General features: G+C 34.1%; 24 protein-coding genes, 2 long non-coding RNA genes, 1 other non-coding gene and 1 pseudogene across 32 annotated transcripts; 14 read left to right on the top strand and 14 right to left on the bottom strand.

Moving 5' to 3' along the window:
* Positions 1-43,154: 43,154 nt before the first annotated feature.
* On the top strand, positions 43,155-46,183 carry LOC108213101 (leucine-rich repeat extensin-like protein 2). Its single transcript, XM_017384843.2, has one exon. The coding sequence runs from the start codon at positions 43,212-43,214 to the stop codon at positions 45,852-45,854; it is 2,643 nt and encodes an 880-aa protein (XP_017240332.1). The 5' UTR covers positions 43,155-43,211; the 3' UTR covers positions 45,855-46,183.
* Positions 46,184-47,356: 1,173 nt separating this feature from the next.
* On the bottom strand, positions 47,357-51,851 carry LOC108213103 (probable protein phosphatase 2C 44). The gene is made up of 5 exons (XM_017384845.2): positions 51,524-51,851; positions 50,684-50,935; positions 48,959-49,235; positions 48,646-48,800; positions 47,357-47,744 (listed from the first exon to the last, which is right to left on the bottom strand). Exons 1-5 carry the CDS (start codon positions 51,557-51,559, stop codon positions 47,607-47,609), a joined length of 858 nt encoding a protein of 285 aa, XP_017240334.1. The 5' UTR covers positions 51,560-51,851; the 3' UTR covers positions 47,357-47,606.
* A 2,259-nt stretch (positions 51,852-54,110) lies between these two features.
* On the bottom strand, positions 54,111-68,654 carry LOC108213102 (sphingoid long-chain bases kinase 1-like). Its single transcript, XM_017384844.2, has 9 exons — positions 68,387-68,654; positions 62,449-62,972; positions 61,986-62,354; positions 59,259-59,352; positions 59,111-59,148; positions 57,927-58,073; positions 57,049-57,148; positions 55,561-56,486; positions 54,111-54,660 (listed from the first exon to the last, which is right to left on the bottom strand). Exons 2-9 carry the CDS (start codon positions 62,866-62,868, stop codon positions 54,508-54,510), a joined length of 2,247 nt encoding a protein of 748 aa, XP_017240333.1. The 5' UTR covers positions 62,869-62,972; positions 68,387-68,654; the 3' UTR covers positions 54,111-54,507.
* Positions 68,655-70,090: 1,436 nt separating this feature from the next.
* Positions 70,091-79,994, bottom strand: LOC108213098 (GPI ethanolamine phosphate transferase 2). 2 transcript variants are annotated; one of them, XM_017384840.2, is made up of 20 exons: positions 79,583-79,994; positions 79,462-79,496; positions 78,239-78,360; positions 78,062-78,151; positions 77,818-77,937; positions 77,653-77,736; positions 77,328-77,405; positions 76,871-76,996; positions 76,719-76,802; positions 75,637-75,672; positions 75,490-75,545; positions 74,560-74,704; positions 73,881-74,325; positions 73,703-73,794; positions 72,982-73,525; positions 71,161-71,296; positions 70,897-70,938; positions 70,621-70,786; positions 70,453-70,536; positions 70,091-70,345 (listed from the first exon to the last, which is right to left on the bottom strand). In XM_017384840.2, exons 1-20 carry the CDS (start codon positions 79,849-79,851, stop codon positions 70,247-70,249), a joined length of 2,853 nt encoding a protein of 950 aa, XP_017240329.1. In that variant the 5' UTR covers positions 79,852-79,994; the 3' UTR covers positions 70,091-70,246. The 2 variants fall into 2 exon arrangements, with proteins under 2 accessions (XP_017240329.1, XP_017240330.1); XM_017384841.2 differs by lacking the exon at positions 79,583-79,994 and having other exon boundaries at positions 78,247-78,360; positions 79,462-79,480.
* Positions 79,995-83,251: 3,257 nt separating this feature from the next.
* Positions 83,252-98,439, top strand: LOC108213097 (probable manganese-transporting ATPase PDR2). Its single transcript, XM_017384839.2, has 22 exons — positions 83,252-83,385; positions 85,410-85,726; positions 85,962-86,051; positions 86,521-86,723; positions 87,469-87,541; positions 87,670-87,842; positions 87,945-88,116; positions 89,010-89,114; positions 89,193-89,303; positions 89,410-89,496; positions 89,579-89,761; positions 90,599-90,649; positions 90,736-90,861; positions 91,546-91,625; positions 92,434-92,542; positions 92,960-93,088; positions 93,381-93,446; positions 93,552-93,623; positions 94,675-94,826; positions 95,030-95,141; positions 95,211-95,327; positions 97,126-98,439. The coding sequence occupies exons 2-22, from the start codon at positions 85,478-85,480 to the stop codon at positions 98,239-98,241; spliced, it is 3,576 nt and encodes a 1,191-aa protein (XP_017240328.1). The 5' UTR covers positions 83,252-83,385; positions 85,410-85,477; the 3' UTR covers positions 98,242-98,439.
* An 859-nt stretch (positions 98,440-99,298) lies between these two features.
* On the bottom strand, positions 99,299-124,974 carry LOC108213099 (uncharacterized). Its single transcript, XM_017384842.2, has 21 exons — positions 124,455-124,974; positions 123,337-123,484; positions 120,932-121,263; positions 119,892-119,973; positions 119,513-119,771; positions 118,592-118,650; positions 118,409-118,498; positions 111,584-111,675; positions 111,327-111,425; positions 111,122-111,199; positions 110,265-110,349; positions 110,103-110,161; positions 109,933-110,002; positions 105,944-106,035; positions 105,166-105,228; positions 104,966-105,032; positions 102,695-102,958; positions 102,355-102,471; positions 100,414-100,566; positions 100,058-100,222; positions 99,299-99,843 (listed from the first exon to the last, which is right to left on the bottom strand). Exons 1-20 carry the CDS (start codon positions 124,874-124,876, stop codon positions 100,124-100,126), a joined length of 2,730 nt encoding a protein of 909 aa, XP_017240331.1. The 5' UTR covers positions 124,877-124,974; the 3' UTR covers positions 99,299-99,843; positions 100,058-100,123.
* A 5,618-nt stretch (positions 124,975-130,592) lies between these two features.
* Positions 130,593-131,185, bottom strand: LOC135151703 (uncharacterized). Its single transcript, XR_010290584.1, has 2 exons — positions 131,053-131,185; positions 130,593-130,930 (listed from the first exon to the last, which is right to left on the bottom strand). It is a non-coding gene; the product is annotated as an uncharacterized LOC135151703 (long non-coding RNA).
* A 3,589-nt stretch (positions 131,186-134,774) lies between these two features.
* Positions 134,775-136,314, bottom strand: LOC135151658 (uncharacterized). Its single transcript, XR_010290495.1, has 2 exons — positions 136,197-136,314; positions 134,775-135,870 (listed from the first exon to the last, which is right to left on the bottom strand). It is a non-coding gene; the product is annotated as an uncharacterized LOC135151658 (long non-coding RNA).
* Positions 136,315-137,588: 1,274 nt separating this feature from the next.
* On the bottom strand, positions 137,589-137,661 carry TRNAK-UUU (transfer RNA lysine (anticodon UUU)). Its single transcript has one exon. It is a non-coding gene; the product is annotated as a tRNA-Lys (tRNA).
* Positions 137,662-139,854: 2,193 nt separating this feature from the next.
* LOC108210749 (maltose excess protein 1-like, chloroplastic) lies at positions 139,855-144,904 on the top strand. Its single transcript, XM_017382141.2, has 9 exons — positions 139,855-140,351; positions 140,429-140,605; positions 140,980-141,270; positions 141,362-141,451; positions 142,342-142,443; positions 142,531-142,649; positions 143,997-144,059; positions 144,155-144,216; positions 144,319-144,904. The coding sequence occupies exons 1-9, from the start codon at positions 140,130-140,132 to the stop codon at positions 144,399-144,401; spliced, it is 1,209 nt and encodes a 402-aa protein (XP_017237630.1). The 5' UTR covers positions 139,855-140,129; the 3' UTR covers positions 144,402-144,904.
* A 561-nt stretch (positions 144,905-145,465) lies between these two features.
* On the top strand, positions 145,466-148,095 carry LOC108210986 (probable folate-biopterin transporter 7). Its single transcript, XM_017382457.2, has 2 exons — positions 145,466-146,045; positions 146,835-148,095. Exons 1-2 carry the CDS (start codon positions 145,691-145,693, stop codon positions 147,890-147,892), a joined length of 1,413 nt encoding a protein of 470 aa, XP_017237946.1. The 5' UTR covers positions 145,466-145,690; the 3' UTR covers positions 147,893-148,095.
* Positions 148,096-148,250: 155 nt separating this feature from the next.
* On the bottom strand, positions 148,251-149,660 carry LOC108213180 (uncharacterized). Its single transcript, XM_017384948.2, has 2 exons — positions 149,400-149,660; positions 148,251-148,676 (listed from the first exon to the last, which is right to left on the bottom strand). Exons 1-2 carry the CDS (start codon positions 149,584-149,586, stop codon positions 148,483-148,485), a joined length of 381 nt encoding a protein of 126 aa, XP_017240437.1. The 5' UTR covers positions 149,587-149,660; the 3' UTR covers positions 148,251-148,482.
* Positions 149,661-150,988: 1,328 nt separating this feature from the next.
* On the bottom strand, positions 150,989-152,568 carry LOC108212073 (CBS domain-containing protein CBSX5-like; annotated as a pseudogene).
* On the bottom strand, positions 152,279-155,166 carry LOC108211284 (uncharacterized). Its single transcript, XM_017382841.2, has 4 exons — positions 155,057-155,166; positions 154,274-154,741; positions 153,078-153,322; positions 152,279-152,872 (listed from the first exon to the last, which is right to left on the bottom strand). The coding sequence occupies exons 2-4, from the start codon at positions 154,720-154,722 to the stop codon at positions 152,631-152,633; spliced, it is 936 nt and encodes a 311-aa protein (XP_017238330.1). The 5' UTR covers positions 154,723-154,741; positions 155,057-155,166; the 3' UTR covers positions 152,279-152,630.
* A 1,823-nt stretch (positions 155,167-156,989) lies between these two features.
* LOC108210384 (probable tocopherol O-methyltransferase, chloroplastic) lies at positions 156,990-161,447 on the bottom strand. The gene is made up of 6 exons (XM_017381641.2): positions 161,022-161,447; positions 159,131-159,300; positions 158,397-158,501; positions 158,071-158,274; positions 157,598-157,700; positions 156,990-157,476 (listed from the first exon to the last, which is right to left on the bottom strand). Exons 1-6 carry the CDS (start codon positions 161,350-161,352, stop codon positions 157,373-157,375), a joined length of 1,017 nt encoding a protein of 338 aa, XP_017237130.1. The 5' UTR covers positions 161,353-161,447; the 3' UTR covers positions 156,990-157,372.
* A 9,826-nt stretch (positions 161,448-171,273) lies between these two features.
* LOC108214699 (ASI1-immunoprecipitated protein 2) lies at positions 171,274-183,299 on the top strand. 2 transcript variants are annotated; one of them, XM_017386851.2, is made up of 12 exons: positions 171,274-171,423; positions 171,762-171,827; positions 174,681-175,000; positions 175,906-175,991; positions 176,101-176,228; positions 176,320-176,589; positions 176,685-177,203; positions 177,359-178,112; positions 178,215-178,445; positions 178,554-178,678; positions 180,176-180,591; positions 182,065-183,299. In XM_017386851.2, exons 3-12 carry the CDS (start codon positions 174,713-174,715, stop codon positions 182,986-182,988), a joined length of 3,741 nt encoding a protein of 1,246 aa, XP_017242340.1. In that variant the 5' UTR covers positions 171,274-171,423; positions 171,762-171,827; positions 174,681-174,712; the 3' UTR covers positions 182,989-183,299. The 2 variants fall into 2 exon arrangements, with proteins under 2 accessions (XP_017242340.1, XP_017242341.1); XM_017386852.2 differs by having other exon boundaries at positions 171,284-171,423; positions 174,673-175,000.
* Positions 183,300-184,518: 1,219 nt separating this feature from the next.
* Positions 184,519-188,044, top strand: LOC108211329 (uncharacterized). The gene is made up of 5 exons (XM_017382894.2): positions 184,519-184,660; positions 185,656-185,791; positions 186,677-186,770; positions 187,520-187,600; positions 187,691-188,044. The coding sequence occupies exons 1-5, from the start codon at positions 184,627-184,629 to the stop codon at positions 187,823-187,825; spliced, it is 480 nt and encodes a 159-aa protein (XP_017238383.1). The 5' UTR covers positions 184,519-184,626; the 3' UTR covers positions 187,826-188,044.
* Positions 188,045-189,128: 1,084 nt separating this feature from the next.
* On the top strand, positions 189,129-191,080 carry LOC108211693 (protein RGF1 INDUCIBLE TRANSCRIPTION FACTOR 1). Its single transcript, XM_017383360.2, has 4 exons — positions 189,129-189,293; positions 189,462-189,653; positions 189,928-190,143; positions 190,451-191,080. Exons 1-4 carry the CDS (start codon positions 189,276-189,278, stop codon positions 190,691-190,693), a joined length of 669 nt encoding a protein of 222 aa, XP_017238849.1. The 5' UTR covers positions 189,129-189,275; the 3' UTR covers positions 190,694-191,080.
* Positions 191,081-195,582: 4,502 nt separating this feature from the next.
* Positions 195,583-200,386, bottom strand: LOC108210992 (transcription initiation factor TFIID subunit 7). The gene is made up of 6 exons (XM_017382467.2): positions 200,253-200,386; positions 198,931-199,047; positions 197,047-197,180; positions 196,833-196,952; positions 196,556-196,616; positions 195,583-195,969 (listed from the first exon to the last, which is right to left on the bottom strand). Exons 2-6 carry the CDS (start codon positions 199,043-199,045, stop codon positions 195,830-195,832), a joined length of 570 nt encoding a protein of 189 aa, XP_017237956.1. The 5' UTR covers positions 199,046-199,047; positions 200,253-200,386; the 3' UTR covers positions 195,583-195,829.
* Positions 200,387-207,025: 6,639 nt separating this feature from the next.
* Positions 207,026-212,204, top strand: LOC108210799 (uncharacterized). Of its 2 annotated transcripts, none has more exons than XM_017382214.2 (3): positions 207,026-207,244; positions 208,579-208,686; positions 211,680-212,204. In XM_017382214.2, exons 1-3 carry the CDS (start codon positions 207,096-207,098, stop codon positions 211,759-211,761), a joined length of 339 nt encoding a protein of 112 aa, XP_017237703.1. In that variant the 5' UTR covers positions 207,026-207,095; the 3' UTR covers positions 211,762-212,204. The 2 variants fall into 2 exon arrangements, with proteins under 2 accessions (XP_017237703.1, XP_017237704.1); XM_017382215.2 differs by having other exon boundaries at positions 207,027-207,244; positions 208,579-208,701.
* A 4,043-nt stretch (positions 212,205-216,247) lies between these two features.
* LOC108214504 (WEB family protein At5g16730, chloroplastic) lies at positions 216,248-220,405 on the top strand. Of its 2 annotated transcripts, none has more exons than XM_017386520.2 (3): positions 216,248-216,638; positions 217,081-217,396; positions 217,599-220,405. In XM_017386520.2, exons 1-3 carry the CDS (start codon positions 216,622-216,624, stop codon positions 220,200-220,202), a joined length of 2,937 nt encoding a protein of 978 aa, XP_017242009.1. In that variant the 5' UTR covers positions 216,248-216,621; the 3' UTR covers positions 220,203-220,405. The 2 variants fall into 2 exon arrangements, with proteins under 2 accessions (XP_017242009.1, XP_063944790.1); XM_064088720.1 differs by having other exon boundaries at positions 216,287-216,638; positions 217,602-220,405.
* Positions 220,406-223,791: 3,386 nt separating this feature from the next.
* LOC108215275 (norbelladine synthase) lies at positions 223,792-224,814 on the top strand. Its single transcript, XM_017387700.2, has 2 exons — positions 223,792-224,035; positions 224,336-224,814. Exons 1-2 carry the CDS (start codon positions 223,855-223,857, stop codon positions 224,626-224,628), a joined length of 474 nt encoding a protein of 157 aa, XP_017243189.1. The 5' UTR covers positions 223,792-223,854; the 3' UTR covers positions 224,629-224,814.
* Positions 224,815-225,147: 333 nt separating this feature from the next.
* LOC108215274 (TOM1-like protein 1) lies at positions 225,148-228,372 on the top strand. The gene is made up of 4 exons (XM_017387698.2): positions 225,148-225,244; positions 225,514-226,069; positions 226,230-226,475; positions 227,808-228,372. Exons 2-4 carry the CDS (start codon positions 225,551-225,553, stop codon positions 228,228-228,230), a joined length of 1,188 nt encoding a protein of 395 aa, XP_017243187.2. The 5' UTR covers positions 225,148-225,244; positions 225,514-225,550; the 3' UTR covers positions 228,231-228,372.
* A 700-nt stretch (positions 228,373-229,072) lies between these two features.
* On the top strand, positions 229,073-234,090 carry LOC108214416 (probable arabinosyltransferase ARAD1). 2 transcript variants are annotated; one of them, XM_017386401.2, is made up of 9 exons: positions 229,073-229,586; positions 230,073-230,246; positions 230,865-231,022; positions 231,106-231,253; positions 231,728-231,843; positions 232,069-232,207; positions 232,298-232,408; positions 232,833-232,913; positions 233,710-234,090. In XM_017386401.2, the coding sequence occupies exons 1-9, from the start codon at positions 229,143-229,145 to the stop codon at positions 233,836-233,838; spliced, it is 1,500 nt and encodes a 499-aa protein (XP_017241890.1). In that variant the 5' UTR covers positions 229,073-229,142; the 3' UTR covers positions 233,839-234,090. The 2 variants fall into 2 exon arrangements, with proteins under 2 accessions (XP_017241890.1, XP_017241894.1); XM_017386405.2 differs by having other exon boundaries at positions 229,074-229,586; positions 232,833-232,901.
* Positions 234,091-236,639: 2,549 nt separating this feature from the next.
* Positions 236,640-242,648, top strand: LOC108214415 (probable splicing factor 3A subunit 1). Its single transcript, XM_017386400.2, has 2 exons — positions 236,640-241,560; positions 242,211-242,648. The coding sequence occupies exons 1-2, from the start codon at positions 239,491-239,493 to the stop codon at positions 242,478-242,480; spliced, it is 2,340 nt and encodes a 779-aa protein (XP_017241889.1). The 5' UTR covers positions 236,640-239,490; the 3' UTR covers positions 242,481-242,648.
* Positions 237,486-238,930, bottom strand: LOC108214417 (splicing factor SF3a60 homolog). The gene has a single exon (XM_064090415.1). It carries the CDS (start codon positions 238,928-238,930, stop codon positions 237,509-237,511), a length of 1,422 nt encoding a protein of 473 aa, XP_063946485.1. The 3' UTR covers positions 237,486-237,508.
* A 947-nt stretch (positions 242,649-243,595) lies between the features above and the next one.
* LOC108214088 (probable UDP-glucosyl transferase 73B6) lies at positions 243,596-245,407 on the top strand. Its single transcript, XM_064090835.1, has one exon. It carries the CDS (start codon positions 243,667-243,669, stop codon positions 245,131-245,133), a length of 1,467 nt encoding a protein of 488 aa, XP_063946905.1. The 5' UTR covers positions 243,596-243,666; the 3' UTR covers positions 245,134-245,407.
* Positions 245,408-251,102: 5,695 nt separating this feature from the next.
* LOC108213296 (luminal-binding protein 5) lies at positions 251,103-254,159 on the bottom strand. The gene is made up of 8 exons (XM_017385076.2): positions 254,036-254,159; positions 253,476-253,743; positions 253,176-253,390; positions 252,827-253,069; positions 252,236-252,715; positions 251,994-252,148; positions 251,809-251,891; positions 251,103-251,733 (listed from the first exon to the last, which is right to left on the bottom strand). Exons 1-8 carry the CDS (start codon positions 254,094-254,096, stop codon positions 251,247-251,249), a joined length of 1,992 nt encoding a protein of 663 aa, XP_017240565.1. The 5' UTR covers positions 254,097-254,159; the 3' UTR covers positions 251,103-251,246.
* Between the last annotated feature and the right edge of the window lie 6,991 nt (positions 254,160-261,150).

The following is a 261,150-nucleotide window of genomic DNA, read 5'->3' as shown; positions in this document are numbered from 1 at the left end:
ATAGATTATATTTATCATATATCACTTTTTTTATAAAAATAGTGCTATTTTATACAACATGTATTAAATTGAAAATATGTCTGTTAATTTTTTTAACTAATTATTTAACATTATTTTAATGACATTAAACTACTATCTTACATGCCGAACAAATTCTCATATCACACATGTGTATAGATAAATATGTATTATGTGTTTTCAAGTATTCCCTTGTAATAACATGATTAAGTTATATATAAAAATTATATATTTTTATACTTATTATTATAAATTGATAATTTTGTAAAATGTCTTCACAAATAATAAATAAATATCATGTATACTCACATATATCATTTGTACATGAAAAAAAATAATTTTTCTCTTTTATGAAGAGAATTCACGAACAATCCTTTTCATTTAGTTCATATAGTTAGTTTGTAAAGAAATATATTATGATAAAATTATATAAAAGTAAATGAAAAAAATTTATAAATTTTCTTACAACTTATATAACATCAAAAAACAAGAGTCCGGTGACATTCCTACCTCAAAATTAGTTATAAATATTTACATAGTAATACAAAAAATAATTTATACCTTAAAAGAAAAAAATAAAATGGAGTTGTGAGAGAAAGGTGTATGGAGTTGTGAGAGAAAAAAGTGTATCAATAGATGAGATATGCTAAAACAGAAGAGAGAGCTGTGAAGAATACAATGACAAAATGTACCTATATATAGGTGTTTTAGAACATTCTGGAGACGTTTTGTGATTTGTTTTTAATAAATAGGATACGATATTGTATCTGTATGTGATATCTTATCTGGGTGATTTGTAATTATCGTTTTGGTGGACGCAAGGATGACATACGATCTTTCATAATTTTCAAATATTTCATATTTTGTAAGTGGATAGTTTATTTTGAATTCCTAAACTCTTTTGTGATAAATTTAACAAGCCCGAACATTTATCTACAAGTATACAAAAACTAGTCTTTTACTTATAATTTGTGACCTGATACCCACTCTAAACTTAATAGTACAGGGTAAAATGAATTTCTTGAACCTGGTGCATTGGTATGCAGAATTAAATCAACCATCCAACAATATCAGGACTCCGTATCATTCGAAATACAAGAATATATTTTTGCAATTTCAATATAATTAATCTTTTTAACAGTACATGTTCATGGTCCTGATTTGTTTTTTTAATATTAATTGATATCTTTTTTACTTCTAATAAATTTAAATTTTGTAGTTTTATAGAAAAAATTGTTTTAAAAATTATTTTCAATTTCATAAATCATACATGAATTATAAAATCTCAAGAAAATGATATTGTTTATAAACTTCTTCTGTCTTAACGTAATAATTATGGGAATATATATATTTAATTTTCATAAATTAGTAATAATATTGAGACTTAAAGAGGCCTTATAGTAATAATTTTGATAAATTAGTAATAAATTAGTAATAAAATTTCTTTTTACAAGTATTTAAATATATATATATATATAAATATTTTTCAAATTTAAAATAAATTTTAATCTAGTTTTAATAAATTTAAATAATTTTAATATAATTTATAAGTCAAGTTAACTTAAATTAATTAATTTTTATATAATGAATTATATTATTATTCAGAAATATAAATAAATATATTATCATAAATATAATTATATTTGAGTTTTTTAAAATTGTATAATATCAAAATCCCAAGTATATAGAGCACTCAGATCAACTTAACTATGTCGTTTTGTAACCCAATCTGGCCGCAAGGTAATCTGGAGTTTCATGGTTATGGTTCTGAGTATGTCTATCACTTGGATCTGCTGTTACTAACAGCTTAGAATATCTGTGTGACCATTGGAAACTGCCAGGTGCAAGGCAGTGTTTGATATAACCGATTGAATTAGGTTGAATACAAACATCTCAACTTGATCATAAAAGTTAATACAAACAATTGCCACCTATTCGAATTTCGAAATGACGTAGATGATGATGATGATTTTCACCACTATACTGGGAAAGTGACGATCACTCTAGAATCCATGTATAACTTGCAACCGGAGATGCTTCTGTTTACTACTTCCATCGAGTAGAAGATAAAACTGAGCAAGTTTTTCCGGTGTCTCTAAAAGACCGTATTAGCTTTGATCCTCATGTTTTTCTAACATTAGCCATGAGGCCGTTTCAGGGCAGTAACTTCACGATTGTCTAGTACATTTTTTCGGAGTAGTCTGCTCAGAGTCGAGAGTGCTCAGCGTAGCTAGAGTCGAGAGTGCTCAGACACGTGGAATCTGAAATGGTAAATGGTAAAATTATTGGGACTAGACTTGTGGAATGTAGCAGCGGGTATTGCCAATGAGAATGAAATTTAATTACCCTCTAGTAAGGTATATCTTTTCCCTGGTTATTGAAATAAACTTTACCATTTCAATCAGATTAGTTGTCGAACCTAAGACCAATACAATAGGATGCCATTCAAGTTCCCCCTAACGGATCCATTAACCTCAACCTAAACATCATTGTATGACCATATTAGAGTTTTAGCAACACTACAAGAAAAACGGGTAAAAATGACCGGCTAAATATGACCGACTACAAAAATGACTGCTCGCGGTCATATTTAAGGTCAAATCACGAAATTTACAAGTCAATGCTAAATATGACCGGATAAATTTGACTGCCATTATATATTACTGATAGCAGTCATATTTAATGACGGTCATATTTATCCAGTCATATTTATAATGTGGGACCCACAAAATTTAGGAGGCAAATTTCCCTCCAATAAAATTTATAATGACGTCACTAAATTTGACTAGATTCGGTCAATAATAAAGCCGGTCATATTTATTTTTTGAGCGGGAAATTTCCCGCAAAAAAATTCAAAATGTTTGAAATCTAGGTTTGACCGGTTTCAGTCATATTTATTAATTTGACCGACTGTGGCCATATATACAAGTTTGACAAAAATCGGTCATATTTTATATTCGACCAACTTTAGTCGTAATTAGTAATATGACCAGACGCAGTCATATTTATAAGCGTGGAAATAAGTATCGAAGGGTTGCCATTGTGTTTTTAGTTTTCATAATTATTTGTCTTGTCCCAAATGAAGTCCTTATATTTTTTTAAATTCATTTTCAACGATCCATCTATACGAATATTGCGGATTGATTAACCATGGTATTGCGGATTGATTAACCATGGTATTGCGGAGTGATTGATGAATTGGATAAAAAAAATTACAGGTGGGATTATGACAGGAACAAAATGGTCATGCCAATTTTTTTTAATTTTTTTTAATAATATTATGCAAGTAACCGAATTCAGTCATATTTGGCTCATTTTATTTGACCAAAACCAGTCGAAATTATAAATGTGACCATTAAACGGTAGTCAAATTTATAAATGTGACCGCTGAATATCAGTCAATTTTATATATATGACTGTTGATAAAATAGTCAAATTTATAAATATGACTGATTAGTTAGTCAAATTTAAGTACAAAAGCGGGAAATTTGAATTTGACGAAAAAATTGGAGGTGAAAAATCAGAGTTAAAAATGACCAATTGAAGTCAAATTAGGCGGTCAAATTTAAGAAGTCATATTTAATCGGTCATATTTAAGCAGTCACATTTAATTAAATATGACCGAAAATGTTAAATTCCACTAAGCTATTTGAGACCAACAAATTCCAGTCAAATTTAGCTAAATTTGACACCGGGCAGTCAAATTTAGTTAAATATGACCGGAAATTGGCGGTCAAATTTACCCGTTTTTGTTGTAGTGCAATGAAATTATACAGAGGTGTTTGGCTGCTTTCAAAAGTTCCTTGGCAGTGGACAGATGCTTATATTTTTCTGCACATGATTACACAAACTAAAACTAAAACATCTATAACTATCATTTATATATATATATTGTATATGAATTATATTCATTTCCTAATTTGTAAAGAATATAACTTCCGTAAAATATGAATTTCAATATTCTAAAATTATATTTATTGTTTTATGATTTAAAGACAAAATCTCATCCTAATAAATGTAGCAATAAATGTAATTTATTGTATATTAGCAGGAAGATTTACTTAATAATATGTATATGCGCTTTTAAATCTGTTTTAAAAAATTTAAGTACTATAACCTAATATTTTTGTTGTAATATCTCAATAAATAAAATACTATTGACTTGATTTTTGGTATATAACTACGACGAGTACTTAATTTACGATCCGTACGGTTGGATCGCCTAAAAAACAAATTTATTTTTTTGTAAAAAAATAACCCTACGTCTATATTTATGAATAACATAATATTTTCGTTATAATATCTCAAAAAATAAAATCCTATTAACTTGATTTTTGGTATATAACTACGATGAGTACTTAATTTACGATCCGTACAGTTGGATCACCTAAAAAGCAAATCGATATTTCGGAAGTATAAAACCTAGGATAACTTCTAATAAAATCCAAACCCTAAACCACATTCACTGCAATGCATAATTCGTAATAGAATATCATCTTTATAATTTTTTTTATATTTTCTTCTTTTGCTATCATGATTAGTACCTTAAATTAGACCATAGCAAAAATATTCTAAATTTTTTCTATTGTTTGAATAATTAATTTGAAATTAGTTAGTTGGTATTTATATTTTGTTATGGAAATAAAATAAATTTAAAAATCAAATATTAAGTGATGAATAATTTTTTATTAATTTATTAACTAACTAAAGCTAGTTTCAATGTTTTAAATTTTTTTTTAATAGTTTACTTAGCTGAATAATTTTTTTATTTTTCTCACAGGTCAAAACCGACCGCCAGGGTTTTAAATTGGTCGGAAATGACAGAACGAAATGGTCGGTTTTCTGCACTTGAGTATGTGGTCGGAAATAAGTTAAATTTGGTCAGTTTTCTTTGTTAAAATTATGAGTTTGGTCGGAAATGTGTTGCATCTGGTCGGTTTTCTGTGTTAAAATTATGAGTTTGGTCAGAAATATCTTGAATGTGGTCGGTTTTCTGGATGTACAATGTTTTTCGTTTTTTTTAATAGTTTACTTAGTCGAATAGAATTTATTGTTTTTCTAAGAAGTCAAAACCGACCGCCCGGGTTTTAATTCGTCATTTCCGACCGTCGTTGTTCGGAAATAAGCAGGGCTCCATCGCGTCCCCACTCAGCCAATCACAAGCCGACAACAAGTTAAAAGCTGACCAATTATTTTAAACCAGTGTAGGCGGTCAAAAATGATCATAGGCGGTCGGAAATATGGCGGTCGGTTTTAGCGACGTGGCGTCCATGTCAGCTGAAGAACGTTGGTGAGCGGGACCCACACCCCTTATAACCGACCGATTTTGTGCGGTCGGTAATGGCGGTCGTAAATGACGCTATTTTTTACGACCGATCGCGTTTGGTCGGTAAGTCGGTCGGAAATACCCGCTTTTTTCCGACCACTTTGGTTGGTCGGAAATTTTGGTCGGAAATGCCTGCTTTTCTAGTAGTGAGCGGTAAAAATTGAGTTGTATCATTATGTAAAATATAGAAAAATATAATGATAATTTAAAAGATAAAATATATTATACTACACCCCTAGATAGTTAAGATCTTTTGATTTTACTTTTTTCAAGAAAATATAAAATTTATTTTTAAGTAAATTTAAAATTTTAGAAATTTTTTTCTTACATATACATTTACCAATAAAATTTATTAAATCAGCATATATACTTATCATAAATACTTTTAAAAAATTAACAATTAAACATCATTTAATAATTGGTCAATTCATAAAAATGGGAAATTCACCATTTTACAAATTCAGAGCGGACAAAAATGTACCAGTTTACCTTTACTTACCAATTTAAAAAGAGAGTTAATTACAGTTTATAATCCCTAATTTTGATCCAAACACACGTGAATAATTAATTTTTTTTGTGATTATTTATAATATAAACTTTACAATTTCTTATATTTTTTAACCCCAACATGGCTTTGTGTTAAAAAATTATCGCTAATATTATCAATTTGTGATTTTTATAATCATGTTTGTCTTACCTTATATATTTTTTGTAAATAAGTTTATTATTTCTGAATATATAATAATTTATATTCTTCAAAACGTTCACTCGGACACACTCCCGATAAACATTAACTTAAATATATGGAAAGTATTTAAGTGGGGTGTGTTTGGGCAGACTTTGAAAATATGCACCTTCTCATATTTTTCTTTAAAAAAAATGAATTAAAGACAAAGAAGGCTATAAAAATACAAATGGATGACGTCAACAACAATTTGTAACGGAAAAGTGGTGGAGTGTTACTTCTGGATACTAGGGGTGTACTTTGAGCCCCAATATTTGATAGCCAGAAAATTTCTAACTAAAGTCATCATGCTTGCATCCGTTGTTGATGATATTTATGATTTGTATGGTACCTTGGATGAACTTTTACTCTTCACTGATGCAGTTGAAAGGTAAATTGTGGCGAATACGGAATTTTCCCCCCAGTGAGTTGAGTAACTAATTAAATACTTCTTACCAAATCTACTGATAAAAACTTTACAGCCTTCTTTGTGATCTCGCGTACGTGTAGGCTAGTGCTAAAAAATTCAAGAGAGTTAAAAAAAAACACCTAGAAATTTGATTGTAATTAGTATATTTAGTTTTGCAAGAAATGCTGAAATTGTTTGATCATAAAAGTAGCATATTCAACTCCTGGAAGTATAATAAAATAACACAATTTTTTCATGAAAGTGTGCTATCAAGCTCTCCTTGATACTTACACTGAAATGGAGAAAATTCTGGAAAATGAAAGTGGAAGACCCTTATATTGTGTTCACGAAGGGAAGAATTCAGTAAGTCCATAATAAGTCATTAGGGGAGGCCAACATAGTTTCAAAACCTGGTACAAATCTTCTAGCAATGACTAGCTAATTTTTTTGCCGCTCGGACTTCAATATATTTCCTGCCATAGGGTTATAAATGTTGATTTTGATTCTGTTAGTATTTTGTTTTCGTAATTAGTCAGTGGACAAGAAATTTTACTTTCAGTTCTAGACTCTCACCTTCTGGTATAGTAGTGGAAAATTCTTAACCTGTTTTAGGTGTTAATATTCTCCAATTATCGACACTTGTAAAATATTTACTGGATAGTTGTATTGCATGATGCATTAGCTGAAAATGCTAATAATATGTAGCTCAGTGACATCATTTATTATGTGTATGTGCAATTCACATGTTCATGGATATTAAAATATATTCTACTTTGGCATACAGGAGCTGGAAGAAAAAAACAATGGGAAAATTTCTGAGTTGGAGTTCATATCCCATGTGTACCGCCTTGACGATCCAAAAACTGTGAAATTAAAGGTATATGAATACTATGCTTATTAAATTGATATAGCTTGAGTTACTTTTTCGCTGCATAAATTATGTTATAAGTAAATGCACTTTTAATTATAAAATAAAATCTTACATTTAAGTAGATGTCTAAGTTATTGGATCTGATTTTAATATGTAGATTAATTTGTCTATCACAAATGCAGCTCTTTTAGTTATTTACTGGATTAACTTTTATTTTTTCAAATATTACATATTTTCAGGAAGATATTGAAAAGGCATTGGCTTCACAACCTACAGAACCAGAGGACGAGGAGATGGCAGATCCTCCACCATCACCGAATACTCTCAAAATGAATCAGCGAAGGAAGGCATTGAGTTTAATAATACAAGTGAGGCCTCCGAAAAAGGGAAAAGCTATCCTTTTCCCTCGAAATTCGGTGACAGAGGTTCTTGGAGCCTATGAGGCAGCCAAGTTTGCCAGCACCCAGCCCAAACAGAATTCTACTCCACAATTGTCTAATGTTCAGTGGATCTCGTCGTGAGGGTTTCAGCAGAGGTTCATCGAATGGTTCGTTCTTTAGAGATGAGCGAGGTCCCACGTAGCTTTTTAAATGAGCAGATGCATCGCCTAGCTGATGAGGCCTTTCCAGATCATGATGATCCGATGCAGCAAGAATTGTGGAGTCAGTATATGCGCTTGGCAACAGCTTTTGTTGTGGATGCCCTCAAAATGAATGATAAGGTCATTTTAGAGGTAATATTTTTTTCGCCCTCTGTCTCTCTTACCCTCTTTTTTATTCCAGTATCATCTGCTACCAATTTTTATTCCAGTCTACTAGATGCTGATTGTTTGTTGCGCCACTTGGAGAGCCCTTTTACTAAATTAGAAACAAGAATATAGTTTTTCAGTCGTAGAAAATCAATACATAAATAGATTGTGTAATCTGCTTTAATTTAAAAACTTTGTCTTCACTGTGCTGTTAGATTGTTGTAATTTCTCTATTTATATTTGAGTGATTTGAATGCCAAATCTTGCTTTCTTAGAATACTACTCTAGTGGTCTTTGCTGTTATGCTGCGGTTGCCAAGAGCAATGAGTACTATTTGTAAGAAGAGACTTAGCAGGACCATGCCACGAATCTCGAATTTGTTCAGTACTGAGTCCAGTTTTCCGGAGATCATTGCATTTATGTCCTTTGATTTTTGTGTCCTCTGTGATAATAATGGAAATAACAGATGAGCTAAACTTTTTAAAACTGAAAAAATAGACTCTTGTGCTGCAGCCAGCATAGTAAGCTTGAGGCAGATGTTGTTAAGGCTGTTTCTTGTATGTGATTCTTTCATAAACATCACAATCTTAGTCGAGTTATATGTTCAGTACTGAGTCCAGTTGAATTTGTTCAGTACTGAGTCCATTTGAATTTGTTCAGTACTGAGTCCAGTTATATGTTCTGTCATTTTAGTCTGTTTAAAGAAACTGCAAGACCATACGAAATAAGAGTTAATATATTCAAATGTTAACAAGTGATCAACTATTTACGAAGACTTTGATAAGCTTCTGTTATAAAGTAAGAACTGAAAATCATGAAAAAATTACAAGGATTAGTTTCCAATTTAGATCCTTTTTGGCGTAAACTTGTTGTTTCTTGTATGTGATTCTTTGATAAACATCACAATCTGATTCTGAATGGATCTATGACTTTTGGTACGCACAGAATAAGCATTTATGTATCTATATCCATTTGCCTGGTACCACAAAAATTTGAGGTTACGTGTTGCTTATTGGATTCTTCTACGTGCTGTCTACGTGCTGTACACATGCAAATCTGTTATTTTCTTTTCTGCATTCTTATTTTTTTCATAATTTATAAAATTGCAGGGTACTAATATTGAAAAAGCTTCAATGGATCGCGACTTCTCAGGAAATCATGATGATGAAGACGTAGATGAAGAAGCAGATCAATTCCCCTTGTAATTGATACAAGGTTTATGAGGGACTAACTCATCTTTTGAGGCTAACTTTTTGAAACTCACTTGGACTTTTAAGACTAAAATGCTTAAGTAGATGTATGCATATAATGTTGTTAGCCTGTCCTTGGTGATAGAATTTCTAACTGCTGTAGTAATTGATTTTGCAGCGTAAAACTTATTAATCAGTTATGAATGGTACCATTTATGAATGGTGTATGATGAAGTTTGTTTACACTGTCTATCTAATTTAAGTTTACATTAGATTGCAAAGTTCAGTATAGTTAGTTTGGGTGGTTGTGATTGGATTGGATTATTTTGATTTGGTTACAGGTGGGATAGTAGTATATATAGCTAGGTCATGGCGTTTTTTTTTGGTAATATTATTGATAATTTTGGCTGTTTTCGGTCGAATTAAACTTATTATATTTGAACGAAAACGGTCAAATTTATAATTTTGACTACCCAACATCAGTCGAATATACAAATTTGACTACCTAACATCAGTCAAATTTATAAATTTGACTGCACAACAATAGTCAAATTTATAAATTTGACTACAACTTTCTAGTCAAAAATATAAAATTGACTAACTGAAATAAGTGGTCAAATTTATAAATATGACTGGAAATAAGTGGTCAAAAAAATAAATTTGACTGAGTTGGTCAAAATAATTTAAAAATAGGAGGGAAATTTGAATTTTTCGTGAAAATTTGAAGTGCGAAAATAATAGTTAAATTTGACCGCAAACGGTCGAAATTGGCGGTCAATTTTACACGGTCAAAATTAACCGGTCACTTTTATCCGGTCAAAATTAACTATTTTTGACCGAAAATGACTAAAATCCATTACGCTAAGACTGACCGCCGATTCCGGTCAAAAATAACTAAATTTGACCGAACCCGGTCAATTTTAACTAAAATTGACCGAAAATGGCAGTCAATTTTACCCGTTTTTCTAGTAGTGTGGGTTGAAATTACGATTATAGAATTTAGATAGCAGGCAAGCTGTCACAAAAAATATAAGGAATCATGTATGTTTGGGTCAAAGCATAGTTGTATAACGTATTTTTAATTTATTTTTTTAATAAAAATTTAAATGTTAAACTTTTAATTCAGAACTTTTTCTTTAAAAACTATATTATATAAGTACGCAGAAAGTTCAAAATGTGTGCCAAAAAATAATAGAAAAACCTGATGGTGGTGGTGGGACATAGGGAGTAACAATTGCCAGCAACAGCCAACAAGTATATACGGCATACCTTTATTGTTGTTCCAATTCATTATAAGAGGATGCAAAGCACTTGTACCATGCGGACCATCTATAGATGGAGCTGAACAAGCATCACAGATCAACTTGACTATGTGGGTGTAGCCCAGTTTTGCTGCAATGTAGATGGGAGTTTCATAGTTACGGTTCTGAATATGTCTATCCCTCGGATCTGCCTCCACTATCAGCTTAACAATACCCATGTGATGATTGCTGACTGCTAGGTGCAAAGCAGTGCTCATCTTCTCATCAGCTCGCCTAATAAAAGCTTCAACTGGATCATGTCATCATCACCAAGCGGAGAAGACAAAGCTCTGGCTGCATCAATCAGGAGCTCGACCACTTCAGTGTGTCCATGATCTGCGGCCAGGTGAAGCGCAGTTTGTTTAAACGTATCCAGCTTGACCAAAAAAAAAATTTGTTCAAACATTTTCATAATGCTTCGCACGCGTTCTGGATGACCATACATGGATTCGACATGAAGGATAGTTCTATCGTGTTGGCTGAGGCGATCAGCTTTCTTCTCTAATTCGGCTATGGCTTCGGCATCTCCAGCCAAGGCATCGGCATACAAAGTATCAAGATCCATAACAATATATGATTCTACTCGGGAAACGTAATGCAAGCAAACAATGCGGCAGCTATGCTAACTCGAGATACTTTTTATGTAGTCATGTCTGTGAAGGTTTGCTACTCAAGTGGACAACACGGCAGGGCTACTAAAATAATATCAGATCCCCTTAATACGGTAGTCTCGTTGTAACGTGCAAAATAGTTTTGGGAGGTTTGGGTGAGTTTAAAATAAGTACTTAAAAAAAGTGACATAGAAGTTGGAAGCAAGTTAAAAATGACTAAATTATTTGGAAAAGAAATAGAAAAGAAAAGCTAGTATCGTAACTTCTAACAATTACTTCTGCTTTTTTATATAAACTGTTTAATAAAAGTAAAAGTCAACTTCTATAAAAGAGAAGCATTTCTCCTTGGTTGCCAAACAGTCATTCTGTTAGTTGACTTTTAAATAGGGTCTAGGGGTGGACATCACCTGTTAGAATATAGAAGGCCCCGAAATTAATAATCTCTATATTAAAATATCTTTAAAAGTTGTTAGAGATGATAATTTCTTGTACAATAAATAGTTCAAAATCTTTTCGCACCATATGATAGTATAAAACAAAAAGATGTCAACAAAAGTACTTATAAATTATACGAGGTAAAATATGTTCAGCAGAGTCCTAACACATGTTCCCTAAATATATAATAAAATATTCATTTTTTCAGGGATTACTACATTTTATTGAATGGGAACTCCAACAACATTCTCTATTTCTATTCCCTATTATTATTATAATATCATATCCAACTTGTAAGTAGGATAGAGAAAGGAGGGAAAGAGAGGGGAAAAGGTGAGAAGTGAATATTTTATTCTTCAAAATAGTACGAGGAATGGTTTCACAATCCTTAAAAATGAAGAACGAAGTGGGCATCTTAACTTTTTAAGGGATAGCTAGGACTCTGCTGGAGTTGTGTTTTATGTCGTATTCCTTATATTAATAGCTTAGGACACAAAGCTGCTGGAGATGCTCTAACAACCATATATTAGTTAACTATAGCGTAACAATGTAACACACATATATTACTTAAATATTAATGCACGATCCCATGTTGCTCAAAATTAATTAATAGTTTATTTGGTCACTATATTCTCAGCAATGACATGGTGTTTGATGATGTATTTTGAAACAACTTGTAATACAAGAAATATTACCATGTCGGTATAGCAAATGATACATTCTTCTTGTTTTTTTTTTCTGCAAAATGCAAATGGAATATTGATCAGTTTCACCGTTTACTAGCAGACCCTCAACACCTTAGAGAGAGGATGTACATGAGGGCGGGGTCGAATAGGATGAAAATCTTAGCCCAACTTCTCGCAAGCAAGGTCCACTCAAATCGGAGCTCAAAATGACTTGCCAATGTAGCGCTAGCTAAAACCCACAATATAATATTCCAACAATTAGAGAGGTCATGAGTTATCGGCAGAATTTCATCCCTTTGCATGTATTGGTACTCTTCACCCTGCTTATTTTGCTGCTTCTTTTTGAGAAACCAACAAGACTCATATGTTAACCAGTACAAAAACGGCCTATAGCGTCGGTCAAAACATACTTTTAGCGTCGGTCAAGTGGCGCAGTATATGCAGGCGACACTAAAGGTATGGACCTGTTACATCGGTTGTTTAGGCGACGCCTAAAATAGTCATAAGCAATGATGTAGAACATCATTGCGATAACAGAAATAATATTGAGCGCAGTTGATGTGGCATTGAGTTTTGATACTCGGCGTGGATCATCATACATTGCTGCAATGAAGTAGAGAAATAAATAACAAGTTGAGAGCACCAAAGCTAAAGCATCTGATACCATAAATGCAATAAATTAAACGGTCTTTCTAAAAACTGCCAATCCTTGTTCCCGTTCTCCGCTTTAATGGTATCCTCCGGGCATTGTAAATCCTACCGTAAAAGTTAATGTGGCGGTGAGCGCGGTCCCGATTATCTGGATGTTGGTCCTGTGTCTATAAATTTCTTGATCATCAGTCACCAGTTTAAGATCATCTTTCTTCCGTTTGATTATCTGGAATATGAGGCTTGTTCAAAAAGTTATCCATGTAATGTATGCTTTAGCTAGAAATAGACACTATCTTATTGTGTAACTACTTACTAACTAATTCAAATTTCAGCTATTTAAAGTATCTGAAAAATTATTAATTTCTTAAATATCCTCAGGTAGTATTAAAAAAATTAATCGTACATGTACATCATACTAACAAAAATGGTTCATCTCCATCATATAAAAATGATTATTTAGATACATAGTTAAAGATAATGACAAGTTATTTTCTTTAGAAAGTCTGCAATATCCATAAACCAATAAGAGTACAATCATTTTAAAAGCATAACAGAAGTCTCAGAAATAAAACAGCATAAAAAAAACTAGACATCAAAATTGATTTTAGCAATTCATGCAAAAAGAAATTAGTCAGATTCTTTAGCAGGCTCTTCCTTTTTCTCTTCAGCAGGATCAGCACCAGAATCAGCAGTTGCAGCTGGAGCAGCAGCTACTACAAATTAACTTACTAAGATCTGCAAGTACTCCTTCACTTTATCAGCCTGTGGGAATAAGTACTCTGTCTCGAGGGCAATTGCCAATATATTCTTCTAGGCATCCTTGTAAGCTCGACTGGAGTGATAATCTCAATAGTAACCTTATTAATCTTAGTTGGGATATTGAGGACCTGGAAGAAGGATGTCCGAGAGGGATCAAGGCCCGTGTTCCCTGGGAGCACAACAACTTCGACAGGAGCAACCAAACCAACATGAGCAGGAGCTCCGACCTTGTACTAATTAGCAACCTCCTCACTCACTTCCTTCAAATCTCCCTTCGTAAAGATCAGCCCAACGTTTTCAACAAGTAGAGGGATGATATTAAGAATTGTAGTAGACGGATAAACTCTTATTGTCAGATTTCCCCAATATCAACTAGTTCATACGATATAATTTCTTGAAGGGCCTCAATTCCATGTATTCACAGTAACTCTGCCAGAAGGATATTTATCGGCAAGATATCTTGTGCAGTTGTGCTCACACCAACTGAGCATCCAACTAGTGGCATCAAACAAATGCTTCAATGACTCTCGTAGGCTGCAGCTCTCATCTTCGCATCTACAAACATCAAAACATTAATCATGTATACACATTCATCACCATATATACAAGGTCATAATTAAACGATGTGTTGACTTATATGTATGAAAAACCTTTGTGTAGGTAGGCGTAGCAGATATCTAAATTCCTCTTAAGATGCTCATGATCTGCTTGAGCCTCTGAGCAAGTGTGGACAGTTCCCATGACAGCTGAAGTTTCTGCCCCGCCCATAAACTAGTGTGGATTACCTGCATAAAAGTAGTTCATGTGAAAACCATGATTTTAAAACATGACACGAGCTCTTCAAGTACTATGTTACAAGATAATGCACATACCTTTAAAAACAGCAGCTCTGTCCTTGGGTTGAAAATGAATATGGCACCATTAATTGGTTTTGCAAATGCCTTAAACAACTAATTTTGAGATTAAACAACCAGCAGTATGAACAAGAGCAATCATCCAGCAAAGGCCATACAAAGAGGTCTAAATACACATGTGCACCCCACAGTGAGTGAGGGACTATGAATAAGAAACTCATATCTCTACGTTATCTAATAACAATCCAGCACAAGTGATATTAATCAACAACACACATACATAAACATTAACCATAAAAACAAATTGACCAACAGTCAACACACAAATTCCATAACATAAACAATCCACAGACATAATTCAAACCAATCCATAAATAGAAAAATCCGAACCAAGATCAAACGACCCATATCAATTTATTCTAACATTGAACCCAAACAATAGTTCAAAAGATAACAAAGCAAACAATCAGCCTAATGGCCGCCATTGTCATCCTCTGAGTCTTCTCCCCATCCTCGCATCCACATGCACAGTTTGGTTGATTATCATTTAGAAGTTGTCGTCGGAGTGCATCAATTGTCTCCTGAAAAAGTTAAGAGGTTAGCTAAATGCAAGTATCAACTACATAAACAAGAAGCAACATATATAACTATACACTATCTAAGTTATCTTATTAGTACCTAGACTACATATATATACAAATCAAGACACATTGTACACTTGGTAGGAAAAAGTCGGCAGTGTCATAAAGATGTGAGAATTTTAATACCTTCAGTTTAGTGTTCTCATTCTTCAACCAATGGCCCATGACTTGATCAAGCACATCTGTTCCCAGCAGGTCAAATTGCACAAAGTCCTTGAAGGAGCTAAATTCAAATTAAAAAGAAAAAAGTATCGTCAAGAGAAATTAATCATGGAAACAAGAGAAATTACATATGGAAACAAAATAATTAGCCTAAATTTTGATTAAGGCATTCTGCACCTGTCTCTCCATATTTCATCTCGAAATTTCTGTCTTTTAGCTCGAAGCCTGTCGTTTTCGGCTCGGAGAGCAGCTATTTGGGCTTGGAGAGCAACTTTTTCTGCTCGGATAGCAGCGGTTTCCTCCTGAAAAAGTTGAGAGGTTAATTAATTAAATGCAAAGTATCAAATACATAAACAAAGAATAAGCAGCATAACTCCTAAATCATTCCTTCAACGATAACATAAGATGTGGCTTTAGTGAGTTAATACATTGGAAAAGATGAGAACTCCGATGTTATTCTTTGTACTTAACTCTTTATTCATACTTTATATTTATTTTATAAAAGTGAGAGAGAAAAGTTAATAAAGAGAGAGGGAAGATTGGAGGGGATTTTATAATATATTCATAAATAAAAACTTAAGAATTATTAAATGCTCGTTAAATTTTTAAAGAGTTTTTAAGAGCCTATCAGAGCACTAATTCTTGACTTGCTCCATAAATTTAGAGCTAAGAGGTTGTTTAAAGAACTCATTGGAGATGATCTAAGTTATCTTTGTTTACGTTTATTATTTGCACGCATTTTGCGACTCTTATAATGTATAGTTCCATAACGTTGTTTTTCATTAATTTTTTTCTAATAAAAGTTTAAAGCCAAACTTTTATTGAGGAAAAAAAATTAAAAAAATATTATGAAACTCTACTTTATAGTAGGAGTCTCAAAATACGTGTTAAAAAGTAACGCACAAAGAGAGTAGAAATCAAGACACATGGTAGATTGTACACATGATAGGAAAAAGTCGGTAAAATCGTAAAGATATGAAAATTTTAACACCTCATCATCGTTCACCCAACCCTCGACTTGAGTAAGCTCATCTATTTCCGAAAGGTCAAACTGCTCAGAGTAGCTAAATTGAAAGACAAAAAAAAAAGTATCGTCAAGAGAATAGTCAATACAAATAATCAATCTAAATTTTGATTAAGGTTAATAAAACTGGTTTGCAGAGATCAAAACATGACAATATATAAATAATGCATGACTTTCATTTGTTTGGTAAGCGACCAATCAATCTTACGCTTCTGATGCATCAATTTGTTTCTCATTGTTGCTACCAGTAGCAGCAATTCCGCTTCGGCCACCATCAGCAGCAACGGCAGCCATATGGTTATTCCCACCTCCGTTCTGGTCAATTTTGCCGACTCCGCTTAGGCCAGCCTGTTGTCCTTTCACAGAGTTGTTGTTTCGCTCCGATCCATTTCTGTAGATACATTAAGATGACATTAGTTACATGGTGTGTCATTTATGTAACTATGTTAGTATACATTTTATATATACATATGTGTATATATAAGTTTGTATAAAAGAAAGAACAAAATGACTAGTAAAGAATTATGATTTTGTTCATATGGAGGAAGTTTCAGATTTCGTTGGAATTTATGAACCCGTAATATTTGATGAAATAGATAGTATTTATGTTATATATTATTTTAAAAAGATTGTGATATCTTATAATATATATTTTATATATTTGTATATTAAAAGTAAAACTATACTTGTTGGAAAATTTCTCAAAATAATTTATTTAATATTATACCACTGATAACAAAAGTATCTTACTTTTAAAACAAATCCACTTCTTATTATCGTATAATATATATATATATATATATATATAGGCGCGTATATTCATATGTTATTGATATATATTATTTTGAAAAATAGAATTTTTTTTATACATTATATATTAAAAAGTAAAAATACTGTTTGTTAGATATTTCTTAAAATATTATATTTATAAATATATTATTGATGATTTCAAAAATACTATCTTATAAAATAAGTCAATATTTAATTACACCAGCATCTAAACTATATTAATTAATTAATTAAGATAGAAAAAATAAGTTGTTTATATTAAGATATTGTATAGGTAATTTTCTTTAATAATTTTTTAAATACTAAATGTCGGTACATTTGAAAGAATTATAACCATTATTGACTTTCAAATATTTGTTAATAACAAAATTGTAAATTATATACACAAGATTATTTATTCATATATCTATTATTATCTTTGTAAAAATTAATAACTACGTAACAAGTCTTAGCAATAATAAAAAGCAATCATGTATACTCACATCTGTCATTTATACATGATAAAAAAATTGCAAATAATTATTTTCTAACGAAGAGGAAAAACTCATAAAAAATCATTTTTCATTTATTATACATACAAGGTGATTCACAAATAATAAATTATTGGGAAAAATATTATGATAAATTATATAAATATCATCATGTGATCCACAAATAAATTCCATTTCTAATTAAGATAAATTGTTTTTCTATTACAAAAATTGACCACAATCATAAATCTTTCACAAACATACAAACCCAGCAAAAGAAAAAACAAGAGTCTCTTGCCTTTAAAATCAAAATGATTTATATTTTATCATAAATTCAGACAATAATAATATATATATATAGATATATAGATATAGATATAGATATTATATATATTTCTGGATACTTGGATTATAGGAATTACAAAAATAGCTTTTACATTATCACAGCTCATGCTGTTTCCAGCAGGTCAAAATCCCACACAGTCCTTGAAGTAGCTAAATTCAACTGAAAAAGAAAAAGTACGTAAAGAGAAATAATCAATGGGAACAAGAGAAAAACATATGGAAACAAAATTTAGCCTAAATTTTGATAAGGCATTCTGCACCTCCAAAATTCATCTCGAAATTTCTCGTCTTTCAAGCTCGAAGCCTGGTCATTTTCGGCTGGAGAGCAGCTATTGGGGCTTGGACAGCAACGTTTTTCTGCTCGGATAGAGCAGCGGTTTCCTTTCTGAAAAGTTGGGAGGTTAATTATGCAAGTATCAAACACCATAAACAAGAATAGCAGCAATAACTGTATAAACTGTCTTGCAACCATTTCCAATCGTGCTCGGTAAAGCATTCCTTCAACGATAACTAAAAATGTGGCTTTAGTGAGTTAATACTTGGAAAAGATGAGAACTGTCGATATTATTCTTGTACTTAACTCTTTATTCATATTTTATATTATTTTTATAAAAGTGAGAGAGAGGAGATTGGAGGGGATTTATATAATTTATAAATAAAAACTTAAGAATTCCTAAATCTAGTTAAATTTTTAAGAGTTTTTAAGAGCTATTAGAGCACTGATTCTTGACTTGCTCCATAAATTTAGAGCTAAGGGTGTGTGTAAAGAACTCTTGGAGATGATCTAAGTTATCTATCGGTACCATAGACTACATATATATACTCCCTTCGCCCAGCACGTGTGTTTACGTTTTTGCACGCATTTGAGAGCTCTTATAATGTATAGTCCATACATTTTTTTAATTTATTTTTTTTTCTAATAGAAGTTTAAAGGGAAACGTTATTGAGGAAAAAAATTAAAAAATATTAGTGAAACTCTACTTATAGTAGTAGTCCGCAAAATGCGTGTTAAAAAGTAAGGCACAAGAGTACAAATCAAGACACATCGTAGATTGTACACATGGTAGGAAAAAGTCGGTAAAGTCGTAAAGATATGAAAATCTTGACACCTCCAATTGAGTGAGCTCATCGTCCCCCCAACCCCGACTTGAGTAAGCCATCTATTCTCCGAAGAGGTCAAACTGCTCAGAGTAGCTAAATTGGAAGGGAAAAAAATCCGTCAAGAGAATAGTTAATAACAATAATTAATCTAAATTTTGATTAAGTTATAAAACTGGTTTGCAGAGATCAAAAACATGACAGTATATAAATAATGCATGACTTTCATTTGTTTGGTAAGCGACGAATCAATCTTACGCTTCGGAGGCATTAATTTGGTTCTCGTTATTGCTACCAGTAGCAGCAATTCCGCTTGGCACCATCAGCACCAACGGCACCATATGGTATCTCACCATCCGTCTCTGGTCAATTTTGCCGACTCTCGTTTAGGCCAGCCTGCTGTCCTTTCACAGAGTTTGTTGTTTTTTGTCCATTTCTGTAGATACATTAAGCTGACATTAGTTACATGCATGTAATTTGTTATGTGCATGTGTGTCATCTATGTAACTATGTTAGTATACATTTACATATACATATGTATAGATATAAGTTTTGTAAAAAAAGAACAAAAAGACTAGTAAAGATTATTATGATTTTATTCAGTATCATAATATGGAAGAAGTTTCAGATTTAGTTGGAATTTATGAACCCGTAATATTTGATGAAATAGATAATATTTATGTATATATTATTTTAAAAAGATTGTGATATCTTATAATATTATTTTTATATATTTGTATTTAAAAGTAAAACTATATTTGTTGGAAAATTTCTCAAAATAATTTATTTATATTAAAGTATTGATAACAAAAGTATCTTACTTTTAAAACATATCTACTTATTATTATCGTGTAAACTAATATATAGGCGCACGCGTATATCATACATTGTTGAATATTATTCTGAAAATAGAATTTTTTTTTATACTTATATATTAAAAAGTAAAAATACTGTTTGTTTAGATATTTCTTAAAATATTAATTTATAAATATTTTATTGAAGGATTTCACAAAAATACTATCTTATAATATAAGTCAATATTTAATTACACCAGCTCTAAACTAATATTATTATTAAATTAAAGATAGAAAAAATAAGTTGTTTTATAGATATTGTTATAGATAATTTCTTTTAATAATTTTTTTAAATACTAAATGTCGGACATTGAAAGAACTTTTGTTACAATTGACTTCCAAATATTTGTTCATTCATGACAAAATTGTAAATTATATACAAAAGATTTATTATATATATCTATTATATCTTTGTAAAAATTAATAACTAGTGTAACAAGTCTTAGCAATAATAAAAAGCAATCATGTTACTCACACTCTGTCATTTGTACATGATGAAAAAATGGCAAATAATTATTTCTCGACGAGGGAAAACTCCTAAAATCATTTTTCATTTATTATACATACAAGATGATTCACAAAAAATGTGGGAAAATATATGATAAATTATATAAAATATATCTTGTGATCTACGAATAAATTCCATTTCTAATTAAGATAAATTGTTTTCTATTTATACAAAAATTGAAAAAAATCATAAATTCTTTCACAAACATAACAAACCACCAAAAGAAAGAACAAGAGTCTCTTGCCTTTAAAATCATAGGATTTATATTTTTATCATAAAATTCACAAAATAATAATATAAATAGATAAAAGTTTATACTAAAAAAGGATGAAAATAAAATATAATTGTAAAAGAAAAGTATAGGGTGTGAGAGATAGAGTATATTGTGAGAGTATATTGTGAGAGATAGATAGAGATAGATCGATGAGGAATACAATGAGGGACTGTCTATTTAGAGGAGCATAGGAACATTCGGAAGGGAGAAAGTGACAATATATTTATTTATACTATTTTGTATTTGTTAACCGATATTTTCAATAATAATATATTTATACTAGTTATTGTATTCTGTTACGATATTTTCAATAAATGGAACGATATTGTTAACCGATATTTTTCAATAAATAGGATACGATATTGAATTGTATCTGCATGATGTGATCATACACGATTTGTGATATTTTGTAATCTTTTGATGGACACCAAGATGACACATGTGCTTACATCATTTTCTAGCATACCATATTTTGTAATTGAACGGGTAGTTGATTCGACATGTAACATTAAGCCCAAACATTTATTTAATAGACAAAAACTAGCCCTATTAAATAATAATTTCACTTGGATGCAAGGGAATGTGAAAAGTTATCTTGTCTCTGCAACTCAATCTTTTTAAAAAATTAGACAAGTTAACAAATGTATTTAATTAAATTGAGTTATGTGTGCATGTGACTAACATTAAAAAAATTGTTTAAAAAACAGAACAGAGATAAAATTTTGTAACAAATTTTTTACAAAAATTTTGTAACAATTTTTACATAAAAATATGTAAAAGGACACGGAACAACTAATAAGATAGACGTACATTCTCTGGGCTCCGTCTGCATGGATAACAAGATCTCATATCATTCCATGTCATTCTAAATACACAAATGTATGTTTAAAATTTCTTATATTTAATTATGCTATATGCTCATAATTTTACTTTAATATTATTAATATCTTTTCTACTTCTTATAAACCTAGAATTTGTGGTTTATAAATATGATGGTTTTATGAATTTTACATGTAGACAATTTCATAAATTAATAAACATAAATTAACCTAAAGTCTGAAGGGCATATCTTTTAACAACAACGACACATAATCTGCATAAACCTAATAATTCCCTTAAAAAACTCTTAATTTATGTGTTTAAATAATTTTTTTGATATAGTACAACTTAATCATGTATAAAAAAATTTAATATTAGAATAAATTATTTTTTAAAGTAGCCTGTTTACATATCTTACAAAACAATTAAGAAATAAAAATGTCATTAAAAAGTTAAAATGTTAACTTCTCACAATTATAAGTCAAAAGTTGAATAAACTCTTTCTAGATCATACACATAAATTACTTTTAACTTATAAATCAAAAAAATTGGATTAAAAACAACAGTCAAAAACACTTTCTGCACATATCTGCGAGCCTGGTAACAACCCACCCCAGTTCCCAACCCAAGATGTAACGTAGGTGACAAACTTTAGAGCTGGATGGAGCTGAGTCAAGGACCCATGACATAATCATTAGGCACAACCACTTTTAAGATACAATCTCCCATAACTCTCTGCTTCTCTAGTCATGGCGGTGTCTCACATAATCGTGTTCGCACAATAACTATGCATCGACAGTTAATCAATATATTTTCTTCTCACTGGAGTCAAGCCTGTGACAAGCCTGGTCTCGAGACCCAAGGAAGAAGCAAAGTGTTCCTTTTCTAACTTTTCGATTGTGCATGACTCCGGTTATTATTTCAATTTATGCGGGTCATTTCGGGTCGAATTTGAGTTTCGTGGATTGAATCACCCATTCGATTAATTTAATAGATCGAAAGATATATAAGTTTCTCGAGCATTTGAAACATTACTTCCCAATCTTATTCTGAGATTTTCCACACTTTTAAATGTTTTTCTAACATTAGCCATCAGGTTCAGCGGGCCAGTAAACTCACGATTGTCTAGTACTCCCTCCGTCCGTCCCTCCCATTTTTTTACACTTTCTTTTTGGGATGTCCCACCAATTCTGTACATTTCAAAACTTACTCAAAATAGTCAATGGGTCCCATCACTTCTTCACTTTATTCCTTTTCACACTACTTTTACTCAACTATCTCTTTTTATACATTAAAAATCAATGGGTCCCACCACTTCATCCACTTTTCTTTCCTTTTTCCACTACTAACATATTTTTAACCTCCGTGCTCAACACAAACGATAAGAAGGGGAGGGACGGAGGGATTTTTGCGGAGTAGTCTGCTCAGAGTAGCTAGCAGGGAGATATTTGCTCGCTCCTTGAAGACTTTATCTTGTATTTTTAATAGACATAGTCTGGTCGAGATTCGTCGTTATGCATTGTTTAAACTACTGCAAATTCAGTTCCATTGGGTGTTGGGACAAGTTTTAACTTTCTCTAAAGATAGCACCGGACAATAATGGGGAAAATTGCAATTCACAAATAAGTCCATTACAATTTAAATAGATATATGCCTCTTATTAGTCGGTGGCCCCTGCGGGTTCGCATTCATAATAGACTTTTTCACCAGACATTTATAGCCCAGAGTTTAAGAATCTCTTTCCACTGGAAGGTGTAAATGAACACGAGATGTCGCATCAAGTTCCTTGGGAAGAAAAAGGCTGACTCATTGCCTACACGTCTCAGCGTAGAAGAATTTAAGCTCGTTAGACCATGACTTAATATTATTGGTAAGAGACATGTGGATCCATTAACCTCAACCACAAACATCATTGATGACAAAAAAGTGTTTAAGCAATGAAATTAACCAGAGGGTTTTATGCCTTTAAGCTTAATAGGTGGTTAAACTTCATTATAGATTGAAAACAATCAGGTAAAGTGGATGAGGAAGATTCAATCTTGTCCTGATTGTACGAATACAGATAGTGTTCGTCAAAAGAAGCAGAAAAATAAGCAGTTCGAAGAGTAGAGATCCATTCGATGAACACATCTTCTGTCCACCAGAAAGCATTAAACTGATCTATTTCTTACAATGCCACGAAAATAAGTAACGAGAAACTGAAATTCAATAGAAGTTGGAAATAATAAAAAAGAAACTCAAACTAAGAATCTTGTGTAGTCTACGATCATAAATCATCTTGATCGACTGAACAATGACGAGAATGAAGAAAAAGCAACAGATTAGGCCAACGGTAATCGCCAGGCTGGTGAGTGGAACAATACAACATATTTTCCAGTGATAAATGTCAACATCATTCCAATGACGGAAACAATAATGAGGACAGTTGATGCAGCTTCAGTTTTGACACTTGGAGTGGATCATCATACATAGTAGAAAAATAAAGAACAAGTCGACAACATTAGAGCAAAGCATCTGAGATCAGGGATGCCTTAAAAGCAGTTTTCCTAGAAAGAAGTACCAAACCTTGATCGGGTTCTCCACTCTCATGGTAACCTCCTGGCAAAGTAAATCCGACGGTAAAGGTTACCGTAGTTATAAGCGCGCGGTAACTATGATCTGTGTGTTGGTTCTTTGCCTATACCTTTCAGATCATCTTTCACCAGTTTAAACTCATCTTTTCTCTTCTTTAATCTCTCCTTCAATCAGTAACTCTAGCTTTTATAAATTCAGGTTCCTTTCCGAACCTGATTCCAAAGGGCACTGGACTCGGGTTATGTAATTTGATGCTTCGGTGCCAAAATTTCACTTGTGTTTAGCTTGGATATATCGATTTCTATTCTAATCGTACCTATAATGAATCAGGAGGATATAATTAGATACTTAACTAACTTGCATATAAAAATACTCCATGGTGATATCAGTTTACTTAAGAGAAAAGTATCACTTCAAATAAAAATTACATTAATTTGCTAAATTTGACTAGTGATAACGTACCTGGTCGTCGGTGACGTTCTTACTGATATAACATGTCTACAGGAGTCCACCCATCATTGTTTGTTGCATTTTTACAATGCTGACACTTTAATGAATTCAGGTACATAACAACCCTCAGGATAATTAGTATATGAAGAGGTTGTTTCCATGGATGTTCTTTCTGATTCAATATATCGATATTTTCCACGGAGCTAGTTTCACAGAACCTCAATATATCTTTATCATTTGTTTGTTTTTCCAGACGCCATAAAGTGCAGTATATTTTGACCATTAAAATTAACATCTGCGCTGACCGATTTGACCCTATTACATGGCTGAACATATATAGTTGTACCGTAGAAAGATGTCCTTGTTCCTGCCACCAAAAATGGGGGGTAGTTTTCTCTGGGCACAAACTGGTACCTGCTACCTCGTCTTGCTTATTAGCACTCAAGGATTATTTCATCAAATCCGTAATAAGCGGCGTAATGAAGTGGTGTCCACCCTCTGTGGTCTTCCCAGTTACTAGATGGCGGTTACGCGGCGTAAAAGAACAAGTGCAGTGTCTGGAAAAAGAAAACAACGATGAATTGCATACTTTATGTCCCTGATAATCCAACAGGTATTCAAGCACATTGCATATATACCTGCATCACGCCCTATAATAGCACATGCAAAGTGGTCTGACCCCAATGACCATTTCATTTGGCTTCATAAGTTTCACAGACAGTTTGACAATGTCTTTATACCTCTTTTCGGGCCGCTATGTAAGCTAAAGACTTGAGATCACTGTTTTTATTTGAACGCTTGTGGTGATATTCCGGATCTTCCTTCAGTATCAGCTCCACCGCATCCTTGTATTCCCATCACTGCCCAGTTGCAAGACATTGTGGCCATCCTGGTCAGTGATATAAACAAGGCTTCAAAGCTGTTTATGGTGCATCCTCATGACAAGCTGAACGTTTGGCTGCTTTCCAAAGTTCCTTGGCAGTGGACAGAGCTTAATTTTTCTGCACATGATTACACAAACTAAACTAAAACATCTATAACTATCATTTATATATATTATTGTATATGAATTATATTCATTTCCTAATTGTAAAGAATATAACTTCGTGTAAAATTGATTTCAATATTCTAAAATTATATTTATTGTTTTATGATTAAAACAAAATCTCATCCTAATAAATGTAAGCAATAAATGTAATTTATTGTATATTAGCACGAAGATTTACTTAATAATATGTATATGCGCTTTTAAATCTGTTTTAAAAAATTTAAAGTACTATAACCTAATATTTTTGTTGTAATATCTCAATAAAATAAAATACTATTGACTTGATTTTTGGTATATAACTACGACGAGTACTTAATTTACGATCCGTACAGTTGGATGCCTAAAAAAACAAATTTATTTTTTTAAAAAAAGTAACTAAACGTCATATATAATATATAACAAACATAATATTTTCGTTATAATATCTCAAAAAATAAAATCCTATTAACTTGATTTTTGGTATATAACTACGATGAGTACTTAATTTACGATCCGTACGGTTCGATCACCTAAAAAGCAATTGATATTCGGAAGTAATAAACCTAGGATATTCTAATAAAATCCAAACCCTGAACTCTGACATTCACTGCAATGCAGGATTCGTAATAGATATCATCTTTATAATTTTTTTTTATTTTCTTCTTTTGCTATCATGATTAGTCCTTAAATTAGACCATAGCAAAAATATTCTACATTTTTCTATTGTTTGAATAATTAATTTGAAATTAGTTAGTTGGTATTATATTTTGTTATGGAAAAAAATAAATTTAAAAATCAAATATTAAGTCATGAAAATTTTTTTATTATTTATTAACTAACTAAAGCTAGTTTCAATGTTTTTAATTTTTTTTTAATAGTTTACTTAGCTGAATAATTTTTTTTTTTTGTTTTTCTCACAGGTCAAAACCCGACCGCAAGGGTTTTAAATTGGTCGAAAATGACAGAACGAAATGGTCGGTTTTCTGCTACTGAGTATGTGGTCGGAAATAAGTTAAATTTGGTCAGTTTTCTTGTTAAAATTATGAGTTTGGTCGGAAATGTGTTGCATCTGGTCGGTTTTCTGTGTTTAAAATTATGAGTTTGGTCAGAAATATCTGAATGTGGTCGGTTTTCTGGATGTACAATGTTCTTCTGTTTTTTTTTAATAGTTTACTTAGTCGAATAGAATTTATTGTTTTTCTAAGAAGTCAAAACCGACCGCCCGGGTTTTAATTCGGTCGGAAACGAAGCAGGTCATTTCCGACCGTCGTTGGGTCGGAAATAAGCAGGGCTCCACCGCGTCCCCACTCAGCAAATCACAAGCCGACAACAAGTTAAAAGCTGACCAATTATTTTAAACCAGTGTAGGCGATCAGAATGACCAAGGCGGTCGGAATTGGCGGTCGGTTTTAGCGACGTGGCGTCCATGTCAGCTGAAGAACGTTGGGGAGCGGGACCCACGCCCCTTATAACCGACCGATTTTGTGGCGGTCGGTAATGGGGCGGTCGTAAATGACTAGTGGGTGTAGCCCAGTTTTGCTGCAATGTAGATGGGAGTTTTCATAGTTACAGTTTTGAATATGTCTATCCCTCGGATCTGGCTCCACTATCAGCTTAACAATACCATGTGATGATTGCTGACTGCTAGGTGCAAAGCAGTGCCATCTCTCATCAGCTCGCCTAATAAATCTTCAATGGATCATGTATATCATCATCACCAAGCGGAGAAGACAAAGCTCTGGCTGCATCAATCAGGAGCTCGACCACTTCAGTGTGTCCATGATCGCGGCCAGGTGAAGCGCAGTTTGTTTAAACGTATCCAGCTTGACCAAAAAAAAAATTTGTTCAAACATTTTCATAATGCTTCGCACGCGTCTGGATGACCATACATGGATTCGACGTGAAGGATAGTTCTATCGTGTTGGCTGAGGCGATCAGCTTTCTTCTCTAATTCGGCTATGGCTTCGGCATCTCCAGCCAAGGCATCGGCATACAAAGTATCAAGAACATAACAATATAGATTCTACTCGGGAAACGTAATGCAAGCAAACAATGCGGCAGCTATGCTAACTCGAGATACTTTTATGTAGTCATGTCTGTGAAGGTTTGCTACTCAAGGGACAACACGGCAGGGCTACTAAAATAATATCAGATTCCTTAATACGGTATCGCGTTGTAACGTGCAAATAGTTTTTGGAGGTTGGGTGTGAGTTTAAAATAAGTACTTCTTAATTAAAGTAAAAAATGAAATAGAAGTTGGAAGCAAGTTAAAAATGATTAAATTATTTGGAAAAGAAGTAGAAAAGAAAAGCTAGTATCGTACTTCTAACAATTACTTCTGCTTTTTTTCTAAGAAAAGTAGCAATATTACCATGTCGGTATAGCAAATGATACATTCTTTCCTGTTTTTTTTTCTTGCAAAATGCAAATGGAATATTGATCAGTTTCACCGTTACTAGCAGAGACCCTCAACACCTTAGAGAGAGGATGTACATGAGGGCGGCGTCGAATAGGATGAAAACTTAGCCCAACTTCTCGCAACAAGGTCCACTCAAATCGGAGCTCAAAAGGACTTGCCAATGTAGCGCTAGCTAAAACCCACAATATAAATGTTCCAACAATTAGAGAGGTCATGAGATTAGGAAGAATTTCATCCCTTGCATGTATTGGTACTCTTCACCCTGCTTATTTTGCTGCTTCTTTTTGAGAAACCAACAAGACTCATATGTTACCAGTACAGAACGGCCTATAGCGTCGGTCAAAACATACTTTTAGCGTCGGTCAAGTGGCGTAGTATATGCAGGCGACACTAAAGGTATGGACCTGTTACATCGGTTGTTTAGGCGACGCTTAAAATAGTCATAAGCAATGATGTAGAACATCATTGCGATAACAGAAATAATATTGAGCGCAGTTGATGTGGCATTGAGTTTTGATACTCGGCGTGGATCATCATACATTGCTGCAATGAAGTAGAGAAATAAATAACAAGTTGAAGCACCAAAGCTAAAGCATCTGATACCATAAATGCAATAAAAACGGTCTTTCTAAAAACTGCCAATCCTTGTTCCCGTTCTCCGCTTTAATGGTATCCTCCGGGCATTGTAAATCCTACCGTAAAGTTAATGTGGCGGTGAGCGCGGTCCCGATTATCTGGATTTTGGTCCTGTGTCTATACATTTTCTGATCATCTGTCACCAGTTTAAGATCATCTTTCTTCCGTTTGATTATCTGGAATATGAGGCTTGTTCAAAAAGTTATCCATGTATTGTATGCTTTAGCTAGAAATAGACACATCTTATTGTGTAACTACTTACAAATAATTCAAATTTCAGCTATTAAAGATCAGAAAAAATAATTTCTTAAATATCCTCGAGTAGATTAAAAAAATTAATCGACATGTACATCATACTAACAAAAATGGTTCATCTCCATCATATAAAATGATTATTTAGATACATAGTTAAAGATAATGACAAATTATTTTCTTTAGAAAGTCTGCAATATCCATAAACCAATAAGAGTACAATCATTTTAAAAGCATAACAGAAGTCTCAGAAATAAAACAGCATTAAAAAAAACTAGACATCAAAATTGATTTTAGCAATTCATGCAAAAGAAATTAGTCAGATTCTTTAGCAGGCTCTTCCTTTTCTTCTTCAGCAGGATCAGCACCAGAACAGCAGTTGCAGCTGGAGCAGCAGCTACTACAAACTACTAAGATCTGCAAGCACTCCTTCACTTTATCAGCCTGTGGGAATAAGTACTCTGTCTCGAGGGCAATTGCCAATATATTCTTCTAGGCATCCTTGTAAGCTCGACTGGAGTGATAATCTCAATAGTAACCCTTATTAATCTTAGTTGGGATATTGAGGACCTGGAAGAAGGATGTCCGAGAGGGATCAAGGCCCGTCTTCCCTGGGAGCACAACAACATCGACAGGAGCAATCAAACAACCAACTGAGCAGGAGCTCCGACCTTGTATAATTAGCAACCTCCTCACTCACTTCCTTCAAATCTCCCTTCGTAAAGATCAGCCCAACGTTTTCAACAAGTAGAGGGATGATATTAAGAATTGTAGTAGACGGATAAACTCTTATTGTCAGATTTCCCCAATATCAACTAGTTCATACGATATAATTTCTTGAAGGGCATCAATTCCATGTATTCACAGTAACTCTGCCAGAAGGATATTTTTCGGCAAGATATCTTGTGCCACACCAACTGAGCATCCAACTAGTGGCATCAAACAAATGCTTCAATGACTCTCGTAGGCTGCAGCTCTCATCTTCGCATCTACAAACATCAAAACATTAATCATGTAACACATTCATCACCATATATACAAGGTCTAATTAAACGATGTGTTGACTTATGTATGAAAAACCTTTGTGTAGGTAGGCGTAGCAGATATCTAAATTCCTCTTAAGAGCTCATGATCTGCTCTCCCTCTGAGCAAGTGTGGACAGTTCCCATGACAGCTGAAGTTTCTGCCCCGCCCATAAACTAGTGTGGATTACCTGCATAAAAGTAGTTCATGTGAAAACCATGATTTTAAAACACGCACGAGCTCTTCAAGTACTATGTTACAAGATAAGCACAACCTTTAAAACAGCAGCTCTGTCCTTGGGTGAAAATGAATATGGCACATTTATTGGTTTTGCAAATGCCTAAACAACTATTTTGAGATTAAACAACCAGCAGTATGAACAAGAGCAATCATCCAGCAAAGGCCATACAAAGAGGTCTAAATACACATGTGCACCCCACAGTGAGTGAGGGACTATGAAAGAAACTCATATCTCTACGTTATCTAATAACAATCCAGCACAAGTGATATTAATCAACAACACACATACATAAACATTAACCATAAAAACAATGACCAACAGTCAACACACAAATTCCATAACATAAACAATCCACAGACATAATTCAAACCAATCCATAAATAGAAAAATCCAAACCAAGATCAAACGACCCATATCAATTTATTCTAACATGAACCCAAACAATAGTTCAAAAGATAACAAAGCAAACAATCGCCTAATGGCCGCCATTGTCATCCCTGAGTCTTCTCCCCATCCTCGCATCCACATGCACAGTTTGGTTGATTACATTTAGAAGTTGTCGTCGGAGTGCATCATTTGTCTCCTGAAAAAGTTAAGAGGTTAGCTAAATGCAAGTTCAACTACATAAAACAAGAAGCAACATATATAACTATACACTATCTAAGTTATCTTATTAGTACCTAGACTACATATATATACAAATCAAGACACATTGTACACTTGGTAGGAAAAAGTCGGCAGTGTCATAAAGATGTGAGAATTTTAATACCTTCAGTTTAGTGTTCTCATTCTTCAACCAATGGCCCATGACTTGACAAGCACATCTGTTCCCAGCAGGTCAAATTGCACAAAGTCCTTGAAGGAGCTAAATTCAAATTAAAAAGAAAAAAGTATTGTCAAGAGAAATTAATCATGGAACAAGAGAAATTACATATGGAAACAAAATAATTAGCCTAAATTTTGATTTAAGGCATTCTGCACCTGTCTCTCCAAATTTCATCTCGAAATTTCTGTCTTTAGCTCGAAGCCTGTCGTTTTCAGCTCGGAGAGCGCTATTGGGCTTGGAGAGCAACATTTTCTGCTTGGATAGCAGCGGTTTCCTCCGAAAAGTTAGAGGTTAATTAATTAAATGCAAAGTATCAAAATACCAAACAAAAATAAGCAGCATAACTCCTAAATCATCCTTCAACGATAACATAAGATGTGTTTAGTGATTAATACATTGGAAAAGATGGAGAACTCCGATGTTATTCTTTGTACTTAACTCTTTATTCACATTTTATATTTATTTTATAAAAGTGAGAGAGAAAAGTTAACTAAGAGAGAGGGAAGATTGGAGGGGATTTTATAATATATTCATAAATAAAAACTTAAGAATTATTAAATGCTCGTTAAATTTTTAAAGAGTTTTTAAGAGCCTATCAGAGCACTAATTCTTGACTTGCTCCATAAATTTAGAGCTAAGAGGTTGTTTAAAGAACTCATTGGAGATGATCTAAGTTATCTTTGTTTACGTTTATTATTTGCACGCATTTTGCGACTCTTATAATGTATAGTTCCATAACGTTGTTTTTAATTAATTTTTTTCTAAAAAAGTTTAAAGCCAAACTTTTATTGAGGAAAAAAATTAAAAAAATATTATGAAACTCTACTTTATAGTAGGAGTCTCAATAACGTGTTAAAAAGTAACGCACAAAGAGAGTAGAAATCAAGACACATGGTAGATTGTACACATGGAGGAAAAATTCGGTAAAACGTAAAATATGAAATTTTAACACCTCATCATCGTTCACCCAACCCTCGACTTGAGTAGCTCATCTATTTCCGAAAGGTCAAACTCGCAGAGTAGCTACATTGAAAGACAAAAAAAAAAGTATCGTCAAGAGAATAGTCAATACAAATAATCAATCTAATTTTTTGATTTAAGATTAATAAAACTGGTTGCAGAGATCAAAACATGACAATATATAAATAATGCATGACTTCATTTGTTTGGTAAGCGGCCAATCAATCTTACGCTTCTGATGCACAATTTGTTTCTCATTGTTGCTACCAGTAGCAGCAATTCCGCGTCGCACCATCAGCAGCAACGGCACCCATATGGTTTTCCCACCCCGTTCTGGTCAATTTTGCCGACTCCGCTTAGGCCGGCCTGCTGTCCTTTCACAGAGTTGTTGTTTCGCTCCATTCCTGTAGAACATTAATATGACATAGTTACATGGTGTGTCATTTGTAACTATGTTAGTATACATTTATATATACATATGTGTATATAAAGTTTGTATAAAAGAAAGAACAAAATGACTAGTAAAGAATTATGATTTTGTTCATATGGGGAAGTTTCAGATTTCGTTGGAATTTATGAACCCGTAAATTTGATGAAATAGATATATTATGTTATATATTATTTTAAACGATTGGTAATATCTTATAAATATATTATATATTGTATATTAAAAGTAAAACTATACTTGTTGGAAAATTTCTCAAAATAATTTATTTAATATATACTATGATAACAAAAGTATCTTACTTTAAAAAATATTCACTTCTTATTATCGTATAATATATATATATATATATATATATAAGATATATATATATATATATATATAGGCGCACCGCGTATACATATGTTATTGATATAAAAAAAAAAAAAAAAAAAAAACAAACAAAAAACAAAATAAAAAAAATAAAATATTTAATAATTTTTTTTTTAACTTGTTATTTTTTTTAGTTTTTATTTATTTTTTTTTTATCTTTATTTTTTATTTGATTTATTATATTATATTATTTTTTATGTATATTGTTTTTTTATGTATTTTTGTTTTATTTATTTTTATATTTTTTTATTATTTTGTTTGTATTATTATATTTTATTTATTATATTTTATATTTGTATTTATATATTATTTTATTTTGGATATTTGTAATTTTATTTTTGTTTATTATTGTTTTTTTTGATTTTATTTTTTTTTTTCTAGATTTATTTATTATTATTTATGTTTTTATTTTTTATTATATTTTTATATATAAAATTTTTATTTTTATTTTATTTAGAATTTATTATTTTTCTCATTATTGTTTCTCTTTGTTCCTTCTCTTATCAAAACACAAAAACTTTCACTCTTTTTTCTACTGTTTTGCTTTTTACTGTCCTTCTTGCCGTGCTTTTTTTACTTCTTTTACTTGTACTTCTTTCTCTTATTTTTACTCGGTTTCTTTTCTTTTTAGTTGTCTACTTTTTTTTTTTGCTCTTTTCTTGTATTTATATTTTTCTTTTTTTTCTCTTTTTTTTTTCTTTCTATTTTTTTTTTCCCGTTTTCGCCTTTTTCTACTATCTCTATCTTTCACATCTCTTGGGTCTTATCTTTTGTCTTACTCTTTCTTTTCGGTTTGTTTCTTTTGCCCCGCGCCCTTTTTTTTCTCTATCTCCTTCACCCGTACCCCCTCCTTTTGTTCGCTCTTTCATTTCTTCCCCTTTCCCCCAGTCTATTTCTCCTCTCTTCTTGATGATTTGTTTTAAAAATACTATCTTATAAAATAAGTCAATATTTAATTACACCAGCATCTAAACTATATTAATTAATTGATTAAGATAGAAAAAATAAGTTGTTTATATTAAGATATTGTATAGGTAATTTTCTTTTAATAATTTTTTAAATACTAAATGTCGGTACATTTGAAAGAATTATAACCATTATTGACTTCCAAATATTTGTTCATAACAAAATTGTAAATTATATACAAAAGATTATTTATTCATATATCTATTATTATCTTTGTAAAAATTAATAACTACGTAACAAGTCTTAGCAATAATAAAAAGCAATCATGTATACTCACATCTGTCATTTATACATGATGAAAAAATTGCAAATAATTATTTTCTTACGAAGAGGGAAAACTCATAAAAAATAATTTTTCATTTATTATACATACAAGGTGATTCACAAATAATAAATTATGAGGAAAAATATTATGATAAATTATATAAATATCATCTTGTGATCCACAAATAAATTCCATTTCTAATTAAGATAAATTGTTTTTCTATTTATACAAAAAATTGAAAAAAATCATAAATTCTTTCACAAACATACAAACCAGCAAAAGAAAAGAACAAGAGTCTCTTGCCTTTAAAATCAAAATGATTTATATTTTATCATAAAATTCAACAATAAATATATATATATATATATATATATATATATATATATATATATATATATATATATATATATATATATAAGGAAAGTTCTATGGAGACCGCAATTTTATCGGAGACCTCGGAGACCACGTACGTTCTGCAATCAAAATACTACAAAATATATTATTTTGTAAAATATGTTCTACAAATATCATGTATTCATTAAAATTGTTGAAGATCATCTATATTTAATAATTTGATCTTGTATGTTCAGCAAGTTGAACAAATGTTCTGCAAACTAAACATATTTCATAGAACAAAACATTTTGTAATATTCCACATATAAAACTTATATGATATTCAATATTCTAAATGAAATAATGATTTCGTAGAACATGATTTGCAAAACTATACGTTTTGCAATGTTTTTATGAAATATTTAACTTGCAGAACATAGGTGGTCTCCGGGTCTTCAGAAAAAATGTGGTCTTCATTGAACCTTACTCTATATATATATATATAATGAATACGATAAAAATTTATACCTTAAAAGGATGAAATAAAATAAAATTGTGAAAGAAAAGTATAGGGTGTGAGAGATAGAGTATATATTGTGAGTATATATTGTGAGAGATAGATGAGAGACAGATCGATGAGGAATACAATGAGGGACGAGTCCTATTTATAGGAGCATAGGAACATTCGGGAAGGGGGGATTGACAATATATTTATTTATACTATTTATTGTAGATCTGTTAACCGATATTTTTCAATAAATAGGATACGATATTGATATCGTATCTGCATAATTTGTGATATTTTGTATATCCTTTTGATGGACACCAAGATGACACATGTGCTTACATCATTTTCTAGCATCTCATATTTTGTAATTGTAATTGTAATCGGGTAGTTGATTTCGAATTAAGCCCAAACATTTATTTAATAGACAAAAACTAGCCCATTAAATAATAATTTCACTTAGATGCAGAGGGAATGTTGAAAAGTTATCTTGTCTCTCAACTCAATTTTTTAAAAAAAAATTAGACAAGTTAACAAATGTATTTAATTAAATTGAGTTATGTGTGTATGTGACAACATTTAAAAAATTATTTTGAAAAGAGAAATGAGATAGAAATTTTGTAACAAAATTTTACAGAAAAGATATGTAAAAAGACATGAAGTAATAAGATAAGACCTACATTCTCTGGTACTTGTGCATGGATAACAAGAATTTCATATCATTCCATGTCATTCTAAATACACAAAATATGTTTAAAATTTCTTATAATTAATGTCTATATGCTCATAATTTTACTTTAATATTATTAATATCTTTTCTACTTCTTATAAACTTAGAATTTGTGGTTTTATAAATATGATGGTTTTATGAATTTCACATGTAGACAATTTCATACATTTCTTTAGTCTCAATGTATAATCATAATATATATTTTGATTTTGAAAAATTAATAATAATGTTTTGATTTAAATAGGCTTCTAGTAAGAAAAAAAATTGTAAAAATATTGAAAGTGATGAATTTTCATGTGTGCCTAAAAATATATGTAAATATATAAAATGGCTTATAAGTTATAAAAAGATAAATAATTATAATGTATTATTTCTATTAATTTAATGAATGTTATATATATGAATTAAATTCAATAATATACTGTAACTAATATATAATAAGTCATATGGTATAGAAAATGAATATTATTTTTTGACAAATATTAATTTTCACATCTAAATTAAATATTTAGATATATTTATATAAATATAAATTTATCAGCATTACATTTTATTTATATATTTTTTTATGATTCCTGAAATTATTAAAAAAATTAAATCAATTATATATAATAGTATTACTTAGCTCTTTTATACTGACATGAAATTATATCACAATTTGATTATCGCGTAAGTTTAATAATTTATTGAAAATTTATTATTATATTTACTATCATTTGCATATATGCAATGAAGTTCTAATATTATAGTCATTTATTCAAATTTCTTGAAAAATATAGCTTTTACAAATTAAAACTAAATATTTCTTAATATTGTAATATAACAAGAGTTTAACTAAGAAGATTTTAAAAATGAAAGATGAATATGTGTTTAGTTAAAAAAAATTGAATTATCTAGACACATGGTTATATGTTTATTAAGAATAATTTTCAAAAAAAATTATTTAACAAAACATAAATTAACCCTGAAGGGCATATCGTTTAACAAACACAACACATTTTTGCCAGTTATTCGGACCAAGCACTCTTGGGCTCATGGCAACCCCGCTTGTGACATGGTATCACATACCTCAAAGCCCATGAAATAAGTCCTACATATAGGCTCACTTAGTGAATAAATCAAAGCCCATTTCGCACTACAAAGCCATTTCGCACTACAAATGATCCACCGGACAACATTCCATATCACCCATTAATCTTGCATAAACCTATATAAATTCCCTTAAAAAACTCTTAATTTCTCTGTTTAAATAAGTTTTTTGATATATACAACTTGTATCATGTATTAAAAAATTTAATATAATAATAAATTATTTTTTAAAGTAGCCTTTTACATTTTTACAAAATCTAATTTCAAAAATAAAAATAAGTCATTAAAAAAATTAAAATGTTTTACTTCTCACAACTTATAATTCAGAAGTTGATATACAAACTCTTTACATAAATCACACAAATAAACTATTTTTAACTTATAAATCAAAAAGTGGATTTAAAAGCACCGTCAAAAACACTTTTGCATCATATCTGCGAGCCTGGTAATTAGGGCTGTAATTTGAGTCGAGTCGGGCGAGTTTCAAGCCAAGCCTAATTCGAGCCAAGTTAAATCGAGCCGAGCCGGCTCGGATAACTAATCGAGCCTACATCTTTGCCTGAACTCGACTCAATTAATTTTACGAGTCGAGTCGAGCCGAGCCGGGTCGTTCAACTAAACGAGCCGGTTTTAACGAGTCGAGCGAGCTAGCTCGTATAATTTTACGCTTAATCGAACCCAAACCTCTACCCAAACTCGGCTCGTTTAATTTCACGAGTCGAGTCGAGCTGGCTCGTTTAATTAAACGAGCCGAAATTTTTGCCCGAACTCGGCTCGTTTAACGAGCCGAGCCGAGCCGAACCCATTTAAACGAGTTCGAGCCGGACGAGCTTGCGAGCCGCCCGACTCGAATTACAGCTCTACTGGTAATCAACTACCCCAATTCCCAACCCAAAGTCTTAGATGTAACTTAGGTGATCAAACTTTAGAGCTGGATGGAGCTGAGTCGAGGACCACATTGACACAATCATTATGCACAACCGCTTTTATGATACCATTCCCATACTCTTTGCTTCTCTAGTCATGGCGGTGTCTGTCTCCACATAATCGTGTTCGACACAATAAATATGCATCGACATGTTAATCATGTTTTCTTTCCACTAGAGTCAAGCCTGTGACATAGCCTGGTCTCGAGTACACCAAGGAAGAAGTAAAGTGTTCCATTTCTAACTTTTCGATGTCCATGACTCCGGTCACTATTTCAATTTACGCGAGTCATTTTCGAGTCGAATTTTGAACTTTCGTGGATTTGAACCACCCAGGTCCGGGACGGATTTTTTACTTCACTCTATATGCCAAGGCATGTTCGATTTAATTTAATAGATTGAAAGATATATAAGTTCTCGAACATTTGAAACATACTTTCTCAATCTTATTCGTTTCTATCATCTATTCTGAGATTTTCCACACTTTTTTAAATGTTGCTAAAGTAATATCAATTTTGTTAGTAATATTAATGAGTCTTGTCATCTTCAAACTTTTTTTCAGATTTTACTTTTACAGTATATATTTGTTCACTTGTAGTGCACGATAATGTTAAGAATTCATGGGATTATGTATTTAAGATTCTTATAAAATATTGTGACGATAAAAAAATTCTTATAAAATATAATTTTATGACTTATTTTTAAAAATTTTGTTCCTCAACTAATATTAAATATTAAATTTCTATTTAGAACAAAAAAAATTAAAAATAACTTATGAATTTTATTCTATAAAAAAATTAAAATACGTGTCAAACTGTATATTATTCTATGAGACTGTGCGGAGTATATTGTCAATTTACTTTTATTATAATACACTAAATAATTAGTTTTATATATCAAATATGGGGAAGAAAAAAAGGCTCTACAGCCTGACACAGCCACACAGGGGTCTGCATGTAAAACAGACTAAGAGGTGGGGCATCGAGTCTTCAAAGTTCAACCTATCTGTAAACGAGTACTCCCTCCGTCCCGGTCATTTGTATACAAATGGCTGGGACACAGAGACCAAGAAATTATGTAAGAAATTAGTAAAATTAGATGAAAAGTGAGTATAGTGGTGGGACTCATTTATATTTAATAATAGATTTGAGGTAGTGGAGGAAAGTAGTGGGTGTAATAGTGTTTATATTATTATAGAATGAAGGTAGTGGAGGAAAGTAGTTGGTGTAATGATATTTTATATTATAAAAATTTGCTACTTTTGGAATGTATACAATTGACGGGACGTCCCAAAAAAGAAATTGTATACAATTCACCGCGACGGAGGGAGTAATTGTTTCGAGCTGTACACGTCCATATTATTATTACTATTATTATATTATTATTTTAACAACTATTATCACATTTACATACCAGTATGAGTTAAATATTCTGACTCTAGAAAATATGCTAATCAGTAAACTGTCCATAAAAATGAAACAAACCGATAAATAATTATAAATAACAAAATATACTTATATTGTGTTTGGTTGGGGTGAATGATTCCGGATGGAATTGAATGAAAAATGAACTATTTTATGGATAATTTTCAAGAAATTTCATTCATTCCTCCATTTCATTCCTTACATCATGTGCTAGATTTCACACCTTCAATTTGAGATGGAATGCTCTATTCTCTCTCATCCTCAATTTTTCTCAAATCTCATCATAGCAATTTTGCACTTACTCAATTTTTTTTCAAAATTTTCTTCTTATCTCTATTAGTTTCAAGTATTTTTACTCATTTCATTTCATTCCATTCCATTCTCCCCACCAAACACAACATTAGTAAATGGCGAGAAAGGGGACCCAGACATGTTTTATGTTCGATATTTGTAGCAAATAACAGAGGCATCCAGTTGTAGAGTTGTACTCTAGCAAAAGTAAAAAAGAGAAGCAAAAGTAAAGCAGAATAGTCACGAGTACGCCGCACAGAGAAAACGCGTTTCTACCTTAATAGTATTATTTTCCCTTCTTTATTCGTTAATATAATATTTGTTTATTTAATTATTTAAGATTTTCATATTAATAAAGTATACCGAAATATAATATTGAAAGTAAAATACTAAGAATAAAACAAAGTTATTGACTAATTAGGAGATTTTAACCGGTAAAAATGAAGACGGTTACGACAAGACAGAGGCAGAGAGAATTAGGATTAAGAGGGAGACTAGAGAGCAATAATGAATACATCATTAATATAAAATAGAGAGTTAACACTATATTCAATTAGAAAGATGCAAGGTAACCCAAAGTATTATTCTAAATATTTTTTCTCAAATGATGTGTCCAAATTTAATTGGCGGTATTCAATCAAATAATAATGAGAGCCCTTATATATACATCAATCACCCAATCACAACATTTCATTTGTCTCTCATCTCATTCGGTAAAAAAAAAAGGGATAAATTTTTGAGATACGAAACAATACCCATTTAATAAAGTTGATTGTGTAACATCGTGGGACAAATTATCTCATATAAAATGGTAACAGTTTTGATCGTTAATGGCTCAATCATTATTTGCCTGATTAACAAAATTCATTACTTTTATTTTAATAAATCCATTTTTATTAATTTGAAAATTTATAAAAATTTGAATAATTATTATTTTTAGTAAATTTGAGAAACTTTCAAAAATTTGTGAAAATTTGAGTAATTACTATTTTTAGTAAATTTTTGGGGTTAAAGGATTTGGGGATGTGAATACTCTTACTAGCATGTTTACCGACGACAACAGTTTGATGTCACATGACTCACAACCAATCACTGATATCCGCGAATTCCACGAATTCAATTTACTGTTGTTGTTCTAAGACTAAGCAGAGATAAAATGTGACCAAAATTAGAATACGTAACTTTAAATCACAATATCGAGAATTCGTTTCTCTCAAATCAATCCTTAATCACTTATATTCGCGAATTCCACAAATTCAATTTACTGTTGTTCTAGGACTAAGCGGAGAAAAAAAAATACGTAACTTTAAAACACAATATCGAGGATTCGTTTCTCTCAGATCAATCCTTAACTCAAAGAATTAGAGCATTGTGATTAAATTCGGTGTTAACGAGTCAAGTGGACAGGATGAAACATGTGATTGTAGTGAATTGAAATACACGATTATAAATCATACTCTCTCCATCCCACAAAAGTCTCTTTTGGAAGAAATACCTAACTGGAAGTATTAGAGCATGTGATTATGAATTTTATTATCGGGTTCGAATCCCTCTTCATCCACAACTGGTCCGGAAAGAAAATTTATTAAGGTATTTATTGATAATCTTTTTAGTATTAATTAATTTCCTGTTTAAAAATAATAATATAGAAATGGATAATTTCTGCAATTGTATTTTATAATTATAAAATATTAAAAATATTATTTTTAATCCGTACATGATCATTAAATATACGTGTCAGGCCCAAAAACTCTAACATGCCTGAAAGACCGCAACCATTTTACTATGCAAAATTGATGACCGAGAGGAATAAATTATGGAAACGAAAAAGTCTAAAAGATTATGCAAATAGAGTTTAATAGTGGGTCCATTCTCTCTGGCACACAGCAAAACAACAAAAATATCTTACCCCATGTGTGACTGATTTTACATTTAGCTTCAGTATTTTTCACATAAAGCTTAAAAGTTGCAAGCATGCTACTTACATCCACTACTCGTATCTGATATTTTATATTTAGGAATTGTCACAATTCACAATAATGTGGTACTTAGCCTGGAGAGAAACGACTCTGTTTGGTGGTTACACAAATTTATATATTTTCAATCATAATATAAATCAATAATGATTTGGATAAAATTTGGTAGTGAGATCTATTTTGGTAAAAGCTGAAAATCAGATTTTTTTTCAAAAACATAAAAATTTACTGAGTTTTATAGAAGTTATTGTTAAGAGAAATTATGTTTAAATTTACTAAACAATTTTTATCTATTTTTCAGCAAGAAATTGATGTTACTATATATACCATTAGTAATTTCAAAAACAACTTTACTCATTTTCTGTTATGAAAACTCTTACAGAGACCGCTAAGTGAATCGTTCATTTGACATAAGTGCTTGTTTTTGTTAAATAAATATAATTTCATAAATTATTTAAAAAATTTCTTCTGTATAAAAATATATACTTAAAGTTTTATAAAAATAAAAACATATATAAAATTATATTTTATAAATATATTAAAATGAGTGTCTCCAAAACAATTCATAAAAGTAAAATAATAGATGAAAAAAGAGGAATAGATTCTTGAATTGAAAAGGTCTCGAAAGATCATGCACACAGTTTAAAAGTGGGCCCGTTCTCCCTGGCACGCAGATAATTAAATAAACAACAAAAACATCTTGCCCCCATGTTTTATGAATAATACCTGAATTTATCTTCGTTTTTCACTTGAAATTGCAAGGACCGATTCTTAGATCTACCGACTTGTTCCTCTCCATTTATATTCTATCTTTGCAGGTGCTAATTTGTCACCAAATAATGTTATGCCCTAGCTGGAGAAAGACAAGAATAGCAACTATGATTGTTTAATGTTTACTCATAATCATCAAAAAACTGACATCAACCCTTATATGCAATTAATTCAAATTATCTCAAAATTTTCTCAAAATTGTTCTATAATAATTCATAATATATTTTAATTAGTGAAATATATGTGAATATGTAGATCAATTTCAAGAATTATTAATCCGTAATCAATAAAATAAAAACTGATTAAAAAGTCGGAAAACGGACATTTCTCGATTTGTGCTTAATGATCCATGTCTCTCTTGGTCTTGGGGCAATATCTACACGACTCGAATCCAACACAAATCTGAACTAATCTGAAAATCATCTGAATGACCTCAAATCGATCTGATATTCATTCTTGAAACTTATATTTTTAAAATTGTTCAATTTTAAGTGATTTTGACTTAATTCGAAATTGATCGGTTTATCAATATATGTTATTGTTACTCAAAATTGCTACCCATGTCTTTGTCTATTCATTTGTTTCCGCATGAAACCAAAAATGGAAGGCACGATTAAAGGAAAATAAAGACATAAATACTTGATGTCACGTCTATTCTACCTAGAGTTGACAATTCTTCAACATTGTTGTGCTTCAATTACTATCACAAAATAGCCCCTAAATCAACTCACCAAACTTCAATCCCGTTCCTCTCTTTCTCCAACGTGCTTGCTTGTTAAACATGTACTTGTACTCATGTAACTAATCTTAAACATTTTAACACAGACAACTCAAACCATTTATCTAACTCCACTAGCCTATATTATATACAACAAACCCGACATATTCAAACTCCGAGTCCCTGACAAACGATTGTTACAACAACGGGTGATAAAACGGATTAACCTTTTACGGTATCACACGGTTTAGTACAACTGTACAAGCATCTGAACCGCAAACTGCAGTGACGGTGCCCCCCACAATTAGTCTAAACTAATCAACTAATGTGACAAACCGAGTCATCTGTCCCAAGATATTCAAAAAACACAGTTTAATAATAATGCAACGCACGTAGAAACACACACAAGCACAGTCTGGAAGTGAATGCTTAGTTGTTTATATAGACAAACATTGCAGAAAGAGAGACAAGGTGTGTGTGGCCAGTTGTGTAGTAATACTAATACCCATTCTTCATTGATTCAAAAGCCAACACTCTACTCACCCACCCACATTATTATTATCAGTGCTCTGCTGCTCTGTACTCTTCTTTACTCAAAAAAACTCAGTCTCAATTATTTGAAAAGTTCATTTCTTGAATGCTGTGATCTGGTTTTTGAGGCCTTAGAAATGCATTCACCCCCTTGGCTCAGATCTTTGGTTTTTGGGCTTATTGTGTTTTGTTTAGTGTCTCAGATCTGGTCTGTTGAGGCTCAGGAGAGTGGGGATGAGGGTGATGAGAGTGATGTAGATCTGGTGAATAAGCTGCAGTTTGAAAATCCAAGAATCAGGCAAGCCTACATTGCTCTACAAGCGTGGAAAGCTTCGATTTTTTCTGACCCTTTTAACTTCACAGCCAACTGGAATGGTCCGAATGTGTGTTCGTATAGCGGTGTGTTCTGCACCGCTTCTTTGTCAGATCCTTCGATTAGAGTGGTAGCCGGCATTGATCTGAATCATGCAGACATTGCCGGCTACCTGCCTAGCGAGCTCGGTCTTCTGACCGAGCTCGCGGTTTTCCACATTAACTCTAACCGGTTTTGTGGAATTGTGCCTAAGTCTTTCAAGAAGCTGAAGCTTCTGTTTGAGCTTGATATCAGTAACAATCGGTTTGTTGGGGGGTTTCCGAAGGTCGTGTTGTCGTTGCCTTCGCTCAAGTTTCTGGACCTTCGGTTCAATGAGTTCGAGGGGTCAGTCCCCTCGAAGCTCTTTGATAAGCCGCTGGACGCCATTTTCTTGAATGACAACAGGTTCCAGTTTGGGATACCGGAGAATCTTGGGAATTCTCCGGTATCAGTGTTGGTTTTCGCGAACAATAACTTGGGAGGGTGTATTCCGGGGAGCATTGGCAAGATGGGGAAGACTCTGAATGAAATTATTTTGTTGAATGACAATCTTACTGGTTGTTTGCCTAATGAGATTGGACAGTTGAAGAAGCTTACAGTGTTTGATGTGAGCTTCAACCATCTTCAAGGCTCACTGCCATCGACAATCGGAAACATGAAGAGCGTAGAGCAGTTAGATGTGGCACACAATAGCTTCACTGGAGTGATTCCGGCAGCTATATGTCAACTGCCGAGTCTTCAAAATTTCACTTATGCTTACAATTATTTCACTGGAGAAGCACCAGTCTGTGCTGCAGCAGGAGCAAATGAGGTGGTTGATGGAAGCCAGAATTGTATTCCAGGGAAGACGAATCAGCGGTCCTCCAAGGAATGCTCTTCGGATGCTGCAAGGCCGTTTGATTGTAGCAAATCAAGTTGCAGCAGCAGAGGCAGTGGCGGTGGTGGAGGAGGAGGAGGAGGCGGATCTAGTCCAGGAAGCGGTGGATCACCTCCTGCTACTTCTCCGTCTTCACCTCCAAGTGGCGGAACTAGTCCTGGAAGCAAACCTCCACAACATAAGCCTGGAAAGAAGTCTCCACCTTCACCGAAGACAAGCATACCTCCTCACCATAAGCCCGGAAAGTCTCCACCTTCACCTACTACAAGTACTCCACCGCCTCCTTCATCAAAGTCCTCGGGTTCTAGTCGATCACATCCACCACCACCATCATCACATATTTCTCCGGTTTCTCCTCCAACATCCCCCTCTCCTTCAGGGAAGCCTCATTACGCGCCACCACCTCCAGAAGTAACCACTCCTAATCCTCCATCACCAGTTCACCATACACCTTCATCCCCGCCAAGCCATCACTACACACCACCACCACCATCTCACAAAGTGTCACCTGGATCAAGCTACGCACCCCCACCACCACAAACACCGACTTATCACTACAATTCACCACCGCCTCCACCACAAACACCCACTTATCACTACAATTCACCACCGCCTCCACCACCACAAACACCCACTTATCACTATAATTCACCACCGCCTCCACCACCACCAACACCTACTTATTACTACCAATCACCGCCTCCACCACCACCATCACCAACGCCTACTTATTACTACCAATCACCGCCTCCACCACCACCATCACCACATACTTATCAGTACCACTCACCACCACCACCTTCTCATAATGTCTCACCAGGAACCAAATACGCACCACCTCCACCACCTACTCACCACCACCAATCATCGCCCCCACCACCACCACCCCCTCATCATCAATCACCCCCACCACCAGTCGAATTCACACCGCCTCCATACCACTACTCATCACCCCCACCCCCACCACCTCACAAGCACTCATCCCCTCCCCCACAACACACCCCTCACCACTCTCCCCCTCCCCCACCATCAGCCGTCTGTAATGAATCCCCACCTCCACCACCACCTCCATCCCCACCACCATGCGAGCAATCACCACCACCCACCCACCAACACCCAAAATCCTCCCCACCACCACCACCTCCAGCCACTCACCATCACTCCCCACCATCACCATCACCCCCACATTCCTCACCCTCTCACCACTCCCACTCACCGCCACCACCAGCATTCGAAAACACACCACTCCCACCAATAACCGGAGTCTCCTACGCATCCCCACCCCCTCCTGTAATCCCCTACTACTGATCAAAACTCGAAAACATATCTTTTAAAAAATGCAAAGGGATGATGCATCAACAGCATTAGTCCACAATTCTTTTGCTTCTATCTCTACAACCAATCAAATTCCAGGCACAAGAAGCACAGGGTTGCAGTTGCTTCTCCTTAGTAGTAAGATGGATCATATTTTGTATTAATTTTTATTTATTTTTCTAATGCTTTAGCTTGTTGAGCAATAATATTATACTACTTAACATTGTAATTTCCTCCTCCCTCCCCTATGAGTACATTTTTATTCTGTATTCTTGTAACTTTACTTTTAATCTTGATATGCCATACCAAGTGTTTTTGTGTAATTGCATCAGCTTAACATGCTCATCTTCATTTTTAACGTCGAGTTTAATGAATCTAATTGCTCAGTTAACTTGTCCTTAGAACCACAATAAGCAAGAACCAGATAAAAATCACAATGTGATAGCAGGAACCAGATTTCATAAGCAGTATCTTATTCCCAGATCAAATGTATGTTGCGAAATTAAGAGCAAAACACAGACAATAAGCAATCACTGTATGTGATGTTTGACAATTCAGGTGCTCACATGATGTATGATTGCCAAGAAGAAAGTTGCACAACACTAAGAAAACTGCAAAGAAATGGGAGGCGATTAAGAAGATGAAAGTGAAAGGCTGAAAGCCAGAGTCTATCAGGTCTCTGTCTAACAAAGCTAAGAAGGTTGTGGCATGAGGAGGACTAAAGGAATGGTGGTTGTGAGTTAACCTTCTTAATCCTTTAGTCCTCTCCGCGGTGGCCTCAGGTTTAACTTCTCTTCATAAACCATCAGGGGCGTGGCTTCGATGAAACACTCTTACAACACATAAAGGACAGCTTGCGTGCATATTATGGCACCAAGACGGATAATGATCTTCATGATGTTGCTCTATGTTTTCGACTACTTAGACAGCAGGGACATTTTGTTTATTCTTGTAGGAGTCGATACCCTCATTTAGACTTTAAATTAATATGACAAGTTCATAAGGCTAATTAGTTGAGATTTTACAAGCAAAATCGAAACCAAAGGATGAAGTGAACAGATAACAAAACATTGCTGATCCGCATGTCCACTATCTAACTGCTCCGTCTATCATGGAGGCCAAGAAGCGAAAACTCTTCCGACCTCTCCCAGATTTCTTAAAGCAAGAAAAGCCACCGGAGGGCATTGAACTTGCTTGTACATTTCAACTCTGTATCTTAAAACTTTGAAGATTGATATGCCAAATTGAGTGTATCTGTGTAACTACATACACAGAACATTCTCATCTTTGGTTCTAATTTCATATTCATGAGAATATGAGATTGAGTTATTCAGGGGGGAGAACAAGCAGAATGATTTTTCAAATTCTGTTTTTTTATCTCGCAATCAAAAAGCACTGAACAGGCTCATAATATCTGCACAGTTAAAATGTCCAACGCAGACTGTGCAGGAAAGGCACAACATTTCCAAACTAATCCAAGCCACAGTACAGAAAAGTAGTACAAACTTACTTCGTAGCATATAGATACCTTTTGATCACAGCCAGCCAGAACATATGTACAAAACAAATTTAAAATCTCTCCATACCCAATTCAAACAAAAGAAAGAAACACAAATAATTTCCACAAGTATAAGGGAAAACAAAACACATAACAAAGTAATTAGTTATACTACCATATATATATATGCTTCTTCAAACCGCAGATAGATCAAGCAAGATAGGGAAGGAAGTCATCTAGCTAAAGAATCATCCAAAACGGATCACTATGCAGGATATATCATCTTTACTCTTTCTTGCCAATGCCTCCGAGGTTAATCGCTTTGCTGCTGCTTGAGGATCTTTGACGGATTTTACCATATCAACTGTTTCCTGGTTGCTCATCACCTGCACACATGGGAATTTCACCATATATGTAAATTTCCACAATTACAGTTTTTACCCAACACAAATTCGAAATTTAGAGAATGCAACCCATTTGAATATAGTGAAGAGTGATGTTTAAGTATCATCCTCCTTGCACACATTGAAATTAATAAAATAGTACAGAACCTATTAACTCATAACATAAACACTATAGCTATTTATGGGTTGCATGAACAAACCAGACCGCAGTGAATACTCTAGGAGGTATCCAGAGGAGATTAGTACTAGTTATATAGGAGGATGTATTTTGTTATAATAAATTTATCGCCTTTTTATCGTGATGGTAAAATATGACCAACTGGTTAAATGAATAATTCAGTCTCAGCACTGTAATCTCTTTAGTTTCACGTTTTTATCTAACCAATTCATTCTCTCACACATCCCATTCACTCCATCCATATGCTGCATCAATTTAAAAAAAGAAAGAGAAAAAGAGATGTATCTTCATATACGGACTATTAATTATCCTCTGTCATGTATCTTCATTTCCTATTTTAACTCTCATTTTCCTCTATGATTAAGTCTGTGATTGACAGGACATTATTGAATACCTGCACAAGAATACTACGGTTCAAAGAGACCTAGCAAACCACTTTCCTGGGTAAGATCCTTCGCGATTTTTATTTTTTTTAAAAAAAAGTTCACTGACAGATTTAACTTTTAGTTAGCTAATCCCTAAGCAATGACCCAATTTTGTTTCAATTCACAACAATATCAAAGCACCATATTTAGCAATCTCTTATTTCATTAATCAATAATGAATATATGAAATAAAAGGATTAGTGCATTGGCCTGTTTCACGACTAAAAATGGCAGAAAGCTTTCACTTCAAACAATAAAAAGCAAGTTCTCAGCAACTTACTTTCCATAATCCATCACTTGCCAATATAACAAATTCAATAGTCGCGTCGATAGGTATATGTCGTATGTCAGGTTCTGAACTTAAATGTGCTTTAAGACTTTGGTCACCAAAGGCGCGTGCAACAGCAAGTTGTCCATTAACTCTAGGTACATCTCCTGGAACAAACATCATAATTTTGCACAAGAAGTATTAAGTTATAATGAAATAATGATATTAAAACCTGATGCGCACTAGATGTAGGTGAATTGAGAGTATTTGTAAGAATATTTAAATTAAAAAAAAGAAGTAGCATAACAATAGCAAATATTTTTACCAGGAAGATTAGTTACAAAGCCACCTTGCTTTTCAATCCTTCTCCTTTCGGTATGTGGTTCGTGGTCCACAGTAAGTTGATTAGCTGAGCCTCTCTCACATAAGACAGCCCTGGAATCACCAACATTTGCCACCCATAAATCTTTGCCATCAATGACAATTGCTGTAACTGCTGTTGAGCCGCCAGGCCCTAATTGCATGGAGTTCTCGAGAATAAATCTATCAGTAGAACGATACGCATTTTTTATCGCCATTTCAGGGTTATTCCAAAAATTTGGCTGTACCAGAAAAACCAAAACAATTAACTAAATATAGTATAAAACAAGGAGTATTTGAGGAAAAAATTTGAACATTTTAGAATGAATGATATAATATATTGCAAGAATCTTTAAAAACAGAAGTCTGACGACGTATCCCAGCACAGGATATACATAGTCATCAGAAGTGATTTGGAGTGAACAGTTGTAAGATTAAAAAAAAAAACATAGGTAAATATTACGCCACCAAAACATGACTGAGCTTTAAAGCATCAGACTCTCCATCTACAATTATATAGCATTCTTAATTCATAACATTGCATTCATAAAAGTTCTTTCTCCTGTCAAATTTATTTTTTTGCCTAGGTAATAAAAATTAAAATCATATTCATACCAGAGATCTCGAAAAATTCTCAGCTCTTCAACAAAGAAAAATTATATAGTTTGATTGGGTACAGGCCATATCGAAGAATTTTTAACAGTCCAGAAAAAATAAGAATGTCAGTTAATTATCCTATACAGAGTCTTCACAAGTAAAAGAGGTGAGAGATATAAATAGTTTGTCTGCATGCTTGTGAGACAGGCTGGTAAGAAAGTATGACTCTTGAAAGCTCTCAGGCAAGCAATATAGAAAAGAGGTCCAATATTATTTCCTAACAAATCAATATTATAAAATATCCTCCGTCAGCTTCTTAAGTTACCATACGCAATCACATGCAGCAGTTGATTAATTGAAGCGTACCTTGCAAAAAAAAAATGCAAATATATTTTTCTTCACAATCTTTGTCCATCTAAATTACCTTACGTAATCACATGCAGCAATTACTTTACTCATAAGTAACTCACATCGACAATCACAAAACTAAACTTCTCCACAACATATCTCCAAAATTCTGTATCAAACAATTCATCTTACATTATCCGACTTGTAACAAATCTTTCATTGAATCACACTAAAATCTTCAAAGCATGACCTTGGGACAAAATTATACAATCAGCTATCTCAAAATTTTGCTGGTTGCACTCTGAGTCAAAGTTTTTTCCTTAATTTATACCTCAAAATTTGTCAAATCATGTATGAAATGGATTTGCCTGCCAAAAATTAGAATTTCTCCCTTGCTTTTTTCTTCACTGTGCTTCCTATATAAAACTTTAACACCATACCATCTCCTCCAAAAACCAACTAGTTCTTAAATAAAGTCGAAGGAATAAGAATTGATTTTGAAAACTATAGTGTATGCAAGACATATAAGTCCTGGTGGTGATAAGCACCAGAAAATCAGTGGTATGTTTTAATGAAGGCTGAGGACTTATCCCATTGCTGGAGTGTAGGACTGTAGTTAAATTCTCTTTCGTATTTAATTGTAACATAGATACTACATTCTCCCACAGTTGCACATGATAACTGAACAATTACTTAGGTCCAAAGTCATGATTAAAGATATATTATCAAGCACGTGTTATATTACCTCTTTGAGTATGTTATCAAAAAGATTATCCTTCAAATAACTAGGAACTCGATCCCCAAGGTGACCATCAAAAATAGCAAATAATCCCAGCATGTGATTCTTTTTGTATCTGTACTCGGCAACATGATAGTCTTCCATGTCATGACCAGCTTGGCCTTCAACTAAATGGAACCCGTGAGCTACTTTGTTACCCGATGACTTGCTTTTCCCTTTTCCAGTGTCCGGCGTGGATGAATCAAGACAAGCAGCTCTCTGCAACATACTCAAACAATAAAGTATTAAAGTTAGATCATCATTACACAATTCTTTCCTATTTCACGGTTAATGCTGGAAATTGTGTATTATATGATTGGGGGAACATATAAACTTTACGGTTTATTTATATCTTCGCTAATCGCTTTCTAAAGCCTTTGAACCGGCCAAGCATACTTATAAAGTACATGGAAAACAATACCAAATTATCATTTATATGCAAGACATGAGTGATAGGCATTGTATAGGCATATTAGACAAGTAAACAATAGAAAATCATAAATAATTCAAAAATAGAACATAACAATATTTTACAGATAATAGATTTATTACTTGTAAAATTCTCAACAGTAATTGCCAAGTAAAAAAAAATCCCTCAACAAAAACAAGATTATAAACTGATCAGAGACTAACAACATAACACCAAGTGAAAACAAGAAAAATTGGTAAAGATATACAAAAAACAGTAAGTAGAAGAACAACATAAGAAAATATCACCACAACATCAACAAACAAAACATAAACACACAACTGCTTCTGTAATAATCACTTATGTAATAAAAACAACAAGTAAATAGAGCATCAAACCTTGATCTTTGCAAGGAAGCCCGAGTTCTTCTCCATATCTATCCAATTCTTCTTCTTCTCTACACCTTGAACATAAAAAGCAAAAAAGACCCTGACCCTTCTATTTTTTTACTCTTTTCTACTATAAAAATCAAAACTTTCTCACCTCAAAATCAAGAACTTAAAAAATTATGATGACCCTCTTTCTCTTTACTACTCAAATTGAAGTTTAGACCCAGAAAACAATTCTGAGAATTCTATGGGCTTACATATATACATACACCGTTGTGTGTATTATTATATGGTAAGAATTCAACAGGTCTTCTTACATGAAGGGATGGGGCCGTTTACTTTCTGGCGGTTTAAGGATGACTTTTCTTCTTGTTATGGATATTTTTTATTTTTATTTTTAAATTATTAAAGCAAAGTTATTTTTGTTCCAAATTTTAGTTCAATACGAAATGTTTAGTTTAGTGATAGGATTACGCACATGATTTGTTCCCATAGTTGAAGAACTGACAAATCAAGTATTTTTTTTTTTGGTTCCTAAAATTTTAGTTTTATGTCTTGTATAAAAGAAAAAATTGATGTTTTCAATTTCTAATGATCTTTTTATTGCCTCAATTCAAAAATTAAAATTTTTAAATACATATTTTCATTTTTTGATGTTTTTAATATATATTTTTCATATTTTTATTGACAGATATGGTTTAAACACTTTATTTCCGAATATTTTAAATATTTTGATATTTTCACGTAAATTTAAGAATTTTGATCATATATTTAAATTACTTTTTTCAAAAAAATTTATAAATAAAAATATTACATTAATATGTTTAAGCACTAACATATTTCGTTAATAGTTAAATTTTTTTAAATGTACATGTAAGAAATTTAAAAATTAACAAATCAAAACAACAAGGAAAATATAAGAAAAAACAATTTACTTACAATATATTTGGATTAGAATTTAGGGTTTTTTAAACAAAAATATTCACATTTTTTCAATTTTTGCAAAAAATTATTTTTTAAATATTTAAAAAAATACAATATTTTGAATCTTTTAGCAAATTTACTGTATTGAGGTCAGATACAGTACAACATAAGTATAACACTAATTTCTTTCAAGATAATAGTTTGAGTGGTATTTGGTTGTTTTTGTTATAAAAAAATTATATGAACATGTTTTTATCGTAAACAATAGTTTCGCAAATATTCCAGAAAATTTATTAATATTATAAACATAATATAAAATGTATATTTTGTAAATTTTCTAGAATTTTTTTATCAAAATTTTTGAATAAACTTACTGATACATTAGTAGAAATTTACTATATGTTATTAATATATAAAAATATGTGTCCTAAATATCCTCTTTCAAACTTATTATTGAAAGAATTATCTTTTAACTTATACTTAAAAGTATGAAATTATAATAGGATTTAAATTCTTTGACATCTTGGACATATGGTCTTGAAACTTTTCTTTTGTTAATATATTTTTTTCTTATAGGCAGACGGGAAAATAGAATTGAACTCCGGGCTTTTCTAGCACAAAATTTGTCCACAAAAACTGCCCATATGGTAGAATACTTGTTAATAATAGGGTTCGTATGTTATAGACGAAAAGTTAAATGATCTAAATCAAATTAAATCAAAGAATATATATATAAATTGATTTATTCATTTAAATTCAAAACATAGAATAAATTGTTTATATTATTATACAGCCAAGTTCCAATGATAATATTTATTTACTAGTCAATATCCTCCCCATTTTAGAATAAATTCATTATAAATATACTAATAATAAGTATTTTTTATCCATACTTCTCTTTTGAGTTTTATATTAAAGGAGCTACTGGTTCTTCCCAAAAATCTCACATATGGCCACCCATTAAAAAACCATACCATTTAAACCACTAAATTGAGCTATATATCATTCTGTTTGATGATGTTATGGTAATTGACTAAAAATGTTAAATTTTTAAACTTTTTGTCCGAATTCAAAGTTGACATATTCATCAACGTTGCTTCCGGCATGCATCTGACATGGCGTTTAGAAAAAAACGATAAATTAAATAGATTAATCGGGCCAACCTAATAAAAACGTGCAAGTAGAATAAAAAGCCCTAATTAAACTATTCATTCAAGATATAATGAATTTGGAAGGTCATAAATTCGGCCACTCAAATTTGAATTGGGACAGTAAGTTAAAAAACTTAAATTTGAATTGGGACAGTAAGTTAAAAAACTTAACGTTCTCCATCAATTATCATGACGTCATCAAACAAAATAATATATATACTCAATTTAGTGGTTTAAATGATATAATTTTTTAATGAGCTGTTTAGGTGAGAGTTTTGACAGAATAAGTGACCTTTCTCAAATCCTAATTTTGTACACAGTTCTCTCCCTCAATAAATTCTAGAACTAGAAATACGAATTATATGATTTATTTTTCTCTCTACCTGCTTTTGCTTTCTTATTTTTGTAAAATTCGAGATCCCTATGTGAATATGAAATCCAAGTAAAATATCAATGGATAACTGTAATAAATATATAAAAGTTGAATTAATCCTTTGTTATTCGAGGCAGAGCCTTCCAAGTACCTAGTAACAAAGTGCATAAATTTTATATTTATCACGATTACACAAAGAATGACATGTTCACTGACAGTATATAAGTCTAATAGGAAGCTGTTTAAAATAGAAGGAGCGTATGTATCCTTTGATTACTGCCATGCACAGTACTCTGCTCAACAAGGAGCTTGCACAAAGTAGCAAATAGGAAACACAGTAGAATATTACCTCACCGGACAAGTAAAAGAAAGATATATAACACGCAAAGAACCGGAAAATGGCCACCAAACATAAACATAATGTACAGAAGACGGCAAACTTGAAAATCTGCACCAGCATGTCCGAAACATGACCTCATCCCCTAAATGTCAGAAACTGAAGAAAGATGAATCAATGAAGTCTGATATATGGGGCTGTATCAATTTTATTTACCCGGAGCTCCAGGGGAGCGACCTATAAGCCTGCACTGCTCCGGGAGTAAGGAAGACATGACTTGTCCAGTGACCGGGAAAAGTTCACCGTCAATGCCACATCCATTCTGTGTGGTCTTCCCTGGCTTAATCTTCACTGACTTTACCTGGATTTCAAGGGTACAAAATTTAATTACACAACAATATACTGCAAGCATTTACTGAATTTTAGCTTGATGTCTGACATGTGTATAAGCCACAAAAAATTTCAGTCCACAGATATAATTATTATTTTTGGCTCATTTTCATGATATATGAATGATTATAGTAAAAAGAATAGATATATCTATTTGCGCATACCACAACCAACCAAACGGACTACACCCTCGTCTCAAGTCTCAACACCATGACTAAGCAAACAGACTGAAAAACAGTGCAGCACAGAAAACTACTAACCAGGACATACAAGCTCTACCTCTCCAAATTGCCAGCATTTGGATTAGACTCGAATATCATGTGAACTAAAAGCATAACTAACAAAACTTATCATGATCATCATGATCTGTGGACTACCCCCACAGACGGAAATTTTGAACTAGAATTCGGATTATCATACTAACAAGTGTAAGGTGGATGCATGTCATGCTAAATTTGAGTCCTAATTTGGAAATGGCAAGCTAGAGCCAGATGGCCAGCTAGCTAATATAAAGCTGCCAACCAATGGATTATGTTACGATCTGGCATGGGCTATAGACACAATGGTTATGATAGAGTTTCGGTACTGAATAATGAGATATAACCCCCCCCCCCCCCCCCCAAAAAAAAAAAAACCAAAAAAAAACTCGAAATGAGCTCTTAACATGGATAAAAGTCAACAGTTCAGCTTTCATAAAAGCAGGGACCGAGGGGCATGTTCCTCTCCATTAAATCATTTAATACACAACATTGCATCTTCATCAAGTTAACGACACTCTTGTTGCCACATATAAGAATGCAAGATTCTTTGAGCCTCAATCAAGAGCTAAAAACGTCTGATGAAAAGCACGATAAATGGATAGCCATCATACCTTAACATATTCAACATAGGGTAAAGAAAGATGTCGTCCAAATTGCAGAAGCAAGAAAAATCTCAAAAGCTTCAAACGGCCATTTCCATGAACCAACAACAAATCCAAGGTGTTGTCATCATGCTCGGCTTTCGGAGCCACAACCTGAGAACTCAAACCCTGGACAGTTTTACATGAATGGTTGCAAACTAGGACGCCAAGAAATTGACCTTTTTTCGTAACCCACTCTTCCACAAATCTAGGCACTTCATCTTCATTGTCAACTGTTGGGCCAGGCAATTCTATAGGATTTTCCATATCCCAGTGAGACTCGACGTCCCACTTTGGTTCTGCATCCCAAACTGGCCCTGGATCCGACATTGTTGATGAAATATCCTCTCTGTCATTTGCCGCTGTAGTTCCCCAAGATGACCTAGTGGCATCATGTGTGGCTGTTAACCCATTCCATCCTTTATCCGCCCTCGACCTGGACCTAGTTCTTGGCCAATTTGGGGTTGATGAAAGCGGTGGCTGAGGATGGATAACTTCTGGTTCCTCTGTTACATTGCGCCTCCCAGATGAAAGGCGTTTTGATTTTTGATCTATGCCACGCACATAATCTGATGGCTCAGTGCTACTGCAGGTCGTATCCAAGTCAGCACCCGAAATTCGGCTTGGGGTCATTATTGAGTCAATACTTGATAAGCTAGAAGCCCTAGGAATGCCATCTTTGCTGGATCTTCTCATGATATCTGTGTAAAGGTCTGACATATCAACTACTTCACGATTAGCTGATGCTTCTGCATCTCGATCAGTTTTTTCTTTCAATGCCGGGAGATATTCCACTTCAAAGCCATACTTGGGTAAGCATAAAAATTTGAGGACACCAGCAACAAAATACCGTAAAGGGCCAAAGCGTTTTTGATATTTCTCAGAAAGTTCCAAGACTGCAACATATACAAAACCGTATGCATATTAATAATAGTATCCAATACAGATCAAGGGTAATTGACATACAATTATGAAAGCAAATACACATATTTATGGCAACAATCGTGCTCTAGCAATTAGCATTAGCTTAGCAGAATTATATATTTATATTATATAAAAAAAACGAGTATATAAATAAACTTAATTTTTAACCTCCGTGACAATATTGGTCAGCACTCATTACTTGTCATTGTTTGATTTGTACCCTGTGGCCTGTACAGTGTTGTTTTGCAATAAATTTAATGACCTCAAACACTCTAAAAGAGGTAAAATTTAGAGTACCAGACCTACGCACAGATATACTTGTCATATCTCTTTATATGTCACAAATTTTACAACCTACAACTTTTAATAATAAATTTAGACACATATAACCCTAAGGCGGGCAATAAACAGGACCATTATTTTTCAAAGGCTCAAAGCAAAAGTATGTAATTCAGATTTATTGGAAAATATACTATAGTGGGACTACAGGATATAATCTTGCAACTTCATGATCCTTAACATAAAATATCTTACCATCACTGACAAATCCAAAGTATGAGACAGTCATCCCAAAATGGATGGCTCCCGTATGAATCCATTGAACAGCAAAAACATCTGTTGCAGTTAGACCTCCCTAAATTCAACACAAAAGTCCAAAAAAAATAAAAAAAATCATACTAAAGCCAAGTATATGGAAGTGCTTCTTTATTATATTTTTAGTAGCATTTTAGACAAAAAAAAAACAGATGTTCAAACGCCTAAATTTTCTAGATTGAAATAAAATTCAAAACTAAAATAATTTACGGAGTAACTTTAAATTCCTGCTGCACACATCGTAAGTTGCAAGAAATAAGGACCCCTAAAGGGATACAGAAAAGTGATTGCATTACATATCAAACAGCTCTTTTACACAACGTTTTATGCGGAGAAAGAAAACAAAAACAAAATGTAAATATTTTGTATTTTATTAGGTATAAAGTTAATTGCAATTGATTATGAAATTCCATTGGATCACATAAGTAGATTATAGGGAATATAATAGAACAATATTAGGCCTGTTACTCCGTAAACAGAAAGTTATGATTATATAATTTAAACGCAGCAGTTGATTTTGATTCCAGACACCAATTAATAGAGAGATTATCTTTGATTAGGTGAGGAAAGTAGAGCGAGTGAGAAGAAAAAGGGTCAGAAGTCGAGACCTAAGGTTTACAAATCCATAGCTGGAAGGGAAATCTATTAATCTTTCTAATGCAGTGATGTAGGACTGTACAGCTGTTGTCTCCACCTCGGACTTTGGGTAATATATTTTATATAATAAGATTGAAGGGAAAACTAGAATGTTGTTTTCCATATAATAAGCAACAGTGCACCATGTACAATCACCACATGAATAACTGGTTGATTTGTACCTTCACTATCGCAATTGCAGCAGAAACTGGATCCCTAACCCCGAGAACAGTCCACACCAGAGAATTATCAGAACCAGCAGGGATAATTCCAATTGGAATTGAAATTGCTTCCCTTTGGTTTTCTCTGCTAAGAAGGCCATTCAATACCTGCACAAGTGGATGCCCCCATTATTTTTAGCAGCTGGAGCAGCTTACAAGAAGCGCCAACTCATGTTAAATAGCAAAAAAAAAACATATATACAGAACATTTCATTGATAAATACGTTTAGTGGTGCAGATTAAAATAGCAAAAAGTAGTAACTAAACATGAAAAACTGAACATAATTACTAAACTTATTTGTTGATAGAATAATATATATCCCAGATAAGCTGCAAATTATGTAACTATCAGCAATGCATGTTCCAAACTACACGTAGACGCTTTGATGCATGTAACTACCGAAAAGCAAGCAGCGAACAACAGACATTAGTTACAAACAGAAACAGGATGAAATGACATAGATCACGCGATCAAACCAATGGTCCTTTCAAAATAGCTGTGGCAATGTAAGATTTATGTAGCCAAATTTATAACAATGACATGATTACTACCAATTATCAGCCTTGATCAGAGCCTTATTAGCTAATATAGAGTTGAATACAACTTCAGCATAAAAATGGGGAGTATGTGTGTGTGCGCGCACGTCTCACTTAGTGGTTACTACCTAGTCTCACCCTAGCTAAGCAAATGCTAGCTCAGCTCATTTACCATGTCTTTGTTCATACTTGAACACTGCTACTACTTCAACTTCGCATCAATAACAAATAATGATCATGCTTTCTGTTTTGAATATGCACCAACTATTTGAAGGGTTGCATATGAATAAAACATACTCATAATTCAAAACATCATCTGGAAGAGATATAGGCATATCACACCCCTCTTCAAAACCTCTAAATTTACAGTATCAAATTCTTTTTCCGCTAATTCGATATCTTTTTTTCAAGATTGCCATACATGAATTTTGGAATTGATTTTTAATTCCTACCAATGTGTAACAACGTCCAGTGTAACAGTAATCTATACCAACAGGCGACAGCACCGCTAGCAACTAGCAAGGGGATTCTAACATTTTTTTGTAAGTGTAAGAGAATAACCTCGAGTATAAGATTTGCAACAAGATCAAGAAGGGTGAATGACTAACCTCGTTAACGATTCCATCACCTCCAACACATATAATTCCTGGTGTAAGAGTACAACTCAAAATAAGTGGAGCGAATTCCATATGATAAAAACTATGACACAGAGCTCAACAAAAGATAAAAGGAAGGACAAAGGTAAAAGGTATATACCATCTGGACATGTATTGAAATCAACACTTGATGCAAGATTTCTAGCATGTCCAGCAGCTGTTGTTTTGACCACCTCCAATTTAAATCCTGCTAGCTGTAACAGAGTCCAGCATCATAATAAAATACAAGATAAATATGAAAAGACAAAACTATGAACAAATCTGTACCAGAGTCACTATTGTCAACAAGCTAATATATAGTAGGTTAAGCGTTCTCATGCACTGAGCAAACGGAAGCGCATCACATAGTTAGAGAGGTGCAACCTCAATTAAGTGAGCAATGCGACACATACACTTCATTATAATTTGGCAGGTTGTAGGAAAAGGAGTAATTTGGACAGTCAATCATGAGTCAGATCTAGAAGCATCAAGGGCAAGAATGTAACAGGGCAGCCCAGAGAAAAGCATATGAGCATACGAAGAAAAATTTGAAGAAAGATTGATAAGATGGAAAATATATAGAGTTGTTAGTCAAATGGCATCATAAAAGATATGGCACGTAGCCTTTTGTAATATCCCACACTGATCAACAAGAGGGTGTTTCTGGCCTTCATAAAGAAAAGTCAACAAGGAAATAACTAATGCCTATCAAAGTTGTTAGCTCATTTGAACAGACTGGGGGTTGTTTGGTTAGGTATGCATTGGATTGTGGGTTTGGGGCGTTATAAATGGAGATCTCTGCATAGCCAAAGGTGCAGAGGCATTGCCCCGGGTTTCATAACTTGCAAATAGATCTAATTAAATTTAATATTATCATAAAGTCAAAGATATTTGTTTGTCTACTTGCATATAATTATATTATTACCTAGTTTTCGTATAAATAATTAACCTCCAATTATTTTGACATATTACATATAATATTATATAGCTATAGAAATTAATGATGCTTAGAGAAACAGTTGTATAGGTAAAAGATTGATTACTTGTTTCAAACAATATTTAAGGTAAACAATTAGTATAGTCAGAGATATTTATTATATACAATGATTTTAGAAATCTCAGAAAATCGGATTTTTCAATTAAATGAATACTTCATTGTTCTTTAAATTTGTATTCTTAATTTTAGGTAAGCTTTTTAAACAATTATCTATTACTATTTTTTGAATATTTTAATGGTCAATTACCACTTGATAAGAATTCAGGCTTTAATTACGTAATGGGAGTGGAAAAAAAATGTATGCTTGCTAGTACATAAACACTAAACAGTACTTTATGACGGCGGCTATAACTGAGATCTCAATATTTAATTCATATATTTGGTAACTGGATCTAATATAAACACAGTAGTTATACGCGGCGTTTATCTTGTCCTCTTTATATTTAGTTTAATTTAGCTGACTAATGAAATATAATTAAATACAGATCATCATTATATATGAAATTGTTTTGCTTAATGGTTAAACTCCTCAAAGTGTAAGAAATTGTTGTCCTTTTTAGCTAATAGTCCATAAGTTTTTTTACCATGCCCCACGAAGCCGTTGGTTTAGGTCAGCAATAAGTAATTCCGAGCAGTTTTCGTAAAATTCTGTAAGATTAATTGTTCAACATGTAATCTAGGAAACACGGGCTCTTCGAAATGGGTGTCGTATGCATGTCCGACTTGGCTGAGTACGTGTCAGCGTGCCATGTGGCTTGTCAACACACATACGACAGAGAGTCGCCTTCGCGCGGGAGTGGTACGGTAGACAAGGCCATAGACTCGGCCCACCTTAAAAAAGGCCCTATAACCTGCTTTTAAGGCCCAATAACCTGCTAAGGGCCAATAACCTTCTCTTAAGGTAATTTCACAGCCTCTCTAGTCCCATCTCTTTTCTTTTCTTTTCTCTCATCCATATCTTCTGTACATCCATATATATCAGTATTGGAGACTGTTCTTATTATGAAAATGGGCATTCTTCTAGGAATGATAATGCATTAGAATGAATCTTATATTTGATTGCCACTTATTGTAAAGACAGTTCTATTACTATAACGAATGAATTCCGAAGTAGCTAATTTCGTTCCTTTTTGTTTAAAGTTTGACCTATATAAATCCTATATTATTATCATAATTATTGCTGAGTCCCGTATCCAAGTCCAGTATCAAGGACTCTGATGATTGGAGAATCCTTATGTCCCCGTACCCATGTCCCGTGTCGCCGTATCTGAGTCTGTGCTTCCTAGCATGTAATAAAAGAGTTTATGGTTTGAACTGAAAAACATACCAACAAGTTCGGGTTTCTAGCTAATAAGAAGATAAAAATAATCGGGTCACACAAGCAAATGTATGAACATCTGGTACCAAAAGGCTGTTATACAATAGTTTTGACATCTTATGTGCGGGCGTTTCATTTCTTCATTTTTTCCCGGGTGGGGAGGGGGGCACGCAATGTTTTGAGGAACCATGATGCCCCTTCAAAAGTTTAGGTGCCCAACAAACTAATCACAATCTAAAAAGCAAGAGCACAATATTCTTTATTAGTTCAACCCACCAACGAAACTAGCCATGAAATAGGTAAAAAAATCTTAAATGATTAGAAAAATCATCTATGAACTGTATTATATACTGTTCTTTAATTCTTTTCATCAAAAGGTCATGCATAGAGGATACTGAGGTATATTAATGTATATATAGAAATAGTTCATCACTACATACTTGACCATTACCCTAAATTTGCCCAGAAATTAGCACAGATGTCGAAACTGAATCCACAAGAGATTATCTAATACCAGAACATAAGGCACATACCTTAAATATCGGTTCTACCAATCCATGGAAAACTTTACTTGAACGACCATGTCCAGACCGTGGATTTAAAATCACAAGCATTGTAGGTGGATGTTTACACTTGATATATGGTTCAAGAGGAAAATCACTGAATAAAAAATCTGAACCCAGCTTCTTCGAAGAAACCAAGGGATGACGTGAACAGTTGACAAAACATTGCTGATCTGCAAACCCAGTAACCCATTGAACTGCTTCATCTATTGTGGAAGCCAAGAAACGAAAATCCTTCCGACTTCTCCCTGATTTCTTGAAGCAAGAAAGGCCACGTGAGGCCCTTTTAATGGGGTAAGCATGCACTGTAAATTGTCTCAAGCCAAATGTGTAAGATACCTGCAGAAAAAGTTAAAGAAATATTGAGGCCACTTTACAAGTAAGAGAGGAGCAAGATTCAGGAAAACAGGATCACTAACTACAGAGAACATACCGAAACCACGTCACCGAGAGATAACAATTGTGAACCCCAAACTAGTGCCTTGCTAGTGAGCTTTGCATCAACACTGTCTTGATTTGTTATATCAGTTGAAGTATTTGTGTCACTACTCTTGTTTGTCTTTCTCTTGTCTAGAACTAACTTTCCGGAGAAAACATCATATCCCAACAAGTCAGATTTCTCATCTCCGATATCAATCCTATGCTCCTCTGTCTTTGATTTCTTAAGATCATCAATGCTGACACTGATTTCACTACGCTTTGACTTCTTCACTTTGCTACGCTTTTCAGGAAAGACAGTAGGGGATGAATGCTGTCCTGTTGCCACTTGAGAACAAAAACCTAATCGCCGAGCTGAATGCTGAGTTGTCAGTTTCAAGGAGTTATTCTTGGAAAGATTGCCAGTTGTCTCCATACTGATCCTAAAGCACAGACGCAGGATAACAATGGAGCCTTTGCATGAGTATTATAACAGATGACAGCCAAAATCCACAAAACTCAGCACAAGATATAAAGTGCCTGATTCATAAACACCAGATAGTATTAGTTTAAACAACTCATCCTCAAAGTATAGTGAATCACCATCCATAGCTCATATAAATTCAGTATGTTGATCAGAATCATAAGAGGCTGATTCTGGTAAATAAATAACATATTTGTTAACAGTTAACACTTAAGATAATCAACATTGAATTTAAAAATAGAAGTGCTCTTGAGAGTGCAATAATTTTTCCTTAAGGCCCTTCTTTCATTTTTTAATCTATATTTTTTCTTTTTTTCTCAAATATTTCCTAAGATGTATGTGTAATGTATATGTGATTGTATGTGCGCACATCCGCGGTCACAATAGTATTATTGTAGCTTGCTCAAACATGATTACCTCCTTTGTTCTCTGTTTATTCTTACTTATAAGTCATTACTATTCGCAAAATTTGCAATTGAAGCTCTTATTTTAATATTTAACATTCTCATTTTTATTTTTTTTTGTAAGGTCTACATACACGTAAATGAATTGTATCGAAATACAATAAACCGCATCTGGGATATCTTTCTTTCAAGAAAGTTTATCATCTAACCGAAAGTCATGCAAGCACAACTCCAGACGTTTAGACAATAAAGCTTAAATGAATAAGAAAAGAATACCCAAGCTTAAATAGTACTAAATATTCATATAGAATATTTATCCAATCACAATCACAATTTAAAACGTAACTATTATAACTAAAGCTAATAAAGACAAATAATGAATAGTCAATAAAAGATCCGTAATTAAAGCCAACCTAATTTAAAATTAAATTGTTGCCTAAAAATCAAACAATCATAATAAATTACGGATTCAAAAATATAACGGTTTCGACCACATCCATGATAATCATAATAAACTACTCGGTGAACTCAAGAAACAAACTCGGTGTTGTGACTCAGTACAAAACTCGACGACTCGATTACATACAGAACAACAAACTCGGAAGACGGACTCAGCAATTGCAGATTCACAAACCCAACAACATAAGAAAAACAATATTCACTTAAACAACGAAACAGATTCTTAAAAAAACTCAAAATTCTAAAAAGACCAAGAATATGAACAAGATGTTATCATGCTAGATTTGTATGTATTCTGACACAAGACCTCTCTACTATCTACGACCTCTCTACATGCTTCATAATTAACTCAACAACTTCCAACAACACATTCGCATCATCACAACAAAAATGAATGTTACTCAAGACATCCGATACATCATAAAATCGTTACGGAAGGGATTAGGCTCCATTCTAAAAGCTCTCCACATGCTTCAAAATGACTCAAACCGACATCAAGAACAAGCTAACACAAACTCCTCTATCAAGTAATATAATTTAACATCTTTCAATCTATAACAATTAACATCACAATCAAGATTACTAAAGCTACAAACTTCACAAAAAATTATCAATTCACTAAAACCCATCAAGATTATCGAAAAAACAGATCAATTAGAACACCAGAACTAACCCCGAATAGGTAAAATCAACAAAACAACAATACTAAAATAGATTTTAAAAAACTGAATCGAACAGTGAATAAAATGAATCAACGATCTTGAAACACGATTGGGAGCTCCAGGAAGAGAAGCCGGAGGTCAAAGCGAAGATCTCGGTGAAAATACAGCGACGATGAGTCCGAGTCCGATTCGAGCTCGGAGTATTCCGTATATACCGGATCTTAAGTCCTCTAGACTAAAGACATATATTTGAGCTCTGGTGACATGAGAGCGAGCCAATAAAAGGATAATGAATCGTCAGAAAAATGAAAACACCGAGGATAGGATTTTCAAACCGAAAGATTAAGGGGAGTACCCAAAATATAACCGGGCATTCTCATTTTAACTCTAAATATACTTTGTAATAGGAAATAGTTATCTCAAAATTTTTATGCAATACCATTTCTTATGCTTCAGATCATTTGGCAGGGGCTCTTAAGGGTAAAGGTTAGAACACCTTTGAAAACATACTCCATAGTAGATATTTAAATTAATATGTTTATTATTCAGAAATTTAGTTATTATGGTAAAGTTTAAGAGTTCTCTGACAAAGGAGTTGAATAAATAAATTGTAGGCAACTCTATTTAATTACATATCCAATATTTCATTAAAAAAATTCCCTTTTTAGTATACTAGTCCTATACTAATAAGTCTCTATATATAAGATTATGATGTCTATATTAATTTTCTTGTTGTCCTACATCGTTATACTTGTGGACAATATCACATTAGGCGTCAAGTCACAAGTTTCTTTGGAAGTTGGAATAGTATATGCATGTAAAAGATAGACATAACAGAGGAATATAAGAGCTTATTATGGGCCCATTTGGACAAACTTAAAAGAAGTGACTTCTCACTTAAACTAAAGAAGTGGAGTAGAAGTGAGAAGTAGAAGTGAAACTTTTGAGTTGTTAAAGTGTTTGGTAAAACTTATAAATTTTTTGTAGTGTTTGGATAGTTTGACTTATAAGTTCGTGTAGTGTTTGGTATTATAAGTTATTTTTTAAAAAAGTTTTTTTTTATTGTTAATAGATAAAACTTCGGTAACAAATTAAATTACAAAATAGTTCAAATATATTTTAGAAGTAATAAAACTTCATACAAAATAATTAAACTTGGACACAAAATAATTGAAATACAAAATAATTAAACTTAATATTTTTTTTAAAAAAGTTCTTTTTATTGATGATACATACCAAGTTAAAATAAATTGAAATTTTATTTTTTTTTTCATTTATTTCAAAATTAAAAATACTATAGTTAGGCCGGAGAAGGGGAAGAAGACAAAAGGTCAACCGTCACACAAAGAGTCTGAACTGATCAAGTTGTTCTGTTTAAGAAACGAAAGCAAGAAGCAGAGAAAAGAAGTAAGGAAACTGAGCTTCCCACTTCCAGCTTTGAAATCCAAAAAAAAGCCCTCCGGCTATTTTGTCCAAACAAGTCTCAGACTTCTGAAGTGTGCTTATCCTCAAAAAAGAAGTTATTACTTCTTCAATCCAAACACCCACTATGTTGGACAAGAAAAATGAATTAGTTGCACTTCTGCCTGCAAGTAATCTGTTTACTAAATGCATTATATGAGGGTACTCTAACCCCGGAAGAAAAAAACCTTGGACAAATTTTCTGAATGCTCTTGAAATTTAAATTCAGTTTTGCATGGAAAAATTAGGATACTTTTGGTGTATGAGCAACTATTGCAATTTTACAAGTCTCATAATGTTAACCTTCCTTTCACACACCTCAATACGGAAGCCCGTCCCTGATGGCAAAAGGGACATATCTTATCAAAGTATGTAGAGTCCTCGCCCAGTTACTTAGTCTATGTAAATAAATTTCGGAGCTATTCTCGGATAACTTTTTCTAAATTTTTAAAGTCTAATTTTACTTACTTATACTTGTTTTGGATATGTTTTAATCTTTTATTTTTTGATCCCCTAACTTTTATGATTTTTGAAGGGACTGCATGTACTTTGCTAAATAAGAAATGTTTGTTTGATGTTAGCAGAATGTAAATACATCTTTTCATATTATTTTGTCTATAGCATATTTTATATAATATATTAATTATATAATATTCCTTCCAATTAATAATATTAAAGTTATTTATCTCTCCACTTTTAGATGTATGGGACACACGTGACCGACCACGCCATAGCATACCACATTAAGTGCTTTACGATAATTACATATAGAATATAATAAGTGGGCCATATTATTGATTTATACTTAATTCGAAATATGCAACTAGAAATTTAGTCAAATGATTAATGGACCATCCAATGTGATTTGCAATTTGGATCTGATACATAATTGCTAGCTTATATTTTTTGTACTTGAACTCAGAGAACAACGTCCAAGATATATGTGAAGCATCATTTGATTTGTTTGTAGACCCCCAGACTATTTACTGCTTCACAAAGTTTGATATAAGTCTTACATTTAATTCTTTGTATTTCTATTTGGACCTTGAGTAAACTAACGAAAATTTCCGTTTTTGTCCTCTATCGTGGTTTTCAAGTTTACCAATACGTTACTTCTTTTACTTTTGCAATTGGGAATTGAGCTTGCTTTTTTGTGGCACATCGAACAAAGGATTCTGTGTAGGGATATCTACCTTCTTCAGAAAAAGCAATTGATGATATGTTATCCATACCTTGCTATGTTTCCTCTCAAGATGTATATACTTTTATATTGGTCATCTTTGGAGATAATTAAGTTTTAATTGTGGTATCTACCTTGAAGATCTACATTTATTTCTAGATAAAACATACTACTGTTTTTCCTATAGGCAATTAAACGTTTATGCTTTTCATTATATTGTGTCCCCACCTTTTTTTTACAACAAAGTAGTAAGTTTCGAACAGGTAAACTACCCCCGCCCCCTCCCATAGCAGTCTGTCTAGCCTACACTCAGCTTCACATTTCTGGCTCGTTAAACACAAAAACTGTAATGTCATATATCCATTATCAATTATCACAACTCAGTAGCACTTAATGATCCTACTTAATAAAAACGAATAATACGAACTCTAAACATAACAGAACGGATAAATCTCACACCTTTATGCTTCGACAATAAAAAAAGCCCCATACAAACCTAACAATCCACATCCACAATGAACAACTTACAATTTCCATTTCTAGTCATAATACAAAAACGCAGTAACAACACAAATTCAATTCAACTATCGAAACGTGTACAAAACACAACAGATACTTGTAATCAACTACATATACACACACATATATCATTGGTCATCTTTGGAGATAATTAAGTTTAAATTGTAATATTCGCCTTGAGGATCTGCATTTATTTCTAGATAAAGCGTATTAATGTTTTTCGTACTGGGAATTAAACGTTTCCGCTCTTCATTGAATTGTGTGGCCACATCCTTTGTATTTACAACAGACGTAGGTTTCGAACAAGTAAAATACCCTAGCCCCCTCCTTTAGCAGTCTGCCTAGCCTACACTCAGCTTCAAAGTTTTGTCTCGTTAAACACAAAAACTGTCATATATCACTTATCAACCACAAACTCAAGTAGCACTTAATGATCCCTACTTAAAAGAACAAAAATAACACAACAGATAAAACTCGCACCTTTGGGCTTCCACAATACAAAACTCCCTAACCTAAACAATCCACATTCCGCAATCAACAACTTACAATTTTCATTCCTAATCATCACAAAAAAACCGCAGTAACAACAAAATTCCAATTCAACTATTCGAAACTCAACCGATACTCATAATCAACTACACATACACACACACAAATTTACAAAGATCCAAATAAACACACACACACATAAACACACAGATAGATGCTATTCAACACAAATTAATATAATTACAGTAAATAAACAGAATTTGAGAACTCGATCTCAAAAAAATCCGATAAATTACCTTCAATCAGCGATATTTTCGCACAGTTGAAGATGCGCCGCAATTTTTGACCAGAATCAAGAAAATTCGAAGAAACTGAAAACTGAAGATTGAGAAACGGAGAGTGAAGAGCGGGCGACCCGGTTAGAGGCTCCGAATCCGATTAGTTTATCGCCATTGATGATGATGAAGATGAAGAATGTTGTAGTGAGAGAGTTTTTTAGAGTGAGAAAGGGGTTGAAGAAAATGATTTCAAGCAAATATAATATGTTTGTTTTTATTTTAAATTGTTTTGGATTTTTTATTTGTTTATTTATAATAAGTGTGCTTGTCGTAATTTACACTTTTATAGTGATTGAGGGCAGAAATGGAAGAATGAAATATGAATGTATTTCTAATGGATATCTACTGGCGACAGCTTACCTGGCAATATGCGGATATGCATGAATATAAAATTGATTTCTTTATTATAAGATCGTGTTTGACATTGTATTATTTATGCATTTTTTTTTTAAGAAATCTATTATTTATACATGAATGTTGTATTTTTTATTTAAAAAAATAAATATATAAAGGATATATATGCGGGATTCACCTCTGTTGTTGACATTATACTAAAAAATAGTGAAATTGATTATTTTTAAATTAAATTCTCGATTATCAAATTAATTATTTGATTAACTTTGATTATCCAAACCTACATGTGTTTACTATTTAAGTTCAGATGATCATATTGTCCAAAATATAATCACACAAATATTTAAGTGAAAGGTTGGAAGATTATTTATTCTAAAAAATATTGAGAATTTTCCTCTTAAACAGGTATAGATAAACTTGGATTATAATATTATAATCAAACCAATTAATGAAATAAGAGAAAATGCCCTATGTATCACATTATTAATTTTTACTACATTAAATGGATGATATTATAGTACTGGTCTAAATATTTTAATAGGGGAATGTATGGAAGAAGTTGCTTTTTTTGTCCTATTGAAAGTTGTTGGGGTAGGTCGTTTTAGAGAATATTAGTTGTAACTTTATTAAAGCATCAAAACAAGACGAGTATCTTAACATTTGTCTCGATTTTAATTTGAAATATAGGGGCAGATTAAAAGAAATATCAGCATTATTTACTTAAACTCAATGATAAGCTTTACCAGCAAATCAGAAGTAAACTTATCTACGAATTTCTGATTAATCAAATCAAAACTACTCATGCCTATCTTGTCATGATGATATGGGAACTCCCATAGTTAGTTAGGATTAGCAATCCATTCCCAAAACTAATCATATGTTCTAATCCAGTATTATCATCTACCGACAGGTGCCCAGACAAAACAGGAAAAGGAATGCTTCAAAACTTCGCAAAAGAAATTACAAAGCTGGATAATTCAATGGAATTGCATCTAGCCGTTGAAAATTTGCAAATAACAGCTAATCTATTTTTTCTTTCAGCATCATTTCTCATCATCCATTATAAACAAATTCTGACAGGTTGAAAGATCATTACGAGTCTTTTATTCATCAGCCGACACCCGGATTTGAACGGGGAAAAGGAGTTGCAGTCCCCGCCTCACCACTCAGCCATATCGCCAAAATAGTAAAAATAAAATAAAAAATAGATGGAATTCCTGCTTAAGGGTGGATTGATGCGGAACAAGACAATTCAGAGAGTTGAACTGAATGTTCTAAGCAATTCAAATAAATGTTGAAAAAAAATCAGATACGAGCATAATACAAATTCTAACATTAAGATACTGTAAAATATACAACTGTCTTAAAAGATTGACATATTTTACAGTTCAATTTTGTATCTCAACTATCACCTTAAGCCTGTGTCTATATCTGCAGTATATCTTGTTACTCTGAGCAATTACGTCATTCAAAAATAAAGAGCGATGCCGCACAGATAAGAAAGTCTGTTAGAATGAGGCCGGCCACATCAAAAACGAATTTCGGAGCAAATAAACCCCATACCTGCGACAAAATCAAGCAAACAAATAATCAACACTATGAATTATGTAAAGATAAGCATGCAACAGGTTCATAATTATACATATGAGTTGCGAAGGAATTTAGAATACCATCAAATGTCTTCTTTGAATGGTAACACATATAATTGTAAAAGTGACTGTAATTGTCGTCACAAGGCCATACATTAGAAAAACCTGAAATATCAGTTAGTTAATTTTATGTAATAAAGAAATTACAATAAGTCAGACAATAAAGGACAACTATTAATATATGCTCACTTGAGATAATTGCATAAAAAGCAATCGTTTTGGATGCTTGTTTTGATTGAAGTCGTAGTTGTAGATAACAAGAAGGGGAAGTCCGAAAATTGGCAGGAGAAGGGAAAAGCCAAATGTTTCAATTGTCAGAAGAATTGCTTGCCGAATAAGGTTAAATTCATCAAACCTAAAAGTGAAGGCAGAGAAGAACACATTCATTAACCGCAGCTCAATAAGGAGGTCCATGAGCAAAAAGAATCAGATAGAAAGGGTTAAGGATGTTTGAAATATACTCACCCGATAAATGCAGCAGCATAGCGGAGACCGTCAAAAGCACACCTACAGAATAGGAAATGATTCATGAATGAAACATAGGTGCACAGAAGATAAACATTTAGCTACAACTTGTAAGAAAAAACCGAAGATGTACAGCTGCAGGGGGGTCTTTAAAATGAAGGTGTGAGATGTGACAACTCTATACATCAGTAATTAAGCAAGCGATTGGGTTTATGGAATGCTGATAGCTAAACAAGAGAAACTTGTAAAGTGAAGACACCTTACCAGTGACCAGTGCCAAAAAAGAGACATGCTGCTAATAGGCTCCACTGTGTAACAGAAGCAGAATACAAGGATATAGTTCCATACTTGCCATTGTTGGAATTCTGTTCCATGCCCTGCAACCTCAAAATGAGCCAACCTAGACAGACAATATACACATGTTATACCACCGAGTCTGAAATATAAAATGTATACATCTTTTAGATTTCACCAAATATTAATACTAATATTTGAAGACTCCTAAAACACACATGAAAGTTATAAAGAAACCAAGCATCAAAGTAAGCTCAAAACAGTTGCAAAGAACAGAAGCTCGAACACAGACCTCCTTAAAATTGCATTAGGAAACCTTGACAGCAGAGATATAAAAATGTTCATTTATATGTCAACATTATGCAACTTGATGTTACTTTCTTTTTCTTTCAAAGTTAAATTTGAACCTTAGTACTGGTATTCAAGACACCAACCTTGAAAGTAGACCTCAAATCCTCAGGGATTTGTGAGCTTCTAGATATATGATTTACAAGTTGAATGATTACAAGGTGCACAATATTATTACACTTGGTGGTTAAGGTACAGCACTCGCATATAAGGCTGAAGTCTTTCCTTAAAAGGTTAAATCTTTAAGTGAGTCACTACTTATTTAGGAAATAGAAAGAGCTTACTAGCGGCCTTCAGGATACTGGGCGGGTTAAGAGGAGCTGCCTCAAATTTCGTGTTGAGGACATGGGTCTTGTCTGTTACGCCCTCCGTCCCTTCCATTTCTTATCGAATGGGTTGGGCACGGAGGTTAAGAAATACTCCCTCCGTCCCTTTTTAGTGGTCACATTTCTATTTTTGTTGGTCAAATTGACCAAGTTTTGACCAAAGATTATAAGTCACCCTTTCATTATTTTAAAAAACTGAAAATTACATCTTAAAGTAGATTAAAAGTTATTTCCGATGACATATTTTTTTTATTTTTTCAATTGATAAAATATTATTAAATTTCAGTCAAACTTTGGTCAATTTGACCGGCACAATACCAAATGTGACAACTAAAAAGGGACGGAGGGAGTATGTATAAAGTAGTGAAAAAGAGAAAGAAAAAGTGGGTGAAGTGGTGGGACCCATTAATTTTTAATGTATAAAAAGAAGATAGTGGAGTAAAAGTAGTGTGAAAAGTGGAGAAGTGGTGGGACCCATTGACTATTTTTGGTAAGTTTTGAAATGTAAAGGATTGGATGGGACATCCCAAAAAGGAAAGTGTAAAGAAATGGTCGGGACAGAGGGAGTAGTAAATAGCATCGAAAAGGACAGTACCACACCCGAAGTATGAAGTTTCATACTCTTTATGGGTGGTGGTGTCAGGATCCAAACCTACAAGAGGCTACTTAATTGATACTCCTGCTAGTCAAAGAGAGAATAAATCTTTTAGCTGTGAAATTAGATTGCTCTATTATATACGGTACCCATAGCTAATAAAATGGTATAGGGTCCTGTAATTAAAAATCTGGGTTTCTTAGTGCAATATTTTTGCTTATTTGTTTATCGTTCCTCGGTGCAAATTTAACAAACTTCCTCCTTCTTGGGATACCAAGGTTCTTATATCATAGGTTACTTCACAGTCTACGTTACCCGGACTCTTCATTTTGCCTCGAGTACCCGTGTCGGACACTCGACACTCGGACATGGGTATGGACACTCCGACACTTATTTTAGGCCAAAAACATGTGAAATTAGCAAAATATTGCCGAGTCCGACACTCGGACACGTATCCAGTTTGGACACTTTCAGCCGAGTCCGGGTAACATAATTCACAGACGAAAAGGTGAAGATGAGTACCTCCTGCTATTGAAGCCAAAGCAACAAAAGCACCTTGCTTTCCAGAGAGAACAATGACTGTTGAGCTCCAAGCTGATAACATAGCCACTGTATTTAACAATATGCCATCTTTCCAACCTGTAAGATTCTTTCCTCTTACAAGTCGACCAAGTACAAGAGACAATAATTGAGCAACACCAATGGCATATATCATCCGAGGAATAATATTTGCTTTAATGCCTATATGTGAAAAACTTATTAGGTCACTTTCTAATATCCACTGCACCCCAATGAGCATATAACTGAATATGGTTCCCTTTATAACATATCTTGTAATGCTTGGACAATATCTGTGAGCCATACTCTTGTGCAGCAGGTAGGCTAATATGGTCATGGCCAAAATGGGCACAATTTCAGTAATATAAGTCCCTACGGAAGAGCCTTTATCGATACGAAGTATCCAAGAAAGATGTACCGTGAGCAATGAAGAATTAGTAGCCTGCTTCGACAACCCAAGTTCAATAGTAAATCTGAGGATGGAAATTAGCAGTATAAAGGCAATAGCCTGCAGAGACATTGAAAACAATTTAGGCACCAATATATTATCCAAATACATTATGAATATAGGCACTAAGAAATAGCAGTTTCAGCAATATTCTTTTATGGAATTATCAACGTCGGAAGATGGGATGGGAAAACAAGTTAACAAGAAAAATCAGTAAATATGACACTGAAAACCTACTTCTGTTAGCAGCTTCTTATTCAGAATTGAAGAGCGTAAGCATAGTATTGCTGTAGTAGCCAAAAGAAAAGCTGCCACTTTACCTTCTTCCACTGACAAAAATAAAGAGACCACGCAAATGAAGAAATTGGTAAAAAGCATAACAGAACATGTCAAGTAATATATGATTAGAACTTACAGATGTAACTGTTTGAAAGAACACTGCATGCACGGATTGCCACAAAAAGATAAGCAAATATCGCATTCAAAGACATTCTACAACTGCCATTGGATACAGATGACGCTTGTTGCAGATTTTCTAGCCTCTTAATGACAAGAAAATGGATGGCTATTGAAATCAACATGAAACCAAACCCAATAGCCATTATCTCCAAATTGAATTCAGTCCATTTTGTGCGGGCTAACTCTGCAACACTTGCCAAGAATTTATCATAAAGATCAATCTGCCTCTTGAGATCAGTTACTGATGAATGACAGCTTTCAACTTTATATTGAACTGAATCATTTACTCTATTAAAATTGCTCTTCTCTGCTTGAGTATACATTTCTGTTACTTGCAACAGGTCCTCCTTCGAAAATCCAATAACTGAAGAAGCTGAATAGACATCAATGTACTTTTTCACCTACAAACGAAAGTATGAGAAAAACTGATCTAGTTATTTATTGGCTATTGCAGCTAACCCCTCACCCCCTTCTATATCATATTTACTCACACACACAACGCCACCTCAAAGATACCATCTTGATACAATTGGATTGGTGACAAGTTAACAAATTTAACGCTTAGTTGTCAGAAAAATTAAGAGAAACACAATTTTAAAATCTCAAATTTGGTCTTCAAATAAAATGCCAATCACCTGCCAGGAATTGATGCACAGTGCATCAACATAATTGTGCATCCAAGCTTCCTTATCTGTCTGTTGGCAGTTACCCTCAATGTGAGTTTCTCGATTCCATGTACCAGGACCCAAGGCATACAATACTGGATTAATGCGCCCAATACTGAAATGAAATGGCATCATGTGCAATTTAAGTGAGCAAAGTTGCCTGGATTTTAAAATTAATATGACCAAAAAGCACTAGGGAGTACATACAAAAACCCCTGACTTTATGAGACAGTCAAGACAGTTATACTTTGACTGTATATGTGATGGTTCCAGACATTAAATTACGGGTCATATTGTGTAACTATTGCAGTTTGTAGGGAAATTTACATGGAAATGTGGCTGAGCACAATTAAACAACCAGAAAATAAGTCAGTTATGCAATGCCAACAAATTGTTCGGTTTCTAGGCTCTAAATACTTGGAGGTTCTAGTCAACAAGTCCATCACGAGAATTGATAACAGTATACCACGAACTTGGATTAATCATTAACCAGGAGATCGGAGTAAAATATTCATAATACCTAATATTGGTGAAGCAAATGCTTGTGTAATTTGAATATCCTCAAAGGAAATGATATTATTTAGCCCTTTAAAAGTTGTAATAAAAATAGAATATATACTCCCTCCATCCCACTCATCATGTTCACAATCAGACTCCCACCTTTTATTCAATCATATTAAACAAATGAATAGTTACCAAAATATTTATTTATATTTTCATATAAATTAGCATTATTAACCCTTAATTTACCATATTAACTAAATATGGACAATAGTCTTGGGACAGACAGAATAGGAAATGTGGTCGCAGTGGATGGGACGGAGGGAATCCTAAGGTGTAGGTGACGTCCAACTTCAAAATGGAGAACATGAAACTTATCATTGACAAACATTTATGTACCTTCCATATGGAAAAGGAACACCAAGCAGTGCCGATAATGTAGCTGCAAAATCAAGCTGCAAATTAACTTGAGTAAGTGTTCGCCAAAACCAAACATAGATAGTCATCCTCATTGCAACACATAATCCACATAGGAACCAGTCATACCTGTTCAATGAAGTCAACGCAGACCTCTCTACCAGCCTGACAAACAAGGCATATTATTTTTAATAATATTGAATTAAATATGGACTCGATAGAACCACATTTGCACAAAAATCACCATCACTCCTACGGTAGTCAAGGGTAATGTTACCTAAATTATTTTGCAGATAATAAATTACTGAAACCAGAAGTTATATAGAATTTGAGTGTCAAAGTCATGCAAATTTTAGCATGCATCTCAATGGACTAATGGAGAACGCTTACGTACCAAACCCAAACTTCAGTCCCGTTTAGAAATTTCTATCTTAAAGAACATAGTAAAAAAAGCACAGGTTGGCACAATTCAATTTCATGAGAACAATCAAATGGCATTCTGCATCACTAATCACATACTGTTATCTCTTACCCTCAAACTTTCATTAATATGACACTAATGTAATATTTTTGGTGCAAATATGGGATGACAGAGTTCACTAGCATGTGACAGAAGTACTATTAGCCAAAAGCTTGAACAGCTTAAGTTTTCGATTTATCCTAATTCCCAATTATACATAATGTAGGTTTTTCAAAAGAAAGAACACGAGGAAAAAGTGGGGAAAATAAGTTTAATCAAACCTAGGAAGTACAAAACAAAGACCATAACAAAAATAGAAAAATTTCCCTTCACAGTCACTCTGACGATTTAGATCCAAGAATGCACTTTGAGGCCTAACTGAAACAAGGAACAAGGCCACATGACACATCATATTGATCCAAGTGTCTACAGGTGAAAACCCCATACAGGTAGTTAACCTACACTTGTGAGCTTTCTATAAACCAGAAAAATTATAAATTTCTCTTTAGGTACTGAGTTGAAAATTTACAAATTTCTCCCTAGGTACTGCGTTGGGTAAAAATTTATAACTACAGAGGTAATACTATAAGATAGACCATCAATAGAAGTTACAAACACAATTGAGCTTTATTTTTCCGTAAGACGATAACCGTTTCCAGAAACAACCAAAGAACTATGTTTTCTTATCCAACATATAATTGACACACAAAAAAATGCACATAGATACCCAGGATAGAGGAGAAAGTAATACCAAATCTAGTTTGCAATATGAAGTATCAAGTTCAGTCGAAGCAGGTGGGGGCTGCATACTCATAGCAAATATTGATGTTTCAACCTGCAATAGAGGTTTCAAATTAATTTGACACCAGATTGAGTTTCTTAGGAGCACAATAAGTACTACACCTCCTCCGGACTCCCTCCTCCATGATCTCCATTCAATGTTTGCCCATGATCACCCATCACTAGAAGCAATGTATTTTCATGTAAACCACCTGAACCAGACTGGCTAACGAGCACGTCCACGACTTTCTGAAAGAAGGTAGTGGGAAATTTATCATGATTTGAAAACAATAGAAATTATATTTTAGGTCAGCTAAATCCTTCAAGGCAAAACTCCCATGCCAAGACTTATCCATGTAACCTCAAGGCCCTATAATATCCAATATGTAGTTCCAATGCTGCTAAAGTAGTGGCAACTTAAATTAAATAATAAGAAAGTATATTATATAAAAAGTGGTATATATGATGTGCAATATCAACATATACTTTTATGATTTTTCTTGTAGAAATTTTCTTACTCTACTCTTACACTGTGTCAAGGACTCATGTCTTCTTAGACTGTAAACCCTTAAGGACTTACCTCTAAAATATTATTGTACTGCTCCAGCTTGTCAATCATTGGGGTGGAATCAACACCAAATATATGTCCAGCATGATCCTAATTGAAAGTATCAGAACACATAATAAAATAAAGTGATAAACACAATGACATGTTTGCTTCTAATATAGTCATAGGTAGAGCATAGTAGTTGGGAGGAAACCACAGCAATTTAAAAACAATACCGAGGGCCCGGGAGTGGCGAGAGATATGTAAGTTGTAAAAACCAATATCTCAAGGTACACGTTGCTATTAGACGAGATATTGATTATTTATTCTCACTTCAAGAAAGTACAAGAAAACATACCACACCAAGATAATGTGCTATTAGAACATCCCATTCTTTTTCATACAAAGTTGGAAACAAGTGCTCAGTGCACCCATTGTCCACCTGAAAGAGTATTATTGTGACATTAGGTCAGAAAATATAAACATTAGATAAATAAAACAAATCAGGCAACTCGGTGCATACTGTATCCAGATCTTTAACATTGAAAGAGGGGAAGGGATAAGATTTATTAAAATGATGAGGAAAACACTGCAACCACGTATCATCGCCCATCATCACTACTCGTTTTCCATTCTGAACCAACTGTTAATGGAATCAATATTAGAAATATACATATACTAACTGGTAAATAAACAATAAGATATAAACAGTATACAGCATATGATTATAGCCATGACTGCATTAATAACAACATTGATGATAGAACCTGATGTATCAAATTGTCTTCAACAATTGCTGGAGCACCGAAGCTATTCCCCACGTCGATAAAAGTGGGAAGCCCACCAGTTGTCAACCCCTGAGTATAACAATTAGGACCCTTTTAGATGCATATGTATGCCCTTAGTCTCATGCAGAACACAGAGAATACATAGAAATTTTAAACCTTCATACGTTGCAAGCTGGTTGTCGGTGGATCTGCAATAGCTTTAAAAATCTTTGCAGAAGATCCTAATTGAGATGTTAATTTATGTAGGACTTGTAACTTATCCATCCATGGTTTTTTCTCTGCAAGTATTATGTACGCAACATTACAAAAATGTGTATACAGTTATTTATGCTTGAAATGGGCAGAGTAGATTTCCTAAAAGTTTCAATGAACTTGAACACATTGTCTTATACTCTTATTATATATTACAAAAGACAAAAGTCCTTTTTGTGAAACAGAAACTGTTAGAAAAATATAACTCTTCTTCGTAGAAACAGGGAGTGTCATTAATTTAATATATGTTGTGATAACTCATATATTCATATTATGAATGATGAGTCAAACATCTGCAGTTGACTAGTATACACAGCAGAAATTAAGTTTCACATATTTAATATAATGCTGTACATTTGTCATTTGAGGTGGCTTGATCAACATTAGAAAACCATGTCATCTACAAATGCTGTGGCAGAAAATTAAAGAGAACAACACATTTGTGGCAGAAATGTCAGCTGATATATGTTATACATTTTTAATAAAAGATACATATGATGGAGGATTTCTTGATAGAAAGAAAATATATAGGTAAGAATTTAAATACGTGTTATAGAGCAACAGATAATTAATATCACCTAACGTCGCTAGTTGGCTACCACCTTCAAGACAGTTGTATTTTATGAACATTATTCAATATATATGGAATTTTTATTGTATTGTATGCTCTCTGTATATCGTTTGAACTAACTTGTATTGAAACTTCTGATCGTATAATACATTGTTTTTAGTGTATTTTGTGCTCAATATTTTCCGACCGAATATGAAAAATAATATCATGGCACTCAAAAGGTTCTACATCAAATCAGCAGCTAAGTATACAGAGTACAATAGGCATTGTCAAAAGAGCCATCTACTACAACCTAATAAAATTACAGTTACCTTACTGTCAAATATAATTACAGTTCACTATTCCTCTTTGCACACACAAACAACATATATCATTAGCTTAATCACAATTCAGCATACTAGTTAAGCAAATAATTTAATGACTAACAAGAAGAGACAAACATAGCTGAAATAAATCAATAACATTCGCAATTCAGAATACTAGCTAAGCAAATAACTTAGCGACTGATAAAACGACAAACATGACAGTACAAAACGAAGTCAAAAGCACAATGTACCTTCAAAAAAGGTACTCGGAGCAACAAAATCAAACCTGCAAAACAATCAAACCAACGCAATAAACACAATAATCACACTATTAACTACAAAACACAAACACAAACAGATTCAGAACAATGCCTGAGAGCATCGAGAACAATTATAACAACACGATCAACCGCAGGCTTAGTCCAGCATTTCCCCAATCCACTCTCCTGGTTTCTGAAACACGGAGACTCGAAAACATCAGAGCACCGGCTGAACTGCGAGAGCTCGGTCCGAGTAAGTAAGAAACCGCTAGTGAACAACACTATAGCAATGCAATGGAGTAACAGAATCGATAAGAAGATCGAAAACGCCCAATTTTTGCTTCCCCAATTCTCGCTTCTCCACAGCTCAAAAACAGCCATTGATTTGATGTGTATGTAATTAAGCTAGAATTGAATCATACGGGAGATTGTAATCAGTTGATTAGGTCAAATTGTTAATCTCATCTTGCATTTCAAACTCATGTTAACACTTGCCAGTATACGCAACTAGTTGAGAACCGCGCGTTGCGGCGGCCTATAAAAATTATATTAACGATTCAATATTAATATTTGTAGAATGTAATAATTTTGTGGCTGTCTATAAAAAATATATTAATGATTCAAAATAAATATTTGTAGGATAAAATAAATTTTATACGATAAAAATCTTGATGTAATACCAATACTAATATATAAAATTGTAAAATTAGACTATAATTCATGGTGAAAAATTGAAAATAAATTTCTACACGTAATTAACAATTCAAAGAACGACGAATCTTAATTTTATTTGTGTTTTTTTTTATAAAAGTAATCATGTTCTTACATTGTCACCTTCCTCCAATTTTTTTGGATTGATTGTGCACAAAAAATCTAACTTAAATCCGTGAGATAATGATCTATAACTACCCTTATTTGTAACAACCTTTAATTTTTTAATACTATATAAACATCCTTCACTTAAAAGTTGCTTAAACGGAGCAATTTTTGATATTTTTCATCCAAAAATTCCAAAAAATTAGAAAAATAGAACGGAGCGATGTGAGAGGCGCCACCTACACGCCCCTCGCTTCTCCTTTATATAAGTATATTAATTTTCATGTATAGCGGTCTATAATGCATGAATAATATTTTCCTGTATACAAAGTAAACCATATAAAAATTAACAACAACAAACATGTCTGATGAACAAAACAAATATTATAAAAGAATAACCAACAAACATACATCACTAATAGTTAATATATTGATATCATCCATTAATATTATGTCAATTGTCAAGACTATATTCTTCTCCCGTGTTTGGATTTGTCGACTCCCACATAGTGGTTCATAACTACCTTTGCTTGCAACAACCTTTATTTTTTCAATACCGTAAAAACATCCTTTACTTATCGTTGAAGAAGAACGGCACCACCGACTTAGAAATCAAGCAAGAGAACTATCACGAGAGAGAAATAGGGTTGTGGTATTGAGAGAGAGAAGGTTGTGTTTAGATGATCCAGAACCCTACAACCTATAGGAGTATTTATAGGTGGAGAGAGATGTGTGTGCTACTCTTTCCCATAATTAAATATTCTAAAACAAAATCAGATTAAAATTTTCAAGCTACTATATTCCATAAATAATCTACTCTTTCCCATAATTAAATATTTTGAAACAAAATCAGATTAAAACTTTCAAGCTACTATATTCCATAAATAATCTGAAACAAAATCTGATTTTCATCTAAAAATTCCAGAAAATTAGAAAAATAGAACGGAGCGATGTGAGAGGCGCCACCTACACGCCCTCGCTTCTCCTTTATATAAGTATATTGATGATTAGATATTTTATACAAATTAACTTTAAAAAAATTATCATATTAAAATTAAACTAACAATATTAGTAGAAAAATTAATATGTTAATCAATCTCGGGAAATTCATTTATTTTGATAAAACAGACTTAAATGTCTTGTTAAATATAAAAATAAATATGTTTTTTGAATCGTGGTGTATTTTGAAAAAAATATTATTTATATTAAAATAATCTTATGACAAAAAGATTCCTATTAATTTATCTAATGGTTTTTAAACACAAGTGTTAATAAAGTATTTATATTATGCCAATTGTTTCATATCTTCAGAAATTAAGAATATACGTTATTTTTGCTTTGTATACTAATATCTAAATAATAAATTTTAGGAGAGTATTTATTGGAATTTTTAAAAGGTGTATGTATTTAATGTGCATTCAACTCGGATTCAAAAATTTTAAATTGCACCACAAAATTTGTTAGTAAAATATCATTGATTTTAAATTATGTTTAAAAATCTGATAATATTCGATTGAGATTATTTTAAATCAAATATAATTTGATTATATTCAAATGTTGATGGATTTTCTCGATATTTCATAAAATGATGAATTTTGTGGGGTGTTGATGCCACAATTTTCAAGAAAATGGCATGCTATCACCGGCGAAGAAGATGACACCAGCCTATCATTTTACAGTTAAAAATGCTAGATCTTGCGGCGTCTATCCTCTTTTTATTTTTTAACGCTACATGATTTAATGTTTTGAAACTGTAAACATTATCTTACACGGCGTCTTACTCTTAAAACGCCATATCGTTTGTTTTTCTGTGCAGTGTTATATTCTATTGTCTTCTTTTATGAATCAAAACGCCATATTATCCGACGTTAATAAATGATATTTTTTGTCATTTCTCCTAATTTTGTTTTTTTTCTTTGCATCATCTGTGGGTTTTGTGACTACGGGGACATTTTCTCAATTTTGTGAGATTATTCTCAATTTTGTGAGACTATTTATTATATTTTAGGTTCTTTTGAATCACATCAAATGCATGAAAATTTGAAATGTCATGCTTAAATCCTCAAAGTTTCATATTAATTGACGACGCTGCCTGTGTACTAGACTGCTCCATTCTCTCTCAAAACCCTAATGAGAGTTCGCCGCCATTCATAACTATCATCCTTCTTTCACCGCCTCCTTCTTCCATCAAAACCACATCCATCCCATCCATCCTCTCATCCCGTTTCCTCCATTTCTATATCTTTAATTTCTTTTTTATTATAATAGTTTTCAATAAAATCGAGATCTAAATCCTTTTGATTTGATCTTGTTACCGTACCCATCCTTTTGGGTTGTTATTGTCCCCAATTTTTGGGTGTATGTCTTGTTGCATTTTTGATTCGTTGTCATGTTGCGTGAAAAATGATTTCTATGGTCTATTGGGAGATTTGGGCAAGCCGCTTCAAATCTGGAATTGTGGTACTTATCGCGAGAGTTTATCTCGCACAACAAAGGATTGTTCAATATATGGGACATCTGCACCCCCAACCTCAGCTGGGGTAACTACTGGATATGAACACTGGTCTATCACCGGTTTTTTTATGTGCGCATGTCAATTATGATTCTAATATTTTCAGTGATGTTGGTGTCGACTGGATTGCTCGAAAAACTTTTGTAATCATTTTTATTATCAAGAATATTTATAACAATCTGAAAACAAAGCGGCTATTTGTTTAGCTCGTTTTTTGTTTCACAATCAGGTTGTAGTTGTCAGTTTGGGGGTTTATCCTGACTGTGTTCTTATGTTTTATATTCAATAAAATTCTATTGTTCGTCAAAAAAAAAAATTAACGACGCTTCAAATCAAAATAAGATACTACTTATTAAAATCTTGTTTTTTTTTGAATAATTAAAATCCAAATTGAATTTTGATAACTCATTCTAAATTCAAGAATGTAAATTAAAGGGTAAATACGTAATCAAGTCACTGAATAAAACGAAGGTTTACTTCGAGCTCACACTATCCCCCAAACAAATAAACCAACTCTTCACTCGGACACGGCGGTGGAACGACGGCCAATATCATTAAACGACACCGTCTCGCTCCTCCTCCGATTCGTAAGCATTCTTATTCGCACCTCTTTTTTACACGCAATTTAATTTTATTTTTACAGTTGAACAGATTTTTGGTTTTATAAAATTGATTAAATCTAATATACACCCAATCAAAACCCTAGGACTCAGATTTTAGTTGTTCATGTATGTTATCGAGTTGATTTGTTCGAGTTTTGAATGGAATTTTGGTGAACTGAGATCGAATCTGTGTTTAAGCTGTGATTGTGTCTGTTTCGTGATTTGTTTTTCGATTACGATGATACGAACTGATGGATTTGTGATCTTGTGTTTGTGTGATTAAGATGTGATATCAAGTTTGTTTATAAGTGTGAGGATGTGCTGGTGGTGGGAATTTGTTTTTGTGAATTGGATGTCGTATGCACACGTGTACAAGTTTGCGGCTGCTGCAATTAATTGATCGAAGATAATATATGTTACTGTTTTTAGAAGCAAAGGAAATGGATGTTTCCGATGCTGGCACAGTATATATAACTGAAGTGAAAATAGTATGTTGGGAATATACAAGTTTAAAGTGATTCGAACTGGTCTCACAGGGGTATCGGTGCTCGGGGAGGAGCCACGTGGTCAATTGAGTTACTGATAGCATACACTGAAATTTAATAATATGTTGTTTATGTGTATAATGTATACTACATAAGTTCAGATGACCTTGGTGGTTAAGTGGCAATGTGAAGGTTTGGAAGAGAGTAGGTTCGAGCCCCTCTTGCAACAATTTTTGTAAAGCGTGACGTATGTCACGTGCCCTTAAGTTAAGATTCTTAACCCATGGCCTGCCCTAAAGTTACGATTTCTAACACTCGACTTGCCCTGAAGTTAAGATTTTTACCTGTGACGTGAAGCGCGTAACGTGCCCTTTAGTTAATAATATATTCTCGGTGTATATTTTTGCAATGTGGTTGAGTTTGTTAATTTAAATATTTTATCCTACTGTTAGCACTTTTTATAGAGTGCCATGGAACTATTTTCTGCCTGCCCCTGCTTATTGTACTCATCAGTTTACTTTATAAATTGCCGAATTTATGAGTACTATTTGGGATTGGGTTTGGGCCGTTTGGGTACCTGTTTTTAATTATAATGCCTGATAATTTACATCACAGATCTTGACTCTTATTGGGTGGATGCCTCTAGACTGTATTTTTTGGTTTTGTTGCAAGTCTAAATTATGATTTTGGGTAATTTACGTCATAAATTCTTATTAGCTGGATTGGGAAATGTGTCACTAGAATATTATCTTACCTAAAATTTCCATTTTTAGACTCCTTTTTTTTTTGACGATTTTCTTTTGTGAGGCAAATTATTGGGTTTGAATTTAATATTTACAGGTGTAATGATTGCTGTTCGGGGAACTTTATACTCAGTTCACGATTTGATAGTAACAGAGAATCAACTTGGTGACACTACAATTATTTTTAGTACATAAGATAAAGTAGTTTTTTTTTTTTGGTGGTGGTTGTGGAATTACAACTATAATGATTGTGACTAGTCAGTAGTCTCAACTGGCCGTCAGCTTGGCGACAAATTAAAATGCTAAATAATATAGACACACTTACAATTGAGATGACAAAACTATATAATTTTCAGTTTAAACAATTTGTGTAAGTTTTTTTTTCTGATAATTAATTTCATTCGGAATTTTTAATTCGTGAAGCGTTTAATGATGAATTTGTAATTTTAGCACCGACAATGTGAAGGTTTTGTTTAAATGAGGTTTTTAGTTAAGTTACCCATCATAAACTGCATGTGCTCAGGTTATTAATGAGAGTTTTACTGCATATCTGGAGAGCCCTTTGTACTTTTCTCAAGGCAATAAAAACAAATATAAGTAGACTTAAATGGCTATATGTTTTATATTTGTGTAATCACACTTCTATATTACTCTTTAATGCACAAACCTCTTTTTAATCATTTTAGATGGTCATGTTACTTCTTGGAAACTGTTCCTGCAATATGTGGTCAGTATTTGATATTATGTTGTTTTCTCATTTGTGTCTCTTCAATCACTGCAGAAGGTTTGTGCTCAAAGATAAGAACTTTTTAAAAGTTCAAATTTCAAGTATATTGAGCGGGATTTGACATGTCAAGATTTCATGTTCGTGGGAAAGTGGTTGATACTGTTGATTTGTTGAGGAAGAGGAACCTACTATGGCGCTTTGACGTCTGGCCTTTTGCCATAATCTATGCTGTTTGGATTGTTGTCGTAGTTCCTAGCTTGGACTTGGTCGATGCCTTTATAATACTTGGTGGCCTCGTAGCTGTGCATGTTCTTGTATTTCTCTTCACTGTTTGGTCAGTGGATTTCAAATGTTTTATCCAATATTCCAAGGTTCGATATGTCTTTCCTGTAAACTCTATCTCTATTTCTTTGATGCACATAGCAACTTTGTGTTATAAGGTAACTAATGTGCAGCACTATAATGTAAAACTTGAACGGAATGTATGTACACTTAATATGAGGTGAAAAAATCAATATGCCAGATTCCCGATACACTGCAGAAGTAAAATCAGAAAGTCTATAGACGACTTCAAATTGGTTGTTTACGTGCTACTTTGTTTGGCAGGTTTCTGACATTCAACAAGCCGATGGGTGCAAGATAACTCCAGCTAAATTTTCTGGTGCTAAGGAAATTGTTCCACTTAAATGTCGGAAGGTAGTTCGGATGTATAGAAATATTCTCTCTCGAATATAAATGTAGATGTCATGTTTTCTGATATATACACTGTTCTGATTTTACTTTTCTTATATGGGACCCACTATATATATATTATATCTAGTTCTAGGAAATAGGTTTTTTGATACGATTCTTGAATTTGAATTGCGATCATTTTGCAGTTACATTTGTTCACACAATAGATCAAATTTTCCATAAAACCTAGCATTTGATTATGTCAGTTTTCATTCATATATTTGAATCATTCACCTATCATTTTCTATTGGCATCTACTCTTTATATTATAGTTAAAGACAGAGGTAATGATCTTTATGTGTTCTAGAGTCTATGAAATCATTGTATACTATTTTTTTAGAATAGAAGGTAACTAGAAGCTCATTTTATTTCAGTTAGTGTACATATTTTCATTGTTTACCATCCTTTTCATATTGATATATTGCTACTGCAGTTATCTGTATCTTCATCCACTGCAGTCCAGGATGAAGTTTATTTTGACTTCAGAAAGCAATGTTTTATTTACTCAAAGGAGAATCAAACCTTCAATAAGCTTCCTTACCCTTCCAAGGAGCAATTTGGCTACTATCTTAGAAGTACCGGCTATGGCACAGAGTCTAAGATCGTTGCTGCTACTCAGAAATGGGGACGTAATGTGTAAGTCATTAGAACAGCTGTTAAATTCTGTCGCAGTAATTAGCATATATAAGTGTCTGACTACTTTATTCGCGTCTTCAATTTATTTTTTGATTTAGTAATTGTTCCATTCTTGTGGACATGAATTTATGAGCCTGCTGCAAATGAAAACTGCTAGCTTACTTTCTTAATTGTCTATTACTTTATTAAATGATAATTGAAGTCGCCAGTCTCAATTTTGTATTGATATGTCATTTCATACAATCCGTTTGGATCATTTACATTCATGTTTTATCTGCCAACTAGTTTTGTTGTGGGCCACACTCCAATTGTCTTCATATTAGGTCAGATCTACAATAATCAGCAATATATGCTCCAGACTTTTTAGTTGAAGAAAAGAAGGTAACAGAAGAGATGGCGCGAGAAGAGAAATAAATAAAATTGAAAAAACTTTCTTCGGAGTGCTCCTGAGTTTATTGTAGGAAGGAAGAGAAATTTTGAAAAGTAGGCATTTGTGTAAGAGCTTCTCTCCCGATCATCCTATTTTTGGGAAGAAAATTATTGGGAGAAAGTTAAGGAAATATTCTCTCTGCTACTTGAACATTTAAATGCAACTTGATTATGTTTGTTCTACGACGACTGGGATGTGAAAAGACATTTTTGGCAAATAAAAGAACAATGTCATCACATCTACACTAGCTTTCTGTGTGTATTTCCCGTATCTACTTTCTTTGCTGTTATCTTATTTGTGTTTTTGGGTTTGCAGATTTGAATATCCACAACCTACATTCCAGAAGTTGATGAAAGAACATTGCATGGAGCCCTTCTTTGTGTTTCAGGTTGTGATTTAGTTCATCAATGTCTAGCCGGAAATAAAAAGGAAGAAACGAAGCTTAAATTTCTTTCTAGATGCCATTGTTTAATTTTCTGGTGCTCTTTACATTTTTAACGGTTTCATGATGTGCAGGTATTCTGTGTAGGGCTGTGGTGTTTGGATGAATACTGGTACTACAGTCTGTTTACCCTGTTTATGCTGTTTATGTTTGAGTCGACAATGGCAAAAGCGCGGTTAAAGACTCTATCTGAGCTTCGACGCGTAAGAGTAGATGGCCAAACTCTAATGGTGTACCGCTGTGGAAAGTAGGAGATTTGGATGATGATCTATGTTTCTTCTTGATAATTTAGTTATATTATTTAATGAGATTTTTAATGCAGTTTTTCTTCTGATGATTGATACTTTAGGTGGGTTAAAATATCTGGGACAGATCTTCTGCCAGGGGATGTTGTATCTATTGGCCGCTCCACTGATCAAAACGGAGAGGATAAGGCTGTTCCTGCTGACATGCTTATATTATCCGGGAGTGCTATTGTAAACGAAGCAATATTGACTGGCGAATCTACCCCACAATGGAAGGTCTGCTGTCTTCTTATGTCCGTTGGGTAAAGAGAAAGTGAACACTAAATACGAAGTAGCTTAGGACTAGTGTCTTGGCCTATAGGTGCATATAGAATTCTATTGGGATTATTGTTATGCACACGAAGAACTAATTTGTTTTGAAGCTGTTGAACTTCATTTCCAGTTGAATTACTTCTTTAGGAGAAACTGATCAATGATGCCTTAGAATGAACTATAATAATTGGCCTCTATTAAAGATCAACTCCCGTAGGCAGAATCAACTGCACATACCATTGCTGCATCAACCACAAGAACCCAAATCCCAAATAAATGGGAATAGAAATAACTTTGCTACAGAAACAAAGACATTTATCTTTCGGCCTGTCAATATATATAGACATCTTCCAATCGAGCCTGCCAAGATTCAAAAATAGTTTCTATTAGCTGGCTGGTGAAGTAGTTTATGATTTATGATTGTGTTTAAAACCACCACTGGATTGTCAGTCTAAGCAGTAATTTGTTACTTAATGTCTAAGTCTGATTAAATATATGTTTACATTTGAATATTTAAATCTTAAGCTCTGCTGATTAATTTGTACTTGTTGGCTAAACTATTCTTTGTGGTTCAGTAGGACTTGTTTTTCTATTTAACAGAGCTGCAGAATGAGCAGTTCTATTGTGCAAGTAGTGGAAATTTGGACACCTCTGCATCTATTTTCATGCAGGACACATTCATGTTATTGCATGACAGATTTTTTGAGGATTCTTTTATACATGCTTCAGTAGTTTCTAATAGACATTCGGCTTGATGTGTACTAGTGTGCTGTTACTTTGTCTTTCTGCTGCAATTTAGTTGTGTTGATTGCAAAATGCAGACAATTATTTCCCATTATTAATAATGATTTGTGCAGGTCTCCATCATAGGAAGAGGGGCTGAAGAGAACTTATCTGCCAGGCGAGATAAAAGTCATGTTCTTTTTGGGGGCACAAAGATATTGCAACATACATCTGATAAGGTTGTTTGTTATTTACTTTTTTCGCACTGGTAATAAGGTTATTGTACTTACGCAGCTTGTCATTCTCTTTGGACTCAGACCTGTCATTTGAGGACTCCTGATGGGGGCTGCCTTGCTGTTGTCCTACGAACTGGGTTTGAGACTACTCAAGGAAAATTGATGAGGACAATTCTTTTCTCAACAGAGAGGGTAACAATTATAGTTCATTATTAAGAATTTACAATTGGTACACTACTACAATTCGTCTTAATTTTTTGTATATTTTTTTTACTTCTATATACTATTTCAATTGCAGGTCACTGCTAACAGCTGGGAAAGTGGCCTCTTTATTTTGTTCTTAGTTATATTCGCTTTAATTGCTGCTGGTTATGTACTTGTGAAGGTAACAAATAAAACTTATCTTCAGCTGCTGATGATATCGACTGTTACACCCTTTTGCACCACTGATGCTTGCTTCATTGCAGGGACTTGAGGACCCAACTAGGAGTAGATATAAGCTTATACTTAGTTGTTCTTTGATCATCACTTCTGTTATACCGCCAGAGCTACCAATGGAGCTATCAATAGCTGTTAATACATCTTTGATCGCACTGGCTCGACGCGGGATATTTTGTACAGAACCTTTTCGTATCCCTTTTGCTGGGAAGGTGAGCAAACAAATATGGTCTTTAAGATGAGCTGTCATATCAGGGCTGGCATAGATTTGCACATCATATATATCTTGTTGATATATTATTATGTTAAGCAAAAGAATGGATCGATATAAGGGTTTGTTATATGTTTACTTAAATATGGAAATCACTCTGTAGAGGTGTCCAGTGTTATAAGTAACTTCTTTCTTATGATCTTGTATCGTGCTTATGTGGTTTTGCACTTGAATACGTTTCTTGTTGCTTTCGCAAACCTTGAATGGAGGAGTTTTGTTGCTGAAGAGTTATAAGAGTTTTTATTTGTTTCCCTTAACGCATGTGGTTTTGTGCTTGAATACGTTTCTTGTTGCTTTTGCAAACCCTGAATGGAGGAGTTTTGTTGCTGGAGAGTTATAACAGTTTTTATTTGTTTCCCTTAATGCCAGTAAGTGGATATTGTAATATTTACAAGGCTCACTGTTTATTTGTATAATTTATTATGTTCAAGTGGAAATTTTACTTTTTATTTTGTTGAAATAAACTAGAGATTTTATTAGTTATATGGTTCCATGTTTATTTGTATATTTGTAATGTTTTGTTGGCGGTGTGGGTATTATTCATTAATGCTACATGCAGCATGTTTTTGAATATCTGTTTTTGTTCTATGCATACATTCAAAAGCAGTCACTTATATTGATAAATATTCAGTGAGTGATGCCCAAAAAAGACCGTCTCTCTCAGTTACGAGCTTAGAAAACATTTTCAATGTGCGCATCGAAATCATATAATGTGCAGTATATGCAGTCCATTTTTTGTTTCTGCTCACATGCTTTATTCCTTTTTGTCCTTCTGCAGGTTGATATATGTTGCTTCGATAAGACTGGGACACTAACATCTGATGACATGGTACGCAGCTCATTAATTGGTGTCAGCTCTAGTTTTGTTATGTTGTCTTTGCCGATATGATTTTATGGTGATGCTTATTTTGGCAGGAGTTTTCTGGGGTTGGTGGATTGACAGAAAGCTCAGACTTAGAAACTGAAATGACCAATGTTCCCACTCGCACTCTGGAAATTCTAGCATCTTGCCATGCACTGGTTTTTGTGGAGAACAAGCTGGTATCTAATAGCTCCATAATCTTATTGGCTAAAATTAATATTTTTCGTGAAAAATTCTGAAACTAATATGTAGCATTAGATAATAAAGCAAAATAGTTTGTTTCGTGGTATTAAAAAGTGCATACTTGTCATCTTTTGTAGAATATACTTAGAAGATACTGTTATATGTGTTAGGCAAGGATTGTGGTGCAAATTCTGAAATTGACCGCATATGGTGTTAATAAGTCATATGGTTCTTAATTTAGGCTATTGCGGGAAGTGCAAATTGCTGCCTCTGAAGGGATTTTAAGAAGCAATTGGTCACCAGTATTTAGGAGTACAAGAAAAATTTATCGTTTAGCTGTATCAAATGCTTGAGTCCTATTTTTAGATGATGACAGTGGGGGGCTGCGGAAGCATTTATCTCAACATCTGTAATTAGATTTGGAGAAGCTGAGGCATGTTGTTTTTTTATTCGAACGGGCATAATTAGATCTGTTTCCTGTTAGTCTGTAGCTAAAGGAGCTAGATACATCAATACTATGGTGTAACTTATTTACTCCGCTAACCTCTCCAGTTAATACTCAACAAATAAAAGCATAAGGTTGCCAAAAGCAACAGTACTTGTTTCAGTAATTCACCATTTCCATTGGCCTTAGTTGTGATCAACTCTCATATGCTATAGTTGCAACTTTGTTGGTGTAGGTTGGTGATCCTCTGGAGAAGGCTGCAGTGAAAGGGATTGAATGGACTTACAAGTCTGATGAGAAAGCCATGCCGAAAAAGTAAGCAAAATTTATGAGTGCTTATATTTTTAAATGCGCATTATCTGCTTAATTTTACCATAAGACTTCTGAGCTGCAATGTTGTAAATATTGATTTTGTACCGCTAGCTTCTTCGAATTTAAGATTTATCCAGATTCCCGTTTTTCCCCAAACGGCTGTCCATGTCACAAGTGTAAAGAGAGATGTCTCCTTACCTGAAGATCATATCTCGGGACTAATGAACTTATCTACAGCAATAAGATAGTTCTCACTTCTCATTGTCAAATAATTAATAATGAGAAACTTTTTATGTTGAAAATACTGGTCGATTGCAGACAACAACAATCTAGAACGAGGACTCTTCCTTTGTTTGAAGATCCTATAAATTGTAGTAACCTTGGGGCATTCTATTTGACTGTATCGGAAGAATGGGAGAGACAGAAGCAAATATCAAATCTTAGCCAATCAAGAGTGGCTTGTTCCAGACAAAATGAAAATTGGATTCATGGAACAGGAGAAAGATTTCCCATTTCGATCCAAAGAAAAAAAATAAGGAGAATAACTCGATGATGAATAGATTTGTTGAGGAAGTGAAGATAGGTAGAAATTTGTGACATTTAGTTTTGTGTCTGGCTGTGTATCTGCCTCCGGTTGATGGTGAATTTAGTTTTTCTGTACAGCTAACTTATTGCATCTGGCTTGTAAAATAATTGTATAACAGGCTGTCCTTAGCCCTGTTTTGCTTTACTGTTATTCTTATGCATAAGTTATATGTATTATGGTCCTCGGCACAACTACTTTGACTAAAAGTCATTTTGTCGTCTGTAGGGGAAGTGGAAATGCTGTTCAGATTGTGCAGAGGCACCACTTTGCTTCTCATTTAAAGAGGATGGCTGTTGTTGTTCGTATTGAGGAGCAGTTCTTTGCGTTTGTCAAGGTATCTTAATATCTTTTTGTAGCTTCCCTCCTGAACTTTTAGTGGTTTTAGTGGGTATTGTTATACCTGGTGCAAGGCTCTCGTTGTAGGGCAGTTCCATGTTTTGTCTATAATATTTATTCAGGAGATTTGTCTCGTCTCTCCTCTTTAGTGTTTCTTTGCCATGTGATTTGTCAGTTGTGACAGATTGTTTTGGTTATGCCGGTATGTCCTATCTATATCCGAATTTTTTTTGATGATGTAAAAATAACCTGTAATAAATGGGATTTCTGAAAATTACTGGATCGTCTGCTATTGCTTTGTGAGTCATGCTAGCGTATATTCAGTTATCGTATGTGTTTGAAATTATGGTTAATCCTTAGATCCTATATTTAGTTGCACATCAGTCTGATAATTCTACACACTCCTGCATTACAGGGTGCACCGGAGACCATACAAGGAAGACTAACCAATGTGCCCGTGTCTTTTGTAAATACCTACAAGAAATATACTCGTCAAGGTTCTCGTGTTTTGGCGCTGGCATTTAAGTCGCTACCTGAAATGACAGTAAGAAAAATCAGATGCAGTATTCTCCCATTCATACCTCTTCACATATATATTAATGTATAACTAAAAATCTTGGATTATCTCTTTATCCATGTATTTATTATGCAAGGAGCCTTTTAAAATTTAGTCGCTTATCAAATCTATTAATTTCAAGGTTTTCTTTTACGCGTGTAATTTATTTTTGTAAATAGGAATGTAAGGTTTTCTGTTGTATATTTATCTATATAAAAGGTTCCGATGGTCTCAGATCTTTTGGAAATGGCATTTATTTTGAATCTGTGAAATTTTACAGGTCAGTGAAGCTAGAAACTTGGACAGAGACCTGGTGGAGAGTGAGCTTAACTTTGCTGGTTTTGCGGTAAAAAACTAATCTTCGTTCTCATCTCTTCGTTCACTCTACTTGCATGTTGTGAACTAATTTTGTTACTTCACTTTCGCTTGAAAATTGTCTGTTGAACTTCAGGTGTTTAATTGTCCTATAAGAGGTGATTCAGCCACTGTGTTGTCCGAGCTAAGAGGATCATCACATGACTTGGTGAGTGTTCTGACTATATGCTTTTCTAGTCTCATTCTATTTTATTTTTTTTCTTCAATTTACTCTTGAACTTTAGATACAAAAACTTAGTATTAATATTAGTAACAATTTAGGTAAGAATCAGTGCAACCTATATGTTTTAACTGAACGTACTTCATGCTTTCTATTCCTCACTTGCTTGGTAAATTCTTTGTGATAAATTGCGATGGAAAGACTCACAGTGTTATTTCACCTTTTCAAGTTAGATTTGTGTGTTCTGAATATGGTTACTCAATTGTTGATTGAAAAATCTTTTTTTATGATGGAAAATATTTATTTAAGGCATAGAGGATTATCATTGCGTTAGAAGTCCAACCTAACCAAGATCATGAGTTGAGAAAAATCATTACAGAAGTGCAAGTCAGTGGATGCCTTAATTTACCTAAAAAACTATTTGTACGAGGCAAGAATATAAACAAGTCTAGGAGATAAGAACCTCCCCGTAAAACTAAAACAATCCAAGTCAACTACATTACTATTTTAAAAATTAAAATTCAATTGAAAGACAGCACACTCCCTCCCTTCCTCTCCCCCCACCATAGACGGTGAAGGGTTTCCGAACGCGATCATGTACAGAGGATTAGGGATCATTTTCCGTTGGATTGGATGGACACATTTTACGTTGGATTGGATGGACAAGAGTTCAACAATTTGGCAAAATTTGTAGTCTTGGATCCAACTGGATTGCTTTTAACTACATCTTAAGTCTTTTTTTCCACTTAGTCATGATCTACTTTTTATGCTTATTTTAGACATATTTTGATTTTGGTTCAGTTTTTACTATTATATTTTGAAGCTTAATTACAGGATAAACAACAGACGTGAACCTTAATATTGGGCCAAAATAGGTCTCTAAAGCAGAACCAAAGTTTTGAACTGTCATTTACTGGTTTTTTTTTCTTATGTGGATTTGAATATTTATTAATCAATTTTCTTCTGTTGGCACACCTCCAAAACCAAAAATTACATCAATAACGTGTATATGATATTATTATGGGTAATCTTTCTGTAGGTGATGATCACAGGTGACCAAGCATTGACAGCTTGTCATGTTGCTGGGCAAGTTAATATCATTACCAAGCCTCCGCTGATTCTTACACCAGGAAACAATGGTGGAACTTATGATTGGGTCTCTCCAGACGAAGCTCAAACAATTGCTTATAGGTATTTGGTGGTTTTGTTATTTGAACTTTTCTTAATCTTTAGCATTACTTGTTTATATCTGCACTTTCGCTAAAAGAGTGAAACCTTTGTAGTTCATATAAGATTCTGCGTGTATTTTTTCTATTAATGAACAATACATGTAACTTTGTATGGTAGTTTCATAAGCCTAAAGAGGCTAATATTTATCTACTTGTTTTATTTAGTGATGAAGAAGTTGAAACTTTATCCGAGGTTCATGATCTCTGCATTGGAGGTGACTGTATTGAAATGTTGCAGCAGACGTCCGCTGTTCAAAGTGTCATTCCTTATGTGAAGGTTATTGCCTTTACAAATCATTAGATTGCCTTTCTTTGTTGGCTCGTACTTACTAGGTAAAAATTGCAGGTTTTTGCGAGGGTGGCTCCTGAGCAGAAAGAACTCATCATGACTACTTTCAAGATGGTTGGCAGGATGACTTTAATGTGTGGTGATGGGACGAATGATGTGGGAGCTTTAAAGCAGGTAATATGTTCGAGAAACTACGTTTGATTGGCATGCTTGCTCTTATCTCTCTTTTTGATATGCATTTATCTTAGCAAGTTTGAATTACTAAAAACTAAACTTGGCCTTTTATTTAATGTGGAAATAAGATGTGTATCAACTATCGCTGAAACTAGAGTCTCGCGTACTACATAATCTGTTGGCTTCTGATTTAGACAACCAATTTCTCTTCAGTAATTAGGAGCCACTCTTTTTACAGGGTATATTATATCAATAGCTCATTCTATAAGAAAAATTGTTGAAAGAGCTTAAAGCTCATCCTGCACCATGTGCTGGCATCAAAGCAGTCATTTTGGTTTAAGAGGTACACCGTACACATATGTTATCCACTGCATCCATTGCTCTACACACTGGGAGCATCATGGCTACCGCCACCACAATCTCCTCCCACACAATCACCATCTATGTGCCTTCTACCACCACCAATTTACCACAGCGGTTCCTTCTTTACATATCCTCACTTGCATAGCACATCCATATCTACCCCACATAACCAAACACCAGATCACTTGGATTATGAATAAGATGGGGTGTTTGGGGGGGGGGGGGGGGGTTCAGTGTATATAATATCTTAAGGTGTTTGAGTGAATTGCTATGGCAATATGTGGGAACTTCTGTAATCTACGCTGAAGTGCTGGCAGTTGTGTTGGATTATCTTTGGTTTACACCTTCATTCGATTTTACTAGTAAAACCATGGAAATTGTGTTGTCATGGTTGATTTATTAACTATGTCCAGATAGAAGTAATATATTACAACATTAAGGTCTAATGTGTGAGCTAATTTTCTTATTTTGCTACCTTGCATGAGTACTCACTGTAAACGTCAAGCCTTTCTTAAATATCTTGATCTAGCAGTTAAGCAACTAAAGCTTTCTAAAAATTTAGTTGTCAAGGGAACACCGCCTTTCAGTGGGAATCAGTTATAGTGCATATGACCCTAAAGGAGCGTTTAGTTTTCTGCCCTTTCATGCAGATATTCTAAATGTAGAAATGGGTCGTGGATACATCGTTGTAGTCCTATACAACCCAATTGTTTCACCTTAATATGGTCTTTGTAAATATCAACTGATACGCGTCTAGGCTCTTTTTCTAGACCCGTAATTATGCAAAAGAGAAAAGAGAGGATACCCTGTCAGGAGGACCCTGTGTAAAGTCCATTCATTTACACTCATATTTCATAGAGGCTGTTTCCAGGTTTTTGAACCCGTGACTTAGAGGGCAAGTCGACTATCATGCTGAGCATGGCCTTTGTCTAGGCCCATGATTGTCTCAAATACTTGTATGCAGTTATAGTTTATGATTAAAATGTAAGTAGGAGAGGCTGGGTTCAATATTACACTGGTACCGGTGCTATTTTCCAAATTTCTTGTGATTATGACAGGAGATGAGCATACTTAGACCTAATCTTATTCTACTCTGAACCATTTTATATGCTACTGCAGAAGGAACCTTTGTTTATTACTGCTTAAAGGCTTGGGGTCTTAAGTTATCTCGTTATTATTATTATTTTAGTTAAGAGTTGGAACTGTCGCACTCATTTTAGTCGCACTCCACTCCCACTCCCACTCCCACTCTTGCTCACTTGCTCATTTGTATCTACCAAGACTTTACTGTCACTCTAGATAGAATAGATGTTCAACCATTTGACAAAAGGTTGTCGATCTGCAAACTCTGGCTTTCTTATAACTTGTATCAGTTGTAAGTTTTTGTTTAATATCGAGTATATTAGCTCTTATAACGGTGCTTCTAATTTCTCAGGCTCATGTAGGAGTGGCTTTGTTAAATGCAATTCCTCCTCAAAGTGATAAGTCACAGTCTGAAGCATCATCCAAAAATGATAGCGGAAAATCTGGTAAAGGAAAAAAAGCCAAGGCTACAACAGAAGCAGGAAAATCCCTCGCTATAAATGGAGATAGCTCTTCTAAAAGTAGAGCTGCTGCAAGATCAGATTCCACCAGCCAATCAGCTGGTAACCGCCATCTGACAGCAGCAGAGATGCAGCGGAAGAAACTTAAGAAGCTTATGGATGAGTTGAATGAAGAGGGTGATGGTCATGGAGCTCCAGTTGTTAAGCTTGGAGATGCCTCAATGGCATCACCATTCACAGCAAAGCATGCATCCGTTGCACCTACTACTGACATAATACGTCAGGGTCGGAGTACTCTGGTAACTACACTCCAAATGTTCAAGATACTTGGCCTTAATTGTCTTGCTACAGCCTACGTTCTGAGTGTGATGTACTTGGATGGTGTCAAATTGGGTGATGTCCAAGCCACAATTAGTGGAGTTTTTACTGCTGCCTTCTTTTTATTTATCTCTCATGCGAAGCCCCTTCCCACCTTGTCATCTGAGCGTCCCCATCCCAATATCTTTTGTTACTATGTCTTCCTTTCTCTCCTTGGCCAATTCTCTCTCCACATTTTGTTTTTAATTTCTTCAGTGAAAGAGGCTGAAAAATACATGCCTGAGGAGTGTATTGAACCAGATTCTAGTTTCCATCCTAACCTTGTAAATACAGTTTCATACATGGTGAACATGATGATCCAGGTTGCTACATTTGCTGTGAATTATATGGGCCACCCTTTCAATCAAAGTATTTCTGAAAACAAACCGTTCTTTTATGCCCTTTTGGCCGCTGTTGGCTTCTTCACTGCCATCACCTCAGATCTATTTAGGGACTTGAATGACTGGTTGAAATTGGTCCCAATGCCAAGAGGACTAAGGGACAAGATTCTCATCTGGGCATTCCTTATGTTCTTGTGTTGCTATGTGTGGGAAAGGTTTTTGAGATGGGCTTTTCCCGGTAAGATGCCAGTGTTGAAGAAGCGACAGCAGCCAGCTGGAAATGATCAAGAAAGGAAAAAATTGCTATAAGTTGCAAAAGATACATGTGAATCTGAACTGCACCTGTGTGTGCCACTAGAAACAGCTATAGACAGTTTTGATAGAGCAACAGAGTCTTTGCTGAAGGTGCTGGGCTTTGCTTATAGGCACTCCTGCATTTAATCTGTTCAGAGATGTTGTAACTGTATCCTTTAGATCATTATAGATTTTCAATTTTTTTTTTTTGTATTTCTTTCAGAACTAACTGGTCCTGGATAGATGATTTTCTCGAGTTGCTAATACAGAAAAACAATAGAAAAACCAGGATTAATACTGTCTTTTTGCATATGAAGTCAACGTTCTCTCCAAGTAAATACTTGCTTGAAGCTGAGCTTTGAAGTATTTGGCAAGGGTACGTTGGTGTTCACTTGAACATGCAGATAATTTTTATTTTAGTAAACAGTGACATTTTACATCTAATTCTAAGATCAGTTAAAGCTTACAATATATGCTTCTGTGATGTGATGATTGGGACATAAAATTAGAGATTGTTTGGGAAAATGTTATTCATTTTAGACACAGTGGTCGTTCCGATTTCTTAAATTTGTGCATCAATTTTGAATTATTTAAACATGTTCGAAATAAAAATTTAAGATGAAATTCGAATTTCTTCTGTACCATGTCAGTTACCTGATTGCAAGAATTTTTGTATGCTAAAAATTAATCGTCTGGCAAATTTGTTGCATAACTTTTTTGGCTGCTTAATTGTGTTGCCATTTCGTCATTCATAAATCAACGTGAACTCAACAGTGGGCGAGTAAATCATTCCTGTTGCTATATACAGATAAATGCCGTTCTGTAATCACACTTTTACACGTCTGCCTCGTTTTTTGTGATGATGGCCGAAACCATATAGATCTAAGTTTACCTGAAACTTGAAAGTAATGAGATTTTCTTTTAAGTACTAATATTTTCAAATGCAGAAGTAGTTATTTGATTGGGTGTTTTATATGATTTACTCACGATGATAAAGACAATAAACTGGCAACGTACATTTATACTAGGTATAAAACAAAAGAAAAAGAAAAAATTATTGAGAGAACAAAGCAAGACAAACGCAATCTTTCCTTTAAGAGGTCTAAGAAAAAATCAAAATTTCGCCGTTTAGGCTATTAAAATTTTACTCCCTACATAGTGTTCCGTCCTCGTAACAACAGTGATACATTTGTCATTCAAAATGCAAGTACGTTCTCATAAGCAACTTCTTAATATGAAGGTCATTAAAAGCTCTCAACTTTGAAATATCCAATACAGGGCAGGGGAACAAGGAAACTCTGGTGCAAACTGAATCGAACGCGCTCATTAGGGAAGACAAAATCTTCAGTAAGCAGGATACAACAGAATATCAACTTCTGACGCAAAAGCCTGGATCGCGAACTCATTCTGAAGATGAAACCTTGTTGAAGGCTGAAGTGGGGGTTGGGTGGGCTGTGTCAATAAGCATAACCACCCATCTTGTGCCCCAGACACCAAGTTGTCAATACCTCTTAACATCATAACTTCAACTCAGGTCCCCTAAAAATTTATTCTGTATCCAGAAAACTGCTAATAATGACTACATGCTTATCGACCAGTATGAGGACTCACTGGAAACTGCACAACAAATAAGCCTTTTATGTTAATAAGGCCACTAGTTTGAAATTCGCCAATAATTATACCCCTATACAAATTGCAATCATGCGATAACAACAATCATAGTGAAAGGAGATATATGCTGATGAGAAAGAAACACAAAATCACAAACGGTAATTATGTCTTGCGCCTGGCCCTCCAGTCAGTGAATATAGAGTGCTTAATTTTTCATTACCTTTAATTGTTTATATACTGGTGGTTGTGGCCAAAAGTGTTATCACCATGATTACATCCAGAAACTTTACACAACAGGCGTCAAACTATCCCGCAATTTAATTTGCACAATTGCAAGGCAAGCCTGAAGATCCCTAAATTCTTCATATTCCGAAAATATAGTTGCCTGGAAATGCAAATGGAACTTGCTAAGTCTACATCTTAGGAACTAGAAATAACAAAAAATAGCTGGAATATTTGGAATCATTAAACATGGTTGATCTAACATGCAGCATACATACATATAATGGGTCATAGATATACTACAAATCATACTGGCCTAAAAAAGGACAATACACTTGAAAAGACGACACTAACCAGTTTAATTGTGTTCTTTAGGTGCATCTCAGCTGCAAACAATTCTCTTCGACTATTATTTAAGGAACTAAGTTCCACATACACCCTAGAAAGTTCCAAAGAAGCATGTGCAAACTTCTTAAAACGGTCGCCATCATTCCATAAATCAGATCCCTGCAAACGAAGAACGGCTCATCTCCAACAACAAAAATAAAGTGAATATAGATCTAACTATGGCCCGATTTGAAAGTTGGACATTTGAGAAAAAATTAGAGGTATGGGCCATATTAGAGGCTTGACCATGTGCATCATCTAATATTGGTGTTTGGTAGTTAGCGAACTGGAATAGCGGTTTGAACTCAAAAAGCTACATCTGAAAAAGCTACTTGGAGGAGATTTTTCAATTAGAGGATTGTCTCGTGTCTACTTAAAATACAAAAAGCTAATTCAACGGCTATTTACCGAACAATTTCATACAAAACAGTTAATTCAACCCGCTAGTCAAAACAGCTACTTCAATCAGCTAGTCAAAACTGATAATTTAATCCGCTAAAAGCTAACCGAGTAACCGCTAATTGCCAAAGAGGGCCTATATTTTTAATATATAAATACAGGTTGTACCTATTTTCATTATATATTATTTATAAACCGTTGAAGCTAAGGTTCATATCTTGTTATTTAGTTATTTGCAAACTACCCCGTCAACATTCTTTTACAATACTGAATAACAAAAGGCTGGGTGAAAGTGACCGAGTATGATTACATCGCCACTTATAGTGCTGAGTTTTGGTGAAAGGTCTACCGAGTACTAGTTTGATGAACACTCCCAAAATTTTATGTCGCTTAAACTCTTTTACAAGTGGTACTTCAGTCGAGGGATGGATGGATGTAGAGCAGAAAATGGCAATTCAGTGTGAACAAGCCTAAAAAAAACAGAGAGACCGCCCTGCAACCTCTTTGTTGGATTATTCCATCAAAAACCCATAAGAAAAACAAATCAAGGTGTTTTGTAATATTTATATCTTTATTGATGATCAAGAATACTAAGGTACTGATCTGGGTCAAATTCGGATTTCAGATACCAGCAGAATGATTGATATGAAAAAGAAAATAAACAAATTGACGTGCCTGTGGGTCCATTTTTGTGGAGGCGGTGAGAGGATGGTGGTGAATGTAATAATGAAGATGAATGCAGAAATTTTAGATGATGAACTCACTACTCGTGCAGTTATAATCAAGCTATTAGATTCGTAAAAAATTATGGCTCAAACTCTAGTGCAGGTCTGAATAATGATGCAACCAACTATCCATTATTTTAGATGATGAACTCACTACTTGTGCAATTATTATCAAGCTATTTGATTCATAATAAATTATAGCTCAAATTCTGGTGCAGGTCTGAATAATGATACAACCAAACTATCCATTCACTGCAACTCAAACTTCTACATTTCTATATTTATTTGAGACAGAAATATACATATATCTTGAGTCGTGAGGGAAAGAAGAGGAACACTGAATGTTTAGTGGGTTTTTGAAGGTGTAATTGTATGAGATTATCAATACTTTCTCAATATACAAAATATATAAAACTGTAGAAGTTTGATTCATAATAAATTATGGCTCAAACTCTAGTGCAGGTCTGAATAATGATACAACCAGCTATCCATTCACTGCAACTCAAACTTCTACATTTCTATATTTATTTGAGACAAAAATATACATATATCTTGAGTCGTGAGGGAAAGAAGAGGAACACTGAATGTTTAGTGGGTTTTTGAAGGTGTAATTGTATGAGATTATCAATACTTTCTCAATATACAAACTATATAAAAGGAAAAAAAATATACCGGATAGCAATTCAAGTTGGTTTTTTAGGACTGTTGACAAAAAAGAGGTAGACCATTTTTATTAGTATGGAGGAATAGTGACATTATATAATGCTATAACAATGAGTCATACCTGCAGTGCTCTAACTTGCTTTAGCAAGGCTTCTGAACACATTGTCAAATCTCCTTTTAATTTGTGCCACCTTGCAAACAATCCCCACGCCTCTGGTCCTCCTCCATTGCACACAATCTACTCAGAAATAAAATTTCGAAACATGAATGAAGAAGCATAATATTTAAAATAAGTAAACCCTCTGGCTGATATATGCTAAAAATATCAACCACCCATCCACACACAATAAATGTTACAAATGTATAATTTCATGCATCTTCGCAAGTTCCCAAAATGTATTGACCAGTTAGACCAACGACCTTAACATTCATATATGGACAGATAACAACTATGTATCTACCTGCTTTAGAAGTTTCCCAAGCACTTCGATCAAGTAATTGGTTTCCCGTGTTTTAGCCATGTCATTTTCAGAAGATGAATTGTCAGCAACAGAATTGACATTTGAATCACCTTGATTACATGTGTATTCATTGTTGCCTTTAGAAGACTGACTTTGGCTGCTTGTACTTCTTTGTTCAATCTCTAAAAAAATGTTCTCAAGTAACCCAACGTTGAATTTTCTATTGTTAGTTAACTCTAAAATCTTCCCTACAGCTTCGAGTGCCTGCAAAAAACCCATATATTAGCCTTGATTGAAGTAAAGCAATCACCTGCCATATGTGCAGTACCAAATGGACTGAATAGATTATAATCATAAAGATCAGCTGCACGGAAATGTACGAGGACATTTTTGTTGCTAAGGGTTCAGATTCATCAACTAGTAGAAAAAGTTTCGTAACTCAAATGACATTTTATAGCCAGAAGTATTACGAGTATATGAAAAATCAAGTTATTATCACCTCTTAACATTCATGTCTTTGTAAGACATGTTCTATTCAAATTGTCAAAAAGGAAACTTAAAACAATGAATGTTACTACCAAAAAACATCGTAATCTGATGATTGTTTTATAGTTCACCAAGAAAGTTTTACTTGATGAAATTCACTAATTACTAACCTGATTTAATCAAATATATCTGCGCTACCAACACTCAGAATATAACTGGGCCACCTATACACAGTTAAGCATTCAAATTTATGCACAGCCTTGTCACACGTCTCATGCTACATGGTTAGACTCATCACACACACAAATCCGAATATCTATATCGAGTGTCTACATGTACACACATGAATTTTCATATCTACATCAAGATTCGACCTAGATTTCTGATTTGGACTCGCAGGGAATTTGATGCCACATGCTACTTTTTCTTTCAAATATTACTCTAGTAACACTGGGGGTATATTCAACTTTATGCACAGCCTTGTCACACGTCTCATGCTACATGGTTAGACTCATCGCACACACGAATCCGAATATCTATATCGAGTGTCTGCATGTACACACATGAATTTTCATATCTACATCAAGATTCGACCTAGATTTCTGATTTGGACTCACAGGGAATTTGATGCCACATGCTACTTTTTCTTTCAATTATTACTCTAGTAACACTGGGGGTATATTCACTGGAAACTCTCAACCACATCCAATAGGGAAACCTGGGAGTTTAAAAGAACATCTCAAAGCTGCTTTCTGCAACTGGATTACCTGCAGAAACGCCATTGTGATTTTTTAATATGTTTTATGTCATAACAGGAAGATGATACGCACAGAGAGTCTGGCTTCATGTATGCTCTGTCTATTTCTATCCTACTAAAACAAACATTTTTCACTGATATTTAATATAATACATACTTTGTTATTAAATCGGTAAATCCATTTTATCTGATAAATTATAAAGATATGGTGATCAAATTAAATATAGCCTCCAGTGAAATTCAAAAAGAAGACCCCTGGATCAGACACTGAGAAAGACACTCAAAGTAATAAGAAATTATATGCACTGGCGCCGCAGACAGTACACTTCACCAGAGTCTTTGAGATGATATTTTGAAACCTTGTTAAACTAATAGCTTTGGGATCAATCTATGATATTATATAATTAATTATTCATAATACCTCAATCAAGGTTATTAGAGACTACATCAATAACAACTGGTCCAACTACCAGAGCGATCTTGATATCACTGGTTAGCTTAGTCCAGAATATTCCAAATCACAATGAAGTACTGACCTTAACCCAAACCACAATCAGTAACTTGTGCTTTTCAGTCCATCAACAAACACTGTGTTCAGACTATTACTTGTTTCATCACAACAAAAATCTGAAGTTCACACATTGTAACACTACTAGAATATTACACCAGCTCTCGTACTACATAAAATCCCTACAATAATAATACTGGAGATATAATCATTTATTGATAGAGTGAGGATGGTCAAGCTGAAGGCTGAAGCAGTTGTCCATGCAGCATAGGCTAGCCAATTATTGTTTGCACTAAAAAAAGCATAAGGAATGGATAAACAGATAACAAGTATAAGGAGGAACAGTAGGTCAACACTCAAGACAGCCTCAGGTAACAATGAAAAGCCAACATTGTGAGACATGATATAATATGCTGAACAAAATTAGTAGTGAAGATATCCAAAATACATATATATTTCAAAATATAACTCAGCCAATCCAAAAAAATTTTAAGATCAGCTCTTGAGACACCTATATTACCTGACTATAATTGCCAATGTCTGCAGCAACATGACTGAAGTTATCCCACAACTCCCAGCTGTTCCGCCTGCAGGTAGGATGCACAAAATTTACTGATTTACATCAACAAGATTGTCTATAAGGGGGATGGGAAGGAAGAAAGGGGGGTGAGAGGGGGGTAAGAGATAGAGAGTGAGGCGGGAAGAGAGAGAGAGAGAGACTTGAACTTCAATGCTTCTTTAAATGCTATAAAAGACTCTTTGCTCTGCTTCTTAATCATATGCCTGCAAAGATGTTTAAATAAATATGAACCACTTTAATTAAAAGGGAAACAAAAAGGTGAAGAAATATGGATAATCATATCATCTCCAAGAAAAGATTAGGCTGCACTAGTAAGAAGCGTTATATCTCAGGGTTGGTATATTGGTATGTTCACTAGAGTAGCAACAAGTACTTGAAAGTCAGAGTTCAAAGACAACTTTAATCTTATAAGCTTCTATGGACCATTTGCTACATAGATATTTCGAGATTAACGGTCATTCGATGTATATTTCAAGGAGCTCAAATACTGCCTCTCACAGTTATTAACTTGCTGTCATCTATGTTTGAAGTGAGGTAAATACAAGGACTAAAAATTCCCGGTAATAAGCAACTTTCATCTTATTAACTGGTACAGGTATACTTTTACAACCGGAATACACTCACTTACCCACACACACTTGACAACACATTACCTGTCCTCTTAAGTAGCAAGGCTATTAACACCCATGTTTGTGCCACCAATGTCTTCATAACATAGGTTTAACTTTAACTGCTATATATTACATATGACTATATGTAATTACCATAATATTTAAAAAGGATGTCACTTCAAATGATAATATTTATTATCAAGATAGTATATGAATGACAAATAGTATAATCTAAAGAACTAAAGATGACTCAAACGGCAGAAAAAAATAGAGCATGATACAACAACATGCAGAGAGAAGAACATACAAACAAGCAATATTATTCCAAGCCTCTCCATTATCAGGGTCAAGCTGAACAGAACGTGTAAATCCAGCCATTGCTTTTTCAACATCTCTAGCCTGCATGTTGTTGAGCAATGAAAGTAAATTTCATATTATATATGGTTGCTGAAACAGAAAGCTGAACAAAAAAAGAGAGATATATAATTATCAACATATGCAGGTATGCTGCATATATATATATATATATATATATATATATATATATATATATATATATATATATATATATATATATATATATATATATATATATATATATATATATATATATATAGGGTCAGGTTCCAGACAGAACCGCTTAAACTTAGAACCTTAGAACCACATTAATAGTCATTAAATGAAAATAATTATAATGTGTGAAATTAAACATATGAATATGTTTTAATATGGTACATATTTAAAAATACATGCCTTCAACTAATGCACATTCTTAATTTATATTTGATCATTTTACAATAAAAATATATTTAATATTTGATTTATATATCTTAGTAAAATACGAAGAGTTCGAATGTGTATGTTTCGATATCTTATTATTATTTATATGTACTGCAGCAGAATTTCGTATTTTGTAATATTATATGAGCTAGATATGTACTGCAGCAGATTATCGTGTTGTGTAATATTATATGAGCTAGATATGTACTGCAGCAGAATCTCGTGTTTTGTAATATATTTTAGTTAGATATATGTACTACAACATAATCTTGTTTTTTGTAATATTACATGTACTGTAGCAGAATCTCGTGTTTTGTAATCTATTTTAGTTAGATATATACTGCAACATCTCAATTTTGTAATATTACATGTACTGCAACAGAATCTCGTGTTTTACAATATTATATTATTAAAATTGATTGAGAATCACAAGTTGTAGGTTTGATTTGCATTTATAACAAAGTGCATATATATTAACTGATTATTATAATGAGTAGGCAGCATTTAATGATTATTATGATTTGTAATAATAAGATAAGATCATGACCATTGAATTCATATTCATCTAATGGATGTGTGTGGTCCTAAGTTCTAATTTTAATATTGGTTCTAATCTGAACCTCACCCTGTATATATATATATATCATGTCACAAAGTATCAATCTTTTGTTGTAGACATACACTGTAAAGCAGAAGAGCTCGTTAAATATTCAGCTTTCTACTGTGTTCTAATGCTTTTTCCAAATTATTCTCAGAGTGCATGTTCGTGTGAGAGAAATGAATTCTGTTGTTTGAAATATTAGTGAGGGAGTAGAACCCATGACCGAATGTGTGTATTGAATATATATGGTTGCAGGTTGCTGAAACAGAAAGCTCAAAAAAATAAAATTATCAACACATTGCATATATGTTGCGCGCACACACACACACCTATAAACATATGCTGGTAAAAGTATCAATCTTTTGTCGTAAACATACACTGTACCGCAGCCGAGCTAATTAAATATTAAGCTTTCTACTGTGTTCTAACAATTTTTTCTTAATGTGTTTCATACGTTCACTGGTAGTAGTGTGAGATGGCAAAAACAATTATGTCTAGGACCTTTACAGTCAGAGATTTCTCCCTCTCATTTGCCAAGAAAAAACTGATGTTTGGTTTAATGCATTAGGGTTTAGGTACCAATTCATGACAAGATGGTCATGGGTTTGACTTTTATCCGACATGTCAGGCCCAGGGGTCATTTTCAAGAAACAGCTTTTCTTCTCTCTTAAATATGGGTAATGCTGACACGCCAGGGGTCATTTGCAAGAAACAGCTTCTCTTCTCTCTTAAGTATGGGTAATGCCGTGTACATATTACCCTCCTCAACCTTGCGTCTCTTTGCACTTTAGGGTTAGGCACGATAATGTGGGTGTTGGCCCTGAGTGCCACAATTTGGAAGGATATGGTCTTAAACACCAGTGTCAGAGAAGATGGTCATGACTAGACCTGGCAATTTGACACGTAACACGCTAACACGAAACGAAACGACATGAAAAAAATAGATACAGGTTTTGATTTTCGATACACGAAACACGAAAGTACACGAACACGAAATTACACGATAGATTTCGTGTCGGATATGGGTTTTCATTTGGGGTACACGAAATACACGAAAGTACACGAAATATTTGTAGATTATATTTATTATATATATGTAATGATATATTAAATATATAATTGAGTATAAAGTATATATTTATATGTATGCGTGGATATATATTGTAGATATATTAACAAATTTATAAAGAATTGTATACAAGTATACTATATATCATTCACATTTAATAAATTTATAAAGGAAAATATATATTAAATCCATTTTTGGATTAAAAAATATTTTAAATATTTTTATATATAATATACACGAAATATACACGAAACGATTCGAAACGGATACGGGTTTCAAATTAGGTACACGAAATTAATAACGGGCGGATACGGGTTTCACCTTCGAGTACACGAAACACGAAAATACACGAAACGAAAGTATACGAAACGAAACGATTGCCACCCCTAGTCATGACCTATCATTTTTTCATTCAAAACGCTATATTGTGTAGACTGTAGGTCTATCCTACTTGTTTTTTTAACGCTACACGATCTAGCGTTTAGAGACCCTAAACGCTACACAATCTAGCGTTGGAAGCACTAAACGCTAATTTATGTAGCGTTTTACTCGTTTTTGCATGTTGCGGTGATTTTCAACCCTAAACGCAACACGATCTAGCTTTTTCTCCCCAAAATTGAAACGCTAGATTATCAAACATTACTAAATGGTATTTGGGGCCATTTTTCCGAACTCTGTTATTTTGGACATTAGCTATAAGTTTTATGGCATCTGGGGCCTTTTCTCCAATAATGTCTATACCAGTATTTGTTTAGGCAACTATACTACAATTTAGTCAATTGTTGGAAGGAGCAACATTACTTAGGAAAAAAACTCTATTTTAAGACACGATTACATGAAACTGGCTCGGCATGTTAAATGTCAACCCATTGACTAAAACTTTAAAGAATAAAAAGGATGAGATCAGCTGCTGTTACAAGTTCTAAGGGCCAAACACTGGACAATGTGAAGCAGGGAAAATTTTGGTAAATACATGATAGAAGTTGTAAGTTAAAGGTTAAAGAGAGGTTGTAGCAGTCTTCTTATTAAGTTGTGAGTTGTGACAGATGCGTTCCACAAAAGCTACACAAGTTGGCTTATCCTGAAAGCATATCTCCAGATTCCTAGCCTTTAAGGAAAGCAGATGCCTAACTTTAAAGGAAAACAGTTGAGGACTTACTAAATACTCCTCTTAGGAGTGTGGTGGGACGCCTATGTTGGAATATAAGTATAAGATCCATAAAGGGGCCTCCTCTAACACCTTAAGGTTTTAGAGGGAATGGTTCTCTACATGGTATCAGAGCTCTGGTCTGCAGGAGGTCTCGGGTTCGAGCCCCTGCCACCCCCCAATATTCTCACAATTTAAAATGGACACGAAGGCAATTTATACCCCAAAGATGGGCGCCCGTGATCCACTCTTCAACCCAAATAATGGGATTTCGAGTGAGGGGGAGTGTTGGAATATAAGTATAAGATCCATAAAGGGGCCTCCTCTAACACCTTAAGGTTTTAGAGAGAATGGTTCTCTACAGCCTAGCGGTAAGGGCTTATCATTAGTCATTCCAGGTCTTAGGTCTGATTCTCGCTCACCCCGAGATTTATTAGTACAGATACTCCATAAGCTTATAAGCTTACTCAAAAGAAAAAAGTCCAGGAGGGCAATGTCACTTTAAAAACGACAAGAATTATATTTGTACAGTGAAGAAGAATATGGAATCCTGCTTCGATAAAAACTTTGTAAGAAAACACAAAGGAAAACAATGAAAGAAAGGAGGGAATATTAACTGAAAAAGACGAGGAATTTTTCAGCTTTTTCATGTATGACTAATGAAAAAGAATTGGCGCTTTTTAATGATGGGTTCCATACCTTCAAGGCAGCAGCACCAAGGGCAAACCAGCCATCCGGAAACAAAGAATTCATTGCCATTGCAGACTCCCTAATATATAATCAAACAAAAACAGCTTACTCCAAATTGGGTGTACAGGAAAATAAAATATAATATAAGCACAGATGAAGAGATGTCTGCTAAATCCTACCATAAGATCTTTGCCAACTCATAATCGTTCCTGTTGTAAGCACTGCGAGCAAGGGAGCGCTGTTTTCTTGGCAAAAGTTATGGTCAGATTAATTACCCAATGACGACACTGAAAAAGTAGGACTCCAGGATGGTAGAGTCTAGGCAAATGTGAAGAAATTACCTTTGCTCGGGCAGATCTGTTCTCTGAAACCTCAAGGGCTTTCTCATAGCAAGCATCATCATTGGTAACATCACCAAGCGAACACCTAGAACAAAGAACAAATTTTAGTTATTTATAGTTTACAATGCAACCACTTATCCATAGGGCCTCTAACACCTATATATTACACAAAATATAAGCTCTGTGTGGAAAGAAATATATTTTGAGACTGGGGGTGCATGAAAATAGGTTAGATAATGCCCTACCATGAAAGGATTATATAAGGAAACAATAAAAGAGAATTTTGAAGCACTTCTCAAGAAAAACACCACAACCCCAAAATGGAGACACGATTTACCTAGAATTTACCACTCTCTATGACTCTACACATCTGTGCTTTAATAAGATTGCCTAAAATGCTTGAAGTGCACAAAATTGTTGAATTTAGTTGTGTTTATAATGGGCCAAGATGACTGAAGTAGTGGCATTTGAGAGAATTGATTGATCATCCACTAATATCAAACTTTACTTACGTAAAAATATTAAGATATCTACAAACTCAGGTATAGGAATAGGTAATATCGAAAACTTTGCAAAGAAATAAATTGTCTAATGATGAAAGAAAATTAGCTTGTGCTATGTCAATATTGTAACTTTTCTCACAAGATATGTCTGTCTAACTACTTTTGGTGCTCTCACTTCTCTTGCATGTATCATCTAAATTTCCTTCAGAAAACCTATGTTGTAAAATTGAATATGTGCGAAGGGCACTTTGGTGGTTTTAAAACCGCATGCAGGGAAAAAAGACTACAATAAATTTATTATTTGGAAAATCGTAGAGCCATAGTAATTGAAAGAATAAGCTTTAGCTCACATACCATAACCTTGGGTCACTGGGTCGCTCAGCCAACCGTTTCTTAATGAGTTCCACAGCTGATGCTTTCTTCTCCAACAGGCTACATATACAAATATTTTTTTGTTTAAGTTTGTCAGTGTCAGGAAGGCTTGGATGAGTGTAACGTATTTTAAAGTAAAACAAATGACGATTGTCAAGGATAAAAGGAAGCAATCTAAATCAAGTACCAGTAACAATATATTACAGTATCCCATAGCTCAAGATCCTCATAAACTTTAACTGCTTCACCTATCAAGCCACATCTCACCAAGAGATCACCATACTCCCTTTAAGATTGAACAAGACATTCATCAAGTATATTAAAAAAAACATGGCCTTAAGATTACAAAAGATAATTCAAAAAGTAGTTACAATTATAAATATGCTCAAAGCATGACACAGAAAAATTCTAAAAACTTTTCCATGGAGTAATTTGTATTCATACTTCCTTAGCTTAGGAATACTAGGCATATGAACCCCGAAACAGCAGTAAATTCTTTCAGCGACTCCAAGAGAAGTATCACGAACACCCTGGACCTGAAATTAACAAGAAAAATATTCAAATAAGACCAGAAAAGCACATTTTATGAACATGCTATGAACTACTTAAGAATCCACACCAAAACCCCAGGAAATACTACTATTTGATTAATGGAAAATAACGATTACAAGATAAGTGCCGCACTTCGAGAAGCGACGGTCTCCCCCAAGCCCTAGAGTTTCATTACACAAAAGACATAACATAATAATCCCTAATTCATTTCCTATATCCAGCTCTGTTCTGTTGTTTAGTCAATGACATGTTTGCCCTTATCGGGTTTGGGCCTCCTTGCATATGTTTTGGGCTGGTCCCTTGCATTACCCCCGGCCCACAGAGCCACCTTGTCCTCAAGGTGAAAGTTCGGAAACATCTGATCACAAGCCACAAATGGTTCCCAGGTAGATTCATATTCTGGCAGACCCTCCCATTTAATCAGAACCTCCACTTCAGCTTGGTTGGCTCCTGACACATGCCTGATCCCCAACACTCGTTCCGGAGTACTATCAATCAGTAAAGAATCGTCCCTTAGTACTGGAAGGGAAGGCATTACATTAACTGCACCTACAGCTTTTTTAAGCTGTGAAATGTGAAAAACGGGGTGTATTTTTGATGACGCCGGCAGCTCAAGGCGATATGCTACTTTGCCCACCCGCTGCAGAATAGTAAAAGGGCCATAAAATTTGGCTGCCAGTTTGTTGCAAGAGCGATGATTCACTGTTTGTTGGCGGTAAGGTTGGAGCTTAAGAAACACCTTCTCACCCACCTGAAACTCCAAATCTCTCCTAGACCCATCTTCCTGGTGTTTCATATGTTGCTGAGCACGAATCAAGTTTGCCTTCAACTCATCTAACACGGCATCCCTCTCCAATAACTGGTCCTCCAGAGTTGATACAGCTGTTTGGTCCCTCGGCCCTCGAACAACAGAAGGGGGATCCCGCCCATATAAAGCCTTGAAGGGTGTGAATCCTGTAGACACATGATAAGAGGAGTTGTACCAAAACTCAGCCCAAGGAATCCATTTCGCCCAGCTCTTCGGTTTCCCATTCACAAAGCAACGAAGGTATGTCTCCAAGCACTTATTCACTACCTCGGTTTGACCGTCTGATTGCGGGTGATAAGCAGTACTCTTACACAAAGCGGTACCCTGCAGCCTAAACACCTCCTTCCAGAATAAGCTTAAGAAAATCTTGTCTCTATCTGAGACTATAGATGCTGGGAAGCCATGCAGGCGTACAATTTCCTTCACAAACCGGTCTGCGACCACAGGAGCTGTGAAAGGATGGCGTAGAGTCAGAAAGTGCGCGTACTTGGTGAGTCGATCTACAACTACCAATACTGTGTCGACGCCTTCCGATTTCGGAAGCCCTTCCACAAAATCTAAGGATATATCTTCCCAAACTTTATCTGGTATTGGTAGTGGCTGAAGCAGGCCTGCAGGACTCAGGGTCGAGTGTTTTTGTTGTTGGCAGATAGAACACGCCTGGACGTATTGGGTAACAGCTTTACGCATCCCTGGCCAAAACCAATCCGCTGCCAGTCTTTGGTAGGTTTTTAAGCTCCCCGAGTGTCCTCCCATAGGAGAATCATGGTATTCCAATAACAGGGGTTGCACCATATCCAGTCTGTTAGGAATAACAAGTCGCCCTTTGTATTTCAAAACCCCCCGGTCAAGCGAATAACCCTTAGGAACTGACTGCCCAGTAGATATATCCTTGCTCAGTTTAAGAATGAAGGGGTCTTGCTTAATTATCTTCTCGAATCTCTCCCAATGAGCCCAACTGGATGCTAATAACAACCCAAACTCAGCCTGCTCGGGGTTCTTTCTAGATAACGCATCGGCCACTATGTTAGCACGCCCAGCCCGGTATTGAATTTCGAAGTTAAACCCCAACAACTTGCTTACCCATTTCTGGTAAGCCGGGTTGACTTCGCGTTGCTCCATCAGATACTTAAGACTCTGTTGGTCTGTTCGAATAATGAAGTGCCGCCCCAGCAGATAATGTCTCCATTTCAGTACTGCAAGGACTATCGCCATTAGTTCTTTCTCGTAAATCCCTTTGTCTCGTGCCCGAAGGCCTAAAACTTTACTGAAATACGAAATCGGGTGCCCTTCTTGAAGCAATACCGCACCCACCCCAAATCCTGATGCATCGGCCTCCAACAAAAATGGCTTGTTGAAATTCGGCATTGCCAGAACCGGTGCGTTCAACATGGCTGTCTTTAAACGATTAAAGGCATCTGTAGCTGCAGCACTCCAACAGAATTGGTCTTTTTTAAGCTGCTCAGTGAGGGGATGTGCAATGGTGGCATATCCTGCAATGAATTTCCGGTAGTACCCGGTAAGCCCCAGAAAACCCCTTAATTCCTTGATAGAGCGAGGAATTGCCCAGTCTTGCATGGCCTGGATTTTACTACCATCCACCGAAACACCATTCCCAGAGATCATATGACCCAAATAAGCGAGTTCACGCCTGCCGAATTCACACTTCTTGGCATTAGCGTACAGCTGGTTTTCTGCTAACACCCGAAGCACCAACTCAACCTGTTGCACATGCTCTTCCTGCGTTGGGCTGTAGACGAGAATGTCGTCGAAGAAAACTAACACGAACTTCCGCAGGAAGGGTTTAAAAATCGAATTCATCAGGGCCTGGAAGGTTGCCGGAGCGTTGGTTAACCCGAAGGGCATTACTAGGAACTCGTAATGTCCTTCGTGGGTTCTAAACGCGGTCTTTGGTACATCCGATGCCCGAACTCGTATCTGGTGATACCCCGACTTAAGATCCAACTTCGTAAAAAACTTGGAGCCATTGAGCTCATCTAGCAGCTCATCAATCACCGGGATCGGGTACTTGTCAGCAATGGTGACTTTGTTGAGGGCGCGGTAGTCGACACAGAATCTCCACGACCCGTCCTTCTTTTTAACCAATAGCACTGGGCTTGAGAAAGGGCTTTGGGAGACCTGTATAATTCCTGCAGACAGCATATCGCGGACCAGTGCTTCTATTTCATCCTTCTGCACTTGTGGATAGCGGTAGGGTCTCACGCTTACCGGATCAGTACCTTCTTTGAGAATGATTTTGTGCTCAGAATCTCTTGCCGGAGGGAGGCCTGTGGGCATGTCAAACACACGATCATATCTCTTTAACACAGGCTGTAGAAATTCAGGACCCTTTAACCCCTCTGCAGTTTGCAACTCGACAGTACCCTGTGTTGCCATGTGGTTTAATTCCACCAAGAATCCATTGCGCTCTTTTCGCAGCGTCCGGAGCATAGCTTTTAGCGAAATTTTGCTCCGATTGAGTGACGGCTCCCCTTGGACCTTAACTTGCTGGCCATTTAAGTTGAACACCAGAGTCTGGGTTTTCCAATTTGCTGTCATGGTGCCCAGTTTTTCCAACCACTGAATTCCCAAGATTACGTCTGAACTGCCCAAACACAAGGGAAGATAATCCTCCACCACTGTTACATTTGGTAATTCCAGGACCACCTGCCTACACTCCCCCTGTCCTTGCACTGCTTCCCCTGTTCCCAGTGTCACCCCAAATGATTTATTGGACGTGACTGGAATCCCCAATTTCGCCACTGCATCAATTGAAATGAAGTTATGCGAGGCTCCTGGGTCAATCAACACTACCACCTCGGTACCCAGGATGCGTCCCTTCAGCTTCATCGTCTGTGGTGTAGTAAGACCCACAACTGAGTTGAGCGAAATAGCTAATTGCTCACTATTCTGGTTATCTTCATACCCCAAGACAGCCCCATCTGAATCATATTTGGGTGAGTCCCCCTCTTCTCCCCCTTCCTCCTGCAACAATATGACATTAAGCTCCTTCTTCTTACACTTATGTCCCACTGCCCACTTCTCATCGCAACGGAAACACTCCCCTTTCTGCCGCTTTAACTGGAGTTCCTTATCAGTGAGCCGGCGCACCTCCCCAAATGGTTTGGCGACTGGTAATCTGTTAGAGTCTTTCGAAAAACTGCTAGAGGGTGAAGTCGCAGATTGGGATTGAACAGATATAGAACGTGCCGACGGGCTATACGAACTGGAAACAGAGTGAGGGGAGCTAAAAAAAGTACCTGCGTAATGAGACGGGGAGGATTTAAAACTGGAGCCACTCCCTTTTCCAGAACGATTCGTAGCGGAGCGCAACTTATCCTCAACCTTAATGGAGAGGTCCATGGCCTGGTCCAAGGTGATTGGCCCCAACAATCGAATTTCTGATTTAATCTCCTCTTGCAGACCGTTAATGTACTGGCCTTTGGCGATCTCCTCCGGCACACCCGTAAGAGGGGCCATCAACTCAATAAACCCCCTTCGGTATTCAAACACGCTGCTGGTTTGACTGTGATTCAGCCACTGTTCATAGAGTGAACCAGCAGAGGATGGCCTGAATTGTTTCAAGAGCAAACCCTTGAGCTCCTCCCAGCGCCGTAAAGGCCTCCTACGGTGTTCCCACTGATACCACAGCAAGGCATCACCATCCAACGAGACGACAGCCGCCTCCAACCTTTCCTCCTCAGTCAACCTGTAAAAACTGAAATAGCGCTCCGCTCGGAGTATCCAGCCATCGGGGTTGTGCCCATCAAACACCTGAAGATCCAACTTCTTCATTCTCCACCCAGTTCCCATGCCAACCTGGGGACCCGAATTGAAAACCCTACCCGACCCGACATCTCTAGGGCCACCGCCCCGACCCGAATCACCAAATTCCCCAAACCGTCCAAACTCAGAAAAATCGCCCTCACCTTCAGGACCCCCCGTCTTTAACCCAGATAGGGTCAGACGTACTTCATCTTGGAATTTGGCTTGTTCCAAGCGAAGTTGGTTGAGGAGGGCGTCCTGTAACTCCTTCGACTTCGTAACCTTGTCGTCGAGACGTTGAATAGCTAGATCCATAGCTTTCGACAAACGGTCGCTTAGGGTTTGTTGTAGCTCGAGAGAGGCCCCATTGACGGAGGCTGAAATTTGTTCGACCACTGTGGAGCGCATCTCGTTCAAACCCTTTTCCAACACTTCGATGCGATACTGATTAGATGGCGGAGCACCCATGACAGATCCAGAAACGTGTCGCTCTGATACCACTTTGCTATGAACTACTTAAGAATCCACACCAAAACCCCAGGAAATACTACTATTTGATTAATGGAAAATAACGATTACAAGATAAGTGCCGCACTTCGAGAAGCGACGGTCTCCCCCAAGCCCTAGAGTTTCATTACACAAAAGACATAACATAATAATCCCTAATTCATTTCCTATATCCAGCTCTGTTCTGTTGTTTAGTCAATGACATGTTTGCCCTTATCGGGTTTGGGCCTCCTTGCATATGTTTTGGGCTGGTCCCTTGCAGAACATTCCTTTTCTTTGCTAATTAATTTAATAATAACATCCTTTACAGACATAAAAATGTACCTTCTACAAAATTGATTTATCTTCCATTTTTATATTATAACAAAATATGTAACTGAATATTAAACCTACCACCATTCAATGAAATGATCAGTAACACAAATTACATTGTAAAAGCCTTATTAAGCAAAGACCTATAACTTAAAAAATTACCCAGAGAGAATATTACTTTTATATTAATGTCCTTGTTAAGTTCCACCTCAAGCTGAAAGATCTTATATCCTACTTGCAACCCGTCACAGGCTAAAAGTTTCAACATACTTAAGAGGATTTAAAAACTCAAATTATGCATAAACACAACATAGCTTATAATTTATAGTACTCCCACTAGATATCTGGCTCATGACAGATAAATAACCTTTAAACTCCCCCAACCTAGTAACTAATACACTAAACTACACACTCAATTTAATAGAATGTTGTGGCAATGCAAAATAAGAAACAAAGAAGCCGACAAGAATTATATGATATAGGTTCTAATCTTTATTATGCATGACTAATTGTTACCCAAGGTCAGAAGACTACAGTGTTTGGCTTCTGAATGTAAGAAGTGACCCAAAACCAGCTTCCAATCTTCTTATCCTGGTCAAAAGACTGCAGTGTTTGGCATACGAATATAACAGAAACTGACCCATAACCAGCTTCCGATTTTCACATAACTGTAATGACATCGGGGGCTATATACATTACTCATAAGAGTCTATGTATGGGGCAACACATAGACTAATTACACTTAGGATAGATAATATTCCTATTCAAGAAAAAAAACTATAACAACCTAAAATAACTCCAATTTTGTCTATAACTGAATTGCAACAAAAACTACACATAATTCATGTCTACACTGGTCTAGAATATATTCATAGTATATTGACCCTAATTAATAATTTTTGTTTTACCAATAACCAATTTAGAGCAATTTGTTGTTGGTCACAAACTTAATAACTTTGAAGTCACAAAGAGACGTAAATTCTATTTACCCATTGAGCAGCATAGACATGTACCCTAACTTTCATAAACAATTAAAGTCCAGATGTACAACATTGATTCAATAAAAGATGATGCAACACCTAGTCTTTTCAATCTACACTTAGGACTGTAGGTAAATGATTTCGTACATGCCAGAAAAATTCTAATTTTACAAACATTAGATCTTGAAATCTGTAAAATTTAGGATCATTCATAATTATCTAAGTATAAAATATAAGCTGCTGTGCCAATGTAATAGTTTTCTAAGAAAGTAACATTCTTTTTCCAATATACATGAAATTATAACAAACGATAAGATAATATTTTAACAACAATGCACAGCTTACTAGTTTATCCATCATCAGTAAGGCACGCTCCTTTGTGTGACTACGACTTGACTCCCATCGAACACGTAAGATATCACAGAAACACCGCACCTGAACGAGGACAATAATTATAGGCATAACATAAAGAAACCATAGATTAAGTGTATCACTTGGTGCAAGTTATTGTTCGTGAAAGTAACTTACAATGAAATCAGAAGACTGCTGAGAATCAATTGCCTCGATGTAGGGGGCCATTTCCCACCCTGAAAAAATAACACACTTATAGATATAGGGCACAATAGCAGCACACCTTGAAAGCAGGGGTAGTAATTATAAAAACCTCTACTCTTCCACTATGTATTACACAGCTGAGTCCAGAGGTTACTGGTGTATAAAAACAATCTTAATAAGTCCAAACAGCTAAATATTTTAGTCAATTAATCTTTCTATATTATTCATTTTTCTTCGTAAGATCAAAAGCTTGCCCGATGTATAAGTAGGGATTGGTGCACTTTTATCAATCTTCTCTTACAGAAGGTAATTTATAATTCTTAAAGGATTCAAGTACACTCGACTCCCTGACAGGTAGGTTTTAATTATATGTCAATTAGCCTATGTAATCAAGATCTGTTGATTACATGAGAAATAATCTGCAATTAGATGTTCCTGCGGTCAGTTACAAGCTAAATTTGTACATATTTATTGACACAAGCATTTAAAAAACCAGACTACTTGGCCAAAAAACAGAGCTATATTGTCTTAATGGTTTACAATTTTGATAAAGTAAGAATACCGATTTACTAGGCAGTACTAAATGGACAAAAATTAACAGAGTAGAAGAAATCCCAGAGAGGTGCAATCCAAATAGGACACTGGGGGTAAGAGTTAATGATTCAGTGCCACTAAAGTGGTTTCAAAGGTATGACATGATAGCATTTCTTCTATTGTAATACACCAAAAAAGCTTGCCCTATTTAAAGTAATTTTTTTAAGATCAAGTCAGGAAACAAATGTTAAATAAGATAAATTCAGTTGAGAAAAAATAAGAACAAAAAAACTACTCTTTTCTTCTCTTAAGAGCTTTATAGTATAAGAAAGCCAACTACAAACATATATAAACACTTACTTTGCATCTCGTTATGCCGGCTGCTCTTCTCAATGGACAGACATTGTGCCAATATGACTGCCTGTTGGACAGCTTTTAAAATGGCTACACCACTGTTGGGAATTGTTCTTGTGCCATTACAGGATTCATGGTTGACATCTACTAGTCTTGGTGTCAATAATATATCAGAATTTTCACATGTTACATTATGACGTTCAGACATATTGTTTTCAACTTTATCACCGCCTACAGAAAGCACCAGCTGAGCCTTAGGTTCAACCTATATCCATGTATTATGTAACTCATCAAAATTCATATACACAGCAGTTTTACCGACAATTCCATTGACTAAACACAATAGCATTTATAACAAGCTCTGGAGTAAGACTTCATAACATACTTGATGCACAGTGCGGAAACCCAAAGCTCCACTAACAGAGAGATGGAGACCGGAGGCAACTTCTGCTGATTTGAAGTGCAGGCTGGACAAAAGAGACAAAATTATCTTAGTAATAAGCCTCAAACAAACAAAATGCAACAAGTATGGGAACTGGGAAGTGCAGTTTCAAGTACAGAATATGAATATAACAAGAAATGCATGAGATACCATGCATATACAGTATGTGCAAAATATTTAGAACTTAAGGGAACGTATTCAACTAGATTTTAAAAGATTTATACAGATTATTAATAATTCACAATTTGGACGGACTGTAGCTAAATTAGGATTCCACGTAGAGTTGACGCAGAGTTGGTAGTCTACACAGAGTTCATGCAGTCCATGCAGGCTTATTTTCATATCCGGCAAAATCTCTTGGACCTGCGTGAGATTTCTAGAAATCTAAAAAACACTGTGATATCAAACGGAATCCCCCGGTTTTATAAAATCCATCAAAGATCAATATGTTTTTGAATGACCTTAGATTCTAAAATCCATGTTGAATACAGCTAGACTTTAAAAAAAAAATTCTGGATTGCCAAACTTTTTGAAATCTTGAATTTTTAAAGGACAATATAAAATTTCAATAGAATTTATAATGGATTTTTTAGAACCTATATTAAATATCCCCAGACTTCTAAAATCCAAACAATCATATACAATCTAAAAAAATTCCAAACTGAAGTAATAAATTTAAATAAATATATGCATCATGTATATATAGAAATAGTGTGCACGTGCCTGAACACAAGAACAAGCAAATATATCTTAGCCGTATATCTATAATCACATATTATAAAATAATTCTTGGGATATAACAAACACCTCAGGAAAAAAGAATAATTATATCACAATATAGGTATGCAATGTGTAGAAAACAATACTATACCCTAATCTGTGTTGGACACAAATCAATTGCACAAGCAAAGAAAAATCAATTGCATTCCAATTAATTAGACACCAGAGATTCCTAAAATACGAGATGCTAAATGAAAACTAACCTGGAAGAATCAACCCGGCCGTAGATGTGTTCGACTATACCCATTTCCAAATATAACATTGCAACTATGGTTTGTGCTTCCTCCTCTGGAAAATTGGCGCCCCAATAGCTTACTACTTTTTCCATGGTCCCAAAATGATTTGAACTTTCACGCATAAAAACTTGCAAGAGATCAAACATGTAAGAAGAAAGCTCATCTAGGACTTTCTGTTGAATGAGAAGGAGCCTAACCAACCACCATGAGATGCTTTGTAACCCATAGGGAGGAGCAAGACTTTCATCCAGCAACCAGTCTTTTATCCTCATCAGCAATATTTTCGCAAAGACTATATACTGTAGAGGAAAACAGGAGGAATAAATAAACTGGGAAAATAAATACTATGTTGTATGCTAATCAGGGAAAGAACAAAATCAAATCATTAATAAGTTTCGCTACTAATGCTAACAGTCAAGCAGTAACTCACCATGTTCCCAGTCATATTTGGAAGTTATTTAGGACTAAAAGACTAAAGACCGTCCATCTTTGAAATCAAACGGCAATTGCATATCTACATAGATAGATATCACTTGCTAAATTTCGGCCCTGTTTGGGTGCGCCATATGAGCATGGCATTGACTTTAGTCGCATATAAGTTCACCTAAATGAGCTTTAAATAAGATTAATGACAAAAGCTCTTCTTTGTTTTTAGAAGCATAGCATCTGACATATGACATCACAGAAGTACGAGAAGTATAAATGCATAATACTAGTATTGTTGATTTCTTAAATGCATCTAATGGATGTACTTCCCCCTAAAGATGGTATAAAAGAAGACAAAATATATCTTAGTAGTTGGTGATAAAAAGTGGCTTTCGAAAATCAAGCCCAGAAGACGGTATAAAAGTTGCATCAATGTTTGAAATCTAGACTATCCTAGATGTATTTGTATAATTGTCCTATTATTCCCATCTCCTACTGTCACCACCATCCGACATATGACATCACCGAAGTACGAGAAGTATAAATGCATAATACTAGTATTGTTGATTTCTTAAATGCATCTAATGGATGTACTTCCCCCTAAAGATGGTATAAGAGAAGACAAAATATATTTAAGTAGTTGGTGATAAAAAGTGGCTTTCGAAAATCAAGCCCAGAAGGGGGTATAAAAGTTGCATAAATGTTTAAAACCTAGACTATTCTAGATGTATTTGTACAATTGTCCGATTATTCCCATCTCCTACTGTCACCCCCCCCCCCCCCCCCCCCCCCCCCCCCCCCCAGACCCCCACCCCCGGAAAGAGGAAGTTACTAAGTATTCTATCAGAAACGCATAAGAGGATGTGGATGTGCTGATCGAGGGGAACTCTGAGGTCCTGCTGGATTGAGATTTGAGGCACCTACCAATGAGTAACAAGAAAGCATCCAAGCACTACAGCAAATGATAGATTTATTTTTTTGCCTAGTTTTCCTCAAGTAAAGTGAGCTATATTAAAACAATAAACACTCTTATATAGGTTAATTCCTGCACTGTACAGGTACATAGATCACCAGGAAACAAATGTTTACTTATCAAGATATACACAAGAAGTATAATTTATATTTTTAATATTTTCGGGTAACGTCCATTGCATAAAATTATACAACAGGTACTTCATCTATAATGTTCACCAAAGATTCGGAACATACATACTCTACACAGAGGCCAAAACTAACCAAATTGAAATAAAGCTACCCACAGTGGTAATGCTTGTAATCAAATGAAAACATAAGATGCTAAATTTCATCGAACAATAAAGTAATATATACTGAGAATTAGTTGGAGAAAAAAAGTTAAAAGTATTTAACCTAGAATTCTCTTTAGACTAATGGTAGTCCTATAAATAAAACATAAGTAGCCAATGAAATGTAAAGAGCCGCTTGTTCTCTCTCAATATAATTTCTCCCTAATCTCCAATCATTCATTCGCAGTATTTTCTTGAGATTATCCAAATGATATTAATTATGGTCCATTTACCAGTAACCGTACATTGACAGAGAAGCCGTGAAATGTAGGGATTCCATATACAGAAATGTAATTTACCATCTTGTAGAAATATTAAAACATTGGGCGAGTGCACACTTCTGATTAAAACTGACTGAAGAAAAACTGTAGCAACATTATATTGGCCTTCATTGTCATTTTCTGATTGAAAATGTTAAAAGAAAAAAAAAAAGGAGGGGCAAAATATAGTGGCAGAATAATCTTAGCTGATAAAGTGCAGAGAGAATTGTGACAGCTATATAAGTATCTCAAGCGCGAAGATAATAATTCATACATACATATATGTACAGATGCTCATATTCCCGGATGAAGACAAATTAGAAAAAGAAAGACGAAACAAGTAAAAAAAAATCCAGATAAACTATTAGAGATACACAAGTACCTGCAAGTTTGAGAACTTCCCCTGCAGTTCAGACCCTGTTATCATCAGCTCATTCCGTGCCCAAATTTCCCACTCCAGCCAGTCACCATCGTCTGCCTCCTTGAGATTCATTGTCAGCAGAGGTACCAAAGGAAATCTTTCTAGTGGCCTGAAATATGTATAAATACACACATAACAATAGATTCAATATTAGTGCACCAAATATACATACAAAGTCCTGCTATGCCACAAACTATACAACCCTAAAAAATATCACCAAATATTATATACAAAGTTAATTAAATATATTAAAAACATTCCCTGTATAATCTGAATAGAAATACAGTGGAACCCTTCTAAATGGATACTCTTCAAAGTATTAAACTATCCAATTGATAAAAAAAAGTCTGGGTCCAGGATCAGTATTAAAATTTAATAACCCATTTATCGTGATAATTAATCTATTTATATAAAAATTAGCATTAAATAACGGTCCCAACTTTCGCATAAAGTGATATTTTCAACTATATACATGTTTTTTATACACTTCATGAAGATATTTTTAACACAGATTTGTGCAATTTTATTTGTTAAATAACTTCCTCACCATGTATTATTATCTATGTTATATTTAACTCATTTTGGTGATATTTTTTACGTTATATTTGTGACAAAATTTTATCAAGTTAGGTAATGTTATTAAATTTATACTTTTGTTTTGACCTCGAAAGTGTTGATGCGCATAAATGATAGTATATCACTTGAAAATAATGTATAAGAGTTTTAGTATGTAGAAAAATTATTATAATCATTTTTATTAGAAATCAATAAACCTCTCATATAATATAACCTCTCTAAAGTGATAAATTTATCTGATCACTTTAGACGGATTTTACTACACAATTCAGTATAAATGCAGATAGAATTTGCTAAATGAGGCAAAAGTTCAAAATGGAGTACTAATCAGGGTACTAAATATTCGGATGTTTTGCTTAGGGGATATTACTTGATGCATAGTACTTCTACTAACTAACATCTACCAAATCACATATTATTCACCTAGTTTGTAGAATAAATTATTTCTTAATCAAATTTCAAACACGAGCACTCGAAAAAAAGGCGTGATCGACGCAACTTACCCGGTGAAATTACACTGTGTAAAAGCGAGAAAAGCCGCAACACCAACCGCCATGACAACAAACCCTCTCAACAGCCTCTCCTCATCATCACCTCTCAAAAACACCTCAACTCTCTCCCTAACCGTCTCCGAATAAAACCTCTTCGCACTCTCCTTAGAATTCTCCAAACAGGCTTTACTAGACTCGTCGAAATCGAAGATTTGTCGAGCCGCGGGGGACGCGAGAGCCTTGGCGTAGTCGCCTGACTCGATGAATTGGAGCAATTCGTCGGCTAGGGTTTGGATAGGTGGAGGGGGAGGAGATGAGATTGACGGCGGGGATTGAATTGAGGGGAGATCGGACGGTGAGAATGAGCAGCGAAGAAGTCGGAGCTCGAAGGCGCGGAGGAGGTGAGATGGCGGAGATGATTTGTGGATCGCCATGGTTGTGTTGTGAGAGTGTGTGTGTGTGTGTGTGTTGGGGTTTATGGGGTTGGTTGAAAATAGGGTTTTGTAAAAATTTGGGTGAATGTGTGGGAGCTGTTACAGCTGTAGGAGTATGTGTCTAACGGTTACTTTTTGTTACCGCCTCGCTGAGTTGCTGTTATAGCAAGTCCAAAAGTGCCCTAAAATCATGTCCTAAATCAAAATTTAAGGCATTTGAAGTAAAATGGTGCTCCAACAATGTTCTAGTGGTGCCTCAAAACACTAGGACATCTAACAAATGCCTTATTTTTGAAGCACAATCATGCATGCCCTAAACCATTTCTATCAATAAAATATTAGTTTACTCACATTCCAACACACCTCTCTTCTCTTTCTTTTTCACTTCCCTCCAACAATAATTCAACTATACTATTATTTAAATAATAAGGCACAATAATAAGACATATTGTTGGAGTTGTTATATTAGAATGATGTCCTAAATCACTAGGACATAATTTTTTATTATATATATAGTGCATTTGTTAGGACATTGTTGGACTTGTTCTTGCTAATCACAGCATGTGCTGCTTGATTTGATTCTAGGCCTGTATAGCTTTTAAAAATTTATGTCACAAAAAAAACCCTCAAAAGCTCAAACTAATTTATTTCAAGTTGTTTATGATTTATTTCTAATTTTACCCCCGATTTATGACTTATCCTAAAAATAATTATTTTTCAGTTCAAAATCAAAACTCCGCTCTATCTAATGAATTTAAGTTTCACCCTTTGTGAAATATATGATACTAGCTTATAACCCGTGCAATGCACCGGCGGTTATAATATTTGCTATTTTATCGTATATATTTTAGCTTAAACTAATATTGTGAAAATAAAATTATGATAGAATAATATGATTAAATAAATTTTTTATTTAACAGATGATAAATACTTAATAATTTATTTCGTCAAATGGCTCATTGAAAACTAGGTCGAACATATATATTTAACTAAGAATGTTAACATATGATTTTTTCATGTTATAATTTAAGGAGATCTATAAAATCAAATATAAATCAACCAATCAATCTTTTAATATTTCGTTATTAATAAAACAATAATATAGTACGAAACATTAAGTTAAAAAAGACGCGTAAAAGAAAATGCTGGCCCATCATACTAACCTAAATATTTTGGTTTAAAAAATATATTAAAACATGTGATAAATTAGGAGGTTTGTGGGTCGAATACCAACCGGCTCACCGAACTCGATTGACCTACCGACTAACTCAACTTTTCATGTTTTGGATTTAACAGTATAATAGCTAATATTACTTTTAAAGTGAGTCCATTAGTGTATTTAAAAACAATGTTAATGTATTTTAGTTGAAAAGTATCACATTTTATTTATTAATAATTATATATAATAATATTATATTTTTATATATGTAGCCCGTGTTAATTGTAGAAGATCCGTTTTTTAGCTAGAAAATATAAAAAAGATAATGTGTTTTGGTTAAAAAGGTAATTACAATATTTTTCGATGTTATTTTAGATAATGGAGTTTTTTTAATTAGAAAATATAAAAAAAGATAACATATTTTAGTTAAAAAGAATAATTGGTATATAGATAGGTCTGTGTTTTGGTCCAAGTACTAACCAACCAAACTTTCGATGTTTCGGCTTTAATAGTACTAGTTGAGAAGCCGCGCGTTGCAGCGGCCAATAAAAATTATAAAAATTATATTAATAATTCAATATTAATATTTGTATAATAAAATAATTTTGTGGTTGTCTATAAAATGCATATTAATGTTTCAAAATTAATATTTGTAGGATAAAATAAATTTTATATTATAAAAATCTTAATGTAATACTAATATTAATATATAAAATTGCAAAATTGGACTATAATTCATAGTGAAAAAATGAAAATAAATTTATACACGTAATTAACAATTTAAAACACGACGAATCTTAATTTTATTTGTGTGTTTTTTTTAAAGTAATCATCTTCTTACATTGTCACCTTCCTCCAATTTTTTTGGATTGATTGTGCACAAAAAACATCTAATTTAAATCGAGATAGCGGTCTATAACTACCCTTACTTGTAACAGCCTTTATTTTTTAATATTGGATAAATAGTCTTCACTTAAAAGTTGTTTGAACGGGGCAAACAGATTATGCATGAATAATTTTTTCTTATATACAAAGTAAATCATATAAAAATTAACAACAACAAACATTCCAATGAACAAAACAAATATTATAAAAGAATAACCAACAAACATACATCACTAATAATTAATTTATTGATATCATCCATCAATATAATGTCAAGACTATATTTTTTGCCCATGTTTGGATTTGTCGACTCTCACGTAGCGGTCTATAACTATCTTTGCTTGCAACAACCTTTATTTTTTTAATACTGTATAAACAACTTTCACTTATCGTTGAAGAAGAACAGCACCACCGAGTTAGAAATCGTTGCTTGCAACAACCTTTATTTTTTTTAATACTGTATAAACAGCCTTCGCTTATCATTGCAGTCGAACAGCACCACCGAGTTAGAAATCGTTGCTTGCAACAACTTTTATTTTTTTAGTACTGTATAAACAGCCTTCACTTATCGTTGCAGAAGAACAGCACCACCGAGTTAGAAATCGAGCAAGAGAACTATCACTTCAAAGAGTGGAGGTTGTGTTTAGATGATCCAAAATCCTATAATCTATATGGGTATTTATAGGTGCAGAGAGACTTGCGTGCTATTTTTTCCTATAATTAAATAATCTGAAACAAAGTCAGATTAAAACTTTCAAGCTACTATATTCCATAAATAATTTGAAACAAAATCAGATTCTGAAATTTGCTTTTAATATACTCGAAACTAAAAAAGGTAGTTCTAATTTTTGATATTTTTCATCCAAAAATTTCAGAAAATTAGAAAAATAGAACAGAGCGATGTGAGAGGCGCCACCTACACGCCCCTCACTTCTCCTTTATATAATTATATTGATTGATTGATGATTGATGATTGATTGATGATTCAAAGAAATTTATCAATTTATTAGAGTGACCGGAGTGGTTATATTATGCATTATTAACATCTTTTATATTTACTAGCTTATAGCCCGTGCAAGGCACGGGAACTTTTTAATTATTTATAAACTTTTTAAATATATTTTAAATGGTGTGAAAAAATTTAATTTATAAATAATAAATTAAAATTTTCAATGAAATAAAATTCGAAATTATGATTTGTTTGTAAGTTAGAACTTTGGTAAATACATCATCACAACCATTAATGGTTTCAAATAAATTATTTTAATCAAGCAATTCCTTTTCTCGTATGTATCATGCCAAAGTATTAATTTCTATCTATCAAATTTTAATATATTTTGAGTGGAATACGTTATGCCAACTCCTATTAGATTATATTAATAAATGTATTTTATATTAAAATTATTATAATGTGATTTAAATATTTTTCATAAAATTTATATGGTTCTAAATTAAAATTGATAAGCATAATTTGTTTTTTTTTTTTTGAAGGCACAACATAATTTGTTTTGAATTAAGAAAAGGAATCATAAATATGCAATAAGAAGGTAGAATCTATTTTGGATTAAGAAAAAGTTTTTGTATTTGTTCCTCACATAAATCCGGCTTATTAATTTTAAAATATATTATAAAAAAATTGTGACGGTGAGATTTATATGATTCTACGAATAAAACTGGTAGGAAATATTTATTTAGGATTAAAAAAAACATATACATGTGAAAGACAGAATTTGTTTTGGATTCAGAAAAGAAATTATAAACATGCAAGTAGATATCAGTTGTCTTCTAGAACAGAATTTAATTTTGTTCCAATCTAACGGTGCTTATTTGTGTTCAATATAAGATCCAACGGATGATAAGCTTTTGGACCAGAGGACCATGCGACCAAATTATCTCCCTTACGCTTATTATATATAAGTATATAATATAATAGTATAGATATGATGCGGAGGCCAGGAATAAAAGATTAAAAACAACGGGTAAATTTCTAGAAATGTTATATTTATTTATAAATTCAGAAAAAGTGAATGAAAGTTATCCCCAACTTTCTTTTAATTCATGTCGGGATTAAGACTAATTTTATTTATTATAAAAGTTAATTATTATAACATTTTGAAATATAGGAATATATTTAGAAAAGAAAGTGTAAAGAAATTCACGAGAAGAAAAGTCGTTAATAACTCGGAGAAATTGCCAATTCCTAACTGATTCGAAATCTTAAATATATATTTATATCTGTTATATTTTCTAGAATAAAAACTTATGCGGGAAAATCAAAAAAGATTTTCTAACACATGTGGGAATCAAAATTTTCTTTCCCAAGATTTTTCTAATTAAATTATGTTTTCCAATACTCGACACGTATTTTAAGAGTCTTATAAAATATAATTTTATAACTTATTTTTGAAATTTTCTTATTTTGTATAAATATATGAATGTTATAAGAAATGAAAATCTTAAAAATAAGCTACACAACTATTATTGAAGTATTAAAATTTGTGCAGCGTTTGTGTGCCATGTATATACTATTGGCCTGACGGAGAAAGTAACGTTTAGAAGAAGAAAAACTTAGGCCATCTCCAACAGTGAACTAATTTTTGGCTTAAATCTTGGTCCAAATTTAGACCGAACCATTTTTCCATTCCAACAGTTTGGCCTAAATTTTGGTCCAAATTCATATATCAATATTTTATTCTTCTAACCGTCTTTATATTATTATTCTAATCTTTTTAATAATAATATAAGATTTCATATTAATATTAAACTCAATAAATTCATTAAATTAGTAAAGCACTATATTTAAACAAAGAAAATAAAAGAAAACTTAATATTTTATTAAATTAACTAAAATAAAATTTATAAAGATTCAATAATACTCCGAATTATTATATTGTTCCCACAAATACTAAATTAATGCATATCAATCGTCCAAGAAATTATTGAAATCGAGCATTTTAATCATGTGTTGTTGATTTGAATTATATTAAGATTATTTAATTTTTATTATATTTCATAATTAATATATATGATTATTTAAGTAAAATATATTAAACATAATTTATAAAAATTTAATAATTATATTAACATATAATCGTTTAATTAACTAAATATTCAAATAATAAAAAGTCATTATTATATTATTAAAAAGATTTAGGCCGGTGAATAGTGCCGGCCTAAATTTAGGCCGGTACTATTCACGGCCCAAGATTTAGGTCATTGTTGGGTGGATTTAGACCGAAACTTGCCCAAATTTGGACCTTTAGACACTGTTGGATTTGCCCTCACCGAGGACTACAAACTGATATGACCCTAGTCACATCACACTACCAATTTTGATGTTTAACAGCTCTCAGAGAAAGCAATCCAAATATTACTAATACAGAACATAATGGAAAGGGCAGCATGCATACTGTCGGAACCATAACCAGAAAACAACTCGAACTTATTTTACATATCAGCCCAAGATTCGAAAGCAAACTGTTTAATTTTCAAATTCAATTCGACAAAGTTGTAATAATACTTATTATTATTGTAACTGAATCGTCATTGTTAGTTTTGTGGCTTTGACTTAGCCATGTATTTTGAATTAACCTATAAAATAAGTTTACGTTAAACAAAAGGGCGTACTATCTCTTAAGTTGATAAGTGACTACTACGTGACGAGGCAGTTGCTGAAATGACGGAAAGGAGGTTGTGAATAGCCTCAATATATAGCTGATGCATGAGCTTCAGAAGAATACAACAAAAATTCAGAATACAATCTTCTTGGAGTCCTAAAAGCAAATACATATATATGTGGTTACATTTATATTCACTCGTGAGGTGTTCAATTTTCTTTCAGTCATGTCATGGGTAAGTGGGAGGCCTGTGAGCCGGCGGTGGAGGAGAAGGCCGCGGTACCACTTTTGTATTTTGCGCTAGGCGTCGTGATGCTGCCCTCGAATACAAACGATCAATTTCAGGACTGTGAGTAATGCGAAGAGTGCTCTGCATGCTCCTGATCTTTTCATCTGCAAATGACAAGTACATCATTTAAGCTGCTTATAAGTTAAAAATACCACGCAGCCAAATACCGCCATAATGTATTGGCAAATTATAAGGACATGCTAGTTTGAAAACAAAGGTTACATACCTGCGGCGGCATGAGTTGAAACCAGGTGCAACTGCTGGGTGAAGATGACGATCATTAGGGTTGCTAACATAATTCTCGCTGAGAAATAGAAAGCCATGGTTGCTCTGTAACCTTTCTCTTACTTCTATACAAAGGGGGTGATATAAAAACTTCATTGGCCCTAGTTCACTATTTATACCAGTGCAATGGGATACAGTATTAGACTTGTACGCCACAGGCCCCACAGGTGATTCAAATTCCAAATTCTTTGTTCTTTTTTTCAAAAAGTAATTACTTGTGATATCGTCCATATGGTACTCGATCTTTCCATGAATCCTCCCTCACAAATTAGTTGAACTTTTATAGGTGTATTTGGACGGGCTTAAAAACCCGGCAGGTGGTTTTTATAAATTAAGAACATTTATTTCTATCGTTTGGGTAAAAAGTAAAAAAATACTTATAAAAAATTAAAAATTTTATTTCAACGCCTTCTCCTTCTTTATCGAACACTTTAATCACTTATAAATCTTAACTTACCTCTAACTTCCACTTCTCTTTTTATTTTAAGCAATAAGCACTTATTTTAAGCGCATCCAAACGACCCGTATTTGTTGATTTAATTTTGACACAGATTATAAGGTGCCTTGAGAGGATACTCCCTCCGTCAGTACTACATTTAATGATTGCACGCATTTTAAAACTCTTATAAAATATAATTTTGTAACATTTTTTTAATTTATTTTTTTTAAATAAAAGTTTAAACGTCAAACATTTATTCTGAATATAAAAAATTAAAAATATTAAAAAATACATTCACATGAGAGACAAAATGCGTGCCAAAAAGTAAAATAAAGAACCTGCTAGCTAGTACAGAGGGAGCAATTATGTAACCCATTTTCTAAAATATCCTTTTCTAAAAAGTTTAAATACAATTAATATTTGTAAAAAAATTATAAATTAGTTACAAAATTAAGTGACCAATGATTTTTTTTAAAAAAAAAAATTTACATGAGCAAAATCAACTAATGGAGGGAGCTAGTAAATAAAGACGTACCGAAGTGCAACTCAATTAGGAGCTTCTTGCTGATCGGTAGCAAACTAGCAACTGTGTGTATGCATGGTACAGGTCTTTATTTCGCTTTGCATGAGCTGCTAAATTTCCACAAGTCTTTGAGAAATTTCGAAGATTACATCAAATTGTAGCCCGGAGAAATTTCGAAGTAATACAGCAGCAAAAACCGATTTAAAAGCGTTGAAGATTAAGTGAAATTTTGATTTAATATTTTTCTAGATAACTTTATATTCTTAGTAATTTGAAAATGCATGTTACAAAAACAATAATTATAATAAAAATAATAGTCCCCATGCCTTCAATTTGTTTAGAAACGGGTTGGTGCGGAAGTTAGGAAATGTATAAAGTGGTGGGAAATAGAAACAAAAGTGAATAAAGTGGTGAGATATAATAGAGAAAAATTGTGAATGTATGTAATTTCTATATTATATAATTTTATTAATATTAAGAATTTTAAAATTTTAAAAATCGAAAAAAACATCTGAGAAAGAAAATGTAAAAAAATGCGTAGAAAGTCTAGTATATTCAACCCCATCTTAAATTCTGCCAAAACATGCTCTAATTAAGCAAGTTCTAGTCTTCTTTCTTATCACTGCAACTTCCGTTATGTTCATACAATCTCTGTCCCACCGCTAGACTTATTAACAGAGAAAATAACTAAGAGAAAAAAATTGCCACTTTAATTTGCCTCAATAGAATAGACCAACCGATTTAGCAAAAATAAAAAAAAAATAGAATAGACCAAACGCACACTAATTGTGTTTGAGTGGGTGTGTTAGAGCATCTCCAACGCTTTTGGCTAAAATCGTTGGCTAAATGGGACCTGTAAGACATTATGTAAAATTTGCTGAACCTGTAAGACATTTTGCTTCAATGGTATTGGCTATATTGGTTGGCTATAATTTAAAAATAGTATGTTATTAATATTTTAAATTGTTAAAATAGAATATATCAGTTTAATAGGGTAAAAAATGATGTGTAATCTTCCTACAGATTTCTTAGAGCATCTCCAACGGTGTTGGCTATAATCGTTGGCTAAATTGGACCTGTAAGACATTATGTAAAATTTCCTGAACCTGTAACAAATTTTGCTTCAATGGTATTGGCTATACTGGTTGGCTATAATTTAAAAATAGTATGTTATTAATATTTTAGATTGTTAAAATAGAATATATCAGTTTAATACAGTAATAAATGATGTGTAATCTTCCTACAGATTTCTTACAGACCTGTAGAGGTTCGACAAATATAGCCATCCATAGGAGGTTGGCTAAAATTATAGACAACAGATTAGTGTGGTTGGAGTGCTATTTTTTCAGGACGTTGGCTATATTTTTTAATTTTGGAATGCAAACTCATTTTTTAGCCAAGGGCCTTGTATAGTTGGAGATGCTCTTACAGACCTGTAGAGGTTCGACAAATATAACTATCCATGGGAGGTTGGCTAAAATTATAGACAACAGATTAGTGTGGTTGGAGTGCTATTTTTTCAAGACGTTGGCTATATTTTTTAATTTTGAAATGTTAACTCAATTTTTAGCCAAGGGCTTTGTATGGTTGGAGATGCTCTTTAACCAAGAAAATTTGCCTCCACTACAAACAGTCTGAACAATTCCATTAGTACGTACGTGGCTTTTTGAGAAGAGTTAATGGTTGTGCTCGCGAAATTACAGAGGTATGATTATCTTTTGAATATATATTTATTTTAATAATTTATATGACATGTATATTATTTTAATAAATATAGTATTATATTAATAATATATTATTTTTAAAATATAGTTATTTTGTATTGACATTTTATAAAGATTAGTTATTAGTTATAAGGGGCCGTTTGGGTAATTTTAAAATAAGTGCTTCTTGCTTAAAATAAACAAGTGAAATAGAAGTTAAAACTTATAAGTGATTAAAGTTTTTGGAAAAGAAGCCGAAACCCTGAAACAAAAACTAGCATTCCTAGCTTTTTATAAGTGCTTCTTGACTTTTTATCCAAACAGTATAACTTATAACCCTAGAAGTCCGGCTTTTAAGCCGGAAACAAACACCCCTAAGATTGGATTATGATTCCTTATATTTTTAATATTATATTTGTTCTGAGAGATAACATATGAGATTGGACTATTATTCTTCAAATATGCTAATCCCATATTTATTTGCATAGGATCCGATTATAGTGAGAGATTTATAATCCTTTAAAAATGATTTGTTTGGAGAATAAATAATACTTTCTCCAACTAAATATTAAAATGCTATAGTTTTTAAACAAATTCTAAATATAATTTTATTTAATCGACGTGAAAATAATTTTTAAGAAATTATAATAATATTTCTTATTTAATCCCAACGAATAAACACGGGTAAGCTTGTTATAGTTGGCGTGGATAGAGTGGGCCGTCGCTGTGACGAACTGAAGACTAAAGTATGCCTGGAAAGAAAAAAAAAAACTTAGCAAGGGACCGCAATTGATAAGAAATCATAATAACTCCATCGGTTTGTATGTTTAATACTCTCTCCGTCTTGAAAAAAATTGACATTATAATCTTTTCACGCATTTCAATGTATTTCGAAAAAGTACTTGTAAATATTATTTTTTAATTTTTTTTAATTTTGTCTAAAAATATTGGTCTTTATCAAAACAAAAGTTTAAAAAAATTTAATTCACTAAAAAAAATAACTCAAACTAATTTTTGATTTTAAGTCAATTTCAAATTTATTTAAAATTTTAAATCATATTATACAAACATACATTCTCAAGTTTAATCAAAAATAGCTTAAAAACTGAGCTTTAAACCCAGGCAAGACAAATAGGCTCCAGCTAGCATGTCTGTCACTCATAATTATACTTATTTCCACAGCGATCCTGACTCATGTCAAGGTGGGTAAACAGGACGGCTTCCAACCGGAGGTGGAGGAGAATGGAGCGGCGGCTTTGGATCTTGAAGTGCTTGGCGTCGTGATGCTGCCTTTGAATACAAACGATCGTTATTAGGGCTGAGCAAAACCGGACCGAAACCGAAAAACCGAACCGAACCGAATAATTTCGATCCGGTTCGGTCCTAATTTTCAAAAATTTCGGTCTGTTCGGGTATTTCGGTCCGGACCGAAATAAAATACGGTCCGGTCCGGTCCTCAGCGAAAATCTTCGGTCCTGGACCGAATGGACCGAAGTTTATATATATATATTTTATATATTACTTAACATATTCTATATGACTATAGTCTATAGTCTATACAATACCTAATCTATTATATCTATTACCTAATCTGCTATCCCACTCTCTCCGAGCGCCGCGCACACGCAGCATAGCACCTCTGCTGCATTGAAAATTACTGAACTAATATGATCGGCATGGAAGTGAAGCAAAACTTATACTACCTTTGTTTCCACAAGAAATTGCCAGCAAAATACTTCATCAAAGTATATAGCTCCTAACTTGTCTTCTTCAGCCAGTAGACCAGCCGATAAGGCATCGAGTTGTGCACTTGTGCTTCCCTTAAATTAATACAAAATTTCGGTTCTGGCGGTCCGGACCGAACCGACCGAATTATTTCGGTTCGGTCCCGGTTCGGTCCATATGCAAATTTCGGTCCGGTCCGGTCCAGAAAATTTCAGAAATTCGGTCCTCGGTCCATTCGGTTCGGTCCGGTTCTGGACCGAACCGACCGAACGCTCAGCCCTTTAGGAGTGTGAGGAATGCGAATAATGTCCCGTCCGTCAAATCCGTGATCTGGAGGAGATAACAGTATGCTCCTCTTTTCACCTGCAACTGCGACATTGATAGTATTAGGGATGGGCAGGGGACACTTCGGATTCGGGGAGTGTTATCCATGCCCCTCATCCCCGAATTCAATACTCATCACCGACTCCGAAACTCGAACGGGGATTCTTGGAGATGCTCTTATAATTTACGGTAAATTTCACAAAAGAAAATTTAAAAATTAATTCATCGAAAAGCATACAACAAATTATAAGGACTCGAACGGGCAAGTAGTGTTTGCTGATTTAAAAAAATGACTTATAAGTTAAAAATCACTTAGCCTATGTATTGGCCAATTATAAGGACTTGCTAGTTTGAAAAGAAAGGTTACATACCTCCGGCTGCATGAGTTGAAACCAGCTGCAACTGCAGGCTGAAGATGACGATTATCAGGGTTGCCAACATAATTCTCGCCAAGAAACAGAAAGCCATGGTTGCTATAAAGAGGGTGATATAAAAACTTCATTAGCCCTAGTTGACTATTTATACCATTGCAATCGGTGTTCTAAAAATCCCCGATTTAACCGATTAATCCCCGATTAATCCCCTGCAAGGTCGGCCACCGATTCGATTTCTGAAATCCGATTAATCCTTATATATATTTCTTAATCGAAGTATATATGATAAATTATTAAAATTAAAATACTATATTACTTTAAATATGAATAATTATAGGGTTTATGAATATTGTAAATATATTAGTTACTAAATAACTAATATAATAATAATTAAATATTAAATAATATTTTAATATTAAAATAAATCCGATTTTCACTCCGATTAATCCTTCCGATTAATCTCCGATTTCCGATTAATCTCTGAATCGGTAGCTCAACCGATTAGTTCCGATTTCTGTAACACTGAGTGCAATGGGTTAGACTTTTTTTTTTTTTTTTGACAAATGCAATGGGATAGACTTGTACGCCAAACTGCCAGAGGTGATTCAAATTCAAACTATTTGTTCTTTTTTTCAAAAGTTAATTACTTGCGCTCTCGCGGATATAATAAATGAAGACGTAAGAGGTGCGACTCAATTACTACTGAGCTTCTTGCTGGTTGGTCGTTGTTTTTCTCCAAATGAATTTATTGGGCTGCTAAATTTCTTTACACGTCTTGAGAAATTTCGAAAGGAATACATCATACTATAGCCCGGAGAAATTTCTACGGATTACAACAGATCTAATGTTGTGTTTGGTTGAGATAAATGGAATCGAATTAAATGAGTATATATAAAAGAAAAGAATAAAGTGTAAGAGAGATAACTTTGAAAAAAATGAGTGAGTGTAAATTTTGTATGATTAGTTAAGAGTGATAGGAATGAAATGGTGGGAGAAATGAAATTATCATACATTCAATTAAATTATAGTTCAAATCTCATTTCATTTCCTCCATTTATTTTTATCCCAACCAAACACAACATAAGAGTCTTGAATAAATTTAAAACATGTGCCGACTCCATTTTCCAGATAAGTTTATGTTCTTACTAATTTAAAACTGTTTATTAGATTCGAGCCCATCTTAAATTCTGCAAAACAGGTTCTAAATTTCTAATTAAGCAAGTTCTGGTTTTCTTTCATGTCACTGTAACTTCGTTTATGTTCATATCATCTCTGTCCCACCGCTAGACTTATTAGCGGAGAAAAATGCACTCTAATCTATCTCAATAAAATAGTCCAAGCACACATTAATAATTGGAGTAGATAGTTTTCGTGTTCAAAAAAGCCTTACGCCGTCTGTGGGAATCGAACCCACGACCACGGGATTAAAAGTCACGCGCTCTACCAGCTGAGCTAAGACGGCTCGTATTCTTTTAACGCTTTTAAATCCTTATGTACGTAGCAACATGGCCTCAAAAAGGGAGGACTGGTACCGTTTTAGAGTAAAATCGCAAATTCCGGTTTTAATTTTGTGCATCATATTCATACTCGTTTCGATTACGGTTAAAAACTCTGCTATCACATAGAAATGTACTACAGCATATCATAACGGGGAATATGACTGAAGACAATAGCAGATCGGCGTTGAATTTATTACTCATATGGAGCTTAAAATCATCATATTTAAGTTTAATCGTAGACAAAGAACAGGGACTTGCCTTTCAGTAGCTTCTACAACAATATAAATAGCCCTACACACTATTATATACGTGTGTTAATAATTTTTAATGATGCATATAAAATTATACTTAATATTTATTAATTTTAATGTTGTTTCAACCTTTCTATTAACCATGGCTTAGTGAGGTGTCATTGACCTGAGTGGCAACAACTTCATGGCAATCTACTACCAGAAACAAGCTAAAATGTGAGGAAACAACGGTGTTTGGTCGGATTCTGGATTTATAAGTTAGAAGCACTTATTCGTACCACAATCAGCTTTCTATCCGTTTCTCAATATTACTCTTCTTCATCATCTCAAAAAGCTCGCTTAGACAGTCTCTTCCCTTCTGTCCGCATTGCATCACAAAACAACTTCCTCTCTTTGAATTCTTTCCCTTTCGGCAGACTCACTTCCTTGAAATTCTTAAATCCCAGTCCCATAGCTTTAGGCCTTACTTTCGCCTCAACAGGTTCCACAATCCCTTCTTCATTCCTCCCAAGCCCACCTCCTTTATACCCCATTCTCTCAAGCAACCTCATCCCAATCCCTCTCGTATGCTTCTCAAATCCACCAAAACTCCCCTCCTGGTCGTCTAATCCCTTCCTCCCCCCTCCCGACAATTTCAAATCCTTTACCAACTCCCCCTCTTCCCTCACACACCGCCTTATCACACCTCGATTCCCCTGCAAAAATCCATCATCCTTACCAAAACCGCTGGACTTAAACCCGAAACTAGTCCAATCAAGTCCAGAACCAGAAGTCCTGTGCCCATACCGTTCTTCTCTGCCATCCTCTCCAGTTTTCTCATTCTGCTCCTTCAGCGTCCAAGAACCTCCACAATCTACGTCGAAATCATCATCCCAATTATGCTCCGCAAACATGTCATAAGGTACATGATCATCATCTCTGACATGCCTGCGCTTCTCCTCACAATTAGAATCATTACCAACACTATTCATATCGACAATTAATCAAAAGTTAATGATAAATAATGCACAAGATCAAACGTAAAAAAATAGTGAATTTACAATACCTGATCAAGAACTGTCGAAACAATCTGTCAATGCTTTGATCTCCACGTAAACTCGTAGCCAATTTTTCCAAAATTACGTGTCTGGTTCTTAGCTAGAAAAATCAGACTGTATAAAATAATATGTACCCTTTTGATGCATGCAAAATATATAGAGAAGCAGACGAAACAGACACCGAGTATGAATAGAACAATTACTGCAGGTTTGTAAATTGGAATCAGAATTCAGAACCCTAGTTGGAAAAGGTTTAAAATAAATTACTACCTCCGTCCCTTTTTACTTTGTCACTTTGACTTTTTGCATATAACTTAAGCATTAAGGTGAGTAAAAAATATAATTCTGCTCATTATTTTTAAAATTTTCTTTTTGTGAATAAAAATATAAACTATAAACTTTAATTCAGAAATTTTTTTTTTTAAAAATAATAAGTAAGAATATGTTCTTTAATCACCTTATATAGTACGTGCAAAAAATCAAAGTGATAAGTAAAAATGTACGGAGCTAGTACCAAACAACTTAAACTCATTTCAATTTATGCACCAATCACCTTGATCCATGGTCATAGAAATCGAGATTCATAACTAATGAGTTAAACTACCGATTAAGGATTTATCAGAAACTTCTTTAATTTATCCGGGGATTTTTAGTCAAACCGAAATATAATCAATATATTCATAAAATATTTTTTAAAAATTAATATAATATTTTAGTAAACCAGGAATATTTAGAATACTACCTGATATATTAAAATTATTTCTTTTTCAAATAATATAAAACTCGAACTCGACTCGGACCGTCGGTTGGACCGAAAACAGGGGCAAAGTACTGGCATAGTTGGGCAAAGGGACACGGACACAAACACATGCCAGGCCAAAAGCGTCCATCCCCATCGCCACTGCCCACTGGGAGTGAATCCCATCACATGCCAACTCCTGATAACAGAAAAAACTTGTGCACCTCTTTCATCTTCTTGATTTCCCCCCTTCCCCATTAATCTCTCTCTCAATTCCCCAAACACTCCACCCCCTTCTCAAATCTTAATTAAATTCAACTTCACAGCTCACTTTCCACATTCACACACACCCTTCCTCAAAATCTCTTCTTGACTCACTTCAACTTCAGTAAGAATCCAAGAAAATGGCTACCCCTTTGCTTCTTGCTGCTAAATTACCCCACCACCCATCTCAATTGTCACCTCATAGCTTAAAGTTTCAAGCTTTGACTCACCAGAAGTTCAAGAATGTGGCTTTTTGTGGGGGGCAGAAGCAGTTGATGGGGACTAATAGGAGGAGTGTGTTGTCAGTTCAGTCAAGAAGGAGATTGGAACCCATTTGTGCACTTGAGTCAGATATTCCAAAGGTAAAATCTTGACTACCCTTTTGAAATTTGGGTGTGTTTTTGTTGAGTTTGAGTCATGGGTTTGAATGGTTTTGAAGGTGGAAGCAGTGGAGTTGGAGAAGAATGAGAAGTTTGAGGAATGGGATTCTTGGACTGCTAAGTTTGCTGGAGCTTCGAATTTGCCTTTTTTGTTGTTGCAGCTGCCTCAGATCATTCTCAATGCTCGGAATCTTATTGCGGGCAATCCTTCTGCACTACTTGCTATTCCATGGCTGGTATGTCTTGCATTTTCTCACAATCTTTCTCGAATATTTTTTTTATGGTAATTTTTATGGGATTTAAGGAGGGGTGGCAATTTTGGGTTTCAGTCGTTTTAACTGGTTGTAAAACTACTGAACTTAGAAGGACTAAATTTTCTAGAAAAAGTCATTTCAGGTCATAGCTGGATTAATCAAGTTGTGTCATTTTGGGAATTTGTCTATGTAATGATTGCGTTGATAATCTAGTCTGGTTCTGGTTTTGGGTTGTGTTGGACATTGTCACCCTCCGGGAATGGAGGAAAGTGTTTTTAAAGTATCAATTATTTTGTAATGGTCTAAGTGAGTATTGTATGTCAGTGTTCTTGACTTAAGATGTTACAATCATGTAGGGTATGCTTACTGGATTGCTTGGGAATATGTCTTTGTTGTCTTACTTTGTGAAGAAGAAGGAAACCGAAGTGATAGTGGTACAAACCCTAGGAGTTGTATCTATATACGCGGTGATCACTCAGCTGGCTATAGCCGAAGCTATGCCTTTTCCGTATTTTGTTGTCATTTCTGCAGTAGTTGCTTCTTGTCTTCTTGTCAATGCTTTGAAATACTTCAATTTTCTCAATGATGGAGTTTGGCGATTATGGGAAGATTTCATTACCATTGGAGGGCTCTCGGCACTTCCACAAGTAATAATCCATACAACTCTTTAATGCATTTACCCAGTTTGTAATTAATTTTCTTACGATCAACATGGTTACTTATACATTGAAATTTCAGGTTATGTGGTCGACCTTCATACCTTATGTTCCAAATACTATACTACCGGGGTCAGTGGCTTTTGTTTTGGCAGCGATTGCAGTTGTTATGGTAAAAGCATAGAATTGCATTGTTTTTTACTGTTACTGATTTCCGTTTTTGTCTGAACCTAGAAATGATGACAAATATGATGACAATATTTCGTGTATATCATAGATCCCCAATGTTTCTCTTCTCATTTTTTTCGGAAAATAGACTTCGAAGTATGTACATATTAACCCAAGGGAAGTCCACATATTTCTTACACTCATATTTTTGTCTCTGTACTTCCTCACCAATCCCCTCTCTTTGAAAATATTTCAGTGTCATACACTTTCTTCGAAACTGCCAAATCTTTTGACCCTTTCAACGATCTAACTCTTCACGTCATGCTGATCCACACGTATTCGCTAGAATTTAATGCACTTGAACTGACTGTATACATAGTAATATTTCATTTGATCATTTGTTTAGTTGTATATGTATACTTCCTCTTCACATGACGACAAAACATATATGATTTTAAAAAAATCTGATTTTCTTTATTTGCATCAAACTTTAACGATGTTAAAATAACCCATGTTTCCATATCGATCCTATAACTTGTCAGAGATTATTTAAGTGAGTTTATTTGTTATATTACTATGATGTTAAACTAGAAGAAAACATGTTATTTATACTTTTTAACTATGACTGTTCTGCAAAGCATATATTTTCACAAATGATAAGTTTGTAGTATGGATAGAGCATTCCAAATTCTACTCCTAGAATAAGCAAAAAGTTAATACTGATATCCTATTCCTTATGTATTATTGGCATATATATAATTTTTAATGTCACACATGCCCCAAAAAGTATCACATCCATTTTAAAATTTCTGACTGTACTGTACACTTCACTTAAGAGAATGAATTGATGCAGACATTACACTTCTTTGAAATATCTGCTGCTCATTTATACAGGCTCGAACAGGCAAACTTTCAGAAAAAGCCACCAAATTTGTTGGTTCAATATCTGGGTGGACTGCAACTCTTCTCTTTATGTGGATGCCTGTTGCACAAACGGTACTCTATGCTATGCTCATGGTCAAACAGTTTCCTAATAATTATCTCATGCGTGATTGCTTAATTAGTCTCGTGTTTCCTTTGTAGTGGACAAATTTTCTAAATCCTGACAATATAAAAGGATTATCTGCTGTCTCAATGTTGCTTGCCATGATTGGGAACGGACTTATGATCCCACGAGCACTCTTTATACGGGATTTGATGTGGTATGCCTGATTTTTCTCTTTATACTTATGCTGTCTCTTTTATTTTCATTTATGATCTTGGCAGAAACCCTCTCCAATCAGATTTCTTCTGTGGATAGTTACAACATGTTTTTCTCTTTAGCACGGTTTAGGTTAAGAAGTCCAGAATAGTCGGTCCTCTCTGTGAATAGAGCCAAAACAAAATCTTGGCTGCAATAGACCTATGAATTTGCAAATATTATAATTTTTGTTAATAGATCAACATTTCAGAACTTCTCAATAGTCATTATATCTGAACTATATAGTTTGCAGATATTATAGTTATTGGTTTTTATTGGTCTTTCTATTTTCTTCCCCCTCATGGCCTCGTCAGAAATGGTCAAAAGGTCAACTGTGTTCATCATTTGTATTTGGCGTTCACTCTCTTATTCTGCAGACATCATGTAAAGATCTGGTCTTTCTTTCACTTATTGACTAGGCTCTTTAGTATGACATCATGTGTAGGTAAAATTTGACAATATGTTATATAGGAAGGTCATTTTAACTTTAGGTAAGAAATTAGGAATGCCTAGGAAAGTTGAAAGTACAGCAAACAAACCAATTGGACTTTATATTTATAATGATTAATGAGGAAGGAAGTAAGGAACCCAGTGAGAAGAGACTCCCCAGCTCATACTTTAAATATTTTATCATAATATATATACATAGAAGATGGAACAACAAAAGACTGAATGTGCTGTAGAAAAGAGAGATTGCATTTACCTCAAAGGTTTTATCATCACATTGGTAAGTCCAGTCGACCAAGATCCAGCATTTCGTCTAGTCGTAGAATGGGGGATAAATATATTATAACAACATAATATTCTACACATTTCAATCGATACATTAACAAACACACATAGGATAGATATAAGAAGTAAAATAGAGATCAGTATGTGGATTCTAAAAATATGTTTATTTATCGGTTATTCATTTTGGACTGGATTTTGCACTAGTCGGTCCGGCAAACCAACTAGTCGCCCAGTGACCGACTAGTTGACAATTCTCCAGTCGGCTATTGAAATCATTGGCTGTCAAGCGTCATGACAACGATGGTTTTTTTTATGAATTATTTAACACTGTTTGAAATGCAATCACTGCTGTCAAGATAGTCAGTTTTACTCAACCTGAGGATAAGCTATCCAGTAACTAGTTTCTGCACTATGTTCACCATGTTTTCCTATAAAGTTTTAAATAATGAATTTAATTATTGGATTATAATTTACACGTTTCTGGAACTTATGTCTATCTTGTAATCATCTGCTCTACATATTACTAGGCCCGCATGGTCATTATTGCTAACCCTAACATTTTGTAATATGGTTGCAGGTTCACAGGTTCAAGCTGGGCGTCTATATTTTATGGATGGGGGAACCTTATATGCTTATATTGGTAGAGCTTCTTTGTAGTTGATGTCCGTTTACATATAACTTTGATGGTACCTCTAACGAGCATCATTGCTAACATAATTTACTTGTTCCAATCAGTTTTAACAGTATCAGCAAGGAGTTTTTCCTGGCAGCAACACTTGGATTGATTTCCTGGATAGGTAGTTCTAGGATCCGTCTTAAATTTGTGAATCTTCTTTCCTTATTTAATACTGAGAACATAGAAATGACGAGTTATCTATTTGATCATTTATTTGTGATAGGATTTGCACTTTGGAGCGACACCAGGGTCTATGGGTATAAATCTCCCTTGAGATCTTTGAAGGAGTTGGTTTTCGGGCCATAAGTTTATCAGTACCTACAAACTAAAAAAGATACTTGGAAGAAATACATAATTTGATGCAAGCACAAAGTGCTCCAAATTTTCTGGATTTCAGCAAGTTATACAATTGTGAAACCAACCAGAAGTGTTTAATACAATTGTGTTGCTCTAGGTGCTGAGCATTTGGTAGGTAATTGGTGAAGTAGAGAGACGTTTATACTTTAAGAGGCGTAGTTAAAAGAAGAATCTTGAGATAGGCGACCGTGCAGCTGTGCAAGGACTGAGTACTTCTGTTCTATTAGTGTAAATAACAGAGTCAATAAAGTATTTGTTACAAATGTAGCAATTTTTTTATGTATCTTCGAACTGTAAGTGCGATGTTTTCTACATGTACTCGTTTGCTAGGAAATGGGGTCTAAATCGTAGAAACCTCTCTGAAAAATAAGGTATGATTGCGTACTGTTCTCAGCGCAAAGCAATGTGGATCCTGTACAACTGCCCAATAAGAGTTTGCTTTTCTTCGATTATTAGTTTAGTTTTGTTCTAGTTACCGTCTTCTACTTGTCTTCGTCTTTCGTAGAAGAGAACAGAGCTGATAACTTGTAATAGCGTATTCTGCTGTTTTAACATAGAAGTTATGAATGTTTTAACCCAAAACCGAGGCTTCATGTTAATGATAGTCTAATGGCGAAAACTGAGATCATGTGAAGCACTTCTCTTGTCGAAGAGATGTTTCGGAACTCAGGCCAAACGAACTAGTAAAAGCATGCCTAAATTTTACTCTGGCAACCAAAAGAATAAATTTTTGAGACTCTAAAAACTGAGATTTCATGTCGACGAGCTGCCAGTCTAGTGACGAAAACTGAGATTGGTCGAGTCTCGGTGCGAGACTTAAGTTAATGTTCCGATTAGCCTTTATCATTCTTGAGAGCCTTGAATGCTACTTAGTTTATTTAATGAGAAAAGGTATTTCCATGTAAAACACCATTCAAATAAAAGGTACTGTAATTTAGAAAATATAACTCTTGCCGACCTATTTTATTGCCAACAAACATTGCCTTAACTTATTTGTGAACAATAAAACTGATGAGTCGACAGAAAGTGACACTTCTCTGTTAACACTTTCTCTAATTTACCCTCCCCACTTTCTTCTGCTCACAAAACCCATCCACAGTTCCACACACACATAACACATGTACTCTCTCTCTCTCTCTCTCTCTCTCTCTCTCAGTCTCTCTCTGTGAAACACACACACACACATAATTGGCCTGTGAATTGCTAGTTTCACCCTACAAATCTTGATCCGGTGAAAGATGGAGAACCCATCTTTGCCCAGTGATCACAGTTATGAATCTGAAATCACCAGGAGAAAAAAACCCATTACTGATAAAGACAGTGTTGATGAAAAAAGTGTAAATCTTGGAAAAAAAGTTGATAGAATGAGGAAAATGATACTGGGTATTGGGTTTTGGGTACAGGGAATGAGGTGTTTCCCATGGCTAGGTGTAAGTTTTTTCCTTAAAGATGGTCTAAAACTTGACCCTTCTACCCTTCAAATTCTTCAAGTTTCTGCTAATCTTCCCATGGTGGCCAAGCCCTTTTATGGTATTTTGTCTGATTCTTTCTATATTTTTGGACAGCATCGGCTCCCTTACATTGCCATTGGAGGTAAATTTACTGTTTTTTCCTAAAGTCTGATCTTTATTAATTATTATGTTGATTTTAACTAATAGCCAGCGAATTTGAAGTTTCGTGTGTATATGTTTTTTATGTATAAAAATTGTTGTATGATCCAGTTATGAAATTGGATTTCAGAATCTAGCTGTGTAACTATGTATGCTTGTGAACAGTGTATATTAGCAAAGAATGTGAGATAATATTGGATCACTGCAAATGGGGTAATGTGTAACTCTCTCTAGTGTATAGGATAGATATGCAGGCTTTAGGGTGACAGTTTTGGGTTCAGTTGTTTGTTTTAGAACTTCACCAATACAGTAATATGCGATAAAATGTTTACGTAAGCTTTATTGAATGGTGTCTAGTAAAAATAGAGGCGGATTTGGGTCGTGTTAGACAGTGGGGCCATTTGAGATATTACCTCCACTCTAATGAGATTTGGTGAGGATCAGGTAAAAGTGTGAGATAAAAATTATTTGTTTCTTTATTTGAGGTATTCAAGTTTAAAGGCAAGACGATTATGTGAGTTCTTATACTTTGGCATTGATTCTTTAAGTATGGAATTAGTTGCATGCTTCTTATCTTATGTTCCCATTTGGGAATGTCTCTTATCTTTTCTTATCAAATTAAGACTAGTGATCTGCTGTTAAATGGAATTCGTGGATTCATATATATGCATTTGTAGTTTTGATTTTGGATTCCTTTATAAATATGACACTGAAAGAAATTATTTATAAGTGGAGTAGTGGACCAACCTATACATTCTTGTGTATCATGCAGCATTTTTACAAGCCCTGTCATGGCTTGCTGTTGCATTTGTTCCCACCTCAAGCAGCTCATTTTTCTTGATCACTGTATATCTCCTACTTGGGAATCTTGGTGCTTCGATAGTTGAAGTTGCAAATGATGCCATTGTTGCCGAGACAGGAAAACAGTCCAGTTCCTCTTTGAAGAAACCACAGGCTTCCTCCGGTGAATTACAGTCATTTGTTTGGATGGCATCTTCCATCGGTGGCATGCTCGGCAACCTTCTTGCTGGTGTTGCAATTGACTCTATCTCCCCACAAACAATGTTCCTGCTCTTCGGGGTTCTTCTTAGTATTCAGTTTGTCATATCAGTCTCCATTCACGAAAGTTCTATTGACCTTCCTAAGACTTCATCTAATACTGGGATTAAAAGGCAGCTATCAGAGCTACTAGTTGCATTAAAGAACCCTGAGATATCTTATTCGATAGCCTGGTTTGCAGCATCATATGCCATAATTCCAGCCTTGACAGGCACCATGTTCTTCTATCAAACACAGTACCTAAAGATTGAAAACTCAGTGTTGGGGATTTCTAAGGTGATTGGGCAGGTAACGATGCTGTTATGGGGAGTAATTTATAATAAACGCCTAAAGTCAGTCCCTCCAAGGAAAATAATTGCCGCCATTCAGGTCACTATGGCAGTTTCAATGGTTTCTGATGTGTTATTTGTCAAAGGGATATATCATAACATGGGAATACCAGACTCAGTGTATGTTGCCATTTTCTCAGGCTTTATTGAGGTTCTATGCTTCTTTAAAATACTACCTTTTATGATTCTTACGGCTCAGCTCTGCCCTAAAGGTTGTGAGGGATCAATAATGGCTTTCCTTATGTCCGCTATAGCACTTGCATTTATAGTCAGTGGATATCTAGGCGTGGTGCTTTCATCATATGTTGGGGTTACAGCAGACGATTTCTCAGGTTTGCCACAAGGTCTTCTGATCCAGGCAGCATTTACACTCTTGCCTCTGTACTGGTCCTCGTGTATCCCAGACGATGCAAATATCAAATCCAAAAGAAAAGAAAACTGAGTTCAATCTTGGTTTAAGAGTTATGTTAGTAATATATTATGCACAGCTTATGGTCTTAGTAATATACTCTAGGATGTAGTACATAAGATTCCATCACCCTGATACTTGGTCACAGTGTTACTACAGTGTGCTTCCATCATAAAGTTCTTGTGTTTTATTTGTAAAGCTTTCATGAAATCAATGTGATACAATTTTTTTCCAAAGTTTCTTACAGTGACCTCGAATTACTTTATCAGAGTTATACATAAGGTCAACAATGGTGGGGAGATGGAACTCTGAATGATATATAGTTGTTTCAGATAGTACGTATATGGTAAATTGGCTATATTGTCTACAAAACTGGCTATAACATTGAAAATTGTCTAAAATAAAAAGATCAACATTAATATTAGAAATTTGTTAACAAGAGCCTTAACAGTAAAATTAAGCTTAATAACAGTAACCAAACATTACTGAAACAGTCAAACTAAGGCTAGTTGCCCAGCTAGACACTGGACAATACATAGAGTAATAAACAAACAGGCCAAGCTAAACCACAAAAGGATGCATACTCCAGTAACAGCATCAAACACTTGCTACCAAGTACCTAATCAGACGCGACCATCCCACAAAGATTCGCCTCCAACTTTGCCGCTTTTAAGGAGCATTCCCACATCACCGGGAGGATTCAAACCAAGCTTACTGGCCCGCTCCCACCTAGCAACTCTACTCATCCCAATGCATGGACCATACGCCATGTTCATGTCAAATTGCCTCAACACCTCTTCGCTTCCATCATAATTATCTTCACAACATAGTCATCAAAATCACATTTAGCAAGATACTTCAAGAAATGCAGTAACAGTATGAACTGAAAAATTCAGATCATTCATACATATAGCAAATTAGCAATTTTATGTTCAAAACACAAATTGCCTAGCAACACTATACAATGTTTCACTCTAGGAATCACTGCACTAATTGCCTAACAATCACAAATATGAAACCAAGCCCTGGATTAATAACTACTCAAAAATTCATCCAAAAACATGTTCCCCCACAAACGCACTAATTGCCTAACAATTATTTATAATTTTGTATGTTCCAGATAATTTATGCAATATAAAGTAATAAATGGCTATGTTGAACATCAATATCACACCGCTTTTCAGAATAAAACCTAATTTATTAATTACACAGATATTTATACAAAAAACACAGGGTCTCCCCCCACCCTCTTGCGTATGTTAGAATGTTGTGCTCTCTCTCTCTCCCCCCTTCTTTTCTCTCCCTCTCTCTCTCCCTCCCTCCTCTCTCTCTCTCTCATGTATGTTAAAATATTGTGCACTTCTGTAAAATAATATATTCAGCATCCTCTCAATTTTCAAAATATCAAAAAACAGTGAATACAAAACCCTGGAATAGTAATTACTCAGAAAACAATTCAATAAACATAGGGCTAATCTGAGCGTGTGTGTAAGAAAGAAAGATAAAGAAACCAATCTATCTCTTTATTGAGAGAGATGACCTTTGAGATCGAGAGCGCCGCCGTGAGTGACGAGAGCAGGAGGCTGAACGACGTTAGATCCAAAAGTAGCAGCGTGCTTAGCCAACGACGGCGACGCTTTCGCAGATTTGCCGGCCACCGGCTTAGTGATACCGCCGGACTTCTTCTTCTGACGGTAGAAACCCTTGACGTCACTTTTCGATGACATTTTTTGAATTTTGAATTTGTTTTGCTTTCTCAAATTGGGCCGCTCTTGAATGCCCTTGTGTAATGTTTATATACACACATGCGTGACAAGTAGAGGTGGCCATTCGGGCGGGCCGGGGCGGTTCGGGCCGGTTCAACCGCGGGCCGAATCGTCAGCGGTGAAACCGTAACCGGTAAGTCTGAAGTGGCGGTCCGGGCCGGGACACTGACAAGCGGGAGTTAATGATCTTTATCTCGTTTAAATCAAACTTCTTAATTTCCGTAATTAATTAGTAGTAATAATTAATGTTTAGGATATCAAAAGTATACCTAAAATGAATTTTAGTTGAGATGTTTTAATTATTGAGATTCTCTTATTGTATTTAATAATTAGACATGTGTATTTAGAATTTATTTTGAGAATAATTTAGAGTGTTGTGGCATATTTTTAATAAATTTCATGACAAACTTTATACTAGTTATTACTACAAAACTGAATATTTTATTTTATTGCAAGTCTATTTTTTTTTTATAATTCTAAAGCCCAATCTTAAACTCTTCCAAAAAGATAATTTGTCCTTTGAAATCATAGTTGCAGAAATCAGTAATCAGAATTAAACAATTGACCTTTTAATTCAACATATATTAAAGATTTGGTTAGATATTTTTCTGATGAATTAGAGATTTTTAGTGAGAACTGAATGTAATCATTAATCGATAATATATTTTTTAAGAATCAATAAATAAAAATGTCAATAAACAGGGGATCCACGGACCAAAGACCAAAACCAGTTAATGCTCTATTTCATCACTCTGGACCAAAACTTTCAGTTGGCCTACTGAGTCAAAATAAAGTTTTCAGTCAACTAATTGTACCATTAAAAAATTTCAAATTGGCCACTCCGTTAGTCTCTGTTAAGTTTTTAGCGAATTAATACTCTATTTCATCATTGTACTCATCAAAATTTTCAGTTGGCCTACCGAATAAAGAACAACTTTACAAGTAATCTCAAGAAGATGATTTTCATGCATTTCCTTCTATCCTTGCATGTGTAAGTCCGACACATGCATCAACAAAATCTTCTTGTAGCTCAGATCTTGTTCTGAAATAGTAAGTGGGAGGAGCAACACAAGTTTCAGGGCAAAGGAGGAGGCCTTAACAATCTTCTTGATTGGGTACCTTCATTAGCATTTAATTTAAACATTATGCCATCTCCTGGAACTAGTCGACGAGAAACTGGAATCAGACTATAATGAAGAGGAGGTGATGGTGATGATCAATGTTGCTCTTCTATGTGCTGATGTCAGCCATCAGTTAGGCCACCTATGTCTTCAGTGGTTAGCATTCTTGTGGCGGGGCTATAATATTTCAGATGCAATCCAATTACGTAAAATAAAGGAGCCAGATCCATCGAGCAGTGACACAAGAATTGTCTTGGTTTGTCTGGTTGAGATGCATATACCAAGTATAAATATATCTTGTTCCTTTCACCCTGATGCTTCATATTACTCTCAAACTTAGTCGACGGCAGATCAGTGTCGAAATAGAATATTCTTCCACCAGTTCCAACATTCCTGCTAGCTCTCTCGTTTGCAGCTCCAACTTCACCAGTTGAATCAATTCCTCTGATGGATTGCCGCAATCAATGTACGCCATGAGATCACCAGCTGAAAGAGTCATAGCGGAAAGAGGAAGCAGGGGAATCATAGTGCACAGTCATTATATCCCCATCAATCATGTTTAGCGACTCAATTGTGAATGTTTCAACAGGAGAGAAGACCCCTACGCAGTTGAGGAGGAAGTGAACTACATCTTCCTGTGTTAGCCAGCTGAATGAAGATGGTTTTCTCAGGACCCTTTTTCTCGAAGTATAATCAAGTTCTGCATCCCATCAAGGATATAATCGATTATTTTAATGAATTTTTTTTCGACTCAGTAGGCTAATCGAGAGTTTTGGTCTAGTAAGTGACGAAATAGAGTATAATCCTAATTTTTATAGCAATTCTGTTAAAACTAAGGTTGTGTTCACTTGGAATGAATGGAATGGAGGGAGAATGGAATGAATTTTGTACTCTAAAATGGTGTTCATCAAACAAAATGTATATAATTTTCATTCCTTCAATCATTCCAACCTTACTATTTTAACTATAACTCTAACCCACATGTTTTAGAAAGAATGCTCATTCCATTTGAACATCATGTTTCTTCACAATCTTTCTCACAAATAAATTAACTACATTCATATTTTGTCATCATTATCTCATATTTTCTTCTTTCTTCTTAAAACTCCTATATAATTTTTCATTCCATTCTCCCCTCATTCCATTCCATGAAGTGAACACAGCCTAACGGTTTCCGTTAAAGTCAAAAACATTTTTAACAGTGCTGAAATGTTTTTTAAGTTTAATCTCGTGATTGAAAGTTTTTAGATACTTTATTATTCATATGAAAACTTTTTAGACTCGATAGGCCAACTGAAAATTTTGGTTGAGTGCAATGATGAAATAGAGCATTAACCCCTATTATTTCGTGTTTGTGACAAGTTATCTGTGAATGCACAGACGATGAATATTGTTTCTTAAAGGAATTAAGTTTTCATTTTTGGTTTGTCACTACTGAGTTATAACAGAAATTTGTGGGAAGGATGCTGAAATTTTTTTTTTTAATTTTTTTTCCTAATGTTATAGAGTAAACAGATTATATCATATAATAATTTCAAAAACGAATCATTAAAAATTTAGAATTAAAAGCAGAATAGCCAAGATACAGGGCAAGTGACCATTACCAAGTACTACTGTCACAAATAATATGCAACAACCTCAATCACTGATGTAAACATTACACTGTTATCTTCCTGTTGTGGAATCTGTTGGGTCTGTAACTGTAAGTGGCGCCTGTCCCGATGGAGAAGAGCACTATTCTGTCTCAGATGAATAAAAACTAAAAAACCTCCAAGTATAATGGCTTCCAAAATTTACTTGTTGAGTTTCTTCTGGTGGCCATTACAACTTGAAAGGCAAGTGCATGGACAGAAAAACAGAGAGAAAAAACCTTTAATAACGGTTTTATGCAGCACATTTTAATCTAGCAAAGGTCAAGTAACCGGTGTGACCTCTTGCCTCGCTGGATGGCCTAGCCATGACAACTGGAGGACTGGGATTTTCCAGCCCATTGCCTTCTTCATTTAAACGTTGTTTTCTCTTGCAAGGAGGTAACTCAGTGGAACGATCTTCATCTCCTTGGAAGCTGTTCATTTTAACTTCTCGAACTTCATATGTTCTGAGAAGTACCTCAAATGTTCTTATATCTACAGAAATCCAATACCCACATACCGTCAAGAAAACTATGTAGATAGGCAAGTTAAACTCACACAAATGAAACTATAACCATTTGAGATCATAAAAGTAAAGAACAATATGACCGTGTTGATGGCAATTGGCAAGTAAATCAGAAATCAGCAGCCAAATAAAATTATGTTAAAAAGCCAAAAGACATCTGAAAGAGAGCTTTACCAGTAAAATTTGATCGAAGGGTTTCACATGAACGCTGCACCTGCTCAATACATGGCGAGAAAGAACACAAGATCCCATCCTGTTTCAACATTTTTCCAACAGAAGGAATAGCCAACCAAGGTTGAGGCAAATCCAGGAAGACAGAGTCTGCTTTACCAGTAAATTTTTCTGGAAACCCTTCACCCTGAATATCCCTAACTCCCACAGTGACCAGACTACTTAACCCTGTCTTTTCAAAATCCTCCCTGTAATAATAATTAAACATATTACAAGAACTACGTCATTCTCTAATATGTGAGCATGTTGAAGCAATTCCAGTAAATGGTGTAAATGCACTAAAATTATGTAAGTGATATATGACAATATCAGTAAACTATGTTTACATCCTAAAGAAACTTCCTTCACTTGCACAGATAAATTAAGGCAAAGGAAATAAGAACTTTGAGCAAAAGATATGCTATCATAACTTGACCAAGCATGTAATGTATTGAGTTCGGATTTAGTATCAGAAACTCGGTAAAATAAATATAAGCATTCAGGAATTTTTGGTAATACAAAACAGATACCAAGTCCAGGAACTGTTTGTAATACAGAACTTAGAGCTAAGAACAAATACCAATTCAGATGTGCAGTTAAAAAAGAATTAGAGAGCCATTGTTGTAGAACAGAATAGGGAGGCCGGAGGCCTTGCTAAGAGTTTTAGTTAAAAGCTGTTCAAATTGGTTCAATATCAGTCCTTTCGGATGCCACCACCTCCATCTTACCTTGGGCCCTAGAGTTTATTTTCGTGCCTTCATTTGGTAAATGTTGTTCCTGCTAACAACACGTGACAGTAGAGATATTCCCTCTACACCTATAAATGCTTAAATATTAATATATGAATTGTATATAAGTGAATCCTTGCTTTTAAACATAACAACCTTTTTGCACACTGTTGATTCTAACATTAAACGTTTAATAGGAGGGACTCACTTGTCTATCATCATATTCTTTACCAGCATAGATGGATAGCAAAAAACCATTATATTCCAATAGGTATTTTCAGCTCAAGAATCAATCCTGACACCTATAACATGATTGGATGAATAGCTAAACCAATCTAAAATCTCCCGTCTCAAAAGCGATACTGACATTTAATGATTCACAAATACCAAAGCATGAAGATAAGTATGCAACACCTTGTCAAAAAAAATTACCTAGCAGAAGCAGCCCTTTGCTCATGAAAGTCAAATGTGTAGACATGTCCAGAAGGAGCTACAGCTCTTGCAAGTGAGGTACTTAAAGATCCACTTCCAGTCCCCGACTCAAGTACCACACAACCTGGAACTATCTCCAAATACATTATGACAAAGCTAATATCTGCAATATAAAGAATTTGGGTCCTATGGCTCAGAACCAGCGTCCACAGCTCAGGAGTCGGAGCCAACAAGTAAACAAACCCACCCTTACTACTAAAAACCTTCGAACCAAAGGGCTTCCCAATCCAATCCGAATGCTTAAACACCCCAAACCGATTCTGTAGCACTGCACTTTCACATACTTTAATCGCCTTCATGTTATCATGCCTTTCGTACACAATAACCAAATCTCCCTCACTCACACACCGCTTAAAAGATAATCTCTTAACCGAATCAGTTGGCAGCATCTTTCTGATAACAAATCTCCTGACAAACACAACATTTTTCATTCATTAACTATCAAATTCATCAAAATTTCCCAATTCAACTAATTTTCCATGTGCAAATCCTTAATTACTTGCGCTACAGCTCTCGAAAACACGAGAGCTGGAGACACAGTGATACATCAACAAGCAGACAACTACACTACTGAATTGAAGTGCTACATATAACAGAATGTGATTAGTACAGATAATGATACACATACACACAGTAATATAGTAGCAATCAACAGGTGAAATATGATATACGATTAGGGTTATTGAAGAACAGGCAAACAAGCAATTCAACGGAGGAGATTACCTCGATTAAGGCTTGAGAGCTGGGGTTCGCACTGAAATTCAATTTAGGGTTTAGGGTTTGCAAACTTTTTCAAGTTCTATTTTGCCGCATGTTCATTTATTCATTTTTTGTGATGTTTTTACAATAACGTTAATAATTTGAATTTTGAAGAAAAAAGTTGGTAATTTTTTTATTTTTTTGGCATAAGGAAAAGCAATTTCATTTAAATTAAATAAGTTAGAAGATACAGTTCTAGTTTTACATACTTTTATTCAATAAATATTAATTTAAATTAAATTTAGTTATATTGACAAAAAAATCATGTTTCTTTTCCTTTGTTCGAAATTATGTTTCAAATTCTTTTTCTGTTTTTAATTTTTACTTGTATTCTAAAAATTATTTTTCAAAAATTATATATGTCAAAATATTATAAATAATCTATTATTTTTGTTTAATCCTTGAAATTTATAACACTTTAGAAAGGAGGAAAAATCCTTTTTCAAATTAAACACATTCTCACGAATTTTCATTATTTCTTTTGTTTAAGAAAGAAGGAAAATGAGTTTCTGGAAAATTGATTTTTTTTTTCAACATAATCCCAAATAAAAATTTCTTGAAAAATATTTTTAACAAGTACTACACAGTTCTCATTATTCTCTAGATATTCTCAAATCACCCTCTAATGGAGTATTAAAATTTCAGTGACAAATTTATATGCTCTTCAACCTTTGGCTAAGATCTCAACTGGTTAACTATTTGACTAATAGCATTAATCATCAGATATGACCAAATATAAACAAATTGTTTAACATGTTGTGAAAGAGAGAACACCAAAACTACCTACAGTTACGGGTGAGCAAAAAACCGAATAAATCCGAAACCGAAACCGTCAAAAACCGCTAGAAACCGAACCGTATAAAATCGAACCGAACCCGAAACCGAAAATTTTAAAACCGAATCCGAAACCGATTATGCGGTTCCGGTTATAGCTAGGAACCGATCCGAAAAAAACCGAACCGATCCGATTTTTAAAATAATTATAATATTTATATAATATTTTATAATTATAATATTTATAGTATTATTTATATTTTAAAAATACAAACTTATATATATATCTACTAGAAATCTAGAGTTTCTGGGATTAAATTGGACTTGGGTCTGTGCTAGTAGTTTGGGCTCTTGATATGCTACTTGCCTGCTTCTGTTTCTTCTTGTTTGCTATTTTATTTTTTAGTTGTTTCTTTTTTTGCACGTAAATTCTCTTTCTTTGCTAGTGATCCTAATGCTTTTTAATTTATTTCACTGCTAGTCCTTTACTCCAGAAAGAGACTTCCTTCAACTCTATCCTGAGTCTCCTGACTAAACATACACATTTTAAATAGCATTTGATGAGGTTTACAATACACTAGCAAGACTTCTGGATTTGTTTATTGCCTGTAACTTGATTTAGTGCTAGTGCTGGTTCACAGAATGTTCTACCTAGCAGGCAACATGCAATAGCGTGATTGAACTAAATTTGTATTAATACCTATGTAGACTTATGAATTTTTATGTTTTCTATGTTTAAACTTCGGATGGATGCATAATTTTTAGTTAAGTTTAATTATTTATGTATAATTTTTCTTTTTTTCTTTCATGCGGTTTTATAACCGAAACCGAACCGATAGAAACCGAATCCAAGATTTTGGAACCGAAACCGAAACTGAGGATGAGGTTGCGGTTGAGGTTTTTGATTTCTAAAACCGAGGGCATGCGGTTCCGGTTGCGGTTTTATCCAAAAACCGCACCGAACCCGCATCCGCTCTACGTAGGCTACAGATATCCAAATTATCATTTCAGAATCACAGCACTAATCTATGCTTCTCCAGAACCTCTGCATTATATCAAATATTCAATCCCTTGAGATAATATTATGCACAAAAACGTTGATTTGATAGGAAAAGCTTCATGATGAAATGTAAAAAAGAAAATCATAGTAAATTAGCTAATAGCCCGGAGCAATTCCATGAAGCAAACACAGTCTGAAAGTATATCAGCTTTCAAGAATGAAAGGGAGAAGCATCCACCCGGTAAAATGAAACACAAAACATAGGCACTTTACCCGTAGATGTCCGCGCTCTGCCCCTTCGTATAGCTGTAAAACAACGCATACTTGTTGCCTCTACTGAAAAAAACAGTACTACTAACGGAAACAGGGTCCCTGTCTTCCTGTAATGTTGCAGCGTTATTATTTAGCAGTAACTGCCATAATACGGGTTTTTCCAAGCACGTTCCTAAAGTTTTGCTGGCGAAGGAGGCTAAAAAGAGAGAGTTCATGGGTAACTAGCTCTCTTTCTATTCAGGTTTCCGACATGTAATAATTGAAAATTTGATCAGGTCCTTTTTATATCCTTCAATCATCAATGGCATCACCAGCGCCCCTCTAATTGTCTTCCATCCTGTTGTGATATTAAAAAAATATATATTCAACATATATGAAGGCAATGATATGGATATATAATATTTTATTTAGCGGAAGATGAGAACATATATCAGTTAATTGAAATATAGGGTACTCACCACTTCGAAGCAACGATGTGAAACCCTTCCATGTCAAAGCTGATTCTATTACTGCAGGCCAAAATGGTGCAACATTCTCTGACCAATCTGCTGTTTTTATATCCTACAAAGAACCAAGTAAAATGCATGTCAGATGCTTAATTACCAATTATTTCAATACCTTAAGGTGCTACAGTAATAGGAGAATTTAATATGTGTATCTTTTGTTTTCGCGAAATTCGTTTGATTCAAGGAGAGAAAAAGCACAGGATGTGATCAATAAATGAGTTAAAGAATGTTTGTGACTCAGAAAGCGAGGTGCCACAAAGCTGAGACGAGCCATTAACATGCACGTTGTCTAGTAATACAATTCAGCATATAACATACTATAAATGCCTATTCTAATGTTATAAGAATATACATATAAGCTCTATGACTACAGAGATAGTTTTGAAAGGTGTGCTTTGAGGCGTCAGGTAAAGACGTAATATTACCTGAAGAGAAAGGGACTCCAGTAATTTCACATAATCAGAAGCAGAACACCAAGCTGGAAGATAGTATGCATCACAGATCCTGTCCAACAGTTTTTTCTCATCTGTGCGCAATGACTCCTCAGAAGGGGAAAGAATTCTATGGCACCATGTAACAATAATTATTGTGGCTCCTGGTGCAGCCACTCGAGCTAATTCACTAACAAACTGCAAGTTTAAAAAGTGAAATGGGATATAATGCTATGTCATTAGAAAATAATATATATTCACATAACGGAAACCACAATCTGTAACTTAAATTAAACTAAAATTTGCAGTGGTATAGGCACCTTCTTTTTGTCAGGCATATGTTCACCACTCTCCATGGACCAAACCAGGTCAAATTCTCCATCCGGAAAAGGTTGATTTAAAGCATCTCCAACTTGAAAGGAAGCCTGCATGTTTTAAGGTGTTACCTTATTTTTCCATCCTTAGACTTCTTTAGAAGCAGGATAAAATTGGTTAGGTCCATAATCAGGGGGAAGCAAATTATAACAACTTCACTACTTTTTCTTTTTAAATTTTTACACTGTAATAATACGTTATCAGAATACAGACAATTGGTAACTTGGTTTGGTGAGTCACGGCGAAACTCATTGAGTTTTACTCTGCAATAATATGTTATCAAAATACAGAAAATTGGTAATTAAGGGAGCATGGAAAAATATGTGCCGCACCTAGAAATTGTTTTTTTTTTCTTCAATATACTATCCAAACACATCCCCCTCTCCTTTCTGGGAAGTCTGTCATTTAGTTGAACTTTTCCTAAACAAAAATCAAAATATGGAGTACACTTTTACGTAGCATCTCTAAACATATGCCTGTGAATAAGTTCAGGTCGAATTGCCAGGCGTTGCACTATTTGTTACTTATGGGGTGGTCAAGCACTATTTTTGCTAATATTTGCTATATTAGTGACCTCGTTTCTCCTTTATCGTTTCTTTTCCTATTTTGCCAAGTCTCATTCTTCTCTTAGACATGAGAATCAAGATAAAAGACACACGAACACTAAGATGGAGCATACCTTGTCGGCTAGTCCCTGAGCTGCAGCAAGAGCTTGAGCTCTTTGGGCTTGTACAGGGCTCAGGGTGATGCCTTGACATTTAGCACCATATTTCCTTGCTAAATACCTTGAACTGCCTCCTATTCCACACCCGACATCAACTATCTTTTTTGGTATTTTAGCTGGTTCCGCTGGAAAACAATTATAGTTATTCAGAATGCAGACATGTAGTTTTCCCGAGAAACATCAAATGTCATGTAATATTATAATGAGCATAAATCCACAGTTCGTGGTTTTTTTTATCAAATAAAAAAAAACATTTATACATCATAAAATTAGCATAATGCCACAGTCCATGGTTGTCTGTGCTCTATCTGTTATATAAGAAACTGGTTTGATTGAGGAGAGTTTATTAGTTAACATTAGCTTCACTAGGTTGCACTCAGTGCACAAGACAAGAGACTCGCGTTGACAACCTTGCTTTCTTTTGTTCAAACCATGACTAACAGAGTAACAGATAAGAAGCTGACACATGACTATAACGACAATCACAACTTTCAACCATTCACTTGCTGGCTAGAAGAATATAAGGTAAAAAATACTGTAATTTCAATTATAAGGTAAATTTTAGCAAAATTGGTATGTGAACCTCGAGTAAATTCATCAGTTAAATGGAAGACAAGAAAAAAAGTCAAGCTATGTGAGCTTTGCTCTTTCTCTCCTGGCATATACGAAGGATTTGAAAATTTCTGAAGCACTGGTTGCAGGTTTTGTCCGTCTATAGCCAGTAATACATACATGTATGTAAATAAATTTGAAATGCAAATGTTGGTATACAAAATACATGAAATGTTTGGGTGATATAATACACGTAATTTTTCCAAAAATGGAGAAAAACAATTAAACAATATATAAAAGTTTAAATATACAGTCCGTGGCTGTCTCTTTTCTATCTATTACACAAAAAAACTGGATCAGTGAGAGGATAGGTTATTAGTTAGAATTTGCTTTGCTAGGACTAAGTTGTACACTTGTACTCGATTCACAAGACATGAATCTCCAATCAACAGCCTTACCTTTATATTTGTTCGAACCATGACTGAAAAGTCCCAATTAAGTTGACACTTGACTATCACGGGAATCACAAACTTCACTAATTTAAGTCCTTCACTGGCTAACAACATTTGGCCATGAAAAAAAAAAGGTTTCCATATATGGGTGTCTATATATAAACCACTCACCATGTTCAAGAGGCTAAGAGATACTGCAGCTTTTGGAATTTCATTGCATTTATAACACTTTATATGCTAGATTTATAGGTTACGATGTAGTACTCTCCAATTAAACCCTCCTCTTAACAGCGCGAGCACAAGGTTTTAGAAGACCCTTTAACTTAACATCTAATTCTAACGACCTAGTAGCATATATAGCTTGGCTTACCAATCCTCCATTCCACTGACAGGTTCTCAAAAATACTTAACTTCAATTATATAGCAATATATCAATATACATACACATATATAAGCTAAAACCAGCAAAATTGGAATGCAAATCTGCAGTAAATTCATCAGTTAAATGGAAGACAAGAAAAAACAAATAAAAAAAGAATATTAAATCTGCTTTATTAGTCAATCATATAGTAACATATCGATCTACATACATATATATAAGCTAAAATCAACAAAATTCTACCAAAACTGGAATGCAAACCTGCAGTAAATTCATCAGTTAAATGGAAGACAAGAAAAAAACAAATAAAAAAAAATATTAAATCCACTTTATTAGTCAAACTATGTGAGCTTAAAAGATTCAAATAAAGTAATTCTCGAAACCTCTTTCAGGTTTTGTTTTGTCCGCCTATAGTCAGTACCACCACGTAAACACGTTTAAACAAAAAGGAGCAAAAACGAACCAGAACCATAAGCAAAAGCGAGCGTCTCCTCCACCATACGAATCTGAGCGAGCCGATGATCCGATATCTTAACCGACGAATCCGGGTCATAAAAGCCATGATGCATATGCTCTCCCCATATATCTTCCCACAGCCCCGACGACTCGTCGTAGAGCTCCGCTATGCCCTTCTGCAGCACCTCTATCTCCGCCGACGAGGCCGCCGCGCAGGGCGGCTGCAGCTGCTTTCTGGCGCCGCCGAAGCTGAGGCGCGTGGCGGCGGACGAGAACGTGGTCTGGAAAGTGTTGAAGGCCGAGAGTATCTTGACGGAGTAGCACGTGGTGGTTGTCATTTTTTTATGGTTTAGTTTTTCTGGTGCGGCTCTGTGCAATTATTTGGCAGCGGCGAATGAGAGGACAGATATTTAAGGGGAAATCTAACGTTAATTCTAACTGTTTTCACTTTTACTGACAACTGACGATAAGTACTGTGTGTATAGAGTCTATAGACTGTACTCCCTCTGTCCCATTTAATTGTATACGTTTCTTTTCAACTGCTCGACACGCATTTCAATGCTCTTATAAAATATAGTTCTGTAACTTATTTTTGAGATTTTTTTTTCTGAATAAAAATATAACATCCAAACTTTAATTCAGAAAAAGAAAATTTTAAAAATAAATTACACAACTATACTTTACAGGAGCATTAAAGTCCGTGCCGCGTCCCCGTCCCCCAATGTATACTACTCAGGGGGACGGAGGGAGTAGTAGTTTGCTACCGAGTGCACTATCCAAATTATTTTAATTATTACGAATTAGATTTTATATTGAATTTTTAAAAATAAATTTTAGGATAATATCTTATACAGATTTTGAATATGTGCAAGATAATGAAGAAAATTTGTATTTAAAATGAAAGGAACGAAGAAAATTGATATTAAAAAAAACTAATATAGTGCACATGGTAAGGCCAGTTTCTGTTTTCAAGCTTCGAGGTAGATTTTTGGGGGAGATAAATATTTGTAATACAATTTGATCGAAAATTTTCATTTTCAATACTTTACGTATATTAAATACTGAAAATATTTATATTAACATAATTTTTACAAAACTTAAATTTAATATGACTCATCAGGACTAATCTAGCATTTTTCTAAAATCAATATATATATATAAAGGAGGATGCGGGCGTCTAGAATTGTTCGATTCAGTCTTCTGATTTTTCTTAAATTTCGGAGAGAAAATATAATTATAATTCAAAAATAAGGTTCAAGAATTCTAAAAGTAATACAACTCTTTTCTTATTGAATTCTAAAAATGATACAACTCTTTTTCTTTTTATTTAGTATTTCTTATTGAATTCTAAAGATAATACAATTTTTTTCTTATTTAGTAATCCAAAAAGAAATAGAATTATATTTAAAAAATTAGGTTTTAACCAATGACTAGGAATCATAAAATAATAATAATTAACAAAAAAAATAGGATATATAAAATAAGAATCATATATTGATTTTATAATAATGTAAATGATTCTTGATTAGTATTGTGTTTGACGTGCACGGGAGGCGGCCCAAACTAATTTTTATCTAAATAATAATAATTTTCCAATTAGTATTATGTTTGACGAGAAAGTGGCTAATATAATTTTTATCTATGTTATAATTTTTTTTTGTTGAAACGGCGGTTCAAAATAATTACAAAATAAAATAGGATATATAAAATAGGAATCATATATTGATTTTATAATAATGTAAATGATTCTTGATTAGTATTGTGTTTGACGGGAACGGGAGGCGGCCCAAACTAATTTTTATCTAAATAATAATAAATTTTCTATTAGTATTATGTTTGATGGGAAAGTGGCTAAAATATTTTTTTGTCCATGTTATAATATATTTTTTTTGTTAAAACGGTACCACGGTTCAAATTAATTTTTATCCAGTTATAATCTTTAATTTTATCATAATTAGAATAATTTTATTAGTGTTGTGTTTGACAGTATAGCGACTTAAACTAATATCTAAATTGTAATGTTTTTTTATTAGTACTGTGTTTGACAAGAGAGCGGCTCAAACTAATTTTGATCTAAATTATAATATTTAATTTTATCTTAAAAATAATAATTATGGATTAATATTGTCTTTGACGGGAGGGAAGTTCGAACTAATTTTATTATTAGTATTGTGTTTGACATGATGTCCACTTATACAAATTTTTGTACTAATTATAATATTTTTTTTATTAGTGATATGTTTAACGGGAAGATGACTCAAAATAATTTTAATGCTATTCATATCAAAATTTATAACGCCGCCGCGAAGCGCGGCTTTTTTCACTAGTATGATATAAAAAAAAATCATCGCTCTAATTTGTTATTTTTTCTGTTATTTTATTATTTGACAATATTTTTTTTATTTGACATATATTTCAAAATATGATTTAGAATAAAAAGACTATATACATGACTTTTGCTAGACTGGCGTGGTCCATTCATTAGAGTCCGGTGAAATTGGCTGTTACGTCACGGGAACACGAGGCTACAATCAGGCAAATTGACTTGATTCTACTGACGAAACACGAAATAATCTAAAGGTCGTGTATCCATTCTTGGAAATCCCCGAATCACACGAAATTGCTAAAACTTGGATACCCCAGCAAGGCGCCAACCGTTTTCATGCCTTTTACAGTAACGAGGGTTGCAGATTGTAATTAATCAAAATTTTCAGGTAAGCGATTTCTTTCAACACGATGTCCTAGGAGGCTACGACACATTCCACATCTAGGGGCGTATTTGATTACTCCCTCCGTCCCTCCCAATTGTTTACATTGGAGGGGGACACCGAGATCAAGACAATGTCCAGAAAATAAGTAAAGTTAGATAAAAAGTGGGTAAAGTGGTGAGACTTATCAATATTTAATAATAGATTTGATATAGTGGAGGAAAGTAGTGGGTGTAATAGTAGTTTTTATTATTAATTTTTTTTTTGGTTAGGAGTAGTTTTTAGGGGAATTACCTTGTATACTGTTTTTTCAATCTTATTTTCAAAAATACTACCTTCTCCAATCTTATTTTTAAAAATACTACCTTATCTAAAATCTTTCAAATATGCAACTAAATGCAACCTCATATGCAACTAAATGCAACTAAGTAAGTTACAACTGATGTATGTGTGCCCCTGCGGGGCCATTAGATTACAATAGAATCAACTGAATACAACCTCATATGCAACCATATATGCAACTAAAAATCCTGATTTCAAGGCAACCATTGTATTTTTGAAAATATTTTAGAGAAGGTAGTATTTTTGAAAATAAGATTGAAGAAGGTAGTATTTTTGAAAATAAGATTGAAAACATGATTATGAATAAAAAAAAGCCCTAGTTTTTATTATTAAATATGAGATTGTGGGGAAGATAGTGGGTGTAATGATGAGAAAAAATTAGTATTTATAGTAACGTAAAGAAATGAGAGGAACATCCCAAAATAGTAACAAGTAAAGAAATGAGAGGGACAGAGGGAGTATGATTTAAAAAAAAAATCTCATTTATGAAATTCGAGTATATTCAATTCGAATTTTAAAAGATTCAACAGAATTTTGAGATATTAGATTGGAATTTTAAAAAATGTGACAGAATCTTGAGATATTCGATTGTGATTTTAGATTATGTTATAATATCTGGTGGTATTCAATCAAGATTTCAAATTATGCTTTAAAATTTAATGGTATTGAATTCGTATTGTTTAAAATCCATTAAAATATGATTATATTGAGCTGGGATTGCTTGAAATACATTATAATATGATGATATTATAGATTTTTTTGTACTTCATAAAATGATGAATTTTGTAAGTTTATTTAGTATATTTTAAGTTTTTTGAAATTTCATGAAATCAATGAGATTTTGAAGTATTAGTACTTAAACTTAAAGAATCTACATCAACTCCGTGATATTTTATCAAAAATTCGCATAAAATTAAAATCAGATAAAATTCATTAAAATTCGTAGGTTAAAATCAATTTTTTAAAATCCCAACCCCGTTGAAAAAAAAATATTAAAGAATCGTCAGCGTGACCACGTGAGATTGGTATTGCACGTGCAATCAGAAAAGCACAAAACTCATACAGTGCCCCGAGACGCAAAGAGCCCAAAGACAAGCTCGCATATATATAGGCCCACATGCAAAATTGCAAACTAGCCCATTCATGACGATCGACTTTTGTCTTCCCACCAGACGCAAAATGTTTCACAGATTTTAACAAAAAGAAACTAGAGCTTTCAAAAAAAGAAGAGAAACTAGAAAATGATTTTTGATTATTGCACTTTAAAGTTCCGTTTATTTACTCAATATATATGACTTAAAAGAAGATTTCAATATTATATCTAAAGTTGAGTACTTTTATCGAACAGTAAATTTTCAACAACTACTAATTTTCTGCTAATTAATTATCAACAAACATACCCCACCTCCAACAATACATCCACTTGGAGCTTTCAGGCCACTTCAGAATATTTTCTATCAGTGCGGTAAATCATATTTAATATATATATTTTTCAGCGATCAGATTGTACAAATATGAAGATTTTTTTAAATATTTAGAGTGAAATAACTTTTTAAGCAAATTTAAGTTGGAATATTGATTTTTATAATGATATTATTTCTCATATAATATTAATGATAGATTTTAACCAATTATTTTTACAATCTCCACAATCCCTTCCAAGGTTCTCAGCCTCAATACCCCATCTTCTCAGTGACCTCCCTCTCTTCCTCCACAGTCCTCCTATGCAGCTCGGCCACTCGAGCCAGCTGATCAGGGCTGAGTGCAAGAGAGTCTGTAGTGTTGAATCCATGCTCACTAGTCATGTGCCCGAGATGGAAACCGGCCAAGGTGTAGAGCCAAGATGGGCCGCCAGCCGGCTATCCACGCTCAAGTGGGCTGACCCAAGTAGGGTTGAACAAGAGAAGCTCTATCTCATTACGTATATTATATATATATATTTTCCTTAAGTTTCGAACGAGTCGCCTGTACTCGAAGCCTTTGGATAATTAAGAAATGAGTTTAGGTCCGTTAAGATACATGCACACTAGGGCTGTTCATTTGTTCGAGGTAAACATGAATACTAATAAAAGAGATAGATTAAGATTATAAACTTTATCACATTCATATGCAGTGTTCGCAATTTGCATCGAATTTGCAGCACTAACGGACAAGCATTAACACGGTCAGGTCAGGTGAATTGTATAGTCTGCACTGTGCAGAGGTAAAGAATTAAAGATGAGAAGCAGATAGATATGTGTGCATATATGTGTGCCATGTTTTACCAGCTGCATAGTGCATAGCTGAGGGAGCCGACTGGATGCGATTATGCGAATGCACTACTCCCACAGTTGTAAGGTGAGCAGCTAGGTTCGATTCTTAGCATGGAAGAAAGAGATCTGAATGTTATTCTCTCGGTCTCTTTTATTAAGATTAAAAATTATTTTCAGTGACATATTTTTTTTTTTTTCAATTGACAAAATATTAATAAATTTCAGTAGTCAAGCACAAAATCAAAGGTGACAATTAAAAAAGGACGGAGAACCGTATACTCACTCTATATCTCGGTTGTTTGTCTTGCGGCACCTATTTTAATATTTTATTAAAAGTTGTCTTTAATTTTCTTTTCAAATAAAAATTATTGTTTAAATATCTATACCAAAAATGAAAATTTTATAAATAATTTATGAAATTATATTTTATATACAATTTAAAATACGTGTTATAATAAAAAGTAAGATGGACCAGGATGGTATGCTTCTGCTGTCCGAAAATAAGATATAAAATTATATGATAGATGAACGGTTTGATATGACAATCCATTACAACACTGTTAAGAATGAACACATTTTATGTAAAGAAATCAGATTTATGACGGTTTTGTGATTTCTTGTTTCGCTGTGACACAACACGTTGGCCTGTTAACATGTCCCTGCACAGTTCAACATGTTGGGTTATTTATGTCATATCTTAATTTATTCAACGGGTTAATGTAGAAAAATTTAAGTTTAAAACATCCTTCATCCATCCTGCCATGATATTATTTACGTTATTTTTTGACACGTAATCTCCTATAAAATATAGTTTTATAATATTTTTTTAAGAAAAACTTTATCAATAAAAGTTTGGCTTTAAATTTTTATTCAAAACAAATAAATTAAAAAAAATGTTATAAAACTAAATTGGGAGCTGTTCCTTGACAACTGTGTGTCCGGAAGTAGTTATTTAACAAACGGGTTAATAATCAAGTGAGTCACCAAAGTTGACTTGATATATCAAATTGGTCACTGAATTCAAAACCGTCTCAAATTGGTCACTTAAGTCAGATACATGTATTTTTAAATATAAATTCAAGGAGTAAAAGTATTATTTACATAAATTTACACATTATTCTTAAATGTTATCACAACTAAGTACAAGGTTATGATTTTTAGTATTTATGATAATATATTTAGATTTTATCAAATTTAGTTGTTATTTATTTTCTATTATATAGTTAATTCCTTTGTTTTAATCAAAAATAAATAATAAATAAATTTGAAAAAATCAAAATATATTATTATAAATACTAGAAGTCATAACATTGTACTTAGTTGTGGTAACATTCAAGAATAATGCGTTAAACTCTGTAAATAATATTTTTACTTTTTCAACTCATATTTAAAGATAGGTGTAACCGACTTAAGTGACCAATTTGAGACAGTTTTGAGTTGAGTGACCAACTTGATATATCGAGCCCACTCTGGTGACTCACCTGATTATTAACCCTTTAACAAACTGTTGGATCAACGATCCAACGGCTGGGACAAAAAAAAAAAAAATTTACACTCTGCGTATATTTTCCGCGGAAGGCAGGTAATCCGCAGCTTTTTTACGTGGAATGTGCAGACTGTCCGCGTATATTTTGCGCGAATAACGCAGGAGAGTTTTAAAACTCTGAAACGCACAAACATACAATCATGATGTCTGCTTCATCACTTCGCTGGAGTAAAGACCCTACTTCCGGCATCGAAATAACTGCTGCCAAACCCACCACCGCAGCAAGACACATCATATTAATAACCCCAATTTCTAAATCAGTGTTGGGTAGTGATGGAAAAGAGTCAATTAAGAGATCTGGTGGAAAAGAAAACCCTTAGCCCAATTCAAGAAACAGGGTTGCTGATGCATCTGTGAAGCCTTTGATGCGAAATGTGCCAAGAATTGAAAATGGGCCTGCTGGTTTTAATGCTCGTCTTCGATGGTCTAAGTCGTATGTTCCAAGAGGTAGAAGTTCTAGTCCTTGTGAATTTAATACGGGATTAGGTGATGTGAGTAAAGCTAGGGTTTTGGATGGTGGTAAGAGCAAGGGGTTGCATCCGCGTAAAATAATCGCGGTCGATCCGCGTAAATTACCAGCGGACCCAGAGCCTTCCGCGGAAAATAAGTACGGATAGGTTAAATTTTTTTTCCCAGCCATCGGAAAGTGTGTGTTGTGTAAACGTTCCCTAGCAAACAATTGTCAGAGAACATGACCTAATTATAATTTACAGGAAGTTCAAAATGTATATACAGTCAACGTAAAATAACACACTGGAATGGAGGGAGAATATGTGAATGATGAAATAAAAATACACTACTTAAAGTTTTTAGCTTGTATAACTCATGCTCATTTTTGAACTTAAGTGACAATATTTTATATGTTATGGCTTTTTCTAATTTGAGAATTATTTTATATACATATTGCTTTTAATGGTTTTTACATGAGAAAATCTTGGAAGATGAGACTTCAAGAGTGAGAGTTAGGAGTTGGGACTTGGGAGGGAGGAAAGCCAACTAGTTTTCCTTTGAATGGTGTATTCATGGTGGTTGTCAAACTTAATTGAGACTGATTAAAGTACTAAAGCTATATATATGCGTGAATAATGTCTTCAAGAGGATTGGGCGATAATTGAGCTTTACTCGTAATGTTACTGTTATTTGTGTCGTGGCTTGTTGTAACCAGATGTGTATATATACCAATATTTTGCCTGAGGTACAGAGCTGTGTAATATATATATATATATATATATATTATAAATCATAATTTGATTGCAAACAATAAGTCGGAATATTTTAATGAATAATGAATATATCCTTTTAACACTGCTGTTGACTCTAATGCCTTTTGTGAGTCGTAAGCAAGTAATAAATTCACAATAATATGATATTATTCGTTCTATGTGGAAAACATACTGATTTATTTTTTGATACACCCCAAAACACTTCGTTGCAATCAAATTTATTGGCTGTTCTCAACGTGGTACCATGGTTGACGCCACCTAATAGAAGCAAATCTATATTCATAAATAATTTTATAAGTGAAACTCTTTCATGAGATATTTCACCAATAGAAACTCATGTATGACTACAAAATCTTACGTTTTATGTTTTAGGATTTTTTTCATAATTACTTAAGACTAAAGTAATTTTTGCAAAAATACTGTCATTAAAATACTGTTTCTCAGAAATAAATTACAAAAATACAGAGGTTGTATTTGCAATCACATCTGCAACTGCTACCAACTACAAATGCAACTTTAAGAAAATCTGTTGAAAATTTTATTTATTTGCATAATAAATTGCAAGTGGTTGTAACTGTCAAAAACGAGGGCCTGTGTGGGACCAATAACAATATTACAAAAACAACTCTGATATCAACTAAAAATAAGAAAATAATCAATTAAAAACTGCTTGATAATTCACTAACACCACAATCGCGCCCACTTTTCTCTCAAATCTTTGACAAACAGCATCCTAAGTTATGCTGTCAAAAATAGCATAGTGAAGCCGCTTTCATGAAAAAACACGATAACAGAGAGTTGTGTGTCTTGGAGGACTGGTTCGAAGACGCAGAACCAGAGGCTGCGCGAGGGGTCTACTATAATGTAGTAGCTTTTAACATTTTTGACGGGATTAGCAGGAGCTTTAATGTTGACTAATTTGAGGAAACGACGGTTGAGGATAGTGAGAAAGAGCCAAGATAGAAGGAGAGATGGGAGTGAGAGGAGGGAGAAAAAGGAAATGGGATGCCAAGATGGTATTTTTTGCAATTTAATTGCTTGTATGTTTTAAAAGATAATAAATTTGCAAGATTCCAGATAAGATGGTATATTTACAAATAAATATTCAAACGTTGGTATATTTATCAAATTTCTTATATTTTAATCATATTAATAGTGAATATATGTTTCTAAACTTTTGTCAATGTCACTAAATTTCATAAATAATACATATTTATCATTCAAATACCATTGATGCACAAGATATGAGAATAATTTTTGAATTTTGGATAAGCTATTTTGCTCAATACAAAAATCTACCAGTATTCATCTTTCACTGATATTGACCGTTAAAAAATATTTTTAACATGACGTGAGTTGTAATTCAGATAATGATGACTAATATTGACCGTTAAAAAATATTTTTAACATGACGTGAGTCGTAATTCAGATAATGATGAACTATATATCTAAATCAGAATTTCGATACGTTACAGGTAAGTTTTATATACTTTATAGACAAATCTCCAGTATACGAGTCGTCACATTAATAAATTTGATATTATCTGAAGATATTGTCGAATATATATGATTTAAAATATTCCAAACTTGCTAAAATTAAGCTACTCGATCAAAATTTAATTTAATTACTTTACTTTTTGATATATTAAAACATCACGATCTCACATTTTCCATGATAAATATATATAATAATATAAAATATTACTAAAATTGAAAAACAAATAACAAGCTTTACTTCAAGAAATGACAAATTTAAATAGTTTTTCTATATTATTATTATATAAATTTGATAACATGATTTATAGAAACATTTTTTTGATTAAATGAATATTTTGCCAAATTTGGTTTGAAAACCTAAAAAGATCTCTACATATACAAGAGAAATGCACATAGAAAGACATAAATGTAAAATTGTGTGAAGAATGCTGGAAAATCACACATAGCAAACAGAGATTTAGGGACCGTTTGGGAGCTTAAAAGAAGTGACTTCTTGCTTAAACTAGAAAAGTTGAGCAGAAGTGAGAAGTAAATAAGTTAATAAAGTGTTTGGAAAAGAAGCAGAATCTGTGTGAGAGAAGCTAGCATTCTCAACTTATAAAAGTGTTTCTATTTCTTTACACAAACGGGTCAAGAGAAGCAGAAACAAGTCCTTAATACTACTCCTCTCCCCTTAAAAGTCCAATTTCTCATCCCTACACATATTTATTATTATTATTTAATAATTTTCCATTTATTCATCCTCAATATATACATACATACAACTGCGTGTGTGTATATTTGTTTCGGAATTATATCTTGCTTGCAACGATTCATCAATCGAGCTCTCAATATTGACGAGGCATGTGATTTTTAACCTAATTTTATTGATTTTAATTTAGGGTTTTTTCTGATTTTGAGTGTTTTGTGCTGTTAATTACTGTTTGATCTTTGTTTCGGTACTGATTTTGTGTTTTGTCGAAATGAAATTTGATTGTTTTGGTTTTTTTGTTTGGATTGATGATTTTTAGGCTTTGTTTCAGTTGTATATGAATTGTTATACTTGTATGAGAGTTTCTGTTTACTGTCAATTTGTGAACATTTTGTGGACTGTGTGTTAGGTTTTTCGATAAAGCATTTGGTTTAGGAGGTTTACAGTGGCAATTGATGATGTTTTTTGTTGTTGATGAATGAGTGCAGTTTCGAGTGACAGTTTCTCGGAGGCAAGGGTCTGTCGGAAATTATCTGGCTTTTGGACCAATTAAGGTGAGATTCATGGGTAATTAGTAGACATTGCTATGTTGTTTTATGAATTATAAGTCTTTTTTTTGTGAATTGAAATATAAACTGGATTTTGTGGTATTCGCGCGCGCGCGCGGATGGGATGTCCGTGGTTAAAGAACAAAGATTTTAAAAATCCTTTAGAATATCTGTTGATTATGAAGAGTATTCTTTTACCCTAGATTCGGTGAAGTTGTATTGAAGTAGTATAGGTTGCCTGAATCTGTATGATGTATCGGTAGATGATTGCTATTCTTTTGCAAGTGAGTGTATCTGCATTTGTTCTGTTCAATGGCCTGAACCTATAATCATTTTAATTTTATTAGACAGCGATTTGTATGTGGTTGTTTCAATTTCAGTGGCAACAAGTTAGTTCTCAAATTTGAATGAAGTGAAAGCTGTCATGGGATTGATCATTTGTATATACTGGTTAAATTCCTCACCTTGCCTGAGTCTCCTAAACTTGAGTTGGGCACTCCAAAAAATGATTTACAAATAAAAGAAAAAGCTAACTAATCATTTTTAATAGTTTATATTACTATATTTAAAATCAAGTCATTTATTAATCTAAATTTTATCAGCTATTTTTTTTTTAAAATTAATTATAATAAGCAATATTATTATTAAAGTTATGTGATTACTCTCCAAGTTAATTACTCATTTGAAAAGAATTTGATTGAATATTTAAATATGGGATCTCTGTTGCTTGAATAGAGAATAATTATAAAATAACTCAAATATAAACTTCTTAAAATTACCTTATCATTCTAGTTAGGGTCCAAGTCCCTAGCATATGTATGCTGGGCACTTGTTAAATAACATACAGGTTCCTGGCCGTTGGATGAATATCGGATGAATATCCAGCGGCCAGGATTAAAACAAAATTTTAGTTCATTTAAGCGCTGTATGGAAAAACCCTGTACAGCGGTTAAAAAGTGCTGTATGTATTAAAAATTGGTTTTTCCCATACAATGCTTTTTAAGCGCCGAATGCATTAAAATTTTGTTTTAATCCTGGCCACTGGATATTCATCCAACGGCTAGGAACCTGTATATTATTAGGTCCCCGGCATACATATGCTCGGGACCTGGACCCTTCTAGTTATATGTTTATTAGAATTTTAACACATTAGTGAACAACTAACACATGTAATTACTAAATACAAATCTACTTTGAAGATATACGAAAATACAATACATATTCATCACCGATTCATCGTATTCCTTTTTGTATATTGTTCATTAAAGTCTTACTATAAATTTCAACAACTTACATATATAATTAGAATATTAGTATAATAAGTAGTTGCTTGCAACTATAATATTAATTTATGTAGAGAAGTATATTCCCGTTCAACTATATCCACTTTTAAACATGCAATAATCTTATAATCTACAAATATAATTATAATCAAGTTTAAATTTTTTATTAGAATCTTAAATAAAAAATATTGTTTGTTTTAAGTTTTCTCAAAGGTACTTTGTTATTTTAACATATTTGTTATCCCAACTAAATATATTTTCTTTCCCTGTTTTTTGAATATGTTTATTTAAATTGTATCATAATTCGTAAACACTAATAGATATGATTACGCTCACTTTAAACTTTTATAATTTTTGGATTGCAATAAGTACAACATCTTCATGTTTAACTTTTTTAGCTAAAATTCGTTACGAAAAGTTTATCTGTTATTATATTTAAAGTATTTAACTATTTATTAAATATTGCCTTTATAAATCGTATCCAAGTTCTGTATCAAAATTGTCATACACATATATATGTTTAGTATAACGACAACACTTACAATTACAAAAATATACTGTGTTTTATCTTTTAAATTATTAAATTATTATGATAAGTTATTATTAATATTATTTTAAAAGTAATATATATTTGTTTAAATAATTATGATTTGATGAATGGGTTGCCTGCTAGTATATTGTAGTATGCATTCAAGTTCATACATTGTATTGACAGTATCCTTCCTTTTTAAAATTAAAAGTTGTGTTATGACTTGAGACTATATACACTGTTACATTTACATGCCGAGTCTTGTACCACTTAATATTTGGTTCGGGTTTTCTAACCGTGTCAAATATGTTTCCTAAATGTGAGAGTAGATTCCCTGTCATAATGTGTGCTTCATTTGTTCCTCTTGGCCCATGTTAACCAACTCATATGAAGTCAAAGATTCCTCTCTTATGAATAGGTCATGAATCCACTACCTCACTCCTCCCTCCCTCCCTATACAAAAAGTTATTTAACTTGTCAGAAACAAAAGATTGGAGAATCTTTTTCTTTTGGATTGAGTGACAAGAAATTAAAAGATTAATTTGTGGTTATGGTACTAGGCTAATAAAAGCTGTTCTTCCCTTTATTTAATTATGATAGAGATCAGTAATAGTATAAGAAGCATGTGCCATATACAAATTAGAAGTACTTTCATTATCAATAGGATTGCTTTAGGGTTCTGCTCTTATAATAGATGTTGTTTTTTTAAATTGTTTTTGGACTTTAGATTTGTTTTTTTGTTGAGATCCTACCCTGTTTTTAGGTTGCCATCTGAACTCTTTTTTCCCTTTAGAGGTTGGTAAATTCTGAGGCAGTATTTTTGACTTTTTTCTGTCATCAAGTCACTCTAGTTCTTATCTTTGATCTATGTTTTGTTTATTAAATTCTTTGCCTGTCTTGCATCAGCGAGTGTATTCCTTTGTTCTTTAAAGTATTAGTCCGAACTAAATATAGAAGAGTTCGTGAGATTTCACAGAATACTATTAAAATAAAATCGGTTGAATTCCAATCTTGATTATTTTATTGACAATGATGAAAGTAATGCAGGTGACAGTAATTTTATAAGCGACTTCGAACAAATGAGCGGTTTAGAAGGAATTGATGATAAGATAGAATCCGTTAGTGATCTCAACCAGGACAAAATTGATAAAGTTGGAGTTAGGTCTGAACCTCCAGCAGTAGAATGTCCGAAGGTGGAGGCTGAATATGACAGCGATGATCTGCCCACTAAAGCTTTAAATTCTGCACAACAGAAGAAAGAATTAGAGAAGGCCGGTGAGTTGCTTTCGTCGACTGATGCCAAAGAAACAGTTACACATCATGGTTCTCCAAATGAAAGTGATGCATCTGATATTGTGGAGCAGGATGTGAGTATTGTTGCTTGCACTCCTTATTTTGACATATCTTTGCTCAATGAAGCTGCTCTGCTTTTGATTGTATTAAAATTCTGTTGATTCTGTACTATATACATGCATTTTCATTAGCATCTGATGGTATTTGCGCTCCATAGATACCTATTTTTGTATTTCATTATCAATAGTATAGTTACAGCATTCTATGATATAAATAGCTCTCCGTTGAATAGTATTTGAAAATTGATAATTTTAAACACTTATGGTATACTCAGTATTCTGTCCAAATATAGGCTAGATGTTACAAACTAACTTATCTGATTACGAATGCTATTATTTGTTTGTAGAATTGCTCTTTTGAGTGTTTTATTTAGTTTTATCTCTATGCTGAATGCCTGTTCAAGTCTTCGACAGTACTGTAAGATTCTGCAGTTGCTGCTTAGTAAACTTGCGATATTTGTACTAATTGTTGTCATAAATCTTGTCCCACTTTTTCGGCTATAAAGTGGTTTAAAGAAAATTAATGTTCTGTCACATAACTCGGAGGTTACTCTTAGTTTTCCAATCCAGTCAGTTAAAATAACAATTTCTTCTCTGATCTTGATATCTTTGTTAGTCCCATAAGAGACTGTTCCCTTAAATCTGATAGACTTTAGATATACTTCATGCTTTAATTTTGGTAACGGTGTTGTTACTCGCTTGTCGCTGCTAATAATAATGGCTCTTTAATTCTTTGTGAAACAATAATATTCAGAATAAGTTGCAGGATGTGGGAGACACTTCATAATGTGATTCCTAGAGTTGCTCAATTGACTTTCACTTTTCACAGTTAACCTTCTCTGTGCATATAAGAACCTTATGTTGTTGACTTCATTAATTTTATGTGGAAGGACTTATTTTAGGTTTTGTCTGAGTAACAGGTAAAAGTTTGTGATATATGTGGAGATGCAGGCCGTGAAGAATTACTTGCTGTATGTTGCAGATGCAGTGAAGGCGCTGAGCACACGTAAGCATTATAGTAGTTTCGATGCATTTGTAGGGGTAAACTCCCATTAAGTTTATTAAGTTCTATACTGTTTAAAATGATGCTTTATCTAACTTAATGTTGTCATTAGTTACTGCATGCGTGATATGCTGGAAAAGCTTCCAGAAGGTGAGTGGCTTTGTGAAGACTGCAAGTTCGATGAAAGAAAAGCTCAGGAGAAAGCTAAATATAATACAGTGGATGGTGATGAACTAGAAGGTATTTATCGAATTCCTTGACATGTTGACTTACTATGAATGTTGGTGTGAATGGGTTAGACACAGATGTTGATAGAATCAAGCTGAAACAGATAGTTCGCATGTGAAACTGTCACGGAAAAGAAAATCAGATGATGCAGAAGTTTCCTCAGTGGCAAAAAGGCAGGTTTTAGAACCACCAATTAGGTCACCCAAGACCTCGAGTCCTAGAAGAGTTGACGCACTTTTCCGGGATAGTTCATTCAAGAACTTAGATAGGGGGAAAGTAAAGCCTGCACATCAAAATACCACTACTCTTCAAACTGGTAATAGTGCTATACATGCTGCAGGTCCTCAAGATGCACGACTAAATACATCTCGAGGTAAGCTAAACCCTCTTGTCACTTTGTTGATTCTGTATGCTGTGATGTCTTGTTTCACTTTAGGGGAGTGTTGAGTCAAGCAGTTGATTGTGCAGGCAACCTTTTCAAGTCTAAATCATTCAGTTCCGCAAGTGCAAAACCAAAAGTTAAGCTTGTAGATGATATAGTTCCTCAAAAGCAAAAATCAAACAGAGAAGCTGCTCCCCTTGATGCAAAGGGAGGGCTTTGCAGATCTATGGGGAAGTCTATGTCATTTAGATCTGTGAACTCGGGACGTTTGAATTCAACAGATTCAAAAGTTAAAATGTTATCCCCTAAGTTTTCTCATGGCCAAGATATAAAAGGCCAGAAACACACGAAAGAGCGGAGCTTGTTTGAGAGGAAGAATTCCATTAGATTAGAACGTCCTTTGGTTAATTCCACAGGAGCCTCTTCTACTTCCTCATCTCCCAGGGTTGATAGAAGCGCAAGTATTCGTGATGAAACTGTTCCAGTTTCTTCTACGAGCAACAAACGCGAGTTAAAGGCTGTCTCCTCTGATAGTAAATTAACGCAGTTGTCAAGACCAGCAAATAAAGTTATGTGTAAAGATTCAGAAGTATCAATTCCTTCAGGTATGATTTTGTGCTGCTCTTTTACCCGCAAATCCATACATGTAAATATCTCTGTGTGAAGATATTCACGTGTGTATATGTATTATGGATACATATGTTTTGACTTACTTTTAAGCATAATTTTGTTTGCCATGTTTATTTTTGCATTATATTAGGTGAAGGTACGAGGCAGTTGTCGTCTGCGAGCGGAATTGGCAGTCGTGTAGAGAAGTCAATACAGGCTAGAGTGAGAGATGATTCCTCATCTACTTCTCTTAGCACCGAACGGCAAATCAGTATACCAGATCATGCCCGAGAATCAACAAATGTGGTCGAGAATGTCAAGGAAATATCTGTTAGTCACCCAAAGCATAGTACAGCTGGTGGGAAAATCACTCCTTGTCAAAAATGTAAAGATGTTGGTCACTCTGCAGATTTTTGCACCATTGACAGCCCAAAGCAATCACTTGCCTCAGATGTCCATACTTCAAGAAGTTCGAAGGAGGCGATCTACAAAGATAATAAATTGAAAGCTGCTATAGAGGCAGCGATGCTTAAAAAGCCCGGGATTTATAGAAAGAACAAAGCTCCTGATCAGTCTGTTGAGTTAGGTGTGTCTGGCAATGTTAATAGTGAACTATGCACTCAAGATCAGCTGTCTAACACGCGTAACCCAAAGAAATTGGTATCTGCAGAGGGGCAAAGTAAGGAGGTAGCTAGTACATGGAACTTTAACACGGAGTTTCCGAAGCTGACAACTGGTACCAATGTCAAGCAGTTTACAAACTCAGCTGAAGCAGTTACTGCCTTGTCACATAGGCCAATTCCCCATGCCGATGGCAAGTCTATTACAATGGAATTGCCAACTCCTTGGTCGATTTCTGGTCTGTCAGTTGTGCCAGCTATCCCGGAGCATGACTATATTTGGCAGTATGGTTTTCTGTATTTCTTATGGTGTATCTTTATGTCATTTTTTATACTTATACCTTAATGGTTAATACCTTATTTCTTTATATATCTGTTTGCATGCAGAGGGTGTTTTGAGGTCCACAGAAGCGGAAAACTACCAGACCTTTATGATGGGTTTCAGGCCCATTTGTCAGCCTGTGCATCTCCCAGAGTTCTTGAAACAATGAAGAAGTTTCCAAGCACAGTTTTGTTGAATGAAGTACCTCGCTGGAGTGCATGGCCAATACAATTTGAAGAAACTGGAGTCAATGAAGATCACATTGCACTCTATTTCTTCGCAAGAGACTGTGAAAGGTGACTTTTCTTGTTTTCTCAACCCCTCTTTTAATGATTCTGCACCCACATTAAAATTACAATGATTTCTTACTGCTACTGGTAATAATTGTTATGTTTATTGCACAGCTATGAGAAAGGCTACAAGTCTATACTGGACACAATAATGAGGAATGACCTTGCTTTGAAAGGAAATGTTGATGGTGTTGAAATCCTGATTTACCCTTCTAATCATCTTCCAGTGAAATACCAGCGTAAGATATCAAAATTTTAAGTTAGCTGTGGATGATAATACACTACCTTGTCATGAATTTACCCTTATAAAAGCTCATGTTAAAACATATTGTCTGATGATGACTTTTAAGTTTGATCAGTAATGATGTCAACTACTCAACTACTATATGTATAAATGTAATTGATTTGTTGTTTGAGCCACATTTTCCATAGTATAACAATGGTTTGAGCCGAAGCTATTCAAATGGTCATTGCAGCCGGTAGGTTCTATCAGGACTCAGGAGGCTTTTGTTGTGAGAGTAGGAATGTGTATGACCAGGACGTAAAAAGATGATCTATTTATGGACAAATTCTGGATTGTTCAGGTGTAGCTGAGATTGGGCCTCATATCTAACTCTACTTATATGATATTTATGTCCGTGTTTAAGAAAGAGTTACGCTACTTGCTAATTTCAATAAAGTTGGACTCAGTCGCTTAAATTAATTGGCTCGACTTGTTAAAGCGAGAACGGGTAGAAATATTTCATCTCTGTTTAGCAGTTTAGGCTTAAACCGGCTCGTGAAAAAAGCTTAAGCTCATTCTGCAAAAGCTCAGGTCAGCCCAGTTTGTTCATGATTTTAGGTACAGCATAGCAAAACTTTTATCACAGAATGAAACCTGGATGGGGCTCACCAAGTTACAATCAGTGATTACCTGAAACAATCCAAAGAGCATATTATTACCTGAAAAGTGTGTACAAGATCACACCCAGGGCTCACTAAGTAACAAATGAGTGACATATTCAAGTTGCCCCACAGAGATTCAGCAAATTATGTTTAGGAAATTTATACAACTCATAATATGACCCTGTTATATATTATTTTGGATAGAGTACAAGTATAGCTTTATCATCAAGTATAGTCGGAGTACTCCCATAGCAGGGTTTAATTTCGATTTTCCTTCTATTTCCTTGCCTTTGTCCGAGTACTTCAATACCAAGGCCTAAAATTTTTGGTTTCTATTTCTTCCTTGAGTGCCCCCTACTTCATCTTTGTGTTCTGCATTTAATACTCTGACTTGCTGATCCTAATCCTTGCTAGTTTAGCTAAAATAAATAGGCCTTCAACTCAATCTTTGCGTTTGGACAAGTTATTAACTATGACAGCAATACCAATTAAAATTTTGGTCAGACTTTTGTTACTGGGAGTTGGGCTTATGTTTCGGGCTAGATGTGGGAAGCAGTGTAATTTTCAAGCACATGTTTACTGATTTATATGAAAATCCCATTTAACTTTGTTGGTGATGGATTCTTTAATGGTTAACAATCTGCGTTATCAATGTGAGAAGTCTTTATCAGCTAAATATAGAAGTTGGTAATGATTGTTGCTAATAATAATGGAGTTGAATAATATCAAGTAGTACTGATGGTGGTTTTTGCTGTACAACGTAATGGATCTCCCTAGTTTTTCATTGTGTTCGAATTTATCATTTGTTCACTTGAAACTTTCTCAAAATCTTTTATAACTGTTTCCTACAGGTTGGAATATGATGTTCTTTTTCTGGGGTGTATTCAGAGGGAAGAGAAATAGTTGCTTGAATCAAGTGCTAGGTTCCCCAAAGAAAATAGCTAATTCCAGGGACATGCCTACGGCTTCTATGTCTTCAATTGAAGCCACATCTCCCCTAGTATCAATAGAAAAGGAGTTGCCTACATGCAACAGAACTCTAAAGTTGGCATCTGATGACAATTCGTTGATAAATCTGCAACGTTTACCAGCAGCTAAGACGAAGAATGGGGATGGTGACTGCAAAGCAGTATCTGATTTGCAACAGAATGATTGTGTAACGTCTCCTAAGGAACAAGGTTCTGGATTAGATTGCAAATCAGTACCTACTTATCAAATGAAGCCTCCACTGGCACGGCAGGATAATAGATCCCGATCAGCATCACTGGTAATTTCAGTTCAACTTATTTTGGCAACTCAGAACCTCCTTCTTGCTTGTTCTTTACTCAGTGCTTTCTGTTCTATCTTGGGGGTGGGGACATTATTCTAGTAGATGGTTGATATACGTATATATAAAGCCCACTAACCTACTTCTTTCAATTCCTCCATAAAAATTAAAATTAAAGAACGTGAATATTTTAAGCAAGTATTTAAGGTTCTGGGTCATGTGTTTCATATTGGTGAATGGTTCTCAGCAGATATGTCTGCAACTACATTGTTCATTCTCATTGCAAAGTTAAGTCAAGAGTTTGGCATGAAGAAACTTTAAATGGTCTGTCAGCTTATCTATGTTAGGTATATGTACCTATTGTTCTTCAGTGATACATATGCAACAGACAAGGTTGCTACTTTGTTTCACATGACTCGTATAGTTAAAAACTCAATGGTTGAGTTGATATGAATATTTGTTTGTTTAGTTTATTATTCTTCCTTTATAATGCCACAAATATCTATTAAAAATTTGGGAAGCATATCTATGTTCATACGTATGCAACAGACAAGGTTGCTACTTTGTTTTCACATGACTCGTATAGTTAAAAACTCAATGGTTGACTTAATATGAATATTTATTTGTTTAGTTTATTATTCTACCTTTAGAATGCCACAAATATTTATTAATAATTTGGGAAGCATATCTATATCGTTAAAGTTTTACCCAGGGGCGAATACCATTATTGATTCAATGCCTGGTACTCCATTAGTGAATTTGCCTTTTTTTACCGCCACCCCGAGCCATGGATGGATCTGGACCGGTCCACACAATATCTATTTATTATCTAGGAGCAAGCCGATCTGAAAAAAATCCTTCATGAAGGTCATTGTACTTCTTGAACATCTTCGGCTGAATATGGTGTGGCCATCATCATCTCTAGAATTACCTCTATATAGGATTTCTGATATAGAAAATTCTTAGATGCTAAATCTCCCACAGTTTTGGGGCAGGATAGGTTTCCTTTGTTTAGGACTTATGATACGGTTTTGTGAGGATACAGTATGCTCCAGCAAACAGTTGTCACTTGTCAGGTTCCACCTTCTCTAAATAATTGCAATTTTGTTTTATTTGTGCACCAACTGATTTTCAGATAGTCCCCCATTCCACTTTGATAGTCATTCTCTCAGGTCATCTCATTCTCGGGAGCATTAGCTCCCTCAGGTATCAAGTGGGGGACAATGATGATTGTTAATCCACGTGGTAATATTCATATCAAAGTTGTAGATAATTGGTGAACTTTTTTTGAACTTCAAATTAGTATGTATGTGAGATCTTTCTGTAAAGATTTCCACATCATTTTCTGCTTAAGATTTCCACTTCAACTTCCATTTTATTTGGTAGTATAACCTCTATCAGGTATGATTTGTAAATAAGTGTCATAATTTTTGCTGGCTTTGTGGTTTTAACCCACCTTTCTTCTTCCTGCAGGAAGGACCAGTTGACAAGGAATGCAAAGTGAATGAAGAACCCAAATCAGCAGTCCAAGTTGCCAGTAGCTCTAGCTGTTCCGATGCTTCTGTTGAAAAGAAGACGGGTCGCAGAAATACAAGATTTGATATGCGTCCTTTGACTTCCATAGAACACTTAGGGGAGGTGAATAACAAAGAGCAACTGATTCCAAAGAATTCCAAAATTGAGGGCCCATCAGAAGTGATTGAGGAGAGGGGCGCAGTGAGATTCTCAAGTAACAAGGAATTTAACAGCTGGCCTTTATCCCACAGAAAGCGATCAGGTTTTGATCCGCCAGCGTCAGAATCAGAAGCCACTTTTGTTGGCTCAAATTTAGCTGTGCATGGGATTAACCGAAACAGAAGATTTGAGGATGAAGATATTAATAAAAAACAAAAATTGGACTACAGTGATTTGTATGGTTTAGGTGATCGTACAAGTTCTTCAACCGATGGTCCACAGTTACAAGTTTCGGCCTCTAGTTTTATGAAGAAAAGATACGATGAAGCTTCTAATGAGACGTTGATCAGCAGGACTCCAGGAAATGCGGAAAGGCATTTCTTTCCTGTAGATCCTAATCATGTGAAGCACATTGATTTAGGTGATAATTCGGTACTTGGGAAATCGGCATTGTCAGTGGAGCATGAACCCCTTAAAAGTAAGATCCCTAATTTAAATCTTGCTTTAGGGGATGATACACAAGCAGAAAACAATAATCAGGATCAGCCTTCTGGAAGAACAGTGATGACATCTGAGGAAGATGCATCTGCAGCTCTGTCGCTTTCACTCGCATTCCCCTTTGCAGATAAAGAGCAGGCGGGGCAGCAAGTTGCAACAAAAGGGCTGCCCCCACCCGGAAGGCAACAAGAGCTAAATTTTCTTAAAGGCTTTTCTGCTAAGTAGGCACATGGGAATTGCTGTATATTGTAACCCATATGAATGTGGTAGATGTATACCAATATCATGTATAATGATGTTGACTGTGGGTTGTACATGAAAATCAGTCCCATGTGTTCATTAGCGCTTAGGATTTATAGATTTCCTGTCCTTTTTGATCTTTGGTTTGCCATTGCATAGACGAAAGCTGTTTGTATATATAGAAATGGAGATGAAACTTTGGACTCGAATCATCGTTGTAGCTATCTATGTTGGGTGCTGGTCCCAGCATACACATACTGGGGAGGGTGCATGAAGCTTATTATTTTATAACTGTTGGGTGATGTATCTAATCGTCAGGATTATAACAAAATTCTGTTATAAATTCTGTCAAGTTCAGCGCTTTCTTTTAGTTTGACGGTTGAAATGGATATTTACTTGTTCAGTAGCTTTTTCACTGAACAACTAAAATGAATATTTCATCTGTTAAGTGGAAGAGAAGAAGAAAAGCGCTGGACGTGATAGAATTTTGTTATAATCGTGAATCGTTGGATTTGTTGTTATAAAATAATAAATTAATTACACCCTCATGCGCCCATCTATCCTGATGTGATTCATTGCTTACACATGCTGTGGACTAGCATCCATCTATCCTGATTCACTGCTTGTTTTATGAGCAAGATTAACCACTAATGATTGCAAAAACATTACAAAAACATTAGATTAAGATTCCTTAGATCTCAACTCGGGTTTAGCGGCTCCGATTATGAGGACTGGTGTTTAGAAATGTTGAACTGGTGTAGGAATGCGTCTTTGTGGTAAAGGTGTAGTCCCGAAAGACTTAGAGCTCGGGGAGAATCCTGCGAATTAGCAACTAGTAGTTCATATTTTTAAAAAGACAGTACGAACTCACTAGATTCTAATTTTTCTTATTTCTAAAAGGACCACGTTGGAGATGTTAGGCTTATATGCATGTGGAATACTCTGTTGGCACGTATTTGAGCAACTAAGCAACACATTTCTAAAGAAGTGTTACACTTTAAATATCTCTTTCATGACACTTATTTGTTATATAATAGATCATTTGTGTTAAAATATAAAATCGACAAAGGCAAGCCGGCTTTATATACTTTATGATGATAAAAACTAAGTATATATTACTCATTTAGTTTATTAAGTAGTTATGATTATTATTCTTAAATATAATGTGTAAAACATGGGTACCCTTCTTAAACAGAAGAAGCTAAATTTTGAAATCATAATAAAGATTAAAACCATATTTTAGAGATTATTTTTGAACAAGAAAATAAAAGAAATATAAATAATTTTCTAAAATTTATTTAGAAGTAATATAAGTAGAAAATAAAATTAAAATTACTCTAGATATATAAGCCAAATGATTGTAATAAATAAAAATGAAAAAAAATGAAATAAAAAAGAAAATTGTTAAAAATACAAAAGTTTATCTTCTTTAAACAGGGGAGTATCTTGGGAATAGAATAAATAAATAAATAATGAGGATGTTAATTAATTAGTTATAAAAAAACAAAAAAAATTACAGTATATAAATCATCCACTTGGACAAGAAAATACACACAACACAAACACACAGGCACACTCTTGATTTCCTAGTGTTCTCCGTCTAGTTGCAGATCTTTTTCTTCAATGGCCACCCTCATTGCTTCTGTTCAAATCTCTGGTATAAATTTATCTACAACTTATGCAAACAAATTTTATGATATTTTCTTGATTAATGTTATTCAGTTCTTGAAATTGGAAATTATATTCTTCTTTGATTGTTGTTTGTATATGTAATTGAGGGGTTGGTCGATCATGTAAAAAGTTTTAATCTTTTGGGTTGGTTGATTTATGTTTCATTTCTTGATTTTGAGCTTCTTGATTGTATAAAATTGGAACTTTTTTATTTCTTGATTTTGAGCTTCTTGATTGTGTAAAAATTGGAACTTTTTTGTTAATGTTGATTAGTGTTCTGTGAAATGGGAATTATAAGTTTGTTGTAACTTTTAGCAAGTGGATTAAATTCGGGTGTTGATGTAGATGTGGGTTTTTATCGAATGACATTTTAGTCTCTTGTTTTTGTGTATGATTGGTGGATGGTGGATTAATTTAATTTGAATGTTCGAGTTTTAAGGATTGGATGGCATAGGGGTTGTCTTGTAATTTACGGGTTTCAGTGTGGATTATTTTTAGTGTGATGGAGGTGGAAGGTTTTGATATGTTTGATAATAGGCTTCAGTTGAGGTTGAAACAAAATAACAGGATTCTGATTCCAGCTTGAGATTGGTGGATGAGGAAGTTATAGGGTTGGGGAAGATTTTAGTCTTTGTGCGACCTACCTGTATTAAGTGATGAAGATGTGAAAAGACTGATGATTTGGAAATTTGTTTTGATTACCATCACAAATGTCTCCTCATGATATGCGTGAGCTTAACTTGTGAATGATATGAATATCAGCTCTTTTCAGCTTTTGGATTCTTTTTTCAAATGTGCTTGTATCATACAGCTTTCTATCAGTTAAAATCCACATCTCAAAAGCGTCCTGATGAATTATTAGGAATTCAGTTAATACTATTCTTAAGATTTGTTTACATTGTTGCATTACAAGATATACTATACTTTCACTTACTAATTGTATTGCAGATGTGAGTGCTATATAACATCGTTTTACTGTAGGTGGACTTCCTCTGAAGTCACGTGATTGTTCGTTCGCAAGGTCCAATTTGCATGGCAGCACTGTGCCACTGGCATTTCAAAGGAAACTGAATCAACCAAAAACCAAGCGGAGCTTGGCTGTTTGTGCAGAGTACGGGTATGTACTTTTTCTTGTTGAGTCTATGCATAGCAAGTGTGGAATTCGAGGAAGGGATATCTTAATGTAAATCAACCATAATATAAATGCATCTACTAGTGCTAGGAATGGGAGTACAGGTAAGAGAAGTAAATATATAAAGTTTTAATGATTGTTCTTTGGTGTTTGGTTTCATTTTATTTTAAGTCGTCAGGTGGCAGAAGGGTTAAAAATCTTTTGTAATACGAAACGTAACCAAACTGTTATGGAGCTACGAGGATAGTTATCAACGTTACCAGTGCATAAAAATATACTTAAGGCAATTCTGCACATTGAGTGTACTTGAGGGATAGAAGAATACAAGCACTAAAGATAATATGAGGATTAAGATGTTGAAATTTCCAGAGACTGGTTACTAGATATTTACCAAGAAGTTAATTTAAGATTCTCTGCTTGGACAGGAGGGGGCCATTATGGTCATTACTGAACTTTTTGACGAGATGAGATATTTGAACAAATTGTATCGTGTTCCATATATTGTGTCGATTATATCATCATAACCATTGTACTTACTGAAACCAGTTTATCGCTATTCCCTAGAAAGTAGAAACAAACGAGAAAAATGTACAAGTACTTGATCTCTCTTGGCTTAACCTCACTTGTGCATCTTGATGTTATTCTCTATTTTATTAATAAAGTTTTATCTTGATTATACGTGTCAATTCGTTTCATACACTATCAGAATTGTTTGACAAATTTTGATACATATATGAAAGCAGCAATTTTTTAATCAACTTCAAACATGGCAAATAGTTGTCACTTAGGTATCTGTTTCATGGTATTAGCTGATATGCTTGTAATTTGTTAATACTACCCTCTTCATTTTACATTGTGTGGAATTTGCAGTGATCAAAGAGGTGGAAGTGGTGGAGATTTCTTGGCCGGCTTCCTTATAGGCGGGGCATTATTTGGAACTCTTGGATATGTTTTTGCACCACAGGTAATTCATTGACTGTTCTCAACTTATTCTGCAAAGTTAGTACTCCAGCTCCTTAAACCTGTTGTCTAAAGATTGTGGTTGCTGGACGTAGTGACATGACACTTCTGTCCTATATTTTGTATCATTTCTAGAGCTGCTTGCATCTGGTTTTTCAAATCATAGAATCATTATCAAGATGCTCTGTGGGGCAAACTAACCATGTCCTTGTTGAACCATACTCTTTGTTTCTTTTTCAGCAATCATATACTGGGTGATGGCCCAAATAGCAAAATTTTGATGAAAATATTCAGGAAATAGCTGATTTGAAAAGTGTGACACTTTTTGTTAGATTAAGAGCCATTGTTGGCATTCATACAAATGTCATGTGTTTCATTGCTGTGTTATATGTACTGATTGTCTAATACATGGGATGAGTTATTTCATAGTATTATCATGTTTTCTATTTTTCCTAAACTTCTAACTAATATGCTTATATAAACTACACCTTCTAGATCTTCTGATATGAACAATTTTGTTAAATTTATATTGCCTTAATGCTATATATGCATCCTTCTATTGCCTTAATGCTATATATGCATCTTCCATTGATCATATGAAAATAATTTCCTCCGAAGTTGTGAGTTTTTGGATGTCTGTGGGAACTTGTTGTATTGCGGCCTTGCTTGCTTTGATTTCATGATGATTTTGGTTTCTGCCTTTACGTGGTGTTAATTACTGCAATGTGTGTATTCTTACCCCCATGTTATTAGATAAGAAGATCCCTGCTAAATGAAGATGAATATGGTTTTCGGAGAGCCAAGAGACCAATTTACTACGATGAAGGTCTAGAGGTGATTGCTGCAACTTTTCACTCTATTTTAATACTAATTGACACCTAATACAGCCTTCCATCTTATTATTTACCTTCAAAAAAAATGCAGAAAACCAGGGAGACTCTGAATTCCAAAATCAGTCAACTTAATTCAGCTATTGACAATGTGTCGACAAGGTTGAGAGGAGGTAAAACTAAGCCTCCAGTTCCCATGGAGAATGAGGCAGATGAAGCCACAATGTAGATCTGCATGTATTTGTCTGGAATTGTTTCATAATTATGTATGGTCAGGAGTTCTGCGGTGAATGGATTTGAATTTGGGTAAAGTTTTCTTTTAAAAGCTCTGCTAAATACATGTAAATCACTTGGGAAAACTTGTTAGACGTCGCGCGCCATGCATAGATGTTTAAATTACAGCTGATGATCTTTCTATCTAATAAAATAAGATTAGTCTGTCATACAATCCCCATCTTGAGCTTAATAGTGCATGTATATCTATGTGCCAAATATATCCCAGAGTTTTGGAATGTACAACTGTTGTAAGATGGATTAGTACGGCGGCCTGTAGCGACTGTGGCTGATATATCTGATCCAGACCATATTGAGGTTTTTTATATGATAGATTTACGCGGGAGACAGAATCTTGTGCATTTTTTACTTGGCGGAGCACAATATTATTATCAGATTCGTGATCTGAGCATGACAAGAGTAAGGTCGAAACAGGCCTCAATTCTCATATTGAGTAAAAACAGCTCCTCCAGTAGTGATATTTGGGGTTCTCTGTCAGAAAAATGTGATAAATTGGGGCAACACCACTATAAACTTGAGTTCTATGCCATTGCAAATGCCTGGAATTTATAACTCCATGTATATAAACTAATTGAAAATTACAAAACTTAGATACTAGATTATATATGACATTGACATACAACATAATATTTCCTTTATTTTATTTATATAAGATATTTTTTATTATTAAAAACTTAAAGATATATCGATCTTTAATTATTAGAAAAGCTACCTTGAAAGCTTGAAAAATAATCAGAAGTCAAGAACAGATGCTATAAACATGTATACATCATTATTATCGGATTATACCCAAAATGGGATGGTAATTGGTAGGTAATATTGGAAAACACATACATTATTCTTATTCTTACTAAATTTTAGTTAAAAATTTATAAGAGCATAATTAATAAATTTCTTTAGAAATATATATTTCCATTTTCTATTTGTTTGGAATATATAAAATATCTTAAGATTTCATATTAAATCGGGAACGTTTCTGAATAAAATTAGAGATCGGAAATGGTGATAGCGATATCGAATTATATTATATCCTGGTATCAATATATTTAAGTGAAGATGTGCTCATAAAAACAATATTTGGGATAAGAAAGAGACAGACGTTTAGTGCCTTGTAATAAACGTATCTCTCTCTTCACTTGTGAGCTTTAGCTTCGGAGTGAGGTTAGGAAGTAGACTTTTCTTCAACACACACTACTACACTACTTGTTAAATTTACCAAACCAAATTAAACCAAAACCAACCCACCCACCACTACAAAGAAAAAGATCCCACCTTTCTTTTCCCCTCTCTCTACAAAAAGATTTGAACTTTATTCAAGAACTTTGGTCACATAATCAAGAACCCATCTTTTGAGTTGATTCATATCTTTTTTACTTCAATCAAGCATGGCTAGCATTGAAAATGTATGTCATTTTATATTACTTTTCTTCTTGTTTTTTTGCTTGTGAATTGTGATCATTGATCATTGATCATTGATCAATGGCCTTTCTTTGTAGCTTTGAGTATGATGATTTTTTTTTTAAAGATTATTTTTTGATTGTTTTTAAAGTTTTTGATCATTTGGAATTCAGGGTGTGAAAGAAGATGATGATAACAAGTGGCCACCATGGCTTAAACCACTTTTGGAAACAAGGTTTTTTGGTCAATGCAAGAATCACCCAAGTGCTCACAAGAGTGAATGTAATATGTTTTGCTTGGATTGCTTTGATGGAGCTCTTTGTGCTCTTTGTCTTGCTTCTCACCAAGATCATAGAGCCATTCAGGTACTTTTTGGTTCTGGTTGAGTTCTGAATTGTGTCAAAAATGGACCAAATCCCAAAATTGGCATACCCCTCTTCAAGAAATGGCCTTTTTAATCAGATTGATTGACTTATACCTAAATATGCATGTTTACTGATGGTGTCAATGAAAAAGGCCAAAAGGGTATGGCAAAAATTCGATTTTGTTCAAATATATTGCTTAGGACTTCTAGTTTTCCTCAAGAAATGTGTGACAGATTTTGATTAATGTCTGATTGTGATATTTGATGATTTGTAGATAAGGAGATCATCATACCATGATGTGATAAGGGTTTCTGAGATTCAGAAATACATGGAGATTACGGAGATTCAGACTTATGTGATCAATAGTGCTAAAATCGTGTTCTTGAATGAGAGACCTCAGCCAAGGCCAGGTAAAGGTGTCACCAATACTTGTGTTGTTTGTGATCGCAGCCTTCTGGATTCGTTCTCTTACTGCTCTATCGGCTGCAAGGTATGCACATTGTACAATTTACATTACACTGTGTTGCCTCTGTTCCTGTTTTAGAGAATTGTCAATATCGGGTTTTGGTTTATGTTAATATATAGATCTTAGACTAAACGAAAATTGATCGCCATTAAATCTTGTGAAATTATATGACTATATGATGCTAAGTTAATTAGAGCTCATTATAGCACTGGAGTATTGGACCACTGATGAATAGTAGAATTCATAAACACATGTTTTATCTATTGTTCTTATACTATGATTGGACTTCATTATGATTGTTCTTCATTCTCGTGCAAAAAAAATTTACTAGATTGTTGGAGCATCCAAGAATTTCCGAAAGAAAAAAACAAGATTGACAGAGACATGTGGATCAGACTACTTTGAAGAAGAATCGATGGCTGATATTGGATATGGAGGTGTCAGGAACGTATTCCGGGGATTCACACCATCGACACCGCCTCAAACTACCGGAATCTACAGAAGTGCCAAGAGACGGAAGGGAATTCCACATCGATCTCCAATGGGGGGAAGCCTTATCTTGGAATATTGTTGATGACAAAAAAAATGGTTAGTGGGAGTTGGAATGGAATGGAATGTCAGAAATCAATGAATGGAATCAATCCACCTCAAATCCACCAAGATTTACTATAGTGTTCAAAGGTGTGATAGTATAATACACACACACAATATACAAGTACCCTTTACTTTATAGTTTGTTATAGCAAAGAAAGAAAGTAACTTTCTTTATGAAGCAACACACTGAGCTTTTGTGTAGGAGGCCGGTGTTGAAATTGCTAGTCAAGTTTGTTTATACAAATCAAGAAGTTACAATAGTTATGAATGTGGTATGCTTATGAAAAACAATAATGTTACTCCATTCAAATGTTTTGGAGTGATTGTAAAACGCATTGATATCAAGTGTTTGAGTGTGTAGGATTTGACCAATACTCTTCCATCCCCGACTATTCTGTTGAGATGTTCCATCCAATTTTTTATATTTCAAAAATTATCAAATATGATAAACTTATATTATAAAAATTAACTACCCCACTACTTTTTTCTACTATACTTGTTTATACATTAAATACCAATTACTCTCACCATTATTCTTGCTTTTATTACTTTTTCACACTTATTTTATATATTTTCCTAAATTGCATGTCCAACCGAAATGTTTCGGACGGAGAAAGTAAGATAATAATTTAATATATATAATCGCAGTATTTCCGAGCTAGGAATAATATTCGGAAATGATATTCAATAATTTTATAGGATAAAAAAAATATTCAAAAACAAGTGCAATATTAACTATGATATAAAATAATATTCATATAATTTTATACACGACACAAACAGATGTATGAAAATTATTATGTACATGGACCCAACTTGATGGTTGTGATTAGTCGTTACCTGAAACAATGATGACCACACTTTGGGAGGAAATATAGTATTGTTGAAAACAAGAAAAAAGATGATGGGGATATTGGGATCTGTTCCACTAAAGTACACTCACACCGTAGCTAGCAGCCATGGCTTTGCTACCCCACTTCCTAACTAAAAGTATGCTACACTCGACTGTTATCACACTGTTTGTGCTCGTAGATTATTCTCTCATCCATTAACAAGGCTGTGCAGCTTTTTACCGAATGCTACTGTCAGTAAATTCAGATTATTTTTTTTCGAAGTACTCAGCTCTTCCTCTTTTTTTACGTTATTTTTTGACATATTTTTTAAGACTCATTTAAAGTATAATTCTATAATATATATTAAAAAAACAAATCCCCTGAATAAAATATTGATGTTTAAACTTTTATTCCAAAAAAAAAATATTAGAAAAAAAATTATGAAATTATACTTCATAGTAGTCTCAAAATACACATTCAACGTAAAAAACTTAGAAGAAGTAACAGGTTTTAGCTTAAAAATTATTTTTAAGAAAAATATATAGGATTGTTTGGCACTTGCTTCTTTTAAGTGTTTCCAAGTTTCTTTTAATATTTTAAGGTGCTTCTATTTTTTACGCATAAGTGCTTTTTCTTGAAATTTTAAGCGAGAAGCTAAAAATCAAAAATACTAACTTTTTTGGGGCTTTAGTAGTAACTAGTTGAGAAATCGCGCGTTGCGGCGGCCTATAAAAATTATATTAATGATTCAATATTAATATTTTTAGAATAAAATAATTTTGTGGTTGTCTATAAAAAGTATATTAATGTTTCAAAATTAATATTTGTAGGATAAAATAAATTTATATTATAAAAATCTTGAGGTAATAGCAATACTAATATATAAAATTGCAAAATTAGATTATAATTCATGGTGAAAAATGAAAATAAATTTATACATGTAATTAACAATTTAATCTTAACTTTATTTATTATTATTTTTTTGAAAAGTAATCATGTTCTTACATTGTCACTTTCCTCCAATTTTTTTGGATTGATTGTGCACAAAAACATCTAACTTAAATGTGTGAGATAGCGGTCTATAACTACCATTGTTTGTAACAACCTTTATTTTTTAATACTGTATAAACAACTTTTACTTATAAGTTGCTTGAACGGAGCAAACAGTTAATGCATGAATAATTTTTTCGTGTATACAAAATAAATCATATAAAAATTAACAACAAACATGTCCGATGAACAAAACAAATATTATAAAAAAATAATCAACAAACATACATCACTAATAGTTAATTTATTGATATTAACCATCAATCTCATGTCACGACTATATTCTTTCCCCGCGTTTGGATTTGTCGACTCCAATATAGTGGTCTATAACTACCTTTGCTTGCAATAATCTTTATTTTTTTAATACTGTATAAACAATCTTCACTTATCTTTGCATAACAACGGCACCTCCGAGTTAGAAATCGAGCAAGAAAACTATCACCGGAGAGAGGTAGGGTTGTGGTACTAAGAGAGAGGAGATTGTGTTTAGATGATCCAAAATCCTACAATCTATAGGGGTATTTATAGGTGCAGAGCAGTGTTACAGAAATCGGGAATCGGACCTAATCGGTTGAGCTACCGATTCAAGGATTAATCGGAAATCGGAGATTAATCGGAAAGATTAATCGGAGTTATAATCGGTTTTATTTTAATATTAAAATATTATTTAATATTTAGTTATTATTATATTATCTATTTAGTAACTAATATATCTACTATATTCATAAACTTTATAATTATTCACATTTAAAGTAATATAGTATTTTAATTTTAATAATTTATCACATATACTTCGATTAAGAAATATATATAAGGATTAATCGGATTTCAAAAATCGGATCGGTGGCCGACTTTGCAGAGAATTAATCGGGGATTAATCGGTTAAATCGGGGATTTTTAGAACACTGGTGCAGAGAGACTTGTATGCTACTTTTTCCCATAATTAAATAATCTGAAACAAAATCAGATTAAAACTTTCAAGCTACTATATCCCATTAATAATTTGAAACAAAATCAGATTCTGAAACTTGCTTCTAATATACCCGAAACTAAAAAAGGTGGTTCTAATTTTTGATATTTTTCATCCAAGAATTCCAAAAAATTGGAAAAATAGAACGGAGCGATGTGAGAGACGCCACCTACACGCCCCTAGCTTCTCCTTTAAAAATCGAGCAAGAGAACTATAAGCAGAGAGAGGTAGGTTTGTGGTATTGAGAGAGAGGAGATTGTGTTTAGATGATACAAAATCTTACAATCTATAGGGGTATTGAGAGAGAGGAGATTGTGTTTAGATGATACAAAATCTTACAATCTATAGGGGTATTTATAGGTGCAGAGAGACTTGTGTGCTACTCTTTCCCATAATTAAAGAGTTTATTGCAAAACGCACCTCTTTGGATTTCTGAAAAAGCATTTACGGCCTATACTTTACATAATTGCACTTTGCAACCCACTGGTTCGTTAGGCGCGTCACTTTGCACCCCTTCCGTTAATTTTGACCATTAATGTTAAAAGTCTCGGGGGTAGTTTGGGATTTTAAAAAAATTAATTTTAACCGGATTTTATTTAATTTTTTTAACCTTCTAAATGATATTTTTTGAAAAATCTTAAAAAACGAAAGTTGTAGATAATGAAAAGATCCTTTTAAAACAATAAAATTCAAAATTATTGAAATCTTTTTTGTAATTGTTTAATACATTACAAAAAATGAAGATCTTGTAAAAATTCGTAATAAATTCAATTAATTTCGGATTTCGATGATTTTTGATGACTCGGAAAACACTTTAAATTGTCCATAACTTTCGAATTTTATTTTGAACTTGGAATTAAATAAAACCTACTTTAATTGAATTTTAAAATATAAAATGAGTTGTAAACATTATTTCAAAAATATTTCGAAACATAATATGAGGAAACAACATGAACGAAAGTTATAGGCAATTGAAAGAGTTTTCTGAATCATAAAAAATCATCGAAATCCGAAATTAATTGAATTTATTACGATTTTTTACAAGATCTCCATTTTTTGTAATGTATTAAATAATTACAAAAAAGATTTCAATATTTTTGAATTTTATTGTTTTAAAAAGATCTTTTCATTATCTAGAACTTTCGTTTTTTAAGATTTTTCAAAAAATATCATTTAGAGGGTTGAAAAAATTAAATAAAATCTGGTTAAAATTAATTTTTTAAAAAATCCCAAATTACCCCTGAGACTTTTAACGTTAACAGTCAAAATTAACGGAAGGGGTGCAAAGTGACGCGCCTAACGAACCAGCGGGTTGCAACTTGCAATTATGTAAAGTATAGGCCGTAAATGCTTTTTCGGAAATCCAAAAGGGTGCGTTTTGCAATAAACTCATAATTAAATAATCAAAAACAAAATTAGATTAAAACTTTAAAACTACTATATTCTATAAATAATTTGTTTTTCCCATAATTAAATAATCTGAAACAAAACCAGATTAAAACTTTCAAACTACTATATTCCATAAATAATCTGAAACAAAATCAGATTCTGAAACTTGCTTCTAATATATCCGAAACTAAAAAAGGTAGTTCTAATTTTTGATATCTTTCATCCAAAAATTCCAGAAAATTAGAAAAATAGAACGGAGCGATGTGAGAGGCGCCACCTACACGCCCCCCGCTTCTCCTTTATATAAGTATATTGATTTGAAGTTTTAAAATTTTAATATGTAATAAATTTTTAGTTCTGGACTTAGCAGTATGGAAGTGTACCTGGGAAGAAAGCCACGGCTTTGGTTAAAATAAAAGCTTCCGTAACTAAACATCAAATTAGATCATCTCGCTAAGGTATGGTCCGTATGGACTTGGTAAATATATGACAAAACATTGCAAGCAACCTCATCCAAAACAATAATGAAATTGTTTCTCACTGCGTTGGATAACAATGTGACCTATGTCATCAGAAATAATGCTTTTACTCGAACTGGAAGAACTGAACTTCAACTAAAATGAGTCATGATGAAGCCACCTGATTAAGAATAGATATATCGACTAGGCAATCAAAAATCTCAATGTACTCGACATAAAAGAATTTATACAGGTATATGAACCGCAGTCACAATTAACGACAAAGTAATATTTATAAAGTGCCACCGACATTGGATGCTCATCCATTACTACAGATGTAGTCATATGTAAGCTTAGAGCTTACCGGTGCTATACATGGATGAACTATATTATGCAGTGTATTAGTCCATACCAGATCAGCCAGACTCATCAGAATCACTTCTTTCCTGTTCCTCGACATTTGCAGCCTCTGAAAGATCAGGCTTCGGAGCAGGTACAGGTGCAGCCTTCTTGCCTGTGTTGCGGCCACCTTCATCTTGCTCAACAACTTCCACATGTGAAGCCAACTAGCTTTGTCAAGGAATATTGCATATACATAAATATGAACCAAATACCAATCTCTCTAAACTAATTATATAGGGTGTTAGATGAGGGTTTTTCGCACTATGGGAACAGAAGATTCCAAGGGTACTCATATTTACTTAAAAAGGGAAAAGAAGACCCCCCTCTCGAAACAACCTCTTACACTGTTACATAATAAGGCTATACTCTAAACCTATCCACACTGAAGAAAGGGTCAGAAGTTTATTTGTTCACTACAGGCGCAAAATCGAAAACAAATTCAAACTGAGCCTATCAAGCTTTAGAGGTCTATCTACTACTTTGACCCCATTATTGTATGATGCAGAATCCTCATTGTTAGGCATTTAAAACTCCATATCAATGTAGAATCTTATGATGCATACAGTAACACAACACAGATGGTTTAGTCGCCTGTCTTAAACAGACAGTGTATGCTTTGTCGATGGCTTCATTATAGCTTGTTTTTTAGGCAAGTAACTTAATCTTGCCTCTGCAAAAAATTAAAATATATATATAAAGTATTACTCGACGAAAGCTACATTGATCTAGTGCAAGGATATCAGCAGTTCCACCAGCCATAATTTTTAGCAGATCTTTCTCTACTCGCTTCACAAGTTCAGGCTGCAAAGTGTGAGGGAAATAATTAGCAAGGTACAGAAAACAAGTGTTGAATTTGTCCCCCATGTTATACTGTGATGCATCTCTTGTGTACAGAACCACAGACACTTTCAATTGTGATTTGAGCATATATATAAGGAAATAAAAAAAGAGCCATGTAAATAAAGGAAATAAAAAAGGCTAAGAGAAGAGTTCTAGGAATAATGTAAGGAATCGTACATTTAGATCTGGCTCTCTACGGAATCTCCTTCTTCGAGCATCTCGCATAGGAGGGGTGAGACCATGCCGGTACTCCACTGTATCTGGAGCAGAATCACCCTCTTCTCTAACCATAATCATCTGCCAAATCCATAGATGTGATTTTTTTGCACATTAGTAGTACAGTCAGCTATGTCCTGGGAGAAAGTTCTTAGAAGAAATAATGGAGGCCTACTTGACCAATGTCTGCGCTTTTGATTAGCACGCTATCATCATAAGTTTTGTATGATTCCACAATGCCAGGAAGATCCAACAGTGATGCAGGAAACTGATCATTGCCTATGGAAAATGTGCCACTCCTCCCATCATCTGTGAAGCAAATAATGGTAAATAACAGGGATAATAAGATTAAAAAAAAACAGACCGAAAAAGGTGTTCTTCACAATCGTGAGATAGAAATAGTCCTCTAATTCACTCCTACAAAGCACTAGGTTTCTAAAGTATGACAGTTCATTTAAATTTTTTAATCTGGGCACAAGCTATGCATGCAACTGACAGTAATTTCTCAAAAAATTATACTGTTTATGGTGATTTTCATATACAAGTCAAAAAGAAAATTCAACATATAGAAACAAAGTTAAATATTTGAATTTAAGGGGAAAAAAAAAGGAGAACTGATGAAGAGACCGGAAACAAACTAAATCCCTGATTCTGATATACAAAATAGGCTAAGAGGTTCCATTTATATGTTAACAATATTAAGAACAGTCTATCAATTCTTGTAAAGGCCCTGACATACATAATTACATATGTGTTAGGGGTGCTATCCTCGTAATACAAAAATAATGTAGAGAGTAATGTGTTTATCGCTTTATCTTGGTCACCCTAAATTATCTTACAAACACTAGCCGTATGAAGTAAACAAAAGGTAAGAGCATGTCCAAGGCTAAACATGAAACTGTTAGCTAAAATATCATTAGTTAAAAATATTTTGAGACTGTAAGGATTTTTGCTCCAGTGGGTATTAGCTAAAACCATTAGCTATATGCAAAAAATTATTTTAAATGTTAACATATTAATATACAATAAAATAATTTATTTAGTTTTTATTCTATATTATTGAAAACAAAATAATATCTTTGATAAATAATGATTAATTATAATATTTAACATTTTTATATTATTATTTTATATTTTTTAAAAATTTGATTGACAATAAAGTAACATTTTCACATGATATTACATAACAATATTATTTATAAAAAAACATGAATAATACATATATACTTGCAATTATAATAATAGTACCTTAAATATTTTAATTTAAATATTGTAAAAATGATTTAAGGTAGAATGTTATATGCTATAAATAAATAAAAATTAGAAGGGTAAGAATAAAAGTCAAAATGAAAGATTTTAAATTAACTATCTTTTGATAATTATCTTTTGATAAAAAGATTTTGAAAGAATTAAAAATATAAATATAATTATTTTATTATTTAATATAAGTGAAAATAAAAAATATAATTAATAAAAATATATACTAATTTTCTTTGTTAAAAATTCACAATTGACGTTAAATAACTATATAAGTTATTATATTAGTTTTATTATATTATTAATTTTTTATAAATATATTTACACTTAACAATACATAAAATTAAATTATAAAATTTAAAAAGTTATACAAATATATATATATAATAGAATTATAATATTATAATACATATATAATATAATATAGACACCTAGGTTAAAGCAGAGTAAAATTTTCTCTGAGTTAAATTTTAAAAGAAAATGACGTGGATATGATATAGATGACAGACACTGATTCAACAAATGTAGCGTGCTGATTTCTCGGCATCTAAAAATATTGCTAACAGGTCTCTGCGTTGGAGTTGTGTTTTTTCTAGGGTTTAGGTATATGGACTGACAGGTAGATTTTAAAGCTAACAGGTGACTTGCGTTGGAGATGCTCTAATACGATAACCTACATATATCACAATCCTGTAAGCCTATGTATATCTAAACAGGAACGAGATTGCTTTTCTATTTTGTGATTTAAACTTCTGTTAGAAACCTGCTAAACTTGAGAGAGTAAATAACTAAAACAACTAACCAGAGAAAGACAAATCCAAAGACTTGTCTTCAGAAGAAGAAGCATTTTCACTCAAAAGGCGTTCTATCCTCTCGGCAACAGAAGGTGGAACTCTAAGTATAAACTGCTCCTCCATACCTAAAAAAACGAGTATTAGGATTAACACTATATGTACCGCAAAAGTGCAAATTAAAGATTCAAACTCAAAGGGTGAATGAGTTGCATTTTATCAAATACAACAAGAAACGGTCAAACGGAAACAGTTTTTATTAGTATAAAAAGCATACAATAAGGAACTTGGTAACATAATAATCATGTGTAAAATAAAATTCTTCAAAGCAAGCTAGGTACTCATCATTTTTGGAACAAAAACTGAGAGTAATTTAGTATATGATTACAGCATACATAACACATATCGAGAAGCCATCTACGAACTAACAACATATACATATACTAACTAAATATGCAAACTTTTTATGACTTAATTTAACTACAAAGAAAGAAAGGCATCGCAGACTCGTAGTCCATGCAAGAATGGCAAGTTCCAAATCTCATACACAACAGCTGAAGTGCGAACTGAAAAGAAAGTGTGCAAGCCTAGTCCTTTGCTACAACTAAAAAGATTCAAAAACTCACTCAACAAAGTTCATCCAATCATATACATATAACTAAACCTCAAAATAAGTAACGTTTCTTGTACCTCCACCATTATAATCATTACTTCCAAAAGATCCGCTTTCTATCTCAAAAAAGGTTCCAATATCCAATTGACTTCAAACGCCTAGTCCTTTGCTACAACTAAAAAGATGCAAAAACTCACTCAACAAAGTTCATCCAATCATATACATCCTCAAAAAAAGTAACGTGTCTTGTACCTCCACCATTATAATCATTACTTCCAAAAGATCCGCTTTCTATCTCAAAAAAGGTTTCAATATCCAAATGACTTCAAACGCGTGTTATATCAAAACATCTAAAACACTGCCAATACGCACAATTCGACATCGACAAAGAATGCTTATAACCACAATTTAAAGCAACTAACATTAGGTCATTACATAAACCCTAAATTGAAACTACTACCTATCTGTATAACGATGAAATTGATCACACAAGTACACCGAAAAGCCGAAAACAAGGCAACACAGAATCGTGAAGCGCTTGAGTTGAATAACAGAAATTGAATCAAGCAACATACATTCAAATGTGCACAATAATACAATACAAAACACTGAAATTGAAAGATAATTATAAGAAAAAAGCGGGAAAAATGAGCAAGTGTATGTAATTATAGAGAGGCGATAATTAATGAAGCGAAATAAAAATAGAATAGAATGACTTGCCGGCGAAGAGAGTGTCGCAGCGCAAGGCGGCGGAGGTGGTGGTGTTACGAAGGACCCGCTCGTTCTTGAAATAACTAGATTAGCTTGTTAGCTTTGGAGTAACGCCATTTATAATATATATTGCTTTTTTTTAGGGGAATTATTTTATACTGTTTTTTCAATCTTATTTTCAAAAATACTACTTTTTTCAATTTTATTTTCAAAAATACTACCTTATCTAAAATCTTTCAAATATACTATCTTTTTGAAAATATTTTCCAAAAATACGGTGGTTGCATATACAACCATATATGCAACTGAATTCCTGATTTCAAGTTCCAGATTTCAAATGTCATTTTCGACCTCATCTTTGGAATCGATATATAGGTAGCACTCCATAGCATACCCTCTTATATGGAGTTACGTAGTACGCCATTATAAATATATACATTATATATATTTTATTATATTTTTTATGAAATATAATTGCAAATTTTGATTATTAAACCGAAAACGAAGTTATACAATTTTTTTATTCCAAAGATTATCTAAAATTATGCAATATCTCAACATGATTCTATAACATAATAATAATCATCCAGAATTATTCTGTTGTAGAATCAGTTTCGAAAATATACATTTTTAATCAAATTTTAAGTGTTAAATTACTTAAAATAGATTTATTTTATAATATTTTATATAAGAATCACGTTTTATATGTATTCTATAACAGAATTTATAATAAAATTGATGATTTATAGTGGCGCACTGTGTAACTCCATATAAGGAGTCCCTCTCTAGAATGTTGGCCTCGATATATATATATATATACAACCACCGTATTTTTGAAAATATTTTAGAGAAGGTAGTATTTTTGAAAATAAGATTGGAGAAGGTAGTAATTTTGAAAATAAGATCGAAAACATGATTATGAATAAAAAAAGCCCTTTTTTATACTTGATTCACTATATAATTTTATTATTAAAAAAATATTACATATATGTAAATAAATAAAGTTTGAATTAATAAAATATGTATTGATTAATATATTTTTCTTATGTATGCTAACTTAATTTTTATTTTAATATTAAATAAGTTCTTCATAGTACATCCGTTTAAAAACTAAATAAAAATTAGTATGCAAGAATATGTTTTGACGACATTTAATTATAACAAAAAGTTCATTAAGATCTATTATAAATTAAGAAAAATTTTAAAATACCGACCAATCAAATTCTAAATATTTTGACTTTAACAATATATTTTATCTATATATTCTTCCTTACTCATGTCTAGTATCTATTTTAATTTCATTATATTAGAATGAAATATTGTTCATAAATTTTATTTCATTGAAATATGATAGCAGTAATATAATAATATCATACCAATTTTTATTCAAAAAAATTCATGAATTTATATTTTAATCATTGTTTAAATCAATTTTCATGAGATTATAATATTATGTGATAAAATGTATTTTGATCCAAAAAAATTAAACTAAAAAAGTGACTACAACATAATTAATGCAATAGGATTATAGTTGAATTAAAAATTAGATCACTTCTCCTTAGATATATGTTTCTGTAATTGAGGTGACGAGCTCTTTAAATTAAATAATTGATCATAGATCAATTATCGATATTTAATATCTATTTTATTTATTATCATTATATTTTTCTTTATATTAGATTGTTATATGGATAGTTCATATAAAATTAATATCTAATATAACTGGAATATGATGAGCCACAAATAATATTATTAAAGAAATTATATTATAAATTTACATCGATTTTAAATTTAGAGATGAGATTAATCTAAATAAATGTTATTGTATCCATATATGAACCCAATAAAAAATAAAATGAATCCACACTTGAACATATAGGTGTCTAACTTCATTTATTTTTTATCCTTCCGTATAAAAGTCATAAGATATGTATTATTAATGCTTTTTTTATATGTTTGCGTTTAATATTATAAATATACTCTGAAATTTTGTACCATATTAGTTGAGTTTCAACATAATCATTAAATTAGTAGTTTATTTAAAAAAATTAAAATCATATCAAATAAACATTTTTTTTCCGAATGAAAAAGACGGCTTGAAAACATTAAATATCTTTTACAATCATTCTCATATCTTTGTTTCATCTTCAATATTGTACTTGGTTACATAAGAGCTACAATCATTCTCATATCTTTGTTTCATCTTCAATATTGTACTTGGTTACATAAGAGCTTGTTCTGTAATTGAATTAAATATCAACTACATGTTTGAATCATTTTTTGGCTTGTGACTTTTAAACCACTTCTTTAAAATGATACGATTGATCTCAATTGCTGCACAAAACTCATCAATCTCTCTTTCATCATGCCCACTTAAAGTCCATCCCAACCTGTCTCCAAATAGGTTTAAATGAGTCTTTTGATCAGACGTAAGAGTTTTGTTGGATTCATCAAGGACCACTTTTTCATAATGCAAAATTGGAGCTTGAGCAGGATATGGCGGCGGTGGAGGGGGGTTCGTTGGAGGATAATGCACCTTTTCAGGAGGCACATAATTTTTGATATTGTGCAATGATTGATGACATTGACATACCTCACAAAATAAAGGAGAAATTTTAGATGGATGAAATTCATTACATATAACACTAAAATTATTGCTCGTTGACATGATAGTTAGCTATTGATAAAAGTGAGCATGTATATTATATTATATGCCATAATGAATATATATAGCGGAACAGATATGATCAGATTAATACAATATCTACCGGATACTAAAATAAATTTGATCGATATGATCCATAACTGATATTATGATATCTAAAAAATTTTTGTTAGGTAGCAATAATGATTTTTGTTGTAGCCAAACCTTGACAAGTCTAGATGGGCCGGATAAGTGTTTAGCTGGGCTGTGTATTGGAAAATGGATAAGTGACCTCATGCCTCTGTCGAGTGATAGGGATGCGACTTTTTACCAACTAGTTGCAATGTACTTGGCAAAGACCAAGACGTGAGCTGTGACGGTTTAAATAGATCCAGACGTTCCTTCCTATGATGTAAGCCTTCTAGGGGTGCGTCCTTAAAGAACTAGCCCCGTAAAGGTTGTAATCCTCTAAAATATGGAGTGAAGAAAACCCTCCCTCCGGGAAATGTCATGAAAATTCACCCCTCTGGGGATATGAAGACCTTTGGCATCCGGAGCCCATCCAGCGTGATCTACAACTCTCAATCTTGTATTCTGTCGAGTTATCCTTGTGCGAGGGTTTGAGGTGATCACGAGTCATAATGAAGGCCTCCGAGGCAGTATAAAAAATGGTCTTTTATCTTGATCCTACATTCTGGTAGGTTATCCTCATTGGAGGATTGAGATGGTCGTATGTCCCGATAGTTTAGGGAGAGACTTGTCCTGTACTGTGATGGGTTATCCTTACCGGGAGTAGGGACTCGTCCATACACATTAAGGATGAACATTTATAGCATTTACCTCACTCCCAGATACAATAAGAAGCGGTTAATGACAACTCTAATAGTTTTGGGTAATGTTGAATCTGTAACGTATCTAAATTAGGAGTGAGGTGTTGGGCCTCAATGTTAGGCCTTGATGGAGTAGGTTCTCCCTCTGAATCAATAAAGGACTCGTGAAAACTCTAGAAGACTTATGCATGCCATGAGGCACCACCTTGGCTATAGGTTCATCCACAAGAAACCTACTTCTAATCGACTCAGGTTTCTTGGCCTCCAAGAACTACATATAGTTTGATCCCTATAAAAATAGTGGGAGTAGGCACATTGAAGGGATCAAATGTTGAGAGTAAGAAAGCAACCTACAATACTTTGATCTCAGCCACCCATAAACACACAACCACCACACTCCGGCGGAGTTTCCGTCAAACGACCACCGCGATAGATCTTTGTTCCGGAGACGAATCTCATCTTTGTTGATTAACAAATCCCTCCATCAATAATTTTTTTAAAATTTAAACAATCAAATGCCTATACGCCTAAGAAAAATGCTAAAGTCTCAAATTATGTACTCCCTCTGTCCCTTTAATTCTTAACGTTTTTTTCCACTGCTCGACATGCACTCTAATGCACCCATAAAACATAGCTCTATAACTTTTTTCTAAAATTTTCTTTTTCTGAATAAAAATTTAAACATTGAATTTTTTATTCGGAAAAAAACATTTTTAAAATAAACTATAGAACTATACTTTATAGGAGTATTAAAGTGGGTGTCACGCTCCCGTCCCCCAATATTAAATATTGAGAGGGACGAAGGGAGTATAAGATAGCACGTGTCATATTTTTATTAGCAATTACTCAATTAATAATAATAGATCTCCAAGGTTAAATTAAAAGTGAATTTTTGAACTGAACACTATTGGATCTCACTGAGAGATCATTTTGTCTGTATAGTTTAGGTATCAGATTATCATGTGTGATTTTGTTCATTTCGAATTCATATATGATGTTTGGGTAAGAATTTTCAGACTCAAAACTCAGAGCCCTAAGAAATGAATTTTTTTGGTGAAGAGGTGAGTATGAAACATAGATTCAAAATGTATTTTTATTTTTCATTATTTTTATATTCATACAATTTCATGAAAGTATTTAGTATAAAATTAAATCAATGATCAAAATCTGTAAAACATAATTAAATTGATTAATGTTTTTTTTTTTTTGCCAGAAAATTGATTAATGTTTTAAGTTAATAAAAATTAAGAACCAGCAGAGGCGGACTTACTCTTAACTCTTAAGGGATTGGGGGCATGGCCCATAAATCAAATCTGGCCCAATGGTGTTATAGGAAAAAATATATATTGGTTTCATTAGACAAATAAATATGTTCCACTAATCCACACATCTAGAAGCTCATACTTAAGTTATGAGCATCTCCAAGGTAACAAAACCCTTAGTTAAATTGTCTACATGGCACTTAGGTGGCATCTAGGTGTCAATTTTTAGAGAATATGTAAAAATTTTGGACTCCAACCATGTTCCCCTTAGCAAAAATTATAGATAACCATATTTTGATGCTATATTTGCTGAACCAACAAACCTTTTAGGTATAATTTTAGCTATTATATTATGCATAATACCATTGGAGGGTAGACCTTCCCCTTAGGTAAAAATTTACATAATCATTATTTTATTATATTTTAGCTAACAGTTTTTGTTTTCACCCTTAGAGATGCTCTTATGATTTAAATAATACCTAACAAACCCATTTCATTGATGATTAAAGATAATAGGCAAGTCCAACATCCAAATAGTATTTAGAAGCCCAGTTAGCTAAGTTATAACAACAAGCCCATCTCATAAATGACTAAAAGTAACAAGTAAATCCAATAACTAAATTAATAATCAACTAGTGACTTTAAAATTGAAAAAATGTGAATAAAAAAAACCATATGTGCTCACGAAACTTGAATTCTAGGTCCGCTACTGCCTACTGATAACAATATAATATTTTCAATCAATAATCATTTCTTCTTTCAACCAAGCGCATTATACCAAAAAAGATAAATCAAACATGTACTACCAAATTAAACCACATTTGACATTTCTAATGTCAACCCAATACTCCCTCCGTCCCCCTGAGTTGTATACATTGGGGGACGGGGACGCGGCACGGACTTTAATGCTCCTGTAAAGTGTAGTTGTGTAATTTATTTTTAAAATTTTCTTTTTCTGAATTAAAGTTTGGATGTTATATTTTTATTCAGAAAAAGAAAATCTCAAAAATAAGTTACGGAACTATATTTTATAAGAGCATTGAAATGCGTGTCGAGCAGTTGAAAAGAAACGTATACAATTAAATGGTACAGAGGGAGTACCAATTTACAAACCAAACAATCACATAATAATTCTTAAAGTTAAAATTAGTAAACTGTGGAGTTTTGAAATGTATGTATCTATGTATTTTGATATGTAAATGGCTTAACTTTGGTCACTCTTTTTCACATATGGGGCATAAAAGACTATAAAAATAATTAATGATAATCAACCTTTCATTTTTGCTCTTAATTAATGACACCCACTCACACACACTAAAAATTATATATCAAACATAACACTATACACATAGGTTTATTAATGTTTGAACTAATATATTTTTATTTAACTCCTAACTATATGTTTCTAATAATTAGACATGTTAAAATAAATTTAGATATAAATAGATCTAAGGATGTGTTGATTATAGTGTTTTTTTCTTTTACTTGCAACAAAAATCTCAAAAATAAAAATCTCCCCATCATCAAAATTCTTGCTACTATCTAAGTAGTTATCACTACTAAATTTCATATATGTAATGTTGCTATCACTCACATAAATAATTATTGATGGCATGAAAGAACTAGTATCAATATTAACATCAAGTCTTTTATTTCTTACAACCTCGAAGTATAAAGAATAGATTGGTGATTTTATCATCAATGATCCGATAAATAATTGAAATTATATAACAAATATGAGAGAGAACAACCCAAAATTTTAAATTTTTCAATGACTATCATAAACATCTAATTTGTGTCTCTTATTTCTTTAAAAAAAAAAAAATAACCATTATGAGAATGGATATTACAGTTTTTTATCCTGAAAATGACGTGTCAATTTTTAAAGAAAATATAAAAAATCTTGCATGATATCTTGATTTTAATAATAATGTGTATCGGAATGGTATTTTTAAAATCTATTCGAATCAAATAATTTTCTTTAAAAAAAATAATATTTTTTTATCTTCTTTCAAAAAATGGTAAGTTTGTCAAAAAAACTGAAAAATTGGTATTTTTGGCCTGCAAAAATCAGCACCATATTCTGGCTTCACTTCACAGTAGCGAGAACTCGGAAATGGAGAACACAGGCAAAACAGAGGAACAAGTAAAGAGTAGAGTTTGCAAGAGGTGCAAAACGAGCTACAACCCTTCATCAAACGACGCTTCTTCTTGCCGTTTTCATCCTTCGTTCTTTGTTTGTCGTCGTCACGATGATCAAAAAAGGTCCCCCTTTTTCTTATATATACATGATGATCTACTGGTCCGAATTTGATACTTTGAAATTGAATTTGTGAATATGGGTTCCTATTTTGAACACCCAAAATTGCGTAATTTGGCTGTATTTTGGATAATCGGACAAACGGATTTTCTAGTGTGTGCCATTGATACACGCTAATAACCATTTTTTAGTTAGGCAGCGGTATTCTATTGGTTCTAATTCCATTGCCCCATGCACAAAAATCTCCATCAATCAAAATCTTTCGCCTAATATAAAGTAGTCGTCCTTGGATAAATGAATAGCCTTGCAACCCCCGAAAAATTGTGTTCATTTATCGAGGTTGAAAATACAGCCGTACTTATTGTGGTTTACTTTGTTCATCTATCGCATATTTATTTATCGAGATTCTAGTGTAGATCACAATTTAAGAGAGACAACCGAGAATAAATCATGTAATTGTACAAGCAATGTCTTGAAGTGTTGTAAGAACTATTTGTTTTTTAGTTATGCTCGAGGGGCATTTGATAGGTTCAGGTGGTTGTAGGTTTTGTTTTAGAAATATTGAAATCATTGTTAGCTGGATTAATAATATTGGAAGATCATGTATGGACTGGTCTATGGTAAGCCAATTGGGAATTTTTGAGGCGTAAAAGAATGACTACTTGATCCTTTACAAAGTTAAACAGTTTTAATTTCGTCAGTTTAATTTATTTCATGGGGATTAATTAAGTGAACTAAAAGATGATAAGTGAAGGACTTACGGACTATATTAATTATTGTTATAAAATTAAGTACGGTAAAAAAAGAGTGAAAAGACAACCCTTAATAATAACCCTGTTTAATAAACACATTTTTTAAGTGATACTTATGAGATCTTCATGTGGTTTTAAATCATATGTGATATATAGGTTTAGGGTTTTTGGTAGAGGGGATTGACCATGAAGTCTAATCTGTACCAAGACACTTTCTGGTATTGAAAAAATTACTAGTGGTTTGTACTTGGAACTTGGCATTCGTTGCACCAGAAAATCCTGCTGTGTGTGCTCGTATTGAAAATAGTGTTGCCTTTTCTGTTTTCTCTTATATGTTTGAGAAATTATATTCCGATAAGTGCTAGAGTTATTATTCAGGGAGAGGATTTGAGATAACTAGTTCTCAAGAATGAATTGAGTGATAATTGATTAAGTGCATATTTTACCCTCCCGTCATCCCAAGCTCTTGTATGTGCTTGTTTAAGAAGTATTTGTTTGTACATTCTACCTATTTAAAAAAAAATTAGTCGTGCCAAGTAATTGAAAATTTAGTTAAATGATGATTTTTGTGTTATACTTTTTTCAAGGTACTATGAATTGGGACCTGATGATCCTCCTTATGCTGCAAAGTTCTATGATTGTTGTGGAGCAGAGGATCCAGAGGCATTGGGCTGCACTACAAGTTTCCATATTTCGTATGACGACAATTAGTGAAGTTCTACACTATCTTCATCGTTTGAATTTTGCCTGTAAATTGATCATGCATCAATACAATACTTAGCTTGGAATATAATAAAAATTTCTAGCCTGTTATGCACTAAATGGAATGAGTGGTCTTGCCAGGTCATTTTGATATTAATGGTTATGTTGTGAAAGCTGTAATGTAGATTTAAAACTTAGAACTTTGTGCATGCTGCAGAGTGCAGAATTTGGCAAATCATTTCTTGATGTGTGCTTATGATAAATCCTGTATACATATTTTTCCATTCATGATGTTAGTTTCATGTGCATGAGAGAACTGCTTCCTTAATACTCATATCGAGGACTTCTACTGTTTTAGCTGTAGCCTGTTTTCATCATGTTATTTTTCGATGTGTTAGGTTTTTTTTTTTTTTTTTTTTTTTGGGGGGGGGGGGGGGGGGGGGGTTGTAGTTATAAATTAATCTTATATCATTATAGTTGCAAGAATAACTCTGCTTTTTAAGACTATGGCACAATATCTAGCTAACCCGTTGAGTGCAGGTAATTATGAAGCGCATACACTTCTCGTTCACCATTTGACACATATTATTATATTCAGACCAATTTTTAGTCCAATTAGCCATACCCATTATAGTTGCAAGAATAACTATGCTTTTTAAAACTATGGCACAATACCTAGCTAACCCGTTGAGTGCAGATAATTATGAAGCACAAGATAATTATGAAGCACATACCCTTCTCGTTCACCACTTGACACATATTATTATATTCAGGCCAATTTTAGTCCAATTAGCTATACCTCCACCATTTCATATCCGGAATATATAATTCACAAACAGCTGCTGTCTCTCTTTTTTCTTCTTGGGTGAAGCTGGTGTCTCTCAGTTGTCTAAAAGTTGGACCAGTATGTCATTGTGTAAATCTGTTCTTGCATGTGTATATTTCTTTAATATGCGGTTATGAATTTATGATCAAGATTAAGATTAAGGAGTCCCATTCAAATCCTTAATGCCTAGCCTTTTGCAAGCTCAAGGGAAAGGGACCGAGTGGCACCCTTAAAGATCCTGTTAGGCAGGGAGTGTTTGCACAGAGACTGTGTTTGGCGCATGTTGGCCAACATAGCCATAGTCTCAAGCTTCTAGGGCATTCTCCTTGTCTTAATTGCCATTTGAAATTCGTTAAAGAGGTTACACGATAACACCTTTAATAATAGTGGTAGTAATAACAATAGGGGCAGGATATTGTATTTTTAATACTATTATTTGAATGCCTGGTACATATTCTCTAAATTCTTAAAAACAGAGATGTGAGTTTATAATTTTATAGAACCTTAAAGAACTTATTCAGATTGAATACTATAATATCTGAATGAGAAAATATGATAATAATTAAAAAGGAGTGTTATTTATACATTTTCTCCTTATGAAATTGAAATTAGAGATTGTATTGAGATTTAAGAGGACCTGGTTGATGATACAAAACAATGGATTAACGGTCTTAGACCTTTGTTTAGACAATCTAATGCTGATCAGCAGAAGCCTAGACAAATTGTGAGCAGAAACCGGTAAATATGAAATTGAGAGCTTACTGGGGAAACTAAGTTGCAAATCTATACTCGAGAGAATGAGGAAATTTTATAGGTAAAGGCATGGAATTTTCAGGTCGAAGTGTATATGGGAAGAGGAGACCTGAAAATCAGAGTCACCACACTAGAATTTATAGAATCTTGCACAATACAATTCTATAGAGGAGTGCAATACATTAGTATGTGAAGGGAGTTGATGCTTTTGCTAAAGCTACAATTTAAAAGGAAAGCCAAAATGGAACAAGAACAAGTTAAAAGAAGATGAGATGGCGGTATTCTTAACTCAGGGAAAAAATTATTAGTATTAGATTTGGGAGAACTCTTGACTATAACTTCCTAGTCTCTTAATTCTTTGAATTTAGCGCACAGGGGAGGTTAAAGAATCAGGTATTGCATAGATGGCTTTTTCATCCTGAACTGAAAGGTAGGGAAACATAATGTGCTTTGTTTAAATTAGAAAGCCCATGTAAAGCTCTCTCATCTGGTGCGTGATCATGACATAACTCTCAGAAGAAGCCCAGCTAACTCCGTCCCAGCAGCTGCAGTAAGGGGTCAGGGGCAGGTATTAGCATGTTGTTTATTAGAATCTGAAGTAAAGAGCACGTTGTTCGTTAGAACATGTAATAGTCGTTGTCTGGACATACAAGTCACAGCCAGCGGCAAGCTGAGTGCGGTCCTTGTGGAGCTACTAGCAACTTTCACCTCCTCTACTGCACAAGTTTATAAGAACTTCATGACAGAAATCTAGAGGGCAAAGGCAGTTCACAATGAACAAGCTAAGTTAGAAGAAGAAAAAACCTTTGCTCCTCAAGTCAGAAATTTGGTTGCAAGACAAGGGTACTTGCAATAGTAGTCCACACTCCACATAAGTCCTTAGTTCTTAGATATTCATAGGAAACTAAGCATGTAAGTGGGGTTCAGACTTCTGATAACCAAATTTGTATCATGATACCTGTGAGCTTCCCAATTCTTTTGTTCAGAACTGGAAGAACACTATTTCGATAATTGTATTATCTTTTGAGGGTCCTGGCCCCGCCTCCCCGGCATGTATATGCTGGGGAGGGTTTATCTACCCTACAGTTTTATAGCCGCTGGATGATGTATTTAATAGCCAGGATTATAACAAATTTTTGTGACGTCCCGCGCTTTCCCCCCGCTAAATAGGTAAAATACTCATTTCGGTCGTCTAGCTAAAAAAACTGCAGAACAGAAAATTAATCATTTTAGTTGTCCGGCAAGACGTAACAGAAATTTGTTATAATCCCGACCGTTCGAGACATCATCCAACGATTATAAAAGTGTAGGTTGAATAAACTCTTGCCAGCATATAAATGCTCGGGACCATGACCCATCTTTTGATATCATCTCTTGCTTATTAGTTTTCATGCTATATTTGTGCAGGAATATCTTGGCTGCAGGGAAGAAAATTTTCACCTTTTTCAAGTTCTTCGAAAGTATTGAGAGCATTGAAAAATGTACTTGAATGTGTTTTTTGTCATTAAAGTTTAATTTCTTTGTCGTGTCTAAGTGATGATTTAGAAATTAGAGGTGCAAGTTTTATATTGTTGCCAGAGATGCACCGATTCCAAAACTATGTACTTGTGTTGATTCCCCGATACACCTACTCTCCGAGGTATAGAGGCTGTTTCCGAGAAAACCCGAGAATAACAAATATTACGAAGCACAAGATTCGGAGATTCAAAGAAGATGCCCGGAACGAGCCTCCAAGTGGAGTATATGTAATATCTGTAAGTTCCATCTGTGAATATTTAGTACTATTATCTAACTGTGGAACCCAATCATTCACTCTGATCTCTGAGGCTGGCCTTATCTGTCACACCTTTTGCATCCCCCATGTCTACAATTTATAATGTGGGAGGGTCCTATTTACAGCTGCTTATTGAAACCTTCTGTTTTTTCTTTAAATTGGCACTCTAGTGTGTATCTGAGCTGGCCACTGAGTTGGACCTCTCTGTGATTGTCAATGTGTGTATTCATGCACATGTGTGTGTGTTTCAGTGTGTAGGTGCTAATCACATTAATTCTTACTTTAATTTTAATTTTGTAATGTGTGTATTACAAGACGGACAAAGCACAAATTTTGTAATCTGAAATCATCATTGAGATTAACAAGTTGTGTTATCTCAATCACGAATAGTGCATACTTTTCTGTGCAACCAGCCCGGGAGTAATTTGTTTTTAAAATTTTCTTTTTTAATAAAATTTAATATTTAAATTTTTATTTTGGAAAAAATTGATATCTTATTAGAACATTTAAATGCGTGTCGAGTATTGAAAAATACGTATAAAATTGAATGTAACAGAAGATTAAAGACTCTAGTACAAAATTTTGGAAATTCTAAAATAATTTGAATTGATACTCTTCTTTTTTTTTTTTTTTGTCAGGGATCTACATACTCGTAGATGAGTTGTATCATAGATACAATAAGCCGCTTCAGGGAATACTTTCATTCAATAAAGTTTATCATCTAATCGAAAGATACGCAAAGATATCTCCGGACGTTTAGATAATAAGACTTTAAAGTCCGAAAAGAAAACCCGTAAAGTCTTTTTCCAAGTTCCTGATAATCAAAGTAAACAAAAAGAAATATAAGAATGATAAATTAAGTAAAAAATATGTGGGGGGAACTAAAACCAATTATGACATATAATTCCTAAACAAAAAAACATAATAAAATAACAACTTATTCAAACGTAAGAGTATAATTAGGAACTATAAAAATATGATACAAATGAAAAGTTATAATGTCTAACCAAAGTAAGAACTTTGGTTAGACACACAATACCACAGAAACATACTAAATACTAATCTATCCTTTTGAGGACAAAAATACATAAACTAAAATTTAAATTTTTTGTTAGGATAAGAGATCTCTTTGGTTAGATTTCTAATAACATAATACATAATAAAAATAAATCTCACCAGAAAATAACTGACAAATAATATTAATTAATATTTAAAAATAATAAAGAAAATATAATATAAATTTGGGAAAATATTTAAGATATACCTACACATATACAAGGAAAAATCTAGGGAAACAAATAAAACAAGATTATAGCTAATAATTATTATCAACACAATTTGAATTTGGTATACGCCAATCAATCAATCAGCTCTTAAAGGCACAATAATACCTTATCAAGGCACAATAAAATCATCTTAAATGATCCCCATGAATTATGAAATTCAGGTACAATAATCACCAATAAAGATACTATCAACAATTAATCTTGTAATGAACACACAAAAAATCGAATCAAAACATTTAGTGAAAATTCAAATTTTAAAGATAAACAAATTAAGAGAGTCAACTTGTCATTTAAAAAACTAAAATCATGATCAATAAATACTACTATTGAAAACAAGTATATCCAAAATTATAAAATTAAAACTAAATTTATGCAAGAAGTCAATCCGAATAAACTAACTTCAACAACGCGCATTAATTGCGTCACCACTACACCACCATCGCCACCATCCATCCAAGAACGACAAATTAACATCCGGGACACTGAGCATACATAACACGTAAAATGAAACTAATCATATAGTATAAGATTGAATACACATATCCAATCTCTTCAAATTCGGACAAAATAGATAAAACGAAAATAAAAATCGAAACAGAAACATAACAATCTAAACAAGAAGGATTCAATTACACAATTTTACCTAATCATAAAAAAATAAAATATGAACCACATCACAATAATATATATATTGTAAATCACTCAATCATCACATAATCATAAACATGAAGATCTGTGTTCTGAAAAGATCACACCTGTTTTTTCGATCTCAGTCATGAACAAATTTGAAAAGAAGGAATCTTCAGTGACAATTAACAAATCGATCAGAACAACGATCAACATCGACATCTTTAAAAGATGAAAATACACGTCGGGAGCGATTTCTTGAGCCATGATCATAATCATGCCGATTAGCGAATATATTGCAAACCAGACCAAGTGTAGGTGGTTTGGTTGTAGATGAGAGAGGGAGTGTCGCCGTAAACGACGGCGGCTCTTTCCAAGAAGGAGAGTGGGGTGAACGGCGACGAGTTGGCCGGATTTGAATTCAACTCATTCATTTTTGTTGTGCAGTGGTAACTTTTCAATAGCCATTAATACATATAAAACATAACAAATTACAGCAAACTAAAATAATAAACAGCCAGCATCAACGATATAGATTGATAATTAACAGTAATTGAAGAGGATAATAAGAAGTGATGAGGAATATACATACAGGTGAAGCATGTGAAGATGATTCTGCAGGGACGTCCATTTTTACTGTCTTCTTCGGCTGCACTGGTTTATGTTTATCATCATCTTTGTGATTAGAAGACCAATAAAATGCACATATGTGATTATATAAATATTTATGGTGTTCGAAATAGTCGACCATTACATGCGAGGGATGAAAGGGTGATTCTTAATTGATACTCCATCCGTCCCACCCATTTCTTTACACTTTCTTTTTTTTGGATGTCCCATCCAATTCTTTACATTTCAAAACTTACCAAAAATAGTCCATGGGTCCCACCACTTCCTCACTTTTTCTTTCCTTTTCACACTACTTTTACTCCACTATCTTCTTTTTATACATTAAAAGTCAACGGATCCCACCACTTCACTCACTTTTCATTCTCTTTTTCAATACTTTATACATATTCCTTAACCTCCGTGCCCAACCCATTCGATAAGAATTGGGAGGGACGGAGGGAGTACTCTTCTTATATCTATATATCGATATGTAATCTTGCAATTAATATCAACATGTTTGTGAATCGAATTAAATTTGAACCAGAGTTTTTTTTAAGCCGAGGGACGAGCTCTTTACGGCCTACCTGTGACCTAAATACAATCAATAATTATTACGATTTTATTATTAGAAAAATGCCAGGTAGTACTGTGAGAGAATAATTGCAATATAGAAGGAAACGTATCTCAACTCTCACCTAATATCGTGTTAAACATTTCGAGTTCGTGATTCTTGAACAGAAAAAAAGTAGCAGGTGAAACGTACTTATAAATATATAGTTGGCCGGTCCTTTTCCAACCATTTATTCTTCTAATTTACCTTGTTTGTTGTTGATTAATTTATTAATAAAAAATGGCGGAAGATAACAAACGCATTAACAAGGCCATGTTTGCATCCATTTATGCGAGGAAAATGTGGTTGTCTAATTCTTTTTCGAGTCAAGTCGCTTGTTTTAGATTTGGTTCGATCTTCTAAACACCCCCACCTTGTTCCTCGGGATTCACAATAATAATTCAAAATTTCAAATTGTGACGGCAGAAATCCGAATTTTAAACTAATTCATATATATACAAATTTTATTGGAGATTTTTTGATAAATCAAATTTTTTAGTTAAATTTGAATGTAATCACTAATTCATGAATATTCCAATTTTATTCGAGATTTTTTCGATAAATCAAAGATTTTTAGTTTATTCGGAATGTAATCAGTAAAATATATTTTTTTAAAATTAATCATATTTTTTTCAATAAATCAGAAAATCTTAAAATACTAATTCAAATTATTACAAAAATAAATTTGAATTAATCGGATGATAATCATGGAATACATTTTAAAATATAACATATACAGGATTAAAGTAGAAACCTTTGTTTTTATAAACACCAAATTTTAATACATATATCAATAGTAAAATTCTAAAAATGGGTTAATATGATTATATATTAGAATGAGTGTTCCAAAATCAGAAGTTTATCGAGTCCATTTAATCGGGTACTAGACCGAGAAATGAATAATAGCAAATTTGATCAAATAATCGGATTATCATAAAGCAATCAAATCAGGGCGATTTTTTTTAAAAAAAAACCACTTACAAAAATCATCCGAAATGAATTTTAAGGAAAAAATGTAAGAAAATCTGGGGGGCTATAATTGTACATTGACATAAAAAGTTGACAGAGATGTAGAGAGGGAGAGGAAAGAGACACATTAAAGTGATATTGTGGTCACTCTCAACAGTTCACAAGCCAAAGAAAATACACTAAACTCCATCTCTACACATTCTACTGCAACTCTGCTGCTGCTTCTGCTTCTGCTTCTCCTTCCATTCTCTTTATTTGTTCTTGACAAAACACACAAACCCTTGTATTTATTTAAAAATCTTGAAAGCCCAAAAAGTTTTTAGCCTAAGATTTTACACACAGCTACAATAATGTTGATGTATGTCTACATTATTTTATAATAAAATATACACACTACTATTTCAGTAGCCACTCTTTGTTTTTTACTACTTCTCTCATCCACCCCAAGCTTTGCATTTGCTCTCTACTGCAGCCATGGCTACCAAATCCAAGTATTTCATTGATCTCTTTGTCTTGATCTAAAGATGTTTGATTTGTGTGTATTTGCATTTTTTGTTTTGTGGGTTGGGTTTTTTTTGATTGATTTGTGTTAAAGTTTCAATCTTGCTGCTATTTTGTGTGTTTTTTGTAATGGGGTTTGGATTTTGATTGTTTTGGGCTGAATCTTGATGACCCTTTTGATGAATTGTGTTGGAAGTTGTGGTTTTGTGATTGTATAGTGTGGATCTAGCTGTATTGATTGAATTTCAAGTGTGTGTGTAGTAATTATGCGTTTTAGTTGTTAATTTTGTGATAAAGTTTCCACCTCTAGGGTGTTTTTGTATGTGATTGTTGCAGGTTATGGTTGATTAGTAATGACATGGATTATGAGTGTAGATTCTTGCATTCTTTGTGTTAAGATGGATTGTATCTTTGTTGATGTGATCATGGCAGGTTGAACAAATTATCCGAAACTCCGAATAATAAAGCATCTACAGAAACTGTCAATACCAAAGCATCTGCAGGAACTCCCAATGCCAAAGCAACTACAGGAAATCCTATTAGCAAAGCTTCTAATGTGACTCCCAACAGCAAAGGATCACCAGCAACTACTAGGATTCCTAAATCGAGCCGTGGAGTTGCGAAATCTGAGACAAATTCGCCATCTCCCCTTCAAAGTTCACGCCTCTCTGTGGATAGTTCTCCAAGATCTGTCACTTCAAAGCCCTCGGTGGATCGGCGATCGCCAAAAATTAGTACCACTCCTGATGTAAGTTTTGGCTAAAGCATTGCTCTTTGAGTTTTTAAGTGTATCTGATAAACATTAATGCAATAGATGACCACGTAGTATCAGTATGATTGCATATATTTTTGGTGTCATACAGTCCTTGCAAGTGTAATTAGCATGTTTGGACATTTGAAAGTGGTATATGATCTGATTTTTATTGACATTATATATTTTCTTACTTTAGAAGCAATCGACACGGCTGTCGAAGGGATCGGAAGTACAAGCTCAACTAAATCTTGTCCAAGAAGACCTGAAGAAGGCAAATGAGAAGTTAGCAGAGGTTGAGGAAGAAAAAGAGCAAGTAATTGATGAGTTGAAAGAAGCTCAGAGGTTAGCTGAGGAAGCTAATGAAAAACTCACAGAAGCTCTGGTTGCTCAAAAGCGAGCAGAAGAGGAGTCTGAGATCGAGAAGTTTCGTGCTCTTGAAATGGAACAGGCAGGCATTGATGCAAGTCAAAAGAAGGATGACGAATGGAAGACGGAGCTTGAAGATGTGAAGAACCAGCATGCATTAGATGTTTCTGCTCTTCTATCTGCCAATCAGGAACTCCAAAAGGTGAAGCAAGAACTTGCAATGACTACTGATGCAAAACATCAGGCACTTTCCCACGCTGATGAAGCAACTAAGATTGCTGAAATTCACATGCAGAAGGTAGAGACTATGACAGCTGAGTTAGCCCAGTTGAAGGCTCTGCTTGATTGCAGGAACGAGTCAGTTGCTGAAAATAATGACAATACAGTCTTGGAGCTGAAATCAACTATAGAGACATTAAAACAAGAACTAGAGAAAGCAAAAGATTTTGAATCTGAGGCCAATAATTACAGTAAAATGGTGCTGCAGCTTAAATCAGAGATAGATGCATTGAAAGAAGAACTTCAGAAAGCAGATGCTTTTTATGATGAGAAGCTGGCAAAAACAGAGGCTGCTGTAGAGCAACTAAATGTTGAGCTGGAGACTGCAAAAATTGCCGAAGCTTCTGCGAATGGGAAAGTAAAAGACTATGAGGTGAAGGCTAGCAATCAAAGAAATATCGCGGCGGAGCTTAAATCGGAGATAGAGACACTGAAACAACAACTTGAGAAAGCAAATGAACACGAGGAGAAGGTAGTGGAAGCTGAAGCAGCAATAGAGCAACTAAACGTAGAGCTTGAGGCTGCAAGAATGGCTGAATCTTATGCGCATAATTTGCTCGAAGAGTGGCAGAAAAGGGTTAAAGAATTAGAGATCAATGCTGAACAAGCAAACCGTCTAGAAAAATCTGCATCAGAGTCTTTGGACTCAATCATGCAACAACTAGAGGAAAGTAATGATTTGTTGCATGATGCAGAATCTGAAATTGCTTCTCTTAAAGAAAAAGTGGGTTTATTGGAAATGTCAATAGGATCACAGAGAGGTGATCTTGAGGTTTCCGAGCGAAATATTTATATGGCCAAGGAACAAGCATCTGAAATGGCAAAGGAGATTGAATCTCTAAAGAATGAGCTTGATACTGTGAAGGATGAGAAAATTCAGGCTTTGAACAATGAAAAGCTTGCTGCCGATAGTGTTCAGACGCTGCTAGAAGAGAGAAATAAAATAATAAATGAGTTGGAAAAATTTAGGAAAGAAGAAGAGAAAAGTAAGAAAGCAATGGAGAGTTTAGCTTCAGCATTACATGAAGTTTCTTTAGAAGCTAGAGAAGCAAAAGAAAAACTCTTGTCTAGTCAAGATGAACATGAAAATCTTGAAACCCAGGTAGAAAATTTAAAGCTGGTTTTAAGGGCATCGAATGAGAAATATGAGAGTATGCTTGATGATGCAAAGCATGAGATTGATGTTCTTACCAATTTGATCCAAAAGGCCGAGCAAGATAAGCAGGCTGCCAAGGCTGATAGGGAGCAAAGAGAGCTTCATTTGATGGACTGCCTCTATAAATCTGAAGAAGAAAGCTCTTCAATGACAAAAGAAGTTAGCAAGCTAGTCATGTCACTAAAAGAAGCTGAGAGTGAAGCTTCCAAAGCGAAGGAAGAAGAAGCTCAGGTAAAGAACACCCTAGCTGAAGCTGACTCTGAGATAAAGTATCTCAAGGAAGTTCTTGGGGAAGCAAAAGCTGAAAGCATGAGACTGAAAGAGAGTTTGATGGACAAAGAAACTGAACTGCAGAATGTTATTCAAGAGAATGAAGAACTTCAGAGTAAAGAATCGGCTTCTCTGAATAAGATCAAAGAATTGTCGAAATTGCTAGAAGAAGCTACAATTAGAAAACAAGCTGAAGAGAATGGTGATCTTACAGACAGTGAAAAGGAATATGATATGCTCCCAAAGGTAGTAGAATTCTCTGAACAAAATGGACATAGAAAGGAAGAGAATACCAAATTAGAGCTGCCACATGTTCCAGAACTTGTAAAAGATATACCTCTGGAGGAGAGTAATGTCTTGTATGTCAAGGCAGTTGATTCTGATGCTGAAGCTGTGGATTTGGATGGAAAGTTTAAAGCGAATGAAATTAAAGAGAAGGACGATGATAATTCAGTGGAAGTTGAATTTAAGATGTGGGAAAGCTGCAAGATTGAGGATAATGATTTTTTGGAGCCAACAGAGAAGGAATCCGTTGAGGAAGTTGACACAAAGACAGAGAATGATACCTCTGACCAGTTTAATGGATTGTCTTCAACCGAAGATCCTTCAGTACTTCTGGAGAATGGTGGAAGCTCACCGACAAAAGAACATAGTCACAAGAAAAAGAAGCCTTTGCTCCACAAATTTGGGAGCTTATTGAAAAAGAAGAGTCCTAGCAGCCAGAAGTAAAGCAGACCAGCTACGGCTTGGTATTATGCCTTTGTTAGAGATGTATATTGGCTATATCTTGGATCTGATTGTGTTTATTAAATTACATGTTTTCCATTTCTTGTTTGCAGAACTGGAAAGAACTTTACCAAGATGCTTATATTTTTTTTTGTTCCTGTTCTTGGAATATCTTGTATGTGGTGAAGATTGTATTTACTCTTTCATTCTTTTTTCCGTTTCTTGCTATTTAATAGTTCATATAGTGGGGTGGCAGCATGAGAATTGTGAATCTTAATCTAATGTGCTTTCATCAGTTTGACATGAAAAGATTATTTTTCAAATCTGTGTTCTGATATTATTTTACTCCATTCCGTTTTATTCAACTTTTGCTGCAAAGTTCAGTTGCAAGGTCCTACGGAAATGATGCAATATATATATCTGTTTTTGTTTGTTTAATGATGGTTAATTGGCTGAGTCTTGTAGTTACCAAATATGTGCATGGACTGCAGCTTAAATTCTTCTCCTCGTCAGGCTCTAAAATTTACTGATTCTACATACTCTGCATCTCGAAGTTTCCTTTGCTTGAACCTTTCCAGGGATATTAGCTTTATGCTCGAACCCTGACTGAATTTAACTCTCTTAAAGTTTGAACACTTCTTTACGGATGTTCAAACTAAGACAAACGTCCACACCACTACCAGTTAGTAATGTTTCAGATTATTAGTTAGCCACTCTGTCGGTTTAGATTTGTATGATGTTGGTATGTAATTATGTATACTCTGTAGTTTTGCAAGTTCTTTATATTATCTCATGAATCATTAAAATTTATTTGTATAGAGATTGTCTGAAAATATATAAAGTTATTAACTCGATAATCTTTGCGGTGTGACTAAGTTTTCTTTGCCAAACGAACTCTCTATTTTTATCTGAGTTGAGATAAGATGTGCCTACCGAGTTGAGGATCTACTTGCATCTTGTCTTGTACTTGTCAGTTTTCATGAATGCCTGCCAATCCCATGATCATTTGTCTGGATAAATTTGTATATGTGCTTATGAATATCAAAGTTTATTGAGTGCAGGCCTGGGGAAAAAACTTATGGCGGGCTTATTATTCCTGATGCTGATATAAGTACCCAGAGAAATAGTAATGTACTTGTTTCCATGAGGTAATTGAGGTGGCCTCCCTTAATTGTCTCAGTTGCGATTTATTGAATTGACCATCTTCGAGTGTGTCGTAATTTACATGATGGCTTTTGTTTCGATTGATGCAGATTGGAATCATGCTTGTACTGGTGGTAGTAAGCACAAAGAGAAGTGGCTTCCCGACACTGTAAGTTATATTTTCTTTCATTATCACGACCCTGTATGTTATATGCACAGCTCACACACTTCTCTTGTGTTTTGTTGAGCAAAAAGATAGTAAACCAAGTGAAATAATTCTGTTCGATATGCTTCCTTGATATTGTTGATAATGTGAGGAAGAAAGAGTGCTTCCGCTCTTGTGCTTCCCATAAAGCAGAGGAGTTATAAATAAGAATTGTCGCAGATGTACTTGTTTTTTCTAATGTCACTGTGTGTAACATAAGATACGGTTTTCACCAATTAGAACCCAAAAAAATCTTGTAAATATTTTTCTCATTATAGACATATTGATTTTTGTTATGTGAGAGGGATTGTGATACACACATACAAACTATACACATTAGGGGTGGGGATAAAAACAAGCCTACACACACATATACCAGTATTAGTCGTGTATTGCCATACTTAATGCTATATCATGAAATCCCAGAGCCTTCTCTCACCACACACATTACAAATCGAAGTTTAATTACTTATAACCCTCGTAGATAATTAGTTATATATAACTAGTTAGGTATATTGGGGATCTAATAAACGTTTAGAAATCAGGTAAAGCTCGCAAGATTTCAGAACATGGGTTCTTATGGTTATAATTATGAGAGGGTTGTTGGGGTGCTAGTGTTGTGCCTATTTGTGATGGGATCATTTGCTGCTGATAGTCCGGGGTCTACTCCTCCGTCTGGGGGGCCTTCTGGGGCTGCCACTGGGCCTCCTGGGGCTGCCACTGCGCCTCCTGGGGCTGCCACCAAGCCTCCTGGTGCCCCTGCGGTTAAGGACAATGATGCCACCTGCTACAAACCGTGCCTGGAAAAGTGCATGAACCACCCATCACCGGCAGTTCGTACTGTAGATGCATGTGATGATGCATGCCATGGTCAATGCGGCTAGAGATATGTGATTAACATGTATCGTAGATAGAACAAATAAGTGTTTTACACAAGTTTCATCTTAGAAATAACACAATACTATACTCATTTTTTCATTTTGTCTCGCTTATTTTTTTGAGACCCCTGATACTTGATAGAACAGATTTGAATATGGGATTAGGATTCTGTTGTAGAAAGCTTCATAGATACGGAGATACTGTAAAAAAGACCATCTCAGTGTTATCGGAAAGATAGATTTCTGACGGATGGCAAATACGAAAGCAGGGATTACAGTCGCAGTCGTCGTGTTACAGACTTACAGTCCAAGAACGGTGGTTTGGCTGTGGTCTGGCTATTGTCCATGGTTTGATAATAAGCCTGTCTGTGCCTGTGATCCTAGCTTAGAATATGTAACATGTTTGCTTTGCTCGATTGTTTTAGTTTTATGTTGTTCTGTTTGAGAAAAAGCTTCATATATCACAATTTCTTCAAATAATGTCCAAGATACCATAATCGTGAAAAATAGTCCGAAATATCACTTATTAACGTCAGATAATTCAATAGGTTGATTCTTAGATTAAAAATATTACATTGTGTTGTGTTTAAGTCTAAAAATCACTACAAAACATAACATGATTTGATATTTTAGATTGCTACTTGAAATAACGTTTAGGACTTCAAAACGCTACATGATTTGACATTAAAAAGCGAAAAAATGATGAACACCAGATGATTTAGCGATTTGAATTGTAAAATAATATTTATCAATTTAGCGATTTGGATTGTACGATGATATTTATGACATGAAAAATTACTATCAAATGAAGAGAACTTCATACAGAACTAACAGCCTAGTATTTTGTTCAACGGCTCAATAACTCTGGCGCCAACACAAGAAGAATTTGACATAACTGTTTGCCCCGGCGCCTACCAAAATTGAATTTGTTATTCAGACCCCGTTTACTTGGACGGGTTTAAAATCATATTGATTTTAAATTAAATATACATTAACAATTCAGACACTCATTTGAAATTTAAAAATAAGTCAGAAATCAGGAAAAAGTTAGGAGTTGGAAGACTGTATTTTTTCAATAATTAATTTTATTTTTTTTGAAAAAAGACTGTATTTTATTTATTTTTAATAAAAAATTAATTTTATTTTTTTATAAATTTGTTTGAGAAAAATCTATTTTTTGATATTTATATCATTTTATATAATCCATAATTTTATTTATATAATAAACAATTTAAACAACACAAACTTATGGATCCTTCTAAACTACTACTACTAGTCCAACGTAGAATTTATGACTTCCGAGCATTCTCTTTGAATATGATCTTAACAGCTGATATGTTGTACTATAAATACACAACTCATTCAGCAAACTTAATCAGAAAACAAAAACTCATTCAGCAAACTTAATCCGAAAGCATATACGATTAAGATGGCTGGTCCAGTTAGCGGTGAAGTTGAGGTGAATGTGCCTGCAAGCAAGGCGTGGAAGCTCTATAATTCTCTGGACCTAATCAAGATCACGAAAAAAGGACTCGATCACATTGTTGATAAAATTGAAGCTGAAGGTGATGGTTCTGTTGGTACCACACTCCACTTCACCTTTCATCCAGGTACACCTCTTACATATCTCGATCTCAATTACTCTCGTTAGTCGATGCTGAACCACCAGTTCTCCTAAGACTTCAAGTTTTACGTTTTTTTTTAATTAATAATGATTGACTAAACCACCAGTTCTTCTAAAACTTTGAGTTGTACAACTCTCACATATCTCGATCTCAATTACTCTCGTTAGTCGATGCTGAACCACCAGTTCTCCTAAAACTTCAAGTTTACGTTTTTTTCAATAATGATTGACTAAACCACCGGTTCTTCTAAAACTTTGAGTTGTACGTTTTTTTTTTGATGATCAGGGGCATTTCCGTTTCCTTCCTACAAGGAGAAATTCACGAAGATTGACGACGAGAAAATGGAGAAAGTAGTCGAGGTCGTGGAAGGAGGGTTTCTCGAGATGGGATTCAAATGGTACCTCGTGAGGATGAATGTCATTGCGAAAGATGAAAAAAGTTGCATTACTAGAAACACGATCGAGTATGAACTTAATGAAGATGCTGATCCGAAGCTTGCTTCCGTTGTTTCGATTGACCCACTGATGGCTATGATGAACATTGCTGCCAATCATTTGGTGTCCGGAGTTGAGGCCTGAAAACTCTGTTGCTTGCATGATGATAATCTAAATAAGTAATGTATTTTTCCTATAATTCAGTGTTTCGTCGGAGAACTGCTAGCGCACTCATTTTCACCCAGAATAAAATAAGTAACTTTGTTTCATGCCAAATAAGTGGTATTTTATAGATCATGGTATATGTATAAGAAAATATATATTTCCTTCTTTTTGCCTTGCTAAATATGTTACGGAATATTACCTCATGCAGAGCAAAGAGTTTACACATATGGATCTAATGGCTAGCTTACGGCTAGGGCTGTAAATTATTTTTGATATTTTCTTTTTCTAAATAAAAATATAACATCCAAACTTTAATTTAGAAAAAGAAAATTTTAAAAATAAATTACAACTACACCTTACAAGAGCATTAAAATCCGTGTCACGTCCCCGTTTCCCGATGTATACAATTCAGGGGAACGGAGAGAGTATTATAATTTGAAAAAATTAATTTAATATATTCGATTTTCTACCCCACACGGCCACACCTAAATATATATACTATAAATTACAAACCCGAACTAAATTAAACTGGATGTGAAATCTAACAAACTTGGAAACTTTACTTTTCAAAGCAACCTATTTCCTCAATTTTAAGGTATCTTTCTATATGACCCGAATTTAACGTGATTTATATGTTCAATTAATCTGATCATCACTTACATGTACAAGTTTATAACCTGAATTGTTGGTTTTAATTGATGTAGACTAATTTGAATTGTTGGGTACTGTTAGAATTGATTCTTGATATAATGATATCTGGGGTTATGTTGTTTTGTATGATTATGTGTTCATGTGTCATGTTTGTAAGTAGTGTTAAGGTTTTCTAATGAGTTGAGGATTGTTTGTGTTTGTGGGTTTTGTTAGAGCCTAGAGGTGTGATTTGAGAAGTGGGTTTTGGAAAATGAGTGATAATTTGATGGAGAAAGTGAATGCGTTCGGCGAGAAGTTAAAGATTGGAGGGTCTGAGGTGGGGCAGAAGATTAGTGAAGGAATGAGCTCGGTTGGTTTCAAGATGAGGGAGTTCTTTCAAGGGTCGAGTGAGGTTGATAGGATTGTGGAGGAAGCGACTGCGGATACGTTAGATGAGCCTGACTGGGCTACGAATCTTGAGCTTTGTGATATGATTAATCATGATAGGATTAATAGCCTTGAATTGATTCGAGGTGTGAAGAAAAGGATTATGATGAAGGTTCCTAGGGTTCAGTACTTGGGTTTGGTTTTGCTTGAGACTATTTCTAAGAATTGTGAGAAAGCGTTTTCGGAATTTGCGGCTGAAAGGGTGCTTGATGAGATGGTGAAGATAGTTGATGATCCTCAGACTGTTGTTAATAATCGCAATAAGGCTTTAATTCTGATTGAAGCGTGGGGGGAATCTTCGGATGAGCTTCGCTATTTGCCTGTTTATGAGGAGACGTACAAGGTATGTTCGTACCAGCAAATATGATTGCTTAGTGTCAATAAACATGCAGAATCTTAAATTCAATGCTTCAGGTTTCCGTGTTCTTTACTGTTTCCTCTGTTTTATTTACTTAACTTATTACCGTGGGGATATGTTCTTTTTTGGGCCTTGGTTTTTTCAGAGCTTGAGATCCAGAGGTATACGTTTTCCTGGTCGTGATGGTGAGAGTTTGGCTCCTATATTCACTCCTCCTCGTTCGACCACAGCACCGGAGCCAAATGCGAGCTTGGCACAACAAATGTATAATGAGGTTCCTGTGATAAGCTTTTCTCCTGAGGAAACAAAAGAAGTATTTGATGTTGCAAGAAACAGTATTGAACTTCTTACGACAGTTTTGTCCTCCTCACCAGAGCAAGAAGCTTTACAGGTATTTTATCATATATGGTTGTATTTTATATCTTCTAACTGAGATTGACAGTCACTATATGACAATATAATTTAGAGTAGTTTCTTAAATGAGAATCCAGTTGTAAGCTTTGTCTATGCTAATAATAGTATAATGCATTGATACCACGCTGTTTCTATTATGTAACTTAATTTTTATTCATACATAAAGCAAACTTTTCTTCTGATGTTGCTCTTTTCAGTTATCATAACTTTTTCCACCAATTTTTATATATTATGTTTATTAAAAGTTACTTATGTTCTTTACAGTAATGATATGCAAGTTATATTACTTGTATAGTTGTATATAGTAAACTAGCCTAGTTATGTGTATCTAATTTATATATAATAGTATTATATACTCTAGGTAGCATATAATAATAGTTGATTTACAGATAATTTTCACCGTGAATAGTCGAATTCCCTTATTCGCCTAGTGGATACCTAGGATCTTGCCCCTTTGTTTGGAGAAGACTGCTCGCTAGGGTATTCATTGGCGCCTTGCCTTGCCATTAGCCTTGACAAATATGCACCTAAGCACGTGTTCTTCTGTTTGGCTAAGTTTTTGTAGATCATGACTTCATCAATGGTATCTCCATCTGAAGTCTGAACTCATGCAATCAGACATGTGGACAGGACTATGTGTATCCAGTGGAAGAGACGGGATTTTAAGTGGGGGGTGGGAGCCAAAATTTACTTCATCAAAAAATAAAAATAGCAGAAAACTGAAAAATTAAATGCGGAAACTAAAGCAAAATTAAGTTATAGGATTATTACACCTAAGAATTAAAGCTAGGCCGTTCTTCCTGCTTCTGGAACAAATAAATAACGGGAAGCTGTGAGAGAAGGTATTATACTCCATAGAAATGAATCAAAAAGGTGATTGCAATACAATCACATTTGACTATAGTCCTTTTAATTTAAAGAAAATAATGTAGTTGTCCGGGGATTATAATCCTTTTAAACAAACATGGCCCAACTGTTTTAGGTCATTTTAAGTATCCACACATTAGGGTTCAGTCTTTAAACCTAGTGTCCTGCATTCTTGCTTCATCTGCTGCAAGTTGCAAAGGTATTGAAGTTAGCTTCGTTGAAGAGGAACTAATCCTCACCTGCATGGAAACATTTTGGCCTAAACCTTACACCTTGTAGCCAAAGCCCAAGGATCACGCTTCCTACAAATACTTCATCAGTAAGTAGAACTCAGTACTGCCATGGAACTATTGTCTGGCTAGTAAGAATGGAGGATTCCTGAAATTGTGTTTTGTTCTTTCTTGGACAATTCAAACACTAATATGTTAAATTTTATTGGCAGGGCGACTTGACAATTACACTTGTGCAGCAGTGCCATCAGTCCCAAAATACTGTCCAAAGAATCATCGAGTCGGCTGTGGATGATGAAGCCTTGCTCTTTGAAGCCTTAAGCATAAATGACGAAATCCAGAATGTCATATCCAAGTTTGAGGACATGAAGGTACATATCCCAGTAGTTCCCCCAGTACCAGAACGTGCTATGATACCTATAGCGGCTGAGCCAGCTGATACACCCCTTGAAGGCAAGGAAGATGCACTCATTAGGAAGCCTTCTGGTTCTACAGGTGGATCGAAAGGAATGAACAATAACGAAGTGATGGATAATCTGGATGAAATGCTCTTTGGCAAGAGTGCGAATGGCACGTCTGGAACAGGGCATACCGGAAATAAAGGTTCACCTAAAGATGATCTTATTAGTTTATAATTTTTATGCACAGAAAATTTTAGAACTTCAAAGAACTGCTGTTGATGTTTTGCTTCAGGTCACGTAAATTGTTTTCTTATGGAGATTGATTAATAAATCCTCATAAACTTGAATGCAAGCTGACCATTGTTAGTTTCTTCTTCGTCGTGTTTGTTGCTGGCTTTGTTTCTATACACTTTCATGTAGTCAGTTGGGTAAATGCTGTATGTGATTGCTTGTGAATCTTGTAGATATGAAAAATTGCAAAACAGGATTCATTGTGAAAAAGCACTTCTATGTAGAAGGAAAGCAGAGTCCATCTGGAGAAACTAATCATAATATCCTAATCGAATTCATTCCGGAAATATATAATTATGTATTTGATTAGAATTTTAAAGTTCACAGTAAATTCTAATTGGATTTTTCGAAGTTCAAAAAAAATTATCAGCCTTTAAATATTATTAAATTTTAATAAATTTTAAATAATCATAACAATATAACATCGAATTTTTAAGTTTGATTTAAAATTCGGATTGAATATCATCATATTTTATAATATATTCAAAAATAAGAAATTGATAAATAAACTCCACATTTTACTATTTAAGCTCCACTTCTAAATTTTATACCATATTTATCCACATGTTTCATCCATATTAGTGGCGATAATGTAATTTGGATAAATAAAAAAATTGAACCGGAACTTAAATAGTAAAGTTTAGAACTTATTTATTAATTTTTTTAAAATATTCTTTCAAAAAAAAATTCCTTAAAATGTTAATTAAATACTGTAAAATTCTGTTACAAAATCGTAAAATCTGAATTACATGAATATAAAAAAAATTAAAATCCGAATTGACCCCGAAATATGAGATCCGTCCTGTCCTTCGAAGAAAACATGACCTTCCCTGAATAGCTCACAAGCGCTCAAAAATGGCAGGTGGGAGACCGTACGGAAACCCTAGACTCAGATCCCTAATCCTTCTCGTCTCCCTCTCTCTCCTCTCCATTTCTCTCCTCTTCCTCTTCTTCTCTCCCAAATCTCTCCCGAATCTCTCCCAAAACCCCTCACTCAACCCCACCGTCGACTACTCCTTCCTCTCCTCTCTCCAGAAATTCCTCTCCTCGAAACCACGCCGCCATCGAGACGATTCTATTACAAGCGCAGCCAGCGATGTGAGGAGATTAGATGAGCTGGTGTGGAGAAGAGAGACGGAGAGATTGTACACAAATTCGATTAGTTCAGTTGTTAATGTTTATGTTTACGAAATGCCGGATAAGTTTACGTATGATTTGCTTGAATTGTTTTGGAGTACGTATAAGGAGACGGTTAATTTGACTTCTAATGGTAGTCCTGTGCACCGGCTTATCGAACAGGTTGTTGCACTTGTGTTGCTTGTGTACCTGTGATTGGATGAATGTGTTAGTTTAATTGATTTGCGTTTTGTATGCGTTGTGTGTTTTATTTAGCCGTGTTTTGAGTTTAGGCTCCATTGTTTATAACTTGGAAGTATTGTTTAACTGACTATTTACTGTCTGTGGACTCGTGTGAAGAAATTGTTGTTAGATACTTAAGAGGACTGTTGAAAATATTGTACAAGAAGGTTGTGGATTTATTTTTTTATGTTTGATATGCAATTGGTGAATTGATGTAGTTGTATAGTTTGAAAAATGCTTTAGTTTAATTGAATACTATGTTGTATTTTTTTGTGTAATATTTATTGCGATCAAATATTAAGTTCAAGATCCTTTTGTTTTGTAAGGAACTACTGTCTGAAACTTAATTGGAATGTTTAAGAAATTGTTTACTGTTTGGTGATTGAGCATTGGTTCGATAACTGAAGGGGTTTTATTTTGATGCAGCATTCTATTGACTACTGGCTGTGGGCAGATCTGATTGCTCCGGAATCACAAAGGCTTTTGAAGAATGTTGTTAGAGTTTATCGGCAGGAGGATGCCGATCTGTTTTACATTCCTTTCTTTACAACGATTAGTTATTTCTTGTTGGAGAAACAACAATGCAAGTCACTCTATAGGGTGTGAGTGCCTTTCCGAAGGCTTAGCTCAATCTTATATCCATCAATTTTTTTTGTGTGTGTTGACTTGCTTTAAATTTAATAACTGCAACATGAATAAATTAGCATTTTCACTTAAAATATACTAGAAATGTGTGTTTATGTATAACTATATTGTGTCCTGCTCCCTACCATGCAGCAACTCATGATAGCCTGTATGCCTAAAGTTTACTTTTGTTCCTTAGACTGGATGCTAATGATATTAGTCATTAAAGGTGTAAGGTTTTGAAATCTGTGCTCTGAACTTTACTAGAATTGATTGGAAAAGCTTTAAGGGTTGAAAAGAAACTAATCGTTTGACAAGTTTGACAATTGAAAAAGGGTGAAGGGTTTCACAAGTTGCAGTATTTATGATCTAGGTGTTCTTATTAGAAAAAAGTGGCTGCCATATTGGCAAGATATGTACATGCAACTTTGCAAGCATAAAGCTAGTGTATGGTACTTACAATTTAAGTATTATGTTTTGAGATTTGTTATAAACATACTGAAATGTTTTATCAGTTTTATTTGCATAAATAGGATTTCTTGAACCTGTTAGTACTGCTTTTTCTCTACTTCATTTGATAATTATACAATGTAGGAAGCTTTGAAGTGGGTAACTGACCAGCCAGCATGGAATCGGTCCGGAGGAAGAGATCACATACTTCCTGTTCACCATCCTTGGTCTTTCAAGTCTGTTCGCAAATATATGAAGAATGCTATCTGGCTGCTACCAGATATGGACTCCACGGGTAACTGGTCAGTATATAGCTCAATGGTAAACACTGACTTTATTTACTTTATGTTTTGATTTAGATTTGTAAATGAACCTAATGTGTCAGGTACAAGCCTGGACAAGTTTCACTTGAAAAGGACCTTATACTTCCTTATGTTGCCAATCTCGAATTATGTGATGCCAAATGTTTATCAGAAAGTGAATCGAAGAGAAGCACACTCCTATACTTTCGTGGAAGGCTTAAAAGAAATGCTGTAAGATGTTCTGTTATTACTATTTACACCATATTAAATTGTCATTCAAATGTCTGGATTAATAACTTTCTGATTTTTCTTGTGAGAAAATATTTAGATATATAAACTTAGAAATATCTACAATCTAAACGTGCTGCCTGGGGAGCATCTATCTTAGTGGTGAGGTTGAATTTCTGAGGCCATTGGGTGATAGCACTAAATAGTAAGTATAATATGTGAATTTTAGGAAAATTGATTATAAAATACATGGGTAATTTGAACTGTCTGAATAGGAAGTTGATAGCAACTAATGTACATATGATACATATTGGTATTTATTATAGTTGTGTTTAATAGCAACAATTTAGAAATCGGCCAAGTATAAGTATTATTCTTCAAATTATTATTTGTTTACTTTTAGTTGCTGATGCTTGATTCAATATTCTTTTAAGTTTTATGATATCAGTTGCCTAATATATGATGTTATCCTTTCAGGGAGGTAAGATACGTGCTAAGCTTGTTGCAGAACTTAATCGTGCTGAGAATATTGTAATTGAGGAAGGGACTGCAGGAGAGGTAGGGAAAGCAGCAGCCCAGCAAGGTATGCGCAGGTAAGTGGTATCTCGTCTCCAAATGCTACTTCATCATGCAATTTTCATTTCGGAAAGTTATATCCTTAAAAGGAAATTTGTCATTATGCACAAAACATAGTATTAGCAAGTAAATTGTAATTTCGGTGGCGAGACCACTTTTGAAATAACAACTGTACATATCGATTTTGCTACTTCATCTTCTGTGTTCTCAGGATATGAATTGGTTGTTTTGTCGGTGATCAGGTCTGTGTTTTGCCTCAGTCCGGCTGGTGACACTCCATCATCTGCTAGACTATTTGATGCTATAGTCAGTGGATGCATACCTGTTATTATAAGTGATGAACTGGAACTTCCTTTCGAAGGAATACTTGATTATCGGAAGGTATGCATGTTACTGTTCTTCTCCTCTCTTCCTTCCAGTCTTTTACGCTCTATTATATACTGAGGCATTCATTGTGGTTATTAAATGCAGATAGCTGTATTTGTTTCTTCAAACGATGCCGTGGAGCCAGGCTGGCTTCTGACATATCTCAGAAGTTTTAGTGCTGCTCAACTCAAAGAAATGCGAATTAACTTAGCAAAGGTTTGTGCAGTAACTATATGGTCTGTTGCAATTCATCTTGTTTCAGCAATAGTTTGGTTTAAAAGAAAGCATCCATGATCTTTTTTCTCTTTCAAATTAGTGTCAAGTTGCAGAGTTTAATGAATTGCTTCAGATTATTTTTCTCTTCTCTAATATATAAGAGCTTTCAATTCTTGAACATTCCTTTTTATTCAGAAATTAACAACCTTAGTTTTAATGAAATGATTGATAAGCTCCAAACTTACTGATTGAGCTCCAATGGACAACACCATGTGCATAATGTACTGCATTTCTTTGTAAATTGTACAACACCTCACGTGCACACTACACAGCTGATCCTTAATCAGTAAATGATGCTTATTTATCAAATCCTAGTTCTATTATAATCACCAGGAATTGATATTATGATGTTTTTTTATTCCAGTACTCGAGGCATTTTTTATATTCACATCCAGCTCAACCATTGGGCCCAGAAGATTTGGCCTGGAGAATGGTGTGTTCTCATGTTACGTGACTTCTTTTTCCCCTATGATTTGACTCTTGTTTTCCTTTAAAAAGAGTTTGGCACTTATCTTACGTTACTACATGTAGATGTATAGCTCACTTCCATAGTCTATATAAATCACTGTTTTATAGATGTAAAGGGTGTTGTAATATACTTTGCTGTGAACATAGGACGTTGTAAGCATATTGTGATTCTTTACTACCTTCTTGGCCAAAAAATGATAATAGAGTAAAGTTTATGCTAGTTCGAATATGGGTACTTTGATATATTATTTTAAGTTGGGGGATGATTAATATTTCTGGGCAATGTATCACTTTTAATTCTTTGCCTAAACTGGTGAGAGGCTGGCTTAGTAAGTATGAACAGGGACAGAGAGGTAACCCGACTCCTAGAAGTTATATTTAAGTTAGTATCAAACTGTTAAGCAATTATTTAGTTTCATAGTAAATTTTGTAAATGAGCTAAAATTATCAACCCTTCCTTGAGCAGTGAAACAATTTAGCAAAAAAAAAGAAGAGGTAAAACAGTGAAACCTTTTGCCTTTTGTTTCTGAATTCATGTCATGACACTCTTGACAGTGTTTTGATCTCTCTAGTAGTGTATTTTTCATGCAGCCTAATATTTTGTTATTATCAGGGTGCTCCTCTTGCATATGTCATCGTATCGACGTGCATGTGCATCTATAATTCTATACATGCTTGTAGTATTCCTGATAGAATAATTTATTTTGGTTTTTGTAAAATATTTGCAAACTGTTGGATAATCCATTTTCTTTTTTCTCTCGTGTTGTGAGTAGTTGTCTGGTAAGCTGGTAAATATCAAGCTCCACACGCGAAGGTCTCAGCGACTGGTGAAAGAATCCAGAAGTGTGTGTTCTTGCGATTGCAAACCTGCCAACTTCACAAGTGCAAGACCCTTGTCCTGATTTTTTTTGTCAAGTAATATTTTATTTTTTGCATCTTTTCGTTTATATTATTTCCATCAACCTTCCCATAGATATATGTATGTATGTTCATGTGTAATTTTATGTTTCAGTAGATACCTGGTTCCTCAATCTACCGTCGATTACCTGTCTATATTTCTACAATTGTTATCCTATGCAAGCTTTTCCCAGTTACACAATGAACACTATCACATCTGCGGACTAGCATTCAGAATCAGAAGTCATAAGTTCCACTCCTCAAGTTACAAAAATATGGACGCCTCAAGCCTCAGCCTGTAGGTGGACTCATAGAGTCTAGGTGTCAATGTGTTTTTCTAGCAAAAATTTTCAAGTATAGATATCAAAAATCTTCAAAATGATCATAATCGTTATTATTATTAAATATTGAACTTAATTAAATTTGTTTCAGACTAATATATAAACATCTCCGTGGGTTGGCAAATCTCATGTGGCATGACAACCTTGGTCGTCGGCCTATTAAAATCGTATGGTTGTCAAGAGATTGTCCTTCGAGTTGTCAAAAATTAACAAATTTTCAAAATGGTTAAATACATATATAGATGTTAAAAGTGTATATTATTTATACTGGGTCGCGCTCAAGAGAGAATCGGTCCTTGCAGAACTTTAAATTTTAAATAGAATTTTAGGATCTAAATCTAAATACATGTTTTTTTCATGTTTTTTCATCGCTGTGTGTTCAAAAATAATTAGATATTGACATTTTTTTGCATGTGAAGTTCTGCTGCAGAACCCTAACTAATACTTAAGTTCTGCTGCAGAATCCTACCTAATACTAGAAATAAAGTAAAAGGTTCTATGGTTCTCTCTTGAACATTACCCTATTTATACTTCTCAATAATTTAGACACTCTCTGTACACTGATATTTCATTCCCTACTAGTAGTATCAAGACAACTGACGATTCAACCGGCGGAATGAGCAACTCCCGTCCTCTAGAAGTATACAAGCTCCCTTCCTCTCCTTCAGCCACATGATCCCACTCTCCGAAATTGGACTCCTCTTCTCCTCACTCCTCAGGCGCCCAAAATGTCACCATTTCAATTTTCTAAGAATAAGGACTTATGTGAGAAAAGAGCAAAACTTTATACACTATTCTCAAAAAATAAGTTTTTATTTCTGAAAAATAAGTAGCCGAACGATCTCTATATCCAACCACTATTTCAATTTATTTTTTGTGTCGATCTGTCATTCCAAAAATGCTACATATATTATACAATTATTAAGCATTAAAAAAAAATATGTTATTAGAATATATATATATATATATATAGAGTGATACTCCACTACAAACCCTCTTATTCTACAAACTAAAAACCATGCTGTAATATCACTAAATTATAAACACAATATCACTAAATCTTTTAACAACCCCACCTCCACCTCCATCTTCTCAAACTCTATCTTCACTCTCGGCAACTCCATGTCTGCTGCTCCCTTTACATCTGCCACCTCCTGCCGCCTCGTTCACGACCGTTATCTCTCCACTCCGCCTCCACCATCACTACCAACAACGTCCACCCCACCTTCACCGCCTCTTCCACCACCTTCACAGATCTCCACCTCCGTTGTCACATCCAGGCCAACACTACCGCCCTGATTTCACCATCATCTTCAACAACTCTGCCCCTCCCTCCATCAACATCCTCGCCCACTCTTCGTCATCATCACCTCCATCCTCTCTCTGCCATCACCACCTCCATCCTTTCCCGTCCCCTCGCCTGATCATTTCTCTCTCTCTCTCTCTCTCTCTCTCTCTCTCTCTCTCTCTCGTGGATTATAACGTTGGTAAAGCTTTAATATACCTGTTGAGATGATTTCTGCTGTACAAATTAGTGATATGCACTTCAGAAATTAGTGATTTTCCCTTTGCGAAATAGTGATTGTGTTCCAAAAACTAGTGATTTCTCTTATAAAATTAGTGATTTGTTCAATTAGACTTCAAAACACAGACTAATTACTGAGAACTTCATGGAAACACTCTTAATTAGCAGACTTAGAGAGAAGAAGACGATTAACACGAAAGAGATGGGGGTTTTGGTGTGAGTGTTAATTATGTTGTATGTATCGTGCGTGTATATCACTGGTTTAATTTCTAGAAAACACGCTAGCAGACTGTTTAGAAAGTGGATAGGTTAAAGTAATTGGGCTGGGCTGGTATTTGATTGGATTGGGCTGTGGTTTTTAGTTTTCATTTAGAGGGTGGTTTGTATTTGATCATGAGCCTATATATATATATATATAGGCTAATGATCAAATAGAAACCACTCTTAAAATAAAAACTAGAAACCAATACAAGTTAGTGATATTCTCAGTACAGTTTAGTGATATTCTATTTAGGATTTAGTGATCTGTGTTGCAGGAATTAGTGAAAACTTGCAGAAACTGGCCAGAATCTCCAGATATGTTCTAGAAACTACTTAGAATCTCCAGATCTGTTCACGTTTTTGATTCAGATGGTGGTGACGGTGGTGGAGATGGAGATGGAGGAAGGATGATTGTAGCGGAGGTCTGGGCGGCTTGAAGTAGGGGGTTGGAGCGTTGCCGGAATAGTGGCTGCTCTGCCACGTTTTGAAGTTGAGCCGAGGTGGAGAAAGAAGTATGAATGGAGCTGAAGGAGGTTGAAGCAGCGACCAAGATGGGGCTGGTGAAGATGGAGGTGGAGATTGTGTTGTTAAAGAAATAATGGAGGTGGTGGTTGTGGAGGGGGTGGGCGGCATAGAGGTGGTGGTGGTTATGGAGGAGGCGACGACGGAGGTGGTGCCAGTGGCGGATGTGGAGGTGGGGTTGGTGAAGATGGAGGTGGGGTTGGGGTTGTTTAAAAATTTAGTGGTATTTGCTTTAGGATTTAGTGATATTTCAGCTTGGTTTTTAGTTTGTAGAATAAGGAGGTTTCTATTGGAGTAAGACTATATATATATATATATATATATATATATATACACACACACACACACACACTGTATATATATATATATAGGGTCCTACTCCAATAGAAACTACTAGAATAGAAACTAAATGAAAACCAATGCGATTAAGTAGAATGATGCGGGTTTTGGGACCGGGGATGGACCCCGAGGGGGCCTAGACGGGGTCTAAGTGGGGCCTAATAGGGCCGGGTCGGGGCCTAGTGGGACCATGGTGGGGCCAAGGTTTGGCTCTTTAAGACTGTCTGGAGCCTGTCCAGGGCCTGTGGGGAGCCTTGGCGAGGCCTTAGAGGGCCCGGGTGGATTGAGTGGGGGTGAGGGTGAGCCCTAGGTGGGTGATGACATATAGGGGGTGGGTGATGACATATAGGGGGTGGATGAGGTCATTTAGGTATAGTTTCTCTTGGTTTCCATTTTAGTTTTTATTTTAATGGTTTCTATTTGAGCAATTGCCTATATATATATATATATATATATATATAATCTTCTTCGAATTATTTTCAGATTTTTGAAATCTATCAGAATATTTTTAATTTTTTTATATCAATTTAACCTTTTAAAATTCAAAAACAGACAAGTAACATAAACAATTGAACACGGATAGATATTAGTATTTAACTCTATTCCCAGTTTTGCACCCGAGAAATGAGAACTTGCAGAAAACAAGAAGTCAAGAAACCTGCAAGGAACCGAGTGTTGATAGCTAGCCTATATCAACCCCTGTCGCTGCAGATCGGTGTATGTTTTCTTACTATAGATATTTCCCTCTTGGTCTTCATACTCCTCTTCAAGGTCCGGACGCCACTTGTTCACTTCTTGACGCTCTTGTATACGGTCCCATAATTGTTTCGCTTCCTCAATCGATGTGATTTCATTGAAATTCTTGGTATTAGGAATGCCAAGGCAACGCATTCCGTGCTGATGCCTCCATTCCTTAAAGTGACGCTCATAGGCTCTACGGCCCCGGTAACTCTGGTTCCCACATATCTCACATTTAAACTCCTGACCCAGACCATGAAGCTTGTACAACCAGTATGGTATAGGCTTCCCATCCCAACCCATTGGCAACTTCAAAGGATTATTATAAATTTTCTGCTCATCGTCATCACTTTCAGTGTCGGCTTGTACCTCATCATCTTCTGATCGTTCTACTTCCATCTCTCGGTATGTTAAAGCCTGCTTCTTCTCAACATTTTCTTTTGTACGTACTATTGTCTTATGTAACAGATCGCATAGCTTTTCCATCTTAGCTTCCATCAAGGCAATTTCTTGTTCTCCTTTCAGAAAATGCTTTTTATCCAAATTTTTGAGAGGTGTATTCTTGGTAAGGAAAAGCCTCTCTGCACGCTCAAGAATAGTACCACCAGTCTTTAGTCCTAGTGCTGCCAAACCCTCCTTTAACCGCTCAGGTCCCGCCTCGATGAGCTCTTCAACTGTGCTGTAGTCATCAAGATCAATGGCAGTGTGTCGAGAAGGATCATGTCCGTTGTTGTTCTCCTCCAACTCCGTTTTAACCTTTGAGAAAATGGTTTCCAGGTCTTGCAAGGGTTCTGTCCGTTGAAAGAAACCTATGAGATACTCCAGCAGCTTGCTCAGATACTCCTTGTATTGCCTTGTAAGCTTCAATTTGCGAGGTATTTTCCGATGAGCTTGTGGAAACACTTCAAGGTAGGCGGAGTACTCAACGGGCTCTCCAAATTTAGAATTAATGTAATCGTTGTAAAGTTGGTGCAGATCTAGATAACGACCAGAACCTTCCTCGCCACTGAAGTAAATTACCTCGAGCATTGGCTCAATTTCATCAGTTGCATGATCAACAACACGATGACGCCTATGATACTCCCGAATCTCTTTCAATAGATCGTAAAACAGGTTATGTTCGTTATCCATCTGGCATTCGAGAGCCGCAATCTCATCTTTCCTGGCATTGTCGTCATCTTGATAAATCTCAATGAGTTTGTAAGTCGTGGCGGAGATTTGATCGATCATACTGCGAACGCGGTGGCTCTGGTGAAGACGGTCTCTGTTACAAGTAGGTTCGTTTTGGAGATATTCCTCGACGATTGTTCGCTCGAGGCGTTCGACTTGCTCGTGATACGCGCGAGTCACCTCTAGTAAAGTCGCCGACATCTCTCTCCTTGGTCTCTCTATGATTCTCTCTCTCTCTCTATATCTCCCTGGTCTCTCTATCTCTTTGATTTGAGGGTTTTGTGACAAAAGTTTAGGGTTTTGGAGAATTGATTATGTGACTTATATAGATGCAAAAGCAAAGTTCTAACTTCTAACCTTAGTCGATATCAATTCGGAGTGAATCAATTCTTTCCCTCTTCGATATGGTTTGTGATGGAAACATTCATTGTCTTTGTTAAATTTTTCTCTGAATTCAAATAGGATTATGAGGCAAAACTTTGATATATTTTTGTTTTTTGATGCACTTTGATAGAGCTTTGATATATTTTTGTATTTATCTATCGAGAGGCTACTGAGTCGATAGCAAATTCAGAAAATAGAACACAAATTTTGGGCGGAATCGGAATACAAAGCCTAATCCGTGTCGAAAAAGAAAAATCCGGCCAGCTTGTCTATATATTCTAACCACCGTATTGAATTAACAAGGAGAACATATCTCTCGTCTCTCTCGCCCCCCCCCCCCCCCCCCCCCCCCGCTCCTCTCTCTCGAACAAGGCAAGATGTTAGGCTCCACGCCGATACTGCCCCTTCCGGCTCCACCGATTGATGGGAATCTTGGTCCTCTCCCTCCATCTGAATTGCAAGATAGGGAGATTCATGATGATATCGAGGAGAAAGAAGCAAGGCAGGCTAGCTCGGCTTCTGTATCTGTTGCCACTCACACAAAAACTATTGGACTTATTCATCCACCTCCGGATATTCGAACCATTGTTGAGAAAACAGCTACTTTTGTGGCTTTTGAGGCAAAGGATAGGAAAGAATTCGAACATAGGATTATGAATGATATTCCCAACAATCCAAAATTCAATTTCTTAAAATCTTCAGACCCGTATCATGCCTATTATCAGCATCGTTTATCTGAATCTCGTAGTCAGACTTCAGATGCATCTGGTCTTGAGTCAGCAGCTCCTGCTGCTGATGACAGCAATGGGGAGGCAAAGCCTGATCCCTCGGAACAGTTCTGGACTGTTCGTAAACCCCTTGAACCCCCAGCAGCAGAGCAGTACACTGTTCGTCTTCCTGAAGGAATTACTGGGGAGGAGTTGGATATGATTAAGCTCACAGCACAGTTTGCAGCTCGGAATGGGAAATCATTTCTGCAAGCACTCTCACGTAGGGAGGGGAATAACCCCCAGTTCAACTTCATGAAGCCCAAACATAGCATCCTGTTTAAGTTTTTTACTTCTCTAACAGATGCATATTCGAAAGTGTTAATGCCTCCGAAGGGTTTGACTGATAAACTGCAGAGCAGTGTTGACAGCATGACGACCATCCTTGAACGTTGCCTTCACAGGTTGGAGTGGGAGCGTTCTCAAGAGCAGGCAAGGCAAAATATCATGGATAAGGTGCGGCAAGAAAGGAAACAGAGGGCCAGGATTATTGATTGGCATGATTTCGTTGTTGTCGAGATGATAGACTTTGCCAATAACGAGGATGATGATTTACCAGCTCCAATGACACTTGAGGAAGTCATAAGGAGAAGCAAGATGTCAACTTTGGAGGAGGAAGAATTAATTGTTGAGCCTGGAAAGGAAGTAGAAATGGAGATTGATGAAGAAGAGGTTCAGCTTTTCGAACAAGGCATGAAGGTTGCTAGTCTTAAAGAAAATGGCGGCGGTAAGCAAAGTGAAGCCACAATAACCCCAATGGAAGAGGATCAACCAATGAGAATTGTGAAGAACTGGAAGAGGCCTGAGGAGAGAAATCGAGATCCAACTAAATACGTTGTTTCCCCAATCACTGGTGAGCTAATTCTGATAAATGAGATGTCTGAACACATGAGAATCTCTCTCATTGATCCCAAGTACAAGGAGCAGAAAGAGAGAATGTTTGCTAAGATTCGGGATACCACCCTTGCCCAGGATGATGACATATCCAAAAACATTATGGGACTTGCACGGACCCGTCCTGATATATTTGGTACGACCGAGGAGGAGGTTTCTAACGCAGTCAAGGCAGAGACTGAAAAGAAAAAATATGAGCAGGTCATATGGGATGGTCATACAGGGAGTATTGGACGTACTGCAACCCCCCAGGCCATGTCTCAAAATCCTAATGGAGAGGAAATAAATGATGTGGCCAGCAATCTTCCTGGTCCTGCTGCTCCTCCAAGACCTGGTATGCCATCCATACGGCCGCTTCCTCCGCCTGCAAACCTTGCTGCTGTTAATATTCCTCGACCCCTGATTCTGGGGGCTGGGGTCCTTGCTCCAGCCCCACCACGGCCTCCACTTCAAGTTTGCGCTCCACCTCCCCCATTGCAAATCAACTACGGACAGCAGCCTTTCATGGTTAATCGACCTCTTCCTTTGCCTCCGTCAATTTCTGTGAATCCACCCAGTATTCCCATGCCACCCCCACCAGGATCACAGTATACACCTCTAACAGCTCCTCGACCTTATGCACCCAATGTCATGCCCCAGCATGGGATGCATCTTGGAATTCACCCACCTATGCCTCTTGGAATTCCCCCACCGCCTCCACTTCTGGAGGAGCCTGAGCCAAAGAGGAAAAGACTCGGTGATGATTCTATGCTCATTCCTGAAGATCAGTTCCTGGCTCAACACCAGGTATGGAGTATCTTTTAATTTTATTATTCTACTGCAAGTTTTACCCTTGAACTTGTATCCACGTTGCATCTTCCTTTCCGAACTAAACTCTTTGTTGCCTCATACCGGATAAGGTGCCAAAGTTAACTATTGTTAATATTATGAATTCAAGGACAAAATTTTGTTGCAATTTGTCCATAGCACTGTCATGGATTAAAAGAGTCCTGTTAAAAATTGAGCTGCAAACACCAACTTTCATCATCACCGGATGCAGTCTATGTGATAAGAACATTAAAAAAAAAAAAAAAAGTTGATCCACTAATTAAGATTACAAACGAGTAATTCACTATGACTCAAACAACTATGACTTAGTACAAGAGCAGAATAGTATTAGGATCAGCTTGGGAACGTCTTCTAAATGCTTTACAGGTGTAAAGCTTTTCTCTAACTTTACTTCGAATTTGAGGAGTTTGTGGGTATTTAATTTTTTAATCGAACAATGATCTTCTTTTTTATAGCCTTTGTTTCAGTAATTCTGATCTCTCATTATTATGTTGCATCTCTGTTTCAGTAATTCTGACTTCTCATTCTATGTAGCATTTCTGATTCAGTAATTCTGACTTCTCATTCTATGTAGCATTTCTGATTGATTTTTTCTTCTTTGACCTCAGGGACCGGCAAGTATTAATGTGTCTGTGCCAAATGTTGATGATGTAAACCTGAAAGGGCAGGTACTGGAGATTAGAGTACAATCTTTATCCGAGACGGTTAGCAGTTTGAAAGAAAAAATTGCGGGAGGGATTCAGCTTCCTTCAAACAAACAGAAACTGAGTGGAAAGGCTGGCTTTCTCAAGGATAATCTTTCCCTTGCTTATTACAATGTCTCAGGAGGAGAAACACTTTCCCTTTCGTTGAGAGAGCGTGGTGGTAGAAAAAGATAAGATTTTTTGTTAGCGGATCTTTTGAATTTTGACTATGAAAATTACATAAGCATTAGTCGTGAGAGGTTGGGAATTGTTAAATCAGATTTGCATTTGCTCATTAATGTCTGCAACATATTGGATATTAACATTTTGTTAAGTATAACTCCTTTGGAATTTCATGGTTATCATGTCTAGTCTTGTGTGGTTGGTACTCATGCTTTCTGTTTAAAATATATCATCTTGGTGATGGTTTAAAAAACCATAAAATGGCAATGCAACTGGCTCTTGCTGCTTATAATTAGTTCACTCTGTACTTGAACACTTTGTTAATTAGATCTGATGTCACACTCTGTGCAAGAATATGCATATCTTGTTTCTGGTCGGGAGGAGATGCATGTATTTGATTATAATATTAATATAAAAATAAAAGATTATGTTATTGGAAAATATATATAATCTTCTTCGAATGATTTTCAGAATTTTGAAATTTTATCACAATAATTATTATATATCAACTATAATTTAACCTTTTAAAATTCAAAAACAGACTAGCAAAATAAACAATTTAAACGCGGATAGATATTAGTATTTAACTCTATTCCCAGTTTTGCACCCGAGAAATGAAAACTTCCAGAAAACATGAAGTCAAGAAACCTCACTAAATCATGGGCACTATAATGAATAAGTCCCCACTACCCAGTACCCACTGCTGCATGTCTTCTGCATGGCAATTCAAACCTCAATGACACCAGATTTCACAATCACACTCTAGCTTCGTTGATTTGTAGCAAGACACAGTTACAATCATTCCTCAGAGTCAGTGCTTAATAAATTCTCATACAATTCTTACTTCAGTACATCTCATTCAGTTAGTAGCATACGAGCAGTCAGGGGCGGATCTAGTAAGAGGCACGGGGGACACGTGCCCCCCCTAAAATTTTTTTTTACATTTTTCCACCATTCTAAATTTTACAAAATTACAGAAGTGCCCCCCCTAAAATTTTAAAATATATACAAGTGTTTTTCAAAAATTTGCTTGGTGCCCTCCTAAATTCCGTCTCTAGATCCGCCCCTGCGAGCAATGCTACATGCACATGCTACAGGGACCATTTTGTACCCCAAATCTACGTATGAATCACTTAAAGTAGCATATATACCAGCACTTTTTACACAACACTTCCAGTATCATACATCTCACCAAACTATGACAATGAGCACCTCTCGTCCTCTGGAGATTTACATGCTCCCCTTCCTCTCCTTCAGCCACATGATCCCACTCTCCGAAATCGGCCACCTCTTCTCCTCAGCCGCCCAAAATGTCACCATCCTCACCACTCCTCACAACGCTTCTTCTCTCCTGAAAAAAACCACTGACTCGCCTAATTTCCGCGTCCAAACATTTCCCTTCCCTGCTAAACAAGTCGGCCTTCCTGATGGCCTCGAAAACTTTCTATCTGCCAAAGACATTCCTACTGCCTCTAAACTTTACGCTGCAATGACTCTTCTTCAAGCAGACCTCGAAAGTTTCATGATCTCTAACCCTCCCGATGTTATAGTTTCTGATATGTTTTTTCCTTGGACCGCTGATTTTGCTGCCAAAATCAGCGTTCCAAGGATCGTGTTTCAAGGGGTGTGCATGTTTGCACAGACCCTCAAACACGAGGTTCGTAAATCTGATTCACCACATCACAGTGTTGAATCAGATTACGAGCTTTTTGTCATCCCAAATCTCCCACACAAGATCACAATGACACGGTCACAGCTTCCGGACTATATACGAACCCCAAACGGGTACACTCAGCTAATGGAACAGTGGAGAGAGGCTGAATTGAAGAGCTACGGCATCATTGTTAACAACTTTTCAGAGCTCGACTCTGTGTACACTGATTACTACAAAGATGCTACGGGAGGAAAGATTAAAATCTTCCATGTCGGCCCGACATCGTTATTAAACTCGAACAGCAATAACAAGATGGAGAGAGGCCATGAGACAGTCGTCACTGACAACGACCGTCTCAATTGGCTTAACGAGAAAAATTTTAATTCGGTGATTTATGTGTGCTTCGGGAGTGCCTGTGTGTTTCCTGACCTGCAGCTTATGGAAATAGCCTGCGGGTTAGAATCATGCGGGAAAGATTTTATTTGGGTGGTTTTCGGAAAGGATGAGGAGAAGGATGATGACATGATTAAATGGACACCCTCTGGTTTTTATCAGAATGTGATTAAAACCAAGAGGGGCATGATCGTCAGAGGATGGGCGCCGCAAGTGCTCATCTTAAATCATCCGTCAGTGGGCGGATTTGTGAGTCATTGTGGATGGAACTCTGTGATTGAAGCTGTGAGCTGTGGAGTTCCAATGGTGACATGGCCTTTATATGCTGAGCATTTTTATAATGAGAAGCTGTTGACTCAGGTGTATGGGATTGGAGTGGAAGTTGGGGCAGAGGAGTGGAACTTATGGGTTGATTCTGGTAAGAAAATTGTTAGGAGGGAGAAGATAGAAGAGGCTGTGAGGAAGTTGATGGACGGTGAGGATGAAACGGTGAAGGAGATGAGGAGGAAAATTGAAGAGCTTGGGGATGTGGCTAAGAAGGCTGTACAAGAAGGTGGTTCTTCACACAAGAATTTGATGGTGCTGATTGAAGAGCTGAAGAAACTCAGAGACCAGTGAATTCTGGGACACCGGGTGTGTTTGATGAGTCTTATTTCTCAAAAATAAATATTTCTTCCGAATATGAGGAATCCAATTGCAGGGTCTTTATAATGTGTGGTCAGTAACTACTTTTTACTTGGGTTAAAGATTTTGATTGGTCGAGATTTTTATGCATGCATGAGATCATCATTATTAATGAAACTAGAGCTAACAGTAATCTCATTATCTTCGGAATATGTAGAACAAGGAGAGAGCAGCCTAAATGGTCATTAAACTTCTTACTTGTTTTCAATCTGGTCATTTTACTTTAAAATATTTTATTGTGGTAACTATACTATAATTACTTTCACTAATCATCATTTTTCAACTAGCTGTGTATAACTAACAGAAGAATTATATTATCGGTAAGTCTTTTTAACTTGTTTATTTCAATTTAGAATATAAAGATTAGTTTTCTATATTTGATAGCAATTTTATTTTTATTGTGAAAGGTGAAAAGAAAAAAAAATACAGAAACTAACAAGCAATGAGACTGGAACTGAAGTTAATATATCTGACTTTCATTGATTAACCATTTTATCATAATGACCTGGAGCTTAACAAGGAGGCTGCAAATATTTGGAAGAATGTAGCACAACAACGGAGTCAACCGTTCCCTTGAGTTACGACGAAAAGATGAAGCTATTCTGAGTAATTTTATTGGTTAGACATTAGATATTATTTTGGAAGTTACTTAGCTTCAGTTTTACTGCATGAAATGGGTATCCTTCTATCAGATATAAAAATGTTGTTAGGAAATTTCCCAGGTATACCGATTTCTCATGTAAGGCGCAGCGATAATTCTTCGGCACATGATCTAGCCAAACATGCCCTGCAAATAGAGGAAGAACTTTCATGAATGGATCCATTAGGAACAATTATACATAGATAAGGAGCGTTGTAGACATGAAAAGTCCTGATATGAGGGTTCTTTTCTGCCTAAAAGGTGGGTATTAAAGTAGTTTTACTGTGAGGAAGTTCTGCATGCACCTATTGAAAATTTATTCGTTGTGGTATTTTACACAACCGAAATAACTATTATGTTGAAAAGGATTTATGGAAACCGTGTAAATTTTAAAAGGAATTAATTTTGAGAGTTCAGCATAGTATTCTCTTTCCTTAGTCTTAGTTTTCTTTATGATATTATAAAGCTAGATATGTTTCCAGGATGATAAGGATCCTGTTTTAGTATTTTAATCAGGATGATTTGCCACTCTTCTACAGGCTTCTTTTGAGAGGAGAGATGTTAGATTTTGGTGTTTTGAAGCCTGAAACTCTGCCCTGGTAATCTGGTAACTAGCAAAATTCTATTACTGGCTAAAGAATCGAGGAGTCTCGATGGTCATCAGGTGAGGACATAAAAGCCTGATATTAATTAACCAACCAAATCCATTATAATGTCTTGAGTCCTTTTTCATTGTTTATTGCTGGTGAGCAGATTGTATTTCATTATATTTTTGTTGCATTAGTAGTTCTTATGATCTGTGAGAATATTAGACATTTGGGAATGTTATCAGTCGATCAGCAATTAGTATAGAGCTCTGAATATGAATACGAGGTGCTTATGCATACATCAGAATATAAGAGTATGTAAAGCCATAATGTGAGTGACATATCTTAATTACAAAGGTGCCAGTGTTCTTCTAAAGTTGAACTTACAACTTAAAGTTAATATCATATTCAGTTCTGGTTGACTACCTCACTTAAAAGGGAATCTTTAAAGTCTTTTACTGGTAGAATTAAGTAAATTTGAACATGTAGTTGATAGACAAGGGGGGAATAGATTGCAATTAATTGTGAACAAGACGATACTAGACAATCATGTTAATATTGTTGGAGAAAGGTATGTATTCCAATATCTTCTTTATGTTTCTTGCTCTGTTTCATTCAGTCTCTGCTTTCCTTTTGAAAGATGAAAAGCTCAAAAGGTGCTGGTTTCTATAATTTTCTTCTCCAGACTTGCTGGCGGGCTGTAATCACCAGAATTTACTATTGGACTCATTATCAGAAGTATATAAAAGATAAGTAGAATACCATCCAATAGAGGTACAACATGATACAATATTCTGGTATTCTAATGACTAATTTTCAATCAAGAAAGACACCACTGTAATTACGATATACATTTCGAATCAAGAGTACGGGAAGGAGATTTGACAGTTTTCTTTTCTCATCGCACACTCATTGTCTGAACATACTTTTAATCAAAGAATCTTTTAAGATAGGGTATACAAGTTTTAGCTGTTTCTTCAGGTTACAAATAATTATTATAATACATGATCAATTAACTGTCTATTCTTGTTCTGGATGATGTTACGTACTAAATGAGATGCATTAACAGATCTCAGATGGAGTGCAGACTGCTGCAGAAATATCTGTTCTTCCTCATAGTGTTAATTAGCTCGGCTAGTCATCATCTATAAGCACTAGCATCTTTACCACGGGACTTAGTGAGTGCATGCTTGTTTTACTAATATCCTGAAGTATGTGATTTATCACTTAAATTTAGTTGTCGGTCTGGCCCAAGGCTGATCTGATGGCTACAGAAGGACTACCTGCGGCTGGTTGGCCCCCCGAGATGAATGCTAGACAGGCTGGCATGATAAGAACTACTCTAAATAGGGTGCTAATTCAAATTAGTATCTTAGTAACTTATTAGGAGAGATCGCAAATTTAGAAATAAAATTTCTCTAACTCAACATAACTGATAGGTGAGAATACTTTTTCAAAAGCAGTGAAGTTTAACTTTCTCCTAAGTTACATAGGAAAGGTACCTTTCTCCAGTAATATGTACTTTGGACTCACTGTATGTGCTCAGCTTAAGGTACCTAACATCTATTATGACAATATATATAGATTTGAATTTACAAGTTATTATTGGGTGTGCTCAGAAAATGTTTGCAGGATATGGTAACTTGATTGTTAAATATAGACTGAGAGCTGCATGGTCTAGGTACTCGGGCTGCTTGTATTTTGTAGCTCTTAGTTGTCTTGATTGCGGAGAGATGCATTATTTTTGGGATTGGGATATACTTCAGGTTAAACACAGAGATGGATTTATATTGTTGGGATACTAGGGATATGAGGAGTAGAGAATGAGGTTATATATTCAAACAATGAGAAATAACACTATCAAGGAATGTAAACTGACCTTATTAACAGGCCTTAAACATATACACCGAGTATTTCATCCTCATAATGTATGTGCTCCATAACATTCCGAAGAGATTTCTCTCTTAACTTCTTTCTAGGTCAATACATTAATAAAGGTTCGACGAACTTATCCAGAGCTTCCCAAAGTATATCCTGTATGAAAGGGTGCGGATAGAACAGATCTTCCTGCAGAATATATGAAAGCTATAAGTATCAACAACTCAACTCTGTGTTTAGAAAGATAGGCTCCAAACTTCCACGAAATATGGAGACTAGAGAGGAACTTTAAACATTCTTGTAATGTGCCTTATGAGAAGCGCATATAATACAGAAATCTAGCAAACTGGGATAGTATTAAAGAAGTACAATGGAACATGCTATCAACAGTCATAATCTATGTAACTCTAATTTCAATATCGATTCATAATTTCTTTTAAATCTCATTGTATCTTCCCCAGTTTGTTACACCCTCTTTCTGACTGCATATCTCATTTCTTTCTGAAAAATCGAACAGGACCTGTATAATGAAGTTTGATTAACTGCTTGATAATATACTGAGGCATATTTGTCAAACTTTAATTGTATGATTCATCGTTAAATAGTACTGAGTCTTGGCCAAGTGAAAAGTACATCATAATTGTTAAATATAGGAAAATATCCTTAAAGTTTTTTAGTATCTAACCAAAGGTCCCCCTTTGGTTAGATTTTCTTTTATTATTTCTTTCTAATTTCTTTTGATATGTATTTTCTTCTCTTATATCTTGTAAATTATATTGATGCTGAGATTTGAATAATTACTAATTCTAATGTCTTTAATTATTAATAGTGAGATTTTGTTCCTTGGTTTCAGGGATGAGAAGGAAATAAAGTGGATCTAGAGCTTGGGACGTTTTATTTCGGACATTAAGTGTTATTGTCTAAACTTCCGGAGACATTTTCATGTCTTTCGGTTAGATAATAAGTTTTTTGAATGAAAGAAACTCCTCGGAGTAGCGGCGTTTTCTTGATACGAGCAAGTGCATTTCTATCAAAAAAAAAAAAAGTTTTACTGCATGAAATGATTTTTAGCAGCTTACACTTGGTAAGACTATGAACATGTTTTTTCCTTTCCAGGTGCTTGTGTTTAGTTAATGTTAGGTTGGAAAATCATGAGTTGCATCAACATTGTACACATGATATAGGTCTGTTCTGCCATAACATTTAGCCACACTGCCTCAAATTAAAATTAACAGGCCCTGTAGATATCACATTTTCACAACTATGTAACTGCTAAAAATGCCTTTAGGTAGCATTTCAATATTTATCTGCTAAAAATGCTTTTTTCTGTGACTTCATGCATTGATTTAAATATGTCTGAATGAATGTTCTCTGCAAATTACTTGGAGCTACAGCAGGGCGCTAGCTCTAAGGGTATCTTCTTTACTGAAGGTTTAAGATTAGAGTTTGTCAGCAAGAAAATGTGCGAGGTTCAGTTACGGATTTGGCAAATTAAACAAATGAAAAATGGATAAATAGATAAAATCTCCACAAAGATGATGATAACTAGGCATGTCAACGGGTCGGGTTTGGATCAGATCAGCCTAAATCCATATTCATATCCATTTATTTTTTCGAATTCGGATTCGGATCGGATTGGGACCAGATTTTTTAAAGACCAATCCATATCCAGATCCATTAGGAACACGGATCACGGATCGGATATCCGAATCCATTTAATTTTTTTTATTTTTTTTATTTAAAAATATTTTAAAAAAATTCATGTCGGTGATTCTTCAAGTTCCGGAAGGACAAGATTAAACGAGATTTCATGATGTAAGTAGCATGATATATTTTCATTCGATAAAAAAAATCACAAATTAAGTTAGAAAGAAAATACACAAAATGGTATAATGATTTCGAGGATATTAGTTGTCTAACTTCAAAACTCATACATACTCCTTTTGTTTGTTAATATACGACGTTTGATTTTTTGGCACACATTTTTAAGTGCTTTGACCGGTTAGTTAAAAGTATTTTTAATATTTTCTTTTTATGAATAAAAATATGTAATCAAAATTTTAATTTACAAAAAAAATCAATTAAAAAAAATATTTTATACTATCCGATCAACCCACCTAAGGATACGTGCCCAAGTCAAAAGTGTCGTATAAAAAAAAGAGAAAATCCTAATTAATTAAATGATTATTCAAACACATTTACAATCCAAGGACTCACATAAATGCTATCCAGTCACTACTACAATTTAAAAATTTTATAATATATATATATATATTCCACCAGATCGGGTTATTAACGGATCAGATCACCTTAAATCCATATCCGCTCCATTTATTATCGGATTTTTCTTATCGGATCAGATTTCGGATCGGATTTGTTTTTGACGAATCCATATCCACTAAGAAGATCCCGAATCGGTTCGGATCGGGCCGGAGCTCTGGTCCATTGACAAGCCTAATGATAACAATACATGTTGAATCCAGCAATATATTTTTACTCAACTAGTTTTTCTAGTTGTCTGCGTCTAGTCCCTCTATATATTTTCTGTCAAAGTTCTTTCCTCCTTGAAGCCAGAGTGATTTGGCTGTCTGGTTTCTCTACATGGACATAAGTACTATTTATATGTTTATTTATTGTAATAGGAAATGCAAGCAAAGAATAGCAGTGTACAAGTTATATGCTTTAAGGGTGTGACTAATAGAATGACCTTAATTAAGTAAGTATGTAGTTAAGTGACTAATAAAAAAATAATTAAACCAAAATGACCAGATTGGAGATAAGTATGAAGTTTAATGGCCATTTAGACTGCTCTCTCCAGAACAAGGTAGCTAAAGAATTTATAGTGTTCAAACAGTAAGAAGAAAATTAAATTAAGAAAATATTTTTTTTTTGACAATGCAGGCTTATATGCATCCTAAGTTTATAAATGATCAGTAACTAAACTAGAGCTCTTCATGTGAATCATCATCTTCAGTTGCTGTTGTTGCACCAGATCTTTGATAAACATCTGTAATAATCGGGTTGCAAACAGCTTCCACTTCCTTGAGTTTTTCATCATAATCTTCCTTTTCGACATTCTGATTATCATCCAACCACTCAAGAGCCTCCCTCACAGCTTCCTCGATCTTTTCCTTCTCATCCGACTCTAATTTGTCTGAAAGTTTGTCCTTGTCGTTGATCTGATTCTTCATGTTGTATATGTAAGTCTCCAAGTGGTTTCTTGCCTCGATTTTATCTCTTGCCTTCTTGTCTTCCTCTGAAAACTCTTCAGACTCTTGGACCATACGCTCAATCTCCTCCTGAGTCAGACGACCTTTGTCATTGGTGATTGTGATCTTCTCGGTTTTTCCTGAGGCCTTGTCTTCTGCCCTTATGTTCAGAATGCTGTTTTCATCAACTTCGAATGTAACCTCAATTTGAGGAGTCCCTCTGCAAACAAAAGTAATGAATTTAACGGAATCTAAGAGGTTACATAAGTATATGATGGATGATCAAAGTAGATACCTTGGAGCTGGAGGTATTCCAGATAGATCAAATGTCCCAAGCAGCCTACAATTTTTTGTAAGACTCCTTTCTCCCTCATATACCTGTAAACAATTTAGGTTTAAATCCCCGAATAATAAACTTTTAGTTAAACTATAAGCGTCACCGGATGTGAATGTGATTCTAAGGTAGAAAGATTGCAGTACCTTAATGGAGACAGTAGTCTGTTGATCTTGGTAAGTAGTAAAAGTCTGAGACTTTTTAGTCGGTATAGCAGTGTTTCTTGGAACTAACTTAGTCATCACGCCGCCAACAGTCTCAATGCCAAGTGTAAGAGGTGTCGCGTCTATAACTAGCAGATCTAATTGAAATAAAAGAAAAAATTAATTTCATCTAAAGCCTGGAAACATTGCAGTATCAGATTTTTGCCAGGAGGATAAGATTTTACCTTTTGTTTTGTTACCACCTTCTCCGCTTAAGATCCCTGCTTGTACAGTAGCGCCAAAAGCTACAGCCTCGTCAGGGTTCACGCCTTTACTAAGCTCCTTCCCATCAAAATAATCACTCAAAAGCTGTTGGACTTTGGGAATTCTGGTGCTTCCACCGACAAGAACAATTTCATCAATCTGATGTTTCTCCAGATGAGCGTCCTGCATAGCCTTCTTTACAGGCCCCATTGTCTTTCTGAACAGATCACTGTTTATCTCCTCAAAGCGAGCTCGGGTCAGTGGTTCTGAGAAATCCACACCATCAAAGAGCGACTCAATCTCTAGTCGGACTTGATGTTGGTTGCTCAAAGCTCTCTTGGCACGCTCAGCTTCTTTTCTTAGTTTGCCAAGAGCTCTGTTGTCCTTGCTAATGTCCTTGTTGTATTTCTTCTTGATCAACTTAATGAAGTACTCCATAATTCTCTGATCAAAATCTTCTCCTGCACAAAAACAAAAGGCCAGACATCATCCTCCATTCCATACAATTCAGACTCACTAGACTAAGAGAGCACCATCAAGAACAAACAAGGAATCAAGTAGTAGATTATTACCTCCCAAATGAGTGTCTCCACTCGTGGCAAGAACCTCAAAAACGCCATTATCAATCGTCAATACACTGACATCAAACGTCCCTCCACCAAGATCAAAGACAAGGATGTTCTTTTCGCCACCTTTCTGGTCCAACCCATAGGCAATAGCCGCTGCAGTTGGTTCGTTGATGATCCTCACAACATTCAGACCAGCTATTGTGCCAGCATCCTTGGTAGCCTGTCGTTGGGCGTCATTAAAATAAGCTGCAGTCATAAGTCACGTTAAGTCATAAACCATAAAATCAGCCAAACGGGCTCTTATTAACATTCTTATAATAACCAACAAATAAAAATTGCTTAAGCTCCATACCTGGTACCGTAATAACAGCATTCTTGACCGTCTCCCCAAGGAATGCTTCCGCGGTCTCCTTCATCTTTGTCAGAACCATCGCGCTAATTTCCTCAGGACTGAACACCTTGCTCTCTCCATCCTTAACCTTAACCTGTATGTAAGGCTTCCCACCCTTGTCCACAATACTGTAAGGAACAAGCTTCCGGTCTCTCTGAACGTCTTTATCATCAAATCTGAACAATTTCATACAATTAAACATCAGACCTCGCAATCCCTCAACTATAAACACAAAAAAATTAGGACTGAAAAAAATATTACTGTCTTCCAATGAGCCTCTTGACATCGAAAATCGTCCTCTCTGAATTAGCTGCAGCCTGGTTCTTCGCTGCCTCGCCAATTAACCGCTCTTCGTCTGTGAAACCTACCCATGACGGAGTAATCCGATTACCTTGGTCATTCGCCACAATTTCAACTCTATCATTCTTGTAAACACCAACACAAGAGTAAGTTGTTCCAAGATCTATCCCAATCACCCCTTCCAATTTTGCTGATTCTTTTTTCGCAACACAGCATGAAAACAAGCTTCCTGCTCAAGAATAACAGCGAATATTTTAGGGTCAAATTCCTGATATACGTATTTTAATAGCATAAGTTCAACGGAAAAATCAGTACAGTAAGAATAATGGGGCTAGACTTATGCTACATTAAGCTTCAAAATTTCATAATAGTCCGTTTTAGTTAATCATCAGTATAAAACTTATGTGGCCTCGATAATATTTTCTTTCGAATCCGATATTTCGTAATCCTGCTTCCGACAACAAATATATAATATATGTCACAAATTAGCATGTTGAAAGTTAAGAAAAAACTGTACTAACCGATCAACAGAACTCCGAGGACAATAATTAAAGAACGACTCATCCAAGAAGAACCTCCCATAGCTTCGAGCTTGAACTGATCAGAATTGTTTTCAACTTTGTAGCTCTATAATTTTATATGTTATGAAGCCAACATGCAAGCAGCTTATATAGAGTACGAGATAGTACTTATTATTCTACTCTGTTCAGAGTTTCTAATGACGACCAGACATGTCATATTCCATTACATGGACCAATCAGATTTGAGCTATTTGTTGTTAGACAGTTATTCGGTTTATAGGGTTAATCAAGCAAATTGGGTGGTAGAAGTGTTTGTGTAAATTAAAAAAGGTTACTTTCTCTAAAAAAACTATTTATAATTAAATTTTTAACTTCTTTCGCAGGATGTACAATTGTTACGATGATTTTTGGTATATTAAAAGTATGGTACTTCAAAGCCATTAACAGATTTAATATAAAATTCATTTGAAAATAATATTAAATATTAAATATCTTATTATAATATAGAAAATAAATTGTAAATATATATTAAATATCATCCTAACTTTAAACATATATGTGAAAATATATAAAGGGTTAATTATCTAGTTAGTCACTGAAGTGGGCCTAATGTATTAAGTTATTCACTGAACTGAAAACGGTATCAAGATGGTCACTAAAGTCACCATAAATATCAAATAAGTATCTCAAAATATGAGTTCAAGTAGTAAAAATATTATTTATAGAGTTTTACCCATTATTTTTGAATGTTACCACAACCAACTAAAAGGTTATGACTTCTCGTATGTATAATAATATATTTAGATTTTATCAAGTTTATTTATTATTTATTTTTAATTATATACTTATTTATTTGTTTTAATTAAAAATAAATAATAAATAAACCTGATAAAATCTAAATATATTATCATAAATACTACAAGTCATAACCTTTTAGTTGGTTGTGGTAACATTCAAGAATAATGCGTAAAACTCTTTAAATAATATTTTTACTACTTGAACTCATATTTCGAGGTACTTGTTTGAAATTTATGGTGACTTCAGCGATCATCTTGATATCATTTTCAGTTCAGTGACCAACTTAATACATTAAGCCCACTTCAGTGACCAACTAGATAATTAACCCAATATATAATTGTTTTATAGCTTTAATTATTTTTTCGAAATGCCGGAGTCCACACATGCACAGTTGCCGGTGATGAGCAAACCTCAGTTCGGTTCGGTTCGGTTTTTGGATAAAACCGAAACTGAAGGTCTTTGGTTTTAAAAATTGAAAATCAAAACCGCAATTGAACTGGCGGTTTCGATTTTGATTTTAACCCCGGTTCGGTTTTAATTGGTGCGGTTTTGGTTTTAAAATCGTAAAAAATTAAACTAAGAAACATACATCCAATTTAATAAATAAATTAGCCAATTAGATTAATGGTTGAGGAGAAATTTTGAAATTAAAACCATCGCTTGAATAATGAACTATTTATGATATGTTCAATTGTATATAATGAATGATAATATTAACAAAAAACTAATCATATAAATTAACTTAATGATACCATACTTAAAATAACTAAAATATTTATTTGTGCTTTATTCACTCTGACAATCATACTTATAGCAGAATGCATGATGGGGATATTTGTGAAGGTTTTTAAGTCGTTCTGATAATTTTGATGTTTCTCATGTCATTAGTGTGGTTTGTCATTAGAGTTTCCACCTCATATTTTGAAAAAAAAAACCTCATTAGATTCTTTTAAGGCTAGTTTATATGGTTTGTTTGACCAAAATAGTGAAATCTTGTGTTTAGATTGTTTTTATGATTATATTCGCGTTGGTGTTGATGACAAGTGTTTGTTTAATGTGTGTGTGGATGTCCAACAACTTTCTTTTGCCGAGAAGACGATTCAAGCAACAATATATGACGAGCAAGTTTTTTTTTCTTTTGCCAGGGTCTACATACTCGTAGATGAATTGTATCTCGAGATACAATAACCGCTACAACGGAATTCATTCATTCAAAAAAGATTACTATCTAACCGAAAGACATGCAAAGATATCTCCGGACGTTTAGATAATAATACTTTAATGTCTGAGAGGAAAAACCCGTATAAATCTCTACCAAGAGTCCTGCAAAAACGAACGAAATAAGAAGAAACATAAATTCATATATAAAAATATATACAATACAAAAATTATAAAGGATAATATATCCAAAAACAAATTATTTCTAAGGGGGTGTGTGTATATATACTAAAATAACAAATAAAATAAAGTCTCAACCAAAGAAGGATCTTTGGTTAGACACTAAGGGGCCGTTTGGTTCGCTTTGAGGAAACGGAATGGAATGCAGAAAGGGAAACGCGGAGAAAGGAAAGGAATGATGCTGAATTGTTTTACTTGTTTGGTTTTGTTGCAGAAACGGAATGGAAATTTGTGTGCTTAATTTTATATTCGATGTTTTTAATATTATATAATTTCAAAAGAGTTAAATGTATTTATATCTATAACAAGATAATTTATTTACATTCTAATAAATTAATATAATTTATTTAACCATACTAATAATTTTTTTAAATAAATTAACATGTGAATTATGTCAGAATTATATTTAATTTAAAAAATTAAATTAAAAATTATTTTTAATTCTTAAAAATACTTTATAAGATAATTTTTTATTTTAATTGTTTAAAATATGAATTATAACTCAAAATAGAAAAAAGGTGGAGAAAGGGAATCCAAATACCTAGTTGGGGGTGGGGAATGAGCTAGGAGCATTATTGGGTAAACCCACTGTTAAAAATAGGGAAAGGGAATGATGATTTTTAAGAAACAAACACGTACAAAAGGAATCAATCAGGCTGATTACCTTTCCCTTTCCTGAGTACCTCTAACCAAACGGCCCCTAAAGTAATTAAAAATTAGTTAATTGCTTCTTACAAGCTGAAATATACGCCATCATTTATGGCCACCCATGATTGGTACAAATTCGCCTCAATCAAGTCACAATCATCATTTAAACCGATTAAAATCAACAATAAAAACCACAATAAATTGTACTAAATATATTCCTTTAAAAAAACGAAAAATTTAATTCTTTTTAATTTAAAAATTATTGCACATTAATACACATACATATATCTTATATAAAAACAATGTCATAATTAAAAATAAATTAATATTGAAATCATAACAAATTTATCATCAACAAAACATGTACCTAAAAACATGTTAAAAATAAAAACTTTTAGTTTAGAAGATCAAAACACACATTAAACATACCCACACAATCAAGAACACATATCGAAATTTACAAGAAACCTAATTTTAAAACAATATTCCGACTAACCATAACAAATCTGACTAAGACAAAACATGTCGGAAAGACTACAAAACTCGACGTGATCTACAAATTAATCCAAACAAAATTTCCAAACCAAGTACAAATCCATGATTTCGATCATCTAAAAAACTATAGAATATTAAAATTAGAAGAGGAAAAACATAAAAAATTACTATGAAGTAGACATGCTAACATAAAATATACAAAACAAACACTACAAACAACAAAATACACGACAAACATTTATTTTGAGCAACAAGATAATCGAGAAAGAAGCGCACCTTGATTACATATAAAATTGAGAAAATACTTTACCAAATCCAAAAATAAAGCTCGAGTCAATTTGGGGTTAGATGTCCACAGTATTGTACTCTACTACAAACACAACCCCAAAAATGTTTGTCTCAGACGAAGACAAAGAGACTCCCCAAAACGACGTCGCCCAACATGCAGCGTCTGAAAACTAGTGTATATAGTTTTTGATAAAAGTCTTGTAATTTGATTATTAGCAAGAGGGAAACAATTGAGACGAGCAAGTCTTGAAATGAAATATTATGCATCGGTAAAATCAAATGAAATCTTATGCACCCGGTAAAATCAAATAAATCTTAAATGGGATAAAAATCAACTTTAATAATTTGTATTGATTGTTTTCTTATTGATTTTAGATCATTTCCTTATGATAGTGAGGTGTTGTAAATTGTTTTTTTATTGATTTTAGATCATTTTTTTATGATAACGAGGTGTTGTAAAACATACAGTTGGGAAAGTAAACCAAGAACTTGAAGCACGTGTATCGTTTGTTTTGTTTAGATAGTCCTTATGTTGCGGCATTTGAAGATGTTTAAACTTTGACCCGTAGGATCTTCCTCAGGGGGCTTCTTCTTCCTCAAGGGGTTTTTTCTCATAGAGATGATGATTTGAGTTCCTAATCAATTATAATAGTTTGATTCCTCTCCTCTGCCTCATCTTTTTCACTGCATTAGAGTAGTAGAGTAAGTAGAGTGGGTGCCGCCGGTGACAACCCCAACTCCAACAACAAAAGTGTCGTCACGAGAATGATGATTTAAAATACTAATCAATGGAGCATCATCTTTGATAATAATTTTCCGCATGTCTGTATAAGTGACTTGAGATGATTGTTAAGGGAATGAAGCTTTTTAACTAAAGAGTCAATTAGGTACAGTACTTGAGATGATTGTTAGGGGAATGAAGCTTTTTAACTGTACTTTAGATGATTGTTACGGAAATGAAGCTTTTTAACTAAAGAGTCAATTAGGTCAAGTCTCTTACGCCATGGTAAGAGAACAATGTGAGGTTCTGCCCATTACCTAATACCCGCCGAAAATTAAGCCACTCATGCCACGTCCAACCCTCAGAAGAGTCTTTATCATCTAAGATTTTATCGAAGATCAAAGAAATAATTGACTGCGTGGAATTTTGAATAGCATCAGCGTAGATGAGAGCTGCGAACAATATCAACCGTGACTTTATACATATATTCATCATTTAAATCTGATACCACATATTTAAATCTGATACCACCCTAGATTCATGAGGGGTCAGAGATGGTAAGTGCATAAGTTTCAGCAAGGTGCAGAGAATCGTGGGATCGATTAGGACCCGAAATGAATTGCTGTTACCAAAGGTGTTGGATAAAGCTTATCATGAAAAAGCAACTTCATCCGCTCGTGCTTCTTTTTGAGTAGCCAGTTGAAGAGTGTTGTTTGATATTTTTTAGGCATGAGAAGATGTGTATTTCTTGTGTTGATTTGTTCCACACTTATGGTAAAAACTAGGAGTTGCCATTACTGCCTGCTATTGCTCAACTCGTTCGTCATCTTCCATCACTTCTTCCAACATCCCAAATTTGTTTCTGGTCATCAAAGTTACTCCTCGGCTACTTCCACCCTACTCCATTGCAGAAACTTTTGTCGTTTTCATTCTCAACCCTCTTTCCGGTCTTTATAGATTCGTTATTTCCTTTTCTAAAATTACTACTATAAAATAAAAAATCACTTTTCCATTATGTTTTGGATTTTAGAGATAAAATAACCGATTATCAATAATTTCAATCTGCGCCCAAAATTATGTTCAATCAAATCCCCAAAATTATGTTAAATCAAATCCTATTGAGTTTTTGAGTCTAATTTTAATTTTATCAGTCAATAAATAAAAAAATTAGAGAAACATTGTCAAAATTATGTTCAATCAAATCTTTAAAATTATGTTCAATTAAATCCTATTGAGTTTTTGAGTCTGCTTTTGATTTTATCAGTCAATAAATAAAAAAATTGGGGAAACATTGTCATAATTTTAAAAAATAAGTTTTTAACACTCACAGTTTTAATATTATACTAATTGCTACTTTACTCAACTATTTGAGATGCAGATTCATTGATTTTATTTTCACAATATTTAAAAATCGAAATTTTATTTTTATAATCTAATTTCAAAAAAAATATATTATACAAACAAAGTTAGCTGACAGATAAAATATTAATTATAATAAAATAAAGTGACAATAAAATTATTTAAAGTATAATTTTTTAAAAGATTTATAAAATCATTTTAACAATATATTAAAAAAATCAAATAGATTACAAAAATTGTACACTATACTGCAAACTGTTTATGTGACATATGAGAAATAATGAGCAACTTATTGCAGTGTGTTATCCATATCCTAAGAGCGCCTTTCATTTATAAAATTTATTATATAATCAAAAGATATGAATATTTTACGAAAGTTTAGATAATAAAAATTTAATGTCGAAAAATAAAACATTTTAATTTTAAGACCACACTGTCTAAAAACAATACAATCAATTAATAAGAGGAATAATAATAATAATAATATATTTAATTATTAAAATCAGTATAGTTTGCGAGAGATGATAAAGTAGATGAATAGATAAATAAAAAGTAGTTTGTCAAAAAAATAAGAAAAATATAAAAAAAAGAGAAAAATATATCTAACCAAAGTGAGGTCATTTGGCTAAATATATAACAAGCTGAATAATTACTAGGAATGTAGCTAAAAATAAAAGTATTAAAATATAAAATTCTAATCTTCAAAATAATATCTAAAACTCTAAGTAACAAATTAATCAATCATCGATACTTATATAAAGGAGAAGCGAGGGGCGTGTAGGTGGCGACTGTCAGATAACTATGTTCTATTTTTCTAATTTTCTGAAATTTTTGATGAAAGATATCAAAAATTAAAACTACCTTTTTTAGTTTCGGATATATTACAAGTAAGTTTCAGAACTACCTTTTTCAAAATATCAACTATAAAATTTACCTACTTTAGTAAATATCAAATCAGAATTTGAAACTTATTTTTATTTTTAGTTTCAGATATATTTGAACCAAGTTTCAGAACTACCTTTTTCAAAATATCAACAACAAAATCTACCTCCCTTAATAAATATCAAATTAGAATTCTCTAGAATAGCACCATCTCATTATCAGTCATCACCGACATTAAAGCACCATAATCTCGTCATTGTCATTAACAACAACGATATACAAACTCTAACCTCTACAAGTTCAGAAACACAATTAAAAAAAAAACTTGTGACAGAAAAAGAATTTGTAAAAAAAACAACATATTATGCACATAATATACAAAATAAGTTTGACCACATCTCACTAACTTTCTCATCTTCTTGATAAATCAGAAAAGATAAAATTAAAAAATAAAACAACTTTTGTAATAATTGATTATCGCACACATACAAAATTAATGAGAAATGGAAATATTTTCTGCAAAAAG

Source organism: Daucus carota, chromosome 3 (genome assembly GCF_001625215.2).
Source record: "Daucus carota subsp. sativus chromosome 3, DH1 v3.0, whole genome shotgun sequence".
In the NCBI taxonomy this organism is placed as follows: Eukaryota; Viridiplantae; Streptophyta; class Magnoliopsida; order Apiales; family Apiaceae; genus Daucus; species Daucus carota.
Note: the sequence above shows the minus strand (reverse complement) of the source record. Positions and strands in the feature narration are given on the sequence as shown.

Coding starts and splice junctions, on each gene's coding strand:
- LOC108215274 (XM_017387698.2), top strand. CDS start 225,551: ATGAGTGATAATTTGATGGAGAAAGTGAATGCGTTCGGCGAGAAGTTA. Junction 226,070..226,229: donor TTTATGAGGAGACGTACAAG/GTATGTTCGTAC, acceptor TGGTTTTTTCAG/AGCTTGAGATCCAGAGGTAT. Junction 226,476..227,807: donor CAGAGCAAGAAGCTTTACAG/GTATTTTATCAT, acceptor TTTTATTGGCAG/GGCGACTTGACAATTACACT.
- LOC108210384 (XM_017381641.2), bottom strand. CDS start 161,352: ATGACAACCACCACGTGCTACTCCGTCAAGATACTCTCGGCCTTCAAC. Junction 159,301..161,021: donor CGCTTTTGCTTATGGTTCTG/GTTCGTTTTTGC, acceptor ATTGTTTTCCAG/CGGAACCAGCTAAAATACCA. Junction 157,701..158,070: donor TGGAGTCCCTTTCTCTTCAG/GTAATATTACGT, acceptor GGTTCTTTGTAG/GATATAAAAACAGCAGATTG.
- LOC108214417 (XM_064090415.1), bottom strand. CDS start 238,930: ATGTCGGCGACTTTACTAGAGGTGACTCGCGCGTATCACGAGCAAGTC.
- LOC108213099 (XM_017384842.2), bottom strand. CDS start 124,876: ATGGCGATCCACAAATCATCTCCGCCATCTCACCTCCTCCGCGCCTTC. Junction 110,350..111,121: donor CCCAGTGACCCAAGGTTATG/GTATGTGAGCTA, acceptor TCTTTGTTCTAG/GTGTTCGCTTGGTGATGTTA. Junction 100,223..100,413: donor TAAAGAACACAATTAAACTG/GTTAGTGTCGTC, acceptor TTGCATTTCCAG/GCAACTATATTTTCGGAATA.
- LOC108210799 (XM_017382214.2), top strand. CDS start 207,096: ATGGAGAACACAGGCAAAACAGAGGAACAAGTAAAGAGTAGAGTTTGC. Junction 207,245..208,578: donor CGTCACGATGATCAAAAAAG/GTCCCCCTTTTT, acceptor ACTTTTTTCAAG/GTACTATGAATTGGGACCTG. Junction 208,687..211,679: donor ACTACAAGTTTCCATATTTC/GTATGACGACAA, acceptor ATATTTGTGCAG/GAATATCTTGGCTGCAGGGA.
- LOC108214699 (XM_017386851.2), top strand. CDS start 174,713: ATGAGCGGTTTAGAAGGAATTGATGATAAGATAGAATCCGTTAGTGAT. Junction 178,113..178,214: donor GAGCATGACTATATTTGGCA/GTATGGTTTTCT, acceptor GTTTGCATGCAG/AGGGTGTTTTGAGGTCCACA. Junction 180,592..182,064: donor GATCCCGATCAGCATCACTG/GTAATTTCAGTT, acceptor TTCTTCCTGCAG/GAAGGACCAGTTGACAAGGA.
- LOC108214088 (XM_064090835.1), top strand. CDS start 243,667: ATGACAATGAGCACCTCTCGTCCTCTGGAGATTTACATGCTCCCCTTC.
- LOC108214416 (XM_017386401.2), top strand. CDS start 229,143: ATGGCAGGTGGGAGACCGTACGGAAACCCTAGACTCAGATCCCTAATC. Junction 231,254..231,727: donor GAAGGCTTAAAAGAAATGCT/GTAAGATGTTCT, acceptor TTATCCTTTCAG/GGAGGTAAGATACGTGCTAA. Junction 232,409..232,832: donor TGCGAATTAACTTAGCAAAG/GTTTGTGCAGTA, acceptor TTTTTATTCCAG/TACTCGAGGCATTTTTTATA.
- LOC108211329 (XM_017382894.2), top strand. CDS start 184,627: ATGGCCACCCTCATTGCTTCTGTTCAAATCTCTG. Junction 184,661..185,655: donor TGCTTCTGTTCAAATCTCTG/GTATAAATTTAT, acceptor GTTTTACTGTAG/GTGGACTTCCTCTGAAGTCA. Junction 186,771..187,519: donor GATATGTTTTTGCACCACAG/GTAATTCATTGA, acceptor CCATGTTATTAG/ATAAGAAGATCCCTGCTAAA.
- LOC108210986 (XM_017382457.2), top strand. CDS start 145,691: ATGGAGAACCCATCTTTGCCCAGTGATCACAGTTATGAATCTGAAATC. Junction 146,046..146,834: donor CCCTTACATTGCCATTGGAG/GTAAATTTACTG, acceptor TGTATCATGCAG/CATTTTTACAAGCCCTGTCA.
- LOC108210749 (XM_017382141.2), top strand. CDS start 140,130: ATGGCTACCCCTTTGCTTCTTGCTGCTAAATTACCCCACCACCCATCT. Junction 141,452..142,341: donor CAGCGATTGCAGTTGTTATG/GTAAAAGCATAG, acceptor TCATTTATACAG/GCTCGAACAGGCAAACTTTC. Junction 142,650..143,996: donor TTTATACGGGATTTGATGTG/GTATGCCTGATT, acceptor ATATGGTTGCAG/GTTCACAGGTTCAAGCTGGG.
- LOC108213098 (XM_017384840.2), bottom strand. CDS start 79,851: ATGGCTGTTTTTGAGCTGTGGAGAAGCGAGAATTGGGGAAGCAAAAAT. Junction 73,526..73,702: donor ATAAGAAGCTGCTAACAGAA/GTAGGTTTTCAG, acceptor ATGTCTCTGCAG/GCTATTGCCTTTATACTGCT. Junction 70,537..70,620: donor TTTTTATGCAATTATCTCAA/GTGAGCATATAT, acceptor CTGATATTTCAG/GTTTTTCTAATGTATGGCCT.
- LOC108211284 (XM_017382841.2), bottom strand. CDS start 154,722: ATGCTGCCAACTGATTCGGTTAAGAGATTATCTTTTAAGCGGTGTGTG. Junction 153,323..154,273: donor CAAAGGGCTGCTTCTGCTAG/GTAATTTTTTTT, acceptor TTATTATTACAG/GGAGGATTTTGAAAAGACAG. Junction 152,873..153,077: donor CCTTCGATCAAATTTTACTG/GTAAAGCTCTCT, acceptor GGATTTCTGTAG/ATATAAGAACATTTGAGGTA.
- LOC108214504 (XM_017386520.2), top strand. Junction 217,397..217,598: donor AAATTAGTACCACTCCTGAT/GTAAGTTTTGGC, acceptor TTCTTACTTTAG/AAGCAATCGACACGGCTGTC.
- LOC108214415 (XM_017386400.2), top strand. CDS start 239,491: ATGTTAGGCTCCACGCCGATACTGCCCCTTCCGGCTCCACCGATTGAT. Junction 241,561..242,210: donor AGTTCCTGGCTCAACACCAG/GTATGGAGTATC, acceptor CTTTGACCTCAG/GGACCGGCAAGTATTAATGT.
- LOC108213102 (XM_017384844.2), bottom strand. CDS start 62,868: ATGGAGACAACTGGCAATCTTTCCAAGAATAACTCCTTGAAACTGACA. Junction 56,487..57,048: donor CTTTGGATTTGTCAGTGATG/GTAAGATATTTT, acceptor TATATGTTGCAG/TCTTGGAACTTTCTGAGAAA. Junction 54,661..55,560: donor CCTATGTTGAATATGTTAAG/GTATGATGGCTA, acceptor CTTGAAATCCAG/GTAAAGTCAGTGAAGATTAA.
- LOC108215275 (XM_017387700.2), top strand. CDS start 223,855: ATGGCTGGTCCAGTTAGCGGTGAAGTTGAGGTGAATGTGCCTGCAAGC. Junction 224,036..224,335: donor CCACTTCACCTTTCATCCAG/GTACACCTCTTA, acceptor TTTGATGATCAG/GGGCATTTCCGTTTCCTTCC.
- LOC108213101 (XM_017384843.2), top strand. CDS start 43,212: ATGCTTAGTTGTTTATATAGACAAACATTGCAGAAAGAGAGACAAGGT.
- LOC108210992 (XM_017382467.2), bottom strand. CDS start 199,045: ATGGAGGAGCAGTTTATACTTAGAGTTCCACCTTCTGTTGCCGAGAGG. Junction 196,953..197,046: donor AAAGCGCAGACATTGGTCAA/GTAGGCCTCCAT, acceptor TGGATTTGGCAG/ATGATTATGGTTAGAGAAGA. Junction 195,970..196,555: donor TATGGCTGGTGGAACTGCTG/ATATCCTTGCAC, acceptor AGTTGGCTTCAC/ATGTGGAAGTTGTTGAGCAA.
- LOC108211693 (XM_017383360.2), top strand. Junction 189,654..189,927: donor AAGATCATAGAGCCATTCAG/GTACTTTTTGGT, acceptor GATGATTTGTAG/ATAAGGAGATCATCATACCA. Junction 190,144..190,450: donor ACTGCTCTATCGGCTGCAAG/GTATGCACATTG, acceptor AAAATTTACTAG/ATTGTTGGAGCATCCAAGAA.
- LOC108213103 (XM_017384845.2), bottom strand. CDS start 51,559: ATGGAGAAGAACTCGGGCTTCCTTGCAAAGATCAAG. Junction 48,801..48,958: donor CTTTGTAACTAATCTTCCTG/GTAAAAATATTT, acceptor TGTTTGTTCCAG/GAGATGTACCTAGAGTTAAT. Junction 47,745..48,645: donor CAAGTGATGGATTATGGAAA/GTAAGTTGCTGA, acceptor CCATGTGTGCAG/GTGATGAGCAACCAGGAAAC.
- LOC108213097 (XM_017384839.2), top strand. CDS start 85,478: ATGTCAAGATTTCATGTTCGTGGGAAAGTGGTTGATACTGTTGATTTG. Junction 88,117..89,009: donor AATCTACCCCACAATGGAAG/GTCTGCTGTCTT, acceptor TGATTTGTGCAG/GTCTCCATCATAGGAAGAGG. Junction 94,827..95,029: donor GCTCAAACAATTGCTTATAG/GTATTTGGTGGT, acceptor TGTTTTATTTAG/TGATGAAGAAGTTGAAACTT.
- LOC108213296 (XM_017385076.2), bottom strand. CDS start 254,096: ATGGGAGGTTCTTCTTGGATGAGTCGTTCTTTAATTATTGTCCTCGGA. Junction 253,744..254,035: donor CCTCGGAGTTCTGTTGATCG/GTTAGTACAGTT, acceptor ATTCTTGAGCAG/GAAGCTTGTTTTCATGCTGT. Junction 252,149..252,235: donor AGGTGGTAACAAAACAAAAG/GTAAAATCTTAT, acceptor TATTTCAATTAG/ATCTGCTAGTTATAGACGCG.
- LOC108213180 (XM_017384948.2), bottom strand. CDS start 149,586: ATGTCATCGAAAAGTGACGTCAAGGGTTTCTACCGTCAGAAGAAGAAG. Junction 148,677..149,399: donor CGGCGCTCTCGATCTCAAAG/GTCATCTCTCTC, acceptor TATGTTGTGAAG/ATAATTATGATGGAAGCGAA.